We start from the raw sequence: 288,358 nt of genomic DNA, 5'->3' as shown, positions 1-288,358 counted from the left end.
AAGATGAAGCATCTGTCTGATTTATGGGCTTTATTGATGTATATAGGTGCTGATTTTGACATCTGCCTGTTTTGTCTGCTCTTCTGAGCAATACATCATTGCAGATTATGGCTGGGTGTGTTTTGTACTCATCTAGGGATTTAGCAGGGGTTTTAATCTTCCCTAACATTTCATGTTTGCTTTTCAACATTCCATCATACATTTATTTTTACCTCCAAGCAAACAATAACATGAATTGCTTTTTTTTATTTAATAGCACAAGAGGAAAGTATTGTTTATTGATGTTTAAAAAAAATTTTAAGGAAATAACCACATATTATTTCCTGGCAAAATCACTGTAGTGTGCTGTCTGGCCTGCACTGCTAACACTTGGGAAATCCTTATGAAGACAATAAAAATATTTTAAAATATTTATTAAAATACTCAAACGTATTACAGATTGCTTTGTTCCACTATATTCCATCTTTCAATTGATTCACATCCAGTGGAATCAGATGCAAGTAAGATAAGTGGCAGGCTTTCTAAATTACCTGTCAGAATGAAGGAAGGAGACATTAGAGAAAGAACAAAAGACATGACAGGACATGACTGGGGTGTGTACTATAGTCCTTGGAAGAAGATTGAGGCCAAACTACCGGAGTAATGATCTGGATTAAATATACATTAATGTCACAAAGAACTTTCCTTATCTGCTTGAGTTAGGGGACAAAGGTAAAAAAAAAAAAAAAAAAAAATTGAGAAGAGCTGTTTGGGAAAAAGCTAAAACCTATGGGGAATCACAGAGTCTACAGCGTAAATGGATAGACTGCTAAACGGATAGAATGCTAAAATTTAAGAATGTAATATTCTTCTGCTTAATTTTAAGCATCTTTCAAAACAGATTTAATAAGTGTTTTCTTTAATTCATTCAGACAAATGCATTCTTGTTCAGTGTGTTTTATGTACACACTTAAGACATATCATGTGTAACAAAATGTACATAAAATATATTACTGTAGAAAAGTTACCACAGAAACACTGAAAATGATATGGAAGTGCAGTTTGTACTAAATGCATCTTCAAAATGAATCTGAAGGGAATCTACAATTTTACTAAGGCATTGTATAAGGCACTTCAAATTTCTACTTTGTCTTGCCTAAGCAAGCTCTCATCAAAACAGACCTCAAGCTCAGGTGTCAGTTTCCAACCAGAGTTTTCTGTGGGTTCACTAAAATTGGCTAGTTTAAAGATAATTAAGTATTGCAAAGGCTACACTATTATTTACGTTTTACTATTATTTGAAATCTGTGAACTCAGTTAATTTCCTACTTGTGGTAACATATTACAAGTAATTTTTCTTCCTACTTATTGAGGCTCTTGCTTTTTTTTTCCAAGCCTATAGGCTTTTTTTTCCACCCTTAGGCCCTAGACAAGTTGAACTTAGTCTTAGCATGTAATAGAAATCAAATTCATTGTAGTATTTTTGAAAGTAATATGAGCACTTGGATGACTTAGCAAACAAAGCTCCAAGATTTCCATTCACAGCAATGCACAGATATTGGAACGTCATGCAAAAGGGTATATGCAGACTGCCACGTGCCATTTAAGCAAGCAGTTCCTTCTTTGCTCTTTATTTAAGACAGTTGCCAAGTGAGTCCATGTTCTGAAGTACTGCAAAGAGCAGGCTGGTCCAACTTCTTCAAAGAAGTGGAGCATGCATACTTGATGTTACTATTTGGACCTCTCTGGTATTGTCTTTCCATTCATCATTATCATCAGTTCATTACCCCCCCTCAAGTGCGAGAGAGTACATCTCTTGTCTGTTTGCCAAGAAAATGTCACTGTACAATGTATTCAGAGTGATTTATGAGCTAAAAAGCCAAACAGAGGCACTGAATAACCAAACACAGATACATGCAGCAATATCATTTAATCAATTATCCACTTTTATGATACACTTGTGAATTATGTTCCTTTGCATGTATAATTAGAAGGTAGAACAGATGGTGAAAGCTTAGTTTAAAGGCTTTAGATAAAGTTTTAAAATAACCATTCCTGCCAAGTGATCATTCACTGTAATGTGATATATTTTACATTAAGCCATGTTTTTACTATGGTCTAAACATTAGGTAGTAATAAGACAGTGCAAACATTATTTTACCAGAGTTCATTGTAATGGAATGTGAACATGGATTGGACAATTGGGAGTGGCTCTAAGGTACACTGTGATCTCTCCTTTAAGTATACTCCAAGAAATCATCACTCTGGATAATCAAGGGGACAATGGTTCCTCAGTGACTAGAACAACTAAGGGCAGAGCGTAGTGCCAGCCATCTTACTATGACCCTGATCATATTTACTTCTCTTATCACCATACAGCACATCCTACATCTGATATGAAAGATGAATCCCAAGATATAAAATACATTCTTAAAGCAAACCAATGTTCTAGCACTTCTTTATGTGGACTTTTTTTTTCCCCACTTTATACTTTTTTTGGTAAAACAGAAGTATCAAATTGGATCATTAGTTTGTTTACTCTTATCAGCTATTCTTCACTAGTTTATGTTGCATTCATGTTCCCTGGAAGTTTAGTTTCAGTACTTGTTTATATCAGAAAGCATTTGTAAAACAAGTTTGGTGGTAAAATATAACTCTTTCTCACTGACTCTATTTGAAAGCAAATCTGTGCTTCTGTATATTCTGTATATTTTATGTTTGTGTGTCATCCACTTCCAAAGCAGAATAAAGAAACATTCTTTATAGGGAATAAGTGGGTCCAACTATGAACCCATGTAGAACAGCTGTATGGGATATTTCCTCATGTACAGAATGCTACCACCATTGCTGACATACAAGCAAGCCAATGCCTAAATCACTGCTTACTCCTCTTTTTCTACTCAAGCAAGATACGATGTGTGTGTCCATCAATGCTGCACTGCTATGGGAATGAGAAAGTTGCACAGTGGCTGTGCCTCCTCCATGGTGCTGCTAGAATCTGCCAAGCAGCCAGGATTTGTCTTAAGCATTCTGTATGTGAGGAAATATCCCATACAACTATTCTACACAGGTTCATAGTTGGAGATGGACTCTAGAAAGGTACCTAATACATCCCACACTTAAGTGCACATTGAGTCCAAGGGAACCAAGCCAGCATATGGTTTCTAGGAAAGATTCTTTCAGGAATAATTTTCAAGTATAGAAAGTACAGAACTGGAGAGCACAAACATAGGAAGAAAAAAACATTTCCTTTGGGACAAGGATAACAGCCCTCTGTTTCTTGTACTCTTGAAACCCTGTGATTATTTTTACAAGGAGAAAATGAAAGCTGGATTAGTTCCTGTGATTTAAGTGATTCAGTAGTTTTAGAAAATAATGTAAACATTGAGCACAAGCAGGGAGTTATTAGCACAATGGCAAACTTGTCAGCATGAATCTATGCAGGATTCCTTCCCACAAGGAAATAGTAATCATTTTCATCATCATTTCAGACATTTTCAAAATAGTAGCTATCCTGACAAATTTTTAGTAAGATGTTCCAGATAAAAAAGTCCAGTCAGAACAAATGTTTTCTCAGTGTGGGCTAGTGTGTCAAAGACAGGACTAAGTTTCAACACTTCTTCCCTGCTTTACTTCTAGATACCTTGAACAACTGATTACATTACTGTGTGTCTCAATTTCTTAATGTAGATAATGAAAATAATGATTCCGAACTACACTGTACACAGGTTTTAAGTATTAGTGAACTCTTAAATGTCATCTGTTATCTTATAATGCCCTGGAAAATAGTCCATGTGTTTAATCAGTTGAATTTTGACAACTCAAATGTCATTTAAAAGTTTCAGGCATTACTACAAATGAAATGTTTAAAAGTACACAACACTATTATGATTACTACAGAGGAGATAAACATAGGTAGATAAACACAGTGCATTTTGCAGTGTAACCTCTTTTTCAGCTTCCTATTTTAATCTCTGCCTATTTTAAAAATCTCTCATTCCTTTCTCCAGATCTATGCTTCAGCTGTTTCCAGGCAGGCTTTTTCATCACATTGGCAACTGTCTTGTGTCACCATCACATCTTCCAGTTCTCCTGCCTTTATTAGACTCACTCGAGGCCTACCAGTGCATATGGAACTGGAACATAGTTTGTAGATTCCTGAGATACTGTGGGGGACTATAACCAGTATCTAATCCGTGAGCTGGCTGCCACTAAGTTTAGCAAAAAGGAAACCAAACAGATGTTTCTTATTACTCATCACATGTTCCTATTGCATTCATATTTCATTGCTTCTTTGAAAATTACAATGTTTAAAAAAATGAACTGAAAGTGACCTGAAAATGTCTATAATTGATACATGAGTAGAAAGAAGTAGAACACAAGCAGAGAGAAAAAAAGAGCAGACATTTAAGTTACAGCAGGGCTTAAACCATATCTTGCTGATAATGATAGTTTACCATACTGCAAGAGCTCTCTTCATTAGAAACACAAGCCACTTAACTGCTAAAGCCAGAAACAGTGGTATTTCCCATGTCAAATAGAATGCCAAATAGCTCATAATAATTTGAATTTAATTACTGAGTATAATAAATGCACAGTTTGAATATGTATGCAATACTCTCACCACAGTAGCATAGTTTCTTTAAAATATCTTGGTGAACAGGACTTGATGTTCTGAGGTAACTGCTGTTCTGTTTCTTCACCGGTTGAAAATAACATGCTGTATTATTTATGTTACATTCTTAGCTTTAAAAGTTGTACAAAGAAAAACTGATCAACCTGTCATCTTTCACATTTTAAATATCCCACAGTCTATTAGAACCATGATCCTCTGAAAAAAAAAGTATGTAAATTTTAAATATACTCTTGATACAAATCAAGGGAGGTAGCAGCACTCATGACTCTAGTGTTTGCTGTTGGTGTGATATCAAGAAACAGAACATGCTGCCACTTCTTTTTAATAAAAAAGCTCTTCACAGACCTTAGAGAATCAAGTTTTATGCATACAATAAATAATGCAGCATTTTCAAGTGCAGAATGTAGCTAACATGAAAGCTGCAGAAAATCCTCCTCCATAACTAGAGGTAAATTGCATAATACTTCTTAATTTATTTGATCCTATTTTAACCACTGAATCTCATGTTTGTAATGAGACTTCCTACAAGAATTGCAGCTCTTTTGACTTCGCAATGTGTCATTTTTATCTTAAAGCAGATTGAGAAAGAGGATTTTTGTGATCACATAGGAGGAGACATAGCAACCTGCAGCGTACCTAAATCTCATCTTGTACTGGATGAGAATTCCCCCACTGTCCTGCCTGTTGCAGCCCTGCAAAAGACAGTCTGACTGCTTGGTGAACTGAGATCTGGAGAATCACAGCCATTGCTTTGATTCCTTGTGAGCCTTTCATTAACTTCACATTTTTATTTGTATTTAGCTTTATAGCAACTTGCTCTCTTCAGGCCTTATACACTAAAGCATTATTTTAAAAACTTTTGTTCCTCTAGCTTGCTTGTGTTCATTTCCCACTGTTGTCAGGCATATAAATCAGCCCTTCATCTTGGCCTGTCAACTGCCAGCACCTCAGCTCTCTCCCAGGAGAGAGCATCTTCTTGTGCATTCTGTCACTGCCTCACTCCCTACAACCCCTTTGCTTCTTGGGTTTCACTCCCTTGTCTGTTTTCTCAGACTTTCCTCGTTTGTTTTAAACCCTGTCAAACAAGATTTCTGACATATTCTACAGTTTCACAATGATTGAGTTGTATTTTGTATCTTCACAACAGTCACCAACATCTACTGTTCAACACACACTTCCATGTTTCCTGCCAAGTGTAAACACCTGTTTAAGAAGGTCCCCAGATTCAGAGTGCCACTTACATTAAGTAGTATTAAAAACACTTATCATATAGCTACACTTTTAATTTTGCTTCCTCAAGCTGAAATATTGAAGTAATAATTTGTAAACTTTATTGCTGATCATTTTTTTATACCTTCTAAATTTTGGTCAAATGTTTTTTGACTGCCATTTTGCTTTGATTTGATTAGGACAATAACTACACTTAGAAATCTGCATTGTGTAAGCTTTCAATTAGTTGTCTTTTGCATACAAAGTCCATACCTGTTTTAAATCTGCTATGAATGATTTCAGAATTATATGCCCAAGAAAACAGATAATATTTAAAATACCTCCATTTTTTATGCACTTCTTTGTGTTCTTTCAGTCATCACTGCAACATAGGAGTCTAATAGGGAGATTTAAAGTACTGTCTTTTTCCTACACTGCCTGTATTAGTCTTGTCTCATTGTAATTTGCAGAGTGGTGACCAGATTCTGACCTTGGGCTGTTGTGGGATTTTTCATTTCCTACAAAGCATAAGCTCAGCTCTGATGTCCCTCAGAGCATTTTGCTCTTGGCCCAGCACTGTTCCTAATCTATAAGCTGGCACTCAGAGGCCAAATTCTTTGGCAATGTTTGTGTGCCCCTGCGTGGATAGTGATACTCAACTATATCTTTCTTCAACACCTTCTGTCCCTCAGGCATTTTTATTGTTCTTATATCATTCGTCTGATCTCCACTACTAGATGTGCTCTAATATTTTTCATCTGAATTCAACAAAAAAAAGCAAGTTATTCATACTGGCAAAGGTTGTTTAGCTGCTATTTTTTCCCTTTAGTACATAACCATTCCTATATCCAACATTCAGTCCAAATATGAAAAAAGAGAGCTGCTTGTCTGGTAATGGATATTTAAGGCTTATGTCCATTTTATTAACTTGTCTTTATTTCAGCTAAGAAACATAGACCACTCTTATTATCTGGGTATTGATATCTTTGGCTGTGCTTTTATTTCTTACAGCAAGATAGCTGTGAATGTGTCTGTATTTTCAAATCTATTTTTTGACAAATTTGACCTTATAAAAACCAGTGTTCTTCTCTGGAATTTTCTAAACCATTTGTGTTCAACAGTAGCATTTTTCTCTGTTTGTACAAAGGAGACCTGAAAAACGTACCTACACTCCTAATTTTTTATTAATAAAAGAGAGTACAGAATAAACCACAAGTCCCAGGAAAGACTGACAGAAGCGAAACTTTAAGCTAATTCTATTAAGAGAAGATGCGTCACTCAGTTATGTCACAGATAATGAGTTAAGAGTAGGTACTCTTGCTAGAGCACTGGTAGCACCACTGGGGAAACCATATGTAGCAAACCATATGTAGCAAAGAGTATAGTCCACACATTGATCGTTTTTAGTACTTTGAGTATCAATCCATAGAATATACTTCTAACAGTAGCAATATTTTGAAACAATTTAAATACAGTTTTTCAGAACTGCTACATCTACCCTGTCTTTAGTGTTTATTTTCACAAAGAATTTTTCCATCATGTGTTTGGTCAGACCTGTTGCAGGTGACCAAATGTGCTAACTCACACTAATACAAAGATTTGTGGGAATTGCTTCAGTTGACATCTTTAAGGATAAAAAGCTCTCTCAGATAAGGGATACATGGAGTCAAGAGTACCACAGGTATTAGCAATACAACAGAGAACAGTAGACTGATGAGTCTACCCAAAAAATAACATCTTGTGTCTGCAGCAGAACCTACAAACCATCACTAGCAAAAACATTAGTTTTCCTTGTTTATGTGGAGTCGGGGAGGGGGGAGATTGAAACAAAAGTCTTGACATTTTTATAAGTTTTAGGCCTTTTTATCTATATGCATTTCTGCACACTTAACAGTCTGTTAAATGTATTAAAAAGCTCTTCGTACTTTCCATGAGCTGACAAGGAATGGATGGGGAGTTGTCAAGAAAATTTCTGAAGTACAGTTGGCGCTATGGTTTTCTATGACAGCAAATGGATGCAGAATAGTGGTGTTCTGAGACTTTCATTTCTGCCTCAGCTGTCCTACTCAGAATGAAAAAAAATTAAAATACTTGTCTAAGTGCTTAAAATAAAATGAACAAATTAATCTGAAAACAGGATGCTCTGAATCAGGAAAAAAAAAGTATTCAATTTTACAAGAGCTAGATTTTACATTTTATAAGGTTAGATCAGAATTGACAAGGGCTAGCATGGTCCTTAGAATCCTAAAACTACTGCCTGTTTTCCGTTTTTATATTGGTGCATCACATTGAAAATAGACAGTTATATTCATTTGTTGATGCTATTTATCATTATTAAAAATGCAAGTCTCCTTTATCGTTCATACATATGAATACGCATTTCATTATAATCATCCTATAAGCCAGAAAATACAGCCAATTCCAATAATACCACGAATTGCAGTGTCATCACCATCATGAAAATTAAAGCACAGAAACTTCTGCTGTAAAGGAGCACTTCCATCTACGTTCATGCTACCTTAAAACATCTCACAACTGCAGGTGATGATTGCAGCAGCCTGTCAGTGACTGACTTCAGCAAAGCCATCTGGATGGGACGTGGCACGATAATTTCCTTCAGCATCTCAAATACACTTGCAGCTGAGCTCTTCCTCTTTTCAACATAAGAAAGTAGCTGAGTGCTTCTGACACAATAGATTGTCAACATCCGATTTATTTATTCCATACAGTATCTGAACATATTTCATACCACACAAGCTCCACAGTTTACATTTACCAACAGATGTTTTTCTTTCTGGAGCAGATGGTATATTGCGTGTACTGTGAAATAATTCACATTTGCATTACCAGTCATGAATGCTAAAGCATTCCAGAAACTGAGTTTTGTGGTTTGATAAGACATTTTTAATAGCCATGATATCTTTTTAAAAATCAATTAGATAAAATCAGGGAACCAATTTTTTTTTCTCAGTTGCAGAGAAAGGTAAGATTTTTCTAACCTAAAGGTAAGATTTATCAAAAAATAGGAATTAAAAAAGAAGGCAAGAGAGACAGCACTTTGTTATTACCTTTGTTTTATCTGTGCATACTTATTCTGTTTGTTGAATATTCAACTTCAAAGATGAAATTACTTTTTAAAGAATTTTTAATTTTCTAATATCTGAGCTAATTCTGAGTAATCTATTCTTAGAAAGAAAACTTGATAAATTTATTTCCTGAAGTCCTCACAGGTATAAATAAAGTGAAATAATTGCAAGTTGAACAACATGTTGCAAAATAAAGTTAGTAACTTTGAAGTTCTTGGGCATGATGATGGTCCTGCTAAATTAAAACAAACAAACAAACCCTAATTGTTTGAGATTTTATTATCCACTTATATAACTTTTTTCCATTATTTTGGGATCTAGATTGCCACTATAAAGTGTCTGGAATATCCTAGTGAGTAACTCTCTAAAAGGGATATATCTAATAATATATGCAGATCCCTATAGTATTCTGTTTTTACAGTATTCAAGCTATATTTTCACATAAATGAACTCTGTTTGCTTATTTTCTGACCACCATTACAGATTTTTCTCGATTCAAACAAAATTCCTCTTGTCAGATTACTTCTTCCATGAGTTTCATCCCACAGGCGTTGCAAGTTATTCCACTGGCATAATTGAGCCCAGCTTCCTTTAAAGACAATAAGCCTTTCATCAGTTTAAAATCAGCACAATGTGAGCTGAAATAGGTCTCCTGATTTAGAAGCCTGGAGTTTGGTTTGTGCTGAGAGAGAGCGCAAACATCTCATACATCGAAGTCAATAATTGCCCAACACTATGCTGGTGCTAGGTGTCTTAATATTTGTTTGTTTTTACACAGTTTGCTTGGTTTTGCACAGAAATGACTGACATGTTTAATTAAGCACTAAGGAGTTAAGGAAGTGTTATATAAATTGTGAAACAACCCAGATCAAAGAAAGGACACTACTCTGATGTCGCACTGCTATTCCTCATAATACTTTCTTGAGCAGCTTTGTGTGATGACCAAAAACTAAAACCAAGACTTTTGCATTTTACAGTAAGAAATCCATACACACATAAGGAAGACTAAGAATTTCAGGCTTAAACTTCTGTTCCCTTAGAGAACTGAATGACATTATGTTCTCTCTTCTCTGTCTGCTTTTAGATAAACTGTTTGCAGAAAAATTCAACTAGTACTCAACATTGCTGTTTGTGTGATATTTTGAAGAGATAAAAAGGGATAATGAACAGACTCCCCTCGTCTACATAAGCAAAAAGTTTGGAGAAACAGGAGGTGGGGTGGGGGGAAAGGGGAAAGACAGTAAAGATGTCATGGGTGGGTAACATTAAATGGTGATACATTTTTTTTTTTCAGTCTGGATCACATTTAACATGGTGTTGCATACAGACTATCAGACAAATTTCCCTGTTGATAGAGACCCAGTGCCTTCTAATGCAAATTTACAGTTTTCTTGCTCTGTTATTTCAGTCAAAATTTCTCAACAATCTCTTGCCAATAATGTAATTAAGATTTTGGTATCAATACACTAGTTAGTCTAAGGGGATTCTGGTGAAGAATAGAAGGCCTTGTTACAAGAAAGATTGACCCACAAGAGTACTCCTTTTCACATGGTAAACCTCTGTCTATAGAAAATTGTTTTCTCTGCTCTTACAAAATTCATGAGTCTTTTTTAACATGATGTACTTCTTAAAATAAACACTCTCCATTTCTCCTGTTGCAATATGAATAAATGTCAATGCTATTTGGTTTTTTTTTAATGAGGAATTGGTAAGATTATAAAAGTTGGATGTTGTATATTTTGAAGAGATTATTCACCTTTCCCACCAGAAAAAAATAGTTAACCATAATAGCCATTTGTCACAACCAGCCCATCAAGACAGGCATTCATCATATTATGATGATTTATATAATTTTTCTTTCACTCTATTAATTTAATGTAATTTACTTCAGCTGTCAAGTGGGCCTCCATTATTGTTTTACAAATAATACAACCTTAAGATTTGTAACTCACAATAGCTCATCATTATTCATTTTGATTATTCTTGTCCATTTGTCTGTGGCTTATTTGTCCTACCTTACACTTCAGAGTTTCGTTTTGCAGGACTTAATGTGCAGCCACATCATTGGGCATGAGTTGCTTCTAGGGGATTTACCACATGTTTCTCTTCTGGTTTCTCAGAGACTGGAATAATTTCAATATTAAGTTCCTCACTTAAAGCTCTGATTAGTCTTCGTACCTGTCCATCCCTCCCTTACATTAGAAGAAAGTTTATTCTATGTTCAGTCTTTCTTTTTAACAGCTTGTAATTCTGGATTTGTTAATAATCATTAAACTTCGATTGACATGTTTCTTGAAGGCATTTTTTATGTTTATTTGTGGTTTGCAGGCTTTCATGTACAGCCATTTATCATCTGGTGTGGATTGTCTCACCAGCCATCTGTCATAAAATTCAGAGCGGAGTGGATCACTCATCTACGCTTTGTTTCTCGCTTGGGTGCTTTTGAAAATCTTTCCCTGTATACACACATGTACCAGAGTGCCTTACATCATCATGTTTTAAATATATGGGTCATTAGGGCCCATTAATTTGCATCTGACAGAAAATTGTTTATGATGTTCAATATCCCACTTTCTTGTCATTTGCAGTCAAAGAGAACCTCTGGGTTCTTCAGGAAAGTAAGTAAAGAAAGGGGTTGTAAGCCCCTGCAACAAGGAGTAGAAGGGCAGCAATTGTTCTGTAGTTGACAGTAGAGCTCCTCACTCAGAAACATGTTCTCTTCCCCTAATGAAGTCAAATCTATTTTGGGGCAAGTGGTGAGACAGAATGGGAGAGAAACATCCATATTTCCCTTGTAATTTTGACGTTCTGTCCAAACAGTTACATATGGATATTTGTGGTATTTGGATTTTTTTTTTTATTGTGGGTATAATGATAGATTCAAATTATATAATCCATCATTTGTCAACTGCCCCTATAACAGCTACAGCCCTGCAACTAGTCTGGAAGGGTTTCCAGAACAGCCACTTCCCACTCATGTACCACCAACACAAAAATACTTTCTAGCAGCCTTTACCACACTTAAAGTGCAGTGAAAAAGGCATGGAATGGTATCCCTGATACCATTGTATAGTTTAAAACATAGAAACCCAACTCATATCCTATAATTTAAACCAGAACACAGGATTTCAGTATCTTTAGAAGCAGTAGATCCTAGCTATCCTGCTAAACATGGTTTCTTTGATCTATTGCATTTCAGAGTGGAAAAGCAAAATTTCCTAGCCATTGCATAGTGAAGTATGGGATTCATAGAGCACAGTTATGGAAACCACAGGACCATATGGTCTTTCAACTCATCCTTAGGCTACCAAAAATTGAACACTTTCAGATATGTATCATCAGCAATAGCTTTCAACTGCAGAAACATTCCTACACGGTCACACAATTACCTAACCTTGTCCAAGCTCTAGATTTGAAGCTATGTAAACTCCCCAGCCTCTCTAAACAGCTGTGCAGACAATTACAAATAATCTCTCTTTTAAGGGTTAGAAATATACAGAGATTACTATTCTAAGTGCTGGGATAAGGCATTTATTGTTTGCTGTTTCCCCATCCCTGATGTTGCAACCACCATTTTCTAGAATATAATCTAGACTTCCCTTGGCAGAGAAATCACCTAGTCTTTAAAAATGGAGACTTTTCTTGCTATATTCTAATACATCTTAATGCATAGCTTCCTGGAGAGAAAAAGGCACTGAAGCTGACAGAAGACATTTGGAACAAGCGTGTGTATATGTAGCAACCTTATATGTATACGTAGCACCTTAAATAGTGTTACTCTTGTTAGAAAGGCCTTCTTTATTTAATAGAAGTGCTTCTGAGTTGGTTTCATATGCATGTTTTTTCCTTATAACTTCAAAAATAGTGGCAAAGGAATTAGGAAGATTTGCTATTTCCAAAAATATTTTTTGGAGAAAATACAACACAAAAGCAATATACCATTTAGCACAGTCACATAGGAACTAGAATCAAATGCCCACAACAATTAAAACAAAAAAGTACATTGTTTTTCAAATAAATCTGTTTACTTACTAAAACACAGCAAAGTGGGAACCTCTGTACTTACTCAACTCTCTCCCCGTAGTCAATCACCAGCTGCAGATGTGATAGTTCCTGATCACCCAGGTGATATACCACTTACCCAAAGGACTAGGGAGTCTGCGATATGTATCGCAGTATCCCCCACAATGCTACTGATACAGATTGTTTGTATTACCAGTAGTATTGAGAATACTATTTGTTTGGAGGCATTATGTGCGAAACAGTATTAGATTTTACACATTACCTATAATAAACATTTATTGAAAAGTTGTTAAATATATTTTTTACATTAAGTATTCTGCAGGGGTTTGAACAACATTCATGGATGAAAGCATTTCCTAGATTTGTTTTGACATTGTCAAAGAATATTTGGGTTTAGCAAGGCACCTTAGGCCAGGGTGTAAGCAAAGTACATTTTCACTGTATTCCACATACCTTTCAAACAAGGAAATGACCAGGCAAACTGAAAGAAGCAAAGACCAGGGAGAAGATGGGGGCCAAATAGAAGTTGCGAGGTTTGTGTTTTTAATGTTCAACACTTAAGCATTTTGGCCATCACAGAAACACCATCTATCTATAAATCACTGTGACGTTGAATACAGGAAAGAGGAACTGAAATAGAAATGTGCAATAAATGATCCACATAGACAGATTTGGGATTCTAAGTATCAAGAGCAGGCATTCCCAGAGCAACCCACTTTGTAGACACCCAAGCAAGATGTGAGGCCACACATGCACAGTAGAACTATGGCAAAGAATTGGGCCTCTTCATTTCCACATTCGAAGATCCACATTTTTACTTAAAAATAAATAGACTCAATCCAGAGCTAGAATTTGACAGACCTAATGTATAATACCATAAATCATGCAAAATAAGCTGTAAATAGGCAAAGGACAATTCATCCTAAGTAAATAAGCTCCTAAATTGGGAATACTAGCCATGACTGTGAACCAACCTTTTTTCCTAAGGAGCATCATCAGCCAAAACAAGTTACATCTGATGCATCTTTTTTAAAATAAAATGCACTCAGTGTATCTACAGAGCAGGGGCAAATATTGCTTAGTCCTCTTCATAAAATGAAACATGAGAAAAAAAAAAAAAAGGAGGCTCAATGTGTATACAGATGGAGAGCAGCTAATTTGCTGAATTTAAGATTGGAAAGGTCTGACTCACCTATAGCTACACACATGACATTTTTACAGATATGGTCCCTATCGGGCCCTTAAAGGCAAAGCCAGGAGCATTGTCTCCTAGCTAAAATGACAACTATACCAGCAGAAGTTTAACCTCTGTGGAAGGTTTTCAGAGCTCCCTGTCTTCATTTGTTTATGTGACTTCTTCAATTAACCTTTAGACCCAGGACTTGATTATTTTAATTGCAGTTGCTGAAGAAAACTGTATAATAGAAAGAAATAGTTCAACAAGTAAAAGAATAATTTTCATACTAAGGCATAAGATGGTCTCACCTGATAAACCCAAAAAATTCTGGCAGAAGCTGTAGACAACAGCTTATAAAACCAACGATCCTTCTCCTCTTACTACTTGCTAAACTGCCTTGGAGTAGAAGAAGGGGAGAAAGTAGACATTTTAAAAATCAGCCTACAGACACTTTACAACTGAATTAGCTTGATATGTTTTGTTTCTGATGAACAAGTTACCAATGACTTATCACTTTATTTTCCCCTAGGTCCTTTAAAAATAAAATCTATTAATCATTCTAGCAATTTAGGAGATATTAAGTGCACTGATCTGAACTTCTCTCTTCCTTTCCTCCTATTATAAGCATCAGTCTATTATTTTTACAAGTGTTCGCCCTCTTCAAGACGCCCATGCCTCACCTATCCTTCATGAGTTCAGAAGCATTGTTACCATTGACTACAACTGTTCCACCAGACTGTCAAGGTTTCAGTACTCTCATGGATCCAGATATGCTCAACAGATAAAGTTCTTCCCTTTAACCTGTTCCATCTCACCTCTCCCATATGACTTCTATCTTTTCTAGCTGCAGTCTCAGTTGACAAGCATCATTGAGAGTAACGGAAAGCATTACAGGGCTGAGACTGTTCAGAACTGTAGGAGTAGATTTAATTGATGCAAGAAGCATCATGTTATGATTCAGTTTGTTTACCAAAAAGCAAGTTTATACTTTTCTGCCTCTGCCATTGCACACACAATGAGTTTGGCAAGTGCTATCAGGGATGATGCTGCATACAGTAGTTATGTTGGTGACTGGAGTACAGGTTCTTCTGTGGAGGTATTCATAACAGAAGCTATCTTCTTCACAGTCAAGTCATCCTGGTCATCTAATCTGAACTTTTGTTTAACCTAACCCCTCATTTAACAATTCTGTAATTTTTATACTACTTGATCCAGTTAGTAATTCCACTTTTCATTCTCTCTAAAATACATTATTAAAAAATTTCAGAAAAACTGAGAGAAGGAAAAGACTGAAGTGATATGCTGTTTTCTTCCAGTCTTGAAGGGGCTGACAGAACTTGTCTGGTCTCCTCCACCACAGGTGGTGTAATTATAAGTGATGCATAGGCAGGCAAGATGGGAGTTATGAATTTCAAGCATTTCTTTATGTGGAAATCAGAATGTTTCATATTTCCTCTGTGGTTTGAAGTATGCAGAAACAGCACAACTGGAATGTATAATTTCTGATTAATGTTGGCCAAGTAGTAAGTCTATTTAGATAAGGTACTGTAGCTTTTGTTCTCCTCCACTAGGACTGAAAAATGTCATTGCTACTTGTGTCAGCATCCTGATGCAAAACACAGAGAAGGTGCTTCATACATCAGCACAATAAAGCAGGAAGCAATGCTAGTACTTTCTAGTTAGAGCAACTTAGAAAGTAGTGTTATATTTTCAGCTCAGTTAGCAAAACTGCATTTAAAAAGGATGTTTTTACTGGCATAGGCAAGAATAAAACTCTATGCTGTTATCACATTTTTCTGCATCTCTGACTGAAATTTTAGAAGAGTTTGTGATGCAGTCCTCTTAAAAGTCCATTCCTCAGCTTAATGGAATGAGTAAACAAAATGAGCATACTTGTGCTTACTATCAAAACTGTCATGTAACTATATCTGTAAAAGTCTTGCCTACATTTCTACTAATGGCATCAAATGAGGTTTAAATTACAGATTGAAAATGCTTCTACCATAAAATTAGGATTAACACAATTTCTAGAATTGGTTCATTGGATAGCATGCATTTCCTGCAGTAAGTCTGATAAAGACATTACTGTTTAGGTTTTTTTCAAGTTGTTTGGAAAAGCTTAGGAAATCTTCCCACTACCTGTGAGCCAGATGGGTGTGTTCAATAAACACACCTTGCAGTAAAACCCGATCCTTTGTTCAGAAATAGGTTTCATTTTCCTACAGTCACTTTTGGGCCTGATCTTGTAACATTTTACCCAGGCAAACAAATGCACAAAACTGAATTAGAGCATTTTTCATGAATACAGTAGAGGAGATGGAAAGTGGGATGCATAAACTGTATCCTAAAAGATCTGGGAAATAAATAAGTATAATTTAATGTGAATTGATATTTTCAAAGTGTTTCTATAGTACTAACCACTAGCTTCAAGTCTACATTGCTGTGGAATATTACCATTGTTTGAATATGAGAATCCATTACTGTCAGTAATAATTGTTGTGCACGGCCTCATTGTTGCCATTCTACCCCGTCATACCAAGACGTGAAATCAGCCTTAACAGGGAAAAAAGTTCAGGCTTTTAAGAAAGAAAATTATTTGACCAGTCTTGGTGTTCTTAATCACCTTTATTCTACAAATGACAAATGAATGGTCATTAAGTAACTTCATGTACTAAAGTACTAAATGCCCTTGTACAATAGTGGGTAAATTTATTACAAATTCTTCGTTATCATTACAGTCACAAGAACTACCTGGAAATTGTCTGAACCCAAAATATCACATAGGAGTACTTTTATCAGAAAGTCTCTCGCATCTCAGATTAATTTCTGACACAAAAAGAAGGAATACCATTCTAGAGCATCCAATAGCCGAACAGTTCAGGTAAGCTTCCATTCCAATGCATATAAATCTACTAATAAATAAATTTCCAGCTATTGAAATTGAGTGTGGACAATTAAAAGCAGAGCAGTCTTCAGAGCAGTCATGAGCCTGACAGTTTAAGCTGTTGTTTTCATGCAGGTTATAATTCAAAGTCCTTATTAAGGACCATCACGTCACCATTTGAATCTTCTTTAGTCAAAATCAGTACTCCAAATTTATAGTATTTTTCCTCACAATTGAAGATTGCTACTGAGATTTTCCACTTTTACTTTCCAAAATCTCTTTGTGTGAAATGTTTTGAACTCTCACTAAATTCTCAACTTGTTTATGTTTTTTGTAGAGTAATTCCCCACCTGGAAAACTATTACAGCTGAAGTCTCAACTTGCTGAGCCTGACAAGCTAATTACTGCCTAGGTTGTTAAGCTTTATACTCAGCAGTGATTTTCATATATGAATTCAGCAAAATATTTAAGAAATTCAGTTAAAGATAAGCATGCATTTCAGTATTTTTTGGACTGAGCTCGAATATTCTGTATTATTTAATTATTGTCATAGCTGAGAGTATTTTAACAACCAAGTATTGATCACAGAGATGTTAAATTCCTGTCACAAGCAAAGATCTCACCAGTTTCAAGTTTTCTTCCAAAAACAAGATCTATCTTGACACTCACATGTAGAAACTTAAAAGACTAAAATGGAAAAGACTGGAAAGGATTCAGAAGAACTTAAACTCTTCTCTTCTAGGAACATCAACATGTATAATGAGTTCTAACTAATACAGTTTTAAATTTTTTTAGTTGTCATAGAGACACATATTTTATGTACATCAAAATCAGACTACAAGATAGGTGAAAGACCACTGGTGTCAACTGATGAATGTACACTGCAAAATGGTGTTAAGCATTCCTTTCCCACGGTTCGACATAATCCAAGCCAAGATGTGCAAAGATTTCTTCCTCACTTGCAGCTTTGAGAAAGGTTCTCTGTGAAAGAATTTTAAAAATAAATAAGTCAATAAAGATGTTAGAGGGAAATTTTAACTGGTGCTTTTTGTTATTTAAAATGTGTTGATTTTTCACATTTCTACCCATTGTATCCTCTACAGAATACATTGTCTTCATCAGTGTGCTGACCTTGAAATGTGAAAGCAAGTTAAAAAATAATTCTAATGCTGCTTGATGCTTTCAGTTCTAATGACTAGTTCATAACTCTTTGGTTTGATTACAATCTAAAGACTTTATGCACAAGTATTAGGACTAGAATTCAAATAAAACCTACATTTCTCTTCCATGAGAGTCAATAGCTCGACTTTCTTAATAAAATCATCAATGTTTTTTAAACTAATATAGTAATGTTCTCTATAAATGCATTCAGGCTGATTCAATGGTTATGCTAATTATGTATAGCTAAGCATTAAAAGCATCAAAGCTTTCCAAATTTCTAATACTTACAGAAGGCTTATCTGAAAAATCAAAATATTCCATCTTGAAAAGCAAGTTATAACTGAGGAATCAACAACGGCAATTGTCTTTTTACACACGCACACAAAACTCCTAATGAACGTTTTACATCAAAAATCAGTTTTATTTTTTTCATATTTTCACTTCTGATAACATAGGATAGTATTCTTGCATAGGAACCACCCACAAGCCTACCTTCATCTCAGGATGTCTGATATGGTAAAATATGTAGCCTTATGCATTCCTTTCAATATTGAAATACAATCTTAAAAAGCTGCTAAGGTAGGTGAATTTTAAAACAGTGAAACCTCACTATTTAGAGAAGTATGGAAGCAAGAAAGAACTAATTTCTATTGAAAAAGAATACTTAATATTTCGCCAGTTCCTGAATAATTTGAAGTTAAGTCTTGATCAGTGTTCAGTTCTGAACAACCTCAAATTCCAGTGTCAGGAAAATTTCAGGGTTAAGGTTTCATAACATTCTAGATTTTCTTTCTATTGTGAGAGAGGATAAGCTATCTATAGAACTACCCATTGATGAATTCCACTTAGTTGGGAAAATCTCTGACTACCATAAAATTTAGGAACATTTGTTCCAGCACTTCTACTTTTTCAGCTGCCAAGCACTGCCTCAAGGAGAGCTACGCTGTCCAGCATAGTCATGGCAACGGGTCAGGAAACAAAGTCTATATATCAGAGCAGGCCCATGGTATGGTGGAACAACTTCACCTCAATCCGTTGGTACCCACTGGCTTATTGTTATTCTATGTCATTCCCATTCTTTCCAGTGCCTGATCCATATCTCAGTCCTGTCGAGCCACAGTTTTGCCAAGGCATAATGAAGAACTGAACCCCTAAAGTGAAAAATAACATTAATTGTCAGCTGACCTCAAACTTTATCAGGGTTTCAAACAAATAAAAAACCTGTTTTCATTTCATTCTAGGGGCATTTAAAATTGCAAGTTCTAAGTCCAACTCTACAGAAAAGGCCCATCTTTCATTGACACTGTTAAGCTCCAACAGCCAGAGCAGTCAAGCTGGCAGCTCTCCTAACAGCTGTTTTTCAATGACACCAGTTAGAATGAAAGCCATTTTAACTGTACGACAATGTTTATGAAGACTGAATGGAATGGTACAGTTTAGATGTTCCTGAGTGAAGAGAACCAGAGGCCATCAATGTTCCCTTGAGCCTGGCAGGACAGAAAGCACAGAATACTAGGTTCTGATTCTGCTTTTCCAGAGTTCCCAACCAGCAAACTACATATTTAAGAGTAGTTCTGGCTGACAGCCTCTTGAATCCATCCAAAGTTACTAAGTAATTTATCTTTCTCCGCAAATTATATCTATCCAGTGAAGTAAGATGGAACATTTTCACTATTCTATTTGGAGACAGTTAATCTTTAATTAGGAAAATAATTAGAGTCAATGGTAATTATGGCAACATGAAGTTATATAAGTATTCTGTGTTATTAATAAAATTCAGATAGTAACTCTTAAAACTATATTTGTTTCTGTACTGTCCTGTATTGACATATACAGTGCAACCTCCATGAATAGTGCCTCGCCACGGTCAGAAGCTACTTGCTTATCGCATTAACTCTTTGTCATTTATATTGCCCAAATTTGCATTTGCAGAACTGTCATGTAATAATTGCACTTTACCCAAACTAAACCCACTGAAATAGTGTCTTTCCCACTCAGGTCAGTGCACATTTTGTTAAGCTCTACTATAAAGGTATTGATTTCAGGCAGTGATACATTTCACATGGATGAGAGATTTGTTACTAGAATGCACAGTAAAACTACTTAACAGGGTATATAAAGGTCTTTTCACTTTTCCATAATGAATTTGGCTCATAGGAGATAATATATCAGAAATCTGAGGGAAAAGTTTTTACTATTGTTTCTGGGCTTTTATTATTTCTTTTTAAAATCAATTCAGAATAAACATGTTATGCCTTACTACTTTGACGCCTGAGTGTAAAAAAACAGTCTCCTCTTTTCTAGGGTATTTTATATTCCACCATGAAGCTCTCAACATCTGAATATTTTGACTCTAGACAGTGCACCTGACAACTACAGAGTATTGCTGGAGTATGATAAGCTGAAAACAATCACATATCCACAATGAACTGAGAGTTCAAAGTTGTGTCTGCAATAGAAAAGATCACTTATAAACATAGACAAATAATGTTCTGTTTTTTCTAGGAAGTTCAAATGTCATATTCTGGAATAAAAGGAACCTAGTGAAAACACTAAACATGTAAAACTGATCCTTTTTCACATAGAAAGGACCAGAAAACATGGTAGAAAACAAGATATTGAGCAGAATAAAAGAAAAGGAGAAAAGTGATTGAAAACTACCTATCAGGTAACAATGCTGAGGATATTTATTTCCTAGAGCATGTCCTAGGAGGACAGTATTTTAGGGCTTTCATTTTGCCTTTTCTTTTGCTATTATTAAGAACATGAGAGGGCAATCCATACACATACATCACTGCAAAAAAAAGTAAAACAAGAAAAAAGATTGTACACTTGCAGACAGATGTTATAGATGCTCTTTAATAGAAGCTCTTCATATCTCTGGGACCCCAAATTGCATCCCATTTCTTTTGTTCTGTCACTTTACGTTTTTCTGCAAGCAAAACTAATTTCATTTGCTTGACAGGGAAAATTTCTAATACAAAGTATCTGATGCTGAATACCATTCTCAGTAGCTACAAGCCATGTTTCTAAACGAATCGCTAGCTGATATATGCCAATTGTTTTAGAAATGTAAGTGTTATTAATGTTAATCATAACCTATGATTTTGCTTCTTTGTCAATCTATGCAGAGCTTTACAGTAATTCCAATTTGATTACTGCATTCACTGTTGTCCTTTTTTTTTCTTTTTTGCTCAAGAGAAGTAATGAACTGCTTGCCTACTTGTGATTTTTTTCCAGTTTGTTACTAATATTCAGCAGATCCAAGACATGCCAAATCAACAACAATCAAACTCAAAAAACCAATGTTTTGGAGAAGCTGGTATCACTCTCCTTTTATCTCACTTAATCAATTCTGTTTTTTCAATGAATGTAAATATTACATTTGTGGTTGCAAACATGACCATTAACTACACCTAATGTGCAACAGCTGCTATCCAAATGTTTTCTTATGTAAACTGCTACCTCTTATTTTTCATTTTGACATTAATGGTCAATAATACTTTTGATGAAAGAGAAGCAGAGAGTGAAGGCACAGAGCTAGTACTGCTTGATGATATCTAGCACTGCCAAAATTCAAACAGATGTTATACTACTATTGGCACTTGGTTTCATCTCATATTTTAATACAATAAAGCAAAAAAAAAACCAAAAACAAAACCAACCAACCAAACAACACCAAAAAAAACCAGAAACAAATGAACAATAAACCACCAGTCAAAACTCACCAAAACTCCCAAACCTATTCACTAAAGTAGAATTCTAGCTTTAGTTATATAAACCAGTATTGGCCAACAGCATGTTTCTTTTGGGAGACAAATACTGATTTTACGGATTCTGTATATACATCATTTAAATAAATGGGAAAAGTTGAATGCACTGGAAAGCTCCTCAGACTCCCTTTTCTCCGGCATTTCTGGAGTACTTTCGTGTGTCTTTTTGACCTCCTTCTTGAGCAGTTCAACATAAGTATGTTTACGTATCAAGATAGGAAACTTTAAAATACAGTTAGCAATTTGTCCAGTAAAGACATAGAAAAGATCTGAAGAAATCAGAGTTTACTAGAAATTACTGTGCACAAATTCTTGATTTTCATTAAACAAAGGATCTTGCTATTATACGAAAATTTAGGCCACTGAATATGCACTGTTCATGTATTAAGCAACCTGTACTTCCAGTGAGCTTAGACAAATTCTTTATACTGTTGAAATGAAACTGTACAGCTTAGACAACACAGCCCACACTTGCCACTACCACGATCATCCATCTTCCTTTCCACTGTTTGGTCAGGAAGGGAAAATACTGCAGTGATAGCAACCTCCTGCCATTGCACTGAACAAAACAAGACTTTGCTGAAGTTGCTCACTCAGGAGAAACAGAAGCTGTTGCTCTGCCTGCAACTGCTTTGCCAGGTTTGTCTACACAATGTTCCTAAAACCAAGTCTACTCATCCCCTCCATCAATATTAACTCAGCCTTCTTGAAAGGCACACATTTAATCAGATTCCAAGTACACTGATATCCTAGAATTTATTACCAAATAGCTTGGCAATAATAGTTTGTTGGAAAATACCAAAATGAGTAATCTACTATAATTGAGTAATACTATAAATAACTCTCAGTCTGTCATCATGGCATTTCATTACTATTTTCCCCATCTAGAGACAAATTTAGGCCCAACTAGTTATATTACTTGAGTGTATATTGTCAAATAAGTCATAGCGAAATCGTTCCCTTTCAAAGACCAAAGAATTTTCTTTAATATCTGTTTTTTCCTACTCTTTTCGTAGTGTTGACTTTTATTTTCTTTACAGCTGTAATTCAGAAACAATGCAGTCATACTCCAGTGGATTTCATTATCCTTTGGAAAACTATGACATTGTATAGGAGGCACACTCCCTCCTTTTGCAAAAGACCCTGAAGGGCCATAATCATTAAGGTCTGTCTGGACTCCTTCTGACATACTGTTTTATCAAATAAATTGGACAAGGTGGGGAGCAGACGACATGGAATATTGCCAACAGTATCTTGTTAACAAATTATAAAACTGTTTGATACAACTTTGCTTCTAGACAAGTATCTGGAAATGTCATTAACATACAACATTTGTTCTAACCTTTTCGTTGTATCCTGATGATGTTGCACATTTTAAAATAGCAGACTTTTACACAGGGTGGCTAGGGATATTCTCATTTAATTTTGGCCGTCTCTCACTAATTTTTATGGTGTTTCACATGTGACTTCTCATCAGTTTAATTACCTTAATATTTGCTTTGGCTTTTAAGATTATTAAAATTGAGCTATAATGGAAATATCATCACATCTAACTTTGTAGCATTTCCAGTATTCTGAATGATAAATAGCAAGTAGCACCCATCACTTTACATGTCTGGAATTATTACAGTGGCAGTAAGCATGACAATGATAAATGAACAACAGAAAAGAAGAGGACAGGCTGTCATTTGCAAACTTGAAACTTGTGCTTGGACAGAGTCCATTCTAAAAATAAGTGTTGTGGCTGAAGTAAATTGTAGATTAATGATGGTAACAACAAGACTTGTTTAACCAACCATAGTAAAAGATACTACAATGCACCTTAAATTTATCTACATATGTATTTGTCACTTTAGTGACATCTTCACATGTTGTCACTTATGCCAAGTCAATTAAAATTTTTTAATTAAATATACTTGGGACTAATGCAGAGAGACTAATGCAGCTACTTACATTGCTTGCAATAGTTCCCAAGATGTGAAAGCACTTCTCTGGATATGAGAGGCCACTGCGTTCAGTGAAGCAGTGCACCATAACACCAAAGACCTACAATTTACAGAATATACTGATAGCTTACTAGATTAAAAATGCAAAGCTATTAAGCTGCTCATACTTAGTTTTCCTGTGATTCCATTTGCTCAAATAATAGTAAAAATATAAATAGCTGTTAATTAATAAAATGAGGTTACAGAAACATAAGTAATCCATCAAATAGCAAATACTTTCCACACAATTAGCAGTGGGAATGTTCATGTATGTTTACCAGATCTGAGTATTGCCCTATCTGTTCCCTCCCAGTGGGATATTTTTGATGGAACAAGCATTCATGCACCAACAATGGACACAGGTCACACCAGTACTGCAGAAACTTTTAGGAAGATGCTACTTTTAATAAATCAGCCTTCTATAATGTATATCTTACAATGTAGGTATATATTTCACTATTGTATGACTTTCAGACTATATTGACCTAAACTGCCACATAATGGGCCAAAGGTATTCAGCTGACGAGGGAGTCTGATTGTTGTATCAAGAATGTCTGCACAATCATGTGTCCACAAACAACGCACTGAAGTATTTTTGTTGTAATATTTCCTGCAAGTCTTAGATTGACTGCAGCTATCTTCTGTACTCAATACTGAGTTTGGAGCAAGATTCTGACAATAATCAGGTATAGCATTAAATTATTTCTCATCTGTGAAAATGTTAGAGATAACAATAATTAGATATAAAACAAACAAGTTGAAATAGGTGCAAATGACCATCACTTTTATGGTCAGGAGAATTTCTATGAATACTAAGACAACCATTGGTAAAATTTTTCTGAAAACGTAACTATAGTACCTAAAAATAGCGTCTTGGTGTATGATTATTAAATGTAATATGTGATAATAGTCTCAAACAGCTGCTTCTAACACACAAAAGACTGAGGAGAAAAGGAATAAACATACATTTGAAAATTTATCTAGTCACATTTTCATTTCTTGTATGACCAGAATTGCAAGGAAAAGAGTTTTGGGGCTTGCACTATGAAATTCTTGAAAAACAGAAATTACATCAGCCTGAGAGGTGAGGAAAAAAATAAGGAACAAAGAGGAACAAAAAGGCAAGAAAACTAAACCATCTTGACTGTTAAAAGTTTGGGGGAAAAACAAACAAACAAACAAACAAAAAACCAAACACCAAACAGCAAGCTGAAACAGAACAAATCCACCAAACAACAACTTCGAAAAGCATGCATTTATATAAATAAATTCATATGATTCAGTAGTTCAACACTGCTGCATGGATTTTGTCAACCAGAAGTCCTTAGGCACACACCTAATGCTTTATATCAATGTAATTCCAGTTGCTTCCTATTTTCAAGAGTTAAATGTTAGATCCTGTGATTGACGGTACATAAATTCAGTAAGAATAGAAAAGTAAGCTCTTGATGCGAAATTAAAAACAGTCCAATATTACAGCCTTTTTCATTTGACTACAGTGAGCTGCATGGGTTTCTAGTGAACCTTACCAAACAAGCCTTATGAAATCATATAAGTTCACTGCTGCTTTTCACCGGGCAAGCCTGCTCTGCCTCACTAGCTTGAATATCTCCATTAGGTGACAACCAAAAGAAAACTTGAAAACACTGATATCACAGAAATCCAAGCTCTGAGAAGGAAAGTATATTTTTCAAACAGAAAGTTCCAAGGCTAACCACTGAATGCACTGAATGCAGATGTCTAGGAATTCTTGAATGTGACAAGTACAAGGACCACTGTCAAAGAAACTGAGTCAGGAAAGCCCAAGAGAAGAGAAGACAGACAGGGAGAACATATGTTCAGTTTCAGCTATACACATACATCTCTCAGAAAGGTCACTTGGAGAAGAAGTAATCAGATTATACATACTGATAGATTAAAAATTATCCAAACTCACTCCATGGCACAACTAGTTTGATGGGGTTTTTTATTGACAATTAAGTTACTGCAAGTTCCAAAATAAACACTTTGAGTTGATTATAAACTTGATTCCCATCAACTTCAATTAGGTTTATCCTGGAAGCATAAGTATACGTTTTATAAAAATAAATTGAAAATAAAAGAGGAGAGAAGGTCAAAAAGGAGGATGTCAGTAAAAGACTAGCAAAAGACAAAAAAAAAATGACAGAGGAGAGTGCTACTGAATGATTGACCTGACATGACCTCCTAATGGTTCTTCTTGTGCTAACACTTCTTACGATACTGAGCATGCTGATGAGCCTCTGCAGTTCAGCACTTTAATATGGAGAATGTGTGCAACATACATAACGTGTCAAGGAGGTAAAACTGAAGATAATAGTGGAAAGAAATTTTCAGTGGAATTTTAGTTCAGGCATTTCTGAATTGTTTTTTTTCAGGTAGATACTAACTCAAGACTAAAATCTCTAATAAAATTACTTAGAACATTTCAGTCAAATCAAATTTACAGAACCATACACAAAATCTACTCCAACCACCAGCCAGCCAAAAAGCCAGAACAAAAGGGTACCTAGAATAGAAAGTAATGAAAAGGGAAAGTGGGGGAAAAGTTGTAGTCTAGATAAACTTTGGGTCTTAATAAAGCCCAGCAGCAGATTCAATAAAAAACATTAACCTATTTTTGGTTTATCTAAACGGATTTCTGAGAGAGTGGATTTCTGAGAGGAAGGTGCCTGCAAAGTGACTCAGCAAAACCAGCAGCTGCAAGGGAGGGTGAGGACGGATGTGTTTCAATCACTTCCCGTTCAAAACTTGTTTACTTTCAAAAAGATATTTCCGCCTTCCCCAACATCAAGAAGCAATGACTTTCTGGAGTGATTTCTGGTATACAGAGCTTGTGCATTAAGTGGGTCAGCTAATATCTCTGAAAGGTGTAAGTCACAAGGTTTGAAGAAACCAATGAGGAAATGTATGATCACTCGTTAGAAAGCAGTAAAAAGGAACCGATTTCAAAGAAATTAAGCACTTTGCTGAGGTTATTACCATGTGCCTGTGTCTATATTTGAATTTACTAACCTAAAGACAAGTAACATTATTTGATTTATAATAATACAAGAGATGTGAGTGAAAGTTAGCCTCTCTCAAGCATACTTCTTTAAAATCTCCTCTAAATATCTAGCTCCATGCTGTTTTCTACTCTTACGATGCAGAATCTGAGTCACTGAGCTTTATGCTAATTAATACAACAGGCTGTGATTTTATTTTTTATGCTGTATGTCAAAAAATAATACATGTGGTAGTATATATGGGTTTTTACTAAAATAATGAACAGGAGCCCAGTGCTGCCATCAACACGTAAAAACTATTGACTTCAGTAGCAGAATTTGATGATGCCAGTGTTTATCCACAGAGACTACGATTCTATTTTCTTTTAACAGCTGTATATGCAGCTCTGCAATCCATCTATTTATGGCCATTGATAAAAAGGTGTAGCCACCACACCAGGATTTCCATCTGTCATTCAGGTCTGTCACGTCCTGTCATGCAGCCTACCTTCAGCATTGCAACCAGCCCCAGTCGCTCTTTACTGACTTGTGATGACCAAGATGAGGGCGTACTTTGCAACACTGATCAGGAAGCCAGCTGTTTTCTCTTCCTTCTCTATGCTGCTGTTAACTTTATAAGAATGAATGTTGTACCTCTTTGGTGGAAAACATATATCTGCTCAGAGCTTCAGTGTAGCAAATTGCTTTGCAATTTTACAGACTCAGAATTGTGTAAAGCAACTGTAGAGGAAGTGTTACAGAAGATCCATAAATTCCTGCAGTACATTGAATGATATGAAGTCGAGTGCCTTCAATCTACAATGAAAATATGGGAATACAATGTAACATCAATCCATAAAATGATAGCTACTTCTCTGAAATCATTAGCTGACTCATTAGGGGAGACAAAGTGCTAACAAGAACCACTGTAATCACTAACTTTCACGGCAAGCCAAATGATTTTATTGAGAGGAAGGGAAAGGAATAGAGGAAGAAAAAAAAATATAAGTAAAGCAATTTCCAGATAAACATGCATACAATCCTATCATTATATAAGAGGTTTTAAATAATTGTATTCAATGATTATCTTGTGTAGTATGAATGCTGTCAGAAAGTAATATGGAAGAATGAAACTCATCCATGGTCCTGATATTGGTACTGCCAGCCAGCCTGAGCAGGACAGCATACTATTCCATCACTAGTTAGTGAGACATCCTTAGAGTAAGAGACTGCTGGATGAAAAGCCATGACAGAATCAAGCCCTAAGGAACTGTCTATCAGTTAGTCATTAGTATGAGTGTATCAATTACCCATTTTACTCTGAGTAGTATTTATCTCTACTAAGACTAACACATATTTTTTACATTCTGTGGATTGCTATAGTATCTGAGCATCTATCTTCCAGTTATTTGACTGGAAGATGACTAATGAGTTTCTTCCAGTCTTCTGGTTTGGTTGGTTGTTTTTGTTGCATTTGTTTTTAGTTTTGTTTTTTTGAGAGGTTTTGTTTTCAACTGAGTGCTGGTGATTTTTGCTTTTCTTTTAATTAGACATTTTGCTAAATATTTATGCTATGTTTATAAATGAAACTATCAACAGTACAAACAATTTCATGATTGTAGAACATAAATGCTGAAGTAGTAATTGTACTAGAAATGTGAAGTATTTCATCAAGTTCAATAATAATATTCCACAGCACTGTGTAGACACTGTGCATTTTCCCTTTGATGGTACCATAACAGTTTTCAGTAGCAAATAACCTGAGGTGCCTCTCACATAATATTCTCTCCAAATATAATTTTCATGTTTAGCTGGTACTTTCTGTAGTAATATTCACATCACCCTGCCTGCTTTAAAATACAAACTAATCTGTTCCTAATCTGTCATCTGTTCCTAAGATGATAAATAAATCAGAGGGGAAAAAAATGACTCTTTGAAATGGCATTGTAACAAAGCATGATTGAAAAAGCAGTATTACAAGCATTACCCATTGACTCTATACTCTCAGGCAAAAATCACTTGTAATGGTATTGATGCAAAATAGTGCAGTGGAATTTATTTTAATAATTCTGGGCATTAATAATTTTTGAAGGTAACACAAGTCAGAATCATAAATTCTCTTTTCATTTTACTGCTGGACATGTCCTGTGCTTTTAATCCATACTTGAATACTTCTCTTACAACTGTTCTCTAACTCTAGTTCTAGGTTTATTCTTATTAAATTTCTGTACAATAAAAAGTAGATTCACAGAGTAAAATAGAATGATCAGGCTAATGTTAGGATATTCTAGGCCATTATCCTATGAACTATTTCATAACATGGAGTAACAGAATGTCTTCAGGCTTTCTACAAGCAAAGTACATACTCCAATTACTGACACTCTGAAAAATAAAGTACTTTTTAAAAATTATCTGTTGACTTAACTGAATGAGCCTTTTTTAATTGCTAAAATTTACTTTGTAAACAAGACCTCGCTGTGCATAAAATGGAACTATTCTCTGTTTAAAATCACGGTTGTGTGGTTACTTTGTTGCAAAACGCTACATAGTTTACAATTTTAATAATGAAAAACATTCCACAGTAAATAAAGAGTATAATACATTATCATCCAGACTACAAGAATATGTTTTCAGTTTGGGGCACACAAAATGAAGAGAAACTTGGAAATTCCTATCTGTCAACCCAGGCAAAAATTTTCATATGTTAAATAGCACATTGTTGTAAAGAAAAACAGAACAAAAGCTTATTGCTGCCTGTAGGTCTCTGGCAATCTGTGTCCTAACAGAAAGTCACTAAAAAGATTACGGGGATTACTTCCTCTTCCACTTTAGCTATACTTCAGTTTTGCTTTAAGACTATGTTATTTAGAGTAGCTTTAGCTTGTCAAATACTGTTAAGCTGGCTTATCGTATTTTTCTGTATAAAGCTTCATATGAATGAGTGAATGAAACAAGAAAAATGCAGAATCCTGGATTTTATGAAACACAGTTGAGTGTAATTCATATGGGATTATTATAAACAAACCACTTCAAAAGAACATTCTTGAGATTGTGAAATCAAAGACCTCCAATTTAAGAAATTCCAGAATGTGGCTGATTGTATTTTAACCTTGAGCTTTCCTGCGTATACACATAGACACTTCTTCTTCTTCAAAGAATTATTGCATCCTTCTATTTCTGTAACATACTCAGGCTTCTTTCACTAGGCAGGAAATGTACTGAGCCACAGGGCTAACAAATAATTGCTGCCAGCACTGAGAACAATCTTGGGTTGGCGGCAAAGTGGCATCAATCAGTCTTAGCAAGCTGAGCTCTTAGAATCTGTATCTGTTCTAGCTCTCTCTCTTCCCTACTGCCCTGTACTAAGTTGTAGCCCTCAGATTTCTAATGTGCCTTCAGGCTCCACTCATGCCACACCCAGAGTGAACTGAGATAAACGCAGTTTACTCAGTTATTTGGGGAAATTGAAAGTTTATCTGTTTCTTGTTGCCACCTTAGAGTATTAGCATAATTAATTCGATTTTTTAGTCCATCAAACTTCCACTCCTATCTCTCCCCAGTCATTCTTTTTTTGTGATCCCTTTCAGCTCAGTCTCCTCAACCAAGCCAGATTCTTTTCTGCAACGCAGCTGCTATTCAAATGTAGCCTTTCCATTCCTCATCGCTTTGTCCAGCCGCTCTGCACTTCCTTATCAAATCTCTACATCCACCACAGACTTCCCATTCTCACTCCCGCTCCATACCCCATTTTCCTGAACTGTTCAGAAAACACCAAGCAAAGGAAACAACTATTAGCTACATTGATCTTTGTGTTAGATATACAACTTCCTGTTACAAAGAGATTAAATTTAATTATATATAAAAATTAATTATATGCAGACTCTGTAAAAATGAACTATCACATTCTATACGTGAAACATTTAAAGTGCTAAGAGAACACTAAGGAAAAGCACATTTTGCAAGAACATGCATAATAATTTTTTAATTTACCAATAAAAGTAGATTATTTTAATTATTAATTTTTAAAAATAGACCAGGTGCAAAAAGAAGAAATCCCCCAAACCACAGATGCAATTTCCACTTTCCTGAGAGAGCAAGAAGAATATAAACATAAGTGAAAGTATGTGCATCTGTTTACAATGACTCAGGGTTTAATTGCAGTAGTAATGATTGTGTGAACAACTGGTCACATTGGAAACCAATATTATAAACTTTGGATCTTTATGTTTACTTTCACTTTAATCCAGTCATTATTGCAGACATCTAAAGGAAATTCTGCAGCTGCAGCTTGTTTAATTCATCAAGATGTTCTCTAGGCTGTCTCACTGTTATAACTCCATAGTTTCAGAGCAGCATCTACCAAAATAAGACTGTAACATCCAGCTTTTAAAAAATAATTTTAAAATGTCTCTTTACTATGCAAGTAAACTTCTGCAGGCATCTTTTTTCAGTGAAAGGTAGTGGGGAGTAAAAACTCTCAGATGACACGAGAAAACTGATTTTGAGAGTACAACTATTGAACACCCAGGCTAACATGTGAATATCACACATCTTTATGTAGTAAAATGAGGGTATAGAATTATAGCCAGCGATTCTTCCCAATGATACTTGTTTTTAAGAAACAGCGTATTGTATGGTGACAGAAATGAATCAATGCCTGGAAAACAAAGCTGGCTTTTTATTAGGAGACCTGTTTACAAAGTTCCGGGAAGTGCAGGTAACTGCAATCAGACTGGCTTCCTCAGAGCTGTGTCCATCCTCTAAGCCAAGCCACCACACAAACATAACTTTTCCCACCAACCTGGTCACTGTCAGGTAAGACTTATTTCAAAATAAAAATTACTGGCTAAGCGACATGCCGGACACACAGACTCAGCCAGACAAAAATTTGAATATCATGAGAGAGTCTATGAGTTCAACTCTATTGCCAAGCATGACTGGACATGCTGCCTGCTGCAAACACTCTGGTTGTCTTGAAACAACTACCTGAGCAAAAGATTGGTAGTAGAAAAACTCAGAAAACTTCTATATGCCCTTCAGCCAGCTTAGCAAAGCATTACAGTCACATAATAATCTATTGTTGGACTCGATGATCCTGAGGGTCTCTTCCAACTGAAATGATTCTATTATTTACCCGGGCTGCAATCACACTTTTATTTGGTTTTACAAATGTATGCAAAGAGAAACAGGGCAAGCCCTACCTGAAGAATCAGTTATGGATTTTCCTGAATAGAAATGCTTTCTGCAGGCAAGTAATTAAAGACTGTGCAATAGTGATCTTCAAATTGTGGAATAAATCCCAGGATGAATTTCCCCTTTCATGTTTATACTGGTTTTCCAAGGAAAACTAAATATTCTCTTAAAAAAAATAAGTTGGGAGTGTAGTTTTCAGACCATCTTGTGAATTTACTATTCAGAGCAGTTGTATAAACTGCCTCACTTGCTATTCAACAACAAAATAACATTTAATGCCATTCAAATTCACACAATGGTTTTTAAATGCAAAATTGTCATCAATCATATACAGTCTTCTGCATAGAGTGTTGTATTTTTTCCAATATTTCTTTAACAATAGAAAACATTCAGGCAGCTATTTACCATCTTAATTTCTTATAGGACATAAGACTAATAATTGCTTTCTGTTCCAATGACTCTTCAAAATAACACTGAGCTCGTGACCCTCCTCTTACAAAACCCCAACAACCTACAATGTGAGTGCAAGAACATTCATATGCTAATAATTTAATCAATCTATTATATCCTAGGAAACCCAGCTTCTCTTTTACAAAAAAAAACCCAAAACAATGGTAATTATTTACTCACTTCATTTTGCTGCCTTGAACTTCATAAAGTAATAATTGGACTGAAAAATTATTTTCTGGAATACTATTGTGAAAACATATGGGTTTACATAAGATAAAAATCTAAATCTACAAGATAAATCCATCCCTTGAGGATTTCCACTGGGTAGTGATGTGGTAAAAGAAATGCTTTCTACATGGCCATGATCCAGCCATAAAGCTGTTCCACCTGCCATCCTGTGAAATCTCCAGCCATGAAACAGGAATTGAGAAAAATACCTGAGGCAGCTTAATGCCCATAGCCCATCCAACCTCTCATTCAGCTGAACTCCCACATGCTTGCTTATGTACTCAAAAGATAACTATTTGAGGAAATATATCATTCAGAACTTCTGGCATGGAGCAGTTGAAACTAGTTCCTTTTTTAGGCAGAGTTTTCTCCTATGAAATGGGAAATGATTGCAGCTCAGACACTGAATTACAGAAGACTTCTGCCAGGCCCTTTAGCTCTGAGTTGCTGCTAAACAGTAAAAGGCATCAAGAACAGTGAATATACCTTGAAGGAAAGAGCAGTAGGGAATCCCACCACAGCTGAAACTGTGTGAAGTACAGTGGGAAAGTTTTCTACATCCTTTTTTACTGTAGCTACAAACAATAGTTTCCAAATAATTACCAAAATGTAGAAACAACAACAACAAAAAAAGCACTTTATTTTCTGAAAATATGGGTTCTGAAATATTTGGTAATGGTACACCTTTTAAATTAATTCAGATAAGTGATTTTAGTTAGCGAGTAACACTAAAAAAGGTTGATAAATCCTGCATTTACAAACACAAATTTGTCCATGGTGTAAGTGGTAGGGCTGGGCTTTGCATAGCACAGTAGATTTTCAGAAGCATCTTCTCTACTTATGTTTGGGGCATCCTCACACCAGGCTCTACAGAAAAACATGATACATGGAAGCTGCTGGCCAAGAATCACTGGAATGCAACTTCCTAGGATTCCAAGAGAAAAGACAGTTCTAGGGAACAATATTTCTACTTAATACTTGTATAGTCACACAAACATTGCCTTTTGAATGGACCTATTCAGCAAAATGCTAATGAATTTTGTTTTGTTGGAATTTTCCTACTCGCTTAAACCTGGGTGTCTCATAAAAATGATGTAATTATCAAAATATTGCCCTGAAAAAACATTTATCCAAGAGAATCTAGTTTACCAGGTACTTTTAAAAATCTAAGCCTATTTGAGCCCCTGTCAGCTTACCCATCTTCTTGACAACTTCTTTGACAGGCTAATGGGAGCTTGAGTTCAAATAAATAATTTTAATTACATCAGAGCCAGGGTCCTCAGACCTTATTGGCTCCATGAGCCTGGAGCAGCCAGCCAAGTGTCTCACAGTTTGCAGACCCAAGAGCTGTCTGAGCTTTGGAGGTTTGGAACAGTCTGATATGTGGATTGTTTCCAAAGCTGAGTTTCAAAAAGCATTTCCCTTTGCAAAAAGTGTCAACATTTTGACTTTCCCTCTAATTAATAGAAGAAGCAAATTTTGAATGATCAAAATTGTTCCTTAAACATTTGTTCTTTCTCCTAGTCATAGCGAAAGGCTAAATGCTGAGTGATCAAAATCATTAAACTAAACTAGTTTTTGCCACAGTGGTTAACTTCTTATTCTTACCAAGGGATAAAAAGAGGGATCAAAATATGTCCAGAGAACTTGAAAACCTAAGAATTGCTTGAATGTGCCCTACAATGTCACATGCCTGGACAGGTACATGATCCTTTGGCTTACTGTAATCATTCATGTCAGTCTGCTACCCCAACACGATTTCCTGCTACAAAGTGAAACGTAAAAAGAGACACATGTACTAGGCAAGAACAGAAATACTGCAGAGTAAGAAGAGGAACAAATAGAGTAAGTAATCTCCAGACATTATTTCCAGTCTACATACGAATGCTTTCCACACGTTAACAGTTGCTCTTGATGGTTTTCTCTGCTGAGCCAAAATACCAGCAGTATGTGAAAAATTTTACACACAAATTTCAGAATGATTTGGCTGTGAGCTTAAGACATTTGCAAATTCAGAGCATAGACTGTGCACAACCCCGAAGAATCAAAGTGACAAAACTTCACGTTATTTTCAGCTTGCTCATTCAACCTTTCCTTTAACCACTAACAGCTGTCTGGGCTTTGTTCCCTCCATGGGAATGGAAGTCTGTGGGACAACTGTCTTCACAATCATCAGTGTAACACTTCAGATACCAGGCATAGTGTCGTAACAACCATGTATGTCAGTATTTCTGGAAGCTGAAGAAGGACCTTTTATGTCCAGTGACTACACACAGAGAACCAGAGAGAGTAGACGGAGCTTAAGCTAGCCAGACTACAGCAAATCTACAGCTGTTTAGAACATAGACTGGGTATCTGAATTGGATTTTCAAATGCATTAGCTATGAGGAAGAACAAGATCACAACAGCCTAGTATTTATGAACTGCAAACTGCAACCTCAGATAACATCCAGGGACACAGAGTCAGAAAAGTGAAAAAAAAAAAAAAAAAGTAATCTGACATATTTGTGTTCCTGTGGAATTTTAAGAGTAACAAGCTAACAGCAAATGTCAGAATAATAAAAATTAAAACAAAATCAGCTTAAATTAAAAGCACAGCTTTTCTTGGTTAAATTTTTGGAACTTGAATTTCATTTTAGTGCTTACAGTCTGGAATCTAAGCTTATACTTAAAACTGGTTAATTTTAATTTCAGCAGAAAGACATAGCTTATGCCTTCCAGAGCTATAGCAGCTCTCTAGGTAACTCATAAGGACCTATAAGATCCTTTCGATACTGGGGTAAGGAAAATAACTTCCAACATTTTACACCACTAAGTTGTAGCCACCTTTTACAGTCATTCCCTGCATTTTGAAGTGGTATTAATAGTACCCAGGAGAAAGCAGGCAGCAATGTTGGGGTCTACAAAACCATTGAAGTCTACAAACTGAATGAAATTATATCCAATTAATAAGAAGTGGAGACTTGGGTGAGTTTAACCATAGAGACGAAGTAAAGCCATGAAGAGTACAGACAGATAATAAGCCATTATATTTATGGTGGAGCAAACTTCAAAGTTAAAGACAATGCTAAGTTTGTAAGCCAACTGTACTGTAGCATTTCATATTCTGGAGATCGAGAAAGTTTTTCCTCAAGTAATATTGTTACTGAAGAAAAGCACTCACTTGAGCCTGAGAGCCATATTGTGGGAGATCAGTCATTCCATATTAAGCCTTACCTATCCTCTTGGTAAGGAGTGTAAAAATGCAATATCATGGAGTCCAGCTTCAGACACTCTCCGCAGTGCCCTTCTGCATGACACAAATACTCTACTCTAGGTAACAACTCCACAATTTGATAAAGGAGCAACCAACAAATTTTGCGGTTCATGAATCTTATTCCAGGTTGCTGACACTGTAAAAGGGGATAAGCACTGACACTCCTTTAAGAATAGAAAGTCTATGGTTTGCCAGACACTTTAAAAACCACTTTGAAAATAATAAAACATTAAAATGAACATAAATCACACATTTATTACATTCTTGTGCAAGGAGATTATAGTTATTCAGCTTAAAGACAGGTGTTTAAAAATACGGTTTAGAGCTATTTCTGCTTTAATTAGATCCATTAGATCTCTCCCCATTTCACTCAGTTAAAAAGCTGGCAGGATGTTGTCAAAACTTGCTAATGGCTGTTCTAGTATGTCACAAACTTGTAATCATTACAAAGAAAGTGCCCTTCAAATCTCAGTATGTTGCAAACTGTATATGTACATATATATATATATGCACACACACATTCAGACTAAAAACTGCAGTTTAGTCAGTGAAATGATGATCATGTTACACAAATACATAACAGAGGTCAGTGTTTATACTCATATTAGCTCCTGATTAATCTAGACACAATGCATGTTGTAACCAAAACTTCTTTATAGTAGGTCAAGGGATAAATGACCCCAAATCAAACATGGAGGGGTGTAAAAAGAGCCAGTGATGCCATGGCATCCAGCTTAAAGACCTTGATTTTTCTGAGGAGCAGCCTATTGTTCAGCTGACCTGACTTACGGTTCACACATAAAAATGAGATACTTTTTTGCAAAAGCACTTCTACTTTACTTAGAGAGCATATTGTTCTTCCATGAATCAAGAAAGTTTTACAGCGATAATTTTATTTGCCTTGTACATAAATATGTTGTGCATCAGTCACCAGTGGAGCAGCAATAATAATTTTATGAGACACAGAGAATATATAATTTCTCCATCTTCTTAATGGCTGATCAACGTATTCCTTCATTCTACAAGTGTGGTAATCATTTTAAGGTTTGATCTCCAGCTGATGTAAAGCACAGAAACTTCGTACTTCAACCTGGTATATACAAGTGCTGATTTCTATAGCTTTAGGACATAGTTCTAAAGAGGCACAGATTTGGACATCCACTCAACTTTTTATGAAAAAGAGGCTGACCGTTAATTGGTAGTAAATTTTTGATTTGTCACAATTTTCCTCCAAAATGTCCTTTTTATTACAGAACTGAAAAAATCATCAGTTTGATAGTTGCACACTGTCTTCCAAAACCCACAAATACATCAAAAAGATTCACACTAGGAAAAAAAAAAACCAAACAATCAAGGCTGAGAAATAATTTCACAGTGTAACTTTGTAACGAGTCCCTCGAGGAAATATCTGTTCCTTTTGTTCCCCTCTGCAGAGCTATGTAATTGATTTCTAACTGCTGTGTTAATGCTTCCTATTCCTGTCAGAATCCCTTTGGAAACACTTTAAAGTAACCAGGACTCTTTCCTGATGTGACCTGTTGAATGCCGGAATGTGGGATTCTCTGACATGCATCACATTTCAGGCAGTGGGCCACAGTGGAAGCTTCAGTGCCAAGGGGTCGACAAATGTTAATAGAGAAGATTAAAGCATAGCAAATTATATATTGAAATGTAGAGCAGACCAGGAAATTGTTGTCTTTCATAATGAAGGACACTGTCTTACAGGCACTGTTATGTTCCACCCAATTCAATAATAATAATAATAATAATAATAATAATAATTCGAAGTATATTTGCTATAGCATTGTTTATTAACTTGTTATACCAGCTTGCAAAATTTTTAATGACAACAAACATTTTCAAATAAAGGATTTGGACTTCATCAGGGTCGAGAATTGGTTTGACTCTCCCTGACCCTTCTATCCCTTTTACTGTACACACATACAGAGTAATAAAAGAAGAAAAATGTAGCAGAAAGGTTTTGGCCCAGCTCCTGAATTATGCCCCAGTGACTGTTACAGAATGACGCAAGAAAGTTTGCCTGGCCAGAGCCAGTGACATCAGGTTAGTTTTCTTTAGCAAACAAGAAGAGAAATATGGAGATGTGATTCAGTTTTTATCTATGGTACCTAATTAACCTTAATTAAAATTGTACTGAGGGATCTCAAGCAGCTCACACAAGAATATCTGCTTCCTGAATGTTTTTAGGTTTGAGAAAGCTTTCCTTTGAGAAAGGAAGTTTTCCTACCACAAAGAAAAATGTCCTTATGAAATACATATATTTGTGTTCCAACCTAAATTTAAGAGACTGTACAGATTTAAAAAATCCATATTTTGTGTTCCCGCAGTAATTTTTTTTTAATTAAAGCACTAGAATTACAGTAAAGAAGGTTCTCTAGTCTTCATAATAAAATTAAGGGAAAAAAAAAAACAAAAACAAAATGTATACATTTAACGATTTGGGTATATGTTCCCTGAAACAACATTAAAGTTATGAATTATTTTCATCACTGATTTTAAGCTTACTAACCCGGTGACACTAAAAATTAACCTTGGCAGCAACACAACTTACCGCAAACTTCTCTTTCACTATGGGTCATCATCTCAAGTCTCACAGTTACAGACACTATTGCTTTATTATGCACATTCTTGACTTTATTACACACTGGGTGGCAGTGTGGAAGGCTTTTTGTTCAAACTGTCCTTTTATGGGAATAACTTAATACAAAATTGTGAAGGTAAAATGAAGAAAAATATTATTTTAATTTAACGCATTAGGTTATAAATAGCAGAACATATGGACATGGGGCTGGGGGAGGGAGAGGAAGAGATGGGGTGTCTCTGCCTCTTGTTACAATGGTGCTACTTGAAAAAAGACCCTGTTTTAAGTAGATTATAACTTCAGTACTGCCTGGTCTGAAACTTTTCATATTGCACATCTGCCTTAGAATTTTTTCCTTTGTGGAAAATTTCAGCTAATGTAATTTAGCTATTTCTGAGAGTGCAGCAGAGACAAGAACAGTATTTTGCTGTGTCAACAGCATGTCAAGACTCCTTGTTTTGAAATCTATAGTACATCTGTGTTTTGCAGCAGAAAATAAAATCTGGAAGTAAACTGTCTGTGTCTGGAATTAAGTGAGAAAACAGAGACTTAGATATCATTCTGGGGTGGGAGGAACACTTGAAAGCAAACAGATTCCCCAGCAGAAAGGAACATTTCATCCATTCTTGTCATTCATGTAAGTCATATGGAAGTCCTAGACTAAGGTCAAGAAAGTTGAAAATTGCCCTGAAGGCTTGGTTGGTTTTTGGTTGGTTGGTTGTTTTTGTTTTCTTTCCCCTTGCCCTTGTTATAGAATTCCTGCATCAAAACAGGTACTAAGGAAATAAAATTTAAATCTTACTGCTCAGTCCTGCCACTAATTCTTTTTCTTTGTTTTTGGGCAGTTCAATGAGGAAATATAAGTTGACACGTAGAAGGTCTGGAAATTCAGTTACAGCTACAGCTGATGGCTTTGGGAAACATGTCATGGATATACACAATCCTATGCATTTTTCAAAGTCCTGAGGCAGATGCTCAATAGGAGAAAATTCAGGCCAAACTGAAATGGATTTTTAGGGCCTTAAATCTTTCTCTGCCTCAGTTCTTTACTTGAAAATTCAGGAAGACAAGAGCATTTTTCTTCCCAGAGGACACTGGAAAGATAAACTCATCATTTATCTGTGAAACATCCTGGCTAGTCCAGTGAAATTCACAAGAAACTCACATTTTCTTTCCCAGAAGGATTTGAATAGTACATTGGATATAAAGCCTAAACACAATAAAGAAAAAATAATATTGATTGATGCTGTTCATGAATGAACAGTGTCCATTTTGCATCACTGATATGCCTCAGGGTTCTAGGTAAAAGAAGCAGATTTAATGATATATATGCTTGTACACCAGGCAGGCAAATTTTGCTGCACACAAAAAGTAACACTGGCATTTCTGAAATTCTTTGTGTCTCTCTGATGCAGTTACCTGTTACATCCAAAAAAGCTATGTAACAGAGCATGTACTAACTTGCAGATAATAACATTTGTTATATTATATTGAAGCAAAGAGTTTATATGTTGAATGCTTTCAAAACATAAAAGGCAGAAAGACACTGACATCATCCCTGGGTTCATGAAGGAACATCCCCCCTTAGACATTTGATAACATATTTATCTATTATGCAATTTTATATTTTCTTCTGAAGCATCTAGTATTGACAATTGTTGGAGACAGGATATTTGACTAAATGGATCATTAGTCTGATAGTTTCCCCAGGTTTCCATGCGAATTGAGGATGCAACAGCATCTGAGCCTGATAAGCACATATGGAGGCAGCTGAAATGGAGTGAAGGCTTAGATCACTGCTGCATCTCACAAACAATGAGACAAAGCTCTATGCAAGCAGAGATGCTAAAAGCAGTCTCTGTTCTACAAGTAATATATAGGAAAGTTTAATGTAAAATCTTGACATGACACTTTTGCCTTCCCCTAAAATGACATCAATAAACATCTTCAATATTGATTTTTGCTTATTATTAAAATGGCCTAATACAAATAGAAACATTAAGCCAGATAAATGCAGAGATCAGTACATCTTCAGCCAAGAGCATTTAGACCATAAATACTACCTATTACTACCAAGACCAGCAAGCCTGACTAAACAGAATTTCACGTAGGACTTCTGAATGCAGAGCTTTAAAAGCAAGGTGATCCCTGATATCCACTTAGTATCATATCCTAAAAAACTTCCTCAGGCCTTCTAGTTAAGCCTGTACCACTCAATATCCCTTCTTCCTTCGAAATGTCAGCACAATCTCTGTTGAAACTGTGCCTGTGACACAGAAATGACTTTTCATTCTGAAATGGGACAGTAAAGTATTTTTTTCAAATACCGGCATGTGAGTTATTCTCAATTTTGTGAAGATGTACAATTCCTTCTAAATACCATTGTCTAATGTATGTTTCTTGTTAAATTTCTGAAATTACCTCAGCAATGCCAACAAAGATTTCTGGATTTACTTGTTAACATTTAATCAGGCTCTTTCAGTGCAACAAAATCTTGTGAAAGGGCTACTGTTTTACTACATAATAGATAAACAATCAAGCAAAAATATTCTGTGTACTTGAATAGTAAAAATAAACTGAAAATGCATACCCAGAAATAAAACCACGATAGCTTTATTTCTGAGAATATAGTACCTTTGTCCTGTCATATAAGGCATGGTTATCCAACATCATCTTCCTTTCATGAGTAGCATACCTCCGCAAATCACGTCCAAATTGCTGTAAAAGATACAGCAAATATCAGGAATTCTGACAAATCAACATTGTTGTCCTTTGTACAGGATCTCCAACACCAAACCAAATAATAAACAAACATGTTAAAATTACCTGTATTAAAAGACAATAGGCTGAAAAAATGGATCATCTGAAAGGACTATGTTTCAACAGGCAATGGTCCATCATTTCACTTGGTTAGTCTGAGAATAGTTGGGTACTGTACAAGAAAGTGAGTGTATGTACAGATTATGATTGGCTCCAATAGCCTGTAGGAGAATTATCTCAGCAGGGAGTAGGAGCTGAGTGAGACAGACAAAGATGGAGTCATTGCCCACTCAACCAAAGGGCCTCACAAAGTACATTTTTAGCCTAGACACCTACCTACAGATTTGAGAGATGGGTTTTAAAATAGCCAAACACTTTCAGGATAAGAAGGACCCCAAAGTCTGCAGGATTTAATCCAAGGTCCAAATAAGTACATTTTATTACCTCAAAACAGAAAAGTGACTGAAGTAACTCATCAGCTCAGCAGGAGAATACATCAATTGCAGCATTTTCCCTGGTCTGAAACATCCTGCTTCCAATTAACCTGGGTAGAATAGAGTAGCATTACACCTGTCCTGCTTCTAGCACATCAAAAAGATCATTCAGAGCAGGCTCAGCAGCTCTGTGTCATCCCATGCAATCACTCCCTAAGAAAATCAACATCAGAAGGCAAGCATGTAGAACAGATTTAAAAATAATTCTGTCTGGAAAGAGACTAATAATTTGAGTTTTGAGCTTGCATTTAGATATTTTTTTTTATTTTGAAAATATGGTATTGTTTTATATTATAGCCACTGACTATATGGTCTATTGGGAAAGTAGCTATCATTTCAAGTTTTCTTAACTTATTAAAATATCAATCAAAATATATTTTCTTCTAGTTAAAAACTAATGTGTAAATTTTGAAATTTTCCATTTTATTTACAATTTAAAACACTCAATTAAAATACGACTGAAAGAAAACATTTTACCTAATCCAAAAAGAAAGATGTCAAATTGTTTAGAATTTCCTACAAAACAAGTTAAGTTCCAATTCAGAGCATCTCTTCCTCAAATGTTTAATATCACGTAAAATTCTGTGACACTTTCCAAATCATCTTTCTACTCAGTAACCATTTAAATTGCTTCTTAACACTATCATGATGTAAAAAGACAACACAACTGACTGAAAATCTAGCTTTTCAGTCCATGAATCCAAACACTAAGATTCAAGGAAAAGAGACACTAACTCTAGTGAAACATCCATAAATGTCAGTGATGAGTTCATCAGCTCCAACCTATGATCATGGGTTGATGATAGCATGGAATGTGATGTGTGGAAAGTAGGAACATTTTTTTAAAATCCATTAACTCTGAATGGTCCTGTAAAAGCAAAAACCGGTTAGCAATGCTAAGAAAACATAGACTATTGTGGTTACTCACCCTGGAGCCTGTCCAACCCAACAGAGCATATGCATATTGCTCAAAGGGTGTTATGACCAGATCAACACGGATTGCTTTCCAGTCTTTGTCTTCTGCCATATCAAGGTTTTTTGATGTGTTGTCACTGCTGTTGTCTGCTCTTGGCTGATATAATTTTAGAATTGCAAAACACTTCTGAAAATTATCCATGGCATCAACTTGTCTGCTTGGTAGCTGTTCTTTTGTAAATGTTGATTCAACGATATCACAATATAGGAGTAGACCCTAGAGAGAAGACATTGCTCCGATTGAATTTCTGGACTGGTTTTACTGTAATTTCAGAGTTTCTAGATAGTTGTATTAAAAAATCTTTTAAAGTGCAGTTTCAGTAAACACAGAACTGCGCAGGGCCAAATCTGGGCTAAGCAGAGAAAAGAAATAGTCGCAAATTTTGGAAAAATATTACCAGATCCTTTGAGGGACATCTGCAGGGTTGGTCACTGCATAGGGACAATGTCCTGCCCTCTACTAAGGAGACAATATTTGTAATTCTTTCCCTCCATCCTTTCCTCCTAAGCCTTTTGTGGTTGATGTCAACAGAAAATTCTGAGTAGGGACTGATGTTTTCCCATGTGGCAGACATCCAGAAAAACAGATTAGTCCAGAGCACAGTCTTGCTGACAGATTACAAACAGACAATTTGGACTGTGTCTGTTGTGTGAGATTTCCTTATGACAGGGTCTGGAGTCACCAGAGATGTGGAATGGCCCTGCCCATGCCTTTTGTTTGAAGGGAGTGCACTAAAACAACATTGATCCTCAAGAGCCAGATTTTATTAAAGCATAAACAAGAATTTCTTTGTATAATAAAGAATGTTCAGAGTGAGAAAAATGGAAGAAGTAGAGCATTGTAAATTAATTCCTTCTAATCCAGCACTGTAAGAAGGGCTGCGTCAAAAGAGGTAGCACTTTCTTCCAGCCTTGCTCTGTAGCCAGCAACCTTTCAATGGCTCCTGGTGTTGCAGTAAAATGTACTATCCCCTCTAGACCCTTAGGAAAAGTACATTTCTGTCATTCCTCAGGCCTGTGTTTGTGCCTGTTCTCTGCATTTCTAGGCAGCTTCCAAGGCCCCCGATTTCCTGAACATCTCAGACTTAACCTGTGCTCCCAAGGCTTCTCACAGTTCTACATGTTCAGCTGCCCTCAGGTAAAGTGCAATCTCGCCTCACAAGCCAGAAAACCTCTCATCACCCAAAGCATACCACCTGGGACAAGAAAAAGAGACCATCCCTCTGCTGCCCACCACATCCTTTTTAAAGAATACAAAACATCAAATACACAATAACAAAGAAATAAAGCAGATACTGTCCATCACACCACTTCCTTCAGTCATCCTTGAATCTTCAGAATAGAAATGCAGCTTGATGCATAATAATATAACAATGCTCAGTGTTACTGAAGCCACCTCTAGCACGAGGGCTCAGCTGGCAAAAAGATTCTGCTGGGAGTGGTTCTGTATGATAAAACACTTAGGTATGTGCCCAAGTCCTGGTACACTCAGCCTTAATTTAGCTTTCATTGATTCATAAAATATAGGATACCACTGTGACTGTCTCCTCTGATCTCCTGATTTCACAGAAAGTAGAGACTTCTCAGATTTGCCTTTGCAAAATTTAATTTTTATTAAAAAGTTTGCGACAATAGTGCATAAACCACTTTTTTCATAGTCTATCAGATGTTTAGTTGTTATTACTAGAAGGAAAACTACTAAGCTGAACTTTCTACCTTCACGTTCTGACTAGAGAAGCTCATTAGTTTTCATCTTCAGGTTCAACAAGACTACAACTGTCACGTCTTTTCATATCTCCTTTTACCTTTCTTTAAACCTACACATTGATCAAACCCACTTCTCAGATTTCTCACTGATGAAATGAATAGACTGAGTTTCTTAAAATTTCCATCATCAGGATTTCTTTAGGTCCTTGGATCAATTTTTTGTCTCTCCTTTGAAGTCTCAAATGTTTACACTTTCTCCTTCTTCTGGACTAGGAATTCTTATACTAGTCTGGTCAAGCATGGTCAAGAATTTCTCCTGACTTTTAGTTAAAATATCCCTTAATATATAGTAAAGAATCATATGGGAGAGGGGGAAGAGGGGCGGAGTGTTGTTTGTGTGGTTTTTAAATTGCAATATTGAACTGAGAGGGTACAGAACCGGTTTTATTTGATAGCTGTTGCTAGTTAACTTCAAGGATATCCAGGTCAGACCCCTCTTGAACACAGGTGACAATGAAACAATTTTTGGAATAATAGTTCCATGTTAAACACCAGGTTCTAATTATTTCTTTTATATAGTGCAAGTATGGTATTCACATGCCAATATGTTACATATCTTAGAGACTACCTTACAGCAATAAAATTATTTTTATCACTCAGAGTTATAATTATGGGAAAAACAAACAAACAAAAAGCATAACAAAAGCACTTAGGGCATGTTTTCCATGAAGAGACACAGATAGGTATCATTATATTTTCAGCCTGCGGATTTTTGTTCATGATAGTTCTAAATTAATGATCCCATTATTTTACTGGGAATCAGTCACAGGCTGTTTTATGGGTCACCCTTTTTAATTATAACTGCTTGACTTGCATTGACATTCTTTCACTTTGGAATTTTTCCTGATTTTGAAGATTTATTATACACTAATATGAGAAAACTCCTTATGTAGCTCATTCTCTTAGATTACTAGTTTCCCAGTCTGCTGATTTGAAAATGCTTAATTTTAGCAGGTTCTCTCTCACATTCATCTTTAAAACAGAGAGTATTTTTTTCTTAATTTTACTGCTATGTCTCAAGGCACTGATGTTTGTTATTTCCAAATACAAACAGCTGTTGAATATTAATTTGTAACTGTAACTCTCTCTTTTTTATGAAACTATGCCTGCCTTCTGGTTAATTTTGTTGCTTTTTATGTTAAAAAAATGTTTTAAATTTCATTGATCATGGATCATTAATTGATGACTTCAAGCTTTTATTAAGCACTGACATTCTTTCCATTCTCTATAAAAATCTTCTAGCTACCTCATCAGTGTTTTCTAATCTTTTGCTTCGTTTTTGCTTTTTGAGATTTGGGGCAATACATAGCATATCCCAAAACAAATCTAAATAATTTATTTCCCTAGGCAGAACCCTAACTGGATTAAGTTTTGGTAAAGTCTTATTTTACAATTCCAAGTACCTACATTTCCATTACCTGTGTGCTGTTTGTAGACAGTGTGCTCAGATCACCAGTTTTTCACATTTGCCACAGTCTGTATCAGTGTTTGTGTCCTCGTTGTTGAAATGAAGTTGAAATCTCCTCAGTTTTGGTGCAAGAAATTAGGAATTAAAGCTTATCTTTAGATGGACTACAGAAGGAATGGAATTCCTACTGTATGTGGGAAGTCTTAGTAGGTTTTTTGTTTTGGATTGCTTGAGAAATCCAGCAAGCTAATGGCAGCCTGCAGTGGTTTCTCTCTTCACAGGCAAGCAGATAAGCATGAGGGAGCATTTTGTCTCTGTGAGATATGGGGACAGTTGCACATGGCCACCAGCATTCCATACTTGGATTTTTCCCCTGTAAATTCTTGAGGTTATATGAATATGTATTACCTACATGTCTGTAACAGATAAAATGGCCTTGGAATAAAATGCTCAGACCTTTTAAGTCATTCATTTTTAACTTTTAGTCATATACTTTATCCTCTGCTTCATCAATATTTTAATTCTAGCACTTAGCTGTGTTATCATCTTATATATGATCTCTTCTGCATCAGCTTTACTTAGTTTCAGAGAAATCTTTTCAACTTGCTACTCATTACAGGAGTATATAGTTGTAAATGAAAACAGAGTGAACTTGACACATCCGTCTTTGCTGTATTGGCCACATTGAAAAATAATTTTAAAAAATTCCTTTACCTAAAGTCATCCTGGATACCCACTAAAGTTCCTCCCTTTGCAATCTCTATGAGAGTATGTAGACCACCATAAATATCTACTTCAATTTCAAATCCTGCAATTAGGCAACAATTACACAAGTGCTGAGTTCAACAAGCAGTTGAAACCTGATTTGAAGCCAGGATATCATTTTTAAATAGGAGCCAAAGGGTAGGTCATATCCACTGGGACAATGTTTCCAGGTAACCTGATTTGATTAGCCACTGGACATCACTATCACCTCATAAAGCTGAAATGGCACTTGTGTATATTTTGAAAAAGTATTGTCTGAAGGGGCAGTCAGCTATGAAGGTTGTGTGAAGTTTTGGCTACTGCTGGCTGCAAAACCTTCTCATTACTCTGTGTCAAGGAATCTGCAGTTCTTTGCAAATTTCAGCTTGATCTATACACCATAAAGTGCTGTAGACCTTGTTTACACAATCAAGTTTTAAAATATGAGCATTTGCATTTCTCAAATATACAAAAACCATCAAAACCAAATGTATTTTTAGGGCAGTTATGTTAATGCCCACAACAATTTTCCCTTTTTAGAATGATTAAGCACTTTTACTTAAATAGACTGAGTGCTGACACATCAATAGCATTGATATTGGAATACATACATCAAACTGAGGAAAAGTGTGATTTTTTAGAAAAATATGTAATTAATAGCTGAAAAATCAATCACAATATCATTTTAATTAAGTGAAATCCTATGCTCTTTTTATTGTTACAAGCTGTCATTATTCATAATTGTTAGTAGTTCCATTAAGTCTGTTAAGGCTAAGTAGGACAACTTTATACCACTTGAAAATGTAATCCAGTATGTTCTTCTGCAATGTATATATGTTGTTGCTCTTATTTGCCTTCTAAGGTGGTTTAATAAAGTGAAACTGATGTGCTTTTTTTTTTTTGGTTCCATAAAATACCTATAGCTAATCCAAAAGAGCATGTAGGTGTGTTAGTTCAGCTCAAGGAACTGATGCCTGGGAGCAGTAAGGCCTCTTAGGGTGAGGAATCATTAGCAAATGTCATCAAAGACTTGAGCAGCAGTATAAACTTTGCAGCTGCCTCGGTCCCCTTTTCATCTTGTATGTCGGAATGGTCTAATTCTGGGCATGTGCTGAACAGCCTGAATTTGACAGCAATGGACAGACCAGCACCAGAGTCCAAGGATGAAGATGTTCTGCTATCTCTGTGCCATAAGCATTTGCAGTGCTGACCAAGATAAACTGATAGATATTAATAAATAGAGACATACACATACATACTTACAAACAGATACAGAATATACTGCAGAAAGATCAGATTTCATAAGAAATGCCACTGTTGCTTGGGTCTTTACTTAAAACATAGCAGGAACAAGCAGGACAATCCAATTCAGCCCCATCCTCTGCCTAAAGCAATTCAAGGCAAGTGCTCTCGTGTTCAGTGCTGTAACCACCACGCAAAAGTATATTTTAGGTAAGAAGGTCCTCAGCTCCTACTGAAGCTGAGCCACAATGCAACAAAAAATTCATAATGCATTAAGTCAAAAGGTAAGACAATATGTGTTCGTGAAGGAGCTCTGCATCCTTATGGGCAGAGCATTAATCCGAAAAACATAAGCTCTTTGTTCTGGCCTCTTGACCATTTCTGTATCTTGTTTTAGAAACAGGTTTCGTTGCTGCTAAAATCAAACTGTCACTCAATAATGAATGTGCTGTTGTTCTGTAAACCTTGTTTACAAAAAAACCTGTTTCTGGCAAGGGAAAAGTGAGATTGGTTACTTGCTCCTCATCATGCACCTTAAGGGGACATCAAGGCTTCCCCTTCCTGATCTATTTACCTTAGCAAGGGGGAAAGAAAAATGCAACTTTATATTACATGAATATAAACGGAAAAAAACTGAAGAATGTGGGAAAGCCTGTAGTAACAGTTATCTTTTCCTTTGTTGAAAGTACATATATAACAACAGGAACAGTGTCCAACATAGCTGTGTAGATTTTTAGGAAAAAATGAAAACGTCTTTTCACAGCATGTGCATGAAGCTCCATTGACATGGATGGTTCAGCCTGTTTGCCCACAGACTTCCAAGCTCTAACACACAGAAGTAATTTCTTACTGTCTTTATGAAGCCTTTTGGAATCCTTAAAACGGTAACCTGTGTACCGCATTACAGCTTTTCTGTTTTGCCACTCTACTTTGAAGCTCAATGGAGACTGTTCTCTGTTCATCAGCCGTTTATCCCTGGTGATGCAGCATCAAAGAGCATGATGGTGTTGATTTAACCACTTATTTTTCAACAGCTTTCAATCTTGTTACATTAAACTTTTCAGCGAAGAAAAATGCCATTTTAAACTATTTAAATAAGTCTGAGGTCCATAGTTTAGAAGTTAAAGATTTCAGAATCTTTCACTAAGAGCTGCCAAAGGAAGTCAACGTCATGACCTCAGTGATGTTCTTTGATGAATTTGGGCTTTGAAGCAGCAGCACAGAAGTGGAAAGCTGTGAAGCAGATGACAGGAGTACTGTCAAAAAGTATAAAATTGCTCTAGGTTTAGGTATTTTTTTTTGTGTTCCCCCCTTCCCCTTAGAAATCAAAGGTAATAAAAGGTAATAAAAAGGCAAGAGGAGTATGAGTCCTCTCTTTCCTTTTTGCATTTTGATTTTGCTGGCCCCTTACTTATAAATAGTGCCAATAAAAGCCTGTATATTACAATTGCCACAGTGGAGAGGTAGTATAGCTAGCAGTATAAGCCATAAATATTTTGGAGGACAAAGAGAACACAGAAAATGTTTGTTCATAGCTTTAAAAATTCCCAGCTTGTCTGGGTTTGGTTTCTGTGGCCATTGTTTATCTCCTCTTCTGACATTTTCTTCATGCTGGGATTCCTAGATGAATCCTAATCTTTTCATCAAACCCTTGGCCACCCTTGACCTCCCATACTCACCCTGCATGCAATTCTGCCAAATTTTATCCTTAAAAAAAAAAAAAATCAGCAAGAACAATTTATTTTCTATTTCTTTCTTTTCAATTCCATTTATTGAAAGCAGCTCAGAGTGACCTCAAAAGCCTCAGCAGTTGCCAGATTTCTCAGATCACAGCCATTGTTCTCAAAACTACACCTAGCTTGATTTCTTACCTCTGAGGAGCTGCATATTCTTAGGTAAAGATTTAACAGTGTGTGTGGAGTACTTCTGATACAACCTTCAATTTTAGCATTCAGAGCTGGAGGAAGTATCACCATGATCAATAATCAAACAGAGCAATATCTTACTTCAAAATATTGCAGCCAGCTGTAAAAAGGAGTCAACATTCTTTAAGTACTACATAGGCTTAATTCAGTGCTGCTAGAATATGTCGTTGTTGGCCAAATCTTGTTTAGTTCATACCTGCTTTTTCCATAAGTCCACAATTTTATGCAGAAGTTCATCATCTTCTCTTGGTCCTGGACTGGTGATCAAAAAATCTATATCATGCCCAATCTTCTTACCCCTAGAAGCAATAAATAACAAGAAGGCTGAAAGAGTTAAGTTCCTATTGAATTTTACATTACTTTCTAAGATAATATTTTTCCTGCATTATAAAGAGTTCACAACATAAAGAGATAGCAATGTTTCTTGAAACATAATCAAAATGGATTCTTCTATTTCTTTTATCAGGCCTGTCAGTGTTCTTTGTTAAGCAATAATTTAAGCTTTTAAAATATTTTCTCTATTGTTGAACTAGATACTGCAGATCCATTTGGTGATGTTAAATCTCAATCTCCCTTCTTCTTAAGTCCCAGAAAAGAAGGTTTCAGTCATCTTTGGATTAAAAAAAAAACATTATCAAAATATGGTAGTACATATTATGAATCCAGTGCAGTAACAGCAGATAAACTTGCCAGTCTCACTACTGCAGGCTTAAATATTCCTCTTTAGCTTTTCATGGACACTTTAAAGAACAAAACTGTGACTATGAATAATTTTATTGTTTCTTTTAGTGACAGACATAAAATCTCTGAGTATTTTACATTTCTTCTCTGTTAAAATAGTGGGGGTTTTGCAGAAATTAAGCTTGATTTCTTTTTTTTTTTTCTTTTTTTTTTTTTTTTGAGAACAGTTCAGCCTTAATGTGACTAAGGCTTTTTTATTACACCCACTAAGGATTTCATAATTAAATCCACATGCACAAAGTTTAATTGTAAACGTTCTTCAAGAAAAATGATGTCATAACCTCTTTGTTTTTCTTCATTTAAGTCTAAGCATTCAGTTTGCTTTTCATCCACTTAGCAAAATTGTTAAACATAAATCAGATTAAGATGTAGCTATCATTGGAAAATAAGAAAAAGCATGCTATCAGAATATTTCCCTTCAAAATGATAAAACATTTGAGAACATCTGAAAATTTATCTTACAGTGCAATTCATCTGAAGATTGAAGAACCAATACAAGGTTATAATTTTGGTTAAAATACTGCAACAGAGACTGCATACACATCTATTTACTGGCTCTAACCAGTTTAGCCTGAAGAAAAAGGAGCAGATATTTCTGCAAATAGGTATAGTATGCAGGAGGTGAAATAAACACCCCAAATCTGGAGTAGAGGCACTTAAGTGTAGCATATCTCCAAATATTGTTCATATGTTCATGGGAACAGTCTGCTCTTCTTGATGTTCACAGGGGTACATGACGTTATAGCTCAGGTGTGTTTCAGGCCAGCACTGTGTCCAGTTTTCTAAGAACTTGTGAATTGTTATACAAGCGATGAAAACGGGAACTGTATAAAACAATAGATTTGCTTTTTTTGTATTTAATGGAATAGTTCATTCTATTTAAATGGCACATAAAACTGAATTTGATTTCTTAAACTTGGAAATTTGTAGGAACAGAACTGGTAGACATGCCAACTGCCATTTGCATGACAGGAAATCATCTAACTGATGGATAGTTGTACAGCCTTAACAGCAAGATAAAAGGAAAAGAAAATCTAGGCTTTACATTTGACAAGCAGTCTAACTCACTGTAATGCAACTATTGTGCCATGTCTGCAGCAAAGTCAAAACTGCTTAAACGGGTGGAAATTATTTCAAAAGAAGTTTCAAACAAAGCATCAGTCTAGGCTTAGAAACTGAACAGCAATTCAAACTCTAAAGCTAAAAAACATCTAGTATTCCACGTAACGCTTCTTGAGTTATTTTGTCAGATGACATTTATTACCTCTTAAACTACCACAATAATCCAAAGCTCTTACACAGCACTTTTTACATGCACGTCTCAAAATGTTTTTTTCACAGGGAAGGAATTTACTATTTCTATCTTAGAGATACCGAAAGTAGCATAAGAAAACTTGCTACAATTATTTAAAAAACAAATCAAAGGACGACATTGAAAGCTGATGGAATCAGGAGCTGATTCCCGATTCTTCCTCTGGTACTCAACACATACATATTTCAGGTCAACCACATCTACAAAATCCTGCTTCAAACCAGCCATAAAACCCCCAGGAATCCAAGGTGTTTCACAATTCATCTGTTTCCCAAGACAGAGAGCATTTATTGAAATGCTTTTTATTTGTCAAGTTAGAGTGTTTAAATCACATATAAAAACACACGATATAAAATCATTGTTATTGTCTGAGCTATATTTAATCTTCTATTTGAACTAATTGACACTGGATTAATTTCTGACTGAATTTGTCAGGCTGTTACTGGAACATTTAGTCTAATTTCCACTAGTACTCTTTACAAAATAATGTAGTTCAACCTAGAGAAATGTATTACCTTCCTTAAAGCAGAACAATCTAGTAAATTAAAAAGCCGTATATCATATATAGCCTGTGGCTTGTAAATCATGCAAAAAGTTGCAGCAAATTGCACATAGACCATCATGCTGTTGAAGCTGAAGAGAACTTACCAATTGATTTCAGCAAAGTAGAGCTTTTTCACATATAGATATATACTTGTATAGACAAATTTACTTGTGTGTTGATGCATACAAACATTCAGCCTTGGATATTCATAAAATTACATAATGGGCACATAGGATGGGATAATGCCAAGGCGCTCTGTTCCCCACTCAGGAAACATATGTGTTTATTTATCAACAAGTTGATACACACATCAACAGTTGAAGCTAACTCTATACCTAGAGACTAGATAAGATACAGAACTTGATCATATACAAGTTAAATACCATGATGCCAGGTCTTCAAACTGGATATGAAAATGCAGAATTGATCACCTCAGAGATGAAACCTCAGTCTCTTGTTCATTCCTGAAACTCACCAAGAGGAATGCTGCAGGCTGCAGTCTTTTTCAAACCCCATCACATTCAAGAGAGCAGGTTCCTTATACAGGACTACAGATGGGTTCCACCATGATCTAGAGACTGAAGGGGGTTAACTAAGCATCATTCACTGAAAATGAAAACAAATGCTTTGTTTGAAAAACAAACACCAAGCTGATGCTATCAGTGCCAGGTTTTGTCTTACATTTGGTAGCCCAGTGAGTAGTGCAGTGATTCCTCATCTTTTTCTTGCCTTATTTTTCTCAGTTAAGAATATTGGCAATGTTCCTGCTTCACAGAAGAAATCTCCTCAGTCTCATTCTGCTTTCCATTAGGGTACAGTTCCCAGACCAGAGTTCAGAGATAGCCTTTGGGTCCACACCACTGTCCACAGGTTATTTAGTTACTTGCTATTGGCTATCGGATTAAAACCATTCATCCAGGAAGGAGAACACACTGACATTTTCACAGCCAAGTTATTTGTCATCCACTGGCTGTTAAATACATAATACAGAGCCAGGGCCTGGTACAGGGACTACAGTCTTAAGAGTTCTCCTCTCTAAATAGGCATCCTAGTCAGTACTCCATCATGCCCTCTCATCCTGGGTCTACAAATCTCCCATTTTATACTGCAAGATGGCATAAATCCACTGAGCTAGTGATTTTAGCACACTAATGGATGATGGGAGATGTATGTATTTGATTTTGGCACGTCAGTGCCTACATACTCTAATTGTAAGGCTTTTATGTAAAATTTGAATACCATTTTAACAATAAAAAACCCTGCAATTATGTTTTAGAAAAATTAATATACATTCTCTTAATGTATATAAGAGTTGCTCAGAGCTTGCCTATTATATTTTCTATGCCTCCTATGAAATGGGAATGATAATATGTCTAGTTTCTAGATGCCACCTGCACAAAAGCAGGATGTGGGAAATCATTTGCTTCTATCCAGAAATGCTGGAGCTGTTATTAATCAGAAACATAGGTGCCCCTAGAAGCAGAGCAATCGGGGACATGAGTGGGGAGTTCAGGTTTCTGAGGCTTTGAACAGGAAAGGACAGGGATTCGAGTTTCGGATTTGCTACTCAGATCTGCTTCTATTGTCTTTTTCCTTTCTTTAAATCTAAACCTAAATCCTTGTTGGTCTGGAGCTACAAGAAATTGAGCACCCTGCAGAACTGAAATTGCAATTAAGGTTTTGTCCTAATAATTTATTTGAGCCTGAAGGTTATAGAAGACAAAACATCGATAACTGTGTTCAGTTCTTGGCTGACTAAACTTGTATAAAGCTGGTGTTTACTAGTTGTCAATTAGTTAACTTTAAGGTTGCTGGAATTTTATTTTTTTTATATTATTAATGCAAAATCTAGATTCCAAGTCATCAAAATTAACTATTAACTATGACTAAAACTTAAATATACAAATGAATGGCAAAGGATAATCATATTGTCTTTTTCTACAAGGGTAACACCTGCATGATGAGACATTTTAGAGTAGTATGTGTGCAGAGTATTTTGAAATCCCAGGATATTATATAATAACTAAGCCATATCAATGGCAATTCTGATAAGCTGACTTTAGTTGAGGAAAGATGGACTGACATTTTGTTACCTCTCACAAAAATTCACTAATGGAGGAGCTTAAACCTTTTTTTTGCAGCAATGAGTTATGTGTCAAAACCCTGAAAACCATTTAGCAATCTTTGTGCTTATACAGAGTTCAAGTGGATACAGCAAAAGATATTGTATTTCCAAGTATGTGCTTGCATTAGGTAAAACTGTAAGCTTTTCTTAACATGGCAAGCCCTTGAAGTGCATGAAACACAAAGTGAATATCAACAGCCTGTGTTTATAAGAGTAACTGCATCTTCCTGCTCAGTAATATTCCTAGGAAATACAGACATCAAAGTAAAATCACAGACAGCACAATACCTTTGGATGGATCTGTCATTAAAAATTATTTTTTATCACCTTTACTATTGACATTGTGTTGTACATAGAAATATTACTCACTCCTCAGTGTTTCCAAGATATGCTGGGCTTTTGCCTGCTAACAAAGGAAAGCCATTTCTCCTTTGAAGTGTTGCAGTCTAAGTCCTAGCTTTGTTCACCACCATCTTCTCTATCAGCTTCCTTCAACTGTGAGGGCCCTTCTCCAAAAGCAGCCTCTTTGTTCAGCTGTGGTCAGATGTATCCAAATCTGCCATTGCTCACAGTACATACACACAGCCCTGTCTCCCCTCGCTAAGCTTGCTGTACTGTGGGTTTTATTCATGAGCTTAATTTATCTCCAGTTTTCTTTCAAGCTTTTTTAATTTTGCCCTACAATATGATTCCTCCCTCCCCTTTTTTTTTTTTTTTTTTACAATATGTATAATTTCTTTCTAAAATTATGCTCCACTGCAGTGACAATCTCACACTTGTCTGCTTAGCATTCAGAGGCCATGAGAATGTTAAGGAAGAATACACAGATCTAGGGGGATTTTTTTCCCCCCAGAATTCTTTCTTAGCTTGATTTTACAGGTTCTGTATTAGATTTTTTTCTTATTGGGTGCACCTCACTTGTTCTTTCTGACTGACAGCTCTTAAAAATGTACCTGTTATTTTCAAATTCCTAGAATCACATACTGATAGATGTACAATTTTTCTCTCATTTTTCAATCCAACTGTTACCCCACTGTAGAATAAACCAGAATAAAAAAAGGATAAGATCTTGGATAAAAGTCTTCCATGGAGTCTTTCAAATCACTTAAGTGATTAACTGAATGGCCTGCCTAAAGTACTAGATGATCATAAAAATGACTTCTGACTTTAAAACCTTGAACACGGTACTATGTTGGTCTTTGGTTTATTTAGGTTATCTGGTAATTGGTCACTGTAATATTTTGCTTTACAGACTGCATTTTTTCATGTTTTCAGAGGTTCACACTTCATTCAAAGTACGATTATAACAGTTTTTACAAACCCTTTCCAAGCAAAACTCTGACTTCACTTCTGTGTGAAAACAGGTCTTAGGTTGAATGATGTACCTTGGAGCTGTCCTTGTCAGCTAAATAACAAACTATTTGTCTGACTTCTGATTAGAAATGCAAAGTCATCTTTGCTTTGTTGGCTTCTAACAGGTGCTCATTTCCAACATCTGATTAACTATATCAAATTATAAAGAAGCATAAATTTTTGTGTGGTTCCTGGAATGAAGCAAATTAATTGCATATAATTAATCACATAAAAAAATCTTCAAATCATATACTCATTTGACTGCCATGAAATATAACATCATGAAGTGGGGACAAATAATGGAGAACAGAAATGGATTTGCCATAGACATTTCATCATTCTTGCTATTTGACTGAACCTTTTCTTCCTGTTAAAATTGTGGAAAAATATTGATTGTGGAGAAAGGCATATGAACTCTTAAATGCTGGATACCAGTTAATGCTCTTAGTCTGCTGAAACTGGACTGTGCTTACTAAAACAGTACATTTATGATAATATTAATATTCAGATTTGGCCAATTGAAATGGTTTTTTAAAATGTTTGCAGACATTACATTGAGTAAGAAGAACCCATAGCTGTGAAATAGCTTCCTGAAAATGACTGCTATCTGGAAAGACAGTGAAAAAATTCAGGCCATCAGGAATTGCTATGCAACCAATATGCACTGTAAAACTAGCAAGATCCTTTAACTCTAACTTTCCTGACCAGCAAACAATCATTGGAGCTTAAAGAACATTTTTAAAATAAGTACCAAGGCCTCATATTTGTTCTGAAATTGTTTGTTTTATTTTCAGGGAATACTGTTTAATTTAATTGTCTTGATTTTGATACAAAAAGTAGTAGTAGTCGTCACAGATTTCAGTCAGCCAAAAGCAATTCTTCACTCTCATACTACAGATTTTCAAAACCCTGTTCCATAAAGTTGCATATTCAGGTGTAAATTAGTAGCAGTTTAATAAAATATAAAGTCAAATTCTCAGAATATTTTGAATGAGTGAATTTACTGAATTAAGAATTGAATAAGAATAGGTTGCATTTTGATACAAAAAGCTCGGAAAATCAGTAAAAGTAATTGCAGACTAGAACTACATGGAATGGGGCTCAAATGGCACGTGGAGAGTGTGGACAAAATATCAGAGGATATAACTCTCCCTTCTGATAAGCTCAGACTAAAAGCAATCCAGCTGAAATTTATTTGTACAGCAAGCAACATATTAGTTAAAATGCTGAAAGCTCATAAAAAAAAAAAAAAAAAGACTAGTCCTTTATTTGTGGGAAGAAATATGGGAATTCATTACATGTTAAATTAAGTATTATCTTATTTGCATTCTTTGGGGAAATTCAGGGAGGACAGCTTCTAGACAGACATCCCTAAGTGATTTGAAAATACGTGAGGCCATTTGAATATTTCCTTCAACATAGATGAGCAACATGCATAAACATTCAGGAAGACCAAATGCAATTGCTGAAGTGATGATTGTGTGGCAATGGAAAAGGGATTAAAGGTTGAAGAAGATTACATATAGCTGAAAGAAGGGACAAATTGTGATATAGCACAGTGAACTTTTGTTTAAGCAGCAAAGAGAAAGCTTGAATAAGTAGCAGAACCATTCCTTTTAGATATAGCAAACAAATAATTTATAAGTTCCATAAAACGCATGTTCCTGAGGGAAAACTTCAGTAGCCTCAGTGTGCATGCATTGTCAAACATATAATTATAGGTATTATCAAACATGTGCACACACATGCATACAGAGTTCAAAGATTACTTTCTGATTATTCTGATAACGATGCCATATTTTTACTCTAGGGAGGCATCCTCCATGCTGGATCTAATTTCACTCCTATATCCCTGGCAACATGGAACTATTATTTGACACCAGTTGAGTTTGACCAAATAGAAATGGCATGGTAATTCTGTATCTAATAGCAGCAGTCCTGATTAAGGTACTTCTACTACCTGTCTCCCACCAGCATGTGCCTTCTCAGAATAGGAACAGAAATTTTTATTCCAAGTCCCAGGTAGTATACATGTTTGTGTATTTACTTATTAAGCAGTTTTTGCTGAGACCCTGAACAAGAGACAAACAATTTCTTACAGCCAGATATTAAAATAATTATGAGTTACTGTCACGCAGACTATGAAGAACTACACCTTTTTTTCTTGTATAAACCACATTATAGAGAGGAAGAAATCTTTAAGCTGGAACTACTGGAGTTTGACAGTGTTAAAACTATTGCAGAGAAGGTAAAATCCTGGACTACTTAACAGCCAGAGGAGAAAAATTCCATGGCTTGCAAAGCAGTCACAGATTTCAGTCAGCCAAGAATAATTCTTCACTCTCATACTACAGATTTTCAAAACCTTATTCCCTAAAGTTGCATATTCAGGTGTAAATTAGTAGCAGTTTAATAAAATATAAAGTCAAATTCTCAGAATATTTTGAATGAGTGAATTTACTGAATTAAGAATTGAATAAGAAATTAATTATTTCAGCACACTTCTGACTTTTTTTTTTTCAGATCTGAAATCAGGACCTGAAGTAAGTGGCTTTATTTGCAACAGGCCCATTTCATTTGCAACAAGAACCGCATAATAAGGGGGGGGGGGGAATCTTGTTTGTGGCAGAGTCTTCCAAATTACAACAAAATGATGTAATATTTATTTCCTCAGAAACTCTCAATAACATATTCTGATCAACACTGTAGAGATTATTAACAGTCTAAGTAGCAGCATAATACTATACCAGTCCATTGCTATCGTAAATGACCAGCTAAATCCTGTACGCCAAACACAAGCTGTTCTTCAAATCACGGTTAGCTTTAGCTCAGCCATTTTCCTTAATATTCAAGTCATCTCCACATTTTCAAAACAACATTTAGATTCTCCAATGTCAATGCAATGGTGGTTCACATACATACAGAGTAGGTAGCAAGAAAATAAAAGCCCAGTGAACTGCAAAACCAGCTCAACCAAGGTTAACAATCCAAATAGACTGACACAGAAAAAGCAGAGACAGCAGAACACAAAAAGTAACTGTTCACAAGCCTGACTCACACTGTGCAATGATCAATTTGTTAGCAAACAGAGAATGAAAGAGGGAACATTCAGCCAAAATAAAGCAGGGGCACTCAAACATGCTGAACTGCCACCAGCTTCACTTGCTCTCTAGGTGCATGATCTTTATTCCTCCACCTTAAACATGACAAAGAGATAAGATTTATGAGGATGCCAGAGACAAGGTATCATTTTTTAGTTCATCAAATTAGACAGTCAGAAGGCTCATCTATACCATTTATCACATAAAGACATATTAAACTTCCCAAAGGTTGCAGTTTTTAGAATCATAGATAGATCTGATTCCAGAACTGAAACTCAGAGAAGCTTTCCATTGCAGGACTGGGGTGGTAAATAGGAAAAGAGAGCCGTATAGACTATCAGTTTATTTTACACAACAGATAATTAAAAATGCTAAATAATAATTTTGTCCATGGTTATTAAAAAATGAATAACCAGTAAGGATCCTCCCCACCTTACATTGCAGGTATATATGGCAGGTATAATTTGTTATTTCACCTCAAGTGAATGAAACCCAACATGGTCCACATACATAGTCAGGGCCTGCTTTCCAAAACTTAAGTGATATGTCTGAAGTAATGAGAAAAACAATAAAGCAAAATCTGGTTTGTTATTGGAATTAGATCCTATCTGCCTTTGAAGGCAGTCTGATACTAGTGGTTCCCAGCCAGTGTCAAAATTCATTCTCTTTCTAATGCCATATAGGTAGTAATGTACTACAAAATACCTGTTGAGATGAGAAATGCCAGTGTGGGAATATACTTGCACAAATATTTTGTAAGTGGACTATGATTTTAGTGCCCAGCATTACAGTCACCCTACTGGACTTGGTTTGCACAAGCTGATAAAATTGAGAGTTGAATATTTATGGAAATCTAAACTCAAACAGACTGAAATTTTGTACTCTGTATCAAAGAAAATTATGGATTTCCTGTTATTTTTGCATGACTGTACTTCACAGGACTATTTTGGGGTATAATTAATATCTGTGAGATGGTTTAATAGGATGCTGATTAATGTCTGAAATAGCAATAATCAAATTAAATTAGCTGAAGTAAATTCTGCAAGCAGAAAAGACAATGAAAATTTAAACTGAATTCACGATTTACTTAACTGAAAAGCTACCATGCAGTTATGTAAGATACTTTGATTCATTTTGAGGAAATTTGGGGGTAAAAAAATAGCTGTAGCAGCTTTGCCTGCAGAACCACTTTTCCCACTGATTAAATTAAATAATTTTAGATTAGGCTGTCTCTGAAATGAAAACATAGTGAAAACTGAGCCAGTCTTCTCCTGGGCAGCTATAAATCAAGCTTCTACAAAGGTCTGAATTGCCAAAGATAGCATGTAGCAGCTTCTTCACCCAGCAAGTAAATTCAACAGAAATCCAGCTGAAATACATAAGTATTTGGCAAAGATTCACAGGTGTCTTCCCTGGAAGAGGTGCCTGAGGATGGACACTTCATTAAAATGCTACTTTACTTGCCTAATGTAATGCTAATTCTAATTCACCAGGGGCAGAACTCATTTTCCATAGCTATGGAAGCTATTTATTTTATTTTTGAAGTTAATCCGACCCTGTGATGAAGTACCAATGGAAAAATCCCTTTCCCTTTAGGAGCAGAAACTTATAGGCCACAAGGGAATACAGCTTCAATATTGGATAAACAAAACAAGCACTTTTGTTTTCTCATTTATTCAGCATGATATTGCTGCTATGAAGCATCAATAGCTACTGTTCAAGGAGACTTTTAGGGAAACATCTAACAACGCAGAGAATGCATTAATTAAAAGATCTTTCTTGTATCAAGTCAGGATGAAGAATTGTCTCTTGTTGCAGCAGAAGGGGTCACATCTCTGGATATTGCTGCGAGTTATGCTTCAAGAGTGAAAATCACTGAAGTGAGGAGAACCAGCGTGAAACCTGTGCAATACCACTCAAACATTACTTAGAACCTAATTTCACCCTCAGTGACTACATTGCCTCAAAAAAGTGTAGTAATGCATGCCATTCACCTAGTCTCTCATTAAATGAGCTTTCAAAGACCAAGTGTATGTCACGCTATGCTTGACTGTCTGTCTTTTATGACCCAAAAGAAACCTAAACATTGTTTCTCAGAGTACAACACACCTGGGTGCTCCTATTCACGTTGTGCTGATGTCTTTTTTCAAGCTTTGCTTTAACAGATATGTCATGTTACTTTGATGCAATAAGAAGAAAATATAAATTAGAAATGGTTACTCAACTGAAGAACTGAAATTACCAGCAGTACTGCTAAATTTAAAGTTATCTGCTGATGTTATAAGCCCTATCAGATGACCGGCATTGAAATTATTTAGTGGGTTAGAAAAAATAATAACGCAAAAACTTGAAAATATTTATTTCCTGACCTTATGAAAGGAATGAGTGGTGAATGGCAGTTTTATGTATCGGCTTCTGTGGAATTTTAGCCAAATGTTTATTTCAAAGCATATTCAGTCTAAAGTAAATCTGCATCCTTTTATACATGGATGTCTAAGAAAAACATTATGTTGTGGAATATCATGAAAAATTTACTGGAAGTCAAAATCTGAAGATCTAACAACAACAACAAAATTGAGCAGAAAAAATTATTCCAGAAAGAAAAACATTACAGACTGACTGGTCTGCTTTGTGTAGACTGTTGCTCACATGCTGAAATTAATTCCCTTCAACCTTCACTTCAGAGCTGTTGAAAAACAGCAACAAAAAACCTGTGAAAAACAGTTACAAAATTAAATTTCAACTACACTTGTCACACAGTCTTAAAATTGTTTATAAAAGTTCTCTACCAGCCTGGTGTCTACTGAGACAGCAAAACAGGATAATGGCCATGTAAGAATTTAGTCACTTCCTTCTTAATTAGAAAGTATGGCTATCCTTATGTATTATAATAACTGCAGTACTGCCTAGACAGCATTATTGTCTTCCAGCTTTCCATGACATAAATGCCTAAATGTGGCTGTCAAAAATCATATCCTGATGTTGAATATTTATTCCTCTTTGGCTTGCACACAAGAAGACTTTTTGCTACTAACAGCTCTAGGTGCTCTGAATTCCATATTTGAAGTAAATTCACTATTCCACCAATAAAAACAAAACTATGTTTAAGCTTTGAATCACTGAGAGTGCTGTCTCAATTTCATGTAAATAATGCAACTGTACCTGGAAGCTGCCCATATAATTTCAAGCTTTTAAAGCTTATAAGATGTACTGTGCCAATCCGTCACAGTTTTATTTAAAGTCATGAAACACATTGATGAGTTTTGCTTTTGCTGTCTTGACAAATCCTTTAAATTACACTCCGTTCCAATCAACCATTTCAAATGACATCATAGAAACTTCCCACATATATAAATTTTGCTGAGTCCCAATCAATGGCAAAGCAAAACCTCTTCAACATATATACTCCAATGAGTATTGATGTGGATTTGGGATCTCATATATTCATCTGAAATGTACATGACATTTTAGTCTTGAAACTTCTATCTAATTTCGCATGTATAAACTCTACTGTCAACATATTCTGCAATAATATGGAGCAAGCTTTCTCACTCTTAAGAAACAGTCCATATGACAGTACTACAGTATCTTTGCTTACCAGAAATTGAAAATTTTTAATTACGCCAAATATATAGGAAAAAAACTAAATATTCCAATATGTAGTAAGTACTGAAGGATCAGGCTTGACTAAAGAAGAGGTACATTTTTATTATTTCTAACAGCAGGCATCTCAGACTAGACCTGTGCAGACATTGTGAGATACCAAGTCTCTTTTGGCCTAATTCAAAGGCTTAACAAAGACTTTAGAATTATACAAACAGAGATACAAGGAAATTCAACTACCCTACTTACAAAGAATACAGCTAAGAGATCAGTGCACTCAAAAATATCAGATGTTTCAGTGAACTCTCAGAGAATATAATGAACTTTGGGAAAATAACAAAGACAAAAAGGTAAAGAAAATGACCTCTCCCTCAGATAGAGATGATGAAAGGAGAAGGTTAAGGCTTTTGGGACATCTATCTAGCTGCTTTGGGCATAGTTGGTCACCAGCACTTTTCAGGAAAGGCTACCACAAACCGGGAGAGAGCTGAATCCTTCTAGATCTGGATTAGTCATTATATATATATATTGCTGTGATTCAAGATGAATTCAGGTGCCGTGTCCACCTTCTGCAGGTGTTCTGACTGTGAATGAAGTTTGCTGTCATGAAGTATTTTGATGGACTAATCAAGTTGTGGCTGTAGATTACACACGTACTCCAAATGCCTAAAGGTGGAACTGAACAGTTGTAATGCATTGACGTTCCAGATTTGTAAGTCAGAAAGCTTTGCAGTGTTTCGTTTCCATCTCAACTGGTACATAATCTACTCAGATGCCACATTTCAAACAGCATTAGTTGTAAACCAAAACCTCAGCTAAGGGAGTTATGTATTGCTAGAACAATAACATAGTGATCTCTTCAACATCAATAATGCAACAGGGGAAACAGAAAGATCAGCTGCATTCAAATTATTTACTGAAACAAGTAGACAATAGTCTGCATTATTAATTATGAAAGTTGTATATTTTTTAAAAATGCTTTTATAAAGCTATTTGTCCTACTCAACTAAGGCTGTTTCCATTTACTAGTTTAGATTTTTATTGTCAAAGAGAGAATCAGTTGGCTCAGAATTGTATTTCTATTCTATTTACTCAGAGTCTCCTTAACATATATAAGCTAATATTTAAGATGTGATATTTTATTTTGAAAGAAGAAAGAAAGAAGGTATTTTTCTATACTGACACTACAATAAAACTAACAAACAGCTTTATAGCAACAATTTTTGCTATGTTGGAGCTTTCTAGTAAAAGACTGAAAATATGCATTCAATCCTAGTCCATTTTAATTCTCTCTAGCTAATTGAGAGATTCAAATGGATTATTCCTTTTTCATATTCCGTTGTAACTAACTTCCATCAAAACGTCCTTTTTCATGCATGCCTACTTTGGCATTTCCAAAATCAAAATATTGACTTTAAACAGTTTAAAAGACAACATTAATGTTCATGCAAGGAAGGAAACATGTATTTTCAGAATGTCTGAATGACAGCAGATGTTCAGCCAGCCTAGGTTTCACTTACTTGGCAGTGATGGCACAATCTGTAGAATCAACCTACTGTAAAAACTAAGGTTTCTATTTGCTTCCTTCTCAGCTGTACTGGAAGTTATATAAACATGACAGTTTTTCTATTAAAATTCCTTGAACTGAGAAATAGATTGCCTGCATCCACTGGAGGGAGAAAAACAACAACAACAACAACCACCACCACCACACAACACACAAATTCTAACATAAAATAAGATTAAGACTTCTGTTTGAGCTGATGTGGTGATTGAGGAGTACATATAATTCTCTCTTAGTCACAAAGACATGAGAAGATGATTTATGAAGTTGAACTTCCTGGCATTTTATGGCAATATGACTAAATTACTTTAGTTGTGACTACTATAAGATATTTTATTAGTCTATTCCATCTAATGGTACATAGTATCTGTTAATTTCAAATTGAACTTCAAGTTGCACGGTTACTGCCATACAGCTGCAGGACAGCAAGTTAGAGTCTAGCCTTTCTACTAAGACAATGAATTTTACTCAAAGTACTTCTGAAAAAATTATGCACAGTTTAAACTTCAAGCATGTCTACAATCTGTTTAGTTTTAATGAGATGGCTCACTCGAGCTTTTAGATTGAAGTGTCAAGTCTTTCCAGGGTTGGGCTGGCATATGGGTTTTCCATAACTACATTTTCATACTCCTACTGCAAGTAAGGTAGTTGGGAATTTTACAGATGCATAATCTAGAGAAAATGTGATTGCTCTCTTTTGAGATAAAATTTGGATTGTGTAATCTACTATCTTTTTCTAAGGGAAGAAGACTTTACTCTTAATCTATAGGATACATATACTTTTTCAGAGAAAATAATAGTTACTATTAAAATGAACATATTTTCCACCAGGATATTTGGATACAACAACTATGACCATTTTGCAATCAGTTTTCAAACATAAATTGACATTAAAAAATTATCTATGTGGTCTATATCAGTGTTTTGCCAAGATAGCTGTGTTTTGCAAAACCACACTGTTTGCCAGCATAGTTTAAATAATTTTTCTCAAACGGAATAACCTATACTGGCCCAAAGGGTATACCTGTTTCAGCTCCAGGGAACTGCTGGCTAAGGAACACTGCATCTCCACAGAGAAAGGCTGCCAAGATATTCAAGGATGATAAGCATACCAGAAAAGCCTTTCAAGGTGTAGACAAGCCTGTCATTAAATTTATTTTCTACCTTAAATAAATCTCTCCATAGTGAAGTCTAGTTACCCTCCTTTACAATATTCTCTTGCTCTTCTTCAAGATCCTCCATGAGTCTAAGGAGCTCATGAGGTTGGCTTAGTTGATTTAATCCTAAATTGCAAAATTCTCTGATTATTATTAACCAACTTCCTTAATTCCCAAACCATGGCAATGAAATACAGTTTGAGAATGTATCTTTTGATTGTTCTCTGTGTGCCCTTTTCCCAAATCCAGATACTGTAAAGCTCTAGCCATATATTTTCAGAGAGTCTCTCAAAGAAACAGTCATGTCATATTTCTTCAAACTCTTGTTCTGACTTCTTTCTGAATATAATCTTGACTTTTTCAACCTGTATTGTTATATGATCTCAGGTAATGGGGCATTTTAAAGGTATCTTCTTTGTAGCCACATCTTTTTATTTCTTTAGGTGAAATATGAAGGTGCATTTCCTGGGTCACCATTTCTTGTCAGTTCAAATTCTCAAAAGACTAGAGGAAAGTAACCTTCTATTTTGTCATGATTCAGCTGAAATCAATATCAAGGCTCCAACCAACCTTTTAGCTAGAATGTACCAATAGGTTGTTTACATTTCATTTGCGATATTTGAATGGTGGAAATATGGTCTACATTTACTAAGTCTGGATGTAGTACTATTTATGGTAGTGATACAAATGCATGTTATAATATCGATGTCAAGACATTTCATAAGCAACAGTGTTCAATGAGGATACTATTAAGAGCTGGGTCCTGCACTTGGGTCACAACAACCCCATGGAATGCTACACACTTTGGGAAGAGCAGCTGGAAAGCTGCCTACAGAAAAGGACTTGGGTGTGTTGATTGACAGACAGCTGAACATGAGCCAGCAGTGTGTCCAGGTGGCCAAAAGGCCAACAGCATCCTGGCTTGTATCAGGCATAGTGTGGCCATCAGGACTAGTGATTTTCCCCCTGTATTCGGGGCCGGTGAGGACCCACCTTGAATCCAGGAATGTTTGCTGTGTTAACCCACTAGAACTGTGTCTAGGTGTAAGATATGCCAAGACAAAAAGCAAAGTGTCTGCATCCTTTGATTAGTAACAAAATATACAAAGTGTAAGATTATTAGTTTATGAAATAATATGAGTTTATAAAGTTGCATGTGAGAAGAGGTAATTCATAATGGTTCAACAGCTCAATGTTGCTGTTCTACAAGATAGCCCCTAGTAGCATCACAGAACAGCTATCATAGCCAATGATTATAACTGAGTCTATCTTATGAGGTTTTTCTGCTCTCTATTTAATGCTGATTTTCCATTCTTCAAAAAGATTGCTTGAAACATTTCCATCCAAGTCTCCCACAGCACAGCAACAATCCATAATATATTCTACCATTCCTAAGCTGAAAGCAACTAAAAGGACTACTTCTGGCTATATCTTGTAACTCAGACATTTCCTTCATTATTTTTTTAAACCTTTTACATCTTTTTCTTGTTATCTGACATGTAGAAAATGTCCTGTCTGATTCACATCCTAACAAAAAAAATTATCCAGCAGTTACCTCCTCATTACCATGTCCTCACACCACTAGCATGGTCATGTCATGCTTAATTAAAATGTTATGGCTACTCTTGCCCACAGTGATCTGCAAAACTTACCCTCTGGTTGCTCTAAGCATAATATAAGGTCACTGGTTCTTGCAGTTTTTCTCATGATTATCTGCCAGGAAAACATCATTCTTTGCTTGTGCTGTGAACCATCTTTACAGCAAATAACTAGCCTATAATAAACTTGGACTTCTGCTAAGGGGTAAATCATCAATGAGTAAATTCTGCTAGAAATATCCTGTTTTCAAGCCAGCTTTCTAGGAATATAACCAGGGTAAAAGTGAGACAGTGTATTACATATTATAATTAGAACTAGTTCTTAGTCTCTTGGCTCTAAACAACGGGCATTTGATCCTGGAAACTCACTGGCATCTGAGCCTGCAAAATCTCTTTTGCAAACAGCAAATTCACAGAATAATAGTGTTCATCTTAGTAACTGCTCACTAATAGAGAGCAAAATCTTCAGAACAATTTCATCTCTGGCACAGATGCCCTGAAACACTTATGAGTAAAACACACTAAAAAACAAAATTATCTGGCTATATGAGTAGCATTTGAGGTAACAGAAAGCTCTCCGAGGAAGCAGCACACATTCAAGGGACTGCAAACAAGACAAAATGTAATTAATTATTTCTACTTCTGTCCTGAATTGCTTAGGAACAGGCATTAGAATTCATAGGCAGAAAGATGTTCAAGTACAATTATCTGAAACAAAATATGAAATAGACACTTGTTTTCTGGTGCACCTATGTATGTCTAACAGAAAGCTGGCTAAGTGTCACTGTCACTATTCTTTCTTAACACATTATTAAAATCTCTTAATCATAGTCAGGCTGTATCCTTGGCCCATTTATACCACCTGAGAGCTGACTTTACTGCTGGGAACTTAGTTGAGGACTGCTGGCAGAGTTTTGATTCAATCTGCATTTATGCAGTTTTGATTTTATTTGCCTTTAGACAGGAGTACCACTTCCTCCTGCAGGTTACTCAGTGTTACAAAGACAGTGTTACTATCTGTCTCTGTTTATTCCATTCCCACCTCAAATTGCTTGAATTTTGTAAGGCAACCTCATTTTAGCAGGTGAACCCCAATGAGACTATTCAATAGATAAAATCTGAGGAACAGAACTGTCTAACAAACTGTGTATCCCTATCAAGGCCGTGTACATCTTTGATTTGACCTCTTGTTCTTTATGTTTTACTTTTATCTTACCACCTTATCTGAAATCTCCTGTCTCTTTTTTTAATCTAGCTACTTCATCTTTCCCTGAGTATATTCCACTATCTTAATAGTCCTCCTTGCACGTAATGCTCTATAACTTTTATATTTTTACTTACCAGTTTTATGTACTATCATGAATGTATCTTACTTTATAGCTATTTATTTTGTGAGACAGCCTGTAAAACCCTTAGTGCTCAACCATTTACAGAAAATACTTTTCAAGTAGTATATTTTAAATATCTTATTTCAACATACTTCCTGGCCTGAGAATAAATCAGTCCATTTAAATTCACCGGCTAAGTATCTCAGAAATCAATGCATGATATTAGCTGCCTTCAGACCAAATGTTTTTAAAAGACACTGATTATAGTGAATTTTCAGAGCAATACTTGAAAATATGATGCCTCCCCAGAATATTCATGTAAAAGGCCAAAAAACCCAACCATTAAGAAAATAATGAATGATTGGAAAATATTTGCTGGTGCTTGATTTTTCTACAAATTCCCAGTCATAGTTACAGTTGAAAGTTTATTCTCTCTCTCTGATCACTCTATCTGTTCTCTAGAAAGGGAATTTAGCAGAGTTGGTCAGGAAAATGAGAGAAAGCAGAAGGATTTATGTGGACAGTTAAATGTAAATGAGAAATAAAAGTTTTAATCAAAATTGTCATTTCAATTTCTTGGCCTGAATCAAAATATTTCTGTGACCTTGAAAAGGCTTTGTAACACTTCACAGAGGTTTCTGTGTCTCTACCTCTTCCATAATGTACACATCCCTATCTTTAGGTGAAATAACACAATATACTATGAAACTTCTATAGCTGAGGCTTCTAATGAAAGAGAAATTCTGACTCAATAACTCATTCCACTAAAGAATTACAAATCACTTGAATTATAACCAGGCAACAGAATGACATTTTTGTCCAGTTCTTCAATGAAAAATTTAACCAAAACCAAACTATACTTATGAACATTTCAACAGATATTTTCCAACTAACACTAAAGATAAATGTTTGATCTGCTTCATTCACTATCTTAGTTTCTCAGCATAGAGCTGTTCTATAACACTGTTGATTGGTTTTGGCTTGTAATACTCACATTGTTAGTACCCCTTTCACAAAATTTCTCCCCAAATAGTAATATAAAAATTCTCCTGTTTCCCCGTATTTAAAAAGAAAAAAAAAAAAAATGACACATACACACAGACACACACAAAAACCACAAGCAAACATTAGTGAAAAGCCACTAAAACAAAATTCCCAAAGAGTTAATCAAATCTTCACGATGTTTAGACTTTCTTACACACAGTGAAGCATGTGATAAAATCAAATCTTACTAAAAATTATATATTCATATTCTCTATCATATTCCTATTATAATACATCTAATATTAGTAGCATGAAAAATAATATCTGCAAACCACATGAGCCCCATTTTAACACACTTCAAATTAACTGCAGCACATATAGCACGACTCTGCCACAGAATAGTTCTAAGGTTATCATTATTGATCTTGCCTGATATTTTCTTGTGAGGAATTACTTGTCATTCTCTCTACAGATTTTGAAAATGAAGCTCATTCAGTCTGTGAATATATCTCTGTACATGCTAATGTTAGGTACCAATTATTTGTACAGTTTCCTGTTAATCAGAACAGCCTTTATTCCCCCATGACATATCATACTAATCTACTACCAAATTACCAAAACATTCAAAGAGCAATAGTTCATCATAGTGTAGGAAGTAGATTTTCTAGTTTATAAAATTATACTGATAAATCAATTTTAGTACATGCTCTGTGTCATGCAGCCTGCTCCCCTGCACTTGCCCTGGATTGTATGTTATAATACTGCCTGGGGCCATCAGATTTGATGTGGGTTTTTTTTTTTTTTTAATTAAATGGTATCCTATTCAAACTGTAGCAACACCAACGTCTGTGACCTCTGAAAAATACTATTTGTAAGCTTATTTAACATGTGTTTTATGCTCACTGTAAAATAACATTTTTTTACATTGGAAGAATCGTATATTTGGGAGAATCATGTTCAAGGAAAAAGAGAGCATTTCCCCTTAAAAAAAACCCCACAGATGTTTTCAATATAAGTCATGCTAGAACTTAGCAATTTGCTTGCTTTATTTCCATAATGCTAATAGTAATTGGTAAGAAATATGTTAATTGTTCTAAAATGCTGAATGGATAATTTTTAGTCAACCTAGTATAATAAAAATCACTACAATTTTTATTGCTAACCTTTTTAAAATGGGAATGGCCAGTAGAATATAGGTTATTAAGTACATTTCATTGATATATTGGGACTATAAACAGTTGCATTATAACCCCCTTTATAGCTTTCAGAAACATTCATTTTGGCAAACTTGTCTAGGAAATTGTGTAAATAATGCAAAATCTGTTTTAACATTTCGGAATTCTAATGGTATATTATCTTAAGGACTCCCACTGCACAAGTTGCTGGAGTTTGTAGTTGGAGCACTGTTATTCATACTGACAGCTGTCACTGCTTCTTTCCGCTTAGGTGAGTCTAATGAGCCAGTCATCATGACAGGCTGCCATTTGTTCCACAGCTAGGGCTTTGCATCAGGAGAAAGAAAGTTACTTGTGGGCAGGCTTATAATCTGACACTCATACAAGCAACTAAAATGGCAAAACCGAAGTCAGTGCTGAAATCTTCTCTAGTTAATGACAACACCATTTTCTCTTGCGCTTTGATATACAAAGCAACTGGAAATGATACATCGACGGTCCGAATCATCCTCACCCAGCTCTTCTACATAACAGACACCCCAGATTGCTTTTGTTGTCTCCCACGCTGAGCAGTAAACCCAGAAGCCTCTTTGCCCATGCCTGCCCCATACAGAGTGAAGGTAGGCTGCCTCTGTTATACAGGGAAGGTTTTGAGAAACTATCACCAAAAATGAGAACACACAAATAGAATTATGGAAACATCAAGGATGCTTTTGAAAGAACTGTGGTAGATTTCTAACAATTTATATTACTTTTTGTATAAGTAAAAGGCGTAATACATTGTAAATAATAAAACAATCCATTAAAAGATTAAATTAAAACACATTACATTCAGATAGAATGAACAGATTTAAAACACACAAGACATCCAATCTATGATTTACAGATTAGACAATTTACAAAATGTCACAATAGATTTATGCAGGGAATCTGTATTATTAGCTCACTATTTTTCTCACCATTTCCTAAAACGTTTTGATGTGTAACTTCCTGGCAAATAATTTTCTTCACTTCTCAGTCATGCATCTTTCTTAAAATCTTAAATAGATCTTCTTGAATTTGTCTTCCTTAAATTCCATTCACTCACAAAACAAAGATGCTGCAGGATTTTTTTGTCTTATCTCTGCACATTATTCAGTACCACTGCACAAAGAAATTGTTGTTCTTTTGACACTGCATCTCAATAAATGGATTAAATGAACTGTGGATATTAACATTCAACCAATAAAAATAAATCTTTATTTATCTAAAATGTATCAAATCTGTTTCATCTAAAAGGCTAATTGAAAAGGCTATTCAGGTCACCTGTGATATTAGAAGACAACTGAATCACATTTAATGCTACTTAAAGGATATGAACAGGCTGAAAGAAAAATTAAGCCATGGCCATTAAAATTTCATTTGACTTAGTGAAGCCATTAACATTTTGGTTTTATGCAGTGGCAAGCATTCTAAAAATATTTCCATATAATTCAGAAACCCATAATTGTCAAATGGCTGACCCTTATGTACCAAAAATTATTGAAAGTGACCTTAAATGACAAATCAGAAAATAAGCAAAAGGAAAAAAAAAAATCTTTGAACACCATTATTAGCTGACATTCTATTCTGACTTCATAGAGTCTTTATATATATGTATAATTACTGTACATACACATACATATGCACAAATAAATTATCTGCTCACAGGAAGTGTCTTGCTTACTCTGATTCACTTCTGTTTTACCACTGTTGTTTTTAAACTTTTGCATCTTATCACAACTATAAGCAGGATTCTCTGTAACAGGGCATCTCTGCCTCTCATAATGACTAAATTGATCTCTGTAGTTATCAGCTCAAGCTCATCTGGCAACCTTGTCTCATATGCTCTTTTAGAATAACATTTTATAGGAAAAGGCTACCTAATTAAAGTTTGTTGTCAAAACCAAATAGACTTCTGTGAATTTTAGTTTTGTTGTTAGAAAAAGTTGCATCTTTACTAGAAATCCTTGCATTTTTTCTATTAATTGCAGACTTTGGTTTTCATTTAAATATTGTCATATTTGGATAACAAATGAACAAAACACTACTTTTATGTGAACTGTAAAGAAGTAATATATATTTTTAAGACAATACCTTATCTCACTCCTTGTAGTGTATTTGTGATACATTGCTTTGCCTCTATGCTTGCCTTTGTAACTTGAAAATGCTACTGCCAATTTTATTTATATTCTCCATAATGAAAAATACAGTAAGCAGAACAAATCAGTCATCAATGCATTAATTTCAAGTATTTTAGACAGTTTAATGTAAAAACTTTGTCTAGAGTTAAAATGGTAACATATCTGATCATGTATCAGTACATAATTCAAATTTCTGATTGACTGCCTGACAAGAAAATACATTACCCCTAATTTTGTCTTTTTTTTTTTTTTTTTTTTTTTTTTACCAATTCAGTTTAAAAAATGCTAATAGAGAAGGCTTTGTTGTAATAGCTGTAAAATATTGTAACATAGAATTCTACATCTTGCTGTATAAACATTACTTTTACTCCTCTGGCTTACTTACTAGTAGTCATCATCGATGTTGATAAGGAGTGGAAAGCACTAAACACTGTTAAGGGTGTTAAAAATGCATTCCAGGAGGTGTAGGTTATCATGGAAACTGAAAGGCTAATCCAGCAAGTTTCTGGCTCTACATACACAGTGTAAAATCTCTGACTTCACAGAAAACAGCAGCGTTGCTACTTCCTCTCTGGACCTAGCACTTGAAGTAGCTTTAAAGTAAAGAGCTGAAAATCTTGTGAAAGTCGTGAAGGTTTGAGTACAGTAGGATGTGTAAATATCTCAAATCAAGAAGTTTTTGAAAGGGTTTGAAATAATACACTGTGCTGAGCATTCAACTGTCTCATGGATTCTTACAAAGTTCTTTTTTTCCATGATGCTCAGATACCTCATTCATCAGCTTCTACTTCATGATTCATCATGACTAATAATAGATGAAATGAGTGGAAAAATAATCAAAGCTCTAATGGCAAAAGGAAGTGTCTGAATTACTCCAATAGATTATCTTCTAAATTGACTTGGCTAGACATTAATTTGGATAAAAATTATTTTATCCTTTCTGAACTTAGTTTTTAATGGGTTACAGAAAATCAGAAGCAGAATATAGTGATGACCTCTTTTCTCCAGTTGAAGTGTCTCTAACTCCTGCCACAGAATATTTTTATTCAGAGCATCCCAACACCTCAAGGTCAAACACTTCTAAACTTAGGAAGTTCAGTAAGGTGAAGCTGTTTTACTAAGCTTTAAGACCAACCAGGTCAGATTAGAACATCACTGGGTTAAAAGCCTTATCTGAAGTAGGCTATAGTTTATCAGAGCCAAAGCTGTGCTCAGGAATGATATCCAAACAGTGTCTTCAGTTTGTTGCTGGAAGAATCACTAGATTCTTCTAGGATCTGCTTAAATATGAGAGTGTGCAAACTACCTTATCAGCTCAGATATTCAGTAAGCAGCTCACCTCACAACTCCTTTATAGCAGATCTCTCCCTGACAAAAGGAAATAACAGCAGATAAAAAAAATATATACTTCTTAGAAAAGCAGCACAAGAAAGAGGGTGGAAATTACAGTATTTGAACTTGAACAGCTGGATACAGCTTATATCTTCCCTTATTATTGCTTGCATTTTGGAATAAAGAAAGCATAGAAATAACTATGCTGAAGAGTCATGTAAATGCAAAGATACACTATTCTGAGAAGGTATGAGTAGAATAAGGAAACTCTGTTTGGGAATTTCCTTAGAAACTTAAGGAAAGCAACTTTTGCTAAGTTAATCATATTAGTTTGAAGTCTGACACTATTTTTAACCTAGATCTGAGCAGAAAGAAAACAATTTGTGTAATAGGACTTCAAATGCATTTATTTCTTAGAACCTAATAAAGGAGTCAGTCAGACATTAATGGTCTCAGCGTAGAACCTCTACAGCCTGCAAAAGAATGCTTCTATTATGAGTATCCCACATGAAAAGGTCAAATAGAGCTTTTCATCAGGATTTATGGAGAAACTCAGTCACCACTTGACTGGCTGAGTTAAATAAACCACAAAGTCTTCAGTATATGCTAAGATCTTGGGAAGTGTAATATTCTTCATACATTCTACCTCACATTCTCTCATCTATGAACATATGTCAATACAGTCAGATAATTGTGATTCCAAGTTCCTCACAGAAGTCTCATATCTGAAATTAAGGTGCCACAGTAAGATTAGTTATTCATCAGTGTGTGAGCCTGTAAAATAAAACACTCTGGAAGTGTTTTTTGTGCCAGCTTTTTCATTTTACTTTATTTCTGAAATGCAAAAGAGAGATATCTTTAAATTATTTTCTTGACACACAACTGGAAAGACTAGAGTCCTGTGCCATGTCGTTCCTTTATGCATTCTTTTGCCTTGTAGGAAATGTCACTGCACATAGGAAAGAATCTTTTTCATTGTAACATACAAAAGCATGGTGGTGCTGCCTGACAAACACACTGTCCTTTGCTCTCTTCACTGCTTTTCTATTAGCAATACTTATCTTCAAATGTTACAAAGCCTCAAATCCCAATTTTTAAAAGATAATATAAAATTCAAGCAAGGATATAGTGATGTACAATTAGGCTCATGTTAGAACAGAATTCAATAATGAGAGTCTGAGACAAAACTTCCCTGAAGACTGATGCAAGATGGGGGAATTATTAATAGCCTTCCACCAAGACAAATACTACACAACAGGCACTACTTATTCTGCTTGATGCATTGCCCAAGACACAGACACCTTCTTAAGAACTGCAATATGAAAACCTATCAAGAACGAAGTGTCTCCTTAGTTTATTTCACTCTATCTTAACACAAAGATGGGAGAAGCTTACAAAAATGTGTCTAAGGAAATCTCTTTTGAGAAATTCAGAACTAAAACCATGATACCAATATGATACCTAGGTAATTTCTAAAAAATAAGTTACTATTACTATAACATCAATACGCAGTATGTGTTCATATCACAGCAAAACAATCCTGCTGCTGCAGAGTTAAGAGAAACTGTTTGAGTGTGCTACATGAAACATGAGAAAATCTAAACCTAATTTGTAAATCATATGTGAATCATACAGAGAAAGCACACAGAAACGCTAACAGCCATACTGGAAATGCAGTTAATGAACACGATGATCTATTCTCATTATTGTATTTAATTCTTATTCCAGATCCTTTTCTGAAATTCTCCAGTCAAATTTAGTTTTTTGTGGGGGTCTGTATTGATATATGAATAACCAGCAAAGAGATTGAAGCCATAAATTACATATACTATACAATGCTTCCTCCAAGCATTTTTCTTCTTAGAAAGCCCTTAATCTAGATCATCTCTTGTGGCAAAAACAAATATCAGCAGCTAAATCAGGTTAGCAGAAATCCAGGATCTGGCAGAATGTGGTGATAATGACAGCCCAAGACAACCTTTTCTTGAGGTCACTGTGAAGCCATGTCATAGCATGGAGATACAGCAGAAAGCAGGAAAACTACTCCAGTTTCACTGCCATGAAACCTAATGTGAAGTTCTCTGTCTACTTGCCATTAATAACAATCCTGCAACAATGCTAATCACAGAATCACATAGAATCATAGCATGTTAGGGATTGGAAAGGACCTCAAAAGATCATCCAATCCAATCCCCCTGCCGGAGCAGGAACACCCAGATGAGGTTACACAAGAATGTGTCCACGCAGGTTTCAAATGTCTACACAGAAGGAAACTCCACAACCTTCCTGGGCAGCCTGTTCCAGTGTTCTGTCACCCTCACTGAGAAGAGGTTTCTTCTCAAATTTAAGTGGAACCTTTTGTGTTCCAGTTGGCACACATCACCCCCTGTCTTACCGTTGGTTGTCACCAAGAAGAGTCTGGCTCCGTTCTCGTGACACTCACCCTTTACATATTTATAAACATTAATGAGGTTATCCCTCAATCTCCTCCAACAGTTCCCTGTCCTTCTTGAACTGAAGGGCCCAGAACTGCACGCAATATTCCAGATGTGATCTCACCAGGGCAGAGTAGAGAGGGAGAAGAACCTCTCTCGACCTACTAACCACCACCCTTTTAACAAACCCCAGGATGCCATTGGCCTTCTTGCCCACAAGGGCACAGTGCTGGCTCATGGTTGTCCTGCTGTTTACCAGGACCCCCAGGTCCCTTTCCCCTACACTGCTCTCTAAAAGGTTGTTCCTCAATTTATACTGGTACCTGGGGTTGTTCCTGCCCAGATGCAAGACTCTACACTTGCTCTTGCTATATTTCATTACATTTTTCCCCACCCAGCTCTCCAGCCTGTCCAGGTCTCTGGATAGCAGCACAGCCTTCTGGCGTGTCAGCCACTCCTCCCAGCTTCGTGTCATCAGCAAACTTGCTAATAGTACAGTCTATTCCCTCACCCAAATCACTGATGAATATATTGAATAGTACTGGTCCCAGTACCAACCCTTGAGGGACTCCACTAGATACAGGCCTCCAATTGGACTCTGCCCCATTGACCACGACTCTCTGGCTTCTTTCCTTCAGCCAGTTCTCAGTCCACCTCACTACTCGATCGTCCAGACCACACTTCCTCAGCGTAGCAGCAAGGATGCTGTGGGAGACTGTGTCTAGTGTTTTACTGAAATCAAGACAGACCACATCTACTGCTTTGCCATCATCTATCCACCTGGTCATGTCCTGATAAAAGGCTACAAGGTTTCCCCTTGGTGAAGCCATGTTGAATATCCCTAATGACCCTCTTATAATCGCATTAACACATTGCTAATAGGTATCAAATTTTCTGTAACATGTAGTAATATATACAAGATGATATAATGCTACTACTACTGAAAAACCTTTAATTCTCTCCATAGAATAAAATTATATTTTTAATAACCAGGAATAAAATGACCAGCTCCTTAGTTTAACTCTCATTTAAAAGTGATAATATACATAAGCCTAAACTACACTTCTAGCTTGGATATAGTTTGGACAAACACAGCATTAATCGGAGATGTCACACACTAAAAAAATGTTTCTTTTCTCCCCATCCCAGGGCCTCTTTTTAACCCAATGTTGGAAGGGAAACTTCACCCTCAGTGGCTTTTGTAACTTGTAATATGAGGTGCTATTCTCCACCTCAGAATTTGTTTCACTAGTTTTAAGAAGAAAACAGTCTTAAATCTCAGCAATTCAAAATAAGAGAGGCTGAGCAAAGAAAAGAAACCCATACCAATTCCTGATTCAAGTAGACTGCACGGTAAATTCTCTCTCTCTGATAATATTGTGCATGGTATGCTTCATATTGCATTATCAGCATCTTCAATACTTCCTTCTCTATAGCTGAGGCAATAGGCCTCACTAGACAGACAATCAAATACATTCCACACTGTGTGGGTGTGATTTATTTCGTAACTACAATTGTTCTACTTCTGTATTTCCATGCATTTCAGTGTTGTAATTTCTGTTTCAAAGTGACCCAGATAAGTGTCATAAAAATATTTTTAAGAAATAAGAAAATTCTCCCAACCTCTCATATGAAACTATACCTACTGAATCTCAAGGAATGTTTTACAGCTGTTATTTAAGTGTTTCTGTAAGGGAGTAACAAAGAATAAACTCATCCAGATTTCATAAACTTACTCATTTCTGTTCTTGAATGATTTCAAATTAGGGATATACTGAAGGGTTCCCATTGTGGCTATTATTTGTTATTTTTAAGCCTTTATATTTCTTTGTGCATTCAGAGAGATGAAAAGAGACTTGCCTTCAACCGAACACACTATTATTCCCACTTTCAACCATGGAAACACAAGGAAAGTACTTCTGATTAAAGATGTTTCATGAGCTATTGTTTTGTGAAGACAGGCAGAAAGATGAAAGAACCAGAAAGAAGGAAGTAGCAGACACTGAAGACTGCTTCAGCAATATGACCCTTGTGCAGAGGTAAAGGAGAGAATTTGGGGGTTAACCTGAAACAACAAGATTTTAAAGCTAAAGAGGAAATAAACTGCATGTAACTGGTCAGAGAAACAGGTCTTGGTATGTTCTCAATAAGACTGCATCTGTTTTTCAAATTTTCACGTCCTATTCTAACAACTTGTAGGTCTGGTATTTTGATTAAACCAAATAGGTCCAAAGTAGTAATTTGATTTTTCATTTCCTGTCTATATCCTTTTTTTTTTTTCCCTGAATTTTCCACCATTCTGAATTAGAAATACACAAACAGTAGCATCCAGTACTACATAATCTGCAAGAGACAACTCCTGGCATAATGCCACAATCCTGCTTCCTCAACACAAGCAGAGATCAGCATCTTAACACAGTCTCCAGACTCAGCCAAACCTGTGCTCAAAATATCCTTGTCTCTTCAAGACTCCATCATTTTCACTGTCCGTTGCCTATCCTTCTCTTCGTTTTCCTGTTGCTCTCTAACATACAGCTGCCAGCCAAGTCTGTTCCTCCATTTGTGCTTGCAATTTGACTACTGACAGATTGATGCCCTGATGTTTTTTACTTTAGGTAATAGCTTCTCTTGTGTTTGCTCTTAACCCTTTGAACTGCTTTTTCATTTATACCTGAAACATGGTTTATCTACCACCATCCAGGATTATGGCTGCTATAAACACAAACTAGCATTAAGACTTGTTCAAGAAGCAATACAGAAGACCAAAGGTGAAAACTAAGTCAAACCACAGAGGAGTCCATGGACAAGTTTAATGGAAAAGGTCTACTAACTTATTAAATATGCCCAGCTAAGTTTGCTAAGTTTGGGAAAAATAATCATAGAATGTAAGTTTCCTGTATTTCATCTCTATCTCATTGAATACCCATGACTCCAGATCACTAATGTAAGTTCTGTTCCTGGTAATTCATTCAGTTTTCCCATGTACTAGGTAAGGTTTATCAGACTCTGACTTTAAACTCTCCAAGCAAATCTGGAGGAACACGACCAACTGCTTTTTTTTTTTTGTTTCCAATTTATAAAACAAATAAATAAAACAGGACAAATCTGGACCCTGTGGATTAATATATTATTCAGAGCAACCATGAGCTATTTCTTCTCTTAAGTTAGTAGCATACAGGGTATAGAATATGGGGAATCAAGTCAAGCTGTTTGATTATAAAAAATGCCCACTTTTTAAATTAAAATACATAATGATGAAAGAAACAAAAATAATTTGTTAAATGAAAATTGGGAGCTAGTGAGCTTAGACATACTTCATACTGATGAATATTGCCACTATATGAGATAGGTAAAAAAGAACAGAACTCTATTGCAGTTCAGTAATCAAAATATAGGCACCTAATAAAGGTACTTCAATCAATTTAATCAAGTTTTCTAAAAATCCTACAATGTAGCACTTGTTTTCCATGAGGTGGTAAAATATCATTTAAGACTGACATTTTGAAACTTATTTTTTTAATATATTCTCAGTATGTTTAACGGCATGTATTTAATATACAGGATTTCTCACTGAAGGCATCATTAGATCATAGAATCATCTAATGGTTTGGGTTAGAAGAGACCTTAAAGATCATCTGGTTCCAACCCCCCTGCCATGGGCACAGACACCTTCCACTAAAACAGGTTTGATACTTAAATAATTTCTCTTCTGGTTTGACACACACGTTTAGAGATACAAAATCTTATTCTTAACAAAAAAAAGAATGGCTATCATATCCCCCTGAAATAATAAGCAAAACAACAAGCTTAAATTTTATGTGTGACGTTAATACTTTGCAAACTACGCTGCCAACAAATCTTACAAGTACACCATGTCAGAAGAAACTGGGAATTTTCAATGTGATAACAGTTCTGTCCCTGAAACTTTCTAACCCATCTAGACATGTGCCAATCAGTTATATCCAGGTCACTAACACCACAAGGTCCCTGACTGATTTGTATCAGTGTGAACAAATTGCCATTACATGTATCCTTAACAAAGAGTCACAGAATGATGACACTTGAGGTTTTGAATATAAAATTTTATCTTGTTCTTATAGCTCTGGTCAAGGTTCATACTGGAACTTAGTGCTCCTCATTGACCACACTGTTTCACAGAAACCATTTATTAATAGCTGGTGGCTGCAAACATTCTTACAATACATAGGGGACATACGTTAAATAATTATAAATATCATGAGGTGGCACAAAGGTGATAAACTACATTCATCACAATCACTGCGAATGTATATAGCAATTACAAATAATATAAGGTCTTAATTTAGCACTGGAGTTAGTCTATGCAGGCCCATCTAGGCTCACAATAATAAACCACACAAGTGATTCATTAATTATTAACTTTATTCTGTCTTTTGCTATCATACCAGTTTTAGTTACATAAGAGTGACAGAGGATCTTACTAAGATTTTTTTTGGTTTATTGAGTATGACATGTACTGCAGGTAGTGATATAACAGAGGACTGAGTACAGAGCAAGGAACTTGATACTCCCGAAGACTATTCCCAGTCTCAGTATTTTGTTGTGTGGCTTTAGGAAAGCTCTCGAGTAAGTGCTGAAAGAATGAATTGTGTATGTCCTCAGCAACAGTTTCGTGTTTGGTTTTAGAGAGGAAGACCAAAAGTGTTAGGAACAAAAATCACTCAGGAAAGAAATTCTGAGATCACCTTACCTATGCAGAGGTCAGTGTATATTTGCTTCAGTTAGTGCTTTATATTCACTGTGGTGTTTACTGCAACGTATACTTCTAACACTACAAACTCTGCCTTAGCATATTTTCGATCTCAAGTGGCCAAGTTCTCCAAAAAACAGAAACCAAACTACAAGCACAAAATTGCCTTAAGTTTATTGTTTTTTTAAGCATGGCTTTACAATAGTCTAAGCCTTGGAATTTCAGATCCACTAAAAGAGGAAAAAAAAAAAAATATACGCTCAAGTATGGTATGTGATCTAAACATTTTTCCAGCAAGCTATTCTTAGGTAGATTGTTCTCTGAAAATAAAACAAAACAAAAACAAAACAAACAAACAAACAAAAAAAAAAGGGGGGGGGGGGGAACCCAACACAAAACAACAACATCAACAAACAAACAAACACCACCACATCGAAAAATGTTCCCACTAAGGTGCTTTGACTTTTCCAAGAGACAAACATGATTTTCTGTGTACCTCAATAAAACAGTCAAATGGAATAATTTGTTTTCACTCACCTCCTGAAACCACCAGTTATGGTAACTAAAGCACCTGGTAGAAAAGTATGTACCGTATTCTTGACAATCATGCTTACTGCATCTGCTTCTGCCTTAGATACACAGCTAACAAGGTCCTCATAGTAAAGAAACCCTGGAAATCAAAGGCAAAAAATTGTCACTCTATGGTATTATCAAGATCTCAATAGTGTTATGTAAGCTCCATGTGAAATAACCACCTCTCACCAGGAAGTTATACCACACAACTCGTATCATGCACAAAGGTACCGAGTCTAATGACAGGAACTAAAAAACACTCAGTTTTGAACCTGAGGTTCAAAACATAGGTTTGTTTCAGGATATACTTTGATCTAGTCTCTTCCAGAGTCTTTTCCTTCTTTCCCACCACTCCTGGAGTCAGTCTCCTGCCTTGCATGTGGGGAAACTGCAGGAAAGATACAGCCTCTTATCTTTTTCCTTATAGTACACATGTGTTTTTGCCATTATAATTTGTTACAAAATGTAGCAGCAGTTACAGTTTATAACAACAAGGCAGTCAGGATAATTGCTCCACTTACTGAGAATTTCAATATTTATAAATTACTCTGACTTCCCTACCAGCTCCCATCAATAGCGTTTCTGGACGTACTACTTTAAAAGGTTCTATTCCCAAAATGATGTGGTTTTATCTAAGTAAAAGGCTCAAAGATATATGAAATACCCCAGCTATCTTTATGTTTTATTACAGAGCTTGTATCAAAAAAGCCCAGTCCTGCAGCTTGCTTCACATTTGGATATGACACGTAAAAATAAAAAAAGGACAGAGGAGCCTGAATGTGGGCAAGTGGATCCAAAGGCTACCGAAGTGATGTAAAACACATGGGTTTAATGCAAAATTAAAGTGACATGATCTTAAGGTCATGTTATATCATCTCCTTTTCTTAATGTAACCGATTCCTTTGTTTAAAATAATTCCTTTATTTAGGGAAATGGCACACACACAAGAGAGATCTTATGGGGAAGCAACATTATTCATTTGACCATGTTTAACACTTGTAAGTTACTATGTGCTAGGATTATAGAAGTAATTTTACAAGTATTTTATTACAAATCCTTATTTATCAGACAGGTCCCCTCTGAAAAGTAGTTCTGGGCTTTCCTAATGTAATTTTTTTGCGACCTGTGAAATAATGACCCATTAATAGTTTTGTGTTCAAGAGCAGATTTCACTAGGTATCTGTGTAAGCAAGTAAAAGAATATGCATATTAATATGTTTTGAATGATACCATTGTTAATTAGGAGCTCTCTTAGTCCAAATATTATTTTAACCTAATCATTTAATACTCACAATACAATGCAGCAAGAAAATTGATGTATAAATGAGCCTTGCCTCCTCCTCCGGTCCTGTTATCAAGTTCTTAGAGCACTGAGATACAAGTTTTTCTGAGACTTTCACCTTACCTGCCTTCTGCATTTTTGACAGCTTCACAGTCTTGTCAGCTTTTACCTCTTCCAGGGTTCGTAAACCCATTCTGTACCATTTTTCAGATGTCTTCACTCCCACTCCAAAGACTGAAGTAAATTGCTAAGGTCAGTAGAAGAACACACATTTCAGTGCTATTTTCTAAAGGAGCACTGAATTACACTAACTAGGTGATGACACAGATTTACAGGGAAAATACTGGGCAGAGTTTATCCTACGTTGAAGATAAATTATATGTAATACAAACATACATATTCAGCTTCCTTTCTTTACATAGTTAAGTTGAACATACAAATGAACATGGGCAGTTCCTATAAAACTGAAATTTAAACAATAATATTGTAGCACCCCCAGCATCTTTATACGATTTAGTCAAATAGACATTTTCAAATAAGGTTTGAAATAAGGATAGTAGTCTTTATTTTTACTGCAAAGTTAAGAAATGAAAACAATAACATTAAGTAGCTGGATTCCCTTACACTGACTTAATAGAATAAGAGGCATCTCAGGACTACCTTCCCAATTTGACTGACATTATGATTTTGTATTATACGCACTACTAGCCCTCAGTTGTACACATAATGTTGGTGTGGCAGCATTTCCGAGAGATGGGATCAGCGGGAACTCTGTGGCTCTTCAAATTCTGCACTGAGGGCACTGGGTCTCAATGGTATGTGGAAACAGACTGGAAGTATATAAATGTGTTCTTATACTGCATTCTATAAAACACATATGATTGAAGGTCATGCCAAATATTATTTTCCAAAATTGGATTAAACTTAAAGTACATTTTTGTTAGCTTGCATATTATAAACTTTTGTACAATTTTTCAGTCTTCACGTGAGCCAAGCTAAATTCCTACACATCTTATTTGGAGTACAGATTTCCCTATTTTTCCCACTGAAAAAAAAAAAAAAAAAATAGGCCCAAATCTATCAACTTCTGAAGTCTTAGTGTGGTTGTATTCCATTTATTCCAAAGTAATTTTGTACACTGACTTATTCCCCAAGAAAGGATGTAAAACAAAAACATCACAGTTTTAAGCATTATTCAGTGGATCAATATTTCAGATGAAGAATGACATGAAAGCAGAAAGGAAAACTTTCATGCTTGCCCAAAAGCATGTTCCTTATGTTCAGTTTGTCAATACTGAAGCTCTCAATAGTTTCTTTGTACATTTATAGAATTCAATGAATAGCTGTGTAAGACATGAATAACTGTTGTTCTCCATTCAATCTACAACCTCTGCATTCTAACCATGCTAGATTTATTTTGTGGTTTTCTAGTGAGATTAATTCCTTGGAAATAATTAAGGTAAAGAAAGAGAAAAATTTAAAACTTGGATAATATTAAATAGGAATTACGCTACATTTTGTATACAATGGATGAAATTACCTATTCTCTGTCTGAATCATGGGTGTTTATAAAAGAATGTCAATTTTTCAATACTTAGATTGTTATCTCATAATGTTTTTGCTAGCATTAAAAGATTTTCTAAAGGGTCTATTACTGTGTTTTAAATTATTCCAAGAGACTTAATTAATATTGGGATAGAGAACTAAAGAAAACTGATTCTATGCCACTGTCCAAATTTCTAGGAAAAAAAAAAAATACCACGTTTTTTCTTTCCATATTAAGGTTCATTATTATACAGTTTAGTTATAGATGTCAATTTATAGACACTGCCCACAGTGCAGTGTGAATGGCAGGTAGCCCATTTCTTCAATTGTGTATGCAAGCACTGTTCTTTTTCAGATGGTGAAAGTGAATTATATTAACTCATTTCCTGCATTATCCACTTTTATGAAGTGGCAAAGTGGCAATGACATTTATGTACCCTACATCTAAACCACATACTGTATAATCTTTTTTCAGTCATTTGACAACTGTGGTCGTGGGACCAGCAGCGATCTTTTAAGTCATGGTAAGTGGGCTTAAAAGTCAAAAAAAGAAAAAAAAAAAATAAGCAGATAAGGAACACAGGAGGTTCCACTTAAACATGAGAAGAAACTTCTTCTCAGTGAGGGTGACAGACACTGGAACAGGCTGCCCAGGGAGGCTGCGGAGTCTCCTTCTCTGGAGACATTCAAACCCGCCTGGACACTTTCCTGTGTAACCTCATCTGGGTGTTCCTGCTCTGGCAGGGGGATTGGACTGGATGAACTTTCCAGGTCCCTTCCAATCCCTGACATTCTGTGATTCTGTGAAGTGATTTTCAGCAGTCACCAGAAGCATGCTAAACATTACAATTGAGGAATTAACTAATATGGGAGTCTTCTTGGCTTCCTTAGAAGCACATTAAAAATGTTGCCAAGAACTGCTACAGCCAATTTGGCCAAAATGTTGAGACTGTGCTCAGCTAACAAGAGAGCCACGTAAGTTTGTTGTAATTAGGCATAAGGCACATCTCATATAATCCGTTCCCTGTTAGGTTTTATTCTAATCTTAAAGAAATTTTCTTAAACACAGAAACGTAAGATTTAATGGCCGATGTTCAATCTTTATTACCATTAATAGGCAAGTCTGGTTCCTGAATCCTGCTGCACATGTAAAACTACACATCTTCTCTGAGTATTGCTACAAGATGGCATCAGAATGGAAGAACCTTTCCATAGCTGAACTAAAAGTGAATAATGTAGGGGAGATTTAAAAAGCTGCATTCCTTTTATTCTCTGGTTCAAATTTTTCTGAAGGCACAAAAAGTATATTTTTAAATATTAAAACTGCAGATAACATTGGGAAAACATTTTCCAGTACATATTTTTCCAGTGGAGGATTCACTGACAGTTTAAGAAACAGGAAATGCAGTACTTATGTGTTTTAGATTCCCAGTAACTACGAAGAAGTGTGACCATGACTCCAAATCTACAATCTGCCTAACAAAGAAATATCTCCAGTCCTCCTCTGCCTGCCTCACACAAAAGAAAACTAAAATTGGTCTGAGTCATCATCTTCAACTGGTATTTTCTTAATGCCAGAATAAGCTGGTATAGTGTTATAATGATAATCAGCCAAATAAAAAAATAAACCAAACATTGGGTTAAATTTATAGTGAAGAGTACGCATTACATTAGTTTTCAGGAAAGATTGTTTAGTTCAAGTTTAAGAGTAACTGTGTATGCATCACATTAATTAGAAAAACAACTGATTTCACCACTATTCCTTATTCTATCACAGTTTCTCTCTGCTCCTTTCTCTTTATGCATGATCTTTCTTTTTTTTTTTTTTCATACTTGATATTGGATGTTCCTTTATAATAAAATTGATGGTTATGTCTAATCTATACTTAAATAAATAAAAGAGGAAAATATATGGAATTTTAAACAACAGCAAACTCTAAAATATTTACCTTAAATGATTTGTATCGTTCATCATTTAACACTTCTTTAGCTCTTGAACTCTCTCCTTCTTCAAGAATTTCCTAAACAAAGAAGAAGTTGCTTTAAAAAAATCAAGATTACAGTAAGTTTTAGTAAAATAATCTAAAAGAAAGTCTTATCAACCTGTAGAAACATGAGGAGTATCCTTAGCAACCATATTGTTTTAGTCCACTAGGATCAAATTCTGCAATGCTTTTTGAGACAGAAAATTACTGAAGGATGAAGAAGAAACTGGAACCACAGAATAAATTTCACCGTACTTATTTACTCATAAATTCACTCAAGGATGAAGTAGAAACTGGGACCATGGAATATATTTCACCGTACTTATTTACTCATAAATTTACAGCCAGAAAGCAGTTATTTATCATAAGCTATCAATGAGTTGTCCTGAAAATTAGATCACATTATTTGGTTGAGTTTACTTCTCTTAAAAGTAAGAGCATTGTAAGAATAGATATCTTTTTTTCTGGAGTGTACAGTTCCTTCAGTCTTTCTGATAAAAACTGACAAACAAAAAAGCCTTCACCAATAAAACCCCCCAAAATGAATTCCCAGTTCCCAGGTAGTAGGTACAAAGAGCACTTCAGAGGCTACATTCTTAACTGCTGGGGTGAGGCAAACAAGGAGCCAGAGTGAAACGCAACACCCGGCAGTGACCTCCCCAGGCAGCTGAGGGCCCTGGCCAGCTGCCTGCTGCAGTAACAGCACCCGTGATGTAGGGTCCTGGAAAGGCTAAGGATTAAAGAAAAATGCAGGAAATACTCAAAGCTCCAGTAAGAATGCAAAGTTCATCCATCACCTAGATAAAAGGCTTTGCTATAACTCGAATCAAGGTAGGATTTAACATTAAAGTACTAAATTATTTACCAGTTTTGCAAAAATAGTATTTCTAATAAAGCATTCAGGTGAGCAAAGTGATGTTGCCAAGGGCAGAAGTCACGTGAACAAAACTATTAACAGTTAACCTGTCACATCCAAACCAGATTGAGACTTTTAAAATTTTGTACAAAGATGATACTACATTATTTGTTAACTCATATTTATTCACTAGCTACCCTGATTCCTAAAGAGTGGAGGTTCCATGACAGAACCTTGTGTTACAACAGGTTTCCAGAAACCATTGTGTTCTTAGTAACAAGGATAATATAATGTTATTACAGGAAATGCAGAAGGTTGTGTAAACAAACACAGATATCAATGCTGTACTCTATGACCTCTAAAAGCAGATCTGTAAAAGAATCAATTGGCAGAAAATTCAGAGGCATGTTACCTCAATGACATCTCTGACTCGGTCTCCCATGCAGGGCAACCCTTGTATATCTTTCATTCTGGTTACTGGAAATGGAAGGAATTTCAGCACAGAAGCTGCCCTCAGAAATTCCAGGGAAAATATTTCATTTTCTTTGAACTCATAATTTTCAGCCATTATCTCAAAGGCATCCTGGAAAGGGGCAGATAAAATTTAAAGGTTAAGAAAAGCTTAAACTATTCAGTATACTCCTTAGAAAGGTTACTTCATATGCTAATTCAGGAATGATTTATTTATAATAGGGAGAGAATATTGAGTTCATTAAAAATAGTAAAATAAAACTAAATTTAAAAAAAACACCACACAAACCACAAACAGCATAATTTTCTAACCACTTGAAATTTTCCAGGTATCATAAAAATTGTGTATTAGAGGCAAATGTGGGAAAAGATTTTGATTCATAACAAAGCCAAACTTTAAAATCTTCCGTGAGATATACTTTCCATATTCTGTTCGATCTAATAAATCAATGTGAAATAGTGCCATAACCTTTAGAATTGTGCCCAAGCATAAGTAATCCAGCAGGTCAGTACATGACTTTGTCATTTTCAGACACAAGCAAATAGGAGCTTCTAGCAATACCAGAATACCAACCACCTTCTTTTTGAACTTGTAGCCATGCTTCTATTTAGTAACTTAGAGAACAAACTCTCTTTTTCCTCATTTTTCAGATGTATGACCTATGCAAATAGAAACATTTTCTTCAATGTTACTTCAGCTATCCATGGCTTAGTTTACCTGATGTTGCACTCAAAAAAACCTGGAGATTGCCAGTGTGATGATTTTTTTTTTTTTTTGTTTAACTATCCAAATGTCATTTACACAGCTTTAGACTCCCCCTCCCTCCCAGCATCTATATATACATATATATATATATATATTTCTTAATAGAAGCAATGTTTAGAAACGAGGAGTAGGGAACAGATTGCACAGTAATGTAGAAGAGAGGTAGTTTTTGGTTTCTCAGTGTGGAATGCTGAGTTTTGGGAGGGAACAAATGCTGCAAGAAGAGTTTTTGAATAACCTAAGAAAACTTGTGAAGCCTTGCAGCTGATTAGCAGCTGTAAATTTGAGTTCTTAATGAAACCTTGCACAAAGTCTCAAAAATTTTCAAGACTGCAAAATTAACTACTTTCTTCAGAGATGTTTAAGACTCTACCTTTTCCAGAAGAGACTTTCACTGTTCAAAGTATTTATCTACAATGCATCCCACACCTTGCCATTTGGGATACTTTTGTGCACCATTCAAATGGCACATGGCAGGCCTGGTACATATCACAAAAGAGCCAGCCTTGCAAGCTCCCACACAGCATCATGTCCTGTGCTCCTGCCAGACATCCCATTTCTTACCCTTCATCCAGTCTCTCAAGAGCAGCTAACAGACCCCAGCCTTGAACGGGCCATATGTCCCACTGTACCAGTTCCTGCACATCCCTCCTGGTCTCCAACTTACTCCCCGTTTCTTTTTTGACCCCCAAGGCATTGCAAAATAACAAAGAAGTGGCTGTCAGTGTGCATCTGCCTGCAATTATTACTACTCCAAGCTGTAGTCCAATTGTTTGTTCAGAAGCTTTTTTGGAATAAAGATGAGTAACACCCTGTGATACAGATATCAAGAGACATCAAATGGCTTATGAGAACAACGACTGCAGTGGATACTAGGAAGGAATAAGATTAAACTCAGTGTTTATAGGATCACTGTTCACATTTAGGCTCAGATTTCATTTCATTTGCAATTAAATGTATCATTATATAGTTTAAAGAAAATTAATTTTAGCTTTTTCTTTGATTTTTATCTTAGCGTTCATGTGATTTTTATATTGGTAGATAAAGCAAATTAAAAACCAGCATGCCTTGCACATCCTAAATGCTACATGTATAATATTTCCAGGTGAACTGGAGTGAGTTCCAAGCCCATGAACTGACATGACAGCAAATCCAGTGAAGTTATCCCTTTTTTACATCCGTGGAACTGAGAACAGCATCTGTGACCCTGCAGTGAAGCAACACAGCCTGATTTAAACAACAGCAATAAAAAAAACTTCCTTGAGCTACAGTAATTTAGATCATTAAAACAGAACAACATCTTAAAATTAAATGGACCTTTCACAATGAATGTAGATTATTTACATATTGTATTTCATCCTTTTGTCAGTTTGAGAAAAAAGATCATTTGATATGTTTTGTTGTTCAGATTATAAATATTATAGTCTCACTGAAGCACAATGAAGGTTCTAATACAGAAAAAAAATAAAATAAAAAGTTGTCTCTACTGACCCTAAGATTTACAAAACCTTCATCTTAATGATTCAAAAATACGAGATCTTAATTGATTTGACAGTATCTCTTTAGAAGAAATAGGTACCTTAGTTGAACCACTTCGCTTTTCTTTTTTCCTGTGTTACCACATTAAAGTATAAAAATAATTAATTAGTGCTTGCTACAGAGGATTTGCTTTGTTCTATATTACCAGTATAACTTCACTCCTTGATCTCTCTATGAATCAATCACCTGTTGTCCATCTCACTGGAACAATCCTTCCCTTAGCTGTATCTTTATTTATCAGCTACTTCAATTACCCTGATTAGTAAATGCTGTGCAATGCCATTTTCACAGCATTTCATGAAAGACATCTTGAGATAGAGAGCAGTTTAGCAAGATGCTTGATTTAGAAGTTTCTACCCATATTTACATTCAATTCGCCTTGGGTATAAAGAATCAAAGCAAAGAGGGAGAATATGCTCCTTTGAGAGAAGAAAAAAAAATCCTATTACAGAAGTAGTGCACAAAACCTTAGCTTCCTTACAGCTGTCTTTAAAGCTATTGCAGTGCCAAATCGTTGGATTTATTCAACTGCAACTCATTTTTTTCTACATTTAAGATCTTTATTTGCTTGACAGATTATGTTGTACTCAATTACATACTTTATGGTTAAAGACAGGTGCACATTACAGATTCCATTTAGAAAGAAAACTAATGCAGAAAAACAGGAAACCACTGATTTGGGGTCACAAGTAACATGGATTCATCCCAGCTTGCACATGGAAGAACAAATACAGCACACATAGTACTGCAAAGGAAATGGGGAATATATATTTTTACAAGTAGGGTGACAGGAGTCAGATGTTTTCTCTGCTGCAGGATTTTTGAGGGTTGGTGTGTTTTTGGGGTATTCTCCCAAGTTCTTATTCTTTTCATTCTTTGTCAGCCTCAAAGATTCTTTCCTACTATACAATAAAAGATGCTACTTCTTGCTTTAAGTCAGGTTTATATTTCCAATCACAAACTTATGATTACTTTTACTTTCTTTTTCTCTCTTTACAATTAATACACATAAATACTCAAGAAAGCAGTGTCTGGCAAGGAATTCCTCACTCTGGTTAACACTAGCAGAATTAATGGGGGCCAGATCCCAAAACATATAGTTGCTACATTCTTGTTAAAGTAGCCTACACAGACAAATACATCAACAGAAAGTAGTTCTCAGAAGTATTTGCTCAGCAGTATGTAGTAATGACAGAGACTGGCAAATTCATCTTCATTTGGAAATTCAGAAAGTCTAGGGAGGTTTTTTTCCTCACTCCCAACAGGCGGCCTCTCACATGCACATTTAAATAGGTGTATTCTACACTAAATGATCAGCCATCATGAAAAAAGTGTCTGCATATACCAGCACCACTGCTGTTTTAGAGAGGTACTAGCCCCTTTCCACTACCAGGAGGGCAGTTTTTAGAAGAGCAGTGTCACCACCATTATTGAAAAAAGACAATCACATGTAGCATTTTACTCAGAGGCTGTTGACAGTCAATGAGAAAATATAATCAAAGCATTTTTATCAATCTAGCTTGCATTTTTCGGTGTTTTCCTGGCTTTGCAAAGCTCATTAAGCTGCTTTAAATAAACAATTAAATAGTATTGAATATTCATTACTCCCCATATAAAACATAGCCTGCAAATACTGCAATTACAGATCTGTCTTTTTACATAAAACCGCTTTTGACGTTCTTTTTGATAAAATCTTCCAGCTTTAAAAAGAGAAAGCAACTGATCTCCAAGTGGAGTTGCTGTCTGTCGAATATTATAGTCCATATTGAATTATATTCCAGAGGGAAGAGCACATGAAACTCCTATATTAGCTGAGAAAAAGCTTACAGTCTACTAGATCTCTACTAAAAATTATTCATGGTGATATAAAAAGGAAAATTACTGTCCTCTCATTTATTCCAAACCTTATTTCTTACCTTAAGAACCTCACCACATTATTATCAATCAGATCAATACTCAGACTGCCTGTTTAAAACATACTATTTTAACAGGAAATGAGATTTCTAGATTTCCAACATGTGGGATTTTCATAATCTCTCGAGTATTCTTTAGGGGCTGCTCTAATTGAATGTGAAAGATAGCTAGGCTACATTTCAGTTCTTCAGTATTGAAAAATTTCCGTCTGTGCCTGAAATTGCAGAATGTATGTTAGCGAGATGGGCTATGCAAAAATGTAGGGATAGAATGGAATGGGCATCTAGATCTCAGTGTATCAGAAGAAAAGTACACAAAGATTTTGTTGAAATACCTTAAAAATAAGGAAGACTATGGATTTACTAACAGAAATTTTGAAGCCCATTTAATGTCTGGTATTTAAGACCTAATAAGATTAAAATATCATAAATAAAGCAAAGTTATTAGTTAGTGTGCATTTTAATATATGCAAGATACTTAAATATTATATTATAAATGCTAAAAATAACAACACTGAAATCAACACAAAGAGCAAGATTCTCAACTAATACATGAAAAAGTTCTCTGAACAATATAAAAAATAATAAACAATAATGCTGTGCTGCTTTATGTGTGCCAAACCCAATAACTTTCAACACAAATATCAGAGTACACAAATCCAGTCGCATTCAGAAAAGCAAAAGAAGCTAATGGTCACACGCTATGCTTCATAACATCCTGCTCATTTAAATAAGATTGTCAAAGCAGTTCTATTGCTACTTCCAAAATAGTCTTTAATAAACTCAGCTTTAGACTCTGCAAGAACAGATATCACCAATGCTATACTACCAAGAAAATATTCTAAGTCTAATCTGTTCTGTAAAGAAAGCATTACAGCTTCATGGATGGGGCACCTGTCTTGTTCTTATTCCTACACCTCCTGCTCCTCTGTTGTGTGACCTTGGAAAGCTGCTTCAGACCTCCCTGCCACTGTTTCCCTTGCTGCCTTTCATTTGCTGTCTATTAGGGCTATGAACTCTTCAGGGCTTGAATTGTCTTTCACTATGTGTTTGTACAGCATCTCTTATTAAAAAGGCCTCTATCTTGCTTGAGCCTATCAATGCTACCGCAACACAAATAAAAAAATAATAACATACATGATACCTGGTTGAAGGACTACTATACTCAGATAACTATTTGAGTTAAATTGCTTTTGCTCCCAATAACTGTTTTCTGCTTGAAGTTTATTTGTCAAGCTGTTAATCTAAAGAGTGGGTCCTAGTTTTCATCACATTGCTGTTGCCAGTTTTTGGTGTCTATTCAAAACTGACCAAAGTGATTTTAAAGAGATTTAGAATGAACCATTCATTCAAATAATTTTCTTACTTTCCCCAGTGTAAATCCTGATTTTATGTTTCAATGGGAAGATAAAAAGGACATGTGAATACCTTTTGTATACACAGACAAAGTAAATACTTTCAGTGCTTATTTCAAGGAGAATTAACTAATGAGGCATCCTGTACTGTAGACTAAAGTGAATAAAATAATCAAATTTTGTTCAATCTGAATATTTTTTAATTTTATTTTTGGTATCTGAACTGAAAAGCCCAATACTTGCCCAGGTCCAAATATTTTATCATGTCATCTTACATCAGCTGGAGAAACAACACAGCTGAATGAGTGTAACAGTAATAGCATAATGTGAACAATCCCAAGGTCTTTGTACACAGACTGTTATTAGAAATATCTGTTACCTCCAGCTGCTCCTCATATTAACCAATAATAACAGCTTCATTTCTTACAACTGAAAAGTGTGGTACTTTTGAGAAGTTTCCATATTTTTTTTACATAATGTGAAAGAAAACAAGACACTTGTGAGAAAAGAATTGCTGACAGAGCACAATGTTAGTGTCAATCACATAACACTGCCCTAGAGAAGATAAAAACATATAGTGTAATAAGAAACACAAAATCTTAAAAATATGTTACATGTATTAATATAGCCAAAGAAAGCAGCATAGACTTAAAGTATGCATACAAATTTGGGTTGACAAAAAGTGCAGGTGTACATATATTCTGTCTATATTTTAGGGATCAGCCTCCTGCTTATCTTAAAAATGAGACATTTCCTCCTTAGACCAAACTACCAATTTATTTTGGATAGGTATACACTTCATATACATTTATAAAGTTTGCAATTTTGATGTATTGTCTGGAGAATTTTTACTGAAATAAGCTATGTCAGTAAGATAGTACATGATATTAAGGTTATGCATTCAGTTAGTGGTTTTATACCTATAGACATCCCACGTTCATAATAAAATTAAAGTTGAGGTTCTCCTGAGGTCTGTTTTAAAATGGAATAATAATAAATGCTTGAGCCAGTGGCATAACTGGTACATGTTTTGTAGGTTAAAAAGAAGATGAAATAGGGATTTTTTTTTTTCTCTCTAACAGAGTGAAAAGGAAACCAGGCATCTTTCCCATGCTAGGCATCCACATTCTCATTACCATGAGTAACAGCCAAAGCAGAGTAACATTCAGTAGCATTAGCAATAAGCATCAGAATCACAGAACCATTTGCTTCTGACTTAATTAGTTTCTTCTGTAAGAATTAAATTGTGTTTTCCTCACAGAAGAATGTCTGTCTGAATTTTATTGCAGTCTGGTATTAATATTCAAATCCAACTACCCCTCTCCGGCACAGCAGAATGACTCCATTTATTTTACCACATGAAAACACAATGCAGCCCCCAAGTGTATATTTTCAGAGGAAGAGAGGGAGGATGGCTAGCTATTTACAAATGAGCCAGAAAACAATATTGTAATACTATATCCCATAATGATGTTAATTTTAAGACAAACGTAAAGGAAACATGCTAAGGTACAGCCTCTGCAGAAACAATTTGCCCTTCTGCTTTGCATCTTTGCCCATCCGAACAGCTAGAGCTCACCTGTGGAGTCAGAGCTATGCATTCAGGTGCACTCCTGAATCATCCAATTCAGTAAATTCCATAGCAGTGGTTCCCAGCTTATGTACCAAGAGGTCATAGTACGTGATGCACAGGGACCCAAAGACTGCATGAAGCCCCACACATCTGAAGTGGTGGCATTTCTTCTCCATGAACTGACACACTGCTACTGTCTCCTTCTTGGCAAGCAATTTGACATTTTTAGTCTATTCTTCACACAATAGGCCTTGCTACTATTCAACAGCTCATAAAAAAAAATAAATAATATGGGTGGGATTTGTCTCCTGCTGAACGTAGTCATGAAATCTTCACATCTGCACAGTCTTTGCCAACCCTTCTGTAGCTTCTTCCATGATGTACAACTGGTTTGTTGCACCTTTCTGTAATTTATTTTCCAGCTATGTGTGCTAGTTTGACTGAAAATGAGTTAATTTTGTTCATGCAGTTACAAACCTTTTCTGTTTCATAGCCAGCACAGTCATTATTTGGACTTAGTTTGAGAACAAGAAGATAACACCCCAGAACAGAGTTAATGTTTTAAATTGCTCTAGTCTGAGAGCCAAGGATGTTCTGAGTGCTCTGCCCATAGATGTGAGGCATTACAGAAGGGGGGCATAGATAGGGCAGAGCTTGACTGACATCCAGACTGATCAGAGTATTGCTTCCATTAGTATCGTGCTTCATATTTAAGGAGAGTTGGGATCTCCTGGTCTCTCTCTCTGGCTTTTTTGCTTGCTGTTCTCTCTTTGTTGGAGCTGGGGAGTTCTGTTCAGGACATTCATTAGTTCTGGCCATTTGTCATTGGAAGGGGCACCTGCTATTTGCAGAGGTCTCTTGGCCTTTCTCCCTTTTTCCTTTTTCTCTCTCCAGGATCAGCTGTTGGCAGCAAGTGCTGCTTCCGGGGACTGGCTGCTTGGTGTGGACGAATTTTGTGAGGAATTGAGTATCTTTTATTTTATATTCTATTTCTATTATGTATATGTGTGTGCCTGTGTGTATATACATATATGTATATAAAACATATATATATAATTTACTAGTAGTGTATTAGTATTTTGCTATTTTATTAAACTGTGTTTATCTCAATCCAACTTTCTCCCTTCTCTTTTGATTCTCTCCCCTGTTTGCTTGGGGTCAGGGAGCAAGTGAGTGGCTACTCTTGTATTGCTAGCTCGGGTTAAACCATGACACTATGACAACAGAAAGGAAACATGGGACAGCGGAACATAGAAACTGCATCTATCATGTCAAACCATCACAATGTCCTGATGAGCTCTCATCAAATATCTCTGCTATTTTGTTTCAGTAAATGGTCTTTCATGGTAAAATATATACAGAACAGGTCTCAAGGTTAAAACTAAACACTGATTATCAATTTCTCCAGAAATCAAGTCTCCCAAAGTGTCTCTTCCAAGAAATCAGCACATTCAAAGCCTTGTTGTACGCATGTCACTACCTGTTAGCAACTGTTTTCCTGCTCTTCTGAAGAGACTACAAGGTGCCAAACATTAACTACTGTTCATTCTCAAACATTACTACTCATTTGAAAAAGGAATTTGATACAGGGTATCAGGGCAAAGTCCAGTAAAAGAAAGAATCTATGAGTTCATCCAAGAATGCATAGGCAAATAATAGCTTTGTGCCCCTGTTACAGGCAAGATTGAAAAAAATACTTTTCAAGCTAATCAAAGAAATCAGAAAATCTGTAAGAAAAAGGAACAACCCTGAGTCACAGAGTAAAGTTGTTACAACAAAATACTATCATCAACACATAATTCAAGATGGTTTGGACCTAATTTTCAGGATGTACAGCATTGAGCCAGGGAAAATCTGTCATTTAATGGTTGGTTGCCCACAGCATGCACAAGTGAATTATACCAGTGCTTCAGTGTATTTGCTAAATGCTCACACTAAAAAATCTGTTGGAACACTTTTATTTGAGAACCTGAATTACAGGTTTAAGAAAAGACTAACAAAACAACAGCAAAACTAAAAATCAGGCTGCTGTGACATTAAGCAGGCTATCTGGCAAGCCTCCAGTGAAGGGGCCAGCTCTTGCAGTCCATAAACACTCAAGTGTTCAGCTGTCTTGGCAAGCTTTGGTTGTGAGAAAAAAGAGCAACAGCTCTAAGGAGTTGCATTACACCTGTCAAGGTGCAGATGCTAGACAGATTCATATGCATTATCAACTTGTCCAGTACCACCTTCAGAAATAAAGCATGAACACAATACAGTCAGTCTTAAAATACGAGGATGAAAAACTGCCAACTTCGTCATTTCGAAACCTAGTTTATACTCAGACTCAGAAATGTTTGATATATAGGGTAACAGAAGGGAGTCTCCGTGCTTCAGTCATCAAACTGCCCTGCTTCTAATATGTTCAGTAAAATTCATTTGTCAAATACGAGTTGTACTCTGACATTAAGACTGCTGCAATAATAAATCTGGAAGTAAATTAAGGACTACGTCTCTGTGAAACACAGGTATAACAGAAGCCACTCAATGAATATGTTGCTGCTATCATAGTTTTCATCTGAACTGAATTTTGGACTAGATTCAGGAATTCAACACCTAGAATATGAACTATATATTCACTAGAGTTCACAGAATCATAGAATGTTGGGGATTGGAAGGGACCTTGAAAGATCATTCAGTCCAATCCCCCGACTGGAGCAGGAACACCCAGATGAGGTTACACAGGAGTATGTCCAGGTGGGTTTTGAATTTCTCCAGAGAAGAAGACTCCACAACCTCCCTGGGCAACCTGTTCAGTGTCTGCCACCCTCACTATGAAGAAGTTTATTCTAATATTTAAGTGGAACATCCTGTGTTTCAGTTTGTACCCATTGCGCCTTGTCCTACCATTGGTTGCCACTGAGAAGAGTCTGGCTTCATCCTCGTGACACTCAGCCTTTACATATTTATAAACATTAATGAGGTCAACCCTCAGTCTCCTCTTCTCCAAGCTAAAGAGACCCAGCTTCCTCAGCCTTTCCTCAGTGCTCCGCTCTCTTAAATCATTTTTGTGGCTCTGCGCTTGACTCTCTCCAGCAGTTGCTTGTCCTTCTTGAACTGAGGGGCCCAGAACTGCACACAATATTCCAGATGTGGTCTCACCAAGGCAGAGTAGAGGGGAACGAGAACCTCTCTCAACCTACTAACCACCCCTCTTCTAATACACCCCAGGATGCCATTGGCCTTCTTGGTCACAAGGGCACAGTGCTGGCTCATGGTCATCCTGCTGTCCACCAGGACCCCCAGGTCCCTTTCCCCTACACTGCTCTCTAAAAGGTTGTTCCTCAACTTATACTGGTACCTGGGGTTGTTCCTGCCCAGATGCAAGACTGGCCTTTTTATATGTCATTAGATTTTTCCCCACCCAGCTCTCTAGCCTGTCCAGGTCTCGCCGGATGGCAGCACAGCCTTCTGGCATGTCAGCCACTCCTCCTAGTTTGGTGTCACCAGCAAACTTGCTGACAGTGCACTCTATTCCCTCATCCAAGTTGTTGATGAATATATTGAATAGTACTGGTCCCAGTACTGACCCTTGAGGGACTCCACTAGATCCAGGCCTCCAACTGGACTCTGCCCCATTGACCTCAACTCTCTGGCTTCTTCCCTTCAGCCAGTTCGCAGTCCACCTCACTACCTAATCGTCCAGACCACACTTCCTCAGCGTAGCAACAAGGATGCTGTGGGAGACTGTGTCAAGTGTTTCACTGAAATCAAGATACACCACATCCACTGCCCTGCCATCATCCATCCACCTGGTTATGTCCTCACAAAAGGCTATGAGGTTGGTCAAGCACGACTTCCCCTTGATGAAGCCATGTTGACTGCCTCTAATGACCCTCTTATCTTTGATATGCCTTAAGGTGGCACCAAGGATAAGTTGTTCCATCACCTTCCCAGGAATGGAGGTGAACTGAACGGTCTATAGTTAGCTGGGTAACCTTTCTTGCCCTCTTTGAAGACTGGAGTGACATTTCCTTTCCTCCAGTCCTCAGGCACCTCTCCCATTTCCCACAGCTTAGCAAAGATGTTAGAGAGTGGCCTAGCAATGACTTCAGCCAGTTCTTGCAGCACCCACAGGTGCATCCAATTTGGACCCATGGATTTACGGATGTTCAGATTGCTTAATTGCTCCCTAACCCAGTCCTCATCAACCAAGACAAACTCCTCCATTGTCCTGACTTCCTCTGGGGCCTCATGGGTATGGAAAAATACAGCACAAATTTACAAATTAAGATATTAGATTTTTCAAAAATTAAAATTTGAAAGATATCATTAAAAGGGAGCTACCTTATTCTAGGCCTTTTTTCTGTTCAAAATTTAAAAATCAACGAAAACTTCGTGCCTTCTGGGAGTAGTCATTGTGCTTTGCCATTATCCATCACAATTTTAATTTTTTACCTTCAGAATGACTGACAAAATATCCTGCTACAGAAAATGCAACAAGGCACAGTCTCCTACATTCCACTGTTTTCAGGAAGAGTAGAACTAAGGCACTTCCAATTTCTTCAAGAGGGTCCATATTTTACAGTATCTTTAAGTCACACTGTATTTGATCTGACATCTTCCCCTATAGCAGTGTGCATTTGATACTTGTAAACAGTGAAAAAGAATTATTGCTTTCAAGAGGTTAAACAATAACATTCACAGCCTTGTTTTTCTAGCAGGAGGTGGGGCACAGTAACCATTTCAAAAGAAGCAATTTCGGGAATGTTGGAATCATTGGGGTCGGAAGGGACCTCAGCAGGTCTCTAGTCCAACCACAGGCTCCAAGCAAGATCAAAACTCAATTCCTACCAGGTTGCTCAAAAAGGGAATGTTTTTTCACTAAGCAAACAGTTTAACCTCTTTGAGTACCATGAACACTACTATATAATTGGCATAATTGATGATTATTTCAAAGCATCACTACAAGGCAAAAATTAGGTTGTTTAATTCTTAACTGTGCATTCCCAGATCAAGACATTTCAGAGATGATTTTAGGTTTATCTTTAATTCTGAATTCTCTGAGGTTTTAGTATTTACTTTGAAAATGGGTTTTATTCCAAATTACTGCTGTTATTCTTTTTACATGGATCTTACAAATGATATTTACTTGAAATATTAGTGCATATCTATAGGCATACACACAAAGTAAAAGCATAAAAATTATAAATAACAACAAAAATAATGAAACTTCAGGAAGTGTTTCGTGTTATAGGTGAAACATATGAATGAAACTACGTCAGATGTATTCAGACTATACTACAGCGGAGTCTCTGTGTCAATTGTTTCCTCTTGCATAGATGTCACTGAATATCTAGAGCTAGCCAGAGGAGTCATTAGGCACAATAATTTAAGCAGAATTTATACCAGATGACTCAGGCTCTTCATACTTACGGAACTGTGTGATGCTATGAGCATTAAATAGGATCTATGACAGTCTCCGAGATTTCTATTTAACTGAACAATTTAAGGGCTTTTTTTTCCCATCATGTTAAAGTAATTACATTGATCATGCAACCTGTTTTCATAACTAAGCAATTCTGAAAATCTGAATATTACAACTGCTCTTTGAAGAACTGAACACCTGAACAAACGAGAAGGCAGTAAAGCAATTGTGAAGTACCTTGAACTGACCTAAACCAAACTTGCTTATCATTACTTTCAACTTGTCAAATAAGACTGTGATCAAAGGCTAAAAGATATTTTCAGAATGTTATTCTATCATTTGTTTTAAAAATTCATGTGTTTACAAGCTATTACTATAATTAAAGATCCATCGTGCTAAGCTTTCAGCAACACTTAAAGGACGCAATTAAGCTTGCACTCAATTTTAATATGCCAGATTCATAACTTTAATAAATTGTTATCATTGTGTTGCCTATTTAACTCATGAATTTGTTGATGATGTCATTGAAAATAATGAATCAAGTACTGTATTAATTACTTTACTTGTATTAATTTGTACTTCATTGATACAGTAACTATTACCGTGAATTTCTTGTTGTAGTTATTTAAAGTTGTCTTCCTTTGACACGAATACTGAGATACCTTGCTTGCAATAAAAGACGGTACTTCTGATTCAGGTGTATTCAAAGGAGGAGACTGATCTTGTTCCTAAAAAAAAAAGAAAAAAAAAAGGGGACGGGGGGAAATAAGATTTTGTGACACACCTATCAAATAGCTTAAAATACATTCATGAGCCCCAAATATGTACATTCAAAAATAAGAGAATAATAATGACCCTACCATCTTCCTAGGGAAAACATTTAATTTCACACTGGTTGCACTGGCAATACCAGTTTATCTGTTGTTTATTGGGATTTTTCATTTATTTTCATTAGTAGGCTCTTGTACAGAGTTTCCAATGGCACTCTCATTTAAAAAAAAAGTCTCTCTACACAGCAAGTCTCTCTTTTACTCCTTTTATTGCAGTAAGATTGAAAACCTACAAAGCTTTAAGGGCAGATAGGCTTGAAAGAACAGAGTTTTCCCAGAAAACACTAGATGATTCAATAAGATCAAGGATGTTAGACCAATGTGAAAAAAACAAGATGCTCAAATAACTTTTTCAATCTGTAGCTAAATGCAGTGGTGAAGTAAAAATTTTTCCATGACTTTAAAAATAAACCTTTCCCACTCTCTTTCAGGTAAAAAACTTTTTCTGTTTGGATTTAATTCTTTAAGCTAAATGTCCTATTTTTGGGTCACTATAAAGGAAAGAAAACCTTTACAAACAGCCATAGAAGAGTTGTCTCCATCCTTTCATCCAACAGCTGGTGTTCACCTTATGATGTGGTTTCTCATTCAGTCCCTTCCATACACGCTGATTCAACCCTGACATAATTTTTAGGTGTTCATTGGAACAAGGAAAAGGAGACAGTTGCCAAATCTTAAATGGGAGTTTCCCAAGCACCAGGCTACCGACATGCTCATTCACTTTTTGCCTAATTTTGCTCTATGCAAAATCAACCAAGATGAACAAAAAAGTCTGTGGACCACCCATCCCAGTAGAGTGGGAAGAGAATCCTCCTGAAAGGTAGGATACACCAAGTCACATTCCCATTGGCAAAAAAAGCATCCCAAGCATGAGTCCTCAACATGCAAGTATCCTGAGCAACTGGAAAAATACAATCTAGCACCATCTTTGCTGCTGCTTTATGTGCTCAGTCCTTTAATTCTTTTGCTTTCATTAAAAGTGCCCAAATCTGAAATATTTTGGAAACGCCCAAAGTGTTCTCAGCATTTCTATATACTTTTTGGTGTTTTTCATTTTGTCGGAAAACATTCGGTAGATCTATGAAAAACATATTGCATTGCACTATCCAAAAGCCACAGGGAAATGTTTCAACAACAACAAAATATCACAAAGATACACAGAGGAAATTTTCACCACAAAAATGGAACAATGAGCCCTTTCTCCCCTGTAACCAGATACATGCAGACATAAAGGTAGCATTTCTGCTGGGCAAACCCATAAATACGTGTATGTGCCTTTCACACACACACCCCCCACACATATAATTTCATGCTAAATTGCCTTTATATTTGATACAGAGTAGTTAAATAATAGTATTCACACGCACACATAAAAGGCATTTGCTTGCACAGCTGAAGGAGCAGTGAATTATATGGCAGTTTTCATAGTATACACTGAAAGGAAGGAAGCTATTTTATGTGTAAGACCACTCTTGGGAATAACTGAAATGGGTTTCAGCCAGGATCAACAGCATAACTCATCCACTTTTGCACACATTCATGAATTATACTTTAAAATTGATTTTAAATCATATAAACTATGATTGATTACAGCTAATATACTGCTTGAAATTATAGCCTCAGCTGCAAAGACTGTGAACAAACAATGTTACTGAATAGAATATATAATAAGCTATTATCTTCATTAGGACATAGATACACAAAGAACAAGAGCTCTACATTGTAGCATTACCTGGCATTGTGGATAAGAGCAAAATTAATGGCGAAACCCTATGTGTTTAAGAGTGATAGACTGGCACATAAACATTCACACTTAAACACTATTCCTGTGTCAGCAAAGATATTTGACATTTTTTCTTAATCAGCAATAGTTGTGTTTTTAATTAACAGGACTTGATTATATATAACAGAAGAAACTTTGGCTAGAAATCAACAGCAAAAATGTCTAGCAAACAGTAATTGCTACAGCCTGATTTTTAGGGAATATAACAGTGTCTGCATGAGAACTACAGGGATTATCTATCATCAGCAGAACATAAGAACAAGGTTGATATTGCTTTTTGGTGGGAAGAACAGATGGGATATAGTCATTTGTACAGATTATGGGACAAACCTAAAGATTCATCCAGTAGCAATTACAGTGTAGAACAAGCAATCCTGCAAACTCACACTACCTCAAAATAACTTGTAGTGCTGGGGAGAAACAACTACGGAGATGAGAAAAATGTAAGCATTACCATTCCTTTTTTTGCAGATAACTCCACTATATTAGAATGAAATTATGGTACACCGGACAGGGACAACTACTGAAAAAATATCCAATGTGTAGGCCACTTAACTGCTGGAGCTAATCAGAGTTTGTAACTCACATCCAGGCTGAAGTAACAATGAATGTCACTGCCAATTCTTCACAATGACATTTTCCACAGGAAAATCAGCCTGTACCACTAGCATCAGTTTGTACAGCAGAGCGTCTTGGTTGCAGAACTGATCTTATAGGGGATTACTTCACTCTTTGACAAACTGTTTTTTTAATACACAAACAAAGAAGTATAATGACATGGGGAAATAACAAAGAGAGAGAGAAAATGGAGCAGCAGGGCATAAGGTGTGTGGATTCTAGAAACTGCATCAGGCCACATTATTCAACAGCCAGCAGCTTTGTAAAATCCAGACAGCATTGATCAAATAATAAATTCTGCTGATATCCAGCATTTTATGAAGAGAAGGCATCCAGTTTATAAGTTTCATTTTATTTTCTAGGAAACTCTGACTTGTCAGTATGAAGGATTTCTTCCATTAGAGTTGCTCTCTTTCATGAGGCAACAGAGTGAGAAACTCTGGAAAACGTTAAATATGAGTTGCCTGTCACATAATATGGCAAGGGATCAAAAGATACACCACTTCCTTTTCCTAATACGGAGGAAAATCTCGCTCAAGGAAATAAATCTCTTTTCCTAAAAAAAAAAAAACCCAACCAACCAACTAACTAACAAACAACTTTTGGGTTCTGACTGAGGAAAAATCAGAAGAGATGCAGACACAGCAGAGTTCCTAAGGCTGCTGAGGATACCAACCCACTTATGGTTTTCTTCCTCTATTTTTATCCCTCTGAAATCTTCCCATCTGCCTCTTTCTTTGCCATTACCCAGGAAACAGCACTACTTTCTAGCATATGGAGATGCCCTTATATACATATTAATGTCCATGTACTGCTATTGTCCAGAATATCCATCTGCTTGTGGTGCGAAATGTGTCTCTGGATGAAAGCATTCCTTTGCCATAGAAATATTTCAATTTCCCTTTCAAGTGGATGTTTAGCTACCACACTTCCATAGCCTAATAAATTAAATTATGGCTACTAAATATAAAAGTCAACTGTTACCAAATGAATCAATAACAACTCAGACCATCTTAGATCTGGTCACCCGACCTTTCATACTCTATAAATCACTAATATCAGAGCATCTCTCGGATCATTCGCAATCATAGAAAGATGTATTTTGGTGACAGTGGTAATTAATGTTAGCTAATGATCTGTAACTCTGACTTTATTCCCCTTGTTTTGCATGGACAAGGACCTTTCTTTTTAGCAATACATTAAAACAAGCATCATGAATGAAGAACAACCTTCCAAATCGGCCACTGTAAGATCTGGAAGATGAAATCTTACTGCAGTTGATAATAATGGGAATTCTAACACCAACCTACATGTAGGTAAGATTTCACCCACACCATTCCCCCACTGCAATTAATTCCTTTTACCTCAAAGCCTTCATGTTGTAGCCTGAGTTCAAGACTTGTTAATTTACTTTCACTTTGCATTTTACAAGATTGACATAATGGATCAAATTTGTCTTCAGTGAAACTGCAACTAAGTTACATTATGTATGAGATTGGTCTAGTACTTAAAAAAAAAATTAACCTTTGCTTCAATCCTTTCTTATTTCTCAAGGCAGAAAAAAAATCATGGGCACACTACAACAAGAAAAATTATTTGTAAATTTGCCGTATGTCTAGAATCCTTTCTCTTCCTTCCTTGTTTACTTTAAAAAAAATATTAGTTACTTTAGAGCCATTACATAATTAAGACTGTTCTTAACTATAAGCATTAAAGCTAACAGTACAACAGTCACTTGCTTATTGCATTCTACATTTATTAGCATGAAAACTTTATGGTTCAACAGAAACACATGCTCTGACTTGCAGAGTCAGTATCAAGTTTAATAATTATCTCCTGGCATTGCTGCTACCTTTTTTTCAGAAGTTTCTGCTCCAGCAGTATTCCAAGTGGACTTTCATATATAAAAGAAAATGAGGGCAGTTCAACTTGCAGTAGTGTGCTCATTGATTTAAAAAAAAAAAAAAAAAAAAAAAAAAAAACCCCACACACACAAAAAAAACCCCACAAAAAACACAAAACAAAACACGACACCACACAAAAAAAACCCCACACACGCACCGAAACAATGTAGTAAGCTTCAGTATCATTTGAGACATTTTGGAGAAAGACAATGGCATTTCTTACCCCTGAAATTAAAAAAATAAAAAACCAACCCAAACAAACAAACAAAACCCCAAACAAACAACAACAACAACAAAAACACACAAAAAAACTTTGAGAGGATATTTTAAGATATCTGAATCTATAGGTCTTTAAGCACTGTTGAAACTGAGAACGTATATAAAGGGTAATGTGTTTTACTTCTAATCCTGAAGTGAAACTCTCAGCAAACTTCACAGGATTTTACCCATGTTTTGGATTTATTTCTTGTTTAGAGAACAGCTTTGCATTCCCAATATTTGTATTTTTGTGACCTGTTTGCCTACATAATGCAGTAGTTACAAGGTTTACAGGTGTTTTCTGTTTTGCATTTTCTTTGGTCTGTTCTTCCTTCAGCAGATTCACTGAAAATATTATAAATATGCTGCAAAAATACTTCATTGGAAGGACTGCAAATATAAACACATACTCTGCACAGAATTATGCTGAGTCTGAGCGCGACAGCTCCATCTGGTGTATTCACTCCTCACCCCCAAAGTGTTATTAAACAGTAATTCTTATACATAAAATCCTGGAAAACAGTTTCTAGCAATAAAAGATGACTGAAAAAATTAATCAGGAGCTACAGTTTTTCTTGGGGAAGGGCGGAATTTATGAATCATCCTTCATAACCTAAACACCACAATGAAGAAGCAGCAAACAGTGCAACATTGTTAAATAATCAGGCAGCCTGTGCCTCCCAGGAAGATACACACTGTGGATCCTGCTGTGGTCCCAGTGCTGATGGGTTTCCCAGTTAGTGTATCGCACAGTTCACACAGAGCACTAGACTAGACACTCGGAAATCAGCAGCAATCCTACCCCTCACTTCAGAGCGCTTTAGCTCAGACTTGTAACTCTCTTGACACACCAGTGCACATTAAATCCACCACCGCGAGGCTCAAGCATGTGCAGAACATGTGAATAGGTTTGTCCTCACACACCGCAGCGTTCGTTTCATGGGCACAGCAGCATGGGCTGTCTTTGCACTGGGCACAGCACATCCGGGCATCCCTAGCACACCCTCATCACCTACAGTCTGTACTAGGCATGTTGAATGCCACCGCTTCACACCACACTCCAACTTGATAAATTAGCACATAATTTTATCAAATACAGACCAGAATATATTATCGTCCATTGCTTCAAGGTCAAACACCATTCACCAAATAATCAGCCTGCTATTCACAATAACCTCTCACTTACAGCTCCCATTGAGAGATAATACAATATAATAAACCCCTTTTTTTTTTCCTTAGCACAGCTGTACTTGGTGGTTGCATTTGACAGACTGCAACATCCTTCATTTCACAGGCACTTCAAGGGCCCAGCAGTCAGCCAATCACTTCCAAAGGCAAATGTTTTAATATTTTTTGTATTGTTTTGAAGAGGCAAATTTGTCCATCAAAAGCCCATTAAACACCCTGCCCTCAGTGGAAACTTTACCATGATGTTGAGGTATTTGTGGAAATGCCACAAGTACCACAACAACAGTAAATGCTTCACTGATGGATATTTCCCCTTTTATAGCATCCTTTTTTTTCCCTTTTAGGAATGATGTATATTAGAGTTTGTAACACATGATGACATAGTATCTTAGCATTTTTAAAACTGCGTCAATTACTCATGTGAACTTTAGTGAAAAAAGTTTTTAAACTTAAAATATATCACAAGTATATAATCTTTTAGATTTAAAAAAAAAAAAAAAGGAAGAAGAAAAAGAAAAAAAAAAAAACACCACACACACACACAAAACACCCCAAACATAGTTATTCATTTTGAATGTCACTGTATTTACACTGAGGGATCTATCTTACCATGAGACGATACTTCATTTCTGAATCAACTGGTCTTCCCGCTTCCATGCAGGCTGTGAACCAGGAGATATCCAGCAGTTCAAACCTGGAGCTGTCACCCACAGCCTGTCCTCTCAGCCAGTCTAGCACCTCCAAGTAAGAGTTATTCTCAGCCACAATATGAGTGACGGAGTCACTGTCAAGAAGTACACACAAAGTAGTTTTCTTATTTTCCTGAACCCAACTGTACACAGATACAGAGCTGCTATTTCTATACTTACTTACCATGTGCTTCCTGAAAATTGTCATATATACTGTACGTTAGGATGTGGGAAGCAGTTGTGTTTTCATATCACAATATATCTAATCCTGTCATTGAATCTGCTTTAAGATTTTAGCCTGACAGTTCCTCTAAGTGCAGCATTTTCTCTCTTTCTTTCAGTATTTCCTATCACACATTTTTTTACAACTCTGAAAATATTTGGCTTGCACGAGAAGTACCATAATGAAAAGATTGCTTTAGAATACTTGACAGCCCCTTCCCAATTTTCCTGATCAATTAATGAAAGCTTTACAGTATTCAAAAGTCTGTTAACAATAATTCTTTAAACTTCACAGCTAGCAGCATCTTTTTGTAAATTTAATTTTTCTGTATTTACATTAAGCTCTTTACATATGGCATTGTCAAATGTTTGTGACTTAAATCTTATGAATTATACACTCCATATAAAGTCCATTTCCTCACTAATAAAAGGACAGTCTCTTACAAAATTGATATCCTAGTTCACTGAATGTAAAATTTACAGATTGAGTGATTATTGAAAAGATTATATAGTTTACATCATTTAAAAATACAGTAGCACAAAGGTCATTACACTAAATTGGGGTTGATGTACTAGAATAACATTGGAAAGAATGCCATGATGGTTCATGATTAAAAAGGCACACTTCTGCACCTCCCATAGAAAAATAATGGACAAGGACAAAGTTACATTTCAAGAACGAATTACATGCAAAGTTAGGATGATCTCTAAATTTCTACCTTGCCTTATTTCAATCCTCTGCAAGTTCAGGAAACTACTAACTTGGTAGGAAAATTTGAGTGGTTCCTAGCATTCCCCCTTGGCACACACTGCAGGAGGGTGCTGTCACCCACAAGAACAACAACAGATAAAGGAGGAAACTCTTCATTTTCATTAAACCTGCAGAGCCTCAATATCTCTGAAATAAATGCCAAAATTAACCGATATCAGTTAACAGATTCCTCAACTTCTTGGGGAAAAGGCAGAGACAGACAGTGTCATTATTTGACTTAGTTTTTCTAGAAATGAGCCTAGAATTGGAACATAAATTGTCTTGATGGCAGCCGCCTCCATTTGCAAACCTCTGTAGCCTCCTACTAGCTCATGCTGCTGACAGGCTTGTGCACATACAGTAAATTTCACACAGACCTGACAGATTGCTTTGCAGTCCTTCTGTAACACCTGGAGAAGTTAAGCCACCAACATGTTCAGGCAGACAGGGCACCACTGGTAGAGACAGCTGGTTAGTATGAACTTCAAAAACAATGTATACTAACCATTAAAGGCAGACTGCACAACTTTTCAAAGCAAACTACTTTCCAGGAGATGAACAAAACCCCTTGGCCTAATTCATAAAAATAATCACTGATTTCATTAAATCACAATGACAAATACTTCAGTCACCCCATAGAAAACTGTTACCAAATAACTCACCGCTACATTAGATGTATTACCAGGTGTTTTAAAAAGATCAACCAAATTGATGTGTAACTGCAATTATGATTTGGGTCTATCTTTTTGAAACACCCTGTATATTTGGAAAGGTATTGAATGTACTATACTTCAGAAATATGAAAAGTGCCATTGTATAGCACAATTTTTTTTCTCCCACATTGTGGAACTTGTGGAGCAGAGTCCATTAAAAAAAAAAAAAAAAAAAAAAAAAGAAATTAAAAATCCCAATTTATTTTAATCTAAAAGATTACAAATCTAGGTTAGGTGAACGTCCATGAAACACTATTGGTTTTAGTATTACTTAACCCTGCTTGGTTGTACTCCAATGAAGTTGTCACATCATTACTTGAAGGGGGGGGCGGGAAATCAGTTAGAGACATATAACTTCTTCTTCCTGTGGTTTATGTCACTTTATATAAAATATTCATATGCAGTATATTTGTACCAAGCTGCAGATCTGGGAACTTTGCCATCGCTATGCTCACAGCAGCAGTTTGGCTGCTGTGCACCAGTTTCCTCTGTTACCTGTACAGCTGTGCTTTTTTCTTGGCAAAGAACATAACCAATTTAACATTTCCTCTGGAATTTTCAAAAACAAAAATCAACAGTTAAATAGTTCTGTCTTATCCAGTAGCAGCTAAGTTGAAATAAAACTTAACACCTGCCTTGCATACAATTTACAGAAAGGCTGAGATACTGGCAATAAATACTTGTGTGTAAAAGCAGCCCAGATAAAGCCTCTACTTAGTCCTCAATGTAATGTTAATGTAGGATTCAGAATAGCCCAGTTCACTTTTCTTTTTTTCCCCTAAGAATTCAATTAGTTTTGTATCAGACACTAATTGCCCACTTCTGTTCAATACCTGCTAGAATCTTGCTTTACAAGTTATTTCATCCTCCCTTCTTCCTCAGGCTTTCAAAGCTGACGGGATTGAAAAATCTGTGGAAATGAGCTTTGATAGGGAGGACCCAGTTGTATACTATCTGCATATAGATGCAGAGAAATGATCAATACTTGGTTTTCTTCCATCTTTTCAGAGAACATACAAAATGATGAAGCTTTCGGAAAACTGCATAATGACATAACCAGCACTCATGAAAAGCATTATTTGGAGGAAGGCTTCCTTCAAAATAGATTGGCTTATTGAAATACCACCAGACAAATCTGCAGTTGCAGTATATTTTCACCCTGAAATGCCATATCTGTGGTATTTTATTCTTAGTTTTTTTTCTTCAGTGCTCTTCCAGATTCTACTAATGTGTCAGCCAGTAACCTTGAGACTCACATCAGTGTATTACTCACAGGAAGATTAAATATTGGAATACCAGAGATGTTCTAGAGAAATGTCCCTCTCAATCCATCATATTTTCCATTCTTGCATATTTAATTTTTTTTCATTTCAGAAATTGGCCATTAAGTTTAACGTAAACTTAACCTGACTTCAAGGGCGAAATAAACAATAGCTGATTTAGATCAGCTAAAGACATGATTCATTGATTCCAGTGAGACTATACAAAAGCATAGAAACATATCCTGTGGAAAACATTTCCAAGTTCACACATAACGTTTTTTATTTTCCATGTGAGAAGCAGTACATTGAAAAATGCAGACAAATTAAAACTGATAGACTTAAGATAAATCAGAAGCATGGATTTTTAGAGGTTAAAAGAATAGAAATTTTGCTAATATTTGTGATCTGCCTGATTTCTGTGCAGAAGACAATAGAAATGAACCATGCTTGAGGAACATCCACTGAAATCCTTTATAGCGGGTAGAGCAATGCATATCCACTAAATATATAAGCAAAAACTTCAGCTACAGTCTATTTGTATGACTGCATTTATTAAATTAGAATGCTTCTATAGCAGCATTACTACATTTCATTTCTACACATATAAACATTTTCCTACCTTAGCTCACTTTCTACTCTGAAACCTTTTCTTCTTGCCAGATCCATCAAAAACATCCTTCTAGTCATTCCCATCTTCCTCTGCATAATAAATATGACAAACTTATTGAACTTTATTTCATAACTGCAGGAAAGCTTTGGGGAACGCATCCCTTTCTGTCTCTTCCTCTGGGAGAACACAGCTGGAGCTCTGATCCTATCCATGATGCAAGGCAGAAGTGTTTTCACTTGGGTAAAAGGGAGATAACATGCTCTCTGTCAGGCAGCAGCTGTATTTAATGTCACCACCCATTGAAGTAATTTTCTTCTGTTTCCCCTCTGAAATCAAAAACAGGTGCTACACAAGCAGAAACATCACTTGCTTTCTAACAGCTGGGACTAAATGCACAGAACTACTCCAGACAGGTGCAAATACGCTTTCATTCTTTAAAATAATCATTACCCATAAAGTCTTTATCCAAATACTATTGATCAATGCAAAATTATCTCACAATATCAACCATGACTTCAGCTGGTTCAATGACCCAGTTCCATCTTTTCCAAATTGCAGGGTATATTAATTTCCAATTTATTAAAAACAAACAAAAAAAAACCCAAACAAACAAAAAAACCCTCTTCTTATTATTACTAGGAACTATGTCTGTCCTGTTTTTGTTAAAAAACAAGTTTCTCTTTTAGCGAAGTTGCCTGTCAGCTAAAGCCTTCATATTAGCTGCATTTTCCTGGAGAACCAGGTACATGTTTTGGTAAACATAGCAACGGAATGCGAAGTTATTGATAAGCATGGATGCACCTCTCGCGAGAGAGGCAACGAGAAACAGGTGACCAAGAAACTGACCAACTGTGTATAAAAATCCATTCATGTTAATACTTCATATAAAAGTGGGAGATCACAAGGATCTCGTCCTCCTTCTTTCCTTTTGCTTATGGCCGACATTAGGAGAGGACCTTACTAGTCGTCCCTGTGAACTGAGGCCTAGTGACAGACTGAATCCAGCTCCAAGCTGGGCTGCAGAGTCCAATCCAGGACTTCGGGTGCCAGCTCTGCAGTTGTTGAGACTTTCAAGAATGGTTTTGTATATTTTGTATTATTTTCTCTATTCTTATTAGTAGCATTAGTAAAACATTTTTAATTTTTCCAACTCTCTTCTCTCTGTCCTTCTTTCCCTCCCGATCGCCTGTCCCAAGTGGGAAGGGGGCAGAGGGAGGGGCAAGAGGGGGAAGTGGGGGGAGAGGAGGTTAACAATACATCTGCCAGGGTTTTATTGTCATCCTGCAATCACAACCCTCGACAACATCTTAGAACACAACTAAATAACAGTATGTAAATATGTTGTAGAACAGCCTGTACACTTGCTGCTTCTATCTAATTAATTTGATTTTAAAAGGAGAGTTTGTTGGGTTTTTTTTAAGAAAGCAAACAAAAAACAAGCTTTAGAAATTAGATTTACAATAATCTAAATCCTTTGCTGTTTTGATACCATGGCAATGAAAAACAAAGCATTAGAGATGTGTTTAAATACGCTCCTAGTGTGCATTGCCAGTATTGCTTTCTATTTGCCCTGGAATGTACTGCTCTCTGTGGCAGGTACAGTAGAGAAAAGGTAACTATCTTCCTGCTTTTAAGCACCCATTGATCTCCAAAACCACTACAGAGGAGATTATGGAGGCTATGCACCATATTCTCCTAGAGGATGGGGCAATGGTCATCAGAGAACTACACTAGAATTAGTTGCGGACATTGTGTTGGATCCAGTCAGGTATCACCCTGAATTTCCATCAGAGCAAAGTGAGGGCAAAGAACTAGGCTTACAGCACGTGCATCTACTTCAGCACAAATCTACTTCAGTTGTGAATATCCCCATTTCCATGTCAAGTTGGATTTTTAATTTTAGTGTAGCAGAGAATTTGGATTTTACCAGTTCTTCAGAATGTGTCAAGAACATTATATCTTGCAATTCTCATTGCTCATGTTCAGGAGAGGAAGCAAGGTGGAAAAGTCCTGCCTGAATCAGATCTATCAATTTTACTTTCAGTCATTTTTATCACAGATGGATATACAACCTGAGTTACAGAAAAAATGAGTGAAAAGCTATTTTCTGCAATTATGGCCATGAGTTTAAAATAAAATTATAAAAGTATTACTGAAGTTTTCACAGCCCTATAGCTCTTACTTCTTCAACCGTATTACCTGCCACAGATATAAAGAAACAGTTTTCATCAGAATAGAAACCAACCATCAAAAATTAATATAGAGCTTTTAGCTCTAGGGTCTTCCTGAGGCCATGAAGAAAATACATACATAGTTCAGTACATTGACTAGACTCCATTTATTTCTTCCCTCGCTTAAGGATAACCCAGAAGCCAAAATATCTATTCCTCTTTCTGATTCATAACGTCAAAATTGTCAAAATAAATCATTTCAAGGTTATTTTGAAATTATATGAGATATTTTCATAGGAACTGGAAAACGGACAAGCAGACTTTAAGAAGCTTAAGCAAAAGAATAGCAGCAAGGGAGAAAAAAAAAATTAATAGTGATGAGTCTGGCATTAAGGCTGAGCAATATGTTTCAGTTGCTCCATGTCTGGTTTCCAGACTACCAATGAACCAGTGAATACTGGCCATCTCCCTGTTTACAGCCTTCCTAGGCTGGTAAAGCACTCTATCTCAAGCCCTACAAGGAATAATCTATTTGAGAACAGATTCTTTACATATGTTAAACAACGTCTTATTTTAGGATATAATTAATTCAGTGCTCTCAAACATGTATATATAATTTCCCCTAGTGTAACATCAAGATGCTTAGTGCCAGTAAAATCCTTCTGGCATGAAAAACATAAGTTATTATTCCTTTGCGTTATTACAATAACTCTTGAGCCAGATTTTCAAGGGTATTTAGGTGCCAAAAACTACAAATAGAGGCCTACTGGGATTTTCAAAATATCTAAGCAGCCTAGGCATCCGGCTCCTTTGGAAATCAATTTCTGGCTTTGAACCTAGTGCAAAGAGATTTTCTCTGTCTAATAAACGCAGTATAATATTATGAAAAGGTATCTGCCAATGATGCAATTTTATTAAACACACTTTCTAAAATTAACAGGATTTCCATATCCCAGATGAGTCAATAACCTAGTCTCCTACAACACTACATTATAATATTTTTGACAGCAACACAGAAAGTAGAAAATGCATTAGAGAGAGAGCAAATACAGCAGAGAAAAAGCACGTCTCATTTATGACAAAGTATCTTGTTATCTGCATTGTGACACCATGTAGAATAACCTTACCCTCCACCACATATTAGTGGCCTAAAACCACGGAAATTTGCAGAAATTTTTCCGTCTCAGTAGAGTCTCCCAGAGTTCAGAGTAGTTCACATCCCTAGGGGGAAATCTAGAACAAGTTTCCATGTTCTGATGTTCTTGCTCTGGCTTCAAAGGGGGGTTTCCTCAGGACGAAAAGTGCAAGAACACACGATTTCTGGAAAGGACAGTTTAGGTCCTTCAAATTTCAGTATTCACACATGCTTTCCCTGCACCATCTTGGTTATTGTCAGATAGTCTTTTAGTGCCCTGCTTTCATGTGCACTGCATTGTAAATATTTGATAAAATGTTACTTGCCCATTTTATATAGCTTCCCTGTGAAGAGCAGTGAAAGGTGCTTTTAATACACAGCCACAGTATGCTAACCTTCAGAGAAAGCATCTCTCAAGCACCATCATAAAACTAGAGAAGTGATTGTTTGGATACTTTTTTATTTATTTATTTCACATAGGATTAACAGCGTTTCATGCAGTATTGTTTCACAAGGATTAATTTCTCTTAGTTTTTTCATTTTAAAGTCTTTGGTGATTAAGCATTTTCCAATTAACAATTTCATGGACATTTAAAACTCCTTCTGATATTTGGGTTTGTCTAGATATTGCCATGACTTTGCTTTTGATAAAATTCTGGTCTTCTTGGCTGCTAAACACTCCCCTTTGCTGTTGATACCTGTTCTACCAATCTCTCAATTCCTAAAAGTAATATGGCAGGCGTTTTTCCTGGTTTTAGTAAAAATTTTGGGAAATCCAATTATATTTAAGTTATTACATAGAATTTTTTTATATTTGTACTAGTTACACTTAGTCAATGCATACATTTGAAAGATGTACATATAGAAAAACGTAAAATATTTAAGACCTTTTTTGGTGAAATTTTGTCTCTTACAAACAAGTACGGGCTTTGTTTTAATCCTTTTATTTATTTGTTTTACTTCAATCTTCTGCTTCACTTGTCACCTGGGAGCTATATGGACTCATGAAGACCTTGAGTTTGTCTTTAATTCTATATTACATGGAAGTTTTTATTATTGTTTAGTAGTTAAACAATAAGCTTAATATCTTCCAATTCCATTGCACAAAAGGGATCAGTATCTGGAATTCCTGGACACTGCTACCTGCACCAGAAAACCTTGTTTGAGAACATGTTGAATCTATTCCTTCAGTCCCTATATTTTTCCCCATAAAGCAATATATAAATTCCAACAAAATGAGCACAGTAAGCCAATCTGGCTAGCCTACAAAATAAAGAAACAGAACATCATGCTGTTACATTTGATCCTAGTTTTTTTAATAAGTGTATTATATCCTGGAAATATTCAGATAAAATTAAAAATCAATTCTCCCTCATCTCTTTTGGCATTTATATTATTTGAACTACTGGAACTTTTCAGAGGGTAACAAATATACATGCTTGAGTTACATCAAAAATTATAAACTCCATTAAATACCCAGATGACCAAGAATTTTGAAAAACTGATCAATTGATAGTATGCTTTTAATGTGTTTACTTGGCTGTATCATGGCATTTGGCAGGTAAGATAAAGTAGGCTTAGAGAGCATATGAAATCTTGTAGTTGCTGTCATCAAGTCTACAGCATTTCTGATGTATATGGCCTGAATAGCTGCTTATCTTCCACTCCCTCCCCACCTGTCCCCCGAAACTGGAGATTAAAACATGAATAAAACTGTATTTAGCAACATGTCTCAAAAACTGCCCACATAGAAATCATACCAAGAGCTGACAGCTTCTTCACCTGATTGTATACACAGCTAGTACAGAAAGGGTTTGTTCTTCTAAGCCTTTTCTGAGAAAACTAGGGAAGAGCAATATCACAGTGCTGAATAATAAAATACAGCAAAAGAGTTCTCTCTACTAATGGTAGCTGCTGCTCCTTGTTGTGATTGTTATTGGACTATTCTTTGATTTTTTGTGCTGGTGCATCAATGGTTTTCTTTGTACTGTAGTCTCATGAGAGCCTTGTTAACCTCTCAGCAACAAGCAGAGACATATCTACATAATCCCATCAATATACATGGTCAGGCATGTCCTTTGACAGCTATCCATCTCTTCCAAACACAGTTTACAAAAGTAAGCGTCTCTGGATGTTGAGCACCATCTATTTAGACTCACATTCACCTCATTGCCAGTATCAAGGCTACATGGCCTACGTTTTAGGCAGCTGAGAAGAATATTTCTTTCAATGATGAATAAATAACATTCCTGTGGACACTGCAGAAACTTCTTATATAGAAAGATAATACCAGTAATCAATACACTGTAATATAAAAATCCTTATTCCGTCACCTTCATTCTCTCATAAAGGATCCTTACTTCCTTCCTCACTCCTCTAGTAAGACACTGCTAATATAACAGCTAATTTTATCATGTATCTTATTTTAATTAGTTATTACAATAATTACTAGATGGTAGAATTGATGCATCTTGCAGTAACACTGCAAATGCAGTTCTAGACCTATTTACATTACAGAATATACAAACAGCAGTATGTGTGAGATTTATGTCTTCTGCACTCACAGATAGTAAAGCATGATGCATTTAATAAAGATAGATGTTCTTAGGCCAAAATAATGAAAAATGAGAAATGAGAAAAGGCTATTGCCATGTTTCACAGAAGGCTTTCAACTATACACTCAATTTTCAGTAGCGCAGGAAAGCTTCTTTGGCTTGCTGTTCCTACATCCTCAAGCTGAGGAGATAATCAGACCAGGTTATATAAAAGAGATGAATAAATAAGAGTAAGTACCATAGATAATGTTGTTGGAGAGGGAAGAAAAACTTATGAATAATATTATGTGGTATGTCCCCTTGTCCTCTCAAAAGTTTATGTGAATCACACCCAGATAAGAAACTCTCATTTTCTGTCTATTGAGCAGAAGCAACAGGTAATGGCTAAAAGTACAGTGAGTCCTGACAGAGCTCTTTCTGCACACTCTGCTGAAACAAGCTGTAGAAAATAGTGAGAGCTAGCATCAGAGAAGCTGAAAGAATTGCTGATGAGGATTACATGTATCTTTGTGTTATCTCCAGAGAGAAAACAAAACAGATGTTCATCTGAGTGACATGTTGTGAATTTTGCAGGTGAATGAAAAATATTAGAAGCCTTTTTTATTCTAGAAATCTGAGCTGAAGGAAGCTAGAAAGCAGAGTGGAATGGGGCAAAATTCTCACCTTTTTGATTTATTGAGGTTCTGAGTGCCACTAATGCAGAATTAATTACAGCAGAAGTAACATAGCAAGAGTGAGTTTGCTTTATCCAGTTGGATTTTTTTTAATCCAAAACCAGCCTTGTAGCACAGTTTTCACAAAAGCATTATTTCAATTTCTTGCTGAATTCACGCATAATTTGACAGCTGCCTGAGTATCACAAAAAATATTTTGTATTTGGAGTGTGGATTTGATGGCTCTACTTTTCAGTACAATGAAAGCTAATTTTTTTTTTTTTTCCAGCTACATAAAAATCTACTTCTCAAATCCACTGGAAAGTCTTTTCCCAGGCTATCTCAAAACTTGCTCCCCCATTTCAGTGTGCAGAAAATTAATTTTAACTAAGTCCATTCAAAAGTTGCAGTAGCCCCTACAAGCCTGGTGCCAGTATAGCACTGCATACTTGCTGAGCTGTGAACATATGTCAATCAATCTTTAAGAAGACCACACTGTCCCCAGATACTTTTGAGAAGACAGCCGTTAGAGCCATCTTTCTGACTCTTCAAATCCCAGATGTAAATCTTGTGCCATTATTTTATGATGCACACCTGCTTATTAGGAAATTCCATCACAAGTTTTGACACATTCTCACACTACGCAGAGAGACAGTATAATTCCACCTAACTGAAGTACTTATATTGTGAGCTTTACTCCTCTTTCCCATGTTTATTGCTGCATAGAGGATCCAGTTTTAAGAAATTAAAGCTAATTTTCCGCTATGGGAAAAATCAGACTCAATGTACTATTGTGTAACTATGAATGAAGCTGGTAATTCACTAGTTAAGTGACAAAACAGAAGACCACACCATACTGAAGAACTTTCTGTCAGAAAGCTTCAACATCTTTCTTCCAACTGTTTCCCATACCCTTGTTTTTCTATTCCTAGGCTAAACTAATTATTGTCATATATTATTAACTGTGACAGCAGGAAGCATATAAAGCAGGTAAATCTATTTTTGAATGCTGTTCTGTTCCAAAAATTCACTCAAAACTTCACTAAAAATACATGCTGTTTATAATTTAAAGACATTTTAAGTTATTCACTTTGTCTTTCATGATGTTATTAAAGATGTAATTCAATATCATAGTTTTATTTTGCTGTTGGCAGATCATCATAAGGTTTACAGTGCATTAGAATTAAAAATGTCATGAATACAAGCATGATACACAAACAAATATAGCCTCTATTTTGTTTAACTGTGTTGAAATATGTGGAATTACACAGAGTAAAATCAGGCCAAGCTAGAGGGGAGAAAGACCTAAATTCCAAGACCATGCTAATTGTTATGGAGAGCAGGTACCAGCAGATACCAAAGTTATCATATAGCCAAGAACAAATATTTAGACATTACTGCATATGTGTTTTCAAAATCCATCTAGCTCAACTCCAGCTATTCTAGGCTACTCTTCTACAATTTGGCTTCAAGCATCATAGAAGTGATACCAGTCTACCACCCAGCTTTCACTGTCCAAAGCAAATAAGTCAAGTAGCAGGACTTGGAGAAAATCTGTAGATTTTGGTACTTAGGCCAGATCACTGATTCACTTGCATGAGGCACTGAGGAAAATACTGTTTCTTCTCTCTTACACTCTTACCCACTGGTCTCTGCTGTGCAGACTCATCACATGGAACACCGGCATATCTCAATACAACATGCACAGCAGTTGCCTATTACCCTTCAAAGAATGAGGAACCCACTGTGTTCCACACAGACTACAGCTTTGACAGCTGTAAGTGAATGCATATCAAAATCATGCCAAGAAGAAAAATTCTGCAGAGAAAGATACTTCAATAGTAGTGAACTACTAAGATTAAAATAATGATGTAAGATGTAGTCATCCTTTAAAGTGTATGGGAAAATAGTCCAAGGTATCTCTTATAAGAAAATGCTTATCTAGGCAAAATGGTACATGATATAGACGCTATATACACAGATTTGACTAAAGAACTGTAATTTGTGTATGTAAGTGTTATAATCACTGAACATGAGTTATCAGTTAACATCAATAAAATTATATTTTGCTAACAGTATGGTTTCTATCTACAGAAAATGTGATCAGTCAGTCCATTATCTTGTCACATTGCATAACCTGCAGAGGGAAAAATATCCATGTATATTTTTGTACATTAGTACATCCAGAAAATTCTCTGTCTCAAGTAATTACAGGTAGTGTGTATCTTTCCCTTTACAGACACTCAATGGCTTCTTGGTTATGTACTTCACCAGTATGTAGGTCATTTGAGTTTAAATGTGTTGATCCTTTCCTACACATTGTACAGGTGTTGAAAACTCTAGGGAGGAGGGGCAGGGGCTGACTGTGAGTGACTACACTCACTTTTGAGGGCTGGAAGAAAAGGTTGAGACCAATTTTGCAACAGTCTGTAGTGTTCTGGTAGCATACACACTGTGAAAGGAAACTGAAAATAAATATTTTTTGATTAATACTGACAGATGAAGGTTAAAGGAACTACCTAAATCCAACTCTAACAGTAGATGTTTCTGAGAGGGAATACAAAATTTCACATTTGAGAGAGAGAATATTGGGGGAAATCATATTCTTCACTTTGCTGTAGTGAGTGCAAAAAGATGGCTCTGTCCAGGAGGACAGTTTCTGAGTAGGAAGGATTTGATGATGGCAAGGATACAGACATGTAACAAGGACATATGATACAGACCATTAATAAATACCTGAAATAGCTATTCTCTGGTAGACATTATCAAATAAAAGTTGAAAGGTATCAAAAGTATCTTCAGATAATTTGCATTTAATTGTAAATTATGTATATATACACATTCTAAATATATACACACAAATTCTTATCTCTTTAGTTCCATATAAAATTATTTTGCCAAAGCATTAACATTACAGTTCTATCAGTTAGATGTAGTAATTGTTGGGGCAAACACTCTATAACTTTAGCAACCATTTATACATACTGTCTTCACTACTCACTTGTCAAAACCAACAGAAAACAAAACACAAAACCCACCAGCCTTTGTGGGGAGACACAGTTGTGGAGTGCACTCCCTGCCGCTCCACAGCAAACCACCACAGCATCACCTCCTGCTACCTCCACAGCTGTGCTGCCCACAAGCATGCTACAGCACCAATACCACTGTAAACAAACAGCAGTACAACATAGAAGGGTGAAAACAAGGGCCAGAAATGGAGGATAACTGTTTGTTTTAAGGAACTAAGTGGGAAAGAAAAAGTAACTGACAGTACTACTTCAGTCATATGTAGTCCTACTATGTGTGTTTGGATTCATAAGATGTTCTCAAGGCTATTTTACACTGCTTGGCATAGAAATTTAGTGGAGTCTTCAAGAAAAAATGCTTAGGAAAATAATGGAGCATTAAACTAACAAAATTAAACTACTTTAAATAAGTAGAACATATAACAGATGGAGTTACTATTTGTTACCACCTTGTCACTCACAACTCAGTAATGTACATTTGACATAAAAACTTATAACTCAGCTTCTCTGTAAAATGTCTGAGCCTAGAGAAGTCAACCACTCGCACTTGACTCTGTAAGCCACCAAGAAAAACTTGAAAAGCCTTGCTCTTGCAAAGCCTGAGCCACCTGAGGTTAGAAGAATCAGCTGAGAAGGCACTTAATTAATGTGATGGTAGAGCCAGTTACTCTAGGACTTACTTTATAGAAAAGGCTATATAGCCTTCTCAATCATCTCCAAAGCAAGCAAAACAGATTTTAGCAATACATTAAAACAGTGATTGCCCAGGTTTTCTTTGCTTGTTACATTTCAGAATATATTCTCATTACAGCAATGACTGAAGGTCTGTCCTGTTGCTGTCTTTCCTCAGAAGGCACATTTTACATGTATCCATTTAAATAGATACATTAAAAACACACAACCTTGTTAAGATTGTTCAGTAGTATAAATAAACTAGATACACCTGAAGAGTTATGTGTCACTTTTCACAGTAATTCATTCTGAATATGCCTGAAAAGTAGTTGATACTCTTCCCATTCCTTACATTTCAAAATAGGCATATATGTAAATTTAAGTGGCATACTTAGCTCTCTTCAGGTTTTTTTATTTTCACAACTGACTAGAAGCTCCAAACTCATTCACCTTCTATTTAAATCACTGCTTTTCAATATCCTTCAGTTGTGAGAACATAACAGTTTTCCAGTGTAATCCTAGGACTCAAATACAGCAAGCTTAAGCCATACACATTCAAGAAAGCCTATGTTGGAAATTATCAAGCAGCAATCTTGTTACACCCAGATATAAATATCTCACACCATAATATTTTGAGATACTGTCTCAACTCTGTGCCTGAAATGTAAACCTCAGCCAATCTGTATACAGATCTTCAACAGAAGAACCACTTTCATTCCCACTCTAAATACAGGGGAATGATCAAAGCAGTGTCAACCTGAAATCAAGGGCAATAGCTTCTGTAAGATCTGATAAGGTAAGGTTAGGACTATACTTAGGCCAAATTTGGTGCTCTTAACATGATTTTACCTCCTGGGCCATGATACTTTGGATAATAAATAAAGCTAATAGAATAGGATAATGTTTTGGATAAAGGTTACATCTATAGCTGAAATACACAAGAGTTAATAAAAAGGGGTTGAGGTAGGTTCGAAAATACATATTAGCATGTAAGTTTGGTTTGTACTTGCACAGAACAGGTGTTCAGTATGGCTACAAACAAGGGAGATAAGAATAACCTTGGACTTACAGCAGCGAAGATAAGGAATCCTGATTTTGTGGTAAGGGCTAGGGTCCAGATCCACAAGGTCAGAAAATGTATAACTTGGTATCAGTATCAAAGGGGCCACTAGACTAGATTTAGTCTGGGCCAGCAGCCTCAATTTATTATGCATGATGCAATATATCCATATCAACAATCGGGTTAGAATAATCATTATGTTTTGGGAAAACACAGCTCATTTGCAAGGTGTTTTAGACTTAGTCTAGAAATGAGAAAATTGCTTGAGCACTGGCACGAGCAAGGGTCTGAAACCTGTGTGTGAATTTTGGCGAAAAGTAATCATCTTTCAACGTTAATGAACAGGTTAAATCTTCAGAGTTTAGTAGAGTTAAGAGCTGAGTTCAACAGGATCCCGTGGCCTATGTCTAAATGGACCATTGGGCTAGCAATTCTGGGCATGCAGATAATATTAGGGTAGGAAGGGTCAGGATTGCTGGGATCATTTAACCAAATTGCCAGAGGGGTTTATGGCTAATTAATTCATGTGCAAATAAAGAAACTTTCCTGTTTGTATAAAAGTGTTAGGTGTGGGGAGGTAACAGCTGTGTTTGGGCTAACAGTGTCTGACAGACTAGAGTCAGACCTGAGTCAGAAGCCACCACCTGGCTTGGTTTTGTGGTCATACAAGCAGTAATTTCCCCCTGCAGAACTCTCAGCTGCGCTTTTGCACTTCTCTGTTTAATCTAGCTCTAACCCTTTTCTTCAACCTGTATAGTAACCCTATTAGACCTCAAATTTAATACAGTTCTCAGGCAAATTGGTGCATTTATGTTGGCAAATGCTGTATACTGAATGCAGAGGAGCACACATAGTGTAGGAATGCAAGCAAGTAAGGAAGTGTTTTCAGTTCATTTGGTGAATAATTGTTGAAAGAAATATTTGTTTTATTGGAAAAGGAAAAAGTTCTCCATTAAATTAGACCAAAATGTTTCTCTGTGATTGAAAGTGTTCGTTCAACCAAAAATGAAACTTCTTGATCAATTATCCCAAAATATCCACATTCAATTAAGGTTGAACAATGTGTTTCATTTGATGTGAAGCCAGGCAACATAAAGCAATATCAGAATTCTTGTTTTCCTAATTTCTCTTTTTATTTTTAAATTTAGGGCTATTTTTATTTTAAAACATCCCAGAATCTTTTTTCCAGATTTTTTTTATAACAGCACTTGTTGCTCTGCTCTGCAGAAGCTGGTGTTATTGTGTAGTTAGAATTCACTAAAAAGAAATGCCTCTATTCCCCAAAGGGTGTTTAAAAGACAAGTCAACCTAGAAGTCCCTGTCTTAATGAAACATCTCAGAGGTAACTCTGCTGAACTCAGTAGAACAGCAGCACTGGTGGAGAAACACTAGTTAGATGCAATGCCAATAAGGACATGACCCCATCCCTTTATTTCAACTCATCCTGCTGGTAATATTATCTGGTTTATCTAAGTTTTGTAAACACAGAGTCTTAAATGGGCATAAGCAATATGAACCTCAGAACAACCAGTTCTATGTATTATATGTTGGATTACTGGTTTTTGTTAGATTTTCATAACAGCACTGAAAAGTGTTTAGGGTGGGGGTTGTTTGTGTTTTGTTGGGTTTTTCAAAACATATGCTATTGTTTAAAGAAGTTGCAATCATTTCTTTAACTATTATTTTGATTTTTAATAGTGATATATTGGCATATCAGGACTAGCTATAATAGGATATACCTAGATGTAGACCAATATAGTGTGACATGCAGCTATCTTGATCAATTCACACTCTCACCAGAAATGCATGGCAGATGTTATCCATCCACCTTCATTAATTTCTGTGCAGCTGGATTATAGCAAGTTTTCAAACACTGGAAACTCTTTTTACCAAAGACAGATATTTTTGTGAGCTATATGCTTCAGTTCAATCACAATCATAGGACATAAAGCAAGAATTTATTTACATAAATCATTATTTCTTTTGTGCAAAAGGTCACACTCTCTAGTGACTGTTAAGTCACTTGCAGCTTTAACACCTAAGAATTTATGAATCTCTATTTGAAGCCTTTATATAAAAAGAAGAATAGGATGTGTATTGTGATTTCTATACTGAGTAGTTTCCTTTTTCATTCCTGGTTTGAGGCCAGCTTCTGGATTATCTCTGCACCAGCTAGTATAACTAACTTGAACAGATGTCAAAACCCTTGTATTTCAATAAAGGATTTAAGATTTTCGGAAGTCTAAATAAGAAAACAAGAGTTCAGTAAGTGCTAGGGAAGAGTGGTGCCCTTTACACAGCACCTGGTGCAGAAAAAAATATGCTTTGTATCGACATACCAGTGTGTACATGTGTGCATGCACGTTTCACTTCTATGAATGTTAAAAAACATTTTGCCTGTATTGGGTAGGTCAGATATTTGAAGTTGAAAACACTTAAGATTCAGTTTGTACTACTTTACTGGAGACAGCAGTTCTATATCACCAAAGATTTAGGACAGCAACTTTTTCCTGAAGGATTCAGAGATCGAGGGGGTATGTTAATTTGGGGCACATTTTCTTTCTATCTGTTTATTACTATACTATCCAGGCAAAAATGTTATACCATAATACCTGGCATCATGGCTGAACATGTTTCATGCTTAAGGCATGACAAAATTAAATTCCAGCCTGATTAATCATATAATGTTCATGTGCATCACTGAGATGTTGATACTATTCATATATGTTTAATTTCTTTCTTCGTGGAATTTGTTCAATATGTAAATTCTTCTGGAACTCATCTCATACTTTTTATGTACCTTCAAGCTTGAAAGCCCAGTCATCCTGTTTGTAAAATGGAAATAAATAAAGCAAAAGACTTTTTAAAAGCCAGATTCTGGAGTTACATGTAGCAATATTTTATCCAGCAAATGTTTGAACAGTAAAGTGAAATGGAGGAAGAATTGTTCAGAAAATGATTTGAACTGATTACTTCAACACAAAAGGATGTTGTTCCTATATAAGGACAATTCTGTGCTACGAACAGCTTAGACAAGTTCCCACAATTTTGTGATCACTGATATTGCTGGGAAAGGGAAGGAACATCAAATACTCGATTTGCCTTAGAAAGAAGTGCAAACTATTGCCCCTGGCTGAGAACACACTACTTGTTTCCCATAAACACAAACTCACTAGCAAGAAAAATGCAACAATTGTCTTTGGGCTCATTGTTAAGAAATAAATTTCTTTCAAAGTTTTCATCCTTTTCAGAGGTGGTTTGATGGAGATTAAGATATCATTTCCAATATACCGTTGACACACTTCTTTGAACTTGACTCACTAAAGCATGAAAACATACATGGAATGTCTGTGTTTGATATAACTTATTCCCAATTCTCTAGCTCAGAAATCACGGTTTAATCAATCCAACAGCAGAGAGAGAATCCATTAGGTTTACAATCAATGGCTGTACATCATCTTCAAATAAAGCCTTCATTTAAGACCTCATTTCAAATTGAACAAATATTAAGTCCTGAAATAATACAATCAGCAAACATCTATTCACCAGAAAGTGTATCAAAGTCAGAATTTGGCATATAGTCTTTGTTTATAAGATGATATATGCACATTAGGAATTATCAGCCCTGTCAGGCAGACAAATAAGAATTTGAAACTGAACACTTTAGTACTTATCCTTCTTACACATTCTGGTCCCAAAAAAGAGTAACTTTTGAAAATATCTTCTACCACAATATTTTGCTGATGAAGGTATAGTGAGAGGGTATCACACACCTGTACAGATCAAAGCTCTGACATTGTACTTGTCTTATTTCTACTGCTGACAAATTGGAGAATGTTAAGAATTCTATCTAATTTCAGTAATTATTACTTGCTTAAATTGTGTGAAAAGCATTTAAGAACACAAAGATTCCAAAATAAAAGGTAAAATGTAACATTCTCTTTCAATAGTGCCACATTACTCTATTTTCTTCCACACAGAATTTGCAAGGATAAAATAACAGTCATCTATGATGTTAAGCCGCCTTGATACCAAGTGTCAGTTCATTAAAAAAAAAAACCAAAACAAAACAAACAAAAAAAACCCCACACACAACACACACAAAAACCCAATCCTATATCTTGTCTTTAATCTGCACTGGTTTTTATCCACAGATCTCAAAACAAGCCAATGAGCTGCCAGCTTTGACAGCTGCAAATGTCTCCTGCATGAATGTATGCTGTGGGCTAGATTCCTACCTCAGTCACAACACTAACAACAAAAGGTCTCTTAGTAAACAACACCATCATAAAAGAACTGTATCAACTGCCTATGGTAAAATTACAGATAGAATCTGCATTTAGTACATTAATATGAGAAAGAAAATGAAACATTAATTTTGTATATGTAACTATTCCTAATTTTAAACTAACAAATTAACCATCCAGCCAAATAAATGAAGAAACTTTCAAACTCCTTTCAAAGTGACCAAAAAAACACCACTCAGTTTTTGAAAACTACTTATAATGGTTCTGGTTCAGTAAGGCATTTACTATTTGACTTTATATATACACAGAGTGTCTTAATTATTTTGAGTCTAAAGATCTGAAGCCTTCTTTTAAGAAATTGATTTTCATTATCAACAAGAGCTGAAGAGATTACCTACGTTCAGTTGCCTTGCATTAAATCTCCTGCTTTCAGCGCCTCTGTTTGTGAGCTGTAACAATTCCATGTAGTTAAGTACTCCCCCTTATGGTCTTTTACAACACGGCATTATAATGCTTTGTATTTCTCTGGATTAAATGCTAGCATCTCATATTTACACTGTACATACATCAGAGTTAAGCTAGGCCTATAAACTGAAGCTCGGCTTAGAACATGTTTCATTGAATAAATCTGTGATATTTGCAATTGCAGATTGTCTGCAACTGCAGATAGCTTCATTGTTATGCTTTGAAATGTGTTTCTGATTGGCATTATTAAATTTCAGAATACATATATAGAACAGATATATAAAAAATAACATATTAACACAGGATTGTCTGACTGGTTTCTTGCTCTTATTGGTATTTACTCTGGACTATAAATACATCTATGTGTTGTTCATAGGAGATGTGCTACTGAAGTGAATTATTTGAAATTGCATTTGTTAATCCTGTAAGAAACAAATGTAGCACAGTGAAATGAAAGATCATTAAAATGGAAGTCAATAAATTTTCCCAAAGAAGTGGAAAAAACTGCCCAGTGTGTGTTTGTGGCCATTACCACTTTCACTCTGTTGCATGAACGAGTGTATTGGATGAGAATTATTTCCACCTCTGAGTTCACCACTCTTCCTTGAAATCAAGTAGTCTATTTCAAAACACTGTTTTCATAACCTACATAATGGACTTGCAACTTCATTGTACTATCCTTTTAGAGGAAAGCTTTACTAGTTAGACATTATACAAGATTAGCTGCACTAGATTAGTTGTTGTTCAACATAAAATGTCTTTCCACCATTCAAAAAAGTCTTCTGCTGTTCTTATCTTCATCCCAGTACTGACTGAAAACACACAGGGTATCTGCTATAACTAACTGTAATATATTATTTCTCAGTGCTGTTTGTGCTACTGTACATTACCTGTTCTACTAGGTTCTATGATTATGACTTATGACTACAAGGAGGGGGGAAGTATGTTGATATCCTTACCTGAAACATTATTCAAAACAGTGAAATACATAGTTACCATCAATCCACTTCTTTTTAAGCTATAACTAATCTTCTCAAAAGGTACTGAAAAACATTCATTAACAGTGATGTGACTTCCCCACCTTTGTGCTGTGTCAGTTCAGCAAAGTACTGTGCTCAATTGCCAAGTCTTCAGAATTCAGTTGGCAACTTCAAAGAAAGGCAAGTGTTAACTTCTCCCAGAAGATCCTGCAATGTTAAGCAAAGCACATTAAGGATTAAGCTGCTCTCTGGAAATAAACAGCCCTTCGTTCAACTCACATTCTTCTCCCTGAACTTTAACTGAATAGTTCTGGAGTCATTTTGGTAAAACAGTTTGGTAAAGGTCATTCTTTCGCATAGTGCTTTTATCTTTATCAACTCAGTCTATAAATCTGAGTGGGTATCTCTGTGATGGATTTGCAATATAGACCTCCAAATGATCACATTAACAATTTTCTGCAGAGCGAGAGTGAACGTAAAAACAAACAAACGAATGATACAATCCACTGAGGAATTAAGCAAAAACCTACTACAATCCTCCCACCAAAAACAAAGCCTCAATAGTGGCATTCCCATATAACATTAAAAAAATAGTACTGAGAACTATTTATCAATCTCCTCTGGAAGTATAATAGAGAACCTAAAGATCCATTCTCTACGAGCTCAGTCAAGCGCACATGAATTGAACAGTGCGCAGACAGCTCCATTCAAGAACATCACTTGATTTTGTATTCCAAGTTTCCAAAGTCATACCCACAAAACAGATTCTTCTATTAGGTAAAAGTTCCAAAACTAGGCCTTGAAGAAAGTGGGTACCTGATGAAGCAGAGAGGATTATTCCTGTCAACTTTTCTCCTAAATTCTTCTAATGATACAAAGCTCTTAAATATCACTGAGAAATTTTATATTTTATGCCACATTTTAACTTCCCTCTTTCTGAGACTGATTGTATTTGGACAGAGTCTACTGTTCTAGCATGGATACACTAAAATTCTATACGCAGTTGCATAGAAATACCTTTGAGTTTCTAAAACTAGAGTTAATAGTAGAAACTAAATATAAAATTATTTTCTTACTACTTATAGGTAATATAGCCAAGGATGTTTGTGTTAGAGGATTAAATATCACAAATACAAAGACTGTGTTTCAGATGGCATGATCAAACACAGAAATAAGTTCTTCCTTCCCCACTCTCCTTAGCAGCTTGTCCATAATAGAATCACCATATTGACAAGATGCTTCTGACCTTTCAGGAGGGGGACAACCCCTCATTCCCACAGGCAGTTTGCAATCTGAAGGCAGACAAATTGACAAAAATTAGGAGAAAAGGGGAAGGATAAAAGCAATCTTTCCACGTATATTGCCTCATCAAATAGAGGGGTCTTTTTTTTTCCAGCCACTTTCCATCAATAGCAAGATGGAAGCTGGTCTATCAGAAAGCCAGTAAAGTTGGCTACCACATGCCTCCAAGGATGTTCCTCACCCTCTCAGATATTCAAACCACACTTGTGCAGGAGCGATGTGTTTCAGCCTACTTCTGTCAGAGAGCCTCTTGACAAGCAAGTATCTGCACTCTCAAGTTTTCTGAGATATAGAAAAGAAATCTGAAGGAGACTAATCCAAGAAAACCCCCACGAAACCTCTGCATTATTTCTGGCCTTGCTCTCCTGCTGTTCCGCTCTCGCAGGGAGTGCTGACTCACAGGATTTTGCGTGCTATGAGAGAGACAGCAAGAGGTAAGAGAGCTGAGTGAAATTCATCTATTGTGAGAATGAGAAGGAAAATTAAAAATATTATTTATAGTATCATGAAATTCCTGAGTTCAGTTCACCCAGAGCAGAACATCTATTGACTCCTTCTCTATGCAAAGTAGTTTTCAGCACTTAAGTATTCCAATACCTCAATTTAAGCATTGCTTGGACCTGTATTTATCAGTTCTTTCTAGGTAAAGATGTGGGGGGAAAAAAAGTAAGATCCCAAATAAGGAAAGAAACTATTTAATGAGTAAGTGATTGTGAGGCTTTCCAGATGTAATCTCAAAACTACTTGGTAGTTATTGTTCCTTACATAATATTGAGCTTTCTCTAAAATCAGAAACAAAAACGTGCTGATAAAAGCATTTTGCAAACTGTCAGTAGAAATCCAAAAGCTGACTAGTAAGCAATATTGATGGCAGGATCTCAGTGATGCAAACGGGACACTGGATCAGAATGCCTCCAGCATGTACTATGATAGTGTGTTAACTCTAAATGATAAAAGCATTTCTGTGCCTGTAAATCAAGCTAAACTAAGGTCAGCCATACAAGTCAATGGGAAAGAGGAGAGACAAACTACAGTTAAAAGCAATTCTACAATGACATTAAATGATCTGTAATCAGTTATGTGCTATAGGCCATTCAATTTCATTTTGCTGATACAGGTGTATCATGGCCAGTGTGTGCTCCAATAGCTTTTGCACGCACATGTGTAGTCACATACACAGCACATTAAGTGCTTTGGTTATGAACAGGTGCACAGCTGACCAAGAAGTGAGAATTGCCAGAGAATTCAATTTTCTGCTGAAGTTTGACAATAGTGGAGAGAAGGAAAATTGCAAACAGAAATAATAGATCATGTCCTGGACAGTGGAAAAGATGTGGCAAATGAGCATGGGATGTTATGCAGAATGTATAGGTTGCAGAGGACTAAAGTCATCACAGCTTCGTCTGATCTTCTCCTGACCTCAGAGGATAACCACATCATCATCAAATCTCACTATTCTGAAGGTCAGTGGTGAGTTTTTTATCAGCCTGACATTTATTGTTGACAATTTTTTTTTTTCATGTTTAAGTTCATTTCAGTTCTTTTTACTAACAAAGGAATGAGGACATTAATGCTTTGCATAAACAACTCCCACTGACTTTTCATAAAATACTTGAATCAAAACAGACTTCAACTTATCAGGAATGCAGGTAACATTATCAAGGTCTCATTCACATGCTACATCCAATCAACTTCTGAAACAGGCATGGAATTCTAAGGTAGGGCTGGTTTTGAGTTGTGTTCAAAAACATAAAACAAGCATATAAAAAAATTATACCAGAATGCAAAATTTTTATGTGTTCACTTCTTCTCTTTCTCACCTCATGTGGTTTATGCTTCAGTTCTCTAGAAGTGAAGTTAACTTTCACCAGTTTTAGAGAAGAGAACGTTTCTAGAGTAAGTGAAGTCCTCATCACTGAAGGAAAACAGGAAGCTTCCATTTCCAGTACTGTTTAGTTTATTGTCTTGCAAAGCCTGGTAGTGCAGTGCATGGAAAATCAAAAGCAAGGGAAAATCTGACTAAAACAATAACTGAAATCCTCAATATCCACCTGACTAGTGGCTCATCCTCCTTTACATTATCTAGTACAACAGCAGTGTTCTTAAATACATTGACTTTGCAATAATTTATTATACTGGACACTGAAGAACGCATTTTGCAACAAAAAGTCTTGTTGTAAATGAAGTTTAGCCAGTGTGTTTTTTTTCCCATGTTACTTTGAAGCATATTCACCATTTGAGATATATCATTCCCATGACAATGGGATTACAAGGAATCATGGTACAACAATTTTAGACCAGGCAGACAGAATGTCAGCAGTGTCAAACTGGAAAATATATCATTTAACCAGAGATCAAGAGAGAAAATCTGAAGGTCAGAAATACAATATTTATAATACTATCAGTAGATGGATACATACTGAACACCTCATATCTAGATCCTTTAAAAGTTTATTAGAAGAATGTTTACAACACACAAGGGCAGCTGTTACTGGACTTTTCTCCATTAAGTTGCAATATGCATGGATATTGAGCCCCGCATTCACCAGTATATTCCCTAGAAACAGTAGAAGTGCAGAAGTCTTGAGATATCCTTTAATGGTACTGTTTGCCATGCAAGGCACACACAAGCAGCAGTCAGCTGCTACCCTCATTCCCATTAATTCCAGCTGGAACAAAAAACCTGCCCTTTGGTACACCCCATGTCATTTTTCACCCCCTACCTAATTATATTTAGAACCCCAAAGCTTTTTTCCAATAAGCAACACATATCATCTTGGAAACAAACTAAGATGATTAGCCTTTGGAAGAGAGGAGAGAAGAATAAACTGAAACAACTCTGTATTGTCATCAATTCATACTGCTACAGGTGACTTTGGCACTGTGTAAAGAAAATAACTGAGAAATATTCAAGGAAAGGCATGAATATTCTCAATGACAATTGAACTGGAGATGCTAAAGCTGTGGAAGAAAGATAAACAAAAGCAAAAGCTCATTCACAAGAAAAATTGAAAAAGATTGGACTAACCATCCTAAATTCTGACTGTATTCAGCATATAACAATAGAGGACTCCTCCAGATTTGATGTTGGGATAAATCTGTCACTGAATGCTCCTTTCATACTTCTCTCTTTATCATAATATCATTTTACCTAGATCTAATTTCACTTAATATCACACTGATAGAGAGGTTTGCTGGCATCACCATTACCTAAATCATAAACAAAACCGAAAGTAATACAGAAGGAGCTAGGATAAAAAGTTATGAAATTATTGAGTTTCAAGTTGTGACTCAAATGTTAAAAGGTAAAAAGTACTTTTTTCTTGATAGTTATTTCATTTAAAATTAATTATCATAAGCATAATATCTCTTGAAATATCTTTTTGACATCTCCCCAAATACTGCGGTCAGAATAAAATAAAAAAAATAAATAAAAAAAAAAGCCCCAAACCTATAAACCTATAGATCTCTCAGCTTTTAAGGTCTTTCTTATTTATTGAGATTTTATCATATTCTCTCTCTGTTGACTATCAAATAAACTCTGCTCATAAAGTTTTATCTATGTCAGCAGGCTAAGGACACAAGACATTTAAAAGCTCTATTTACGAGTCCAAAAACCTTGAGAAACATTCCCTATTTATACAGCTTATCTCCCCATCAACTCCTTTCTCATTTTCTTTCCTTTTTGTACCCTGCCACTTCTATGCCCTCTCCCTTTGTCAATCTCTTCAATTTCTCTATCCATCTTCTAAGCCCCCCTTCCCCTTTTGAATTTCTCCTTTCTTCTCTGTATTTAACAGGCTCAGAAGTTCATTTTTTAAACTTCATTTTCAGGGCTCTGCTGAATGGAAGTAGGGAGGAAGTCTGCTTATTTTTGGTCCAAACAACATCTTGATGCTCTTCAGCTGACACATTTGTTCCACGATTCCTCTTATCCATAGAAGTGAATAACATTCTTCCCTATACCTCAAATAAATAAGTGGTATCCATGACACTTGAAATAAATGCACATCTTTATGTATTTTTATTTAAATCCAGACCTCTTTTGGAAGTCACACTGAGGCAAATTTCTTAGAAACATCATTTGGAATTTTCTCTAGCTACAATTAGCTGGAGTCAGACAGTTTCCTTGCTAAGACAGAACCCTGCACCTGGGAAGTAGGTGCGGGAAGGAAAAACAAACAAACGAACAAACAAAAAAACCCACAAACAACCACACGCCACCACTCTGGTTCTCATACTAACTACATGGCAGTGTTCAACATCTACAGTGTCAACCCTTCCGTTGAGATCTTCTACTGTAAAATACCATGCAACGATGCATTAGTATGCCCACTGGGAGTTGAAGTACTAATTTAAGGTTTTTCCATTTGTCTCATATTAGGAGTCATGTGCATGGTGAAAGACCCTCTACACATATCAAAGTACAAGTGTCAAAAAAAAAAAATCAATAGTGTTTGACTAAGAATTCATCATACTAACAAAATCCATCAAAAGAACATAAACACAATAAAATAAGCATCAGTCACACCTTTTCAAATTTAAGCTGCCTAGGAATGTTATTTAAATGGTAGGGCAAGACACTGAAATAATACTGATTTTCTGTTTTGAAATCTACTCACAAGATTCTAATGCATATAAATGTTGCCAGATAGAAATCTGTTGGTACACATTTTCCTATATTCTATCAGAGGAGTCAACACACAGATGAATTTCAAAGAAGCAGAGGTTCTATAAAGAAAAATTATTAAATGTAAATGCAAACTACACAACCCAGCATACGAATCTAGAGGAACAGACAGCAAGTTCTGCCAAGGTGTTCAAAATAATAAGAATCCAAAAAGTGGCTCAGTTAAACTGCAAATACTGAGTACTTGCAAAGGATATCACAACCAAGCATTACAGCATCAATTCCAGCCTTCAAAAAAACTCAAAAAGAATTTCTAATGATCAGTGTCACTTCTGTAACACGTTGCTTTTTTATTACTGTTATATTTTACCGTGCTACTTGAAAATATGAATTTTTTAAAACAAAGAAAACTAGGTGCAAAATTCAGGTTACAAACACATGTGTATGAGAATGCCTATGTTTCTAATGCATGGATAGGTGTGGGGAAAAAATCTCAGTAGAATAATGTCTGAATCTGTTGCTAGATTCAAAAGGAAGGTCAAACTAACAATCAAAAGCCATATAAAAAATTTTAGAAGGCTGAGTGATAACACAGAAAGCAACTGTCCTTAAGACAATGGAGTTTATGCCATGTATCCAGCTTCTGTGACAAAAAAAGCAAACAAAAAACCCCTAGCATTTGGCAGTATTTAAAATTCAACTGAAATTACATGCTCCAAGAATGAACTGAAGAACAAGTGAAATAAAGAAAGAGGGCATATTTATACAGCAAACTGGATATAGTGGAAGGGATTTAAAGGTGACAGGTTTTAAATCACTATACAACAAGCATCTCCTTGGGATAACAATGGTGCTAACCATTCTTAGCAAGGTTGTTGAGGTTTGGTTCTTGTGGTTTTTATTCTCTTCCATTTGAGGCATCTTTGGTTTCAAGTCTTTTGCGATCACAAGAAGGAAATGCATTTTAGAGTTACTGTTTAGGGTTGCACAGAGAGAGTAATGCAAATAGATGGTTTTTTGCTCCTTACCATGAAGAGTTAATTGTCTTTCAGTAACACAGTCTAGATGTCAGAATCCTCCAATAAATCTTATGCTGGCTTATGAGATGACTACTCGAGGAAGTTATATTGATTATTGCTGGGTATTACAACTTACACAGTGAACAAAAATAATTAATACAACACATAGTTAGTAGAACTGGAAATATATTGTTTACTGCAAAAAGAAGCCACCAAAACCAGAAGAACAGACATCTACAAAACTCAGATGCTCATTTTATAACCCGAAAGCTTTCATAACATTTGGGCAATCATCGATATCTGAAGGCTTCTTATGGTTCTTCCTGCTGCAGTACTAAATCCTCTCACAGAAACGAGGATGGAAGAAAACACCAGGACAGAAAACAAGGATATTTACAAAGATCCATGAAGTATTTAAGCGTTTTCCTTCAGGCTCTGAAAAAACTCCTTATCTATATCAGTCACAAAGGGAACCCAAGACTCTTGAACTCCACTTTCACATCTCATGTAATTGGCTAGCATACTAGGAAAAAAAATGCAACTACAACTCAAAAAACAATAGTACATGTTGCGACTGTTGGAGTACATGTTGTCATATGGAACCAGCTATAGTTCCTAATCCCCACTTCTCCTGCAAAACCAGGAAAATTTTAAGTGTGGCACATTTCAAATTACAATCATGCTCTGAGATAGGTCACACCATTACAAGAGTTGTTATGAATTTGGCATTACAGTTTATTATTGTAAGAACAGATGTCAGTTTTAAGCAATAAAGCATTGTTCTATAAAAGTAAGTGATTTCGAATACCTTCTTGTTGCATGACTTTTAGAATTTCAACAAGAACTTCCCAAAAAACTGTTGAAAACCAAAAAGCAACTTAATGACAAAGTCACCTGCCAGAATGGAAATAAGTCAAACTGTCCTAAGTACACAATTGCTTTCTGCTTCTTTAACACTGCAGTAAAAACTTACTTTTCAGGAACAAACTGTGTCAAATGAGTCTCATTTCCTTCTTTGATATGAGAGCTACCTAGTAGATAAGGGATGCAAATAACTTATCACTAAGGCTTTTGATGCGGTCCCATACAAAAATCATTCCACGCAAACCAGAAAAATGCATTGAAAGTGCCATATATTGTAAGCACCCATCTGACTCACACTTAGATGGTATCTGTGAATCATTTTCAAACTCCGTGAGTATTTCAAGTAGGGTCCCATAGAAATTTGTTCCGATCATAATTGTATTCAGCATTTTGTTAACAACATGGATGTTGAATAACCAGCACATTTCTAAAGCACATCTGGATAGCACCAAGACGGAAGCAGTTAGCACAGAGTAAAGAATATTATACTGGGATCAGTCTGGCCACCTTGTTTTTCAGTTAAGATGGAGCCAAATTGAAGAGAGTACGGAGAACAAAAAGACTAAACAAGGCGATCATTACTTAGGAAGAAATGCTAAGGAAACTGGGTTTGCTTCCTCAGGAAAGAGAGGAGGTCCAGGTTCAGCCCATCTCGTGCTTAGATAGCAATTATCCTTACCAGTTAGCACTTCCTCTTGCACCCTCCAGTAGCACCACACAGAATTACTACAGTTCTGCCTCCTGCTGTGCCACCCTCAAGGACATGGTGAACCTGATGCTACACTGAGAACTCACAGTCAGAAAAAAGGGGTAACCAGATTGATTTCCAAGACTGAGCCAATTTGCTCTAGCTGTACTTGATCCTGCCTCTCTGCTGAAGCCCTGCCTAGATCTCCTGGGGTCCCTTCCAGACCCTACAATTCCTGTTGATTCTGTTAATTTGTATTTCCTGTTGAATAAAATAAAATGTAAAAAAAGACAAAACCAATTAGCAAAATTTTATCAAACTTCTAGATAGACAGCTGTAAGTAAGCCTTCATGTTCCAATGTTCTCTGTGAACTTAGACTTATGACCTATTCCAGCTTTTTACTTTAAGAAAGTTTTTCTCCCACCCACCATGAACTCCAAGCCTGTCAATCACACTAAGAACAACAAAATACATATGGGACAGTTTAAGGAGGAAGAGCGGACATGAGAAACTGCTTCTTTAACTTATTTGGAATCAACTTCCACATGTGTGCCTGGGAGAAGAAAAATGAGGCTATGGTAAGTCATGTTCCTTTCATTATTTTTTTATAAAATGATTTTATAAAAAAATCAGTGACAAAGGCTCATATTTTACATACAGTAATACTTCATTGAGCTATTTTCTCAAGTATATATTCCTGAGAGCAGTATTCCAGTGTTTTATCCAGTTAAATAAGCTGCATGCAGCTGCTAGGGGTTTTTGCAAAGCAGAACTTGACTTTGAAAATGTTGAAATAATTTAGCACACTTAGTGTTTATGTTCATAAAAATATATAGTCGTCTTCAGTAAGAAATGTCAGTGGTATGTTCTAAGAACCACTTTTTATACTGTTTATTGCTGATTTATATGAAATTGCAAATTGAGAAATTACTTTATGAAACTCCAAGGAGCTGTAGCCTGTAAAAATATGCCTCCTATGTGGCTTGCACATTCCAGACTGTAGGAAAAACATTCATTGAAATGTATATTGTAACAATGTGTTAACTCTGCTTTATGTACAAGTTACATATGATAATGACTTTCTATTTTCAGGTCAAATTACCTGGTGTGTAAAACATTAACTAAGATTCCTCTAAAATCTGCTGGTTTTTGAGCACTGGATGTCATTTGTGCTAAGGGATCCAGAAAAATGAAATTTCTAAATATACAGAATCAGATTTCTGCTTTTTTTTTTTTTTTTTTTTTTGAGGAGCGAAATTGTAAACAGTACAGATTAAGAGTGTTAATGCCCCCAGTTTGATACAAATTTAAAATACCAGATTACACTCTGCACACGTATCCCAACACATCCATGCCAGATCAAGAGGCTCCAGGGATTATCCAGTAACAAGTAAGCAGAACCTGCCCATGGCTAGTGCTCGTTCCCATTCAAGTCTACTTGAAAGTTATGTGTAGGCACCTGGTCATTTAGAAAGAAACAGTGCCTGTGGCCTGTCCTTACCTGGTTGATTCTGGAAGCCTGAATATTCTGCTCAAGGAATCCCCACACCACAGCCCACACAGCCAATGTGTAATTCAAGTGCACCTACTTACTTGGATTGCCATGAAAGCTGATATACTGCATAGAGTAACTAGGTGCATGAGAGTACTGAGTTCAATTAGTAACAAAATCTGAGGACCTCCTAGCCAACAATTCTTGAAATAACGCCCTTGAGGGTAGTGGAAAGCAAGTACATGACAATATTTTCCATTTTTGTGGCACACGCTTTAGGAAAGAACACCACAGCATTGATGAAGCCAACATCAATATCAGCATCATGAGACAAGCTGCAGGAGTCTCTCCGTGAGTCTCCCCAGGTCCCTGTCTTTATTTTTTGTTGTCATTTTAAATCTGACTAAAACACAAACGGCATAATATTTCTTTCAAGCTACAGTCCCTTTCAATGACCTCTGCTACAGGCCCTTTGGGAACACAAAGCTGAACATGACCTTCCCAAATAGATTTCTGTCTCACTCAGCAGAGAGAGGTGAACTACATAAACACTGGCCTCTTGAGAGTACTCTTCTGAGAATCCAGAATACAAAATTAAGGCAATGTCAACACAGGCAATGACAGGAGAATTAGCCAAAAGTTAGTGTTGGTGGAGCGCAGTACAAGAGAAGCCAGGTGGTAGAAGGGGGAGGCCTGTGCACAGTAAGGTGGGCAGGGCAGAGCTTCAGCTCATGCTGCAGACTACCGTGTGTGCAATGATATAACGGCAGCCAGCAACAAGGAGCAGTTCTTTCCATGCCGGTATTTCTGAAAATGGTGGTGATCCATTAGGTAATGGTCGGAAGAGGAGCAGGTACTGCTGGCAGCATGCACTGAACTGCGAAATTCTTAAAATGCTATTTTTAATCTGCCTTTGAGATGTTCTGAACTAGAACTGCTTACACCTACTCAGTAACCAAACTCAGCCTGTACTACAGAAATAACAGCATTGCTGTGCTTCACTTCATTCCTGTTTCATACCTGATACCATCTGTTATTTTCTTGTTTCCCCTAAGTAACCACTAAATTTGTAACTCGCACATCTCCCACCTGCCTGCTTCCCACCTCCACCATACATGAAGACCCTGCTACTGACACAATTACTCCTGCACTCAGAATAGGCAAGCAAATTTTCTTAAGGAATATACGCACCCCTCTCTTCTGGTCCTGCACACAGTCAAAAAGAGTACCACTCCCTCTTGTGATCTGGGGAGATGTTAACCCCCTTGGAACAACTCACAGCCAAAACACTATGAAATTCAACTTAACATACATAGCCATGCACTTAGAGCTTATTCTGAGGACGCAAAGTTTAAGTGGCATAGATTTCTATCTCAATTCTGGATTTCTGAAATACCAGAAGCTGAGTTTTGCCAGATTGAATGTTCTGCAAAGTCACAAGGTAATAAAGAGTTAAGAGTATTCACTGGCAACAACTGACATATCAGTCACCCTAACAGCAAAAATACACAAAGGAAAATTTGAAGGATAGCAGATGAGACACTTCAACTTAGCTGAAATCCATTTTAATCTTTGAGCATGTGCCCCAAACCCTTTCTGCACTGGGAAATAAAACAGGAAGAATAACTGGAAAGCAGAATATAACATTCCTTGGTCTCTGGCCTTTTATGGAAGCTTTCATACTTCTCCTGTTGTGGTGACTCAGAAATGCTGAGCAAAATAATCTGGGTTTGTTTCAGCAGCTGCAGCTGCATCTTTGCAACTTTATTGCCCATTCTACAAAGCAATGGCTCTCAAACTTTTCCCCCTTGCTCCATTTTAGCATATGCACACCTCCCCCTTCTCCATTTTAAAAATTACATGTGCTGCTCCTCTCAAACTGGAAGCGTATTCTGTGTTAGAGGTGAAGAGGCAGAGAAGGGCTGTGACTGGGACAGGGATGCAGCTCAGAGGAGGTGGCTGGACAGGAACAGGGGTGGGAAGGGGCAGAATTGCCAGTCTTGAGCCCCCTCACCTCTGCCCCCCTCAACATTATCTGAGCCCCAGCCTCCATATCTCCCCAGTCTTCCTCCTTCTGCAGCCCAGGAGTGATTCCTGCCTGCGCCTGCCAAGTCTATTGCATATCTCCCTCCTTAAAGGATAACAGTCCTGGCTCCAAATTTGGAAATCATTGGTGTAACATATGTGATATATATTCATGCAGTGTATGTAGAAACCACATCCAGCAAGTCCCTGAGTTCAAAATAGTTGTAGACTGCAAGAATACTACGGAAGTGTTACACACTTGCCCCATTTCTATATAGTTTCCTAGGTAGCTCACTTCTGACCAGTCAGAAAAGAGGATGCTCGACTAGATGACCTTATGATCTGACTCAGTAGAAGCATTTTATGTTAGCCCTACCTTTTGAAAAGATAATATAGCACTGGAATTAATTTGTTGACAATTTGTTCTTTAGCAGTAATAATGATGGAGGTGGAGGGAATGGACAAGAAAAATAAGGAGAAAACAAAAAACAACCCACACTTAGGATCATATATTGCCTTAGAGTGATTGAGTGTTTTATTTAAGTCCAAAAGTAGGAAGACTGAAGAATGAAGCTATATGTGACAGTATGGAAGTAAAAATTCTGCAATTGACCTTTTCTTTTCTGTCTAAACACCCCAGCACAATATGTCAAAACTCACCAGTAAATCAAGCACAATCTGAAGGCAGATCCAAGCAACTGGATCAAGGAGTTCAAGGTAGGCAAGAGAAAGCTATCACCAACTGCTTTTGTAATAGATATGAAAAATAGTTTCCATGTTTAAACCTCTACACTTCTGATCTATTTTATACACTGATTTTCAGCAGAATTTAACTGATTTCAGTAACAGCAAGTATTTGCATATGTTAAATATAAAAAACTTAGTTTCCTCATACTGGAAAGATTCGCTCAGATGAATATTGGTACTTCCTAAATCACTCTAAATAGGCGTTCACTTTAAGTCAGCAAACAGGAAAAAAAGTTGCAAAAAGTACTTCCTCCTAGGATTTCTACACCAGTTCAGTAGAAAAGAGTGAAGCAACAGTTCAGTGTTGCTCATATTGGATCAAGTCCTTCTCACTGGACAGCAATATGGCCACAAAACTACCTTCTCAAGAGGAATTTGAGAACTGGAGAGCTTTTCAAGTCGCAGAACTCCTACGACAGGTACTGAATGTATATGTAACATTTTAGAGAGTCCAGTCTCCATTCAACAAGCAGAAATTCTTGCTGCGTTTATCTTTGAAAAACAGATATCTTATCCTAAATCTGGCAGAGATATTCAAAAGCACTGAAAATAAGTTAGTCAGCAATAGTCACTCCCAATAACTCATTCTTATGAATATTGTGTGAGTTTCTTGGTACTCTCCTGTTTTTTTAATAGAAATTTAATTCATGGTAGAAGCTGTTAGCTAAGATCTCCTATATGGTAAATCACATAAAAATGTTCGCTCACAGGGATATTTCTTATAATAGAAAAGGTATTTCATGCTCCAGTTTATTTCCTGCTGGGAAGAAATAACCATTTCACTGAAAGTGGGTCTTGACTTTGTATTTGCATACCGCTTTAAAATTTACAGCTTGTCAATAAGAATCTACTGTTCACCTTTTCTCCTCAATGCATATATACCCACGGTAGTTGCAAGATGTTACTTAAGTTTAAGGTACTTGAGCTTTTTCTTTTTTTAATCGTTTCTTTGCTTGTACCTTTCCTAGTCTTGAAGTGTCATTTCTAGTATAATTAAAATAACCTAAATTGCACAAAATATTCCAAGCTTGTCTTCAGTCACCCTTTCATTAGTTGAATAATTTCCTCTCTTTTTGATATCAGCCTTTTCCGTGTAACTTACTGAATGCTATGACTTGGGTTTTACACTTCTACCTGCAACTTACACAATAAAGTCCATTCACTACATTTTGATATATAGTCTCATTTTACATTCCTTTCAGGGTTTTTTAATGCAATTTTCTCTATATAATTTTATATATAAGAGTTTTCTGTCTTGCATTCATTCTACTTCTAACTGGGGAAGCACAGATCTTTTCCACTACCTGCTTTACACCAACAGTGAGATTTTGTTGTCATTAAGGTTCCTCATCCTTCTCAACTGAAGGAGCATACTTTTTTCAAGGAAAATAATACAGCATTAAAGTGTTTCTGCAAGATTTCCATTTGTAGCCAGGTAAAAAGCAGGCCAAATTTTAAAACATTTCTTTTTTTATTATTATTTTTCCATTTTGTCTTGTGTATAAATACATATATCCATGCATGTACAACTAAAAAAAAAACAAACCCACACACCACACAGATTTGCAGATTTACAATGCAGTTGTGTCACAGGTGGACCATTGTCCCTATGTTTGAGAAAGCTAATCTGTTTCATGGAATTAATTCATACCATTATGCTAATGTATCAGCTAAACTGCAAACTTATTGCTGTGAACAGCTACTCAGAGGATTAATTATCGCAAAGCCTTTCAGCTTAAAGGAAATCAGACTAATTAATAGAAGATATAATGATTTTAAGGTACCCTGTAATTCTACAGCAGAATACAACACACAAAATTAATAGCAATTGTTGAACAACTCAAAGGCTTCCAGCGAGACTTCAACAGGCACGTCATAACTCCTGGTTTCATATTGTTAAGAGAGACTCTTCCAACTTTATAAAAAGCTGTTAATGCCTATGCTTACTCTCACATCACTGATTAAAGAGGCTAAGTGATCTAATTACTACAGTATAACCAGCATTAGGTACCTTGCCATTTTAAGTATCAGAAACTAGCACAGGTAAGTAGCAGCCAAGTACCTGCAGCCACCACAAACAGACCTGTTCAGCTCCTGCTATCAGAGCCTGAGCACCAGGTATTGCTGCCCTTTCCACAGTCAGCCAGCATGCTGGGGGCTCTGCCAGATCCCCCCCCTCTCCAAGACCACACATGCACATACATGAACCCTAAAGTAATGCTGTTAAGGTTGCAGAAAGAAGCACTCAATGTTAAAAGTGCCAAAAGTGGGATTACCTCTGTAACCTGGATTTGCCCCTTTTAACAGACACATTATGATAGCCTGTGATGACTTCTTTGTGTCCTATCTTTTCCATTAATAAAAATCTGCCACTTTCAACACAGAGAAGCCTGTATGTTTTGGCCACTGCTCTGGACTGTTACAGAAATTGTAAGGTACACAAGGCCAGGGTTTGCTGAAAGAGACAGAATGAATTCATGGCAATGTGGATTCAATTCTGCCTTGAAATATCAGATTGTGTCACTGTCCCAACTCAGCGTTTTTACCTGAAGCCATGGAAGTCACCCAGAAAAAACACAACATTTTCTGAGTGTGTGACTTTAAATTCCAGGCTCTGATTTGCAGAAGTGGTGAGAGGTGAAGTTGTAACCACAGTGGCAGTTCTGCTCAAAAAGTGCCAAAATATCACACATGCAAACACACATGTATATCTCACAGATCCTAAATAGCTCTAGTGAGTCATCCAAAGTCACTGGATACTATATGAGTTTATTTCCCAAGCACCTCAACCCCACTTTAATTGAGTTTTGATCTCACAGGGCAGTCTTAGCAAATGCAGTTAATGCTTCTGAAGCACTTGGACAGTAAAAAGAGTGTTTTAGAGCAGCTCAGTACAAGAAAAAGAGATGTCATTCCAAGTTCAGAGAAGGCTTGAATACTGTGCAGTACAGGTCTACAAGACAGACAAGCAGTGTGCACTGAACAGAGTGTGGTATATTGAACACCAGTTCAGGAAATTCATGTCAGCTTTTATGTGCTGTGACTGAGGCTCTGTCTTCTAGAAGATGTATATATGAAGAAGGCATATGTGCATGCGTACAGTGCAATCTTGGCATTTCTTTAACTTTGCAGACCTGATGTTTCCAAAACAGATGTGTGTCATAAGTACACAAGTTATTAACCAGCCATTCTGCAAAGCGTTTTCAGCCTCACAAAAGGAATTTTGTATAAAATCAATAACATCACTACTAAAAATAATTAACCCTATTGATTTTGCTTTTTCCTCATAAAATATTGAAGATCATAATGGAAGCCTGTTATTCATGCACATAGGCCCCTCTTTTGTTTCATCTACACTATAATTGCCACAGCACTGAGACATTCCATGGTGCATTCAGACTTTATCTACTTACCCTCCATTAGCCACGTAGCCTCATCCCTCTCCTCAGTGCTGACCTTAATGCTATGGACTTAGTGTAATTTTAAGAAAATGAAAGGTTCAGTGGTCACTAAACACCAGTAGAGACACATCTGCTTGCCTGACAAGATAATGATGTATGAAGATCAAATTTTTCCTTATACAAAAGGTACACGCTTGATTAATATCATAAGGCAAAGTACAAAGGCAGCTCATCAGAGCCAATAACTGGGGATAGAACCAATAGTTAGAAAAAGATAGGCAAAAGCCAAAAGCAGAAACTGTGTATTACCTTGATTCTTTGCCTTTACAGCAACACCAGTGCAGCCAATGACAAATCAACATATCCCACAAACAAGTATTGGTCCAACACCTACAGCAACCCTCTCCTTTGAATTGTGATTTATTCTTTATTGCAAACAACAAGCAGCACTCTGTCAAATATAGTATAAAAGAACAATTTATAAACTCAGAGATTGAAATAATGGCTTACAGGCCAAAAAGACAGTCTGAATATATGTCTGACACTTTCATATCAAAATGTAGATAAAATACACTTTCAAAATTTCTAAGTGCAATCAGTCTTAAATCTTCTAGAAATAAATAATTACATTAGAAAATCCATATAAATATTTATCTGATAATTTATTTTCATTAATATTCCTCTGTTAGTGTCTGAGTAGGTCATTACTGCTACAGGAAATTACAGCCAAGTGTTACAAACACTAACAATGATTTCAAGAATGGTACATTCTTAAAGAAAATATTTCATATAGTATCTCAAATTGGAAGGGACCCATAAGAATCATCACGTTCAACTCGCTGCTCCTCACAGGACGACTTAGAACTAAATCAGAAGATTTCTAGATTTTTTTTCCCACTTTTCATGCGTAAGAGTGCAATTTCTTGGAAAGGTCAGGCCGAAACATCAGTGTAACTTCTAGGACATCTTCATCCCTGCTCCATTCCTTACTGCTTTTTGATAAAGGAACTCCAATATGACCTTTTATTTTTTTTCCAAATTGCTATTTAGTTTCTGTCATAGAGAGATACTACTTTGGACATTCCTGTTTCATTTTAATTTACAAGAAACACCAACTTTCTTAAAAAACACCACAATCATGTTACAGAAAAGAAATCCTGTTTCTGAACCTGAATTCTTTCCAGCAATGCCCATCTCTCACAGGAACTGCATGACACACCTTGGCCCAATCATCTGGTGCTGAAGCCAAACAGCAGCCAGTGCATACAGAGGGCCGGTAAACAGGCATGTAACAACAGAGCTTTTTCTCTTACAGACTTCATTTCCCAGCAGACAAGGATATAACCATTTCCTGAGCTGATGACACAGCTCCTGATGGCAGCTTTGACATGAGTCCTTTTAACCTGTTTCTGATGCTGGCCTTCTCTTATCCCACAACAATTAAAGTTCCACAGTTTATTTCTGTTAGGCTCCTTGTTACATTTAGGTTGCATTTGATGCTTCATAGCTTCATCTTGTCTACTCCATTCATGATTTTATCAGCCCTTATCCCCTATAAACTTTCTTCCTAAAAAAAGAGGTAATATTCTGTCTTCTCTCTTATGTGGAAGTCACTGCCTATTCCTAAGCATAACTGTTACTCTGCCCAATATTCTTTTTCTAATTATCCATGCCAAATCTTTTAAACGCTTTCATAACCCCAAATATTTGAACAAGGAATATTAGTTTGTTTAGAAACATCAAGTTACATACTATTGTAATCATTCTATTTTTTCTCACCTCAGTTTGGAATGCCTGAATCTGCTGTGGTTGTAGAAAAACTGGGCATGAATGGATCTCATTTCTTGGTAAGCAAATATTTCATAAGAGGTATCATTCAAGCGTATTTCAGCATATGGCTTGTATTCCTTACAGTGCCGGGAAATAATCTGACATTTTCCCTTGTGCACACTTCATCAATTGTTCTGATTTCCCATTTTAGTGGATTGATTCACATCTCTAACTCCTGGAATCTGTAACACAATATAAATCCCAGCCAGCACTTCTCCCGCTCCAAAGAAAGTGGAGATAAGTAGAATCGGCCATTAGCACACAACTGTGGCAGGGAATGTCTCATGAAATATGACTTAGACGGGTTTGGGTTTTTTTTTAATAAAATATATATTTTAAACCCATTATTTATGTAAAAGCTTTTTCACAAAACTTGCGTGATTAAGAAAATTTACTAGTACAGAATTTTACATTACTTTTACAATAAAAGTTTACAGCTACCAGGAATAATGTCTCTAAAATTCTGATAACTTCCTTTGTTGACCCTCTGTACAATTTTTTGCATAAGTGCGTGGTTAATTGATTGCAACTCATTAAAAGAGGAATAGAATAACACCTTGAACTGGGGTGATTCCTCTACTGCTAATTCCATTTGTGTAGCTATTAAAGTAAAAGATCTTTAAGATTTATTTTAAAGCTGAAATAATTGTTCCAATATATTTATGCACTGCATAGGAATTATGTTTGCTTGGCACTTCATTGCTCGACAAAGCTGTTTTCTGGATGCATCAGCAGTGGTATCTGCTGTTTATGTTAACGAGGGCTCCAGTCCTGCAAAGTGATTCATTAGACTGCAGCTACTGAGGGGCATGCAGGTTCAATTTGTTTAAAACCTCATGCCTACAGAGTAAAATTAAGCTTTACTAACAATTCATGCTAGCATAGTAAGGCTAACAAAGCTGCTGAATACAGACTGATTCCTGTCCCATTCACATAGTACTAACTGAATCACCAAAGGTGCTGCAGTTTCCATTGCTAGATGAGAGGGAGCAAAGATAAAGACAAGGGTGATTGCATTGGCTTCCTCTGCTTGCTGCAAATAAAACTGTACAGCAGCAGTGGAAAAGGATATGAGAAGTCTTCAGACATTAGTGGTAACCTAATCAAAACTAGAAGTGAAAAAAGCAAGGGAAACAATTAATGATTTTTGGTGATGGTCTGCTATACAAAATTTTGAAAAAGCAATATGATCAAAAATGAAAGTGTTTACTAGCATGTTCTCCAAACTATGTACTGTCTTTAACACATCTTTAAAGACTAGTCTGCACTGCAGAAAACATGGCAGTATATGTATGATACAATGAGCAACATCAATTTTTGATGGCATTATAGAAAAAAATGAGACAGGTCTTGCACGCCAGTAGTAACCTTCCTACAGCTCTCGTGTGTTAATTGAATTGTTCAGTAGCATTGTCAACATGATAAATCTATAATAAGGTATGCTTGAAACAGAATTAATTATGACAATACTAAGAAAAATAACTATTTAGGAACCTACCTGTATTTTGCAATCATTAATAGCAATATTTGAGTAACTACAAGATGCTGTTCTCCTACATACAAGCTAATATGTGTATTCACTTCTAAGTAATTAAATCAATAGTGTACTTTTTTTATTCCAAGCTCCTAGCTTAGTATACAAGAAATCTATACCATTCCGGGAATGAAAAGTTCCTTCTCTGTTAGAAGGTGTCTGATTTAGAAAGCACACCCTAAGTAGATCCAGCTTAACAATACACAGTGGAATAACCAGATGGCTAAAGCACACACTTCCGCTCAGAAGTGCCATAGCACTAACACCTTAAGCACATTTAGCACAGGCTTTTTTTGTTATTGAGATATGCCAAAATTTGGAGAGGTAACTCTCCTCTAGGGCTGCCCACGCTGGAAGGTGCATTTCCTGGAAAGCAACACGCGCAGCCAGCGTGCTGTGTGTTTATTACAGCACATAACCACCAACACACCTGATGTCTATTTGTGCCCTGTGTGGTTCCAGTGAGGACACTTCACCTTCTTAATTTTTCCAAAGAAATAATGTTGTCAAAAGTTGGGGAAATGCTGCAAAAAAGAATGATCCTAAAGCTCACTAACATTTAACTAACACAAAACTTCTTAGGGGGCCTTCCCGCACAACATGTCCTTCCTGTCAAATGTGAATTAAATTTTATTTGAATATGAATCAGATGGATTTACCAATACTGAAGTCTTTTTGAAGTTTTAAATGTTTGAAGTCAAATCATGCAGGCACCATAGCCACATAATAAGATAGCCACACCTTAAATCAATTTTGACTGGTTTCAGAATAGAAATCATCAACATTTATATGGTTGTTTCTTTGAGTATTTCTTGTCCTCAAGTGGATAAGAGTCACTTTTATAGTAATATCATACTGTTTTATATAAATCTTTTTTAAAAAAAATCTCCTTTATAGTAAACAATATTACATGTGCTTTTTAAAATTTAGAAGTAATAGCTCTTCCTTTACACTTCTGTGGAATCTAACAATGCAAAAAGGTGGTATATTAGAACAGAAGTGTACTGCAGTTTCAATTTTTATCAATAGTGCTATACTTGTGATGTTATTCAATATGCACGTCACATCTGAATGATGCCAATCTAGTCCTTATGTGCAGATCAGCATTTAGCCACAGCTGCATTGCACAGAGAATATTAAATTCTCTCTTGCTTTTTCATGTCTGAACTTGCTACACTGTACTATGCTTCTCAGTTCCCTCTAAGAGTAGGTTGCTTGTTTGATGTTATTTAAAAATTTTGTTTTGAATTCCTAGTGACTGATCGAAAAAGACATTTTTAAAAAAGTGAATTTTTACTTGAACCTGAGAACTGAAAAAAGGCAGACTTTCTTATTGGATTTGTATATAGAAATTTACCAGAAGAAATCTCAATCATAGCAAAATGGTCAGACACTGATTCCACTGATTCCTTCTTTGATGTATTTCTCCTCTTTCTTGCTATCTCAAAATGCATTTTGAATCACATGACTGGAATATGAGTGCGTTGGAGAAAAACAGTCCCATTTTCTTCACAGTACACTACTGTTTGCTTTTTTGTTTGGGATTTTGTTGTTGGGGGTGGAGGGAAGAGAATGGATGGACACAGAGAGGGTAACATTTAGAGAGTGGAATCTGTGTCTTCCTTTGGGAGATCTGTGCCTCCCTGCAAGCACAAAACACTGTCAGAGCTTGCCAGGTTCAACTCACTGAGGCTGTACTTTCATATTAATTTATGTCAGCACCGCTAGTGAGAAGAAGCAACCACCATCTCACACAGATGCTCCCTCTCACCCCTGCAATGCAGAAGCTTCAGATAGGAAAGGACAGGAACCACATCTGCTTTCTCTAGTGACCACAGTGACAGAACACACCACACCTAGAGCTCTGCTGTCGATATGTCAGTGCTGCAGAGTCCCACAAGACCTAAATTCCTTCCTCATTTTCAGATAACAGAGTGTTTCCCAATAGTGCGAATGGTATTTTAGCAGCACAGGGTAGGGGAATAGGTGCAAGGAGAGGTTAAAATTGGTTTTGGCTGCTTGGGTATCTGCTAAGAAAGAGCTAATGAGCATCAGGTTCTGTTCAATTGTATCTGACATCCATCCCTATATACTTAGTTTTGCAAATAAAATTTGGACCCTGGATGCCTTCAGTTTCGGCGGGGGGGGGGGGGGGGGAGTTTTCTAGGTCCTACATAAACAACAGAAATAAGAAAATTTAACAACAAATTCTAATCTTATCAGAAATAAAAAGCTTGCTGAATATTTCTTTATAATTTAATTCCTCCAGGAAACAGCAAAACAAACAACCAACCTTCTCGTAGTGTTTTCCACAGATATTAAGCAAGCATGGAAAGCTTGCATATGGGTGAGGTCCAGTGACACATGATGCAAGTTGAAGGTACTGTTGAGTCACACTGTCAGGATGGCTGTTGACAGCTAAATGCTGCAATTCTATAGCCGGGGTTGAACAGTATACCACTTATCTCAGAAAGCCATATGCATTTTTTTCTTAAGTCACACAAAATCTCAATATTAACATTTTAGGGTACTCAAGTGTTTTGTGTGAGCAGAAGTTATGTAGGCATTGTTTGTACAGCCTTTGGCAGCACACAGGATCCTCACAGCAAAAACCAATCATTCAGCACTGAAAAGTAGTATTACAAAAATATATATTTTTCAGCTGCAAAACATGATTAAGGCCATGTAACTGCATTAATTTAATTGGCTTTTTGCAGCTTCTATTCCTCTGACACTCCTTTCTCCTATTCACATTTATCTACCATCTAGCACAGATCCCCTCCACTTTCCCCAACACACTTTGCAGGGGCTGTGCCCCTCTTTACCCCTTCCCCTTTACACACCCTTGCCGTAGCTGCCTTTTAGCACCTAGTGCTTTACTGCTGCTTGGTTTTTAGCCAGGTTTCCTTCCCTTTTCTCCTCAGTTAGGCCCTACTGTTCATGAAAAGAAATTTCTTCTGCTGACTTTTCTCATTGATTTGCAGCCCTATCAGCTTTCCTCATTTCCATCCTTCTCAGCTGTAGAGGTTCACAGCTGAGCTGCCTCAGATGTGAAAGGTGTGTTGCTTGTTGGTTTGTTGTTTTTTTCAGAAACACCTTCATTTCCAGGTATTTCTACATGTTCTGCTTCTCTTTGTCAATGAAGAGCCTAGAAAGTGGTAGGAGCTGGGCACCTTAAGAGCCTGAACTCTTGTGCATAGAGAAGCGATCTCTGCTCCTGTCCCTACAGGAAGTGCTTTACAGATTGTGAAAACACTTAAAACAAAGCTGTTTAAAATCAAATTTTCTCAGAACTGAAAATAATTTCCCCTCAGAGGAGATGGATGCAAAGCATTAAAATGGAGGGCAGAAAATGTAACAAAGACCGGAGAAGTGCAATCTCTGCCCCTCAGCAGTTCTTGCAGAGCAATGCAGAGGAACCACCAGCAAGGAGACCGGTAGCAACAGCTTCCTAGGTCACTCTGAACATCATCTGCCATCAGGCAGGGAGGGGGAGGTTTGATTCTGTTTCTTGCTTTTTCTAACTAAATAGGAAGCTCTTTCTTAAAGCAGAATCATAGGTACTTAGAGTCACTGGGAAAAAAAAAAAATAAATGGGAAAATGGTAAAAACACATCATAGAAAGGAGGCAAATGCTGTTAAACATACAAAGTAGGTAGAATAAAAGAGTGACCATAAAGACGCAAGGGCTAAAAGGGAGATATTTTACGGCTTAGTGCACCTGCCACTTATCAATCATCTTCAATTAAGAAGGTACAAGGGCATTACATATTTATGTATCTTCAACAAAGCATAAGGCTTCAATAAAGCATAAGAAGTAAGAGCAAAATTTGCATATTTATCCTTATTCTTCAAAAGGAAACAAAATATAATCATGAAGACACATCACTGAATATAGATATAATTTCTGAAATTTAGAGTACCATGAAGTTACACATCAGATGTGCATACTGATAACACAAGTTATTAATTTCAAAAATATATTAATATATTAGTGAAGAACAGACTAAAAACAAAATGTCAGACTAAGACACAAAGTCAAACCGTTATCACCAGATTCCCATAAACATCAGCTTAGAAACTTGTATCCAATCATTTTGGATTACTTTCCTGCTAAATACTATCAAACATCTCAAAAGCAATTTAATAAAAAACTGTCTAAGGACATGATCTAGCAATGTAATCCTGTAGTAAGTAATACTGAACCAATGCAGAAGTATTCATTGCAGGAATGGCCCCTTCATTTTTTCTGTAACAGAAGAATATTTCTATTCATATTCCAAACGCTGTTGCCAGAAATGGTTTGAACATAAATTTGTTTGTTTTATGCAGTAGCTGTGGATGATGGGAAGTGCTTGTCTGCTTTCTAGTCTTTAAGCTCTGGCACACAACAATCCACTCAAAAAATCTAAATGTCATATTATTCATAATTACATTAAATATGGATTAAAGGAAAAACATTTGATGCCGATTTCTTTGTTCTCAAAGTTTACCAATAATTTTAAATGTTATTAAAATATCCTTCAAGTTTTGTGGACCTTTCAAATTCAAGGAACATGAAAAAGAATGAGAAGTTGAGGAAACTTAAGCCATTGTGTCATTGTGTTGTGGTTTCCAACACTGACTTTCTAAGCCCTGAGCTGAAAAACAGAAAAACTGCACACAGTCTCAGAATTTCCAGTTTCAAACTTCCTCTTATTTCTGCTTTATTCAAACATCCCAATTATATAAATGCATCCCCCTTTGAGATCATTTTAAGAAATTGTCTTTAGACACAACTCATTATGTGAAGAATCTTCATTTTGGGTGCCTTTATACTCTTTCCAAAATTCAGGAACTTTTACAATGCATGCAAGATGGAACGTCACAATACTAATGCCTAAAATCATCAGTCATTTTTAAAAATCTAGCCAGAAATGATAATCACTCTCCCATTGTTAAATACCAGCTGCTAACTATCTCATAAATCTTCTAGAATCCCTAAAATGTCACAATTTAGTCCCTGTCACAATTTAGTCCCTGTTCCTAGCTGTTTCCAATACAGAGCTATAAGACTCCTAACTCTCCACTCTTTATTTTATGCTTGAAAAGGCAGGTGAATGTGGGAAGCTGATACAAAAATGTCAAGTTCACTTTTTCATTGTTTATCTTTCATACAAGACTGATCTTAAAAAAAAAAAAAAAAAGAAAGAAGAAACATCAGTAGGCAAAGGCATATTGTAAGTTACATAAAGATTATTTAATGAAGTAATAAGTATGGGTGAGCAAGTCCCACAGGGAGTCAGCAAAGTATCTCAAGCAGATAAGACAAGAGGTTTTGTCTTCGTCCAATATATACTTCCCTTATTAAAAGGATTTACATATACATACATATGCATATAAAAGAATGGACCAAATTTACCATTACATGCTGATAGCTTTGTGTTGCTAGAGCTCCAGTTATCAAACTAGACAGTTACAAGACAGTTTTGTCTGTATTTGTCGGAACGTCACTCGAGACCAAGCATAGCTGGAAAGCACTGGCCAACTGGGTCTTGTAGAAGCATTTGAGGAAGTTATACTTCATGCTTTTCTATTAACAAAGAACTAAACAGGAATAATCAGTAAGAATTTCCTAGAGATAGAGATTTAGACAAGGCCACATTTCTAAGATGGATAGTCTACCCTTCTGGCAGAGTGGAAAAATATAAGAATGAAAGTTCTGCAGCTTTTAGAAATTAAAATATGTTTGGGGTTGGTTTTTTATTTTTTGTTGGTTTTGTTTGTTATTTTTTCCAACAGAAGAATGAGAACGATCTCAACTCACTGGCAGGAACACTAATCCATTTGCAAATACCATTTCCTTCCGTAAATGTTGTTTCCTATCAATCAAAAATGACTGAAAGAGATTAGCAAATTCAAAAAGAAAGAAAATCTCTTTAGCTTTTTTGTACATCCACAGCAATTATGTGTACAAGCCATTTTATCAATAACAGGGACTATACTTGTTCTGTGAAAGGCCGCATTATATCAAGATTGCAGGTAAAAGATATATGAAAGCAAACCTGAAAATAAGAGGTAACAGATGTGTCCACAGGAAGAGAAAGCCTAAGCCCATTTGATTCTGCTGGGTCTCACACGTATACAGCATCTCACATCATTAATACAATAAGGAAAACAGTAAAGAATTTATGTCCACTTTGGGGTCCAATTTCTTTCTTATTAATATCTTTTAATATTAGAAATTTTAATTTATAATAAAATGTACTCTTACACCATCAATTCATAATGGCTCTAGAGTTTCCCTAGGTAGTACTGGTTTTTTAAGAATAAAAACAATGCTGGAAATCTAGTAATCATGTAACAGAACAACAGTAGTGGGGATGTTATGTTATACATGTATGGAACCCACGGACCAGAAAACTCACAACTCTGTCATTCTTTACCATCACAAAAATGAAAAGTTGACAATAAAGTCGAAGTAGACACAATCTCAGGAGTTCCCAAGGATAATGCACTCACATCGATTGAACTGTCTTGATGAGGGCGACCATAGCACTCTTAGCCTGGAAGATATTTCTGCAGGTTTCTATGAAAATATTTCTTTCTGCAGCAAACACTAAAACCAGCTGAATATTATTGATTCTCATGAGAAAGCATGAACAAGGTCAAAAATCAATGTTGTAAAGGAGCTTTTCTAAGATGCAGACAACTCTTAGGGCTCTGTTAGCTTGGAAAGGTGCATACATACAATTCCAAGGAAAACAAGGAAATCCTGTGGGAACCAGACTATATAGCAGAGAGTAAGAACTCCTTGGGAACATGACAAAGACTGAAGTTTTAAGTTGTTTATTTCCACTGGGTTCAGAAAGGGAGGACTTCATCAATTTCCTATATAAATACAGTATTACATTAAATAATATAGCTGATTTGATTTTAAGTTTCTATTCCAAACAGAAGGAACCTGGAAAGGCCCCAAATATTAACATGCTGTGTGGGCTAGTGGGTGATGCTAGTGCCAAAACGACATAAATTTCCAAGGAGATACATTTCAAGCTGCTGTTCATGATGAATCAAAGCAGAACTAATAGGAGTCCTGACTGCAGAAATGAAAGATGGCTAGAAACAACTATTAAAAAAAATAAATAAAGCAACTTTAATTTCCCAAAAGAGCAGAGAAAGAAGTACACTTTTCTTGAAACAACTTCTAAACCTATCTGTGTGGCATGAACTAAAGCAAAAGAGTACAGTTATTCCAAACAAGACATCCACAGGGGTGTTACATGAGGATGGTTATGCCAACTGTTCTGCAGCTGAATTTTTCACATATATAGGCTTGTAGTCACAATAACCCGACCACATTTTGCCAAGACTGACTGATCCATAACAATGACTGTAATAAAAGTCATAATAACACAGGTAGAATGAAAATCCAATAAGTCTGAGATGCAAATTTATAGAAACAAAAAAAAACCACAGAGGCAGATAAAGACCAAGTTACCAAGTGTCAGGGGTTTCCCTTAGTAAAATTAAGCCATCCTGTTTTCTCTTACATTATGCCATCTGCTGCGGATAAACATGATGCTGGGACATGGGGAAAAGCAAACAAAACAGGAACAGCAAACCTCCAGATTGCTACAAATGTAGTGACTGCTGAATTTCAGTGTAATATTGTCTTTAATTTAAAGTTATCAGCAGATGGCTTGCAGAACCTGTCAGTTGTCAACATACTGTTAAGAGCAATAAAAGCTTGCAGTCATTCCAAGAATGGCTCAGAGGATGCTATTAAAATATTTATCAATCTTTCCATATATAAGTCTCAAGGAATTTGCTCACATTAAAATAATAATAATAATAACAACAACAACATACAAGTACATTTGCAGAGATCTTTCATTAGTGAGTTTTTCTAGTGCTAGTTCTATGCATAAACACAGACTTCAGCATTTGGTAGTTTGGCTTGAAGTTTGGGTTGTATTGCTGGAAAACCACATCCCACACTGGTGCTCAGAAAGAGGCATGCTGGAAAGAAATTAAAATTCCCAGAGGTCTCACAAAACCAGTGCTTAGAAGAATGAGGATTTAAACAATTTCCTATATTTAAGGCCTCTGGAATACTGTAGGGCAAAATCTATGCAAAAATCATATTACTGCACCAAGTCCAGAAGCACAGCTTCTGCTTGTAGGGTATTTTGTTTCCTGTAGGTACTATTACCTGCAGCATTTGAGTTTCTATTAGTAAACGTATAGGCACAAAATTCCCAAGAACTATATTTTAAACTGCCTATTTATGTTTTTGAGACCTGCTGTAGAATGCTTTTGTTTCTGTACTTTTGAAAATTATTTCCTCCACTGTTATGTGTAGTTGTGCCTTTTGGCTTAAGAGGTTAACTATTTTGCCCCTCGCTACTTGAATGCAATCTACAATCCTTAAAAGATGATATTGTCTGTATCCATTGCAACATAGTCCTTGAAAAACGTAAGACTGAGAACTATTAAAAATAACCAGGCCCTTAGACACGCCTGGAGTTGGTTTGTCATGCTATGACCCTGATAGAATAAAAACTTTGTTTCCCATTAAACTTACTTAAGTCCCAGTACACTGCACCAAGATCTGATCAACATAATATGAGTAGGCAAGGTGCTTAACCATCTGAAAGTAGATTAAGATAGAAATTTTGAATAATATACAACCTGTATAGTTAACAAAAAATATACAGACACTAGACTACAAATACATATTTCATATGTGTAACTAACTACTCAAAATTACCCAAGGAAAATACTGACATTTGCCCTGAATCCCTAGTTTCCTGTGAAGTGGGAAATGCAACACTTCATTTGTGCATTTAGATACTGTAGGACCCAAACAAAAGCAGATTAGGGAAATGTCTATATGTGCCAGTATCACATTGCAAGTGAAAGAGACACTTCACTGGAACGAACAAACAAACCAACCTCGATAATCCAGCCTCTTACTTGAATGCTTTTGATTCAGCTGTTTCACAGAGCACCTGAAATGTTTCTGTACAAGCACAGCACTGAATTTGAAAGAGGCAATAAGAAGAAAAGCAAATAAAATCTGTAAAAATAAGGGTATTGTCCACAAATCCTTGGGTTATATTTGGTCATAGCAAATACACTCCCCCAACAGAAAGTCCTCTACCAACAAGTTTTCAGTCATCTTTAGAACTTTTCCATGCATTATTTATGTTGTTATTTCTTCATTTTCCCTGTCCAATTAAGCATTCTTGACCTTTACAGTGTAACACTAAATTTTCTATTGGGTCTTTAAGGATTTTGTGACTGTGCTAAAGAATAAATTCAGGAACATAAGAAACTGAAGAATTCAACAATTAGCTCATAGGAGATTTTTAAAATGTTTTTCTATAGTTTTCCATCATAACCCAAAGCACCACGTTTGTTTCAAACAGGAGAAATATCCATTTGGGCAGCACAGATAAAATGGGTATAATCTGACATTTGCAGACAATAGTTGGATTTCCACAATGCAACATGAAAAGTCAATTCAAGGTTTCAAGGTCAAGAATTTCTTGAATATTGTTTTGCCTCTGAGGTTCAGTTTGAAATAACCCATATATTAGATACAAATTTTAATCTGCTAAAGCCAACTAGAGCCATTTTTGTCATGCTAAATGGTACCTAGATCCACAGACACACCACATAAGCACAGCCATCAGTCAGAAGGTTATCAACTATCCCCGCATCCATTGTCTGAAGGTGTGCACGCTCACATATGCATCTGAATGAGCTGCAGATTCACACTCTCATGTCCAGGTAACAGGGGAGATCAGTATTCACTTTACAAACATCTTAGAATGGGAAATGCCAGGGTATTTTACTAAGCAGATGATGCAATACAAGAAAATGAGGAAAAACAAATAATACTTTCAAGTACTTTAGACAGTACGTGGTCATCCTGTGCAGGTTTGTTACATGGCTGGGTAATTACAGTCATGTGTCAAAAAGTAGAGCTAGAGAGTATTAAAGGAAACAAAAATGAACTTGTTTTACTTAATGCTTCATTTTTCTGGAGCAGAAATACAATACATTTGTTTACATTTCTGTGGGAGGTGCACATCATTATGGATAATTTCGTTAATTTATAAGTTTCTACACTGATTTCGCCCATCGAAGTCTTCATGTCTAAAGTGTAAAAGCCATTATCTCCTTCCCTCCAATGCTGAGAAAAATAAGATACAATATAGATTTAGAAATATCACCCATTCTGTGGCCATCTTAATTTGTTAAGGAGATGGCGTTTATATTTTCACCTTTTAATTGCACCAGAAATAGCTACTAGTAGTTGCATTCTATAGCTGAAGTGATATGATCATTGCTAATAGGCTGCGTCACTAAAGTGAATTTGGAAAGCCACACTAACAAATAGTACTAACAATATTTATTAAAATATGAAGGAAATTTACATAATCAAAATTGACTACTTTTTCCCAGTAAATATATTTAAATTTAACATATTTATTTCTTTTGTGCTAGCATAAATATCACTGGCTTTCAGATACCATTGTAACGACAGACTAATATTAGAACTGGTTGCAAATATGTGTATTGTGTCCCTGGAATGGGCTTAATTTTGAAGCCAAGTGAATCTTCAGAAATTACTAGGATGTGAAAGGACATCTGCACATTCAGTTTTGACCTTTTGTCTCGCCCTTTGCCCATTAACATATCTCAGCTGGTTTGTCTTTTAACATTCCAAAACTTTCAGCAGCTTTCAAAGCCCAACTATTCTCAAAGAAAACATGCTGCATTTCCTTTCCCCTCCCACTCTAAACTCTGCATAAGCTTGCTAATAGATCTAAAGATATACTGCTCCAAAGTGATCAGATGGTATCAGACTGAAATTCAAATGTTAGTGTTTCACGAGCTGCCAGGATAGGAAATAGTGTCTGTATCTGAGTGGAAACTTGGGATTTCTTGTAAGCATTTAATCTTGGTTGTCAACAATATGTAGAGTCATTGATTTGTAAAACCTTGACACAAAAATATTTTAGACAATTTAAATATATATCTTACTATTTCTTTCACTGCACAAATTACACTTGCTACTACTATAACTTCAGTTTTACAAACTGGTAGAAACAAGGTGGGATTTTTGTTTGTTTTTCTAAAAGACATTCATGTATGTTTTTATATAGTGGAACAGTTATTTCAAAGACATTTGGCATCATTTTTATAACTCATTTTTTAATTGCCTTGCTCACAAATTACTTGGGTCACTTCAGGAACATGCCAAAAGAAAATCTGTTTCATATCCATTCCTGAACAGTATCTAATGCTATAAAATCAATGCAGAACATACTAAGAACAGGATTATACAGTCTGAATACTTAGAAGCTTTCTAAAGTTCAGATGTAGGCACAGACTTCATCAGCTAACATCAAGTGTCAGAGAGAAGACTGATATTTTTGAAGATTCATAGTGCTGAGAGGGGAGGGAATGAGGTATACACTGGGTGCCCCAGTACCTTGAATCAGTGCTCAGATCCAGTCTGAAATCCAAATAAATAGACGTTTGTGTGTAAAGACCAAGCAGCAACACAGAAGTAGGAAAAAAAAAAAAAGGACACACAAATACTGTATCATTTATGTTCTGCAGAGAAATACATATACACATGAACACCAACAACCTAATATAATGAGTCCTGTATCCAAAACTTGATCTCCTTTTTCTATTGAAATGCAACTAATAGTTTAACATGTACTAGATAGATATACATCACCTGACAAATGGGTCAAGATACTGTTACATTTCCATATAAAAACAAAGGAGATCAAACTTTCAAAGCACATTTTCTTTGCTTCTTTCTGGCTGGCATTATCTGTTCAGCTCATGATAGCTGAAGTAAAAGAAAATCAAACCTCTCAAATTAAGCTACTCTCTAGCTTTGTAGCTGTCCCCACAACAATCCATCATCCAGAGTATCATTAGCATCAGACATGTTGCACTGACAGAATACATTGTTTATTGCATTGGACCAGAAAATATTTTAATTAAACCATTTAAGCACCCTAACAAGCCTAATGGCATCTCAGAAAGACAGGGGATGCTGGGGTGTGGGGAAAAGTGTTATATTTACAAGCTGTCTTTCAGATTTTTAAAGTGGGAAAAATAAAGCAGATGTTTAAATCAATGTCCTTAAGCTCTACTGTAGACAAGTACTTACCAATACAATTTCTAAAGCTCTGTGTCACTGGTAAGCATTCATTAATGTTGTACTAGTCTTTGGCTTTGCTCCTTCAAGAGGTGGCTCTTGTGATTTGGGGCTGCCCTGGCCATAAGCATTAAGCAGCACTCTGCACAGTGTCACAGAACAGGAAAAAGGTTGCCACTCCACCCTATGTGCGTCTTCAATCCCACCTTAGAAGTTCTCATCCACATTCACCATGCTGTGACAAAACACAGATGAAGCTCATGCTTTGAATGATGATATCCACTGACATGAACAACTACACATGCCTGTCTCCAGTGGCAGAAATAACTTCTGTTTAAGTCAGTGCCACAGGCTGCATGCAATATTGGCAGCTGGCCTCTTCAACACAAAAGTCATGGGGGCTGAGCTCCTGCAATAACTTAGATCTAGCACATCTGCTTTACAGCAAGGGATCTTCATTGTATTGAATCTTGGTAATACTGCTGCTGACCTTAATTACCACAACTGCACAGGATGTTCCATTTCCTACTTGCAATGAACTATCAGCACCTTAAAGTCTATCTTTTCACAAAGTTATTTCAGCCACTGATATGCAGCAGCCATGATCTTGCTGATGGACTCTGTGATTACTCATTATTAGTGACGTTGCTTTCTGTGGCTGATGTAACATGATGCAAGCAAAGGAACTGTTCATTTGCAGGACATCTACAGATAAATATACTTTTTAATTCACACAGTCAAAAAATGTTGTGTATCTATACCAGACAGATATAAACACTGATTATTAAAATGAAGTTGAAGAGTAGAACTAAAGTACTACATCAAGAATATAAAACATTATCAAAGGCAGCACAGCAAATCTATTCCAGTATCAAGAAGGTACTTTCAGAGTTAAGTAGCTCAGTGAGTTTCTGAGTGGGCATACAAAATTGTTTATTCAATTTAAATGTGCAAGCTTATGATGTGGTTTATTTCCAGACAGAAGGTGGCCAGCCATCAGCTTTTGGAGCTGCCAAGCACGTACAAAATCACATTTGGTTTCTGATTCAGCAAGGGCATTCATTCTTATCATTAAGATTAGCTATTTCTATTTTCCCTGATGAAACATAATGTGTTTACAATTATGCATATAACCTTTCTTAATCTTTCAAGAATACTGTCACGTATAGGTTTTGCTTTTAAGATTGCTGTTGCAGTTCTAAGACTGCTGACTGCTCCTGCCATAGTATTTGCTCTGAGAGGCGAGATTATTGTCACACCCCTTCTGTACAGCCTTTCAGGCTCAGCTGTTTCTCAGCACTTCTTGTTATAATTATTGGTTTTGTCCAGATGCAGGAAAGCGGAAGGCAGCTGCTTCTACAGGCAGTGTCAGCAGGGAGCACTTCTGCACAGTTCCCAGGCCCTTGGCCAGCGGGGGAGAGCTAAAGGCTCAAAGTCCCCCACTTTCTGGGATTCTCCAAGATTGATCCCATTGCTCCCAACATGCTGAGACACCTGCAGGGTCTCTCTATTCAATTATTTGCCCTGTATAGCAGCCTTTAAGTAGGATTACGACTTAACTTTCCCCAAATAATAAGGGTCCTTGCCAGTCTCACCTATCAGTGACCTGAGGATTGATTCCTGCTGTGCTATTTCCTGCTGTCATTTTCAGCCTCCCTCAAGATAGAAAAATGGAAACTCTTAATAGCCAGAAAACAGAGAGAACTTTTGATTTTCAATGCAGTGCACAGAGCATTTTCCACTGAGACAGATTCTGCTACCATTCCAAGACAGCGCTCTTCTTACTAAGTCAATATTCACATATTTAAAATGTTACCACCACAACAAGTTCAGCCCTTGCCTCCCCCAGTTTCCCCAATAAGCAAATTAAATTAACCAAAGGAACAATTTCATACCTGGTTAAAGGGGTAATGCTCCCGCTTCCACCTTGCCATATGTCCTCATTGCCCACACACACACACTTTTGCTAGCACTAGCTTCCACTTGGCCACAAAGGCAGTGCATCAAGTTTTTATCCAGATGGAAACTTTTTTGTTGTGTGGTTATTTTTCCACCAGACCAATTCCCTAACCCAGCTCCCCACACAACTGCTGATGACAGCATCGAGGAGGTAGAAGCAGCACAGTGTCCAGAGCATACACCTCTCCAGGAGATTTAGAGCAGCTGAGAAAAACAGAGCTTCAGTGAAAGATTTCAAATAAACCCAGGCAACTGAAACTGATGCTGCAAGGGACAGGGGTGGATCACCTGATCGACAGTTTTCTCCCCTGGCCACCTTTCTAGCCAGAAGCTTCCCTTAGTTCAAAGGAATTCTCATGTTTCATTTGCAGCTGTTTCAACTCATAAAAGGGTCAGAGAAAGACCAGAGTCAGTACAGGGGTGCAAGACATTCCTCCATCACAGGAGTCAAGGGGGAAGGGAGGGAGCAGGGCTGGTCCTTTGGCAGCCACAAGCCACTGGGACATTCAGGTACCTGGGACAGCTTCTTCACAGCCCTGCCTGGTGACACCTTGCTGGCATCAGGGAGTGAGCAGCAGAAGGGCCCCATGCTAGCTGCAGTTTAGCAAGTACCCCCCATACCCTACCTCCAAAATAGGCTATGAGGTAATTAACATGACTCTTGCCTTGGTTATCGAGGGACAAAAGACTGACAGAGGTAAGGAGGATCCCAGAAGAGCCCCTGTGCTCCCACCTCAGCAAGAACCCAGTACACAAACCATGGTGGAGAGGTCTGCTCCCTTAAGGATATGCCATGTAGCAAAACTAGATTGTTTAGGTAGGAAAAGATGAACTAGAAAGAAATTGCACATAACCACATGGCCAAGGGAGAGTCTTATTTCACAACAGTGTTGTTTTAATGAGCCAGGGCAGAGGGGCACCACTGCATGCAGTTACTGGAAGGGGACTCACGTAGCTGAAAGTAGCTGGTATCTTAACTACAGGCTAGAAATATTTTCCAGGCCATTGATTCTTAGATGTGTCCAAAACCAGAACTTCTGACACTTCAATATTTCCCTTTGTTCTAGATCAGAAAGAATAGTTGTAAGTTTCTCTTAAAAAAATATTATATATATAATATATATATTTAATATATATAATTTTATATATATTTTTTGAAACCACTAAAGCAGTAGCACTGACATGCCTCATTTGGGCCTTCTACATTATACTAAAAACATCAAAATAAATTGACTCATCTTAGCCAAATTTTTTGTATATTCTTAATCACTGATGAAGTGAAAGGAGTCCTGCAAAACAGTCTGTTTTAATTGATGAAGCATTTTTAGAGATAAATGGTTCTGCTAGAAGACTTTCAGCTGGCTCTTCTGACTTCTCTTTTCTAAAAAAAAAAAAAAATAAAAATAAAAAAAATATAAAAAAAAATAAAATTCAGGCTTCCTAATCTTGCATCGCCCACACCAGCAACAGGCTCTGCTGTTTTTTTGCTGAGGCTAAATTTCTAGTGGTCATAGTTATTTCTGTATGTGGTGATTTGCTTCCTTTTTCAACACTAAAACCCACTTTAATTTGCTTAAGCATATAGCAGTACATTACTGTAAAGATATGGGAAGTGGTTTTATTTTCTGTGTTCCAGTAAGTATCATTTCAATAAAGACATGCAAATATAGAGCTCAGCCCACAGGGCATTACACTGTCAGTGAGGAAGACAATATAATTTCTGTAAGAACCTTGGAAATCTCACATCTCTCCATCAGGTCACCAAGACTAATGGGGACATCCATGTTCCAGGAAAAATAACAAACTTTCCCATTGCATGTACTAAAAGACAGATTTATGTTGCAGATCAACATAAGTGTCCTAGACCAAGGCTATTTCTGCAGCCAGCTTTCAGGGAGGGGGCTATTCATTCAGTGTGCGGGATTAAGTATGACAGATTCAAAAAGGTCTTGGATAGCCAAGTGTGAGCAAGCAGGTCTTGGTGTATAGAATGGGCTTGAAACCCTAGGTCACAAACAAATACATAATCACAGGTAAAAACACTCATAGCATACATTAGAACAAAGGATCAACTAGTTTAATCTTTCATTGGAGCTCTTTCAGAGCAAAACTGGTTAATCTGAATTATGTGCACCTTAGCTACTATTGCAGGCACAGTAAAGGCAGTTTCCTCAAAATAACATAAACCACAGCAATTCACCAAGCTATTATTGCAGGAAAATATCTTTCTCTCAAAGAAAATACAGGTTTCTAACATCTCAACAGTTAAATGTGGCAGGGTTTGCAGTACAGACTCCTCAACCTTGGAGTTCTGCAAAACCACACAGTAGTTCAATGCATATTAAACATAATAAAATAATTCATTAAAAATTTGGTTCTCACTTGAAATTACAGAGAAGCAATACTACAAACAGATCTCCACCAACAGTGCTAAAGTAATCCTGGTTATCCTAGAGGAAAAAAAAAAGTAAAATACTGTACTGTTCCTTCCAGCACGACAGACATCTAGACCTCAACTCCCATAACATGTTGAACACAGCTCTTAGTAACACCACAGTGGAAAAGCAGTTTTAACTAAATCAATACCGATGGACAAAATACCAGCAGCACTTCCTGATAGCTGATAAATCCACAGTGGACAAAGAAACCCCTTTCCAACAGTGCTATTTACACCAAGCATTTCCTGAATATATTCCCTTGCTACTAACACTGTTATCAACATTATATCACTTGTACTATGTGAGGTCTTATATAAGCCAAATGTAGACATGGCTGCTATGAAATCTTAGAAATATCATGTATATCAACAATTCTGGCACTACTAGCATGACTTATGCTTTCACTGCTTTGGAAAAGCATCAGTGTCCAAGCAGTAAGGAGAAGCCCCAGGGAGTGCAGATGAAGCCAGGGTGACCGCGCACAGCAACTGGCCTCGTGCCATTGCAACCCCTCCCACACTCAGACCTGAAAGGTCAAAAATATATTGGAACAGTTGAGCACCTGTGCTGGATTACCAGCTCAGATAGATAAGACCACATCACTGAGCTCCGGCTGGCACAACTCTTAACAACTAATCTTGTCCTTACAGAGCAGCTCTGCAATGAAGAGGATTGCTGCTCATCTCTCCTTTCACATTAAAGCAGTAGGCTCGCCTATCTGAAATGACAGCAGCTGTTTCTTATACCACTTCTATAACTGTGACTTTAGTTTCACTGCAGAGTATCAATGTTTGTGTTCAACAAATATGATTCACTGAGGTTTGAAAAATAACAAAGATAAAATGCATGATTCACCTCAGCCTTGGAACTGCATTAAGCTACATACAATTATGCTACCAACATTTTTTAGCTCGGAAATATTTACAACCATTATTATGAGCTGAGAAGGCTGCAAAATAAACATTTACAACCAAAAATTGACTAATTCTTGCCACAAACTGCCAACCCTGAAAAACTGAACTTTTAAAGAAAAATTTTCTTACTTTTGCCTACTTCTAATTATACTTTCGCTAAACTACATGTCTTCCTTCTTCCTTCAGATTCTTCTCTGCCTGCACCCAGCCTTCTGATCTCTTTCATTTTTTTATCTGAAAGACAGAAAAATTTGAAAGCGCCATTCAAATCTATGTTCATTTTAAATTGCATCCTTTGACTACAGAAATGGCGCCGCAAGGCATATTTTTTAAAATAATTAATATTTAATTTTTGCACAACTTTGCTGCTTTTTTTTCCCTTTATTAGTAAATTATCCATTATGCATATAATTTAGTTTTCTTCCAGTGCTATTAAAGCCTCATTGGGGTAAGTATCATACAGTTTTACCAAGGTTTTTTTTCTCTCTCAAAGCCACTAGAAGGGGAATAACCTAGATAAAATATGGAAGAAAATATAAAATGGTATTTTAAATGCTATTTGAATAAAATTATAAATGAGAAATGAAGATAAACCATGACTCAGCAAAACAGTTAAGCACAGACCCTAGCAAATTAACTTATCCTCCTACCTTCTGTGGGCATGTTTTAAGCACATGCCTATATGCTCTATGGATTCAGACCCCACACATCTTGCCCAAATTCACACGACATCATGGTTTTGGCCATAAGGTCCTGCTTCCCCTCTCAGAGAAGCTTTCATTGGTGAGTGACACCAAACCTGAGACATGTATCACAGCTCTGAAGCCTGACTGCTCCTGTTTACTCGTAACAGGTCTAAAACTGGTAGCTGCTGAACAATTTCCTCAGTGACCCTGCTGAGATTCTTTAACCCTTATCCTCAGCTTTTTGTATGGGAATATTTTAATCCTAATGCCCCTTCCAACCTTCTCCTCTCTAATGAAGCTGTTCATCAGGACGACACTTCTCTAGCAGGAGTCCATGCATTTATAAAGGTGAACAGACACCACCACCTTGCATTATGTAAGTGAGATATTACTAAAAGGAGCAAGACTTAATTTGAAAGGCTCTGTAACACAGAGAAACAGGATTTGAGTTAGGCTAAAGTACAGGGAACTGCAATTTTGGTATGCAGTCTAGTTGCAAACTGTTAATCTGCTATGCAAACTAGTCTCACTAGAAAGTACTTTTGCACACTAAGTGCTCTTGCTACCACTAGATGTCAGTTTTACACACTTTAAACTGGATGAATACATTAAAACCAAAAATCTTCCGTTTGCAATAGAAAGAATTGCCATTTTTTCTGGACTGACCTTTAATTTTAAGGAATCCACATTTTATTAACCTTCACTTTTGTTTTACTCCATGGTTTACTCCGTCTGAGACACTCCAACAGTTTCTATCAGATATGACTGGCAAAAGTCTATAGCTCACGTGGTATTTCTAGAGGCCAGCACTGAGACCTGATTCCATAAAGACATTTTTACTATGAAATGCCATATCTTCTCTGACTAACTACAGATAGTCTACTATGGCAATTAATAGGGGATGTCATTAACATAGATTGTTAACATTTTATAATTTTTCTGATTTTTACTCATATCGACTGCCTAAATGTAGATCATTTTTACTTATCCTCCAGATTTCTCTCTCTCAGAAATGAAAAATATAGCTGTAGATTCCTCCTAATCCTGGCTTCTTGAAGGTTTTTTATCAATACCAAACAGATTCCATAAACATGAACAGGTCTTAACATAAAGTTGGTCATACTGAATACAGAGTTTCTATAATATATTATACACTTTGCCATAACATTAAATCCCTTTACATCAAGTCAGTCTTGGTCCTCTCTCCCCCATTCAAAAAAAAAAAAAAAAAATAAAACACACCAAACTGAAGAAAATCAGGAGCAAGACCAACTCATTATACAGTACTATAGTCAAATATATATATACACATACACACAATAAGCAACAAACATCTCACAGCAGACCTCTCTAAACTGGCAACATTACAGAATGTAACTCAGTGTTTTTGTAAGGTAATGACAAGACTGTCACCTTACATACAGCTTTACTGCCTAGATATTGACAGCTTATCTAGCAACACAGTATCTTTGTTTATCATAAAGCCAAAGGAATCCCCTCATCCTCATTTACATCAAAATTTGACCTTTTCAAACTGTTCCTTCAGGGCTCTCCTGGATTGTTCAAGGCATTATTTGCACCTGTGGTCATAACCATGTTATACAGGTGCTTACCTACAAGAAGGGGCTGAAAAGTAAAGATGGGAAAAAGATATATGCTTCTATGAAGTTCAAAATACAGTTGAATAGACTGTATCATACAATCAGCTGTATCAACAACGTTCTTCAAAGGTATCTGAAAACCTTCTATAGGCCATAACTCTATCAAAAATACCAATCAGCACAACCTCAGATTGTAACTGGGAAAGCATAGCAAAAAACTCCAAAGCAAATGTGGAGGCCAAAACACATCACACCTTGTGACTTCTGACAGCCATGTTTATGACTTGGAAGCCATCCTTAGAGAACTGCTAAACCTGGGGCAGTGAAGGTGCCATAAACGCTACATACTGTATTACAACATTCTACCCCACATAAGAACCCCATTCCCATTACCTTCCTACCACACTTACTCAGCTTCCTCAGAGCAGGACGCCATTCGCATGCTGACCACCCCTACCAGTCGTCCTCCACATGTCCCCAAGTCTGCAAAATGCCACAAGCCCCACCCAGCCAGAGCACGTGAGCCACATGTACACGCACTGGCCATTTGCAAAACACATGCACAGAACCAGAGCACCTCAAACATGCCAGTTCACTGTGAGTGTACTGCACAGTCCACATACATGAAGAGGTCTAAACTTTTCTAGACAAAAATGCATAAAACCTACTTACACGTCTGAAGCTTCAGGTTGCACAGAAATTTAGCTTCTCTTTGCTTTTGATGTAAGTCTTCCCCTTCCTCAGCACCCATGGTGGCAAGTAGCTGCAGCAGGGTAGGCTCAGATCTAAGGCGTGCTTCTGCAAGTAAAGGAGTGAGTGACACACTTCAAACATTTGCACCACTGCAGCATTTCTCCCCCTTCGTGATCCTATCTGCAAAACAATGCTGGTTAGCTTGATTGGCAAGCTGAGTTTTGGTTACTGTCAGGTGCCAAGCTAAGTGAGCTACTGAGAAAGTTGATGTCAGCTAAATGAAGCAGTCAGTAGAAAAGAGGAAAACAATAGCAGGTTTGAAGATAACATAATTTTTATATGCTTTCTAAATTGCACCATAACACAAAACTGTAAATACAAAACACCCAAATATCTCAATCTGTCCCTTTAGTTCCTCATTGTATATTGGGCAACTCAAATCCTTCCAGGAAAGGAACTACTTTAACTTCTTTTTAAACATATTCATCTGCAATATCTACATTCATGCCAATACAAATCAGTAACAATATATATTACAAGCAATAACAGGAAAAACACTTAAAACCTGTAAGAATCAGTCATCTTCTTAGAGAAGCTACTATATAATTTTAAAAATGTTGAGTTTGCAAGACATTTTTGTACTCTTTTCCAGACCAGATTTTTTTTGCTAAAATGGAGCAGCAGCTCTTAGTTGTATTCAATGATGCAATTTACTGCAAAAAAAAATAAACATACAAAATAAGAAAAGACAGCTTTCAGCTGGACCCATAGACACCAGTCTCCTCCAACTTCAGGGAGGCTCAAAGCTTAACCCCCTTATTGAAAACCATCACAAAACAAAACAGCCATCAAGTTTACACTCTCTATATAAAATATTCACCAATAGAAGAAATACTTAGATCCTCCTCTACCAAGCTCAATTGCTGTTTAAAAAATTGCTTGATCTGACCCTACATGCAGCACTTGCCTTTGTAGGAAGAGCTGCCTTGGCAGAGAGCTGCTTAAGCAGGAGATTCCAGCAGACATCAACTTGGAAAGGCAGAGGGAATTACACAAGCTATTTAGCTAGAATCACCAATTATACCTCAGCAATCTTAATACACACAAGCAAAGGTTTAAATATTCTGTTTTACAAAGGAAAGAGAGGAATGAATGAATTAAATCCTTGCAACAAAAAGCATAGCTGTTTCCTCCTCTTTTAGAAGGTGTAATAAGAGGGGAGGAAATGGCCCTAATATGGCTGGTCATTGATCAGCAGGGGCAATTTGGTGAGTCATGTTTACAGCTGACAAAGTCTGAACAAGCCCAGCTGGGCCTGTATGTCAATCAGACAACTCAGTTTTAAAATTCCTCAGGAATTTGGTGATTTCTAGATCTGCTAGATCATCTGCTAATTACCATAACACTACATGTAGATTTGCAGCTGCTTTTTGTTGCACTATAATTATACAAAAAGTATTAAATGTAGGGGGTTCTCTAGTGTCCAAAATGGCATATTTCAACAACAAATATACCAAAGAACTTAAAGGAATGCAGAGATTCACTTGAATTTAAATACAGAGGAAATGTTTTCTCTGAGATCTTACACGTTCTCCACTTGATCTGTTTGTCTCATACACCTGTTATTACTGTCTCATTTTTTTGTGCCTGATAAAAACTCATCTATCATGCTGATGAAGTAGTGAGAGAAAAGGCAAAACCATTTGAATGAGACTGATAGCTGGAGGGTTATTCAGAAAAACAGATAGAGGTGGGCAAACGTCAATCATATTACAATGAACTCAGTAGCACTGAAGTCACTGGAAAGTATCTGTTTCAGAGATTTCACTTCCATTATAGTTGCACCTATGACGTCTCAGGAAACAAGCAAATTAATTTCCTTTTCCTGACACAAAAATAGAAGGAAGGTTAGAATTGCATCTATTAAATGGATGTATTTTCAGCCTGACCTATCCCCTGTTGAAATCTATGGCAAGAAAGAAGGTGTTCTAGCATTAGCAGGTTTCTGGACTGAAACCACGCAATCACACACTTGGTCTGGATACAATACCGAGATTTTACAGGAAATTTTGCACTAAAGTAAAATCCATAGACAAAAAAAGGTTATATTTATACCAGCTTAAAACTCTGATTTAAGAAGTTCAGCTGCAAGCTACGCACTAGCTTGAACATCAGAAGTACTTCTGCTGCTTTAGTGCACGGCACGTTCTCTTTGGCACATTGAGGTGAAAGGTATGTGGTCCTGCACAGATGATTGAAAGCATTTGGCTAAACTGTTTCCAGAGCCTGAATTAGCTTGTGCAGCACTAGAATGGGCACTGTGTGTCCAGAAGAAATTATATTTCTTCTTCATTCTTAGTTTTTCATGGGTTGAGGAGTCATGCAGAAGGCTAGCACAAGAACTGACCAAACTGGGACTTAATAGTCTCCCAACCATTGTCAAATTAATCTTCCACTCAGCCATTATTATACTAATCTGCTGATTTCAGTAAAAAATCCAAAGAGATTCTGTGGTGGAGCTGGAAAGAGACCATATAAAATGGCTTGCTTATTGCTTTTTGAATTATTCATTCACCAGCATACTTTAATCAGCCACATGCCTAGTTAAATTCCAGTTTAACAATGTAGTATGTGCTACCAGCTTTCCAGAAACATTACAACAGGCCAGTAACAAAAAGTTAAGCATTAACCAGGAGGAGACAAACACGTGGTTATAAAACTAAAAACTATTTTTAGGTCTTTGCTTAGTTCATTTAATGTGTTGGTCATGTTTAAACGGATCTTTATTTTAAACACAATACCTGGTTTATCTCTTTTCAGAATGTATCTGATTATGAGCTGAGCCGATTCAAAATAATGCACCAGCCGTAAGTTTCATATTATTTTCTGCTTCTCTGTCAAATGACTAATACTCTGTTATGCTCTGACAGATTGTCTGTTAATAAATAAGGAAAAATGATAATTGAAACCTCCTGCTCATGTGAAGGGCATTAATTGATGGGGGTGGAACTTCCTCAGGACTGGGACCTTGGAAGGTTTACAGGAACTGTATTTCACATCAGCTGACTAGAGAGTCTTTTCTGCACCAGCTGCTGGGTAATATTCTTCTCAGAACAGACAGGGTAAACCTTAATATCAAGAAAAGCACAAGTTAAGCTTCTTCCAGAATACAAAAGCTCTTTACTTGTATAGTGTATGAGGCCACATTTTCAGAATTGGTTAAGTTAGATCAACTTAAGTGAGCAAATTAACAAAATGCTATGTTGAAAGTAACTTAAATAGAATTTAAATAGAATATTGAATAGGTAAATACAGGTGTAACAGTTAGGAAATGCCTTCATATAATTTGTGGCAAATCAAGTTAATTTAGAAGGATATCCTTAATGTTCAGCTACATTGTTTCTCTTGTATTACTGGACAGAAACAATATTAGGGAGTTTTCTCCATAAGCAAATGAAACCAAGAAAAGTTCGGTTTATTATGGATGGGTTACTCTACTTCCCCCATTGGTTGTTATTATTCTATGTAGCATTTTCTTTCCCTAGCCAGGAAAACATTATATCTATTTACAAAATCAGAATCGTTTTTCAAATTCCACTCTATTGGTAAGAAACAGGAGGAATTTGGAGGCATTTTTACCCATGAACATCCTATTCCTATTGATAAGAATTTGATGAGAGCATAAGTTAATATTCTTCTAGGTTTGTTTTAATAATTAACTAGATGAGTAAGGAAAATATCAAAGGACTTTCTTGCAAAGTAATTAAGTCTAACAGGACATCGTTTTGACAAAAAAACTTAGAAAGCATGAATATAAAGTTAACCAAGGGTGCGACCCCTGTTTCTGTGCTATAAGTGAATCTGATCTAGTGCAATATTTGCGCAAACAGAAATCTACCAAACTGAGACCAAGAGCTGCACTTGTACTGATGTGAGTATTCAAGCTTTGGATTCTCCAGTTGTATATTGGAATAAGGAAGGTGTTTTGTAATGATTTCTGTTGTCAATTACAAAACAAAAGACCAGAGTAGATCAAGTGCAAAGTAATAAAACTTCTAAAATGCACAGTGTGGGTGTCAGGTCCCTAGCACCAACTTTTGTTTTAAGATCTGTTGCTCTTACATCTTACTACTTGCTACTGCAAAAATTGTGTGAGTTTCTAGCACTCTAACAGTTTGCATGTTTTAACTGGGAAAGGTCTACATCGATCCACCTAAGCCAGATGAACAGGCCTGTTCATACAGCAGGCAATCCCCGATGGACCAAAACGCTAAGGATAGATACAAGAAAAATAATAATTGCCGGACAAGGTGAGATCAAAATCCTGTGTTTTCTGGCAGTGGCCAGTGCTTCAGGTCTCTGCCTGTTATGAAAGTTTCTTCATGGGCTTCATTAGGCAGAAGCTAGGTCCCCTGACATGCCACCATCAGAAGTTCTTGGCCTTTCCCATTCCAGTTTTCACCAGTGCAACACTTGATGTTCTTCTTTTGCATAAGAAAGATTCTGAGCCTAGAAGGCTCTGTGAAATGAAACATGCTGTTATTCTATATTCTGCTAGGAAATCCCACTGCAGATGTACCAGGAGCAATCTGCAGCCACGCGTGGGTATGCTTCATGGACTTCTGCACCAACTACCTCCACTAACTCAATGGGAGGCTCTTTTCCCTTTAGTCAGTGCTGTACCACTTGTCTAAGGGGTAAAAGATTACAGGGGCAAAAAAGACAAAATATTTTCTCTGGGAAGAGTTTATCATAGGAATTCAGTTTGGATATTCTGAAATAAAGTTTTTTTGCTCTACACTTTTCATTAAGTCTCTTATATTCTGTTCATTCATGTAGTATTTCCTTTGACAGCCTAATGACAGCTTGATGTAAACCAGTTCTCATCAACACTTAAAGCCACAGGTCTACTTTGATCACTTTTGAGCAGCTTCTGAATATAGTAGTGAAATTATCAAGGTACAGTCTCTACTAGTGTCCTGTCCTATCCATGAAATACAATAATGAAAGATTTCCTTCCCCACTTCTCAAAAAATTAACAGAAGAGAGGTGATGTTTTCATACATGGGACAGCAGAGTAGTGAGGCACTAGTCCAGACGCCCCCTGGAGCTGGCTGCCAGGGTTGTGCAACAAACTGCTCTCGCAGGTCTATATGTTTTCAGCAGTCCTGACATCATGTTTAAACATTGAACTTTGCTTAAAGCCCTTCCTCTTGCAGAAGCACCATTGTGCTTTTCACTCTGCACAGCAGATTCAGTTGATACACACTCACCCTGAATCCCTGGGGTCACCCAAAACACCGAACAAGTTCACTCCCAAGAATGGCAGTACAACAGCACTTTCCAGATACTTCCCATTGGAGAAGTCTCAAACATCCCACTGACTACAGTCATGAGCTTATTTATTCACATTAAAATTTATGCCAGGAAGAATACTATCAAGAACATCACACTACATTCAGGAGCCCTCTTTAAGAGAGTAAAAAATCAAAATCAACCTCATAGCACAGACATTGCAGAATACTGGAACTTATTTCCAAACGTGCTATCTTGCTGTCTTCACTTAACATTTCAATAAGCAGTGCAAATAAAATTGGCATTTATGACTGTATTCAGCAAAACTGGCATATAGCCTATACCTCAGTTATAAACATCCTTAATTTGAAAGCACAGCTTGAGAAAGAAATGTAATTACAGCTCATTCACCTCAGTGTAGATAGTCCAAGATTTACAGTATCAGATGTTCATATAGAAGTCGTTTCGCAATGCTTTCAGCTTACTCAAGTTTCACTTTCCCAGGGACCATGAAATTAAAACACCTTTTTATAGCTAATGTGATTAGAAATTCATCCCAGATCAAACTCAGAAAAAATTTTGCTCTCAATTTATGAGGTGTGAGAACTGTTTTTTAAAATCAGAACTGGAATTTTTCATTAAAAAATTGGTGCTCTCTGTCATGTGCAAGTTCAGAAGCCTGTTCAGGCTGTGTCGGATTGCAAGATAAATGAGAAATCTTCACCCACAAACTAGGTATGAGATGCCAAGTCTTGACTTTAGCATTTGTGAATAGCAACATGCAATTATGGAAGATCTTGGATAATAAGTGAGCTGTGATAAGGAACATGTAATTACAAGCTTTGTTTAATTATAGTGTGAGCAGCATTTGATCTCCTTTTCTTGAAATAAATACCTACCAAGTTTCACTGTTATGAAAAAAGTTACTAGTTTATTTTACCAGGAATTTATAGTATATGCAGAAAAAAATTGCTATTTGTAAATCAAGCAAATGTTCTATAATTAAGACTGTTTCTAGATTAGTTTCTAACAATTTTTTTTATTTATTCATAATTTTTAATAACTCCAGACTGAAAATTTTCATCCTTGCCTTCTAAGCAAAGGACGTGTCTTTTCCTGAGATGTATGAATAATTTCTCAATTGTAAGAGAAGTTATGTATCAGGAAAGTGTCTTTGTAATGAAGGAGAAGTCAAAAAATAAATTCGAAGACTTCTAACAGACTGCAATGACATTCAAATTTCACATGTAGAAAATGTTCTAATCCTCTTTGGAGTAGGGTGCGATTACATAGGCATTATTATTCAATTTATTCTTAGTCAATAAACGTAGAGTGTGTAACATGATATTTTCAGTTTCACTTTGAAATATTTTAATTTCTTGCTCCTCTATTTCTATTTCAGTGGATTACTTTGCCTAACCAAACACAGATCCTAATAAAAATACTAATAAAATCAATGAGACTTCTATGACTATTAGACTGTTTCCTTTAGAAATAATAAGGAATTTTGTTGTCTCTTTAAGCAAGATGCAGCAGTACATAAATCTTGTGATGATTTGTATTTGGACTTTCCCCACTACAGAGAAAGCTCCACGCTGAAAAAGCAAAGGTGGTTGATGACTTCTTCCCCAATACTTAGCAAGCAGGAAAGGTTTTCCCCTCTCCTGGGGATATACAATAATGGATTTTTAATTACCCTATATCCTTTAAATACTAGTGCTTACTCAAGTTGAATATTTTATGCCTAAATATGTAGATTTAGTTCCTTGCTTTCCTTAGCTTTGATGTAGCTTAAATGCGACTTTTAAAATCTCCATTTATTCCCAAAACTGGAAAAGGCCCAGGCTGGAAACTCAGAAGATACCTCTCCATACAGTGACCTCCCAATAAAAATGATACCCAAGAGAGACCAAAAGAGTTTTTTTAGTACATAGCCACTCTACTGTCACTGAAAATACTACAGGATACTTCCTTGGTAGCTATATACATTCAAAAAAAAAAAAAAAAAAAGCATCTGAATTTTAATTTGAATCACATTTTTATTTACTAATTTTTAGCATAGAAAGGCTGTGACAAAAGTATACTCAGCCATCAAATATTTACATAGGCAGCTGCTGCCAGCTGATTAGAATTAATTCTGGATATTCTCCTGTTCACAGGAGGATCTAGGAAATATTTGCTCAGCAAAGCAACACCATCTTGCCTCCTTTTACAGCAGCAGAGAATATTACACTCCTGCAGCAGAATGAGGGCAACAGACACTTGCATTACAGCAGTTTCTCTTCCATCCTGCTATGAGTAATAGAAACTTTTGCAATGACACCAGTTACTTGAGAAGGAGGAAAAACCTCTCACAGCTCAGGAGTATCTTGTGTTTCGTGCTCTTCTAGAAAGATCACTTCTGCTCTCATGACTAGACTGCTGTCCTGAATCCAAAGCCAGGAAAAACTGGTATTCTGAAAAAAAAAAACCTTAAGTGTTTTGCTAAAGCTTAACAATGAAAGAATGGTAAGATTACAGCATTAAAAGCCTTGTGGCACCACTACAGACCTCATGGATTTGAACTCGAGACCACAGTTTAATCATAGCACCTTGCCCATCTCAGCTCCCCAGTTCAGGTCAAGAGAAACACCTAGTCAAACACGGACAGACACACAGACACATTCCAATCCTGTGAATCTACAACTGGACATTTTTTGTAGCAGTAAGGAAATCCAATCCAATATTCCAACCAAGCTTTACCACATTTTTGAGATCTGCCAAAAAGAATTGTGATAGTCCATCTTAGCAAAATACACTGTCCAATATTTAAGTATAGTGACACTTGACACTTTTCCATAGACGAACAGTGAGTTTGTATCTTATGCATTGAATTATGTTGAAAATAATATATAAAGCAGATTGTACAAGGGAGAAACTATTTCTGTATTTCACATTCTCCTACAACTGCAACCACAGAGAAGACATTTTCAAACAGTCTTCTTTCTAAGATGGACATGGAGATCCAAGCTGGAATTACATTAATGGTGTCCTAGTTGGGATGAAAACCAAACCTAATATAGAAGCCATTCTAGCTAGCAGTGTGTTTAGCTGAAGAGCAATGTGTATCACCTTGTGTGCGATCCTGTGTTCTGCAGCTTTTAGATCATGACTGACTCATCTCCTGTCAGCCCACCATCTGCTTATAGTTCACATTTAAGACAAACTCAGAGATGCAGTAGTTAGGCAACAGCCTTACCTGTCTTGCTACATCCTTTGAATTTTTAAATTAAGAATATTTTAAGCAAACATAATGTCTAAGAAGCCCCTACTTCAGTAGCCTTTCTCACTAAAAAATTTCTTCAACTGCAGTTGTATAAAGATACTAAATATATTTGACAGAAAATAAACATTACAAGCCTGTCTTTGTTACCAAAAATAAAGATGTAGCTAGACACAACATTTGACAGAGTTTTACAGAGAAAACACACACCTTTACAGAAGAATCATTTGAAGTCGTAAGAGACTGTAAATAAAACAGCAATACAATCCCTGAAAATGAGACTACAAATAGTAGCAATAATGTGCTCTCAAAAGTTGAAAATATACAAAGTATACAAGTTTGTATTTTCTGATCAAGTCCTGATATCCAAATATTTGCTGGGGTCTTTCTTCTTTCCAAATAGCAACGGCAGCAGTTCAGATGACACCATGCTGCAGTATTGCAGCTGTGGTTAGAGTGGAAACTAACTTGGCAATGTTTTAGTTCTTGTGGTTCTGTGGGCTATATTCCTGTGCCTGGGCTGAGCAGAAAGACTATACAACAAAAGGCATTTTCTTTTCACGTACTACTGTTAGACTTAGTTATCACTATTGCAATGATGAGGAATGCCTCAGGGTTACAGATATATTGTCAGAGTTGGAGGGGTCTTTCCATTTTAATGAAAATTGCATCCAGAAAATCCAAAGAAATAAAATAGTTTTGTCCTTTTTCCCATCTGTTCTTACTGAAAATAATCCCATTCTCAAGCAGTTGAAATACCAGTTGATATTATCTAGAGGTCACCAAAGAACTGATAGGATATGAAGATGTCAGAAGAAATCCCAATTTTTCTGCCCAATACCCTTGATGCCTGCAATGACAAACAGTTGCTAGTTGTCTGAATATCTTCCATAGTACGTCTTATCCTCCCTGTCCCAGTTAGGAAAATACAGAAGCGCAGAGGTTGCAGTCATAGCTGGCTCATGTCTGTATAGGTAATATATAAATCACTATAAGCCTAGAACTGTCTCCAGAGTCTCCTCCTCTTCTTCAGTCCCATGATTTTCCATTACTCTCTGTTCTGGAGCCTGTTCAGGGAAACTTATAAAAAAGAAAATTTTAGAATTATTCAACCCTGCTCAATCTCCTTTCATGGTGCCCTCCCATGCCCAGCCATCTATGGAATGCCATTTTGGAGGCAGGTAACAGTATAATTTCAGAAGTGTTTCTTCAATATTGGAAACATTTTGCTCATTTTTATGGATTTTAAGCAAGTTAAATCACAGACTCTTTTTTATAACAGTGTGACAGACTGTTAAATAATATTAAATAATACTGGGTGTCTATTAGCCCCCTTTGAAGAGCAAGAGTGGATCCACCTCTGAGAAAAAAGCATATGCTGGTCCAGCTGTAGGGAGAGACTGTGGGATCTGTAACAATCAGCTTAATCTCAGTAAATTTTAGTGAAAGTAGGAAAATGTATCTTTGTGAGTACTCTAGACCAGCTTAAATAGCAATAGAATAGCAGTTGCAGAGTAACTCTGGTTGGGTACCAAAAATCAAAAAAACAAATGAGAGGTCACCTTTTTAAGACACAGACCCAAATGACCTGCTTATGTTTGTACACAAAGCCAGAAGGAGAACCTGAGATGGGAGCTGCGGTCCAAATCACAAACCAGTTCTTCATCATCATATGTCTGGCTAGGATCTTCTTTCTCCACCCTGTCAGTTGATGTGCTTTTCTCTATTACATGGCCATACTCAGACCACAGAGAAGAGGCTGTTGTAGTTTCAATTCACTGGTCTTCCCTTTTAGAAAATCATATTTGGTAATCAGAAAGTGCTGCACCTGGGACTCAGAACTCAGAAGAAAATAACTTCTGGCTCATTCAAGCAGTGAAGTGTGAAGGACTATTAATTTGTAATCACATTTAAGCAGAATTCCACATGTGCCCCAGCTCAAGTACACACTGGGCAGAAAACAGAGCAGATGTCTTGGCTCCAGATTGGAGTCCTCTCAGTTTTTGAAAGAAATACAATATTTAATTTACAGCATGCTATCAACACATTTATGCTTTCTATAGGTCAGACATTTAATTCTTCTCACTTTAGATGAGTCTCTCTGAAAAACAGTGAAGACATAACATCTTTTTCCTGTTGTATAAGTATACAGAGCTTCATTCATTAGTTCATATGTTTGTGCTGTGATGGTAGGTGGTCTGTGGAGTATTATCTAAAATAATGAAGCAAAATATTAAACTTTTACATTCCCACTTTCTTGAATTCAGAAATAAGAACAGGTAAACAGTTGAGATCAGATACTAAGCCAAAACTACCGTGCTTAAAAATCGGGTCAGCTAGACAAGCAGGGTAGAGAAGCTACAAGATGAGCTGCAAGGAGAAGTGAGCGGACTGTGGCAGGAGGGCCTGTTGCAGCTGCAAGCCAGACAGTTGGGGCTGTAGCAACCAGTCACTTGAAACAGCTTCAGGAGAGGCTGTTCAGTGCAGCTGGCCTGGCAAAAGATGACGTACAGTTGGTAGGAATGCCACAGCGCCCTTTGTGGAACAGAATTCAAGATCTGAAACCCAACAACGTGCACAGCTACAGGTGGTAACCCATAGAACTAATAAATTTGCCAAAAATATATACTTCAAAGATTTGCCCCAAACCAACACAGAAATTGCATTCAGTATGCAAATAAATACCTCTTTACTAGCACCTTCTTCATAAATTCCCTTTCCTAGAGCAATATTAATTGTCAGGAATATAGAATGACCTTAGTAACCCCACGGACACTGGCATGATGGTCCTTGTCATACCTACATGACAGAAGGCATTAAGACTCATCAACACATGATTCAGAGAATCAGAGAGTCTCTCTGGATGGATCATCTGTCACTTACCTAAATACAGAAAGTATCATAATGGACATATTTATGAAATTAAGATTCACAGGCAACCTCCATGCTGGCTTTCTCTAATTTTCAGTGCTTCAGAGCATCTCTACCTTTGCAGGGGTTGCAGTGGTTGCAGTATAGGGACTGAGGAGCTAGTACCAAGCCCAGGAGATGCTCAGCTGCCAGAAGCAGAAAAGTTGCACTACTGGATGCTGCATGTGATGTGAAATGCCTTGTCTCAAGGCATTACATCTTGTTCCAGACACTGCTTAGTTGTCACCAGCTCTGGCACCATGCTCCACGCTCCACCACACAGTGTAAGCACACTTTGACTTTACAATCCTGATGTTTGTTTACAATTCATAGAAGTAAAATTCAGATATGCTCTGAATTCTTGAAGAGATGAGGTGTTTTCAGGTCAGACTATGGCCAATCTCTTGCCACATGAACAGCAATTTGTGCAGCTTCCCTGCTGCATCTTACAATTTAGGACTACTCAGACCATCTCTCACAGGTTATTTTCTCAAGTTTGTGGAGGCCAGAGGGATGAAAGGACATTTTCCAGAGTAGAGAAGCAGTTCAGTCTCCCTGCCCAAAACTGTCTGGGTCTGGGTTGAGACTGCTGTCAAAAATTATAATGGAATAGTATTGCCCCCATCTGCTTTAAAAAATATTTTATTCTTCCACAAACCATGCCTGATTTTTCAAAGTCTGACAATGTCCTTCTGTTCTTAATAGTCAAGAGTTCTGAGGGTGGGGAAAAAAGAGATTTTACATACTCTACAGTTTTTATACCAGTTTTCCTGTTTTCTATTCTCTTTCACCCACTGCCATCACACATTTTAGGTACTCTCCAATGATATCCTTGACAGAGCATTAAGTCTCAGTTTCTTCTTCACAATTCTGGCACTTCAGTTTCCTCAGACACCTGCTACCACAGCTCTGTCATTTCTCCTACTTAGTTCCTCACTGCCCGGTTTCATGGCTTTTTATTGTTTTACAAAGCTCTCAGAATATAGACAACAACCTAAAAATATCTTACCATACATTTCATGAAAGTAATCAGATCCTTTTCTAAATCCCTGATCTGGCTGATAGAATTAATTATCTTTATCAGTATATTTCTTCCTTATCTCATTCCTCTGACTTCAAACAATAATATTCTGAAGAAATACAAGGGGATGTAAGGCATATCCATGCTTTTGCTTTAATGAATAGATAATACAGTTCAAGATCATAGAAGTAAATGGATTGTTTCTGTTGCTTGAAATGTCAGCATGAACTTTCAGCTATATTCCTTTTAGATTACTGGCACAAACAATGTTTAAGAAATTATTCATAACTAAATGGTTTTTGTCCACACATAGCCCACAAATAGATAATTTAAATATACTCTGGAAAAAATTCTGAAGTCAAATATTTTATGTCATCATTTTGTCTTTTTAAAGAAATGGAAGTATGATTCACATACACAGTCTTACAGGCATTCTCTGCTAGCTAATCCCTTTCCAGGGATTTATTGAAAACTACAGATAAAACCAAATTTTCAACCATTTCAGCTTTTAACCAAGAGCAGTACTAAACATGTATAATATACCTGCACCACATTGGTATTTCATTGGGTTTTAGCTTAAAAAAAAAAAAAAAAAAAAGGCAGCTCTAAGAAGTCACTGAAAAATAACAAATGTGGCTAATTTCAGATCACAGAGCAGAGCCCTTACAGGTGATGTCTTTCCAGCAACACTTCTCTACTATCATCAAGATGAATATAGTATCAGATCCTCTGTTAACCACAATGAATAATAGGAATAAATTATTCAGGTCCAGAACCAGCCTAAATCAAAACCAACATGTTTATACCTATCATGTACCTTGCAGAGTCCACAGGATGGAACACCAGTTTCTAGGACAGCCCCACTTTCTGTACAGATTTGAAGCATTGTTCATTCACAACCAATGCACAGAGAACATTTTGCAACACAGCCCTGTGGTGTAGCCCCAGCAAATACCTGGGCAGGCATAGAAATTATTCTATACCAAGCTCAAAATTTTGCTCCCTTATTACTGCATTTCTTTCTACTCTAATATTCCTGAGTATTGACTTTAATTAAAGCAAAGCAATCGTGGGACAATCAAAGGTCTAATTTGTATGACATTTGTGACATTGGCCTGCATCAGGTACCTAGGGAAGAAGATAAGAATGAGCAAATGGGTCTGGGTGGGTGCCTCCTTATGTACATGTATGAGCAGAACATCATTCACTGAGCTGGTACTGTGCTGAAACTAATAAAACTACTTGGTGAACTTTGATTCAGGGAAGTGTTGGTGGCATCAGTTCCACAAGGAATAAGAATAATAATAGAAATCTATAATTTCTTTAGAAGTTCATGATACTTTGGAGAGTCTTTTTCATAAAAAGAGAAATTCTCCATGAACAGAATGAACATGAACAGAGTGATGCTCAGTAGGCACATGCAGAAATTAACGCTTCTCCTCCCACATCCTCCTCTGCCCCATGCAAATCTCATTCTCAGTGCCAGGGCCAAATAACCCATTCTGCTAAGCGCTTCCACTAAGGCCTCTTGGGTACCTTCCAGGGCAAATCCACACCCCAAATAGGAGGACAGACAGGGAAGAAAACTTCTCCAAGAATTAATCCAGTTGCAGCAAGAGATGAAGAGAAAGGAGAACAGGATGTATAAGCCCCAGAGAACCATCAGAAGCAAGAGTGGCTTGCCAGTCTGCAAAGAAGCGTGTGCCACTGCACCCTCCCTTCTGGTGGCTGGGATCAGACAGAGGTAGATTAAAGCTGGCCGGTTACGAGTATCTCTGTTGCAGTCACTTTTAACTGCTGGAAGGGGATAAGATTTGCAGACCAAGCAGCAATGCTATTCTTCAGAGTTACCCGGGCTGTCAGTTGGCTCCAACACAGGTCACTGCCTCCAAGGCAATTTGACCTCAAACACTTTCAGTTTAACATTAAATAATCAGTCTGTCTGAAGGAGCAAATTTTGTGTTTCTGTGTGCATGTGGAACAGATGACAGTAAAACTGAAAAGCAGAAGTGCAGCTTTGTACACAGTGGGTTTGTCCCCAGAGAAATAAAACACATTTTCTCAGCAGGTGCTAAAATGAGTTTGCTCAGGAGACTCTTCATGAGAAAATCCTACTGAATTTACTGAATTCACATCTTTGCCTATTCCACAGTACATGCACACACATACTGCCTGTTTCCTCCAGTGAGCATAAAGACAAACCCAAATCCCATTCAATTAGAGTTGCATTTTCAAATGCATCTCCTACTACTATTACTATACAAACAACTTTAAATATGCCATTTTCTAAGTATGCCATTTCATATCCAAAGTGACAACAGATTAAAGCTTTAGGATTTCTAGGACAATTGCAAGGAGTCTTCCAAAATTAACACTGTGGCATTGAGCCACTTGACCCACAGTGAGGAAGATAAAACTTCTGAAAATTAATAGTCTTTAAAAATCCTTGGGACAGAAATGTATCTTCTCTCATCTACTAAGACACAACTAAATGCCCACATGCAACTTTTCTTGTACAAGTAGTGTTTTCTAGTTTAAAATGGCTTATATGCATCCTGGACATGGAAAAATCCATTCAAATAGACAAGTTAACTAGAGGCTGAGATCAATGCTTGGAAAAAAACAGAGATGTATTATTACGCAGTGTTTCACCTGTTTATAGCAACCAGTAAGTAGTAAATATGGAGAATGTAATGAGAAGTCATGTTCCATAAACTCATGGTTTCCAAATACCAGCTATGGGACACTGAACAGTAAGTTACGTAGGCAGTGTTTCGACTCAACTAGAAACTGGGGGGAAACAAAACTATATCTAAATTGGCATAGTTTTAAACAATAGAGTTTGAGTGCTCTTCTAGCCTGGAACCAAGTTACACTAATTTGCATTCAGACCCATATGATCAAGCACAAAACCGTCCCAGGCAGCATGTGACAGTCTAGTGTTGACCTTCTATTTCCCCTCCACTCTTCATGCCCACACCATATTCCTGGCATGCCTTCCTACGGATGTTCTAAAAGCAGAAGAGATCAAATCTATACAAATTCAAAATAGCAGGCAAAAATAAAACCTGCAACATGGCTACAGATTCCAGTTCAGATTCAGGTGGTATGAATTTAGGCTGGTTTCCCATTCCAGTGTAAGTGGTATTAATTTTGGCTATGTTCACTAAACTTCCACAGCCTTGAGAAACAGGACTGTTGCAATTCTTTAGTGACATTCATGTGAACACAGACTGATCAAGCCAACTTCCTGCTACTGACCGGCCACATTTACATTCACATTACTGTTTCTCAAAGGAAAAGCCAAGCAGAAGTACTCAAAACTGTCTTTTAAAGAGCAAAATATGCAACATATTGTGGTTTCCCAGATTGCCTAGAAGTGGGGAAGTCAAAACGAACAAATACATTTGGCAAGACAGGTCGTACATGAAATTCATTTGAAGAATTCTTTCCTATAAAGAACAGTTGCATCCTTGCATCATCAGGACTTGTAAGAAAATCTTTGGCATGATCTTCTCTATTAATGTTAATATTAATTTTACTAATTGAGGAAGGGTGAAGAAATGGGTTTTCTAGCATGCCTGAGAGAAAAAGTAAGTCTTACATGGTCGTGTGATGAAGAAAATTGAAACCAGCTTATCAAACTGATTGCTTACTTCAAATCAGGTTTCTCAGCTGTTTTATATACATTGAAAGCACTAGACTGTATCTATGAGCATTAATGTAATCTGTAAAAAATAACTTCCTCTTGAAATAGTCATGCATAGTTCATTGAGATCCTTTGATGCAGCACTGTCTCCTCAAAGCACTAAAAATAAAAATAATAATTAAAACAATGTACTGTAAAATTATGTTTTAAACTCATCTGTTTGAAGGTTTTTTATTTACCTCCTTATTGTTAAATTTTTATGCAACATGATACAATTAATAATTCTCCTAGCAGTTCAGAAATGGCTACTTATAGCCAAGGATGTACATATACACTGGCTTGGACTTTTCACACTCACTCCTGCAGCTTGATTGCCCAACTGTCCTGTGGGCCACACCTCCAACCTGGGACACATTCCTAGAGTTTCCTCTCATGAGGAGGCTGTGGGCAGATGCTGTTGCATCACTGAGCCTCACCCCTTCATGGAGTCCAGAGGTGGCTTTGGCTGACAAGCCAGATCAGGAACTCAAACAGGCCCCTATGTTCCCCAGGCTAAACATAGTCATAATCTGTAATCCACATTAAGACAACGGCATGAATAATCTCCATAAAAAGGTGTTAGCATCAAAGCTTACGAATTTAAAAGGAAGATGTGTACAGCTGATATTTTATACAATATTTAACATTGTAATATGAATACTAGTGATATTAGTAGCTTCAGCAGAAATCCCTGACAAAGTCCGAAATCATCACACAAACCATGCACTGGAAGGCATTAAACTAGAGAGCATTAATTTCAGTGGAAATCAGAAAAAGCAGTCATCAGAGGAGTCAGAGAGAAACTGTCAACAAGACCATGAGACTTGTCAGTGGTAGCAGTCAAACTCTGGATTTTGACTAATGGTTTCTCTACAGTGATTGGCTCTGTATGAAGATGCTTGTTCTGACCTAGGAACACCACTTTTCAAGGACTAAAATGCTTCTAGGCAAGTCTTCCAAACCCTTGTTTCTGTGCTATGGGAGTTTTCTAGCTACTCAGCAAAGCAAAGTCAAACCACAAATGATCTGAACAATAGAGTATAGGAAACTGGAGACCTGACCAAACAAGAAATATCTGGCAATTCACAGAAAATTTTGACCAAATGAAGATAGGATACTCACAGTCTCAGATGGAGTTTGTTCCACCAAGTCTTGTTTTGACCATGCCTCAATAACCTCACAGCTCTTAAATAGTAACCAGAACACATCACCAGAGAGAGTCAGCAAACAGAAATAGCAGAGGAGGTAAAAAAGAATTTTAGTTTCTCAGCATACAACATAAAGAAGTTGCTTTTTTAAATCTTTTTATTTATGAGCATTACACAGTCATATTAGGAGAGGATCAGAGAGACAAAGCCAGATTAAGCCACAACACTTGCAGTGATGAGCCAATGATGTTGAAACAGTGACATTTAGAAAATTTCTCCAAGCATTTATAAGGTCTTTTACAAATTTTCAATGGCATTTTGAGCATCCAAAAAAAAAAAAAAAGCGAAAAGCGTGCATGTTCTGTGAACCATCCTGCCAAAAGAATTTACTGGCAAATCCTGCATTACCTGTGTTAAGTGATGGTGCCAGGAATTTATCCTTTTGTAGCCATACACAGGAAAATAAAGTTACCAGCTATCCACATCATCACAAAAATGGCAGAGTTCATGTGAATGCAGATTCTTAAAACATTAGATAAAAAAATACCATTTAGGTAAAGGACTTCAATGATCATGCTCCAGAAAACCAGTACTGTGGGAAAAACTCTGCAAAAACCTCATCCAAGACAGCAAGATACATTCTTCTGGGACACTGTTATGCCTGCACCCCTGTGACCTGTCCCTCACCTTGACTGAGCAGCACAGGCTGGTCCAGGCTGCCAAACCATGTCTCTGCAGGCAGCAACACTTGCAGGTGGGTGGCCATGCCTCTCCCACTGTCCCCGCTGGCCCTAGATGTGCCAGAGAGCAGGGAGGTGGTGCAAGCATGCCTCGAAACAAATCCCTCTCTGCCAAGAATGGCACTTGTGGCTGAAAAGGAAGGTTTCAGATGAACCATCACTATGGTCAAGATGCCACCCACGTGGTAAAACAAACCCCAGTTCCTCTTTGGCCTTCTCCAAATGAGCATATTAGGTCAAAGGGGCACAGTTACTGGGGTTACAGCTACAAAAATAACCTGACATTATGTTCACTGCATGGCTCAAACCTGCCTCTGCCTCCAGGCCCTCCCAGGGCTCCTGAAGGGGAAGGCAGGGTGTTTCCTGGAGTGGGGGTTATGAAAGTCCTGGCCTCCTCTCCTGACAGTGTTCCCAGAGACACTATTTTGGGGCGATGAGTAACACTGAAGGGATGGAGGAACTGCTGCTGCTCTCTTGCTCTGTCCCTGGTGCGGGTCTGCAGGGCTCTCCTTGTCAGCTGCAAACTTGTCAGTGGTTTGCTCCTCTCTGTATTGACTACACAAAACTCCTCTTGACCATAGACAGGATCAGTCCAAACATGGGCCAGAAGTTTGGAATCTGAAACCACCTGCTGGGAAAATGAAGAGGCCCAGGGCTGCTGGAAGGGGCTTGAATGTGTTCTTTATTTAAGGTTTTTCTCTAGTGGTTGTCCTGTCTTGTAGCATCCAAATAGGCTTTCTCAACACCAGGGTAGATGGCCAGATAGGCTGATTTGGAGGCAGATCAGAAAGGGCCAAGCAAGCTGTAGTCATTTTTTGGTGAGGCTACACTGTTCAGATCTAGATGGTTTTGATGCACATACACATTTAAAATGGGGAAGAGAAAGAATTTCACTGTAAATAGAAAGGCTTCATTTGACATTTGTGGGGGGGTGGCTTTCTTCTCTTAATTACAGGACTTTGCACTTGACTCTCTACTGGTTTCCTAGGAAGAGCATATTCCAAGGTGGCCAGGAGAAAACACTCTCTTAGATGGCTTAGGTTTAAGATTAACTTAGGATACTGGGTCCTGTATGCGCTCGTTGAGGGTGAAGGAGCTAATTTATTCTTTGTCCATGTTCTGCATGAGCAAAGAGAGCCAGCATAGCCCACATCACCAGGTACCTGTGACTGCTGCTAATTCTAGGCCAAGGCTCTTTTCTCCCCAAGTAAAAATCCCAGTGTCAGTATGTCTTGTTAGGACGGGATAAAAAGGGAATTAAGATATGGCCCATGCAAGCATTCAGAGGCCCAGCACTGTGAGGACAAGTATTTACCTCCTTTCGCTGTACTGCTTTCCGGACAGGTGAAAACAAGCCTGGATGGAGTAGTAGGAAAGGGTGTGTGTCGGGGGGGAGGTTGCCTACAAACCTCTTACAGATATTAAAGTAAAGCAAGGCTGTGTATTGGGCCATGTGTGTGCACAGAAGAAGCAAACAGGCTGAGGTATAACCAGTGGGCTGGCCTCATGGGAGATGCCACAAAATCTCATGAAGAACTCTTGTGCAATGGAGACTTTCTTAGGAGTAACTTGTTGACAGCAGCACTGGTCTAAGCAGTTACACACCCTCTTCCTCCCACCCTGTGCTGCACCCTCACAAACATCTGTGCACCAAAAAAAGAAAAAAAAAAAAAAAATCGGGAGGGAACTTATGTGTTTAAAGCCCCCTTTTTCGTGACTTTTTGCTACATCACTCCCCAGTCTGTTTTACCACAGCTACACAAACAAGTAGGCCAGCAGATTACAGGGATGAGAGATGCTGCATGAGCCACACTGTCACCAGGCTCTGAGCACAGGGGACCTGGGGACTGCCCTAAGCATGAGGCAGCAGCAGCAGCTCCTTCCCAGCCAGCAGCAGGGAGATGACAGCGCTGCAAGGACAGGGATGAAAGCCCTCTGCACCAGGCTCTGCAGAGCATTCAAACTAAGCCTGTGAACTGTTGAGTCAGGAAGAAACCAGGCGAAACCAGTATGACCGTGAAAATCACAGGCTGACACCAAAGATCTCCAAGGGAAACGGTCTGGGATTTCTGTGACAGTCAGGCAAAAGGCAGTTGTGTAATTCCAGATATTTGTGTAATAAATTACATTCAACATTATATGTTATTTCTTAAATTCCATAAACTTTATAAGATACCCCAAAAGGGGCAATTTTTTCACTATGGGCCCTCCCTAGGGAAATACTGTATGCAAATATCCAGTGATTTCCATTTTGAAAGCTCAAATATCAAAAATGTCAGCCAGGTCAAGATCAGCACAATGCTGTTATCAAAGACAAAAATCTCATGGCAAACTGTTTCCTCACAGTCATCTGCACTAACAAGAAAAGTCTGGTTTTGCCATTACATTTTCACAAGAAAAAACTATAGTCAGTACAATCTGTGGACGACACACATCCATGTGAAACTCCAGTCTAAGTGGCATGAGAATCCCCTCAAGAAATAACTTTGGGTGTCCTCATAATATCTTGCACTTATCAAAACATTAACATGATACAGATGTACATTTTTTTTTAAAGAAAAAGTTTCTTGTGTATAACAGCCTTAGCTTCTAAACTAAGCTGCAGACAGACCAAAGATACAGAAAGAGAGTGACAAGAGTCATCCTTCAAAGGTGCAGAATTCAAATTAATCAGCACTTCAGGATAAAGGCTGAACACAAATATCTGCTTACATTGGCCCTCAGAAACAACCAGCTGCCTACAAAGTTCATCTTTAAGGAGGAAAAAATGGCTGAGCCCAAGACTAAGCAAAAAAAAAAAAAAAAATCCCAGGCTGAGGGATATCAGAGCCATAAAACACAAATCAGCTACCTACATCTTGGGTGGGAACTGCCAAGTGTCCCTAAAAGGATCAGAGTTTGCTCTTGCCTTAGTTTAAGAAACAGGGCGAGAAATGTGTTGGGTTTGGGGGTGGGAGAGGTGTTTGGTTGGTTTTGTTTCTGGTTTTTTCCCCTGACAGTTATATTCAGAACGCTGGGGATAATGAGATTATTTTCTCTGGTTTTGCTGGAGAACTTCTGGGAAGTGAAAAGTCCCCCCAGCAGCATGTTGCTGCTTGACAGATCTTCCTTAGGAAGTGGAGAGGAGCAGGGAGGAGAACGAGAAGGCAGCAAAGTGCCTTCATCAGTGCCCATACCCTGGGAAGTCACCTGGGGCTGGATGCACAACAGAGGGGGGGTGCAGCTTACGTAGACTCAGCTCCCGTAACACCCGGGGCTCCGAACTGCTGTGCTGGCTCACCTTCCTCTAAGACCAAGCCAGCGCTTCCCTGAGGCACTCGGAAAGGTCTGAAGGGAGGAGCGGATTAGTGAGGACTCGCGTTTGCTTCCAAAAGCTGCACCTGGGCGTCCGGTTCCGCCGCCACCTGTGCGCGTCGCCGGACGGGGCGGAGGCGGACGGCGGGGCCGGGCCGGGCGCCCCGAGCACCGGTCCCTCCTCTGCTAGTGCCTGCGGGTAGGACGAAGCGAGGCTTCAACAGCCGGTCACGGCAGCGGCCACGATTTAACCCAGCGGAGGCTTGTCTTGTCGGACAAGTTTCCGTTGTGCTCCGAGTCACGGCCTCAGGAGGGAGCGGAGCCGAGCCGAGCTGAGCTCGGCTCAGCCCGGCAGGAGGAAGCAGCCGCACCGGCAGGTGCCGGGTCGGGACCAGCGCGGCGTATCCCGGTGCAGCGTGGAGCATGGACAGGCTGAACAAGCTGGCTGTGCCGGCTGGGGAGAAGTTGAGGTAGGGGCTGGTCCCGTCTCGGCCGCGAGTGGGGAGCGGGGCAGCGCGGGGGCTCTTGCGGGCGCGGAGGTCGGCGGGGTCCGCGCGGGAGGGGTGACACGGAGCCGCTTCCCGCAATGGCGTTGGGGAGCACTGGGAAAACCTGAGGCACGGGGAAGATGACAGAAGTTTTAGGGTGAAACGAAGTTATTACCGGTCGCCAGGGCGGTATAGGGAAGCGCAGGAGGTAAACACAGGTCTCGAGCAATTAATCGCGCACGGATTTCAAAGGAAAATGTGTCTGTTTCATTTGCAGTGAAAAGAAGACTTTTTTAAGTATCTGTTTTCAAAGCTTTGACTCACGAAGGTGTATGAGCCTTATGCAAATTAGAAACATTTAATTAATTTCTGAGTGGTTTAATCAGAGTGTCCTACCAAAATGGCTTTTGCAGTTAAGTTCTGTAATATTTCCTAATCTTCAAAAGAACTGGTGGAATAGAGGGTACTTGAAAACGGGAAATGTTCCTAAGTGAAGGAGAACAATGTTAAATACAGGGTTTGAGAGGAGAAAAAGGAGAAGCTGACCATTACTGAAGTATTTTTAGTGTGACTCAACTAGTGTGCTGGTGGAGTTGGCAATTCAAGGCTCTTTCATTGTGACTTTCTTTCTTCCTGAATAGTTAAAAGAAGTCCTGTTTCAGATTAAAGTAGTGTGGAAACTTTTTCTTACCCTGAAAAATAAGAATGAAATAGTGAAAAATATTTTTTTCCTAAAATAACCTCATACTTAAGCATTTGATATTAATTTATAAACCATTCTCAATTCTTCCTCTCCCCAGAAGCCTTCATGCAAATCAGAATAATACCTTGTAAAGCTAATTTTGATGGAATGGCATTTCTTGATATCTTTGCTTTCCATACTGTTGGGATATTGGGGGGGGGGGGAAGGGGGGGGATGTGGGGTGTGTATTTGAAGAGTTGCAGTTACCCTTATATTCCTTGGTCAGGTGCGCCTAATAAAAGCCTAGCAGACTGCATCCTACAGCCCAGACACAAACTGTGGAAGGCTCAACAGGCAGGGGAAAGAAGACAGTGAATTTCCTCACTGTGTCCAATTGATCACTTTAAATAGTCTAAATGGTGTCAGGACTCAATGTTGGTCTGAACTAGGTACCTCAAGATAATAAGCTGAGTGAGACGATGGAAGGCTTGATGCCATCAGTACAGTTACTGGTGCATAAAGAAATAAAATACTTACTTTACTGTGATAAAATTGTAGCTGGGATGCATTTTCTGCACATTTGCAAACAATTAAAGCAGGATTACTTTCAAGGCTACAGGGGAGGATTTACATGTGAGGGTTATAGTGGTCCACAACTTGTGAACTGGTTCAAAAGCTCTAAACCAGAACGGCAACCATCACACTCCTGCTGCATCTTTACCACTGGCTGACTCTCTTCATCTAGTCTAAAGTTTTAATGTCGTTTCAGAGTAACAAAGAGGAGAGGGTAGGGTCTCTCCCCCTTATGGCTAGTTCACCCTAGTTGTGCAGGGACTGCACGAGCACACATTTCTCCAACATGAATGTTCTCACTACATGCGTGCTTTGACTTGAGCATGTTAAAATGCTTCCTTAGACAGAAACCTGGATACTGGGCTACATGGTCATACTACAGTATCAGGATTTTTTGAAGTTCGGGCAGAACTTTCCATGAGTACATATTGATAGAATAAATTTAGCAGAGCTGGTCAAATACAGGAGGGGATCAGCATTACATGGTGGCAGCCATTTCTTCTTTGAAACAGCCGAATACCCCCTTGCACTATGTGAGTTGTTGACGGTGCAGCTGACTTCCTAATATAGCCTCCTATCTACATGGCTGACACATAGATGGTTCAGAGTTTGCACTGAATCTTACATGAATGAAATAGTTATGTTAAAAACCCACCTTCCTCCATATGCCAAGATGCAATACCAAGAAATATTCCTAGCAAGCATAGTTTCAACTGGTGTAATTATAGTTCATATTTTTCTAAAGAGATGTTTCTTAAAATTTCTGCTTTGTAGCAGCAAAAATTAAAGTAGCATTGCTGTTGAGTCAGTGTTTGAGAGTAGAGCTTTTGATTTATTTTTTTTTTAAGCATAGACCTGAAAAACTAGATATTATGTGGTTTTGCTCAGCTCATCTGTTCTCCATGGGTATATTTCAGCCTACTAGACCTAGCTTTTAGTTGCATTAAGAAGTCTTATGTCAGATCTGCATTCTTAGCATATTCCATTTGTTTGTTTATTGAAACAGTAAGAACTGTAAATGTTCTTATGTGCACTTGTTGTCGTATGGACATTGTTTGCAGTTGTCACTCAATGAGTTTTAATATCAGTTGGATAGGAATGCTGGAACTTCATGAAACTCCAGTATTATTTTTATATAGTGTTCATTATAAGGTACACACAGTATTATAGAAGTATTCTCTCAGTTTACATTGTGTGTTCTAATTGCTTCCGTATAGTCAAGAAATATTTATTCCCAAGTTTGGTTACTTCTCATGATATAAATTAATTCGTGGTGCATCCAAATAATTTGGTACTTTGAATGGTTTTCTAAAGTGTGGAACAAATGCATGAGCAGCAATAGCCATGCTGCTGTTGTAAGCTCTAGTGTGCCTTGATTTCAGCCTGAACTTCTGAAAAAGAAATTTATGCTACAAATGTATACATAAATAGATCCACTTATAATTGGTGATGGCACGCAGTGAAGGTAACAGAACGTTAGCAACTCAAAAAATACAGGACTAAACCTGCAGATTCTTTTGTGGTTCAACTTCCTTAGACTGTGAGCCTATGATTCCTGGTCTTTAAATAATTTCTAGCTACTATAGATGACTGTTATACCATTTCTTCAGACTTGCTATATTTTTTTATTATGACCACACACCTTAATAATGACCCTCTGCTCATAGCTGTCTTTAGTTGTGTATCACACAGTCCTTTTCAAAAGCATCATTACCATCACCACTGCAGTGACAGGGAAACTGTGGTATGAACCAGAAGCATACCATATGCTTTCACTTGCCTAAGGTCATGCAGTCAACAACTTCCAGATTGCAAACAGACTTTTCCAAGAGCACATTTTCATGTTCATTTCGGATGACTTCATTAATTTACAGCAGTTCTTCCCCAACCCCTTCCCTCCCCCAAAAAATCTTAAAACCAATATCTCCAACCATAACTCTCAAATGAAAAGCAAGTGAAAAAAGCAACTGACTTTGCTTCTCAGATTGGACAAGTGCATCGATCTATTTGCAATATTTTGTTTTAACATCCCTTGCTAAACAGGAAGGTTTACATTGCGATTCTATTAAAATCAAGAGGAGTTTCTTTAAGACCTGAATGTCCATTAGTTGTCTATCCAATTTCAAGGTATTAATGGTCTTCACTGATTTTCTACTGATAGAGACAGCTTGACTGTAACTACTAGATCTTTTCTTTATCAGAGGATTTTTTAGTACCATTTCCTCTTGAAATTCTTAATTGATTTGGGAATGAAATTATATTTAACTGTAAACTGATCCCTATGATAAAACTTCCTATTCCTAGAAGGTAATATTTACCTTTTGAGAAAATGAATGGGGAATATCTGAACATTAGTTTTGCACTGAAAGAAAATATATTATTACAGTAGTTCTACTAATTCCTGTTAATAGTGAATTGTAGCAAGACAAATTTTAACATAGTTTATTGCATCAGTGGATGGGAACAAAACAAAAGAACAAAAATTAACTCAAGCAGGAAAGAAAATGGAGCTTGAAAGTAAGTTAGAGAATGTTCCCTGTGACAGAACAGGGCACCAAAGTCCACATTCATCTTTAACATCTTTCCCCCTTTTTAGCCATACAAACTTCAGAAGAAAGTCTATGCAGTGTCCAGTTCCTTGTACGCTGTGCAGTGGTATAAAAGCCCAAGTCAGTATTGTTCTGCATATGAGGTTTTTCTAGACCAACCCGTTCTAGTTGTTCATCACTATCCCCTCCTCACAAGTCATGGCCCCATGCCTTCTCCTCTTCTACCTGCTCTGTTCTTCTCCTCTTTGTAGCAAAAGCCTCCCCTGCCTCTGCCCTCATACCATAAGGGCATAATAGCCATTAAGGTCCTGTGGGTCACCACCCATTGCCACCTCCAGCAGCCTTCTGTCTCAGCCTCCAGTTTCTCTTGACAACTTTCCACTGTGCAGTACGCTTTGTCATGGCAGTAGCTTTTGTGGCACACCCGCATTTTAGCTCAACAAAATGTAGGCTGAATGCAGAGTCACATTAAATCACAGTGCTAACTGTATGCAGTCTTTGAAGTTGAATTTTGCAGATGCAGGGGGAAAGGAGGTCACCAGTTCCATTGCTGATGAGTACAAACAAAACTTCTTTCTATAGGATTGTTAGGTCTTGTTTGTCAAAGCATGGGATTGTGATTAGATGATGAAGCTCTCTAATCTTTATTTTCTCTAGCTTTCTGTTAGTTTAGACAGGTCATGAATCTGTTTCACCTCTGGACTTTGGAATGGAATGAGATACAAAATGCAAACTACCCCAAATATCACTGTAAAAATCCCTTTTTTCACCCCCCGTGTGACTTCCCCAGTCAAATCCTCCTGTTGCTTCTCCCACTGCCCTTGCTGTGGCGGAGCATCACCTCCACCATCTATATTTGTCCTCCTTTCTTCCCTTCCTTCTGCACAAGCATTTCATGATAAGAATCCCTTTAAAGTAAAAAAAAAATGTGAAACCCCACAAACCACTCTTTTTTTCCTAAACCTAAATTGCTGCATAGTAAATTATCCTCATACAGAATTTCCTGCTTATGACGCTGTTTGTAGAAAAGTGTGTTTAAGTGTGACAGTGATCAACCTATGTTTTAAATGAAATGTGGACAGAATGATGTGATATAATGTTGAAACTATAGGGAAGAGCCCTGGTTTAATCTCTGTATATAGGTAGCAGTGTAAGAGTGTAGTCTGTTCACAAGATCAGCTGTGCTTATATAGTACCCATAGTTTCATTTTACTTGTGCTGACAAAATTGTTCAGTCACTGGCATAGCTTATTCCAGCCTCATACGCACACTCTTCCAAATAAAATTAGGCCTTCTAGTGATATTGTAGTTTTGCCGAAATAACTTACCATAGAGGCATTTGCCAACTATAGCAATCACAAATGAATGTTAATTCCGTGACTGTCCGTTATTTGGCAAAAGCTAGCAGTATGTATTGGATCTAAAGATTTGGCTTTTAAAAAAAAATAATAATAAATGACCAATAGCCAACAAAACAACCCAATGAATTAATTGTATTGGCCATGGAAAAAATAAAATAATTCCAGAAAACTTGGCATAATAATTTTTCAGCATTTTTCAGAAAACTGTAGCACATACAGCTGTGCGGAGTGCTAGATACCAAAATTTGTGACCCACTCTTTGATGTATTTAATGGAAATGCCACAAAAACACTGCTTTTGTAGGTATGCATACAACTGCAGGAATCAGTTAAAAGTCATTTTTAGCCATCTTCATTTGTGCAGATGGTTTATAAGTCCTTGATCATCAGAAAAGAATATATCTGCTCATTATGTAGTGTTTTTTCTAATATATTTGATGTAGTTTTAAATGGTTGCTGCATTAGAGGGCCCATTTTAGTTTTATGTAACTTCTAGGTACCCTGAAGCATGTTACAATATGATAGATAAGCAAATATCTCTTTTAGAAAACCCCTATCACTGGTTTTATGTGCTCAGCAGAGAATTTGAAAACTGATGGAAAAGAATGGCTCAAAGTGACAGTATTTTCTCATTTGGCTGTATGGAACTATCTGAGATTTTTGGTAGACTGTAGAGGACTTTACATACTGTGTAAATAAGTTTGTTTTGTGACAGCCATAGTAAATGACTGAGGTGTAAGAGAAGCTTGGAGATTCTTTTAGCATCTTTATTCCTAATCTGTTAGTATATACCTTTTGAACAAGTTAACTTTCTGGACATGAAATGCTAGAGGTTTACAAACTGAATGTAAATTATATACTACATAGTAAGTATTTGAGAAAGAATTAAAATAATACATCCTGAGGCAATAATATTAAAAAGATGAGCATATATTTTTCAACCTTAATGCAAGGCCAACTGGATGAAGTAGCCTATTAGTACAAGTTGCTATACTATAAGGCTAAATGATTCCTTCATGTCTCAAAACATAGGCGCTTTAGGCTTCAATGCAAGAAGCACAGAGGCAGCTTGCTACTGAAGCTGTACTTAGATGGACAGCTTAACCTGGCGTTGGTCTGAGCTGCTGCCAAAAGAGCACATCCCTTTCTTCCACATTTCAAATACACTGCTTGCCCTCCCTCTCATCTCTGCCTCACTGGCACTGGGCTTCCCATGACCATGTGATAAAGCTGGATCTGATCCTGCTCATATCTAAATTGGCAAAAGAAAAAAGAAGTTAATTTCCCAGCTGGAAGTTCCATGATTCATCATAGCTGGGTAAGCACTGAGGGCAGAGAGGAGCAGAACTTCCATTTTCAATGACAGTCCATGGGGGTTCCATTAAAGTGGCCGTGTAACCCTAGTGACCAAAACAATTCTCTAAAGTTGTTACGAAATTTAATAGACTTCAGTACAAAATAAACAAAATGGATAGATGCCTGAGTAGCCTCTACTAGGTAACTGCCAGTGCCACCGACATCTTGTGCTAAAGGCATTAGGTTTAATAATTCATTATAAATGTAATGCTAAAGGTGTAAAATACAACATTGCAAATTTTGCTATGAGTTTTACAGGACTTGAGCAAAAATATGCAGAGGAAAACAGTTGGTTTCACTTCAGTTGCTAATGGGTAAGAAAAAAAAAATGGAAGTCATAAGAGAAGAAAAATGTTATGCTTTAGTGAGCAACAGGAGAGAGTTCTTGTCTCCTTCCAGCTTGGGCATTCTTGTAAAGAAAATGCCTGAGAGAGGGAAAAATTTTATCAGATAATGGAAAAGGAAGTACTGGGCCATAAAAGACAGTTTAAAAACCATGCTGAAAATCCACCAATGGTTTTTTTTCCTTTACTCTTATCCATGCTGGGCAAGTATGAACAGATCAATAATGCAGTACTTTTTTAAGAAAAACTTTGACTCTACAAAAAGCAATTTAAATTTATGAAAATCCTAAAATAATTGATTCTCTTCACTTTTTACATCTACTTGGTGTATCTAGAACCTAGAGATAGATATATATATATATACAAGCTACTATCTTAGAGATTGGTGAATATTGGGCAGTGTTAAGACATCTGGGATTATGTTGTCTGTGGGAGTAGGCTAACTGGAGCATTTCAAGTTTACTGCCATATCTAGAAGCTTTAGTCTGTTTTATCTGGCTGGCAGAGCACTATTTGGTAGAGCAAATGCAGACTATTGTGCATATAAATGCACTTTAGTTTAAGAGAAAGAGTTAAGAGGTTGTTTAGAAAAGCCTCCCTTTTCTCTAGTACACACAGCACCTTGACTTGAAACTGTTGAGTCCACAAAGTTTTCCAGCCCACAGAAAAATCACTCAATTTTTTTTTTAGTTCTTTCACAGTTTGTGAATTTACTGGATTAAAATCACTACATTAGAAAAGTATTTTAGTTGCAATTTTAAATGACACGAAGACACTGAAGATTGCACTCAGGTCATGAAGTGAAATTATTCATTTCATTTCAGTGCTTGTGTGCCCAGGTTAGCAGGACCTTAACACAAAATTTAAGTACTTAACAAACTTTAGGGTAGTTGAAGTTAGACATGTGCTTAAACATCTGGCTAGACCTTGGTCAAGCCCATTACATAATTAGACAGAGACTTTTTCAATGTCCTTTGATAGGTGACTAGAACTATAATGGCAGATTTGAAATTTGTGAAAGAGGAGGAAAAACAAAAGAACTCACTCTAGAACACCAAATCAAAATTAAGCCTTCACTTTTGTGTTCAATTCACTAAGTTCTCTTACTTTTTCATTCACTTTCATGTCACTCATGTGCCTGTAGTAGCCTTTCAATCTACATGCCTGCACAAATGGCAGAAATGTTCTCTCACCTTCCAAAAAATGCTTCTAGAATTGTGACTAAAAGTAATGTTACCACTGACAAGTGGTAATGTTCTGGGTCCATATGACATCTTGTCTTTATTTACTTCCCTGCAATGATTTTGTGGTTCCTCTTTTGGTGAAATATAAAAACCACTTTACTCTTACATTTCTGCCCTTGCTCTCCTTCAGCTACCAGGCTGTAGGGTACTAGTCCTTCAGGGAGGTACAGCGCTCAGTTTTAACTGGAACTGTATTTTACAGTAATCTAATGTGTTTAGTTCCCTTCTGCTGCTTGCAAACATTTCAGAAAAAAATGAGTAAACCTTGTGAATGTAGCTTCTGTGTGGGTTTTTTGGTTTTGTTTTTTTTTTTTGTTTTTTGGTTTTTTTTTTTGATTGGTTGGTTTTTAATATATCAGCTCATATGCAAACATCTAGTGCATAGAAGGGATCAGTTAACCAAAAAGGCTCGGAACAGAGCTTGTCAGTTACAGAACAGAAAATATCTTTTAACTTTTCGTGACATGCAATGCTCACTTGACATATTAAACTAGCTAATTATTTTCTGTGCTACTTACTGTATCACTATTATTCAGTCAGGATAAAGGGGAGAGCAAGCTGGATAGGAGAGGTGTCCAAACCTGAATTGCCTTCAGCTGTTATTAAGTATCTATATTTTTTAAAGTTGTACTAAAAAATGCCTGGCCATCACTGCCTTCTGATATTGAAAAATAGCTGTGAAGCCCCCACAAGGAGTAAAGAAAAATAACAGGAACCAGGTCTACTAGTCTTCTCTGCTAAATGAAAGAAAAATGTAACTGCAAAAAATACTATACAGTTTAAACACATGAAATCTTTGGTATTGATATACTGACCACATATAGTCAGAACAAGCCTCAGCCTTGATCTAAAACAAGGAAGCAGTTGCACCAGGCAGTTGGTGTCATTGGTAGGGCTTTGGTTGTCTCAGACCCACAGATAAATCTGCATAGGTTCTTTTAATGCACAGAATTCCCAGTCACCTTAAAGCAATTATACTATTTAATTTCATGTGAGGACTGATTTGTGTCAAAGCTGTATCATGCCTTTATATGCTACATATTTCCATTTACTCACTCTAAGATCGTACTTACTAGTACGAGAGATTGATAGCTTCTTTGTGACAGTTATGTAGAGGGCATATGAAGATTAAAAGTATAATCAATATTTAGCCTTTCTGTGCTTCTGTGTGTACTATGTAAACACTAATCTGCTCCAATTGTGGGGTTTACCTTTAGACAAAGAAGTGGATGATTGAAAAGTGAGCAGAATATGATGTTATTCAGACGTTTTAAAAAATCAACACACTTGACAAAACTAAACTATTTATAGTTATTTCCTGTTGTGCTTCTCAAAAACACAGCAGAAGACAATTAGTTGTTCCTTCTTCCTCTCAGATAGGTGTCTGTAATTGACTTTTCCCCATGAGCAAGCCTCTTCCAACTTTTCTTCACAGCTTTGAGATAGCTTTACAGATAAAGATCAAAGGCTCAGTGCCTTGAACTGAGGGTTTGGTGTCACAGGTTACCGCCTCCAGCTCCAAATGTCTTCCTCTCCCACCATGAAAGGCATTGCAGGGGGTGAGCTGCGATAAGCCCCCAGAGTAGATGAGGGGCAGTAACACCCTATCCTAGACCAGCAGCCACTGAAGCACTTTATCTGATTACACCTCAAGAATTCAGCTATATTTTTATGCATTATGCACACATAACAGCCATTGAAAACCTCAACTCCAACCCAGCCAGCTGATGCCAGCCCGTGTTTCCCTGCAAAGGAATTCCACCCTCGCTGTTGCAGATAGCATAGGATATAGGGGTGTGTGTATGGGGACATCTGAAGCACTGAAGGAGGTCTAACAAGAGGAATTAGATGCTTTCTGGTTTGGGGAATTTTCGTTTGCTTTCTACTGAGCAATTAGAAGGGAGGTGGAAGGGATTGGAGTTATGTTATACAATTAATTGGGTTGTTTTAGATGCACAAAACTGGCAAGTAATACAAAAACACATCTTATGAACAACACTCATCCAGTTCAATGAGATCCATGTTCCACAAAGACTATGTCAGGAGCACTGTATTAATGGAAGCCTGTTGTAAGAAATGTGGCACTTTTCTTGTTCGTTAATTTAGCTTGAGAAGACAGTTTGAGATAAGAGCTTCAACCTTTTGAAAATTTCAAGCGGTACTTCTACAAATCTCCTTCTAGGTGAGCAGGTCATGTCCTCTTCCCCAGCCCCCCAAGAAAACAGGAGATTTCTCCTTTGTCCAGAAAAAAATAACATTTAATTTGATCACCTGCACACCTGTTTATAAAACTAGAGGGTAATAGAAACACAAAATAAAGACCAGCTGGGGAGAAGGGGCTGACATAATTGTGCTGTGAGAAGCAGTAAATGAGGATGCTGGGCAGTTCCTTCTTTAGTTTCATATTTTAATGTGTTTTTTTCAAATGTCAGAGGTAGCTGTAGTGGTTTTTAACTTTCTGCTCTTTAGGTTTTGGGATTTATCTCCTAATAGCTTAGTGGTTATTCTCCAAATTCCATTATACTCTGGCTTGCGGTCTGCTTGCTTTTTTGTGGTTCTTTTCTGTAAAACTTAATAGCTGAAGCAGGTGGAGTTTGTGGGGGGATGTTTTTGTTTGAAGTCTATATCTGTACCTCCTAAATCCTATTCTAGGTTTACAGTGCTAAGCATCTGAATTTGAATTTGCCTGAAAACCAAGAAGCTATTTGTTTTTTGTTTTTATGTGATCTGTTATGCTGCCTTTCTCAAGACAAAAAATGAGGAGCTATACCTACCTACAGTGAATGGAGGTATTAGCGATATTTAGAAAATGGGACCTTCTAGACACAGAACTACAGAATGCCCTGGCAGTGATAAAGATGTACTCAAAAAGGTATAAGAAATGAAAATGGAGTGCAAACTGGTTTATTTACAGTGTGATGATTTTTTAAAAATTATTATTACTATTTTGAAACCAATTCAATCTCATCAGTTAAGATCTAACTGACATTAGGAGGAAGAGAAGGAATAGGCAGGTCACTTAATGCTGAATGTATCAATATTGCTTACAAAGCTTCCCTTGCAGACCTGTTTGAGATACCCTGTTCAAAATTCTGCCCTTTTTTGACTAAAGAAACTGGTTTGTGAGTGCAGGTGGGGATTTTTCAAGAGGCACAACAGATAATTCAGACAATCCTGTTAGCACCGGAAATTCTAATCCTCCAGATAAACACAAATAAGTACGCTTGTAATATAGGAAACTTCCTGTGATTCATTTAAAACCGGTTTTTGTTTTGCCACCACTCCCTACTGATGCTACAGTCAGCCCTGTTTCCAGAAAAGGTACCAGCACCACTCCCAGCTGTGCACACAGCCAGATGTGCTGCAGCAACTGTGCTCAGCGCTCCCACCCCAGAGACCACGTAGTACATTTGTACAGCAGAGGGGTGTCACTTGCTATGGGCTGTTACCACGTGTTGTAGGCAGATGTACAGCTAAAATATTGACAGTGCGGTCACTGAGGGTCCAAAGTCCTGGATTTGCTGTGCACAAGTAGGTGAACCTGCTGTTCATGCACACAGGAGGTCCCTCTTTGTTAGCAGGAGCAGGGGGAGGCCACAGAGGAGCCATTCATACTGACTGCTCTGAGCCATGATATACATATTTACACAATATATATTTGTAAATGTCTTCACAAATTTAGAATAAGGATAAATACAATTTCTCAAAAATTAATCTAAGTAGTGGGAGAATTCCTTATTACACAAATCTGCCTGAAATTAAGACAGACTCCCCTTTCTCAAGTCTGGGACTCCGTACCTCACATCTGAGTTAGAACCTTATTACATACTGTATTATTCTTCATATCTATATTTTTCTCTTTTAAAATAATATTTTAATTGTGAAAGCTATTGTGGGATAGCCTGTGTGCAAAAGAGCCCAAATCTTCCAGGTGACGTTTGAGAGTGGGTATGTGTCATAGGCCAGGCCCACCCATCGCCCTTCACTTGACTCACATTCTTCATATGCTGAGCTGTGAGCAGATCAAAGAGAGGGTGGGTTTGTTTCATTTTGGTTTATCTCAAGGCAGCTCTGCCAGTTCTTGAGCACAGCTAGGTATTTTGTGATTCAGCAAATCCTTTCAAGGTATATTGTATTTGCAATGGTAAGCCTTTCCACCTTCCTTTACATATGTATCACAGCTAGTGACTCCTTTATCAATACACCTGATAATCCTGAATTGTTGGAGGTCAAAACTGATAAGATATTAAAAAAAAAATCAACACAGGGCTAGAAAGTGCTTCCCTTTAAGAGTTGTTGAAGTATCTTTTTGTTATTCCCTTCAACATGTAGAATTTTTAAGGTATTTGTAAGAAACCGAAAACTTTTGGGAAGCACCTATAGCAAAGTCTTCCAAACTTCTCATCTGCACAAGTTTGGAAATCTATTCTCTATACAGTGAGTTCCTGATCAAAGGGTCCCATCAAGTCTGTACCTGCCACAATTAAAGTGGGTCTCAAAGTAGCTATCTGTTGCTGAAAAATGTTTTCAAAGATTAACAGTGACACAGACTGCACCTTTATCTGCAAGCCTGACTTTACATAAAAAGCTCTCAACCAAGCTGAATCAAGAGTTGGTGCTTGTAGTTAAGAAACAACTCTTGAGTTTGACCTCTTCATTAGCTTTAATTGCATGCAATGCAAGGTAAAACTAGCATTACCTATTATTTTTATTTACAGTATTAGCTGATTGAGGTCTTTGAATGTTTCTAATATCTGTTCATCTCAAGAGAATAATCGGAAAATAAACATTAGTTGGTTACGAGGACCTGACTCAGATGTGTTGTGAAGAAAGAGGTTGTAGTTACGCACCTGCAGCAAGGGCTGTCTACACTGAGCCATGGTAGCCTCCATTTCCTAGATACTCTCAGGGCTGCTGCTCTGATAAGTTCTTCCCACTATGAAACTCTCTACTTGGAGTACTGTCTTAAGCAAAGAAAAATATTTGAGAGCCAAACAAGAAGTATTTGAGAGCTAGTCAGATATGCGGATCGAGGCAAAACCTTAAGTGTGTAAATGCCCTTCTGTGCTTCAGTTTTGTCATCACCCTGGAATGTCCTTCAGGCTTCAGTTTGAGACCCTCAAGGTTTGGAGAATCCTCTTGCTATAGGCTTTGCTGTCTGCCTCTCGTTGTTTCTCCCGTCTCTCTAAAATCACAAGTCAGTCAGACAGTTCTCTGTAAAACTTGTCAGTTGTAGCCTGTTATATCACTTGGCATCTCAAGAAGTCTCAGCCTCTAACTGGACAGACTGGTTTTTGCAGCTTGTTCAACTTCATGGGTCAAAGGAGATTCCACTTGAACTCAAGTTCATCCATGTTGACGACTACCTACACTTACCATTATACAGTGCACTGGTTATCTGCTTATTCTCATGGGCTTGATACAAATTGAGTTGTCCAGAGGCAACAAACTATTAATAACTATTCCAGCAACTTCTACAAGAGGTACATAACTTTTGAGATCTGAAAAAAAATCATACAAATATATATTAGACACTCCTTAATTTATCACAATTTATAATTAGAAAATGGAATTACTCCAGAAAAAGAATGAGGAATAAGAAAGAGATGTTTTTAGGAAATTTGATTATGCAAAAATGGGGATGTTTTGCTTTCAGTCCATCTGCGTGGGAAAAATATCTAAACACACTAGTAGCAGCACATGCAATTATCTCTAATGCAACTTTTAAAAAAAATGGAAATATGTATTAAAATGCTCATTAAAACTATAGCCTTATTGAGTGCACATGGAACACCCATGATAGTCTAATCAATTCATGATCAAATGAAAAGCAAATTGTTTTGGGTACTTGTAGTTACAAATTTTGGGGTGGGTTTTGTGTGTGTGTGTATTTTTTTTTTATTTTTTTTTTAGAGATCAAAGTGACAATATAAAATAAGTCATGTGAAAAATGAAACACCTTGTTTTTCAAAATAAAGCCGTAATTTTACTAGTATAAAGATACGTTAATGTCAGAGGTGAGCAATAACTGGTATTCAGATCTAAATCTACACTTGTTGTCATCGTTTGGGTCCTATCTCTAACAAAAAATAAATATAGGAAGAAAAATAACTGATCCTTAAATGCATTTCTAACTAAAGGCTGGCAAGGACACAAACACTTGCAAACAACCATTCTCCACAAACTAGAACTAAACCATTTAAACCTCCTCTCATTCTTTTCATTCCTCATTACTCTTAATTTATAAGCAATGCCAGGTACCAGCTGGGGCACAAGACAGAAACAGTAACTGCAGAAGGTGGCTATTTGTGATGTTTCGAGTATAACCAGAAGCTTAATCTATTAGGAAAAAGAAAAACAAAACCTCAGAGAAAAGCAGAAGTTCTTCCAAGATCTTCAGCCGGGATTGCAGGCTTAATGTATCTGGTTAGTTTAGATAATAATCTAAACTATTCTTGTAGCACATTGTTGCAGAAAAACTTGAAACGTTTTGCTGTGCACTTGTTTCTCACACCTATAAGTAATACATTTTTTTATATCAGCAGGTAACACTATCCTTTTGCTGTAAATTAATAGTATGTGTTTTGAACAAAAGTTGAAGATGTGCTTGTGAATTATTTGTCAGTTATTCTCATGATTTTTTTTTATTATTTTTTTTTTTTCTGAGTTGAGAACCTAAAAAGAATAGGTCGAGGTGTTTGGGGTTTTTTGGGGGGTTGGTTGGTTTGTTTTTAAGTAAAATTGGGCAAATATTTAGGCTCTAGGAATGCTTTTAAAGTATCCGACCAATGACCTAGCCTCCAAAATAGTCCATGCTGTTGTATTACAATGCTGGTGAAAATGTGGAATATCCTTCAATTCCAGCTGACATAATGAAAGGATCAGGTTTTTTTGTTATGTTAATAAACATTATTAAGACTAAAATTAAGCTTCATTATTTACTTCACAATTCCAAAAATTACAAATTACAAAAAAATTACAAATACTCAGTTATATAACTGTTCTTTTTAAGCAAGTCTCATAAAGTAGGATTAATTGTCATTACCACAATTGCTCTAAGATCGGGAGCAGAATTAGGAAGGTCCCTTTCAGCATAAGTATAATTCTTGACTGCTACCTGATGCCTTGGGTGGTTACACGTCTGCTCAACCTGAACCACGGACTGCAGACAATTGTATTATGTTAGCGCAGTTAATTTCCTGGGTTTTGTTCAGCTAATTCTCATCTGATTCCAACTCCTTTTGAAAAAGTTATTTTAATTTTTAAGAGACAGCTGTAATTACTAATGATGAAGATGGAAAACAATTTCTTTTTAGTGAAGCTCTATATGTTACTCAACCTTCTGTATAATAAGGTTTCAAGTTTAAAGAAAGTTTTTTTAAAAAGGAAGAAAATACTTTGTTTGTACTTCTTTGTAAGCAAAGCTTCCAAGGGTCTTTTGGTAGCCTGAGTTTGCATCAGAGATAAGGCAGGCAAGACTAAAATGTGGAATGACACAGACAACTTGTAATGAAGAATGGAAGACAACATTTTTTTAAGCCCTTTAAAAAAAAAATAAAATCATTGCTTTTCTTTACTAATTGTGATAAAATCTTCAGGTCAAGTCTAATAAAAGATACTTAGTTGAAGTGAACAGGAAGAACATACACTGTGTGAAGAAACTAAAAATATATATGCATTCTACAGAAGTTTCTAGTCTGATCAGACTTCCAACAGGTTTTATTATAAAATCAATCTTTTGCAGAAATTTTTATCTGTGTTCCTGATATTGACTTGATTTTTGTGGTGTGGTAAATGGGAAATGAGGTGGGACTCCAAATGATACTTGCTGAGTGAAAAATGAGATATTCAACTTATATTGTCTTGATTACAAGTGAAATTTTAATGAGGTCAGTGCAGGTGATGAATAAAACAATCTGTGATTCCAGATCAGTCCATGTAACGGGAGTGCTGAGATCACAGGTTGATACAGCTCAGAGTCACAGATACTCCAATGGTTTCTCAGGTGGCCTGGGAATGTATAATTTTCCCTCTCCTATTAAAACTGCAAACACTATGGAAATGAGGTAAACTGTCCACAGATGAAATGATGTGTTTAATGTCAGATATCGGAGGCCATTTTCATTATAGCTGTGGAGTGTTGTAAAGTCAGTTCTGAACAAAATGCTAACATTGAAATATTCTAAACTATCAATTTAAGCAACGATGTTCCTTCCTGATGCACTTACTCTTAAATCGATTGTTTAAGCTGCACTTAATTGTATTAAGGAGAAGGATAACACAAATCATGACAAAGAGCTTGGTTAAAAAGGGAGAAAAACTTCATACACAAATGATTTAGCAACTAAATTACTTATTGGACATATACTAAGCATTTTTTATGTGTGACATTTTACCGGAAATGCATTTCCTCTATTTTTCTTATATAAATGAGTGTTCAACCACATGGAAATTTAATGCCGGATTTGTTTAATATCTTACAGGAAGCTTCAAAAGATGGTGCATGACATCAAGAAAAATGAAAGTGGGATAATAAACAAATTCAAAAAGTAAGTTTGAAATGCCAATCCTATTTTTATCAATTTGGGGAAGCTTTGCTAGCATAATGTATAGTACTTTAGTGGAGGGAACATGTTATTCTGAAGGGATGTACTTCAGTGTATGTAAAAGCTTCAGTCCAGACTGTGACTTACAGAAATGTCATCAGTATTAAGAATACCACGAAGTAGTTACAGAACTGGCCTTCAATGGGAGGTTGTGTTTGTAGCCCTGAAAAACAGTATTTGACTAAAATGCATTTTTCTTACGTATTCTTTGGGAATGACCATCACTTGCTCTTTAGGTGTGTTGCCTTTCTCCTCAGGCCACTGTTTAGACTACCTGCTGCAATTAAGTTTTGAGATCCACCTTGAACCAACTTGTCAGACATCATAGTTAGAATTCTAATAAAAATGCTAAGTCCTCCTGTGTTTCAGTCCCATAAAACAAAACCCGGCATTACCTAACATCCATATTGCACTAAGAAGTGCTAAACAGCATGCATATTGATGTCATGTGCATAAGAGTGTCATAAAATATTCATGTGTATTTATACATAGAAATTCCAGTAATTCTGCATCCTTGTCAAATGAATACACTGTTCACTGTTTCCAGGCAAACATCTATTTAAACCAATTAGCTATTTAGCACACTTTTTCTTTTTCTTAATGCAATAGCTCATTTGCATTGAACTCCCATTTGGATGTGATTTTTCTCATCCAGCTGTCTTTCTTGATATGGGTCATTGACAACAAAAGTACTAAGTACTTTAAAAATTTAATTAGTACACAGTATCTGCAGTGTTTCCAGGACGACCGTATTAAATTCTAGAAATACATCTCTTGTGCATAAAAGGCACATAAGAACACGGTTTAAAATTGTTCTTAAATAGTGACCATGACGGCTCAGTTCAAGGAAAAGAAAAAGCATGGTTTTAACAAGAGCTACTTCTAGGTTCACACAAAGTGATCGGTAAGCTTGTGGGAGAAGCAGTAGGGCTCTGCCTGGTTTGGCTGTGCAAGGGCTCTGCAAAGCCAGGCTGCTCCTGGCAGGAGGAGGAACCTGAGGCTGCAGCCCCTCCGCTGGGGCCTCCTTGTCACAGGGGTGTTGCTGTCCACAAACCCTGAGCAGGCTATGATGGTAACACCTGATATATCAGACAGATTCTTGAGATCACTTTCTTACTTTACTCATCCTCTTTCACTCCAGCACTGTTGCAATTCCCAGTAAATCACAGTCACGTGGTATACATACTTGTTATTTCCACACATGCACAAAGCAAATTTTATGCCTTATGATGACCTTCTTTCAACTACTTGGATCTTTATTCATAGCATGTTTGTTTTTAACACGGTGTGTATGTAAATAGACCGCTGTGTTCAGTGATCTATCTACAAAAAAACTCGTAGTTTCACCTCAGACCTGCTCACAGGGAAGAGCTTCTAGGCTGGTGGGTTTTTGGAGGGGAGGGAGGGGGTAAGAGACATTGCCAGGGGTGGCAATGCTTTTTTTAAGGAAGAGTGGCTTCCCACTTCAAATTAGCAGTTTAAATGTAGTAAATATTAATCATGTTGCAGTGGGTCCTGTTCAAATGCCTCAGAGAGGAGAACAGATGGCAGAAACAATAGATGCATCACAAATTTATAATTTGAGGAAACAAATTGGCTCCCACAGTTGCTGGATGTGAATTCTGCTGTTAATCAGTACTGCTCTGACTGTGTGTCCTGCCGTGAGAGTAAAAGGGGAAGGACAATGGAAGAATAACAAGAACTAAATGTAGCTGAAGCTGGGAAGGTCAGAGGTGCCATCATTAAATGTCAGATATGAGATTGCTGCTATAATTCTGCAATTCTTTGATTCTCTCAAGATTAAAAAAAAATCCACAAGAAAGAGCAGGCTTATAAAAACTCTCTTAATATATGACTGCAGCACAAAGCTCACATTTCACCTCTCCCAGTTATAAGAATAGAAATTGAGATTAAAAGCGCACACACAAAAAAATCTTTCTGATACTCCTATGGTTCATCTGAGTCATATTAATCTTTTCTGCAATTATGAAGATCAGAAACTTGCTCTTATTTAAAAAAAAAAAATTCTCATATTTGCACATGACTTCAGAACTCAAATTTTGAACCCAGTACGTTATGAAACTTGCAATAATGCATGAGTTGACAACACTGATAAGGGTATGTAGAAGAGATGCCAAGCTTTGTAGAATTAGAACTGGCTGTATTTATCTGAATGTGCCATTTGGGGGCTCTTTGTTTTACTTTTCTAAAAACATGCAGTTATCCAGTTGATAATTCCCTTTATTTCAGTTACAGGATTATCTTATTAAATGTCAAGGATCTAAACATGACTGAAGCAGGAAAAATTGTATCAAAATTGGGTTTAGGTAGCACATATTTGGAATTTGTCTATATGCTTGAAAAAAACCACATTGTTTTGGCTCAAATTGAAATCTATGATAAGTATAAATAATTTTAGAGAAGTCAAATAGTCTACTTGCTTATCCCAAACCTACAGCTGTCACGTCACACATAGATACTGTAGGCCTCTACTACTGAAATTGAAAGAATGATCAAATACTTATGAAATACATTTGACCTAATCTGGATTTGCTCTGGATTATGCAGAAAAGTAAGAAAAGTTCTTGCACCAAGTGTGTTGCACTCCAGTCTAGTGCATTTGCAGGGTGCAGGTGGGGAGGGGTTCATCTACCATCCATGTGTGTCTTAAAGGTGTGCAGAAAGCAGCCTGAACAGTGGTGATAACAAGAAAAAAAAACTACAGATGGTTTCTTCATTGCTTAAAAGTTCCTGTTTATTCCCTATCCTGACTCAAAATTTTCTGACAGTAAAAACATTGCCCACTGCAAGCTACCATTCACCTGCTGCCCCTAATCACATGCAAAGCTGTTTACAATACTGGAGCCTCCCAGCTGCTGTGCAGATCATGATGTCAAACAGGATTATGTACTCAGGTGAAGAAGCAATAGGTGAAGCCAAGGTTGTATAAACAATGAGACCGGGGGCATTGTTTTTGTATTCATATACTTGGCAATACAGAACAGGTAAGAAACAAATCATAGGTTTCACTCTCCAGGATGGCTGCCTATGCTTGAAATGCACTGTGAAGACAGCACACTTACCTGTAAATCATAAGCTTTGAGCCCCTGCATTTGTTCAGTGGAATCTTGGCTCCATTGAAGTTGGTGCTAAAACTCATACTGCCTATACAGCAAAGTCAGTATTTCACCCTAAAGTTTTGGTATGTGCTGACCTACTGCATTGACTGAGAAACTAGAAGTTCAGGTTACTTGCCTTGTTGCAATATCACGTCCTATCAAAACTTCCTTTGCAAAGTCATTAGAAATCATGTACTTGTAGTTATTTGTCTAACTGCACGCAATCCAAATGTGTGCATTTCTTGAAATCGCATTTGCCACATGACCTGAAAAACTGGAAGAAAATGCATCTTCATCTCACCTGCTTTACCCAGCTTTTTAGTTGGTTAAGTTTTTACTTCAGATTTGTCTGGTTCATTTTCCTATACCGTTTATCACTCATGCAATAACCTCAGGCAGAAAAATTGAGTTGTGTCACTAAATGTCTCTTCAACCTGCATAGCTGCAACTAAATGATATCCATAATAAAACCCTTGGCAGAGGGAGAAGCGGTATTTTATGGATTAAACAACGAGAGAAAAGTACTAAAATCAAGCTTTACCACACTTAAGAAGAGAAACCATAGAAAAGCATAATACCTAATTTTAACTGTATTCTAAAGAAACATTAATTTCAACATGTAGCTGAATAGAATGTTTTGAGTGCCAGGATTTTTATTAATATAAGGATACTTCAAAGTGAAGATTAAGAAATCACAATGGTGTGCTATTTCACTACCACAGCACATTATAAAGAAATTGTGCAAAAGAGTAGAAATAACACTTTAAAAAAAAAAAAAAAAGTTTCAGTTTAATTTTCTGTACTATTGCCAGATAATTCCAAAGCTATAGCAAACTATTCCACTAGATCATGAGAATACAGCTCAGGAGAAGTTTCGCTGTCAGCTGGATTGCACCTGTTTGGACTGCTGAAAAAGTGTTCAGCAAAGTTAAATTAATTTGTCTTTTAATCACAAGTATGATGATCTAATGCACTTAGGACTAATACATACTATAAATATTCAACTCAGTAAAGATGTCAATATATTTTTTGTAAAACCTATTAAGTTAAAATTGTTCCTAAGAAGGAAGTGGACTCTGTACAGAATTAACAACAGAGAAAGTGAAGGATTATTGAAAACAAAGAGTTTTTAGGCACGTCTTAAATGCTGGGAGACTAATCAGAAATATTAGTGAGGAAATGCATCTGTACTAGAATTAAGTGCTACACGTAAAGGGCTACTATTATGTATGTATGTTTACTTTTCTGGGTGTGGCCTGTAAAAACATGTATTGCTAGAGCAGAAAACCCAGACCTCTGCTGCTGTTTATTTTAAAATTCTCCATTTAGTGCAAGAAAACACAAAACTGTGCTACAAACTTGAAGCATGTGATTAGTATTTGCAGTTCCTACAGGACTCCTTACATGAGAAGAGTTAAGCACATGCCTGAATGCTTTGTTGGATCAACCTCAGTATGCTATAGAGGGGAAATCTCGGAATATATTGGTTTTTAAAATGAAATAGTTTAGTCTCCTAGAAGTTACTGTGAATTTCTTTACATTGCATTCTGTTCTTCTCTGAGCAGCATCTAGACCCCATTATATTAAATGTCTCAAATGATACCTGGTTATTTGTTGAAGCTAAAATGTATATAGTAAGATGTGTTATGTCACTTTTAAAATCTGTAAACATACTCCCAAAAATGTACTTGGCTTTTATTGAGTCCTTGAGAACTGAAATTTCTTGGGGATATTTCAAAGTCTCCATAAAATTACTTATTTTCTATTAAATTTCAGAAAATCTCTAGTCCCATTAAAGTAAATGGAAACTTGAATTATTTGAGTTCTATCACAGCTAACACAGAGATACTTCAACTGTAACTTAAGTCCAAAGCAGAGTACAACTAGAATATTTTACTTGGAAATTGCATTTGCTATAATTTTATATAACTGTTAAAATATATGTTAGGAAATAATTCTGTCTTCTACTGAAATATGTATGCCCAGTTGGATGGCATTTGATTCTTTCAGTCAGTTCTCATTAACTTCAGGGTAACGGTAGGGAGTCAGTTATCACTCTACAAGCATCTATGTGGATAATTATGTCAGAATCTGAAATAGCTAGGTAACCAATCCTTGACATAGGTGTTATGTCTTTTGAGCTTGTGTGGTGGCTTGCACATTGGGTGAAGTTCTGGTTCTTGCTAAGCAAAGCTCCACTTGGCTTCAAAAGAGCCTGAATTTCATTTCTGGCACTCAGTAAATCATACCAGTACAGCAAGAATTTTTTTTTTTTTTTAATGGATTTGAATTTTAGAATAAATAACATATTTTAAGAGATTCTAGCAAATATAGATGTGGCGGTGAACTGTTTCAGCTCTGTGACAGAAACATTATTTCTTTTCTTCTATTGATACTCAGGTTCCAAAATGAACAAGTGGCCTTAATTTGCAAAACTGGGAAAGATACTTGGGATCGGTATGCTATTTCAGAGCTGCACAATGGCATGATAGGCTGCTTAGACACAGACCTCTGTTCTGTGCTTCGTATGCTTTCATTATAACATATTTCTATTTTCTGTCAGGGCCGCTGCCAGGATTTATGGGGCCTGGGACAAAGTGTTAAAGTCTTCTCCTTAGCACCTTGGAAATGTATAATGTGGCTTAAGCCGCATCCCTTACGCTGTGACACACACAGCCTCTTACTGTGTTTGAGTCCTGCTCTTTTCCAAGTCTCCATCATCTCTGAACAACTCACAACAGACCTGTTGCAAAGTACATTTATATATATAATTTTATTATTATTATTATTAATTTTTTTGTGTCTGCCTTCCCTAAGACCCGAGATCTGCCCTGGCAGTGGCCCTGGTGGTTTTTCTTTCTAACATGTCTGTGCTAACCTGGCCAGAAGACAACAGTAGGGCTGTTGAGAATGCTTTTTAATTTACTCTTTGTACACTGTTACGTTGTGCTGCGTGAAGTTAAAGATTTGGAGGGGGCAGCTATCCATCATTAGTGGTGTTAGTGATGAACAAAGCAGGTAAACACTTCAAACATAATGTACCTAGACTGGGTTTGGTTTTTTGGTTGGGTTTTTTTTGAGCTTTAGCAATGCCTGCACAATTTATTCATTGATTCATGCATGTGCATTTTTTTTTCTGGTGACTACCTGAACAACAGAATTCCATGAATTCAACTCAAAAGTAGCCAAAGCATTTGTCAAAACAGATGAGAAAACTTTGTAAATGGATGTGTTAGTGCCAGCATGCCACCACCTAGAGTTGCACTGGTGGCTGAACAACAACACTGTAGCAGCACACTCAGGACCTAAATATTGAGTGTCAAATTCTTGTGATAAAGCAAAATTTGTAGACATCACTATTGCTCAGAGATCACAGTAAAACCTTTTAAATTCTTTGCAGACTATTTTTTTTTTAAATAATTTGCTTATTTTTGCAAATGAATTTGTCAGGACCTCATTGAAGAATGAGTGAAGCCATCAATTCAGTGGATAAAGGTTCAGGTCTGTGGTGAGAGGTCTCATCAGTGCTACAGGGGAGCTGTCAGACAATATTCATAAGTCACTTGAAGGATTCATTTTAATGCAAATTGTGTTAATTGCTACAAAAAGCAAAGGTGTTTTTTCCTCTTCAGACACATCAGTCTGACCTCTGTCACACATGCACCATTCTTTTTTTACTTTAAATCCAAATTCTTCTCTCTTTTTTTTTTAGAGTAACAGAATAACTGATCTATCGACTGACTGTAAATCAGTTTCTTCTCTGGACAGCAGCAATTTAGGAAACAGGAATATACATATGCATGAGCAAGAGTATGTATATACACATTTATTACATATATGTATATTCCTGTTTGCTAAATATATATATATACGCATATACATAAACATGTATATGTATAGCCAGAAAGATCCTTTCAGTATTTCTACAAGTTATCTTCTGATTCACTTTGTATTACAAATGCCATTCTAACAATGTTTACCAAAACAGGTCCATAACAACATAAAATAATAGTAAGTGAAAACAGAATCTGGCCATGAGAGGCCTGGTATGCATTTAAACAGTAATCAGAAAATAAAATGCATGCAAAATGATAGTTATAGAAATACAACTGGAGAGCCCTGCACTAATTTCTTATGCCACAGTTCAGCAAAGTCTCTGTGAGCCTGAACAGATTTTCATCTGCAGACAGACATGCATTCATCTCTGACTCCTATGTTTTGTTTCTTCATTTGAAATGAAGGAGAGTGTGGGTAGGCAAGGAAGCTGTTCTTTCAAAATGTGTTCGTAGCAAACATAATTAGATTAGATTCTAATTTCTTATTTGTTTCTAGCTTTTCAAAGCATTCTCCTGCAGCTATTTGCTAAGCATCTGTGGTAGTAATCTGTATTTCTTCAGCTGCAGTATCTTTTGACCTATTTTTAATATGTCTGGCTAATGCGCTCTTCTAGTGAAATTTACTTATTAGATCATAAATGTAATAATTATTCTTTACAGACTGAAAAAAAAACCTCCACCCAGTCTACCACAAAGGGATTATGCTTCAGGTAAGGCTGTATTAATGTAAATTTAAACTGCATATCTGTGTATATTTGATACCCATACACTTAACAATATTTCAGCTATACTTTTCCTGATTTGTTTTCAATGTAGCTCTGAAGGTAGCTCATATCTCTGAACTGAGAGCAAAACATGGCAAGTTGTCCTGGTGTGAAGGAAGAATAGCAAGTAGCTACTCTTTCAAAATCAGTATTTACCAGGGTCCTGCATGTAGGATGCTCTGAAAATAGAGGACAATTCACATTCAGTCCTCTCTGCCGGAAATTAGAATGTGTAAGTAAATAGGGGAAAAAAATGAACAAATGGATAATCAGATGTAGATTCTTAATACTATTAATGTGAAAACGATGATGTCATGAATTATCTTACAGGTACAACTATGTTTGCTTATCATACAGCACTGCCCACAAACTAGTTCATGCTCATTTTTACAAGTTAACAACTATCTTGTTAAAGAAAAAGTGATATGAAAACTGAAGAGGACAGAGTTTGGAAGATATCAGATAATTGTTCTATGTTTAATGTAAACACTTGCAATTAGTGTGCTGTCCTGGAAGCAAGAAAGTACAAAGTGCAGAGGTCAGCAACAGATCTGTTATGTAGAAATTGTTAGTCCTTCTTAAAAATTAGATTCATTAGTAGGACACTCTGGGTAAAGTAAATGCTCTGCTGTTCAAACCATGTACAGTTTGCCATTTTCTAATGCTTTTCCAACATCTCTGAAACAATTTAGAAAAACAAGCAAGCAGGCATTTAATTTACTATTCAGTCCAAACCAGATGTATTGCTCTGAACTGTTTAGGAAATTTTGACCACTCTTTTTAAACTGAATATGATAGATTCTTCTTTTCAATCGGTACTTAAGATAAACATCTTTGTTTGCTATTCCATCTCCTTAATTAACTCTAATGTTTGGTTTAGAACATGCAGACAATGAAGAGGAACAATGGTCAGATGATTTTGTAAGTACATATTTTGGGGTAGTGGGAGGTTACTGTGGCAACAAGTTCAGCACAAGCAATAATAATAAAAGTTTATTTTTGAATCATCTATTATAGTTGAACTTTAATACTTCTGAAATGTTATCTTGTTACCTCAGCATTATTTGCAAATAGCCACTGATTTTTAGCTATCTTAATTTTTTTCACATTCAACTTCGAAGTACACTCAAGCACTGCCAGTGGTAGCCATGGATGCTAAGCTTTTTGTTTGGGTAAGCCCATGGCATCAGTTTGAGGGAGTTCTCAAAGTGAACAGTAATTTCAGAAACCAGTTAAGACCTTCTGTTTTGGAGTGGAAGGGGTGAGGAGGGGAAAGCCACTTCTTCCTAAAAATGAAAAATTTCTGGTAAGATTTTAGAGAACCTTAGAATGAAGCAAGTCATGGTCATCAGCCATGTGAAGTAATTGCCATAATGTACAACCATCAGCCTGAAGTGACTAGTTCCCTTCTGGAATGAGCTCCCAAGCACCCTTTTAATAGGAAATGGAGAGGAAGTGACAGGACACATCAGGAGTCACCCTTGGAACTAGGAAGGAACTGTCCCATGAAGGGAAACAAGCTGTTGGTCCATAATTTGAAGACTGAACTCCTGGTGTTAAGACTCCTCTAGGACAGCAAGGAGCAGGGAGCAGGAACCTCCTGGGAGGAGCAGAGAGGGGAGGCGGGTGGGAGTGTCTGTTTGGAGAGGAAGCACTGAAAGGGAGTGTAACATGTCCTGTCAAGTATGCATCCTTGTAATTTAGTTAATTGTAATTGTGCAAGGATATTTGTGTCATACAGTTATGAAGCCATAAATACGTTTTAAGATGAGAAATGGGAAGTTCTGTCTTTCTAGGACAGTGATTATGAAAATCCAGATGACCACTCTGACTCTGAGATGTATGTGGTCCCCAGTGAAGAGAACCCTGATGACAGCTATGAGCCGCCTCCAAGCGAGCAGGAGAAAAAGAAGATTCCCTCTGCATTCCCTCTTTCTAGGGGTGAATATGCAGGTAGTTATGGACTAGTTGTCTATTTCAGCTTGATAATTGCTTATTTATCAGTACCAAAAGAGAAAAGGTCTCAAATGGACTAACCTCAAGTGTTTGCTTTTAATTCTGACAATTGGGTCTTCAGAGATTTGGTTTGTTATTACAGCATGAAACAGGTTAGTATTGTTAGCAATGTTTAGAATTTTAATATAATGCATCCTACAGACCTTGATAGACATCTACTAACTACAAAATCCAAACAAATGTATGGGAGTTATCACTAACTTGGCTGCAGATTCAACTGTGTATTTAATGCAGGAATTTGTACTGAAGATTAAACACATAAGATTAGACAGGTCTCATCTTAATCTTTTCTTTATCTCAAATCATTATTCCAAAAGTGGTAAAACAGAGGACAAAGCAGCCCAAATATTCATTCCCTATTGCCCTTCAAGATTGATACTGGGGAGATTAAATATCCTGAAAAACAGGACAGGATCAAGATTTTATTTATATCAGTCCAGCATAAAGGCATTTTTTCTTCCTATTTTAATTCTTTTCAACCATGGGCAGATTGCACTGAAGTGAATGAAACTTAGCTTCGGTTAGAGGAAGATTTGGGTGATGAGGAAAAGAAACATTGGCATGATGCCAGCTTTCATTGTTGTATGATGGAAGACTGTTAACTGGTTGTGTAAATCATCAAAGTGCTAAAATACCACACATGTACACATAGTTTATCAGCACTTCAGCTGTGTGTTCTTGGAAAGGGGAGGAATTTTTAAAATGACACCCCAGAGGACCTAGTGTAATTTGTGTTTTAGTTCCACCTTTTGTACTGTAACAGTTGTTTTTCTTATGTGTCAGATATGTTCCTTCTCACTTGCCTGGCACAGGACATACTAACTAATGGGCTACAACACCCAGCCACCACCTTTCCCCCAAAGAGTTAAACAGGTGCTCATACAACAGTCAGTGCCTAAGCACCCTCTGCAGCCTGATACAGACAACTAGGTTGCTACCTTGAGTGATGAAATAAGACTAGTTTGCCCACAAGTCTCAACATCAGGACCAGCATACACTCGGTTCTGCCTTTTGACCTGAGCTGCAGCCACAGTAAAGACTTGTTTGCATTGGCAGGAGAACACAGTCCAGAGGGTAATGTGTAATTTTTACTGAAATTGTTGTTTTCTTCCATTTGAAAGACAATCGCACCAGTCACCAGCAGCTTCATCCCATCAAGAAATCTCTCCCAAGTGCACCCAGTCCAGCTGTGTCCAGACCAAAGAATCCATCCATGCCATCCCTGCCTTTGCCATCCCCTGCCGCAAAACCAAAAGTACCACCAAAGCCTAAGGCATGCAGTGATGATGAGGTAATGTTTATAGGTATACTTTTTTGACAGTTTAAATGACAGATGATCCTATACTGATCATGGCCTGGTGTCTTTCTTAGACTCTGTAGTCCAGATCATTTTGTACATCACAAGCAGTGACCTGCGAGTACCATGCTGATTCTTAGCGGAGATCTGCCTATTTCAAGTATTCAGGGGGCTCTTTAGACCACAGAGTAGTTCCTGCTCATCTGTAAAAAGCCGCAGGCAACGGGGAGAGAGAAACCTCAAAGACTACCCCAGGACTAAAGGGAAGGGAGGGCTTTATCCACCAGTCCAGAACTGGAGTAATTTGGTGAAGGGTTTTCAGACGTGACGAATCTCATCCGCATAGGATGATAAATGTCTGAAATAGCAGTCATTGTGAAATAGCAACTATTACCAGCTGTTGCCAGGGCTTCAATCCCAATCGTTTGTTGTTATGGTGGAGGTTTAACTGCTAGATTTTTGTCCTGCATTTCTCACAGGATAATTACATTGTGCCGGTGGACAATGATGACAACTATATTGAACCCACAGAAAGCAGCATGTCACTACCTACAAGATGTGAGTTTAAGCTAATAATTACTGCCACATTAGGAACAGCAGTGGAAAAAATGGATCAAACTAATGTCTATTTGTAGGATACAAAGAGTGGTGGTGCAGGTATTAAAGACCATGCAGCTTGCAAAAAGGCAATTGGCTCTTTTGGCCCATGACAAGGCAAAGAAAATTATTTTTAACTTTACTGGAAGCCATGTTTAATTCCTGCCTCTCTCACTCAGCTATTTCAAAGTCCACTCCTTGTACAACCAGGAAGCTTTTCACGGTATGTGATCTCCCTCATAACCCAAGGGAGCCACAGCATTAAAATTCTGTGTTTGCTGAAGTGCCTAAGGAGAAGAACAAGCCTTTTTAGATTTTCAGTGAATAAAGCCAGACTTTGATTCATATTTTTTTTTTTTTTTTCACCTCACTATTTGAAGTATATTTAGCTGGAGAATTAAATTATTACAGTCCAAAGGTGAAAAGTAAACAGAGAAAAGTATGTAGTTCTGCTCTCTGGCATTACTGACAGTATCAAACCTGTTCAGCAAGGCATGAACACTGAATAATGTTTCCCTTTTAAAATGAGAACTGATTTATGCCTCAGCTTGTTCAAGATCACACAAAAAAGCTAGCACTTGGACCTACTTAGTATTTATTCTTCTTGTATAAATGTTACATTATTAGTTTAATATGTGTATATATAAAAGTTTGTGTGTATATACGCTCACATGCACTATTATATATGTAAAAAATAAAATGTTTTTAGCTCCTGTGAACAGGTTTATGAAGACAACAAAGTCAGTCCCCCCTACTTCTCCAAAGCCTCCTGTTACTTCTGATATGCAAGGTATGTAAAGTTTGTATCACTATTAAAATAATCTAAGACTGAGGGATGTAAAATTACACTTATTCACAACACAAACTGTATGACATAATTCAGAAAAACAAAAATATGTTCCCTTTTAGGTTTTTCTATGCTGTAACAGTTGTTTTGCCTAGCTTGAATAATAAATCTGTTTTAAGCATAAATAAAACAAGAATAAGTCATTTGCCCCAAAGCAATTTAATTTTAGTGTTTTGCTGTAGTGGAGGAATGCAAATAGATCAATACAGCAAAAACAATTATAGGACTCAGCATGTTAGTAATCCTATTTTACTATAGGAATCCAGACTCAGTATTTTAAAACAACATCAAGATTCAACCTTAAAGAAATTCTGTATAAATTGATGTTTTGCATGTCCTGTGATACCAGTGATTCTGTTTAAGTTCTATAAAGAGCAGTTTCTTTGGAAAAGGAAACAAAAGCAGAAGCAAACAAGAAAAATCATTTTTTCTTTTTTAAGTGCAGATATACTTGCTTAATTGTTCTTAGCTTTGCTAACTCAGAGTTGTTTTGCATCCTTGTCATTAATTGCTTGGAATGTAACCTTAACAGACTGATCACACAGTTCTTTAAAGGTCTTTGTGTATTCATTAGCAATGTGGTTAGCTTTCAAGCTGTAAACTACAAAAGTTTTTTTTTCTGAATGACTTAAAATTTTGTGAGTCACTTCTCAGATACTTTCAAATGCCCTTTTCTATCTCAGCCTTTCTGTAAATCAGTGTCAAGTAAAAATCAGCTCCTGACACGTTACTAAAAAAAAAAATAAAACATCTCCCCCTGGTGGGAACTCGGACATTTTTCAGTGCAATGAAAGCAATGAAGCCTGACAGAAAATTTATTGAAATATAATTCGATTTTCATTTAAGAAACTGGACATATATAAGGATGCTGGTGGGTTTTGCTTTTAGTATCTTGAATTAAAATGCATCTATTGGACAGAGTTCTTCAAATACATGGCAGATAAAACTAACACCAGAGGCAATGCAGGCCCACTGGTAAATGAGGTGGGTGCCCTGGTGACAGAAGATACAGAGAAGGCAGAGTTACTGAACGCCTTCTTTGTTTCTGTCTACTCTGCCGGAGGGTGTCCTGAAGAGCCCCGTACCCCTGAGGCTCCAGAGGAAGTCAGGACAATGGAGGAGTCTGCCTTAGTTGATGAGGATGGGTTAGGGAGCAATTAAGCAATCTGGTTATCCAGAAATCCATGGGTCCAGATGGGATGCACCCGCGGGTGCTGAGGGAGCTGGCTGAAGTCATTGCTGGACCACTCTACATCATCTTTGTTAACTCATGGGAAATGGCAGAGGTGCCTGAGGACTGGAGGAAAGCAAATGTCACTCCAGTCTTCAAAGAGGGCAAGAAGGAGGACCCAGGTAACTATAGACCAGTCAGCCTCACCTCCATCCCTGGGAAGGTGATGGAACAACTTATCCTTGGTGCCATCTCAAGGCATGTCAAGGATAAGAGGGTCATTATGGGCTGTCAACATGGCTTCATCAAGGGGAAGTCATGCTTAACCAACCTCATAGCCTTTTATGAGGACATAACCAGGTGGATAGATGATGGCAAAGCAGTGGATGAGGTGTATCTTGATTTCAGTGAAACACTTGACACAGTCTCCCACAGCATCCTTGCTGCTAAACTGAGGAAGTGTGGACTGGACGATTGGGTAGTGAGGTGGACTGTGAACTGGCTGAAGGGAAGAAGCCAGAGAGTTGAGGTCAATGGGGCAGAGTCCAGTTGGAGGCCTGGATCTAGTGGAGTCCCTCAAGGGTCAGTACTGGGACCAGTACTATTCAATGTGTTCATCAGCAAATTGGATGAGGGAATAGAGTGCACTGTCAGCAAGTTTGCTGGTGACACCAAACTGGGAGGAATGGCCGACATGCCAGAAGGCTGTGCTGCCATCCAGCGAGACCTGGACAGGCTAGAGAGCTGGGCAGGGAAAAATTTAATGAAATATAACAAGGGCAGGTGTAGAGTCTTGCATCTGGGTAGGAACAACCCCAGGTTCCAGTATAAGTTGGCGAATGGCCCATTAGAGAGCAGCATAGGGGAAAGGACCTGGGGGTCCTGTTGGACAGCAGGATGACCATGAGCCAGCACTGTGCCCTTGTGGCCAGGAAGGCCAATGGCATCCTGGGGTGTACTAGAAGGGGGGTGGTTAGTAGGTCCAGGGATGTTCTCCTTCCCCTCTACTCTGCCCTGGTGAGACCACATCTGGAATATTGTGTCCAGTTCTGGGCCCTTCAGTTTAAGAAGGACAAGCAACTGCTTGAGAGAGTCCAGCACAGAGCCAGAAAGATGATTAAGGGAGTGGAGCATCTCCCTTATGAGGAAAGGCTGAGGGAGCTGGGTCTCATTAGCTTGGAGGAGACTGAGGGGTGACCTCATTAATGCTTATAAATACGTAAAGGGTGAGTGTCACGAGGACGGAGCCAGGCTCTTCCCAGTGACAACCAATGATAAAGGGGCAATGAGTACAAACTGGAACACAAGAGATTCCACTTAAATATGAGAAGAAACTTCTTCTCAGTGAGGGTGACAGACACTGGAACAGGCTGTGCAGGGAGGTTGTGGAGTCTCCTTCTCTGGAGACATTCAAAACTCGCCTGGACGCCTTCCTGTGTAACTTCATCTACGTGTTCCTGCTCTGGCAAGGGAATTGGACTAGATGATCTTTCGATGTCCCTTCTAATCCCTGACGTTCTGTGATTCTGTGATGGACAGTGGCCACACAAATTGGCCAGCTTGTATTTATGATTCACCTGATCTCTTCCTGAGAGTCAAGGAAAGGCTAAATGCTACCACAGGTGTGACAACACATCTTTTCTGAACTGTCCCAGGTTTGTACAATGCAAGCATTCATCTTGCTGTGGGGGAAAAAAAAAAAAAAAAAACAACAAAAAAGAAAGCTTGTGGGGTTGGGGGATGGTTCATTAATACAGTGACTGGTTATTAGACTTTCTGGGACTTTTCCTGAAGTTCTCACTAGAAGACCAGGGGTGTAGCTACCCCAGGTGCTGGGAGGCAGAATCAAGCTCTAAGCAACATCTCAGTTATTTTTCCAGTGGCAGAAATGCCACTGATAACAGAAAAGCTGATAAGAATTTGCAACATGTATGTTTTTGCTAACCAAAGAACATATTTTTTCCTTCCTGTCCTACAGAAGTCTATGAGGTTCCTGAAGAAGAGGTGAGGCCTTTCTATAGTTTGACTCACATTGCCCTCAGACAGGGAATATATGTGATTGTAAGAAGAGATGATCAGTCTTTCAGAGAGGAAAAATGGGAACAAATCTCTGTCTGCACTTAAAGCTGACACTTCCTTCACAGAAAAGCTGGCAAACCAATTCAGAAGGTCTGCAGAACAGAGTAAACGGGAAGGGGCTTAAGTTTCCTGGTCCTATGAGGTAATGATCTGGTTTGGGAAGCGGCAGCCTAAGGGGACACTTTCTAGAAGCAGAACTGCAGCAAGGGAGCAGTGACAGTTCTGACATAGTAATTTTCTTCCCACTTGCTGGTACTGACATGACATACAGCCAGAGCAGTGTGCTCAGGGCTTCGCAGATCTACTGCTTGTGACTTCTTGCCTCTCCTATCATAGTGGAGATTACTGGGCAGAGTAAGTCTACCAGAAAGCTATATCAAAAATAAGATATTGCTGTGATAGCATAGGATCATACAAATACATTTTTGTGAAATCGAAATGTGACCAAATGATTCAGTGCATTTCTCTTGTAGGAAAACCCATCACCATTACCAGTAACCAGGTAATCCATTTCTATGAATGTGTGTGTGTATATGCTTTAAATCTTCTTAGAAAATGTTTTCTCATGTAGATATTATATGCTTAATAATTCTCTCTAGAAAATACATATATAGTAATTATCTTTCTTTAGATTGTCTATACAAAAATTGGCATCCAGTTGAAAGATACTTTCAATAACCCAAACATAACAGATATCAAAAAGAGATACCTCCTAAGGGTACTTATCTAACTTTGAGGGGGTAAGGGAGGAGAAAAATAGGTTGTCTTTGCATCCACTGTTGTTAAATATTATTTTACTGTCTTAATTTGTGTTTTATTAGTAGGTTCACTAAGCCACTTCCATCTACACCTGCTCAGAACACAGAGCACTCCCACATGCACGGCATGTCTAAAGAATCACCCAAGCTGGATCCTTCCAGGTAGGTCAAGAGCAGCTTATATCAATAGCAAATATTAATGGAGAAAAAAATTTCTCCACTCTGTAGTGTAGCCCTCAGACAATAATTGTCAGGACACACAAATATTATAGCTATGGACTGTGAGACAAGGTAAGAATTGAAAGTTCTCATTTCTTGGTGAACTTCTGTATTCAAGCCAGTTTGCCAAATAGGTACTATTTTATCGAATATCCCTTCGGGGAACCAGCGCAGAGTTAAAACATCTCTGCAAGCCAGTTTAAAGTCCTATTACCTAACTCTGCACCCTTGCAAATGACATATTTTTGCAGGGGATGAGGCACAGGATTGCTTGTACGGAAATTGGACACAGTAAATTCATTATTTATATTCCCAGTCTGTGGAGGAAAAGAGGCAAAAGAAACTTGAATATGCAGCTTATTTCAGTCCTGTGTCCCCAGAAGTGTAGGAAACTGCTTTGTAACCACTGTCACATCTCTAGGACATCACTCTACAAAACGGGCCATATGGCCCAGGAAGAGCAGGTGGCATCCACAACATTGTGTATGTTATGGGTGCAGTTGCAGGGGACCTGATGCCCAGGACAGCAGCTCTAGAATAGTTCCACACTATGGGCAGAGCATCACCACACCACTGCAGTGGTGCATAGCTGCAATTAAACCTCTTTACTGCAGACCTCCTCCTCTCTAGATCTTGAAATGCATATCTGAGCCAAGCAATTAAATAAGTAAATCCTACTCAACTTATTATGTATTTCTTCCAGAAATATTTTGCCTCTTCCCAGAAATCGTCTTCATCCAAAAGCAGTGAGTAATTAATGTGCCACTGTAAAAGAATGTGTTAAACTTGGGGTTTTCTGTGTTTTATATATATGCATAGAGATGGATGGATGCTTTTTATTACCTGGATTAAATAACAGAAACAGATGACTCTGAATGTCAGATTGATCTAATATTGTAATTGTGGCTATTAATCTTCTGGACAAAACAGTTACATTAGACATCTGTATTGATCCAAGAAAATCTTCACATGTTTTAGGGGATATATGTCTCAGTCCACAAAAATAATTTCTTGTACTAAAAAAATACCAGTCACCTTACTTACAGTAGTAATGGGCGATTTTGCCCAATCTGAAACACTTTCCTTGAGCCTCATTCCTTGCAGGTGATGAATGATTAATACTTTCTGAAAATTGAATCCTTCTAAGATGTCAGACTAGGTAGTCTGAGTAACCAGTATCACTAGAAACTGCAGTCCATGAAGGAGTAATTATAGGCTTTGGGTTCCTAAGGCCATATTTGAGTCACATCTCCTCTTCCTCTACTCGTCCTCAGTCTGTCCCTCCCACTGTACTGGAACAAAGGTTTTCTGAAGCAACTACTTGGAAACTTGTTGAACTGCAGCAAATAAGCAAAAGCAAATGCATAAAAGGTTCTTTTTCAGCCAGATTAGTTCCATAAAGTTTTATGCACCGTACCTCTACTGACAGTTGTGCCAGCACAAGAAAGGGTGCACATGAGGAGAAAACTACAAAGAAACAGGGTGACAGTATCTGTGTGTGACATCAGCATCTGTGCCAAAAGCTATGTGCATCAAACTGTCCCAGCCCAGCACTCTGAATTGTCTGTAAGAAATAGGCAGTCTACCAATAACTACATAGAGAAATTAGGCACTTAAAATTAGGAATTTGGGGTCATACCAGAGCATCAGATGGTACAGTAACATAATGCAGGTGATAAAAAAACATTTTATAGTCTTACTTTCAATTTTTAAATGTCTAGATATACCAAGTATTGTGGGAGTAGAGGGGAGGCTGCATACCTCTACATACAACAGCAGCAGCATTTTTATTTCCCTTCCACCTTATCACAATATTCCTACAATTTAGATATGTATCCTGTAAGATGCTGAACAATTCCTGAGTGTTGCCAAGTCCAGGATTTCTCTTTTATGAAATGGTTTGATTTCTCAGGTTTTCTTACCAATATAAGATTAGAAAGAAAATCCATCTGAAGGGAGAATCTTGGACAGAAATTCCACTCTGTGATCAGCACTAACAAGAATATTCCTGCTTCAGAACATACTCAAGTGCTGTTTAGCAGCCAAAACCTCTCCATTCATCCATTCTCAGAGCTCACCTCTAAGATGGATATCACCCTAGCTTTGCAGAGGATCAAGAGAGGCTGTTGTTTTGCTGGGGCCACATACCGAATTAGTTACAACACCAAGGATGGAGCCTCCCAAACAAACATCCATTTGTAGAATGGGTGTATTCAGCTCCTGGATACTTGCAGTTACCCAGTTTGGCACAAGAGTCAACCTAGGAAAGAACTAGCTGGTGTGGTCCAAATTTGGGGGTCTTTGCTTGTTGTGTGAGTGGCCAACCCTTGCAGTTTTGAAGAAAAACATGGTACTGAGCATGACGTTTGTCCAGGGCTGTGCTGTGCCTTTCCATCCCTGACTATGCACACTGACAATGCAAAACAGTAACTGAAACATTTGTTAACTGCTCCCATTCAGCCTGTTCTCAACACTAGCCATCACTGATCATGTTAACAGAACTGTAACCCTTGTTCCTCTCAAAGTCCTGGGCTGATGTGGAGAAAAAATTCTCCACATCTCACTCCTGGATGATGGATTACACCTTTCCAGACAGGGAATGGGTGCATTTGTAACCAACATTAGTTAAAAGTCATTAACCTGGTGGATGGAGATGGACAAACTGATAACTGGTGCTTCTTTCAAAGGTACTTATCATATCAAAGTCTGATTCCCTAAAAGACAAAAGATGGGAGCCAAAAACCAGTATCTCCAAAAGAAGCTGGGAAAGACATTCTACATGGTGTACTCCATTCAGTGGAAAATGTGTTAATGTATTCAAATCTGCTACAGATTTTCTGCTTTCCAGCTCAGAAATGAAAGATGAACCAAAAGGTCTTACTGCAAAATTCAGAGACAATTTTTTCAATACTACAAGGAGTCTCAAGGTTATTAGAAAGTTCAAAATTAGATGGATGTTTGCTAAAATCTGTCAAATGCTGTAATAATAAAGGCAGATGAAAAGTATCCTGGCTATTATATGCATTTTGTACAAATATTTCTTTAAATATTACTACAGATTACCAAGACCAGATTATTTACTTATGCACTTCCCATTTATTAAGTAATTTTTTAATTGCTTCTCTTAAAATCTAACATATTTTTCCACTACAGGACCATGAAGCAAACAATAATGATGAAAGTAAGTATTCTGTACTATAAACATGGCAATATGAGCAGAATTTGTTGTCAGTATGTCACTGGTGGCCTTAATATAGCATGTAGTAGAGTGTGTCAGTGTAAATTTTATCTGTAACAGTCAGCAATAAGCAAGAAATGGTAGTGAACTGTTTTCTAGTATAATCAGAATGAAAACATGCCAAGGCAAAAATTAAACTGATGGATATTTTTTAGTGTTATTACACTAACACTGAAATGGCAGTGAGGAAAACCCTCTGTTCAGATACAGTTAATATTGCACGCTAAATATGTCATTTGCATCTCTAGATCACAGCTTCAATAACACAAAAGAATCCAGATTTTCCACGGGAGCAGCTCCATCTCCACTACCAAGGGGCCTGTGAGTAAAAAATAATAGAACTCCTTGTTTGATAGGGATGGGGTTAATTACTGGGTGTGTTAGGAGCTAGCTCCTAGCCTTGCCTATGGCAATCAGAATTCAGGAGTGATGTTTTTAATCCTGTTCATGAAAGATATCCTGGCTAGGCAAAGGCAAGCTATTCTTTTTGTTATATCTGGAGGAATACTGCCAGCTTGCCAGTGCCCACCACCCTTCACTGCCTGCCACTGGTGGCAGATGCTGGCTGGCATGCCTGATGCAGGCACGTTCTGCAGCAAAAGTGTGTGCACACCTATAAATGCACAAAGTTGTGTTTTCCATTAAAACTCTTCTGGCACACCCAGGTTGTCATTGTAAACACTGGACAGTGTGTAGCTTCCTTCCATATCATAAGCATCTTTCCTGAGTAGCCACATTACATACATTACATACATTACATCTGATACCCTTATTCTATTACGCTTTTTTTCCTAACTGCTACAACTATCCAATAAGGAGATGCATCCCATTTTGGCCAGAAATATCTTGTGAATCAATGAACCCGATGATTAGTTGCTAAATGAATTCGTGTATCTGCTAAGTAACCATAGTCTTTTTTCTCCAATCTGCAGAAAGAAAACTTCTAATGCAGTAAATTCACCAGTAAGTTGAGTTGTACTTGCATAATCAAACAATAATTTTACAGGTGATTTTTGAGTTATTGTAAAACTTAATTTTATCATTAATTTGGGCACAACCTAAGTGCATAAAAAGAACAGGAGAAAAAGAGTTATAAAGAAATCTTTGGGTGCTGTTATATGAAATCAGCAGCAGTGAGAAAGCAGAAGTTTAAAAATGTTTTGATTAAAGGGATGTTTGGATACAATACTTTAGGATGTAACAATAAACACAGTGCAAGAACTGAATAAAATGAGAAATAAATGGGAACACAGGCCATTCAGAAGCATGCCCTGAAATACACAGGGCTGAATATGGGGCATATGGGTTTATTGTAAGAAGCGATAGCTCAAGAAAGATGAGAGACTTCACCAGAATTTGTCAGAGGTTTTTCAATAAGTATTTAATCATTAGAAAGATATCTCAAAACCTCTTGTGGAAGAAAGTGAAAGATCTGGTTGAAGTTTTCCAATAAATTCCTTTGAAAAATGTTCTGAAGCTGACAGTTTATTATCATTGTTTCAAAATGAAAAAAGATTGAAACTGAAAGGTTGGGCAAGTTTTTATTGTGACCTAAACTGACAGTTTAACTTTCAGTAAAAAGAAATGTGTTCAGACAGTTGTGATAACAGCTTGACAAAGATGAAAATGTTCAGATTTTCATTTGCAAGTATTTGGTATGGACTTCAGAGACAAATGAACATTTTTGTTAAACTCCCATCAGTAAGTTTATGGTGTAAAAAAAAAAAAAAGGGGGGGGGGGGGCACACATCTCTATATTTTACTGTTGTTCATCTATTTATACATGCAAACTGGGATTCTGCCCAAATCTACTTTACAAAATCCCAGGCTTCAAGGTCATACAACTAGAGGTTCTTCACAGAATGGCCACATCCCTATCTCCTAATCCCGAATCTCCTAAATTCTGTCAATTCTAAATGCAAACTAGTTCACAAGAAGTGTAAAAATATAAACATTTGCTGTACAAGTCACATGCCATTTAATATTTGGTTTCCTTTTGTTTTGTTGCAGAAACCATGTTTACCTTCCAGAGAGACCTTAACTGCAAATGAAGGTAAATTATCAACACTACTGTGAAAAAGTTGACATTTATCAGGATTTAATTTTCTTTTTATTAAAAACATGAAACAAACAGCACCACATTCAATTTATTCAAGGTTTTTGAGTGGGGTTTGGTTTTAGCAGTTTTGAACTGGATCTGGCCAGCCTTAATTGCACTGAATATTATTGTTCTCTGAAAGCAGCCACAGTAGAACTATTGAGGTTACTGGCAGGGTAAACTACAACATAATGGACCAGCAATGTGCTATATAGTCCTCAAAGTGGAGAAGGGGGAAGGGAGGCGAAGCGTGAGCGCATCATTCCAAACTCAGCAAGAAGCACCTCACACACAGCCAACCCCTGGCAAGAGCCAGTCCCTCGCACGGGCAGAAAACATGTCTGGCCTCTGCGCAAGGCGGCGGCTCCTCCGGGCAAAAGCTCAGCAGGAGCTGCTGCCACTCAGCCGGGTGAGGAGCAGCCAGCCAGCCGCAGTCCCCACTGAGCTCTCGCGAGCAGCCGGCCCCGGCGTCCTGCCCCAGTGCCGTCCCCACGTCACACAGCTCGCCTGGCGGGAGGCAAGTCTCCCACTGACCTCCTGCAGGCATTCACAGCACAGCTATTTGCCTAGAAATGTGGTGGTATGCCACTAGTCTAGAAAGAAAGCAGCAGGATGGCGAGCTGCCATATAAGGGGAAAAAAATAATAAGAAAAGAAACCCTCCTTCAGCTACTGGGGCTTTCTTATTTGGGACAATATATTTCTGAAGAAATCTTGACTCTACAATTTGTTTTCCCAAACTACAGAAAAACCTACAGCAGCAGAACGACGCCGAGGTTCCAGCCAAGAGCCTCCGCTTCCACCCCTTCCAAGTGGGGCCCAAAAGTAAAATCTCTTTTCATCATCTTTTGAATATTTCAAGGCACCAGCTCTTACTGCTGGGTCTGAATGCAGCTGTGCAAAGTTCAAAGGGGAGCACTGTTTTCTCTGTAGCCTTCTGTTGCTTTTTGAAAGTCATGTGTCTTGAAGTCTCACGGTAGCAAAAAATAGAACATGGCAAATGCATCCAACTACTGTAACAACCACCAAAAAGCACAGGAGGATATAATCTCTAATTAGGTGATGGAGATTTAAACCAGATGTTTAAATTCCTAATTGTCAGTACTACTGGGATATGACTTTTTAAATACCTGTATCTGGCCCTTCTTTTTCATTGGACAAATAGGTGAGATAGAACACGTGCTACCACTGAATGCTTCAAATACACAATTTTAATATTTTCAGAAGTGGGTAGATCTCCTCAGATCTTTCTGTAATCTCTTCATATTTATTTCAGGCCTTTGCTCCAAAAGTCCTCAATTCTGCCAAGTAAGTATAATTCAGATTTTGAATGTAAATGGGATTAATTTATAATTTCAAATTAATCTTTGAGTTAAGATTATTTCAAGATGCTATGCATATTCATTTGTTTGGAATTAACATTTGTCTCTGTAATGCGTACAAAGAGGAGGTTAAGTATCCAGGGGCTTAGCTCAGCTAGTAAAGTTAAGAGAGTATGTCAGGGTTATTTTATAAATTGATGGAAATTGGGTGCTTTGTTCCCATTTGTGACTACTGGAAATTTCAACCAAAGGCAGTTTGGGTCAGTTCCATTGTAATAAAAGATTCCATCAATCTTCCTTGCCACAGAAGAATTCTAAATATGACATTTCTAGGCTGTTCCAGGCTTCTGTTTAGAAGGCAGACAGATTATTATTGCATCCAGTAATTTATTCTTTTTCTACAGAGGGAAAAAATAGAAGGTATTTTTATAATGGCAAAAACTACAGCTCTTCTGTAATACTTTCAAAGATGTACTTTGTTTCAGTTCACAGCTAAAAACAAATTAGGTAATATGTATATGAACTCTCTTTGCATGGAAGTGTAAACAAGATTAACATTTTTTTAGTTTCTTGTTAGCAGACACTTGTTTGACTTTCCTACAAGCCCTTTTCTGCATCTGTTTCAGTCTGAACATATCTTTCACACTGTAAATGGATGATGGGAATTCCACATAAAAATCTGCATGTTGTGTAGCTTAAACTTAGTCGTTTCTCTCTATTTCCTGGAAATGTTTGCTTGATATACATTACATCTCCTACACTGTGGAAGTATAATAATGGTTCATATTCATGCAATAGACTGATGCTCTTAAGTTTGTCTGGTCCAGTCACACAGCTGATATGCTTCAACTTATAGCATAAATTTTCCTTTATGCCTAAAGTTAGCAATTCTCTGAAGTCATCTGGTGCTAGAAGATGCTGTGATTAGTCAGCTTTCTTTAACAAACTCTTATTCTGTGCCAGGTCCAGTAACAACTTAATCATAGATAGAACTGGGCTCAATCACTAGTGTCACTTTCGTACAACCTGCCATCTCTTCCTTGGCACCATACAAGCCTAGTGCTTTCATCTTCTTCATCAAAAGTACTAATTTCCCATATGGCACAGTATCAAATGCTCTACTGAAGTCCAGAATAAGTACAGTACCATATTCCCTCTTTGTAGAACTCTGCTATTTTATGAAAGAGCTATAACATTTTATCTACTTGGGTAAATTTCAGATTTTTCTCTTGCTAGTTGTACCTTTACCTCCAAATCTTAATGTTCTTTCCTACAAATTCTCTCCTAGGGCCTTGTGTTCTGGGGAGGCAGACAAAAAAGGCCTATAGTTGTTCAGGTCACTTTTTCCACTTTAAGTACAGCAATTACGTTTGCTATTCTTTAATCATATGATACCATCCTGACTTGAATTTTATTTAAAATAATTGTTACCAGCCCTGTAACTTCATCTGCCAGTTTTTTTAAATTTCTGGGATAAAGATTATCTAGACCAAACAGTTCAACTATAGGAAGTTGTTTGAGTTTTGCTTCCTATTTGGTTGTGGCAATTTTCCATTTCTGTACCAGAATGACTATTGGTTTAGTACTTATCTTTAAAATCGATACAATTCTTACTGCAGACAGCCTCATTTCTCTTTCCTTTTTATACAGCTAAGAAATAGTTTTAATTTCCTTTTGTAAAGTCTAATTTAGCCTGACTTCTGGCAATTCTCACTTTATGCATACAAAGTACTTTCCAGCTGTAGCTTTTGCAGCTGGTCAGTCAAAACTTAACAGAAGAAAAAAGTTCTTAATATTTAATAGCTGCCTTTGGGTGATTCTTCATTCATTGGGAGCTTGAACTACTCCTTCCAATGTCTCCTCTGTACTTGGAATGCAGCTTACAGACAGATGCATCTTTACTGCAAAAGAAGTTCTAAACCTGCTTCACACAGGTGTCTTTGAGCTCTCCAGTCCAATTGAATTTTTTATTTCTGAGTCATTGTATGACCTCCTCTATAGCATTTTTATTGCTTTCTGAAACAAAGATCTAAATCAGAATTATGTTAGTTAAGATTTGATAAAGCAGTCTGCAAATATCATGTCCAGGAACATGCAAGTGCTAATACTAGTATTTTTTTCTCTTTTTTTCCCCCAATAAGTAAAAAAAAAAAAAACAGGAAATAAAACCTCCCATAATAATAGAATAAGTAATACTCAACTTTCTACAATCATATTCTCTAGTGTAAATGATACTGATCTGTACCCAGCTCTGATCACAAGTACCTATAGCAGACACTTGTACTTGACCAAGATTGTTTTACCAGAAAACAATTACTCATACTTATTTCCCGTATTTCTATCATATCATTCCTATGCAACACTAATCAACCATTTCCCTTCTTATTTCTTAAACTCTTCAACATCTGTATTTCAGCCCTCATAGCTATTTTCTACTATGCTTTGTTATTGCAACTGTAAATAAGCTTCATAATCTTTACTAGTTCTGCTTCTTTATTTAGCTGCCCAGACTTGTGTATGCACTCATACACAAACCTTTCAGTTGGAGTTAATTAGTGAAAAATTATCTCTGAGCTACACTTGTTTTCCTGACTGCCTCACCTATATGACTACTTCTCATACTGGACTGAGTGCTTTTTGCATTGTGTTTTGGCATTTTCTTTATCTATTGCTACATTGATTCACTTGGATGGTGGTGGGTTTTTTTCTTGCATTTCAAGTCTAGCTCTGGCTATTAACCAAGTTGGTAACCAAACTGTTGTTAACCAAATTGTTATTAACCGATTAACCAAACTGTTTCTCTCTTTATAAGCAAGGCTCCTCTTTTGATCAGGCAAGTGTCCCAGGCACTTACATAGGGACCCATCCATCTGCAGTAATCACTTTCCTGAGTGATACCAAAGGTCAAGTGTTTCCAGATCTTCCAAAGTTCTTTTCACAAATCAATTTCTTATAGCATAATAAACATATTTTGAAAACTTAAATGTATTGTTCTTTCTCTTTTCTAGGACTGCCAGAAGCTGCAAACCGTTCTCTGGGTACTTCCCCTCACAGCAGCATTTCATCTGTTTCAAATACTGCAGACCAGGTATAACATGAGCTACATTAATGTTACAGAAATCTTCTTATCCCTTAAAGTAGTATTTCTGCTTCTATTCCCTTTCTAAATAAAAACATACTCCTTTGTAGGGGTATTCTATGTCTGCTTTTGCAGTTAAGATTTCCTGCAGCACAAATAATCTGAATTTTGGCTTTCATACAAAGGAAAAAAAGCTTAGAACGTATAGCAGAAGAGAGGTTTAACAAACTGTAGAAAAATACGTAAAAGGCATTGTACCAAATCTTTGCAATCTACCAGTCACTTTAAACAAAAAGCTTCTTAGTTTCAGGTCTTCCTGACTCCCCACTTCATAATACTTTGACATCATTTGAAACAAGGAAATCTGTGGTGATGTACTTAAGGCTATAAAGAGTTTTTAATTGCCTACTTTTTTTTCCTAACTTATAGCTGTACATACTGTGTTCTGAAAGAAATGTGCACCAAGCAATGAAGCCATCTGCAGCTATTAGCATTAGCCTGCACTGATGTGATGTGCTAAGAAATGCCAGAAATCTGTAGGAGGAAACAGGGATGCTTTGCTGACTGGCCCAATGCAGCAGGATGCAGAGGGCAGAATCATTTTAATAAACATTGCCCTATTGTGGTTTGGGGTGTCAACAAAGTTTTAAGAACCAATAAGAGTCACTGCAGCCCAGCTCAGAGGATGCTGTGATGCCTCCCCCTAATCTAAGCAAATGCAAAGTTATTCTCATTTCAGTGCTATTCCCCTTAATCTCGTTTTGGATGAAGGGAGACTACAAAATGCAGGAAACTATTCTTATAGCCTAGTAGTCACAAATAAGGTTTAAAAAGTTCTGTTGAGTGCAGAACAAAGGCCCTATTATGCAGAGCAAATAACATTAAATGTTCTAAAGCCTGACGTGACAAAGATAATACAACAGTGAAGATCACAAAGGACTTGAAGTTCTGGAAAAAATGTTAACAGTATGTCATACTGGATATTTATTATAAAAATTGCTTTCAAATAAACAATCCAGCAGACACTAAATAAACAGCTTGTAACAATTACATTTGCAGTTATGTAACAGCCATAGGCAAAATCAGAATTTAATAAAACAACCATTTTGTTTAAAAAAAAAAAAATAAAATTAACTGTTAGTGTCATTTTCCCACCAATTATGTACAGTGGTATCACTTGCTGCAGCATCCTGCACAATGCAGGTGCTCACAGGCATGATTCATGTCCATAAAGTTCATTATTTGTTTGGTTCCCATCCAAACTCTGGCCACAGCTCTCTGCTTCCCGACCATAAGGCACCGATAGTGCTAGAATTCTGTAAGTGGCCAAATACTTTACAGACTTGGCAATTCCTCTCATCCTGTCTTTCTCCAATGAACAGTGTGACTGGAGAAATCCATGGAATAACTTTAGAGGTGAAATTATGTTATGGTTTGAGCCAATCTAAAAATCTAGTGCAGTGCCCCCAAAATGGAGGCTCTGCTCTCTCCTCACTGTCATATCCCCTCCCAGCCACAGCCTTGTCTGGTCCTGCTAAGCCAGCCCATTGAACTGACAGAAAACTAATCTGGCAGTCAAATACAAAACAAGTCAAAAACAAAAAGTTGCATTTTTGGTTCTGCATGATTACCAAAGTGAATTATCTCACCATGGGATCACATGAGCAACAAAATGAGCACAAAGGAAAAGCCAAGACATTCCCTTTTTGGCACCGATGAGCCAGCTAGACCAGCTCAGCCATAACATGCAATTTCTTTAATCTGTTTTGTACAGAGTTAACAAAGCTTGGGCAAAAATGAATTTTGTCACTAATCTTATTACCATGAAGTTAGAGCAAAACTGTTCAAATGACCAGGAAGGTTAATACCCAGAAGTATTCATTAGGAAATGCTCTCAGCACTATTTCTATAGCCTCTCCACTCACTTGAGTTAGCTCTTGCATCAACCTCCTCAGCATGAGCTCACTTTTTATGACTGCTGGTTTTATATCTTGCTAGTTAATCTTCTAGCTATTGAATTCTAATAATTGCATAGGTCTCATGTTGCTTCTAATCCCTCATCTTGTCCTTCCCTTGAGTATCATTTATTTCATACTTCTCTAAAACAGCCCCGTGTTTCCTCTAAACTCCACTCCTGTTCCCAAGTGTACACTCACTCCTGCATCATCTTACTATCCAGTTTTCTACCACTTCTGTTATTCAAATTATCATCTTGTACCACTCACTCCCAACTGCCATCACCTCTTACCATCTTTTTATCTTTGCACTTCCTTTGCTATGAGAGCTTTTATCTTCTAAAACAGAATCCACCTATTTTTAGGATGCCAATCTTTCTACCTTTTATCCCAGGTCTACGCCTATGTCCCCATCCGTGAAGTCCTTTTTCCCATGCTTTCCCCTGGAAGAACAGGTTAAGTTCATTTACTATACAGAACACTGCCAAGCATTTAACAGAATGGAGAGACAAAGGATGATCTTGGTGAAGTGTTCACAGGGGATAAGATACAGAAATGAGGCACCAAAGAGTGGCTTATACTATAAAATATAAGCCACTCTTGTATTCTGTCACAGATGTAATTCTTCACCATAGTAAACACAGGTTTATGCCTTTTAGATAAGAGCAGTGTTCTAAATGTAAGGATATATTCAGACTCAATCCAACAGAAAACCAGAACAGAATCCACATCTCATGTCTCAGGTGAAAGCACTGGGGGCTCAACTGCTGTATTAGTAAAGACATTGTTTTGTAGGACTCCATCCATTTGTCACAACAACAAAAAGATGCACTTATCCAGCCTCCATGATATCCAGATGGAGGCAATCATGACCATCTTCACAAATAGCATTAATTATATGGGAAACCTAATTCCCAAAGCTTAGATGCCTACCAATCTGGACATATCATTGGCTAGCCCACAGCTGAGCAGCATTTCAATTGTTAATAGTCAGTCTATTCCTCAGCATTTCCTGGATACCTTCTTTAAAATCTACTAGAGTAGCTTCCTGCTTTAAAAATACCAAACTATAGTCCAGTTGAACCTGACTATTTTGCTCAGTGTATCTTTCTCTCTTCTGTGATACATTGGCCTGCTATCACACATCTGTTACCACTGTTTTGATACACTAGTTTTAATCTGTCCTACCTCTAGCCAACAAAAACAGTGAGCTCCTGGCAAAGAATCTTCTGAATTCTGCATTTTCTAAAGTGTTCTGCGTTTGAGTTCTTCACAGCTGTCATTATTTAGTAGTAACTCCCCTACCGGCCATATTCTTTATTATTATCATTATTTTACAAGTGAACCTGTATCTCTCTAGGATGCTGGTGTTCATAGTAAAGCATGGTATGCTGCTACCTGTGATAGGAAAACAGCAGAAGATGCATTATACCAATCAAACAAGGTAGGTCACTTTTAAAGAATGTCTATCTCGTGAAAAAACTTCAAATAAAAAAAATCAAAAGAGAACTAGAGATATTCTAAGAACATCCATTGTATTCTAGTCAGAATACTGTGCCATGCAAATAGTGTTAAATATGAAATTATTTTGGTGAAACCGTTTCTGGTTTCCATCCCAGGACAATGTTGCATTAGTGTAACTTAAAGACTGGTGCACTGCAGAGAAAGCTACTGGAGACTAGAGAGCGGAGGAAGATCTGATAGCTCACATGCATCCATTAAAGCACAAGACAGCCCCATGACTTTTAAGAGATCTCCACTACTGTCCAATAGCTTGTGTAAAAACAACTACTATTTAGAATGGCTGATGCTGTTATGCATTTTGAAAGAGCAACACTATGCATTTATTTGGAGAATCGGAGTTCTCTCAGCTATTCAGTGTACAAAAGCTAGTGGTGCAGAAGGGAACAGTAACATCTAGAGTTGCATCCTCAGCACCAGGTACATTTCCACTCTTGCCTACCTGTGCAGAGCAGGACAGAGGGGCAGAGCACTTGGTTTATCACCAGTGTAGACAATCTCTAACTAGTGAGCACTGGGCTGCAATGTCAGTAGCTGTAGGTGCTCATCTTTATCAGAGTGCTTTTTACAGCTCCGGAGAAACAGTGTCTCCACCTCTCACTGCCTTCTTGCCTACCTACTGCTACTGATAGTAACTTCTTTTCCTAATAATCTGTGGACCACAACAGTCTGCTACCACTGTGTGTTTATTTCTTCTTTCTTTCTCTGGTTGAGAGAGAACAGGCAACAGCAAAGGTTCAATGACACCCTTTGTAAGCTACTGTTAGACAGTAGGAATACGGGCTAATTCCCGTCTCCTGCTGTAGAGATTTTCTAATGGGAGAAAAGGGTTTAATGCTAATATAGATGAAAATATTAAGCTACAAATGAAGTCGTTGGGAAAAGTAAGCTGAATACACATAATACTTTTCTCTCTTTAGGATGGGTCATTTCTGATAAGAAAGAGTTCTGGACAGGATTCACAGCAACCATACACACTGGTTGTGTTTTACAACAGAAGAGTATACAATATTCCTATAAGATTTATTGAATCAACAAGACAATATGCACTGGGCAGAGAAAAAAATGGCGAAGAGGTAAGATAATGTGGGGACTCTAATCTTGTAAAATCAGAGAGGAAGAACAATCATGTTGGGGAGGTGGGAAAACAAACCTCTATCAAAAATGAGATTGATAGTACTTTTAATCCTATTTTCAGAAAATATTAATTCCAGCTCTAGAGTGTAAGAATCACTGGTTGACTATCATACCATACAGATAATTACTCTGACAGCAAAACAGAAACTTGAATACCAAATACCAATACCAAATACCAAACTTGAATACCAAATGCCAGTAAGAACCGTTTATTAGCACTGTAGAGAGTAGACTTTTCAGGGATGTGAAAATAGGCTTCCCTTAGCAGAATCATTTGCCTCCCAGGCAACAGTTTTGAGGTTAAATAAATAATAGCCTGGAGCTCATCTGGCCTTCAACAAAGGGCCAAAAATGACCTCAGGAGAAAAAGAGAAAGATGGCCCCAAATATGTATTTGGCCAAAGACCAAAAGGAAAAACAACGGACCTAGCAGATTCTGGATATTAATTTACAGTGACAAACATTAAAATTGCATGACTAAAACTCTTCTTTCTGGCCATCTGTACCATATGACTCCTGGAAATCACCTTCCCTCTGTGGTGGCTGAACCACAGATGATGCCACAGTCTGCAGCCTGGTATTTATTAATGTAAACTGAAAGCAGTGTCAGTTTAATATGCCATGTAACAACCTCTGTGGTTCAGTTTGTGCGAGTGGCAATCACAAATGGAAAGGAGCATGAGACGAGACAGCTAGTGGCCATAGTATTTTCTGTTGTCCAAATTTAATCTGTTTATGACCAGAATCAACTAAGAGCAGGACCAGTGTTCTTACTAAAAGGCAGAGCATCCCACTTGGTAAGAGTCACAGCTCCACTCTTTTGGAGAACCAAAGAGAAAAACGTGTCAATATTAGAGCATTAAAGGAAGCCAGGAATAATTAACCTTTGTTTCCTCTATCTAGCGCTTCAACAGTGTTGCTGAAATAGTAGAGAATCATCAGTGCACCTCCCTGGTTCTAATTGACAGCCAAAACAACACAAAAGACTCGACAAAACTGAAGCACATTGTAAGAGTTTCTTAATCAAACTGACCTGCTAAAATGAAGACTTTTTGAATAATTTCTTCCAACATCCTAAAACATGTGGATCAGGTATGAAAAGAAGAAAATCCAAAATTATGGGAAATACTCTTCAAGGGCACCTACTGAGTAGTAAGAGGTGCAGTTTATAAAGTTCAACCCCAAGTCACTTCTAGAAAAAAAGCACCTGTATTTAACACAAGAAGCCAAAACAGATATACTCTCACATGTGATTTCCATCAGTGACAATACGGGTATTCAAAGTCACATGAAGAACAGCTGCGTACCACAGCCTGGTCCTTTGACTGCTATTTAAAGATAGATTTCCTGTAGGACATTTTCACTGTAAAAACAAGAATGCCCACAGTAATCTACTCTTTCAATTTGTTACATTTACCACAGATCACTGCTTTCAGCAATTTCTTTGTAAAGTGCACGGCCCCAGAAGTTAGAGCAACTCAACGTAACCTACTACTGTGTACAAGCTGAAAACAGGACGGTACTTCATGTGATCAGCAGCAAAAAAGTTGTCAATGTTTTAGATTAATGGACATGTGTTGTCCTTTTCCTCTGCTTTACTCTGTTTCATTAATATTTTTGTTTGTATTTTCAAATGTGCAAATAAAACTATTGTAAAGTCAATAGTGTATGGAGGCATTGCTGGATCACATTTCTTAGCATCCTTCTAGCAAGAAAGCATCACCTCACCATCATTGATGTTTTAATGTATATACTTCCACATGCTCATTCACAACTTCTGTTGTAACAAAATCCATCACTTTTTACAGTTTTAGCATATATAGTTGGCTTAATAGTGCTCAGATATTTTGTCTTCAACTTGCCTACTGATGGTGACCCAACCACATTGCTTCATTGCTAAACCAACTACCCACTCAATTCTTGCGAAATAACCGCTTACATACACAAAAAAACCCCACCTTTTTTCAAGCCTGTTCTATCACAGTGGTTTACTTATTGTATCATTGCAAACAAAGTAATTTCCACAAAGTTAAAGTGCTAAAAAAATTAAATTAATGAATGTATAAATTGCACCGATTAAAAACTTTTAGGAACAGTTTTTAATTAATTGTAGAGGCGTTTGATTTCACGGGCCCTCAAAACTCACCCATTTTAAAGGTATTTTCCAAAACTGACACTCTGTACACACCTGCTTTGTTCTTTTTGTTCCAGATTAGGCAGCGTTCTCTAGGATCATCTGCAAGGCATTTAAGGAAAGATTGAGCCGTAACTTGTGAAGTCTCAGCAAGTCACTTAGAGCTATGTTGTAGCTGTATTCTGCATCTACTTCCTTGTAGTTTGGATCAATTACTTCTATGGGTAATGCACCCATCTTTTAGAAAGAACTGCTTAATAATATGACAAAAACATTCAGGACAGCTACTTACCTGGCCATGTCTCAGTTTCTTTTCTCTACAACAGGTACTACTTACTTCAGATGTAAAGCAAATGAGACACTGGCAAGTAAGAAACAATGTATACAGGCTTTACCTCAGCCTGCCTATGACAGACTGTTCACAGTACTACATAAATGCTATGTTTAGTGTATTACTCAGTTGGTATTCATTAGTATTATACTACACTTAATGTTTGAAACATTATGCCAATACTAAGATTGCCAAGTCAAGGCCTCAAAATGATCAAAAGTTAATCATCTCCGCAAGCTTAAATTACTCCTCCTATATGTCTACTCAGATATTATTTATTTACATGAAACACCACTTCAGAAAAGTTATTATTCCAAGCAATACTCACAATGGAAAATACTCCATGAAAAAGCAGCCACTCAATACTAAACTTTCTTTGCATTCATGTAGTCCTTGCCTTATTCACTCATGTACTGCACAGTATTTAAACTTTGTTCCTAACAAAACTGTTTCTTGTTAATGTCTACATGTTGCTCCTCACAAGTTTGTAGGTTCTTCAGATATTGCTTTCTGAGTTAACTGGGCCGGGGCGGGGGAAGAAGCATGAAAAAGTGAAATTCAAGTGTATGAATACAGTTCCACACCAAAGTTAGTATTTTTTTTAAAGTAATTAGCAATAGTGAGCCCTTTCCACACTCAAAGCACTGCTGCTCCTGCCCCTCAGCCCTAAGTGCTCAGCACTACATGTAACTTTGTGGCTGATCTACAAATAACAAGTATGCTGTAGATAAATGGTCAACTACTTTCATTCTCAAACCCTCTCTTTTTCACCCATGTTCTACATCACAACAGTGGAACCTTACAGTTTCAACAACCAAATGAGGCAAGGATTTGATAGGCAACACCACCTTCAACAAAATAATCCATTCATCCCAGGGTGAGAACATCCTGGGCACAAAATAAGGGTTGGATGGGGAAACAAATCTACCTATTTTTGAGCACCTATTTTACTATACTTACAATTTTATAAAGGAAGAATGGAAGCAGACTAGTTTCTCTGTTTTCCATACCCAAGCTATATCTTTTACATCCTGGGCAGTCTAGACATAGTTTGAAATATGATTTTAGCTGGGGAAGAGGAAGTTTTGAGCAAGTTTCAGGTACAGGATTGAACCGTGCAAAAATAAACATTCAGGATGGAGCATGCTATGTTAAAAATCCTGATGCTATAGATTCAGCAGCCAGTACAGAATCTAATAAATGGTAACGTAGTGCAATCCTATACTTGAAACTTCATCTTACAGCTGCTGCAGTGCCAGCAGCTGTAGCTGCCACTAGTTAATGCCGCCAGGTGTTGCCACCAAGTACCAGGTATCTCAAGTCTGACCTCCAACAGATACAGCAACACACCTCTCCCTCCATATTTCTTTGATACTGTTAGCTAATTTCTCTTCCATATCGTTATCATTAACTGAATAGCTGGGGGAGGAAGGGGAATAAAATTCTAAAAAGACCTAAAACTAGAACCAAAAAGTTGGCTTAAAACTGAAGTAATTTTTTTTCTCTGAGAGCTCAGGGCCAAGTATCATATTTGCTAACATACAAAGGAGCAGAAGTGTTGTCTACCTACCTGATAGAAAAAGAAGAGTGCAGTGAGTGCTGCACATCATTCCTGACAATGTTATTTTCCATGAAAGGAGTAAGAACTTGGTTTCTCTAAAGTCCAAGTGTTCAGACAAGCAAGTTACAAAACTACATTCCTCCTTCAATCTAAACCACCAGCAGCAGGCTGAGATTCTTAGGAAGTAGTGAAAAAAAAAGGTCTCACATCACAACAGGCCTGGAACAAATACTGAACACAAGTTTTTTTGTTAAAACATTGGAATTACTGAGGAAGAGAAACCATGACTTACTGATGGATACAGATCTGGCAAAGAATATACAATGGACTAGATGCCAGGCCTCTTTAAGGCCGCTTTACACAAACACGAGTACTGTAAAAATACTTGTTCACCCTGCACTTACACCTATTTTGATAAGTCCCAAAATACTATAATCAAGTTAAGGTTTTCTTGTCTTGCTATATGCACGTTGTGACAAACTATCTTAAAATGTTATGGTTGCCAAGTCAAGCACTCAAAATCATTACACTCTTCAAATTAGGTTACTTGTGCAACCTTGATTTGTCAAATCTAATATATCCATTACAATACAAGCATTAAATATATGATCATTGACTATTTTTCCATATGGGTTTATATATTTCACTAGGTTGACATGATACTTCAAGGTTAAATCATAGCTGTATAATAGAAGACTGGTTTGTAGGATATTTCTGAGATACCTTTCCCATTTACTGAAGATGCTGAGAAATGTGCAAACATTGCAGGAGTCAGCCAATAAAAAGTAGCCTCGTATTGTTAGAGCAGCTGAACATTTAATTGAAGAACTATATATTATCCCTGCACCTTCTACTGCACCATCCACTGCAATGCTGGTCAGACTGCTTAAGCCAAACTTTCTCCTTGTGATCATGAATTGTGATCTTAATTTCACTGAAGTCTCACTGAAGATTGTTTGAAATCTGATCTCCAGAACTGCCAAACTCTTAAGACCTCAAACAAAGCATTATGGCAAAGCTCATAAGAAAAAAGCAATTATATATTCAGAACAGTACTTGAACAATGTGCACTAAATAATACAAGGACATAATTAAGGGTGGGGAAACAAAATATTAAATCACTGCTCAAGACGGAGCAACAATTCTCTGCACTGAATGAGATGGATGTCCATGGACAAAGTGACACAGGACAATCAACTAAGATGGTATCAAGCAACCTTATTTCAACATTTCCTAGCTTTACAATGTTCTTTTTCACAGTACTGTTTAAGGTTACCCAATTCATAGGAAAACAGGCTGGAGGGAAAAAAATCCCATGACAGCTGTCACTCTCATGATTCATCAATATAGAGAAAAACCTCCTAACTCCATATATAGCAGAACTTACACCTCAGTACTAAGTAACTGTTAACAAAAATTGGTCATCCTTGAGTGAAGTTGTACCAAGTAGGTTTTAGCAACAAACCTTGTCAGAGATATTTCTGCCACAGAATGCAATGGCCATGTCCAGAATTCAGAGGTTCAGTTTCGGGGTTTATAGGATAACAAGCTGAGGCAGCCAGTAGATCCTTCCAGTTATAAAAGTTTAATACATTTTTGCGCCTTCCTCATGCTGTTTCTTTCCAACACACTTCCTCACCACTACACTTGTCTTCTTCAAAGTTCATAGCCAACTTAATGCTAGAGCTCAAACCTATCATGCAGCACAAAATGATCCTATTTTGATACATAACAGACACCAACTAATATATTAACTCCCCCAAACTATGCTGTTTTGACTGTCTCAGGTACTTGACTCCCATACATAACTCACCAGCTACAAGGCTAGTGTGCATCTTCCTGCCATCAGGCAAATCAAGAAAAGAAAAAAAAAATCTAGCTACTGAAGCAATTTTTTAGAATCCTTTTCATGGTGACATTTCTTAAAACATTAGTCAATATCTGTTACTGATGACATTCCTGAAAGAACTCTGATTGTTTCATTGGTAGCAAGTCAATCTTCACATTCGCCTTACAGAAAGAGTCACAGAGAACTATCGCTGGGCTTGCACCAATCTCAACCCTCAGAGATTTAAATGCCCCAGTCCTCTCCAAGTCTAGTATTCAATTTTCACCGGTTTTCCATCAATACTTTGGGAAGCTGACTTACACACCTAGGATGCAGACTTCCTTGGACTTGGACAAAAGGTGCTATATGTAGGGGCACTCCCGCTGAAGACTGGATCTAGCCTCCAGGTTCATTAAGAACACTGAGGACAAAGCCGCTAAACATAATAACTACTGTGGATAATAAGGACCTTAATTTGTATATTCTCAGTCACTATGGATAAGGTCTTTTGTTTATATGCCCTTACATAAACATTAAGAAATGTGAAGGATATTCTTCTTTCATCGTTATCACTAAAACTGTAAGTAGGAAGCGAGCAGCCTCCTAGCACTACTACCCTACTGGCCGGTAAAATGAGGGAGGAGTAACTCAAGCTTTGGTTTTGACAAACCCCTGGTGCCCTAAAAGGCAGTTCATCTGAATAAGTAATAGTAGAAAATGCTATTTAGTCATTACGAGGACAAATTGCATCCACCTGGAATAAAACTATAACGCAGTTACAGGCCTGAAATGGTGCTTTGCACTTCACCATATCCTGGCCTGCCTATATGGTCTGTGACCTACATAGTATAAAACAAAGTACAAATATTTTCTATAAATGCTCACAGTCATATTCTGTAAACACAAGTTATAACAAATTTAATAGTGACAGAGCCAATACAGATTAGGAATGTTCACCATTCTTAAACACCATATACATTATGAATATATATACTGTATTTTCAACTGATTCCATTCTTAGGCTCATCATATTAACACAATCGTAACATATTTTATTAATTTATATGAAAAATACTTCACTAAGAAAGTAGACAAACTGCACAGAAATAGTACAAGTGTCATGTGCATAGCAATATAGCTTAAAGCATTCACATATGGCTTTAAATGAAACCATTGGGGAAATGGCCCTATACGGACCTATGGTTACACAGTTGACATAATGTAAACTGCTTCACATCTTTTAGGCACTTGCTAACAATAGTGTTCAATCCCTGAAAAACTAAATCAAGAGCTAACAAGTGGGGAAAAAAAAAAAAAAAAAAAGGATAACAGCTGTGTGTAGTTGGAAAATTTAAAAAATTGATTTTTAGTAGTGCATGCACAGAACTGAAAAATGGGGGGGGGGGGGGGGGGGGGTGGTGGTAAATTTCTGTGCAAGAATTATACCAAATAAATGAAAAGTATAAAAATATTTACATGTTTAGGTTTTTTAAATATGTACAGAACAAAAGCCCTGAAGACTCATTCTACAGAATAAAAATAGAGGACATGATAGTAGTAACAAAAAATAATATATATTTTTCTGGAATTGTATTTGCAGTTAGTTACAAATTATCTAAACCACAAAGCTCCTTGATCTATCTCAAAGCTTGATGGCAATAGAGAATCTGTCCTTCCTTTTAAAACACTTTGCATCATTTTTAAACTTCAGTTACAATACTGAAATACAAAAGAAAATAATTACTTGTGTCCTAATTCAGCTGATTCTCTTTTTAAAAAACTGTAATGCATGATACTTATTTTCTTCACTGGTCATCATTACATTAATGAATTCCAATCTCGAGTAGCCTCCATCAGATGCCTCTGTCCATGTCCTACCCAATTATCCTGATTGTCAAATATTCTACCGCAAAACCAGCAGCTAAACTTAGCTTTCAAGGTGTTCTCAGAGGTAGTTTTCACAATCTGATAATTGTTTTTGCTAGTCTTTTTCAGTGTCAATTTTAAGACAAATCTTTCTTTTACAGGACTAATAGGTTTTACTGTCTTGTGCCTCTTCTGAGAAAGATCAACAGTAGTTATGTCCAAAGGATTGCAGAAAGCTGGCTGCAGAAGCGCTTCAATAGTTCTTTTTGACAGTGAAACCTTAAGAACATGTCCCTTAAATTTAGCAATGGTTTTCATTACATTTACAACTTCTGGAACATCTGCATCAGGATGGTTAAGCACAACAACTGGTTGATTTCTCCGAGGGCATTTTACAAGCTGTTTAGAATTAAATGGAAGTAATTTCAGAGTCCTCACAGTTTCTTTTGATGCCCTTGGTTTGTAAGGGCCACCTGATTGACTAACAACTTCAGCTAGATTCTTTTCTTTACACTTTCTGTGCAACGTCACTTTCTTTCTTGGAGGTTCCGGGCAATTATCTTTACTTTTCCGTTTGAAGTTCCTGTTTCTTCGCACACCCACAGTTTCTGAACTTTTAGACCTAGTTCGTTTTAAACGAGTTTTTTCTTTTGCAGTTCTGTTTCGGGTGCCCCATGTGGGTTTCTGACTACCAAAGTTATTCCTGTTGTTAGCAGTTATAACTTGCGCACTCTCAACAGAACCTTTTTGCAACCGTGTCCCCGCAGACCTGGTAGAATAAACAGGCTCTACAGGAGGAACACAACATGCTGGATTAGAGCTTGCCAAAGAGGCATTTGCTGGCATTAACCTACCTGGTAAGATTAAGGCATCATTAGAAGTACTATTAGTTTGTTTCTGTGCTAGTGCAGGAGTATGGGACTGCAAGTTATCCAACTGTAGTGAGGGCACTGAGCTGCTTACTGACTGAGTGCTATCAGCCAGTGTATCTGAAGTAGAAGTCTTAATTTTCAGCAAAAGCTTTTGTTGCATGGCTCCAGTTTTCTTTGGTTGACAATTTTGATAATGAGTATAATCCTGAAAAACACTATGTTTATGAACTACAGGCTTGTTTGGTGTCATACATTTCAGAAAAAGTGCCTGCTGTCTGTCAGGCAAAAGTGCATAAACACATTGTTTCTGTTTTATTTCCTCTTGGTTTATTGACTCCAAGGAACCAAAACCAGCATCCTGATGCTCTGCCAACACCTTCATAGAAGAAATTCCTTTCGCAGATGACTCTGATGAGTTTCCAATTACACGAGGTCCTTTGATCTGTATGTTATTTAATGAGTCATTTGCTGTACTACATGATCTCCTACTACAGGAACTTCTCAGACTTCTGAAACCATCATTTTTCCCCTCCACTTTTGAAGCTGGGATGGTTATTTTACCATATTCTCTGGATGCAACTCTCCCTAAAACCTGAGAACTATCACTAGGGACACTGGCAGCTGTTCCAATTGCCCCATTAAATGTCAAAATCATTCCAGGTCCTTTATTTAAAACAAAAGATGCAGGTACACCTTTAGTCACATGCCCATCTGATGAACTGGCTGACAGAAGAGATTTTCCTGCAACAACCCGTAGTCCAGGCCGGTTAGCAAGGTGCAAAGGAATAAATAATCCTGTTGAAGGGGACTGAACTAAAAGGGGCTTCTGTTCCTGAATAACAGGTGAAAAGCTGGTAGGATTTTGGGCTGTAGACAGCATTTGATCTTTTACTACGTGCTGTGTAATGATTGCATCTGCAGGAGTTTTTAGCGATGTACCAGCACCTGGAGTTCTGGGTAATTTATCCATTCCCTGTGAATCAAATGATGTCCTGGGCATCTGTCGTTCTCTCCCACAATATGTACCTTTATTTGTGCTACATCTTGCGTTCAACTCTCTCTTATATAAATGAAAGCCTGCATTAGAAGGAGGCCTCTGAAAACTACATGCAGTCGTCGAGCTTTTCAAATGTGTAAAGGCTTTATTCCCTGTCTTGTGGCCACAAAGCAGCTTGTCAGAATGAAGTTTTGCGCAGTTATTTGTCTTGCTGTGGGATTCTTGCAGAGTAGTTGCTTTCACTTTTAACACATCTTGCTGTAACTGGTTTATTTCAGGCAAAAAATAATTAGCTGCCTGTACATTCTGCAATGAGAAAACAGATGTGATTTTAGGCATTAAGACTGAGTTAACACAATCAGAGCCATTTTCTTGGAATTTCTCAGCTACGTTCTCAAAGCCATGATGTATGTTAGCATCCAAATACTGCTGGCCATTATGCTGATCCTCCATAAAACACTCACTGTCGATAACACATTTAGATTGACTTTTAGAAGACACAGAGTTATTATTAGTGTTTATGTGTCCATAAGCTTTACTAATATTTGATTGGGCTGATACAACTTTTCCTGGTTTTAAGCCTTTCATTGACGCTGAATATGCAGATGTAGATTCACTTCTCCTACTGTTTTGAAAAGAAACTGTTTTGCTAGACATAAATTCTTTGTAACTATCATCTGTTGACATCCAAACGCTACATGGATTATCTGAAGTGTCCATTTTGGAATAGTTGTGAAAAGACAGCAACCCTTCATTGGAAGAATCCACTGACATTGAATAACAGAGATTATTAGTTGCATTACTATTATTTAGGCCACCATTTTGTATTTTCAGTTCAGGAAAGAAAGGCGTCTTCACAGGGTCATAATGAAGTGTATTTGTAATAGTGGGTAGTAATACCTGAGGATGACTTGGAGGACTATAGCTTCCCCACGAGACATTACTTCGAGTTCCATCTTTTGTCACCTCGTCACATGGAGGTACAGTTGAACCAAACTTCACTGGCAAATAATTTGAACTTTTTCCTACAGCTACATTAGAAGGTGCTACAGTTTGAAAAACACTCTTACTGTACAATAAAGAGTTATTTTGTTTTTCCACTTTTGTTTTTCCTGAATGAGGAGCAGAACAAGAAAAGGGAGGGGAGGCTAATGGGTGAACAGAATTGAAAGTTGACTGATCAGTTACATGTGGTCTGGCACCTGACGACAAGCCGCAGGGATCAGCAGTCTGTAGCAACGGAGATGTAGCGCCATCCTTAATAGGATCAGCTTTCTGACCCAACAAATGTGCGTTTTGCTTATTTGTAGGTAATAATTTTATAACAATATGTTGTTTTCCATCTACCATTTTAAATCCCATAAATTTAGCACTGTAATTTGCTGGAACAGATATTTTATTGTTTTTGACCATCAATACTGTTGGCCCATGAACAGCATTTTTCAATAATCCCAGACCATAACTTGTTCCATCATCTGCTTTATCATATTGTGCTGTAGTAGTAGAGAGCATTCCACCCATGAAGTTATGCTTTTCTGTATAGAGAATCTGATCTTTCTCTTCACTTGCTTCCACATCTCTCATACACTGGTTCAGCTCCTCAGCTTTTGTTTGAATTTTATTCACACTTCTTAGCACTTGTGCATTTTTTTCTCCAGGTTTGTCACTTCCACTGCTTATTTTTTTCCGTCTCCAGAGTGCTTTTTTCGATGCTCCCATTTTATACCTTCTTAACACAAGCTTCAGTCCTGCTGGAGTCTTCACTATTCTTTTTTCACATTTATCCTTTTCCAGTTCTTCTTTTGCATACAAGTGGTCACTATGTAAAGCTATGATGTGCTTTAAAAGATAATCTTTCCGTGGCGTGCTGTAACTACAATATTGACAACCGAAAGGAAACATACTGGTATGAACAACAAGATGTTTCTGGAACTCCTCTTTTGTAAAGCTTATGTGATGGCATTTTCCACATTTAAATGGAATCTCATTATGTCTGTGAATGTGCTGAACAAATGTGCCCACATCCTGGGTAGAAAAACCACATTTTTCACACTGAAAGTGACCATTTACACAATGCTTTGATGTGAAGTGTTTTGTCAAATCCAACAAAGTGTACATATGCTCATCATTACAAAGCTCACATTTTACTAAAGTGCTACGATGGGTGCGTCTGTGCTGTTTAAAGGACTGAAAGTCATTAGCCGAGAAGTTACACATTTCACAAGGATAGAGAGGCAACTCCCCATAGTGTAACAGCTGAAAATGTTTCAGTAGATCATTCGGGCTGTATCTAATGTTATCCTTGCACTTGGTACAAGTGAAATTTAGTATCTTTGCTGTAGTTTTCAATCCTTCTTCAAATTGCACTTCTGGTTTATTTTGCAAGTGGCTTCCCTCTGAACAATTGGGATTGCTTCCATTTATTTTCTCTAGACTTAAGGACTTCCTGGCAGTTTGTTGTTTACACTGAAAGAGTTTTCTAAATCTATCAACTTCATGTTTCATTAATACTTCATTTGGAATGCTCACCCTGGGTAAATCTATTTTCACACTTTTCAGTTTGCAAGGGAGATTGATATCGAAAATCGCTGGTTGAGTCATCATACTTAAAGGATCATTCACCAGCACTTTTTCCAAAGTAGTATCTGTAGAAAAATTCTTCGCAGCATTATGTTTTAACAAACTAATTTGCTTTTTATCAGGAAAAAACTGTTCCTTTTCAGATTGCATGATTTTAGGTTTTTTCTCTCTTTAAGTGAATTCTTGATATTAGTCTCAGTTCCTGCAGCAAGCACGACTGCTGCCTCAAGTTATTCTCAAGGTTCTAGAACTTCTCCATTTTATTCTCCTGAAATCAGAAAATAAAGAAAATATTACATTTAAAACTAATGCAATTAGAATATTCATTACAATTCATTAATATATATTGCTGATTGTTATAATAGCGTTTAAAAGAAAAAAGCATGAGGCAAAAAAAATTACACACTACACTGTAACCTTTGATTGATTGTGGCTGGGGTGGGAGCGTGTTTGTTTGTTGGTTTGATGCTTTAGGTTGGGTTTTTTTCCCCACAAAATATACATAAGTCTTGAAAAACAAGCTTTAAAGGACAACATCTACAGAAAGATTAAAACAATGAAATTCCATGCCATCAAATTTTGAATTTCTCCCACGAGGACAATCTGTAAGCATGAGAAATCCCAAAAGCTGCTTTCTTAAATGCAGCTAGCAAATATAAGCACGATGCCTCATCTGTGACATGGATCACTAACTGTACCTACCTGAAATCCTAAAAACAAGTCCAATTCAACAGGAGGTGATACTTTTATTTCTCAAGTCTGTTTCTCTACTAGTAGCTAATTATTGTGATTAGAAAATAAAATAAAATTTAAAAAAACCCCACACTTGACAAGATATCTGCTTCACTAATGGAGATGTCACCTTTATTGACAGGAGAAAAAAAAAGACACTCAGCTGCAATGAATTTTTTGCATGCCTACTTTCAGTACCACACAACCCTGAAGTCACCAACAGATAAAAGTTAACTTTGGTTTCTCACCATATGTTCCCGGGTATAAGTTAATCTTTTCAGAGCAAGAGCATGACTGACAACAGCACTCCTCTAGGCTCACACAGGTATGGTCAGCATCGTCTCGCTATAGAGTTCGTGTCAGTGTTTCCATAACAGGCTGAACTGACAATTTATGCCAGCTCAAATCTACGCTTGAACAACATTCCCACATGTCAACATAAAATCAGCAGAAATTGAATAGCAGTGAAAATAATTTGGATTTTGAAAGCTGAAACCAAAAAGGAACAAGCACCCTCTCTTCACTAGTATATAATACTTTTTTCTAAAAAATTTTTCAGTAACATAAATCATAGCATCACTTTATTCTTCACCAGCAAAGTAAAGCGTTGGCTGAAATCTGACCAGCAGTTCTCCCTCCACTATTTCGCTGCCCACCCTGAACCAGCGCAGACTTGAAACTCATTAGATCATCCTACTTATTCACATTCAAACTGAAAGAATGATCACATCCTCTCCCTCACTGTGATGAAGTGGACACCACTAAGGTCTCCCCAATATTTTCCCACAGTCCTATGAGAAGGAAGTATCTGGCATTAAACATGTAAATACCTCACAAAGAAAACAGAGAATGAATAATTTTCGGGGACATACTCACATATCACATAGCAAGAAAACACTTTTTTTTTTTTTTTAAGCGTACACTTTATTGCATTCCTTTGGAAAAGATATTAGCATTTCTGCAATTTCTTGAAAATAATAAGCAAAACAGATTTGGACATTTTAGACAGACTCCAATATCAAACAAATTCAAATTCAAATTCACCAAACCAACACCAAAACACCGACAGACACACTCCCACACTCCCTCCTTCCGAACCAAAACACCTTAAGTACAGGTTTGTGGGTTTGTTTTTAAACTCAATTATACATTTCCCATCTTCCACACAGGAGATTAATACCTGGCATATTACTGTACTTTGAGCCTTCAGAAGATAAGAACTCATCTACATTAGACTCCATTTTCACCAAAAAAAAAAGAATACTGTATTGTAATGCTTTCTCTTGTCAATGGTAAATCCCTTATTTGAACAAGTTGAACTCTCGCATAAGGAATAAGTAACTAAAAATGACATGGACCTGCTTGCCGAAGAACTTTTTTAATATGCAGTCGCAACACATGAAGATTACAGGTTGCATGATGCAATACATCATCCCGATGTTAGCTGCCTATCATTCAGATTAAAATGTTATATAGTCAAATACTGAAACTTGAAATCTGTATGCAACTAACACTAAAAAATCAGAAGTGGATGCAGTATGCTGCAGAGAACAAACCTCGAGCTTTTAAGATGAGGTAAATGTGGTCATCAATTGGGCATCATTTCACTGACTTATTGGATAAAGTATATATATGTTTGGCAAAGAGTCTCAGTTGGATATATTCAAACCTGATTCAAGATCTCCTTTAACTAATTAACCACACAAATTACAATTTAACTTTGTTATTATTGGGTAGCATGCAACTATCAACGAGCACCTGCAGCACAATAAATATAAATATTTACTAGAAACAACCAACCAGTAAAAAAAAAATCCCAGGGATCTTTAAATATGCATTATCAAATAAGACGACAGACTTACACATTAAGAAAAGACTTGACTTCAATTCTTCAACAGCCTTTTAAACATTTTTCCACACACATAGAAGAGGTAAATATGTAAAACTCAGAAAAGGCCACAGTCAGGAAGAATACTGAGAAAATGTCTGAAAACAAAAGGAAAGATATTTTAAAAGGTGTAATTACAAGCATAACTGCCAAAAAGCAGAAATCCTTCACAATTTTACATTATCTGCATTTTTAATATATTGAAGACAGAAAAACTGTGAGACATACTATGTTCTCTCCCAAAAAACACCATCAAATACAAGACAAATTATAAATTAATGAGTGGAATTAAAAAATCACTAGCAAACTCCTCCTAACGAGGCCTATTATAACCTTAGCTTTGTCACTACTTCTCAGACATTCGTAAGTGGTGAGCACAAACATGTAACTTAAAAACAAGACAGAAAGCAGTTACTATTACCACAGTCCATCAAATTTTAAACTGAACTCAAAAGAAACTTTTTTTTTTTTTAAGTAAAAACTGTAATAAATTCTACAGTAAAGACCAAATCATAATTTTCTAGAAAGTTTTGCAAAAAACCCCAGGGGTTTGAATCAAGTAGATAGGATGAATACAAACCCTGAAAATACATAAGCATGCGTCAAAGTTAAGTCTCATTTAAAAAGAAAAAAAAAAAAAAAAGAATAAAAAGAAAAAAGCCACTAAGCACAGGCATAAGTAACCACTTGAAGCTCTAAGCCTCAATTTTCTTGCCACAAAAATGCTCCAATATGTCTGCATTTTGTTTAAAAAAAGTACTCATGGAGAAAAAAAAGCTTTTAGTTGTACACTTCCATCTAGTGAGAAATTACAGATAGGAGCAGGACACAACTAAGTTCGCTACGTTTTACAGTTCTTCCATTTAGAACAAATAACAGAAATTCAAACTATATTTCCAAACAGGTAGCAGTTTCACGACTCCTGTAAAAATTGTTTACACTAATTTAAATTTTACCAAAAGAAAAACAAAACAACTATGCTAAAGTATTTTCGATGCTTGGTCCCATCCTACTTGTGTCGGCAATTCAGAGTAGTGCCCTCACCTCTGCAGAGGTCTGGACACATGCACGAACTTCTAAAACTACGTTTTCGAGAACTCACAGAGCTACAGCTTCTGAGGGTCAGATACGCTCCATCTGACACATCTGCTTTCGTAAAAATAAAATATAAAATAAAAATAAATCACCAAATCACTCTCCGAGGTAACAAACATAGGCACCCGTGCCCCCCAGCGAACTTGCCGTTTGGGCAAAGCGCGGCTGAGCGCTGCGGGGCGGCACGGCCCCGCCACCGCACCTGAGCCAGCGCCGGCTCCGCGCTCACCGCCCCCCGGGGTCGCTCCCGTCCCGCCGCTCGGGGCTCCCGGCCCCGCCGTTAAGAAGCGGCGGCCCCGCGGGACGCTGCCGGGGCTCGCCAAGGAGCAGGGCCAGGGCTGTAGCCCCGTCTCCGGGACGAGGACAGAGGGAAGAGCATGGACGCGGCAAGAAGCGGTCGGTGACGCCAGCCCGGCGGGGGAGCTCCCGAGGCTGCCACCGCCTCAGGGCCTCGCCGCGGGCTCCACCCAGGCGTTCCTCCAAATTGGGGTAGGGGCGAGCGGGACACCTCCCCTCCCCACCTCCTTCTCGGGAACCACCCGGTTCCTCCGGCGGTCAGCTCTGCCCCCGCCCGCCGGGCCGCCCGCCGCAGGGCACACACACGGCCCTGGGGGGCGCCGCGCTGCCCGCGACGCTTCGCCTGGCTCCGCGTAGCCCTGCGGAGGGATACGCCGCCGCAAGCAGCCCTGGAGCCGACCACGAGGCATTCTTGCCCGTTCCCCGCCGCGGCCGGGCGCTGTCCACCGGCCCCGGCCATGCGACCGCCATCCCCGGCTACCCCGCGAACTTCCCGCGGCCGGAGGGGGCGGGGGGCACGGACTATTTAACGAGTCATCCCCACCACGGGGCGGCTTCCTGCTCCGCCAGAGCTCGCACCTCCTGCCCGCTCCTCTCCGCCGCAGCCCGCCCCGGGCAGCTCCCCCCGGCCCCGCGCGGACACCCCCCCTGCCCCGCCGGGCGCCCCTCGCGGAGTTACCTCGCCTCTCTCCATAGCCCGGCGAGCCGCTGTCGGCGGCCATAACAGCTTCCATCCGGGAACTGCGGGGCTGCGAGCCCGGCGGTGGGGACGGCGGCGGAGGGATACGCGTTCACCTGAGAAGACGGACGGCGGCCGACGAGGCCCAGGGCGGGGGAGTGCTGCGGCGGGGGGGGGAGGGGTGGGGCGCCACCGCCCCAAGGCGGGACACAGGGTGGGGGCTCTGGTGTGGGCGGTGTGGGGGTAGGGACAGCCCCCGCTGCCTTCCTCCTCCTGGGATGTGGCCGCGGGAGCTGGGAGGGAAGCACAATGCCGGGCCGCCCGCACCCCTTCCCGGGGGCAGCCGTGTGGCCCCGGCGCAAGGCTGAATGCCGCACCGCCCCGCCGGGTCTGGGCCAGACCGCTCGGGCACAGGTACCGCCCGCCCATCTTCACCTGTCAACGGGTTTGCGCTTCCCTCCGCCCAGGGGCGTGTGGGTCCAATGGGCGCTAATGGGTCTGGGCAGGGAGCGCTGATGCCCCGTCATGAGTCACCGAAAAGAAAGAGTCTTGCCTGGGCTGTGGGTGCCACACCCCTGACAAGGGTTTTCTGATGCAACGTGTGAGGGTATCTGTAGAAGAGGGCAGCGAAGAAAGCATCCAGAACACATGGAGGGGTTGGCGTGTGCTCAAAGTCAGAGCTGAAAATGACCACAGAGTATATGTTTGCCGTCTTGCAGACATAATATCATTGCTACTTACAACAGGGTTAAACTATGCTTGTTAGTAGCAGCGTGCTCTTTACATTTGTGCTAAGTTTCAATGCACACGGAAGATCACCAAAGAGTGTAAGCGCACAAGGGAAGGAGGAAATTCAGATGTACCATGGCCAAAAAAAGGCAAACACCTGTCGCAGAAATAGACTGTAAAGATGAATTGTGAATTAAGAGGTCATACAAAATGAAAGCCTGTCTCCACTTACGAAACAACATTCAAAAATCAAAAGCAGAGGAGAAAGTTTTAAGTTCCCAAAGGAAAAAAACTTAAACTCACTCATGAGCAATTTAACTGAGCAATTCAGCTAAATTTTTCCCCAGAAGCCTTGTCACATCTTACTAGTTGCAACAAAGCGTAAAAAAATTACACTTTTTACTCATTATTAAATCGAAGAACCAGGAGAAATGTTGCTATCTTTGAGTGTGTATGTGCATGTAATAGGGATCCATTAAACATTAACATATTTTAAATTCCACATTCAAATTGACATCATTTATTTCCCTTGTGTCCTAGACTGTAAAAGAAAATTAATAGAAGCCATTTGGGGGTGGGTTTTTTTGGCCCTAAACAGTATCTTAAGGAATAGAATTATATCATTGATGGTTCTACTATACCCCAATGAAACAATCTTTGCCAAAAGCAAGTGGAGCAAAATACTTGTTTACATGCAAATCTTCAAATTATTATTCTGGCTTCTAATTCATTACATTGTTCTAAATGACCAGAAGTGGAGATTGTACATATGCACCCACAGTGTTTTGGATGATCTGAAAACTAACTACAACTGAAGGAAAAAAAAAAAAATAGCATAGTTCTGGCTGCAGCGCTAAACTCGGAAAAGATAATGGAAAAGAATTATCCATGAGTATCATCAGTCAGGACAGGACTTCCCATTACATGTGTTGTTAGCATTAGTCTGTTATAAATTGGTAGGACAATTAAGTGCAACAAGTAGCCTTCATAATGCTGTTTTTATTATTGTTGCTATTAGTTCTGTAGATATGATGTTTTAAAATTGAAAACTTAACACTTTCCTCAAATACATGGATGCCTCACAAACAACAGAAGTACTGCATCCCTAGTTTCTTCTAGATGTCCAGCTTATTTATGGACAGCGGGGTGGATTGGATCAATTTATTGCATAATCTGCTGGACCATCAGAAATTACTTATATCAGAAATTAATCCACACCAAATAATTGGAACTGAGTTAATGATTTCCTCATAAATACACGCAGGACAGAATGAAGCTGAGGAACTCTTAATTTTTTAAAGAAAACCACTTAGTTTTTAATGTGAAGTTGCTCATGCATTTGCCTGGTATCGCTGAATTTGGTCACAGATGTGAGAGCGCTTCTTTCTGAGTCAGAAACAATCATGAAGTATTACTGCTGGTATGTTCTATATTGGAATTAAAAAGTGGAAATACCTGGCTAAAAGTGAAAACAATTTCAGCTAGATTTTCACATTTGTGAGTGATTCACATTTGTGGTATGTGTAGGAGAAATAGCTAAATCTCAAAAAGTTCTTCGGCCTATGACAACTTTTAGTCTTCGTTGTTTCCCATTTTTTTTGTTCAATCTGACATGAATTTAAATTAGCTTCACTTTCTACAGACATTACCAATGCTGTAGTTGTTTTCATTTGAACTTTTATTCCTGTGATTTTAAAAATTATGGTTTAGATAGCTCCAAGACTGGTTGTACCAGGAAATCCATAAAGGAAGTGAAATAATTGCTTTCTTTCACTACTGTAATATTACTGTAGTTGTGCAGGTAAAGCCATAATGAGAATTCAGTGATGTTCTGATATTAATAATGATACTACTAGGTGTCAGCATTAATACTGCTATGTTTATAAGATAATATATTGTGAAAAGGAAACCTTACCATTATACTTCCCTGATGTTTTAACCAATCAAACAAAACCAGGCTATTTACCACCAAAAAAACCCACAGATTCAAAATTAAGGTGTTTATTTTACCTCGCTGACAGTGATGTATAGGCAACCATACACTGCAAAATACTCAATCATCAAAGCAAATAATCTAGCGTACCAGGAACCAGTTTCTCCTAAAAAGGCATTTTTTTTATTTTCACCATGTACTGATGTTTTATCATAGAGAAAGAAATATGGAACTTCTCTTACAGTCATGAGGCAGCTCATTCGTATATGTATTGTTTCAAGTACACTGTATTTTGGGAAAGCTAGAGTATTATTTATTTTAGTGACAAACACAATTTGGAGCTTTTTGTAAGCAGATCAGTGTGGAAATAATAGATTTGAAGAATGAATTAAAAAGGCCCCAGCAAAAAGCTTTTGTGTAAGAATACACCAGTAAAAAAAGAATAATACAGAAAGTCAAGTTAGCACCTTTAATGCATGGACTGGTATGGAGCAGGACAGAATAGATGTATTTTCTTTGAACCCTCCATTTATACTATGTTGTTTATATGTAAGATTACACCTTCTATTTACAGGTCATTAGAACCATTTGAAACAACCAACTAGCAGTAAGATTACTTGACTCAGGCTTTTTGTTGGTGTCATAACAGATCTTTTCTAACATCTATGAAACAGATATTATTAAAAGAAATAGCAGAGTTGTCTCAGTTCTTGTTTGCTTTTAGTTCAAATACTGTCTGCCTAGGCAGTTTGCCTACTGAGGCTAAGGAAGGTCTGTCAATTCCTAAACATTTCTGTCACCTAAGTGTGTTTAGTCCCTGGTTCCTCCATGGATTTCCAGCCTCTGCTACCTGTGATATTGCCCACCCACTTGTGCCATGAAGACAGACATATTTTTTAATACACTTTTCATGAACATATTCAGAACTTGCTGTCTTCTTGAAAAAGAGATACTCATTTGAGCTGTTCTGGCAATACTAAGTAGTAGTTGTAGCTGCCAAGCAGCACATAAGATTATGGTTTATAATTTCATTACAGACAAGCCAGGAAAGAAATATCAATTAATTACATTTTATAAAGTATAACATTAATAAATATATTAAATGCTGAAATAGACAAATGCATGGGATTAAGTTCTACTGACTGTTACTAAAAGCCACAAAGTGATTCTGAATTTTGTCTGCTATAAGTAAGGAATTACTTAGCCCATGTCGTAAGAAAAAATATCAGAAACAGGAACTCTTCCAGAAACTCTGTACAGCCAATAGATGAGCAAGGTATGAAATGAGCACTCAGAAGATCAAACCACAGGAGAAAACCAAAATGAATTCTTTGCATATGTAAGAACAGATTGTGGAGGTTTGTGTCTTAAAAGGTTACAGAGCAACAAAATGAACAGTAGCAAAGTCAGTAAGACTAAAGCCAGGAGTTCTAGTGGAATAAAGAGTGAAGTGGCTGCACAATTATATCTTTCACTTAAAGCTGATGTCGTGCCAAAAGAATAGAAAATGGCATATGGGACCCCAGGTTTTTACAGGATTTATGAGGTGAACTAGTAACTCTTATGTCCATCCAGAGCAAAGTGATACAAACTCCAAAAAACACAGAATACATGATTATGTGGATTTATTGTATAGTATTTTGTAAAGTGTATTTTCTTGGAAGTTACTAGAAAGTCCCACAAAATTCTCTGTTAAGGCCTGCACTGCTCAATATATTCATGGGACAGAAGGGTAAAATAGCACCATGTCAAAGTTTGATGATGACAATAAGTTTTTCACGTTACAGTTTTCTGCAAAGAGCTGTAGACGGTGTTCATGATGCTAGAGAACTGGGCAATAAACTGGAAAATGAAATTCAGTACAATATCAGGCACAGCAATATAATTTTAAATAGAAAATAATGGGCCCCAAAATGGCTAATACCACCCAGAAAAAAAGGATCTTTGAAATGTGATAGACGTTGATATGAAGGCAGTGTCTGTATGCTCAGTAATAATCATAAAGGCAAACAGAATGTTACTAACCTGTAGAAATGGAGTAGAAAATAAAACAGTAAACATCATGGTGCTGCTATATAAATGCTATGGATGTATCTTCTACACTTGTGGTGGTACAGACCCCACCTCAGGGCCACCGGGGGACCTCAAGACAAGCCAACATGGTGTTCTCAAGTGTTCTTGTTTTGATCACAAGTGCAGTGAGTAGAAATGAACTGGCGTTCCTCAGCTGGTGATCATTAGAGAGGCCAGCATTATGTTCCTGCCTGGGGACACAGGTTCTTGTCTTGATGGAAGCGTGTAGTGAGTTGGGACAATTAGGCACTCTTTGCTTGGTGATCACAAGGCAGGCCAACATTGTTCCTGCCTTGATCAAAGAGTGAGTTTGGACTATCAGGTGCCTCCTGACTGCACCGGAAACTCCTACTAATTGGATTGTTGCCCAATGTGGGAAGTACCACGTGAGCTTGAGGCACAAGCTGTGGAAAAATGTTGACCAAAGACAATCATCTTGTGATCCTATAAATAGTGATCCTAAAGGGAGACCCTTTGAGCTCTCCTGGACTGCAGCGGGCTGTAACCCAGTATCTTCTCCTGACTGGAATACCTTCAGTGCTGACATCACAAAGACTCAGTTGTCATCTACTGATGATTTTGCAAGGATCCAAAGACCTAATTTTGCACAGTTTGATTATCATCCACTGATGAATGTCTACTCATAAAAGTGAGTAATTTATAAAACTCATGAAAAGGAAATTTTAATCATAGGTTAACCTTTGTTTGTGTGATTTGATTTTAGAACTGATTCATCTGTCTATTTGTCTGTTTCTGTGTGTGCATTTTAATTTACCTTTTCTGCACCTGTGAGTGTGTTTCTGTTGAGAAAACCCTACTGTAAGTTTAGTGTGAACCTTGTCATTTACAAATCTCTAAGTCACTATTTTGATTGATTATAACAAATGTCATTGAATCACTCAAACTGGCTGACAATTAAGTGCTATATATACAACCTAACTTTGTAATCTACCAAAAAGTATTAATAAATTCTAATTTGCTACTAAAATGAAAGCTGTGTAAAAATTCCATTCATGACAACACTACATGCAGGCTTCCCTTTCTCAACCTGGACATCACAAAACCAGGAGGATTGCAGAGAAGGAACCCAAATGCATGGAATCACTTTAATAGAAAAAAGAAGAAACTCGGATTTTTCAGCCATGAGAAGGAATACCTTAAGAGCCAGCAGAATAGAAGTGATATGAAGGAGGTGAACAAAGGATTACTTTTTTAAGTTAAAGGAATTAGAAGGCATAAAATTAAGTAATCAAGATGCCAGTTCAAAACAAATAAATGGGGTGCTACGTGCAATAAGGGTTGAATCAGGGAACATACTTTCTCAAGAAGTGAAAGATACCAAGAATTTACATTAATTTGAAAAGCTATGAGACAAATTCATAGAAGAAAAAACAAATTATTACAACAAAAGATACAACCTCTGAATCGAGATGTCCCTGAGACTCAGATTTCTGTTCACTGGGAAAGCAAGCTGGGGAAAAAGCAGCATTTGCCCTCCTCTTCTACAGCTCTGTTGGAATCTGCTTTTGGCCAGATGATGTTCTGCTAAGTAGACTCCGTACATCAGTTCCCTCCTAATTGTTTTAATACACCTGCCAGATGGATACATCCAGTTAAGAGGCCCTGTTATAACTGGGTATCCTACATACACTTATTCTCAGCATAGCTTTTTCAAGTATAATTTCGAATGACTTGCATACAAAGAGTCTTTAGCACATGTGAGGCATCGTTCTTGGGAAGTTACTGAGTTGTTTTTGGAAACTTGTGGAGAAACCGTTTCTCTGCCTTCCCATTATGTGAAATGAATGAGAGACTTTTTTATTATTATCATTTGGACATGAGGGAGTGTTGCCAGCCAGCAGATGGAAGAACCATTCTTAGAAATGTGTAAACAATTTTTTAAAAAAGTTTATCACCATATTGATAGCTCTACCACATGTAACTTAATTAGTAATAATCTGCTGAAAGATGAGATTCACCTTCATGAGTAGCTTGCCTTGGTACCAAAACTAGAATTTCTACATATCTATTTCTTGATTAGACAATACTAAAGCCACTATCCCTGGAGCATGTTTTAGTCTCATGAAAACTAAAGTTTGCTTTGTTAAGTGAAGATCAAATTTGTCTCATTGTAATTTTAGTCTCAATGTATGCAAGTGTCTTCAGCATTGGGAGCAGTCATAGCTGAAATAAGGTCAGGCAAGCTAAGTTAAAGCAGAAATTAGGGCTGGAAAAGAAAGAGGCAAGACCTAGGAACCAAGGCTGAGCAGATCAAGGGCAAGATTAGGAACTAGCCCTCCATAAGAAAAGGAATAAGGACAAGGTCTATAAAGCAGAAAATTAGATCAGGCTTTTAAACAGAAAGTGACACTCAAGAGCAAGAATTTAGAGCACATTTACAACTAAAAGGCATTGAGCCACCCAGATCACCCTGTCCCATCTCCTGTACATCGAGACATGTTACACCAATCAGCTAGCTTAGAGATAAGGCTGTTACCCTTTGGAAAACTAGTTATTGGCCAGATGATCAAGAAAGAGATGCCTGAACTGATTGTGGGAGACATCTTGACTTTGCAGCTTTCAGTGACAGCTGAGCTAGCAGAATGTGTTGGGTGACACAAGTCTCTTCCTCATCAGCAGAAACTAATGAGGGACCCCAATGCTCTTTTTATCAGTAGTGAAGCAACATGTGAGCAGTGAGCTGGAACACAATTGCCCAGATGAGACACAAGGGACTGGCAAACCAAGAAAAGTTTGAATCAAAGCAAATTGCAATATTCTGTTAATGTACAGAGATGCTGAGAAAACAAGATAATACTCAAGCCTGTCTGAAAATGGGGAAGATTTACTCTTGGTGGCAAACAAACTAGAAACCACACACCATTGCACATACTGTCTTTCTGATGCAACATTACAAAATACATCCTGAGTACTGGTCTTACTTTCTTTAGCAAGGCAGGTGCTAATTTCCCTTTTAGAAGATACAGACATACAAACTGAAATATTTAAAATAAAAAAAAAAATGTTCTATGCCATAAGACATGGTATTATGTATTGTGTAGCACCATAACTTCTGTCTGGTTTTGCATTTCTCATAGTTACGAGTATTTGTCACTAGAGCCCTCTCCTGAGTTTTTGCCACTTAGGCACACATCCTTACCTGCACAATTCTGGTCAGGTCATTTAACTTCTCTGCTTCAGTTTATCCATCAGTTGTAATGAAGGTGTACACCCATGAGTGCCTTAAAAGAATTTGTTCTTTGTAAGATTAATTTGTTCTGCAATGAATGCCATTATATTAACTGAAAGTTTTTTCTTTGTCTTACACTACAGACCAACAGCTTTGTACATTCTATCTGGCACATGTATTAAGAAATTCTTGAGTTTCTTTTTCAAGAACTGGGTGGTGCTTCTAATACAACATGTTTTTCTCATGATTATCAATGTGACTCCTGCATTTTAACCTTAGATACATACATACACTTCAACCCAAAATCTAATGGGAGAAGTGAGCAACACTCAGTTATGTGCATTTGAATTCTGTGGAAATTGTGGAAGTATCTCTGTGCAGAATCAAATGCCATTTGTTTCCTCTCTGCTGATTGAATAATGATAACTTTCATCCCAGTCACTGCTGATCAACCTCTCTTGATGAAATCCCTACCAACCTTGAATCTAAAGGGAAACTAAATTCCTTTCTTTTACTCAGATAGCTTTGTACTTTTTTGTACATTTGCTCTTTCACCACATGCTGTGTTTTGTCTGGGTCTTCTAGAAATTGCTCTGAAAGTCTCCAGCTGATCCAATATCTCATCATGGTATCAAGTTAGACATTGACAGAAATCTCTCCAGTGTTATCCAGTTTTAATCTGTTTCGTTGGCTCCCTATGAGGTTTCAAATGGATTTTAAAGCATTATTCTTAGACTAAAATCTAATAGTTGTTAGTTTTGTATAGTCAGCAATTCTTAAATTTTGCATCATCTTGTGTCTTGAATCTTCAGCTAGTAGATCCTCTACCGCACTTCAGGTTGGGCAAAGGCAGCAGCACAACAGAAGTTTCTCTGCATAGCCCCATAACTGTGTCATTGCATTTAATCATCTGTAATCATGCTGCAAATGAGTCCCACTTCCGTATTCATTCATCTTTGGCACTTTTGCTCTGGTTATTAATATCAAGTCGTAACTTTTGAAGAGAAGAGATAAAGATAGGTCTCCCTTTATGTAGGAGCCCAGGCCATATAGTACCGGGCCAACTTTGAAGGAGGAACCTACCATGGAAAGCCCTTCATATACCCTCCTCAATCCCTTGCTAAAATAGTCTCTTTCTAGCTATTTCAAAATGTGTATTGGAGACACCAGGTGCCACGTTGCTTTTTAATTGTGCCCCGTGGCTTTGGATTTCACTGCCTAATGGCAGGAGATCAGTTACACTATGTTGATGTAGTTTAACAACAGGCTAAATAAAGACATTTTTGTTTTTCTGGCTCCTTAATCCATGTGAGATGTGTTAGCTATTATTTTAGTTCTGTGCCCCATGAGGCTTTCCAGGCAGTTCTTCAGACATGCGCATTGCACCCCTTCCTGCTTACAGAAACAGAGCAGACTACTGGTGTGAACATGTTCGTTGGTTTGTAGTGAAGAGTCTTTGTATTGGGGAAACTAAGCCTTAATTAAGACCAGCTGGCACTATAAACTGTTTCAAGCTCCATAATACTGACTGTGGTTTTCAGTTAGAGATATGGAAAATCAGGAGTTTTCCTCATCCTAACTAAAAGCTCTGTTGCTGGTTTTCCCCTTAAAGATGGAGTACACCATCCTACACAAGAGATTAGTAGAACAACTACATTATAACAGTTTCATAGTCCCAAATGCTGCAGTATTTGCATCACAGGGAGTTTTACAGAAGGACAATAAACCATGTGACAGCCACCTTGTTACTCATTCTACATTGGGAGTCAGCCAATTTCTTTGAGTTATAATAAAGGTAAATACAGATTCCAAAAAGTTCAGGCGATATCATGCTCCTTGATAGCGTTTCTATTGACAGTTGATAAAGGAGAGTGGCCAGATGTGCTCAGTTTTGAGAAATAAGAGATCTAGAAGTACAACATTAGCATTAAAGTAATAGCTTCTATAAGCAAAATCCATTCTTAATTATTTTCCATTTCAGTTATGAGTTAGCTTTGCTTATGTTATTTCATTGTCTAATGTCTCATAAAATCTAGTCCCTCAGATTACACAAGTTTGCCCATAACATTATGATTGTAAATCTACAAATATGAACTTGTTAGACATTTGCAGAAAGAGACTACAGTGATTAATAAAGCAAAAGATTAGGAGCAAAGTCAATCTGGGTCCTAATCCCAGCTGAGCCACTTAGGGTATAACCTTGGGAAAGTTACTTGACCTTCGTGTTTCTCAGCAAGCTCTGCTGGAAATTGGATACCAGCTGGATCTTGGAGAATACCAGATATGTCTGCTGAACTCCTCCCAATTAGCAAAGTTAGAATAATGGTGAGCAGGCCTGCATTATGATTGTGGGGTGCTATGCACATAAATACAGTCAAGAGTTAATGACCCTCCTTACCTTTCCCGGCAGGGCTAAACTGATGTTAAAAGGTGGCCTATGCACTACACATCCTGTCCAAGTGTTGGCTATATCATAAATTAAAATAATGGTGCACACGAGGCAATTAGACTTTAAAAGGATTCCAGCTGTTCCCTTCCACCCAGCATTCTTCTGCACTTCCAGCAAGGCCGTTTATCAGATTATCTGATTAGAAAGATTAGATTTATACGGCCAGACTCTTAGCTGCATCCATGATGAACTACCTGCAGTTCTTTAATATGGGATCAGTTCTATGCAACTGGAAAAGGCAAGTCCAAGAGTTGGTAATCCCTAAGGGGAAGTATCATACTGGCCACATTCATCCCCAACAGATGTGCCAGTGCTCCTGTGCCAGTAACTTTACATCATCAAAGAAATTACTCATGTCAAGTGTATCCCAAGGTCCTTCCATGCAACCAGAGAATTTTCCTGAACTAAGCCTGAATTTTCTTCTGCCAACACCTGTTGTACTATTTATTTTTTTTTTTTAAAAAAAAAAAAAGGGCAAGAACACGGTGAGGAAAGGCCCAGCCTTCAGCCACTTTGGCAATAAAATGATATAATACCACATAATCCTCAGGCCTCATGGTTCACTGAAGAGAGGACACTGAGATGCTCACAGAAGGCTGTCATTATATATAGTGCACATGTGGTTTCATGCAGGTATCAATAAAAGGACATTAAGTACCTGAAATGTCACCATGGAAGTAATTTGAAAACCCAGATAGTGAAACAGGACCATATTATCATATGAAATCTTCCATATTTCCTACAAAAGATAAAATAGTTCTCTATAATTAGAACAGTAGCTAATATAGTACTGTATAATACCAAATGCAGTATTTTAGGATGGTCAAGTTGCAAAGAAGCTGTGATATGCAGGCCTAAGTCCATTATTTTGTTTTTATTGTGGTCCTTGGTCAGCGTGTTTGTTTCTTTATTTATTCACAATGGTATGGAGCTATACTTTTCAAAAGAAATATGCATTATCTTTCATACAAAAATATCTTTCAAACTCTTTTGTGTGACAATCCATGCCCCATTTAGCCTTGTGGGGGAGGGAGAGTAGGAATTTTTGACAGATAACTGCTATTTGTTGCAAAGTTCTCCATCTATTATTTATTGTACTATTATTTTGCAACCAAATTATTTCCCAACAGAGCCATGGTGACACACTCACATGCCTTTGAGTGCAGTCTTGTTGGTGGTGCTTTTTTGTCTGCTAAACAAAAAGCTAAATGCACCTATATAACTTCTTTTAAGTCCTCTCTATAAGGGATCATGTAGGACCATATTAGACCTCAGTTGGTCAGTTTAGCCAATATGTGGGTTGTCTAAATATGCAGCAAATATAATACAGCTGAAAATATTCTACCGGCAAGGAAAAAGTAGAAAAGAAATGATGTCCAGATGTCCACTGTCTGATAGGATTTTTCCTGCAGTTGGTACAATTCATGCCTCATCAATTTTTCATCTATGCTGGGACCACTCAGGTTAGTTGGGTCTGTTGGTAAATGTTGCAAGGATCAGCTCTGCAGGAAAGTACATATCGCCTCACGGTTTGGTGCCCAGCATTGCACATTCTTAGATGGGAAATGTGCTGGCACATTCCTACTGCTTCCTGAGACCTGGGGAACAGCTACAAACACAGGATCTCTGCAGGACCTGGGAAAATCTCACACTTCTGCAGTGCTGTTGAAGTCTCAGTAAAATGTAGCCAAGCAGATAAACCAAATTTTAGTCCATCTTCTAGGTGGCCCTGCTCTTCAGTGTTCCGTTGTCATGGCCTAGTTCACAGCAAATTCTGACATTTGGTAGGTACAACATTGTCTGTGTCAGAAAAGGTGCAACTGCTATCTATTAAGTTGTGATAGCGTTTATTTCACCTTTCAGATCCGTAGTGTTCCACCTGACCGGTTCTACACCTGACCGAGACACTCTCAGGAAGAACTTGTGCCTTATTCCTAATCCATGTACCAACTGAAAGCAAGGAAGAATTTTAGCTTTTGACAATGCAGCTAGAAAAATTATATATGTATACTGAAATCTTATTCCCATTAAAACTAAAGAGTATTTTGTGCTTGAAGTTTAATTGCGTAGAATTGACCCTTAAAGACATGGCGTGTGATTTAGAGAATTAAAAGATACTAAATTGCTGTTCCCTAGGACACCAAGGGTAGAATTAATCCAAAATGAGTGTCATGAGTCAGCTGGAGATGCCTGTCTTTCTCCATTAAATATAGAGGGAATGTAAACAGCTGTTTCTTAATTACATATTTAACCATCAGATAGCTAAAGGTAAATGGGCTGAGTACCATCTTTAATAGATTAAGAACACTGTAATGCACACACACACACACACACACACACACACATCACATACTGATAGCATCACTTTTTACAAGCCATCTTCCACCCAAAGCAACAGATTTCAGTTGGTTGCAGTTTGACATACTATGTTTGATGTGAAGGCTTCAGTTCTTGGCTGAATGTCTTCCAAAAAATCAGTCAGAAATGAGGATCAGGTTAGGGAACATTTAGACAATAGGGACATACGTTCCATGGAACCTGAGGGGATGCAACCTGTAAGTGCAGAAGGGGCTGGCTGAAGTCATTACAACGTCATTTTTTATAATCTTTGAAAAGTCATGGCAACTGGGGGTTTCCTGTCACTCATCTTCAAGAAGGGCAAGAAGAATTTTTGGAACTGCAGGCCAGTCAGCCTCACCTCAATCCCTGGGAAGGTGATGAAGCAAATCATCCTGAAAAAAAACATCTGAAACATATGATGGTCAAGAGGAGTGATTGAAAGTGGTCTGCAGAAATCATGCGTGAACAACCTGATGGCCTTCTCTGATGATGTGGATGTTTTTTATCTTGACTTCAGTGAAGGTTTTCAGCACTGTCTCCCATAATATCCTCATACACAAACCAATGAAGTGTGGCCTAGATAAGTGGACAATGAGGTGGGCTGAAAACTAAACTGCTCAGAGGTGCAGAGGCTTGCAATAAGCGGCACAAAGTCCAGTCACTTGTGCTGGACCCTACAGGTCAATACAGAGTCCAGTACTGTTTAACCTCTTCATCAAAGACGTTGATGATGGGGTGCAGTGCACCCTCAACAAGTTTGCAAGCCATACTAATTGGAAGGGGTGGTTGATACACCAGCTTGTTATGCTGCCGTTTAGAGAGACTTCAACAGGCTGGAGAAATGGGCAGACAAGAATTTCATGAAGTTCATCAAAACAAGGAGAATGGAGTAGATCATCTCCAGATGTCCCTTCCAGCCTCACCAATTCTGTGATTCTGCAAGTCTGAACAAAGCTAAGAAGGAAAAAAAAAAACCAAAAAACAAACAAACAAACAAACAAAAAGGTTATTTTCCTTACATTAAATATATATTGGCACTTTTTATTTGACAGAGATATCTCCTCCTTATCTGCTTTCATGCAGCAACTTCATATTTGGCAGAGATACAGATTTTGTATGAAGGATACTCCTATTGCCTTCCTGATCAATTGTCCTCTAAAGATGAACAATTTATAAGCTTACACAATATCTAGTTTTACATATGTTCAGCAGGAGTTTATTAGACATTAACAGCTAAAATTCCAAAGATACTGTTATCCCTGACTTTTCTAGAAGTCCCCTGGTATGCTGACCACACCACTGAAACACCGTTTTACATCCATCCAGAGTTTCAGTGCCTCATTTTCTGAATACTTACAGTCCCAATGCACAGAATTACACAGCAGTTGAATCTGCCACCCATGCCAACAGGGAACACTGTAAACCTACATAGTGAAATATCATGCTGAATTCTCTGAAGAATTACCTTCCAGTTTTCTTAAATCAAGCACCCAACGTTAATTCCAGTTTTATTCTCCTCATACCCTAGATCTACTTCTGTAAGGGGAAGACAGTATTTACCTCAAGGAGATTTTGTGAAGACGAGTATTAATGAAGGGACAGATACCCTTGTAACCATCACACACCCATGAGAAAATTCATACTCATCTTTTCAAACAGGGTCTAACTAGACCACAGTGAACAAGGTATAGGTACAAGCTTCATGCAGAACAATGAGAAAGAAACAACATAATGAAAAGCTATTCAGTAAGTAAACACTGTTCTTCCTGTGCATCGAGGGAGGCAGGAATCCTGCAGGAAAAGAGCAAACCCGCTGGGGACGTGTGGTCTGTCCTGCTCCAGGCTGCATTGGTCAGGCTGTTCAACAGAGACCCCACAACAGCCTTGTCTGCTTTATTTTATATCCCTTACCCACCACCACACTAAATAAGCAACCCACCATGTTTTGCTGTTTTCCACTGGCCTCCATTTTGTCAGCTACATCCTTACTTGGGAATTTCAGCCTCAGCCAGCACAGCCCTGTCACTGTCTTTGAAAGTCTTCACCCACAGAGGGTTCCCCATGCTCCCTATTCTCATCTTTTGTCTAGTAGTTCCTCCTGTTACTGTATTGCCAGTTTAGCCTCGAGTTGGCCCACAACTTTCCCCTTCTCCCATCTGCAATACCAGCGGTTTCCTGCCCTGTCAGCCCATGTCACAGGTGCGCAGTGAGGGCAGCTGCAGCCCCAAGTCCTGCTGTTGCCAGCACCACTGCAACCCTGGAGCAGCATCGCAGCCTGCAGCAAGTGAGCGCCCCGCAGCAGTAATGAGGTGTAATGGCTTTTTTAGCACATGCCACATGTCCCTCACCACAAGGTTTAGTGATGTTTGCAGCGAGGTGGAATGCACTGCTTCCCTCGCTATCTGCTGACATGAGGTCTGGTCCCTCTCCATCACCTGTTCCACAGGCATGTCTGCATTGGCCATCAAATCTTGGAACATCCCTCTGGGTGACGTACTCCTAAAGCTGCTGGTATGTTGTTTTTCCAGCTGGTTCACCTTACCTTCCCAATGAACCCAATAATTTAGCGTAAACCACTGTCCTGCACACCCTTGACAGAGATGATGTAAAAGAGTAAAGGCTGTATTGTAAAGGCTGTGTTAAAAATGTGAGAATACAAAACCAGAAATAATGAGTCAGATTAAGGGACCACCCAGGCAAGTATCTCCAACACTGGCCAAGTAAGTTTGCAGGGAGGAGCACAGAGCAGAGCAAGATGCTTCCCCAGAAAATCCCAGCATCTAAGGATTTGTAGCTTACCAACAGCTAATGATTGTATCCTTGTACATTAAAACTCTTAACTCTTTTATTCCATTAATTTCTCCAATTTCAGTTTGAAACTGGATATTTTTTTTGCATCTAACATGACGTCATGTTTCTCAGACTAACTATGTGTTATGGAAAAAGTTACTACTTTTGTCTGTTTTGAATGTACTAGTTTTGAATGGGAGAAAGATTTATTTTTAGTTTTAATTGATGTCACCTAGCTGTTGAATGAGAAGACACAGTGAGCAAACATTTTCTGTTCTTGTCCTGTGCCACTCATGTCATTATCATATTCTTCACCTATCTGTCATTTATCCATGCAGAAAAGTCATGGCCTATTTAATTGTTTTTCATATTCAAAGCATCCCACATGTTTGACCATCCTTATCACCATTCTCTGCTCTTCTTTGAGAGGGAAGAACTGAACTGCATTCACTATGCAAGATGTGAGCACACCAAGAACATCTACCAGCAAAACTATGTTATCTCATTTATTTTTGTAGTATTTTTGTAATAATTTCTAAATTCTGTCTCCTTTTTAGTAGCTACTCGGCACTGAATTTACTTTTTTTCTGGGCTTGCCCATTGAAGCTCCTGAACAGTACCAGCTAGTTCAGTATCCATCACTGTGTATTTAAAGCTGAGGATGGTTTTTGCCATGTGCCACCCATATCTACATGAATTTCATCAACCATCTAATCATCTGATAACAGCATGAGATCTTTCTGCAACTCTTCAAAAGAACCTCTGGTCTTTATTAATTTGGTTTTTACTCAGTATCACAAGCAAACTTGACTTTTCAGCCTCGAATACATTTTTAAAGTAATTAATATATTAAGTCTATAAACATACACTTAGAAGCAAATAGATTTTTTCTAACAATAATGCCAAAATTTCTCCAAAGATTAAGAATGCCTATGACATGTATTTACCTTCCTCAGTTGAAGTTCATTAATTTTGTCTGTATGAAGATTTCAAAGCCAGATTACTAACCTTTCACAGGAAAGGTGGCAGAAAACCTGGTCTGAATAAGAAGTACTAGAACTCTGTAATTTTTTTGTTGTTTCCATCTTCAAGTATTTCTCTTGCTCCTTCTCTCACTCTCATATCTTTTTCTGCAAAATTTCTTTACCTTCTTATTTTGTTACTTCGCATCTGTTCCCGTTTACATTTTTCTCTTGAATTTTTTCTTTGTTTCAGTGTCTTTTTGTTTATTCTGTTTCTTGAGTTTCTACTTTTGTTTGTTTGTTTTGTAGAATTCTCTCCAGTTCTGTACTGTTCCATCGTGATGATTGTAACCACTCTATCACCTAATCCTTACTATTTTTATTGCAGTACTGAATCAATCAGCCTTCCTATAAGCCCTTGTGGACCTAACAAAAAGGTGGTTGCTGTCCTTGAATACTTGGCCTAAGTCAGGGACAAAACATAACAGGTAAAAACAGTGGATGTGGAAGCACAACGTACCAGTGAAAGAGTGAAGGGGAGAAGATGAAATCAAAACATGCTCGTTGCTTGGTTCTGTTGACCAGAGATGGTACAGAGACATTGTTTGAAAGGCAATGTGGGAATTTCAAGTTGTGGTTAGATGCTCCACTAGTATATAAGAGAAAAAAATACTTATAGAAAATTAGTTACTAAATAAACGAAAAAAATCATAGGATAAAGGGAGAGGCATAGTTGATGGGTAATAGCAGTGGGCAGTGGTGAGACATGCAGATCGAACCAGTGATGTTTGGTCTATGCTTGATACTGTGAGAAAGGAGAAACAGAACAGGACACTCAGATTATGACTTTCCTTCTCCAGATCCATGTTTCTGGCCATGTTTCTTCTACTCTGTTTCTCTAGCACTGGAAAGACCACCTAGCAACTCTGACTGGTAAAAATTGTCATAGGTTTTCAGAGGAGAACAAGAAAACTGACTTAAGTGGGAATTTATGCTCCAGAAGTGTAACTTGTGGGCAGGACAAAGCAAACATATCTTTTTGGTGTCATTCCCACCTTGCCCGCACTTACTTGATATAATTGGGGTAAAGGGACACACATGTTACTCCACAGAGATGTGTTCCCAGCTGCCTTTAGGACTTATTATGGAAATTGGATATAGTCCCCTGGTATTAAATTTGCCTTCAAACCTGGAAAACAGACTTTAATTACAACTAACATCCTCTCCTTATCCCAGTTACTTTGTCATCCAGATACTTGGGCCTCTGGAATTTCTCAGTCAGATTATAGCTCACTTCTTCCATTTTTACCCATGATTTATTTCACTTTCAACTTTTGACCACTGCTTTCAGTGTAATTGTTAAAAATGGGGAAAGAGAAAAAAACAGAGACGAAATAAAAGCTGATCCAGGAACCAAGGTGAAGTGGGGAGTCTGCAGGCAGCAGATGGGAAACAAGCACAGAGCGCTAGGAACAATGAGAAAACAGGGTCAGCAGGAAACAGCAAGTAAACAAAGCTTCCTCTATGGAAAATATATTTGCATTGACTGCATTAACTTTGCATAAGAGAAAGGGCAAACTTTAGGCTGCAGAGTTCCTTTTCCTTTCCCTTGAAAAGTTGGTTATACAGATTTAAGGCATTTTGTAACTATAATTTGAATCAATGACAAAAAAAATGGAAAATTAAATGTACTATAACTCTTCAAACTCTCTTCTCAGCCTGTATCTGTGTAGTACCCAGCATAATGGCATCCTTGTTTGTGATTTGATGTAGCTTCCCATGGCACCTCTCTGTTACTAACAATGAATAACAAAATAGAAAAGTGACTTATGAACATGTCCAAAATCTAAATTTAAAAAGTAGGGTGAAATTTTGCAGTGCAAGCAAGTGCCTCAGGAGTACAGTTAGATCTCCTCTTACAAAATTACCTGGAAGTGTTTCATCCCCCTCTCCTGCTGGGGTTACTGTCCGTGTGGCTGAACCGCTACACCTGAACATTGAGACTCGTTTGTGTCCATGTGTTCTGGCACCTCAGTTCTGGAGGTGAAACTCTCCAGGAAAGAAGCAGCAACCACAGGTTAACAGCAGTAAGTGAAGGTGTGACTATGCCTGAAGTCTGAATATTAAATATTATCAGAATGCTTTAGACTGTGACCCATTAATGTAACTGGAAATCAAGCATTTACATACCTTTAATAGCTGTAGAGCTCAGCACTGCAGTCACTGGGCATAGTTTTGTGTCCCAGTCTACTTTTGCACACTGGGCAAAAATGGACATGAAATTACAGTAACTTTCCCTAAATTCTCTCCTTTTTGTAAAAAGGAAAACCAGCAAACCATAATGTAATCTAATATCAGGCAGACATTTTCCTTACAGGATAACAGACATAAAGATTAAATTCATCACAGAGCAAGTATAATGTAATTTAAAGGTATTAACATAGATGCGTACATTTTTATTGCCAATGTTAATGACTGTAGAAGGTGAAAAGCACTGAATACTCGGTATTACAGAAATATATCTACCACAGACAAAACGTTGCTCACTAAAGTGGATTGTTATGAGTTACAAGTATGGTTCAGAGTCTCAGACAGCCAGCTTTCAGCCCTGCAATTCCCTGAGACAAGCCACTGCACCTCTGCAGGTTGGCTGATATTGGTATTTACCATTCCCTTTAACCTGCTTCAAAACGGTGAGAACCATTTTCCCCTCCACTCTGGAGCAATCTGTACTGCATTTCTCAATCTGCCAGCTAAACCACCAGAAGTCAGCCTTGCTTCCTTCTCTGAGTTTGATGGGCAGGAAGAACAGAAGGAAAGGAGGACACTAAGAAAACACAGCATACCAGCAACAGGCACTGCAGGTGTTTGAGACGTACAACATTCAGATAAGTTCTAAACACCTGATGGACATTTCTCTGAGCAGAAGCCAAGGAACGGGTGAGGTAAATGTGCTGATTCTTGTGACATCCCCGCAGAGGACAAAGAAAACGGGCTCTGAGGATGGTGATATGAGGTACAGGGCAGATAGATCAAGGTTGCTTCCAGTTTCAGAGGCAGAGGGAGCAAGGATCTTTTTGGAAAGTTAAAAAAGTAGCTGCAACACAACCTGTGGGTATAAGGTTAATCACTTTCCTTATCCAAGAAGTTAAAGGCAACCTTCTTAGAAGAATAAATTATGGGATGCCTTATCCCGTGTAACATGGAGGCACTTCTCTACAGCAGGAATAGGTTTCCTTACCTTGGGAGGGGCAACCAAATTTTCAGATACTGTTGCTTTTGTACTTTTTTTTTTTTTTTTTAAAAAAAGGCACTTCAATGTACAGGAAAACGAAGTGAACCATTAAAATTAAAAAAAAAAAAAGATACAGCAAAAAAATTCATTAATTAAGCATTCCCTAATCCCTCTAAAGAGGTCTGTGTATCCAGAGCAAAGCAGAATTACAAAAGATGGAAGATCAATATCAAATAGGCAGTTCTTGTGAGCAGTGATTTTGGCATTTTAGAGTTCAGAAACCCCTGCAGGAAAATTAACCTCTACGCACTGTTCTGTAACAAGGAAATAAATGAATTTTAAAAAAAAAAATCTCTGGGCATGCTGCCTGAAAGATTACAAGACTATAACATTAAGTATGAGAGCAAAAAAAATTCAAAGCAATTAAAAGTGCCTACATGTTTTTCCTTCACAGCAGCAATGAGAAATCATACCTTGTGAGCATATAACTGATTTAGAACATAATTCTGCAGAAGCTTCTAAGAGTGTAGAAGCTGACTTACACAAGTAAAAGCTTGCATAAGCTTCATGTTCAGCAATGCAGGTAAATTCAGTGCATGATAATGAAGACTTCAGCACTGTTGGGCAGTAGAACAGGTTATTTTGGCATCCTTAAAACCCATTGTATCTTGATAGGCTGCCAACGATGCAGTTGCAGCACCTTTCTGAAGCTGCCAGTTGTGATAGGCACATTGCTCTCAGCTAAATGGCTGTAATGTCTCAGTGTAAAAAGAGTTGAAGCAATGGACAACCACTGGCCCCATAAGAAGTCTCAGGGAAAACTGGGACAGTAATGCTGTCTGTTGGGTTTTCCAAAGGTCTGATAAAGGTGGGAGAGGTAAAAGACTGGTTTATGTAACAGGATATAATTGAGAAAAACAGGAGAAATAGCCAAGGAGTACTCCAAGAGAACAGCAAAGCCATTCCACAGGGCTGTCTCTGCAATTTTTCTGCCACTTTCTTTCTTCAAAAAAAGAGTCAGAAAAAGAGTGTGGTTGCCACAAAACTCCTTCCTGCTGTTTGATTACTCTGTATCTACAGGATGCAAGAACAGGATGGCACAAAAAACCCCAACAATCCCCATCACCACCACCTTCTCCTGAGACTGACAAGCTGCAATACCCTGACTATAACTGAGTTGTAGGAATATAAAAAGGTAGCGTGGGGAAGGGATGAGGCAGTTTTTAAGAAAGAAAACCTTGAGCTGTTCTTATAGATTAGCAGGGGTAAGACTATAGATGCTTGCAAAAGTAAGTCGTTTGGGCATTATGAACTGAAGAAATTAAAGTGAGAGCTGAATTCCTCACAGAAGAAATTAACTCATTTCAAAGGTTTCTTGGAAAACAGATCTGATTCTGTGATGCCATTGCTTGCTGGAAAGCAGCTGCAACCACCCAGCCATGCAGAAAAGCTGAGTTGTATTGCTCACTGCTGGAAACAGCAAGACAGACCAGCAGGGTGGCCCATGTTCTGTGGAAGATTTTCTCCAAAGAAAGGAAAGACAAAAAAGAAGTTTGGGCCAGCTTGAACTTGCTGGGCATTCTCAGTGAACAGGACAGGCAGCTACACCAACCAGAAAATATCAGGAGTTCAGCATTTCTCTGCCCCGTGTGTAATGCACAGATGCCCAGAGGGTCAAGAACAGACCTGTGCCATGACACAAGAGCCCATTTCTCTAAGTGCAATTCTTTAAGTTGCATTGCAAGACTATTTCAGGCAATTCAATACTGCAGTTCAAATTAATGGTTTTGGAGAGAGACAAAATAGGAGAGCTTCCTTTGTGACACCTCCTGCTCTCTGATAGAGCTACAAAACATGTTGCCAGAAGAGAGACCTGTTCCCCAAATCCTTTTTAAAGGCACCTGTCAGTCTGAGTGAGCCAAGGTGAGGGTGGGAAGGAGGAGGCTCTCTCCAAACTGACAGGGGACAAACAAGCTTTTACCCTGGATAGATTCAGATTCAGTACAGTTACTAAAGATCAACTGACAGCAGACCAAGTTATTGCTGCTCATAGAGCTTGGCTCTGCGGATGAGCAGAAACATAACACTACAAGAAAATATTTCACCATGAAGCATACTTTGCATTGGAGCTACGAATTGAAAGCAGCCAGTACTGGAGATGAAAGTAAATCATCGGAAGAAAATAACTACAGAAACATTAATGCCCTCTTGTGAAAAGCAATAAAAATGAGCATCCTACGAAATGGGCTATAAATGGAACTTTCAGTGTGCTTCAATACCAAGATTTTCTGAAGCATAAGGAAGCTTTGCACTTGCCTTCCCAGAATCTTTATATTTCATCCTATAATCTGAGTTCACTATCAGAAAAAAAAACCTCAACTGCCCTTCACTCACCTGTGCTCCCACTGCATTTTCCTAACCATCATGTCTTTTTTCTTCCTGTTTATTGAACACACAGGAAATTGTGCTAAATTATCCCTAGCAATTAAGAACAACTTACTGTTGCAAGACAACTACTGTTCTGTACTTCAGCAGATTAAGCAGATTAAGCTTGCCTGGTTCTCTGCTCAGAAAGGACGGTCACTGTGGCTAATCTGGATGCAATTACCTATTTCAGGTTTCAGTTTATTGCTCAAATAGAAACCTCAAAATAAGCAAACCAGTGGTGATGGGTGATGCCAACTCTCTTCTGCAATCACAGCCATCCCCTTACTTCATGTCGCTGTCCTCTCTTTCCACTGGAGAACAGCTGAGAAGTGTCTGACCAAGCCCCAGGGAGACACAGCCCATTCCTCTAAAAGACCCTCAAGAGAGGGGTTTTCCCATGGATGGGAGCTAAGCTGGTGAAAGCACATACACTTCAGTGTGGAGTCCCACAGACAGTGGAGAACCCATTGGTCTTTGTTACTTCCACAACAAATCTGTAGCTGGAAAGTCTCTTAAACTTATCATCGGCCCGGCATGTTTTGCAGTTGGTTTGTTTCTAATCATCCATTTCGCAGCCACCAAGTGATATTCAGCCCCCTACAGGCAGCTGGTCATTTGCTGCATTAGGCTGTTGCTCCACAAACTTAAGACATCCAGTGAGGGGAGATGAGAAGAAAAACATGCCAGAAGTCACCTTCCCTCTTGTCTTTCCATTCTCATCCAGAGGCACAACAGGAACACATGAACAGACCAGGGCTGACCAGCGAGCACAGCAATGCCCACAGCGTTACACCAGCTCAAGGTTTAGCAGTGCTCAGAGCTCTGCAAAGCATTGGACAACCAGCACCTTGAAAGCCTGCCTAAGCAGACAGCAGAAAATAAGTATTATTATTTTCATTGCAGTGATGGTAAATGGAGCCTCACAGAGATTAGATGACCTGCTCATGGTCGTATGAGTGGTATCTTGCAAAGCTAACACATAAATCTAAATCATCAACTTACCAATTTAACACCTTAATAGTAAGGCCATTCTTCTTCAGTTCTTTCAAGAGTTTGTCTCTAAGAGTTGGTATATAAAGAACTGTAAAAGTTTTCTTCCATTTGTTCTGGTGTCCCTCACTCTTTTCCAGTCTGCTGCAGAGAAGCTACAGTCAGTAGACTATCATGAGGGCTTGAAGAGAGATATTTCTGTGTAAACTTAAAGAAAGATATCTAGTCCAGGCTTTCCATATGAGGAGAAAACAGAAGTTTCAACTGTCCAACTAACAGTAACTACAACACTAAGTCATCCTGGGTAGAACACAGCCATGTCAACAGCCAGGACAGAGCAACATAATTAAGAAAAATATGCATTGCATGGTCATGCAACCATGACCTGGAGCTCTGAGCTGAAAAGGAAGAACTCTGTTTATCACAGATTTCATTCAGCTTAATCTTTTAACTGGCTACACAGTGTTTTCATATGGATGTTTTCTATATAACTATATTTGCATACCTAAAACTTTTTTCTTCCCGTTTATGGAGGTTTAAGATCAAAAAGCTGAAAATGTAGTCAAAGCTTTTCACTGTACATAGTTATCAAAAGGAAATAAATCAGAGGGATCATAGAGACGCATTTGGGAACGAGTAGGAGGAAACTATGCAGAATTTTGCTTGAAAGAGTGCAGTCATGCTGAAAAGCAAGTTCAGACTAGTTTAGATATATGGAAACAAGTAGATCATGTTCATGTTGATTTATGCTGATAAAGAAGCCAATGCATGATTTCTCATTTTCAGTAAAAGCTCTAAGTTTTCTACCCTAACTGGCCATAGCATAAATTTCACAGCACAACTGCTTAATGCAGAGAGATAGAGACAAAAATGACACAGGGGTGTGCAGACATCACTTAAGCCACAATTTTCTGGGGGCTCATTGTGCCCTGACTATGATGGAAGAGGTCAGACTGGAGAGGTACAGTGGTTCAAAGTGGTTTGAACCACAGCTACAAGTGACAGAGAGTAATAACCCTAACACATGAGTACAATCTTCTGCCTACACCGTCTTCTTGGGGGGAAGAAAAAGAGAGAAAGAGAGAGAGAAAGGGAAAGAAGGAGAGGAGGAGAGGAGGAGAGGAGGAGAGAGAAAGGAGAAAGAAGGGAGAAAGAAGGAAAGAAGAAGGAAAGAAGAAGGAAAGAAGAAGGAAAGAAGAAGGAAAGAAGAAGGAAAGAAGAAGGAAAGAAGAAGGAAAGAAAGAAGAAAGAAAAAATAAGAAAGAAGAAAGAAGAAAGAAGAAAGAAGAAAGAAAGAAAGAAAGAAGGAAGAAGAAAGAACGAAGGAAGAACGAAGGAAGAACGAAGGGACAGTGCAGGAGATACCGCAGCAGTGTGGAGAGCGATTTCTCACCGCTCTGAACGCAGCTCAGAGCTCGCAGGCAGGACGCTGCCGATGTCATTCGTGTCAAAATTCGCTTCCCACAGTTCCTTTCCTTTCCTTTCACTAGTTCATGATGGTTGACCTGGCGAAGCCTGGAGCACTCTGTCTGCGGGCAGAGCAGGTCAGGAAAAGGAGAGTGAGCTGAGCCCATTGCCAGCGTGCAGCAGGTTTCATCTCTGATCCTGGTGGTCCCTCTAGAGGTAAAAAAGTAGGGCTGATTCCAAATCTATTTATTCCTCTACATCCCTGCCGAGCTGGCAAACTAGACTTAGGAGCATTAGTTCTGAGACACTGGCACGTATTCAAGCAGGTCTCAGGTTGAATCATCTACTACAAATTACCATGTTTTAGTATTCATCAAGTTGCACCAACTTAACGTACCCATCAGCTGCGCACAGGCTCGGGTGCTGCACTCAGCTCTGCCTCCTTCCCAGCTCCTTAAAGACCGAGGCTGAAGACTTCAATATTCTAAGTAGGAATGCTTATACTTGACAGGTTTCTTTTTATTTTTCCATACATTCAACCCTTTGTCCCTCAGCATTCATATCTTCATTTTCAGGCACTGAAGGTAAAACTAAAAACACTTAAATGAGGACTGTTATATGAATAAAAAAATCTTGATGATATCCATGTTTATTGATTTTTTTTTTAATATCATCTAAATTAAGTTTACTTACTCAGGAAAGAGATCCAACTGTTACTAATGAAAAAAAATATATATATATACATATAAAAATACGGAACACTGGATCTTCTGCTTCTTCCTCGCAGTGATTATGTATTGATCACAACAAGCTCCTCAAGAGCAGAGATGGCCACAAAAGCTCTTTGTCTGATTGCTCTGCTGCCAACTGGCAGCATTTCACAGTATGCACACCCAATTTCACACACACATACACACACAAACACATAGGCCGTCTGCTCTGCAGACACACACAGTCAATGGAGCTATAAGCCACCAGCTTGTCACTTACTGTTACCAGATGAACTGCGCTATTCAAATCAGCAGTGTGCTCAGGGGAGCTGCCCGGGATTTTGCCATTGCATTTCAGGGGAAGTCAGCTAGATCCCTGGTGAAGAGTACAGAAAAAAAAAGTACAAACGTGGAAGCCAGAGCTGACACAAGTGCCAGAGCAAGGCACTGTGCTTCCCAAGGTTGTGGCAGTCTGTCCAGGAGTGTGCAGCTCCTGGCTGCACTCACAGGCTGCACCACTCCAAACCTGAGTCATCGGTATCAGCACTAGATTCTCACCACAGCCCTTCACTAGATCCCAATCAATCAGGGCATCATGGGAGACTTTCCAGGATAAGTCTTCTGGAGCCAAGAGAGGTTTAGAGTGACACCAGCCTTCTCAAGCCAAGACATGATTCATTAGCTAGCAAAATCAAATATTTGTGCATACAGCTTAAGTGTCGAAAAAAAGCCTCTCTATCTAGCCCACCAGCTTTCCATGGTTTAGTGTAGAGGCTCCCTGCACTTTGCCTGGAGTGCAAGACAAGTTTTCAGCGGCAGTCCCGCGGCCTCTGGTCTGATAATGGGCTCACCCAATGCCAAAGGAGTCTCCCTGACCAATGATCATTAAAACCTTTAATGTGACCCAGACATTAGTCTCCAGAGCATCCCACGACCTCTCCACTTACACGCTGGCAGTTCTTACAGTCATTCCTGCCAGACTAGACATGATTCAGTGATACTCATGCAGCCCATTCAATTATTTGGGGAGAGGCCAAACCACCGACCAACACCAAGCGTCAGCAATTTTCAATATAATGTTATCCGAGTCACCCACCATTAAAAACAAAACAAAACAAAACACACCACAACCACAACCTGAAGTTTCTACGTGCTAACACTGAGCATGGTACCAGTTCTCCCTGGTCTCAGATGACTGCCTCAACTTTCTGCCTTGGTTTAAGTTGTCTAGGAATTAAAGATGAGAATTTGCCAATAAGGAAAAAAGGAATTTTTAAAATATTTGTAGATGAAAACTGCTCTGGGTATTCTGGCTAGTAATGGGTATTAGAATTACAGCAATGAATGTATATTCTTGCCTTCTTTCAATTTGCTTTGAAGAATTCCAAACAAACATGACTTCAAAATATCCTGACAACTTGTAAAAGGTATCTTTGGTAATGTACTCCTGGCTTCCATGAATTAAAAAATGCACACAAGATACGCTTTCAACACAGGCAAAGGAGTATCGAGATTACAGATAGCTAATGCATCTAATAGGTAAAATCATGAGAAATAAAAAATTCTCCAGCCTTTAGCTGAAGTGACTAATCACAATTGCACACTCAGGGTGTCCATGAATGTCAGGAAGGTTCTGTAGCTAGAATGACATGAGATTTGAGAATCTACCAGTTCACTCATATATGAAGATGATCCTGAATCTAAGGCACTCTGATGAATTCTCAGAGTTGAAATTACTTTCAACTTGAGCATACTTAATCACTTCCATTTCTTTTAAAATAGAACTGTGTACACTGTAATGCTGTTTCAAGTAAGGATACTTTGCACACAAGCAAACTTGACAGGCTTCCTCATAGCAACCACCCCATTGTGGTTTTGTCCACAGCGCACAGAAGGTACCTGGCTTATATTTTACTCTGGGGCAAGCAGTTTCAAATCACATTGTAGTACCAAGAGCCTGCACAGACTGTTATTGCAAACGACCTGTTATCTGTCACAGCTTCCTATTCAGCAACTCCAAGCTGAGCCTTGGAACTCAAACCCCTAAGCAGCATATAAAAAAATGTGTCTTTAATAGTGGGCATGTGGCAGTGAACATCAAATTGCTGTGAAGTAAAACCTGCCTGCTTTTGCCGCTCTCTCCTTATTCTCATTACAAAATTACTCTAAGACTGAGTGACTTTTCTTTCTGCATGCAATATCCTCATTTATTTGAAACTATTACACACACATATTAATTCACCCAGATATTTTTTACAAAAATGTTCAATGCCTTCTTTTAAAATGCATGAACATGGCTAGACTGAGATATAATGTAATTCTGGATACATGCTTCAAAAGCTTCTGTTAGTAGGAATAAACCTGTAGTGATGGATAAAGAGAGTTAGGAAGAGCACTTGGGCTTTGTTTGTTGTTTTTAATAAATTGTTTCCTTCTGTTTAAACCAGGACATTCTGTGAATACTACTGAAAGAGCAATATCACTAGATACTATTGGAGAATTAGAAGGCAAGTGGCTGTGCTAGATTTGACAGCTCCATAAATAGAATCATTTCATTATCAGGAAAAGGGCCATGGCAAGTTCAGCAAATTTCAGCCCAGTGTCTCCATCATCCTCAGCCAGAGTTTCATGAGAAGAAATCACAACAGTTCTCACAGCAAGCCATATCCATGCTCTTTCTAAATACTGGTCCTCAATGTAGCCAGAAGCATGACATTCTCCTAAATTCATTTGCTTCATATCGCAAAAAGTCTGCTGGCAGTTAGTGTGACAGTGTTTGGGAACATAGTGTGGATGTCAGACATGCTGAAGCCACACCAAGTCAAAAGCCACACTGAGGCAAACACCATCCTTTGGGCTTCCAAAGAGCTTCTGTTCCTGTGTCAGGTGCTACAGGCTCAGTGACTGTTCAGGTCATTAATATAGCCTCTAGGCCCTCAATATAGCATGTATACATAACCATTCAGTCTTCTGCTTCTGAAGGAATTTCTTTTCCTCAATTATATCATTAATATCCTAGATACATAGGTTCTGTGAGACAGAGAGCTACTCACTCCGATTACAGCTATTCCTACTGTTGGGAAGAGGAATGGTACCAGAACTGTTTCTGGTGCATGTGGCACAGAAGTAATAAATTATTCAATAAAGCCTGTGCAGATTTTGACAACTTAAGAACAATAAATTCTCAGTATCAAAACTCCAACTGACTTTAGTGGGAACATAACCCAGCTTTTGCAGTAACTAGTATCAGATTTTAAAACCTGGTTTATGAGGAACCCGCCATTAAACCTTGGTGATGATATGCTTATGATATACTTAGTTTATGCTAATACAGCCTTTGAATGTTTTATTAATTTCACTGAGCAACCTGGCTGTTTCCCAGCTGGTTGGAAGCAGGTCAGAATTAGCCAGAGCTTCCAGGGTGGGCCCCTGACAGATATGAGTAATTACCCTGGAATCTTACTCCCGAGAACAATTTCTAAATAACCCATGTTACACTGCATTTTCCAAAATGGTATTTTCTCTCCATATCAGGTCCTAGTTATGTAAGCAGTTTAGGTGTTCATGAGAAAATCCTGGTTAGAATTAGACCATTTATCCCTCTATTTCAAAAAGAAGTTGAAAATAAGAAGGCAGGACAAATGTTTTGTTCTTCTGCAATGCCGTTCTGTGCGTTTAGCAGCTCCTCATAATACAGTTAAATAAAACAGTGATGATTCCACGACACTATAGAATTAATCTTGATAGCTCATATAGATTTATGTTGCAAATAATCCAAATTTGAAAATAGTTGAAAACACATGCATGCACTGCATAAAACTTCCCCTACATCCATGTATCCACTTTCCCTACTTCGTGATCCATGGACTACTAGAGATCCATGGAGATTTCTGAGAACACACATTGCTGGTTTGCTCTCTCATTTTCTCTGCTGAAAGTATGTCTTAAGAAGTGAAATGTGCTTTGCTATTATTAAATTTTACATCATGACTGAAGCAGTTTCATGGAAAACACAGAATCCCAGTCAAAGGGGATAGGGACAGTGAAATAATGTTTCTCCCGTCATGAGGAGGATGTTGTAGCTACGCTGGAAAGCTCTGTCAATTCACTTTGTGTTCTGCAACTTCAGATTATTTCACTGCTTGCCCTCAGACCATTAATCAGCCAAAAAATATATTATGGCTTTGGGAAGTACTCACAAACCACTAGAGAAGGGCCATGAAATAATATTCAGTATGACCTAATCTGAACTCAGAAGCAAAAGCAGTAGATTCTTTTATTACTTCTGCATTTTTTCTCTGAGTTCAGTCCATCTGTATTAAAGTTCCACAAAGCTAAGCAAGAAGGATGTCACTCAAACTTTGTTTGTTTGCAGTTTCTTCCATTGATGGTAAAAAAAACAAAGGTTTTCACTGTCCTTTTGTTTTCAGTAGCCATTGGAAAAGTCAGTCTAATCTGACATTTTTTTTCCATATTTTGTCCCCGTGATCTAACATACATGTTGATCTAACAATGAACATCTGATGTTGCTTGAAAAGCCAACTTTTCCATGGTGACCCCAACCAAGCATGTCACTGTTGAGCACTGTTTGGAACATCAGTCTCTGAGGACTTAGCAGTTCGTGGTGACTCCTATGAATCACCTTCTGCTCCTCTCCAGCTCCATCCCACCATATACCCCCTTCCCTGATCAATCACCTGCAGCCACATATTCATCCCAAAATTACTGAGATGCATTTCCCTTCACCTTCTGCAGTGCAGAGCTCTTGTTCCACTACAGCACTATGTTGACTCACAGAAAGCCAGTCCTGGGCGTGTAAACACACTGACACATGCAGCAGCGTAGCTTTAAATGGGACTGTTTATGTCCATAAAGCTTTTAAAAGAGGATCAAAACTCAGCTCACTTCTGGCAGTTATTTAAAAAAACAATCAGGAACCAAAAATAATACCACCTGGCTTTTATAGCTATGTAATGCAGTAAATTGCAAACTACAGATAGTAAACCCAAAAGAATTCTACAAGCATTTTCAAGAAGAGACTAATTTACAAAATGTAACAAACTTTCACAAAACAAACACCTAGCCATATAAATAAAATTATTTCTTACAAGCAATACCTACTCTAATCACAGTCACATACTAAGCAAAGCAATGACTCAAACACAAAGGTTGACTTTTGCCATCTGTTTTGAAATTGTTGGACCACCACTTAAAGAAAAAACACAAGCTGGCATTTCTTAAGTCTGAGACCATTAGTGAGAGGAGAAACATGAAGTGCTAGTTTGTTTTCTTGCCAAAGAGAATACTGTACAAATTTAAAATATGGTAATATATCAGTGTTTCGCAGATACTGTTTATTTACCATATTGATATCTCTAATTTCAGGCTGAGATTTATATTGTTTTTTCATATGCAGTGTTTCTCACTCAAAATGCTAAGCAAATGTGGCTCTGTTTTGCTAACAGTGCAAAAGAGATGGTTCTTCCATATTGTTCTCAAGGTAATCCGAAATGGGTCAGGAAAACAAACATATGGCTTTATTAGAAACAGTGCACACGATCACGGCAATGCAATGTGCAAAGCCACTACACAGAGCCCGGTCACAGACGCAGACTGACTCCTGACAGCACTTTTCCTCCAAGTCTAAGGCTGGTTAAGGTGCAGAATGACCAATGTCTTACCAGTTCCACTTATCTCTTACACAATCTGGTGGAGATGGCTCTTTTCTTCCTGGAGCAGAGCCCATCTTAATACTGTTTCTTTTTTTATTGTTAGGGAAAGTCAGTGCCGATTAATTTAAATTTTAAAACAACAACAAAAAAGGTGGGAGTACAACTGGCAATGAGCTCTGAAACCAAACAGTTTGGGTTCATTTTACCCTTCCATCCATCCAGATATCCTTTCAACTGGATTGTTCATTTAACACACTTTTTAAAACAGTCACCACTGTGCTTTTAACGATATGCAAATGGAGGTATGTTTCTGCATTTTTAATAATGTAGTGGGTGTAATGAGTCACAATGCAATGAGAGAAAATAAAGAGTACTGACTCATGTCTATTAAAACATGTCTCAACTAGATGTGTTGTGACTAGAGAATTATGCACTGAATAGCATGAGAAGATACTATGAAGCAGAAGGGAAGGGTCTATTTGTCCATAAAGCCTGAGAAAGGTACATCCGCACTCTAATCAGATGTGATATAGCTAATCTGCTCCTTCAACATGACTGTGTGCCTTACACTAAAGTGAGTCACAAACATGTGAAAATCTTAAATTCTGTCAGCATAGTGTGATGCAAAGATTATATTAGAAGCCGCTGGGCTCTGGCCACATCCATCAGACACACATGCACAACCAGGACCCAGATCTCATTGTGATCTATGGTCAGATTAGGATACACTATTCTAACATAATGCAACACAAAACCACAAGCTCATCACTACCAACGCAACCAAATAAGGTGCAGCACTTCTAAAAAACAGATCAAGGAACACAGTACATGAAACACACATAAACCCTGTGGGATTTGGCAGGATTTACCCCAGCCTCAAGTCTGATGAAATTTATTGGGTTTGGGGTTTTGTTGTTTCTTTCTTTGGTTTGTTTTGGTTTTTTCCCTCGTGGACACAGAGTAGACCACGCTGTGACCCCAGCAAACATCCTGGAAGAGAGTGCAGCTTAGACCAGCCAGCACTCCAGGGAAGCTGAAGCCTCCCACAGCAGCAAGGTGAATGTGAGCCAGCAGTGTGCCCTGGCACTGGAGAAGACAAACAGCATCTGGACTGCGTTAACAGGACCATAGCAAGTAAATCAAAAGAAGTAATTATTACCCTCTACTTAGCACTCATTGGACCACATCTAGAATACTGTATGCAGCTTTGGGACCCTCTTCCCCCTCCAGTACAACAAAGACACTGACTAACTGGAGCAAATTCATTGGATGGCCACTGGGGTGGTTGGCAACTGGAGCACTTGCCTTTTGAAGAGAGGCTGAGTGATCTAGGCTTGTTCAGCCCAGAGACAGCTCCAGAAGGACCTAATAGCAGCCTTCCCTTAGCTAAAATTAAGTACAGTGCTCTATACATCCCTGCCTTACCCCTGTGTATGTAAAACAGGACAGACTCAAAACAAGCTCAGCAAGTCTTGTGAACAGCGGATATTAATGGTTACTTTCAGTAGTTGGGTTTTCATTAGCAAGAAACTGGAAGTGCGAAGTTTTCGGCTTGTGCCTGGCTACAGAGCTGAAAACCCACTAGTCAAATACTTCAACAAGAAGCATCACAAAGCCCAGGTGCCTCTGTGGATGTGAACCCATGTGTGCAGGCAGCTCTCCTCCATGGCAATCACAGCAGACAAAAGCATTAACTTTCTGGTACTTTGCCTGGGCTGGCTCCTAATTTGGCAGCCCTGCATATTATATCTATACATATTTAAAAAAAAAAAAAAAAAATCTTCTTTGTTGGACCTTAAGTTTGAAATGAAAAGGAACAGGCCACTTTGCCTCACATTCTGTGGATATAACCAAAATCAAAACATGTTTGACAGGAACAAAAACATATCACTAACTGCTCTACCCCTCCATCCCTGAGCTAACTGCACGACAAGTAACCTTTCCTAAATTCCAGGCAAATGAGCTGAAGCTTTCCAAGCAGGAAGCACATATGCTTTAGATGCAAAATTCCTCTGGTCTTGTTGGTTACTGACAAAGTTATTTCCTAAACTGAGCGTGTGACTTACTATAGAAAAGAAGAACCCCTCAGTACAAATTATATCCACCAACACTCTTCTACTTACATGAACGTTTCCTTCATCCAACACATTATCAAAAATGTATACATTTATTCTAATGCCAAATAAAACATTCACAAGAGCACTTTTTACAATAGCTTCCCAGAGGATAGGAAAACACTTAAAGCCAAATTGTTTATTGAAATGCTTCATGAAAAGTATGTATCCTTCAGGCCAGAGCATTGTCAGATGCTTTCTCTCTTAACAGCCATATTATAACAACTAAAGCCAACAGTTCCAAAGGATATTTACCAGCTAAATTCAAATCTAATAATCACATTTTAGTAGCTATTCTGGGAATCCAAATCCCCAGACAACTTTAAAATTCTCACCCACAAAGTAGCTTTAGCATTCAATACAGTCATTTACAAATACTACCCTGGTGTACTTTCAGTAGGAGACCACACTCACTAATGCTTCTGAAGTATTACAATTCTTTTTACATGTCACATTTCATCTACCACCATGCTGCAAAAGAGCTCTGTGAGCAGTTACAGTGCTGTCTTTAGTGTGACTCATTCCCCCTAATTAAATGCCCTTGAAATATTACTGCTACAAATGTCATCAGATGCAGTCTTTGTTTGAAAATAAGACCAACAAGTAC

General features: G+C 37.4%; 3 protein-coding genes across 3 annotated transcripts; 1 reads left to right on the top strand and 2 right to left on the bottom strand.

Annotated features, from left to right (window-relative positions):
• Positions 1-17,888: 17,888 nt before the first annotated feature.
• DNTT (DNA nucleotidylexotransferase) lies at positions 17,889-111,507 on the bottom strand (the record flags this gene model as incomplete). The annotated part of the gene is made up of 11 exons (XM_080347877.1): positions 17,889-17,975; positions 41,279-41,362; positions 42,827-43,090; positions 50,156-50,258; positions 81,740-81,872; positions 83,181-83,304; positions 86,552-86,623; positions 87,856-88,026; positions 101,070-101,195; positions 107,658-107,832; positions 111,305-111,507. The coding sequence occupies 11 exons, from the start codon at positions 111,505-111,507 to the stop codon at positions 17,889-17,891; spliced, it is 1,542 nt and encodes a 513-aa protein (XP_080204003.1).
• Positions 111,508-141,347: 29,840 nt separating this feature from the next.
• Positions 141,348-239,399, top strand: BLNK (B cell linker). The gene is given in 28 exon segments (XM_080347390.1): positions 141,348-141,446; positions 146,213-146,275; positions 171,079-171,125; positions 206,696-206,761; positions 212,338-212,394; positions 214,434-214,483; positions 215,418-215,458; positions 216,334-216,490; positions 217,675-217,844; positions 218,330-218,408; positions 219,157-219,237; positions 222,444-222,469; positions 223,018-223,046; positions 223,369-223,464; positions 224,225-224,267; positions 226,675-226,702; positions 227,008-227,080; positions 227,692-227,722; positions 228,770-228,812; positions 229,603-229,681; positions 230,133-230,164; positions 231,467-231,498; positions 231,500-231,533; positions 233,187-233,266; positions 236,573-236,656; positions 237,654-237,809; positions 238,774-238,962; positions 239,293-239,399. Coding segments are annotated over 27 exon segments (1,872 nt in total). The 5' UTR covers positions 141,348-141,371; the 3' UTR covers positions 238,894-238,962; positions 239,293-239,399.
• A 6,143-nt stretch (positions 239,400-245,542) lies between these two features.
• Positions 245,543-250,189, bottom strand: ZNF518A (zinc finger protein 518A; the record flags this gene model as incomplete). The annotated part of the gene is made up of 1 exon (XM_080347876.1): positions 245,543-250,189. The coding sequence occupies one exon, from the start codon at positions 250,187-250,189 to the stop codon at positions 245,543-245,545; it is 4,647 nt and encodes a 1,548-aa protein (XP_080204002.1).
• Positions 250,190-288,358: the final 38,169 nt, after the last annotated feature.

Source organism: Nesoenas mayeri, assembly GCF_963082525.1.
Source record: "Nesoenas mayeri genome assembly, chromosome: 7".
In the NCBI taxonomy this organism is placed as follows: Eukaryota; Metazoa; Chordata; class Aves; order Columbiformes; family Columbidae; genus Nesoenas; species Nesoenas mayeri.
Note: the sequence above shows the minus strand (reverse complement) of the source record. Positions and strands in the feature narration are given on the sequence as shown.